The sequence below is a fragment of the Eubalaena glacialis genome, chromosome 4, assembly GCF_028564815.1.
Source record: "Eubalaena glacialis isolate mEubGla1 chromosome 4, mEubGla1.1.hap2.+ XY, whole genome shotgun sequence".
Classification (NCBI taxonomy): Eukaryota; Metazoa; Chordata; class Mammalia; order Artiodactyla; family Balaenidae; genus Eubalaena; species Eubalaena glacialis.
The window spans coordinates 35,968,180-36,195,977 of record NC_083719.1 but is presented as its reverse complement, the minus strand read 5'-3'; the positions used below and the strand labels follow the sequence as shown (position 1 = coordinate 36,195,977).

The window sequence follows — 227,798 nt, the reverse complement described above, 5'->3', positions numbered from 1 at the left end:
AATCTCTGAGAAGTGATGAAACAGTGCCTTATCCAAAGCAGATTTTTCTTATTAAGTTAAACAGTGTTCTGTAAACTGTTATAAAGGGTCAGGCTCTTTACTTTTTGTTGTTAACCAATTGGTTGTGATCTGTTATATTTTATAATTTATTAGCTCTTACAATGTGTTATTGTCTTTTGAGAGCAATTATTGTCAATTTAGTTGGTTTAATAGTAAACATTATATAGTGAGGGTAAATTTGATTAAGGTAGAGATTTTAAAAAAGCATATGATTTTAGAAATCCCTGGAAATAAAGCATATATGTTGTGTAACTCTTTCTGACTAAATCACAAAACTCTCCCTTTTTTTCTTTCTCCATATTAAACAAATGAATATCATAAAAATATAAGGCCTTATTTAAGAACGTCACATTGACATTTTGGGGGTTGTCCTAACTTTATTAGAATGGGAACTCACTTTGACCATGAGTCCTTGCTTAAACAATAACTGCAAATTTTAAGTGTGGGTTTATCTTTGTTTATCTTTGTTCCTACCTCATCAGAAATGTTCCTTGTCCTCTAAGTGGTCTCTGAAAGCTGTAGTTGTAACCTCTAGAGATATAGTAACCAATTTCCCATGCCGCCATTTTGTTCCTTTTCTTAGAGAAAGAGTTTGCTTCGGTACAACTTATGTTGAAAGTTGGATTGTATCTTCTTTGCACGTGTGTGTTTTCTCCATTCTCCAGACGTCCTCCTTTCACTTAGTGTTCTCTCTTGGCTGTTTCACTGATCTGACCTCCCGATCTACTGTTTTCTTGAGCCACGTTCATTATGCTGGCTACTCAGGAGAACTCCCACCACTGAACTATTTTCTACTCATCCCAAGCCTACTTTCTTTTAGTGGTGGGCTAAGAACCCCAGTTGTGTATGGGTTAAAACTCCCATTTATCCTCACCTCCTTTCTTTAACTTAGACCTCTCTTCTCCCAGGCAGCCACCCTCTTTCTCCCAATCAGACACATACTTCTTGGCTCCTTTCTCTTTTGGCTGGTGGAACAATTACTTGGTTTTTCCCATTTTTCCCAACTGAAGGGGAGAGGAATAGGGGCTATTCTGGTACTTGCTCACCACTGTCACAGCTAAACCATTTATCCATCACAATTCTGCCTTCTTCCTTTGATATCTCATTATTCCTTCTAAATCCTCCTCACCCTCACATACTATCCTCTAAGACTCAGTTTCACCTTCTTTGATGATATGAGCAACTGGATCACTTTTTTCCTTTTATTCTAACCCTTGATTTTATCCTCAGTCATCAGATGACTCACCTGAAATCTGGACTTCAGTATCCCCTCTTCTTCTGTACCACTAACTCTCATCACCACATCATATCAGCCATCCACCAGCACAGTAGGCCTCTGTACCTCCTTTTTAGGTGACACTGCTCATCTAGGAGAGCTCCAACTTTGTTTCCTTTTTCTAAACCAGTAGTTCTCAAACTGACATACATCAGAATCACCTATAAGGCTTGTTAAAACAGGGATTGCTTGAGGCCCACCCCAGAATTTTGACTTGGTACGTCCTGAGAATTTGCATTTCCAACAAGTTCCCAATTGATATTGATGCTGCTGTTCAGGAACCATCTCTTAAGAGCCACTGCTCTAGACCCATCCTGTTTAACTTCATTTTTCTCCCCTCGCTTCTCTTCATTGATCCAACTCTTTGCCTTACTGATATGTTTAATTTTTCTTAACCTTCCTTTGCCGGCAGGTCCACCAGCCCGCTGCTGGGTACATTTAATTCTGTCCTGGCTCCATATATGCAGTGCGTAAGTTACTATGTCAACACCCTAATCCCCAGACTTCCTTGTGTACTATCCAATTAGCCAACCCAGAATAATCCATAGCCTGCTTTCCCCAGTTCTCCTTTAGATCACATGTCTTTAAAGTAGTTATGGATCCATGCTGACTTGGCCTACTACAATTCATACTATCTAACTTCGACTGGGTACTTAATAATACTTTGCTCGCTGCCAAACAATTTTTTCCCAAATATTGTACTAGACAAGCCGAGCCTCAGAATATCTGCCCATGTTAGATCCAGCCACAAGCCAGGAAGCTCACAGCATTCCACTGATCTGAGAAACTCTTGTTAATAATCAATCTCCACAGTTACTTTGCACTTTGCATAAATCCAAAGCATTGCCACATGCGTCCCTTGGCATTTCTTTACTTCCCAGGGATCATGATAATAATCAAAGTGTTTCTGAAGCATATTACCCTTTTGACTGACCTTGCAAGGAGTTATTTGGCTTATATACCCAGCAGCACTAATTAACGCTGCTTCAAGGTTTGGGCAGCCTTCCAATTCCATCGGCCCCATGATTGCCTGAACGGGAGGGGAATGTCAGATTAGGGCTCTAACACTCTGATATTCCTCAAATATCTGTGTGAGCTCGCAAAGAAAGCACCCATCTGAATTCACACATCCTTACTCATTCAATATTCATTTGACTTAATTTAAGCACTGTCCAGGTTCTCAGCAATATTGATACCATGCACATAAAGTGGAAGTCAGAGAAAATTTTCCATAAATATCTGGGTGATGTTAAATAAAGTGTAAAAATGTGGTAGAGTGGTTACATAACAGACCGCATACAGGGGTGGCATATCTAAATGACAGTGGTCATACCTCGCTACCCTGAGCTATTTCACGCAATCGCAGGGAGTAATTGGAGCTTTTTAAAGTATTCATAAGAGATCCTATCAGGACCACAATGTATGCGGCAGAGGCCCAAAGCCATGTGTAAATACCATACTTCCCGCTTCCTGGAGCTCCGTGGCTGTTTGCCCAGAGTCAGTAACAATAGTCTCTCAGTGTTAGGCCTGTTCCATGGCCAGCAAAGACTGTGTCGTTTCTCTAGATTCTAAACTGATTGGCACAAGGCTGCCTTTGGTCAATCTGGACTCACGAAGGGTTGCACGAGCCCCAGGCCAATCTTTCTGGAAAGGGCTCTGCCATTTCTAGGGTGTGAGACCCAGAGCAAATCACTCCGCAAGCCCTCTGCTCCCACCGCGACATATCAACCCAAGTGAGAAGGGATTAGATAACCCCCACAAGATCTCTAAAGGGTAAGAATACTACAGAAGAGTGAGAAGAAATTATGGACAAGAGATGGGAAGCCTGCCTATTTGGCCTGCTTATGATGTGTGTAGCCTACATTACTCTTCTCTTGATGCTGTAACAAATTACTGTAACTCAGTGGTTTGAAACAAATGTATTATCTTACTGTTGTGTATGTCAGAAATCCCACACAGGTCTCACTGGGCTAAAATCAAGACATCAGCAGGGATGCCTTCCATCTGGAGGCTCTAGGGGAGGATCAGCTTCCTTGCCTCTTTCAGCTTCTAGTTGCCACCTGCGCTCCTTGGCTCGTGGTGCCCTTATTCCATCTTCAAAGCCGGCAATGGCAGGTCAGCTTCCTTTTCACATTGCATCTCTCTGTTCCTCCATCCATAGTTACGTCTCCCTCTGACCACAGATGGGGAAGATTCTCCGCTCTAAGGGCCCATGTGATTAGATTGGGTCCATCTGAATAATATAGGATAAACTCCTCATCTCAAGGTTCTTAATCACATTTGCAAAGCCTCTTTTGCTATGTAAGGTAACATTCACAGGTTCCGGGGATTAGGATGTAGAGATCTTTGGGGCCATTATTCTGCTTACCCTTTGATTCTAGCCCTGGTGTCTTTGAACAAGTCATTCGTCTTTTTTTAAGCCAATCAGGAATAAGCCAGGTGCTTTCCAAGACTCCCTTCCTGCTCTTTCTATAAGCTTCATCTCCTTGTCCTAGTAATGGGGATCCTCAGTTTCTGGGGAAATGACCTCCAACTTGTCAGAGTTAAGTTTAACCTTGGGATAATAACGTCCTTTTCTCCCCTGCTATTAACACCTTTGGTTGTTATTTCTCTTTATTTTTTCCATGTGGAACTACTGAATCTTCATACATACCCTTTCTCTATTCTCCGTGGGGGGGAGAAAAAAGAAAGATTTAAATTCATAAAATTCTTAGCCCGTAAAACACTCAGCATTCCTTTGGGTGAAAATGAACACAATACCTACCCTCACATAACACCGGTTCAGTCAGCTCTGAAACAAATGTTTAATGTATTCCTGCTGTGTTGCAGGCTTTCAATTAAAAACTAATGTTCTAATGGTGAAAATGACAATCTCTATATTAAGAGAACAGCTAGAAAAAAAAAAAAAAAGAACAGCTAGGCTAGTAGTGGGGACATACAAGAGACAGCACACTTCAGTACAGCGTGTAAGTGCTGCAATAAGAAAGCGCAGGGCCTCTGAGGTCCCACTAGGGAAGAAAGGGGGGTTCCCTGAAACTAAAAGAAAAGCAGGAGAGCTCCAGTGAAGGTGAGAGTGAGGTGATGGGAGGCGGGTGGGAAGATCCCCACAGGCAGAGGGAACAGTGTTTACAAAAGCCTGGAGAGACTCCAGATTATAGGTAATTCAGCATTGCTGGAGCAGGGTGTTTGAAGTGGGAGAGTGGTGAGGGTTGATGGCAGTCAGCTGACCATGACTAGGGCCTGGAAAACCTTGTTTACTTGTTAAGGAGTTGGGAATTTATGCTGAGGGCAATGTGGAAGCATTGAAAGGTTTAAGCCTGAGGTTGGCATGATCAGGTTTGCCTTTTTTCCTGGAGACTCTAATTGGGAGCTCAATCCAAGAGCTCCTGCATTTTAACTGCTGTCACGTAATCATGCGGCCTTCCCATGAAGAACTTTGGAGGTTAGAGGCATAACAGCAATAAGAAGCCTATGTTCTCGGTGTCACTTGCCTCTGAATCTGGCTACTCATAATCTAAGAATAAAGCACTAGAAATACTATGTAAGCAAAATCACCCCTACCTTAAGCAAACCAGGGATGTGGTCCCTCTCCCGCTGATTGCAGCTGTTTGGTTCAGGTCTGGCCCCTTTACATGGAGGCCTGGACTCTCTGCGGTGCCTGGAACGAACGGTGCTCCACAACACCTTTGCGCACATGCTGGAAGGAAGCCATTTCCTTCCCCACTTAGGCGTCAGGGTAGCTCTTACTCTCCCTTCGAGACTCACCACAAGTGTGTCCTGTCAGTAAATCATTTAAATCCTCTCAATTCAGCCTCCAAGGTTGAGCTAGGGCTCCACTTCCGTCAAGTGTTCTGTATCCTTCTGTTTTGTGGTTATCATCACACTATGATGCAGGCTAAATGCTTTTCTTGTCCTACCTTTATTCAGCTACTCCCCCTCACCACCACCACGACAAAGTCCAGAGGAGAAGTCTTGTAACTAGAACAGATCTGGATGTGCACCCTTTGTTACCAATGCAGGATGCTTGGCAAGGGGAATGCTATCTTAGTATAGCAGCCCCAGGGTATTAATTAACAAGAAACCAGTTCAGAGATATGTTAATGAAAGGGTTAGGACTTTCTCATCTCACCAGGGCTTCGCGTGGGAATTAATCTTGGGGTGTTGAACCAACCCTAACCCTGCACAACTTCTCCCCCACACTCACCTTTGCTGGGCAGCAGTAACTGGGCAGAGGAGGAAAGGACAGGGCTGCAAAATCTGCAAGTGTCAAGGCACTGGTGAGGACAGAGACTTGATTATTTCCACAGGGAGGTGCCAGCGCCTGTGCAGAGGACCGTGAAATGGCAGAGCGCTGAGGGGAGAAGGCTGCTGGGAGGGAAACAGGGCACTAAGGTGGGAAATGAGGATGCCCTCTGAAGGCCCAGGGAGAAGTCCCTGAAGGAGGCCCAGGTGATAAGCCTTGCCCCTGAGAAGGAATGGCTCAAACAATGTGTTCACTGTGGAGAAAAATATCAGGAAGTATCAGGAAAATTGATAGATGAGGTACTCGAGGTTCCCAAACTTTCTTGGTTTACAGTTGATGTTCTTAGTGTCTCAGTAATTTTTTTCAACATACCACTAGGCCAAAAGAAATACCAAATAGTGCCTGTTATTTGGTTGGATCCAAATGACTTAATAGTGGTAGCTGTGTGGCGTCCGACAGTTGTCCTTGTATGTCTCTCAATAATGTAGAATATCCCACAGCACCTCTAAGAGTTCGTTGCAGCACCTGGGTGGGCCTCAGCACACAGTTTGGGAACTACATTACCAATGCAATAGCAGCCTTCTTTTTGAGGACTTGGGTTCTAGGAAGCATCAATCCCAGACAAGACAAAGATTCACCGAAGACCTGTAAGGGCGGTTGTTTTGATTTTCCCCACTTCAGAGTAACCTAGGGCTCACCCTGAGGAACAGAATAGGACAGAACCTATCACAGGAATTAACATTGAAATTTTTGATTTTCTTTCACTCTCCCTCCACCAGCAAGGATTCCTTGAGGGCAAAGACACTGTCTGCACCTCTTACTCTTTCCTTAGAGCTGTGCTCAACACAAGGTGGGGACTCAATACAGGCACACCTCCCTTTATTGCACTTTGCAGATGTGTACTGCATTTTTTACAGATTGAAGATCTGTGGCAACCCTGCGTTGAGCACGTCCATTGGTGCCATTTTCCCACCAGCATTTGCTCACTCTATGTGTCTCTATGTCACATTTCGGTAATTCTCGCAATATTTCAAACTTTTTCATCATTATTATATGTTATGGTGGCCTGTGATCAGTGATCTTTGTTGTTACTATGACTCCCTGAATGCTCCGATGATGGTTAGCATTTTTTAGCAGTAAAGTATTTTAAAATTAAGGTATGTACATTGTTTTTTTAGACATAATGCTATTGCACACTTAATAGACTACAGTATAGTTTAAACATAACTTTTATATGCACCGGGAAACCAAAGAATTCGCTTGACACACCTTATTGTTGTATTTGCTCTATTGTGGAGTCTGGAACAGAACCCACAGTGTCTCCAAGGTATGCCTGTACATTTTTGTTGAATGAATGACTGAATGGTTATATCTATTTCACCCTTCCCTATTTTCTTAGAAGATAAGCGCTGACATGTCCTTGACAGTCTTAACTCAGGACTCTTTCCTGAAATGTCAGCCAAAAAAAGGAAAATATAGTTATCCAGGTTCAAAGCCAGCAGCAAAGACCTGGTGGGAGGTTAAAATTTCATTTGTTCTCCACCCTAAGGGAAATGCAAGGGGAAAGGTGACCTAGGAGTACAAACACAGGAAAAAGAAAGATAGACATTACTTTGATGTTTTATTATTTAAGATTGGGGGCCTTTTTTTTGATGCTTTTAAAGAATTGCTGAATTATTGGGGTGGTTTGGGTACAAGCTAGCTCTGAGATAGAGGAATACATTAATCACCCTTTTAGAGGCAGTTCACAGCAATATTTCAGGTTCTCATGCTTTTCCAGAACCTTGCCACTTTCCATCGAGAGGTGAAGTCTATTTCTCCTTCCTTTCAACCTGTGTAGAATTTTGTGACTGCCCCAGCTAATCGAATGCAATAGAAATGAACCTGCATAAGTTTCCAAGACAAGTCACAGAAGGCCATATAACTTCCACCTGGCTCACTCTCTCGCTCATGGGATACTTGCCTTGGAAGCCAGCCACCAGGCTGTGAGGAAGACAAACTAGTCACATGGAGAGGCCCATGCAGAGACCAACCGAGGTCCCCAGCTGACAGCCAGCATGAACTGCCAGACATGGGAGTGAGCCCTCCAGATGATTCAGGCTCCCAGCCTTCAAATTACTCCAGGTGATGCTGAGTGGAGCAGATGTGAGTCATCCACTGCCACAAGTGCAGATTCATGAGAAAAATAAACGGTGATTTTTTTTTTTTCCACCCCACGTGGCATGCAGGAGATCTTAGTTTCCCGACCAGGGATCGAACCCGTGCCCCCTGTAGTGGAAGCATGGAGTCCTGACCACTGGTCCACCAGGGAATTCCCCAATGTTGTGGTTGTTTAAGCCACAGTGTTGGCATATTTGTTACGCAGCCTCAGTCAAAAAAATTTTTTTACCACTGTGTTTGAAAAATGTATACATAGTGTAGTAAGGAACACAGAACTCTGAACATAGAATGCCTGGGTTCCAATGCTAGCTCCAATACTTACTAGCTTTCAACCTTGGGTAAATCACTTAACCTCATGCCTGTTTCCTTATCTATAAAATGAAGGTAATAATAGTTCCTACTTTATAGGATGGCGCTCATCATTAGGTGACTTAATATGTGCAAAGTGTTTGGAACTGTGCCCACTACGAAATAAGCTCTACATAAGGATTGGATATTGCTGTGGTGGTGATGGTGGTTTTATAGTTGGTAATCTTGGTGTGTTTTATAGTTGGTAATCTTGGCAGAATTCTAAAACCCCAGTGACTCCTGCTTCATGGAATCCTGTCACTTGCTTCTAGTCAATAGATGTAATTAAAGTCCCTAAAACTGACTTTAAGTGAATCAAAAAGGGAGATTATCCTGGGTGGACCTCACCTAATCAGGTAAGCTCTTTAAAAAGAGCTCTTTAAAAGAGGATCTAGAGGTCAGACTCTCTTGCTGGCCTGGAAGAAGCCAGCCACCAGGAGTTCAACAACTGTGAGGAAATGAAAGCTAACTACCACAGGAACTTGGAAAGGACCCCCAGCCTCAGGAGAAACTGCAACCCTGGCTGACACTTTGACTGCAGCTTGTGAGACGCTGAGCAGAGGATCCAGGTAAGAAATCATACTTGACTCCTGACCTGTGGAAACTGAGCCAATAAATAAACAGATGTTGTTTTAAGTCACTAAGTTTGTGCTAATGTTATTCAGCAATAAAAACAAATATAATTAGTAAAAATTCAAACCATAAAAAAGTATATACAATGAAAAGTAGATTTTTCTACCACCCTAGACATTCACCCTCCTCAGAGGCAACCACTAGGAAAAACCTGTGCCTCATCATTCCAGAAATTTTCTATGCGTATGAAAACATTTACATGCATCTGTATTTCCTTCATACACACACACACAAGGATATATATATAGTGCATATATATATATAAAATATGGATATATATCTTGAAACATGGGCCAAAGGGCAGTGAGTGAGTGTGTTATCTCAGAAATCTGTATTCTTTAGAAACAATATAGAACATCTTCCAGCTGAAATGGCTTTTAGGGGAGACAGGATAGGTCCTCTTAAGTGCTTAGGTGGTTTCATGATTTACACTCTGTAAATAAATGTGTGATGGGGTTGGGCATTAGTTTGCCAAAGTAGAGAAGAAAGACTATTTTTCCACTGCTTTCCACTTTTTCTTCCTTTCACTTACAGACCAGAGATCTTTTCTTACAACACCTTATCTTTACTGCTACAGTAAAGTCCATCGTGTTGTGTGCCATGATTTATTTTTCTAGCACCCTACTGATAGGTATGCAGGTTGTCTTTAATAGTTTGCTATTAAAAAATGCTACAATGAGATTCTTATGCTTACATCTTTGCATACATGTGTCTGTAGTATAAACTCCAATAGTCAAACTCTTACGTCTTCATTTTAAATTGATAGGTATTGCCAAACTAATGTCCTAAGACTGCACCAAATCACACTCCTTCTAACCACTTGTGATAGATACTTGCTAACACACTTTGACCTTTGCCACTCTCATAGGTGAAAAATGTATCTCACTTTTTATTTGTTTACATAGTTTTGAATGTTGAATAATGTTGAATAATCTTTATAAGCCTTATGTTTGTGAACTACATGTTCATATCCATAGCCAAATTTTCCATTAAGTCACTGGCCTCTTCCTTATTGATATACAAGATCTCTTTATACAATAGCCCTTTGTCTGTTGTCTTACCAATGTCACCTCCCCTCCACATGCAACTTTATGCCATTTGTCTTTTATAGAGTTTTATTTTTCCATGACAGAATTTCACTTTTCTGTACAGTCAAATTTTTCATTCTTTTCCTTATGACTTCTGAGTCTTGTTTTATGCTTAAAAAGTTGTTTCCTGCTCTATTTTTTTAAGTTCATATTTCCTTTGGATACCTTTATGTTTTATTTACATTAAATATGTAATACATCTGGAATTCAAAGCTTCAACTTTTTTTCCCCATGGTTAACCAGCTGTTTCAAACAATTCATTGAATAATCCAGTTTTTCCTGATGTAAAATGCTAACTTTACTATGTAGTAAATTCACACATTATATTTTCTGGATTTATGCACTGGTGTCTTGTGTCTACCGTAACTCTTTTAATGATAGTAGATTTACAATATATTTTAACATCCAGAAAGACTAGTCATCACTCACAGCTCTTCTTTTTCAGATTTTCCTGAGGAGATTCTGCTTTTATTAGCTTGAGGTACTATTCTGCTTTGATTCCCAATTTATTGACTAATCTTAGGCAAGTCACTATATTTCTGTACCTCACCATCATAAAAAACTGATGATACTGGACTGAATCTGGATGATTTATATATATGGAAAGCATGAATGCTAAAAAAGAAAAGTTATAAATTTAAGTCTGGAACAGAAACTACAGTGTTAACCAGGAATAAGAAATCCAGTGATTGGGAAATTCCCTACTGAGGCTCTCAGGTTATACTGTTCCCACTTAGTCCTGCATTCTTTGCTCTGTTTACTTTGGCCTACCTGATACCCAGCCCCATCAAACATTTAGTTAAGAGTATATATCAGAAACTGTGGCAGTGAAAGAGACCTAGCATGGCTCTCCTAAAAGCCATCTCAGCTGAAAGATGTTCTAACTCGTTTCTAAAGAATATAAATTTCTGAAATATCACATACTCACTCTCTCACTCACTCAATCACTCACCCTTGATCCTTGTTTCAAGCCTACAAATTCCCTGGTGATACATATTTTTATAACTAACCGTCCTCCATGCTTTAAGGAAAACTCAATGCATAATTTTTTTGTTTTCTGTGTGGTATAGAAAACATCTCCTTCTGAGAAATGAACATTTGAAATATTATTACCAATTAGACTATAGACATTCAGAAGAGGCCACAAGTACCAACCGTGGACATCTGTGACCACATTGGCAAGATTTTGCCCATATAGTGAAGGCTTGTTCGAATAATCCCATTTCTTGTTCATTCAACACTAAGCCTCTAGTATTTGCTGAGCACTGAGTGAGGCACTGGGGGTATAATGATGAGTAAGATACAGGCCCTGTCCTCACTGAGCCCCACTCTATTGGAGGGCAGAGGCACACACATATATACAACAGTGTGAGATAAGTTGGCAATATACATTAAAAAGTGACTTAAATGGGCATACCCTTTGAGAAGTTCCATTTCTAAGAATTTATTTAAGAAAATTTTGAGATGACTGAACAAAGTGTGTAGAACTGATTATCATAGCATTTCCGTAATAGTAATAAATACCAGAAAAGGAAAAAACCAAACTACCTAAATATCCAGCAACTGAGTAGAATCTAGTAAATAAACTATGGCAAAACCATGTGATTGAATACTATTAAACCCTTGCAAGATAAAAAAAACAATACAGATCCATAGGTTTGGCTATGGAGAGCTATTCCTGATTAATATAAAGTCACAAAACAGAGGGGGGAGGGGCAAAATAGGGGTGTGGGATTAATAGATACAAACTACTATGTATAAAATAGATAAGCAACAACGGTATATTGCATAGCACAGGGAATTATAGCCAATATCTAGTACTAACTTTTAATGGAGAGTAATCTGTAAAAATGCTGAATCACTATACTGTATACCTGAAACTACAATAATATTCTAAATCAACTACACTTCAATTTTTTAAAAAAGTCACAAAACAGGAAGTGTTATATGACTCTATTTTTGTAAGAATAAACTATACTTACAGATAAAAAATCAAAAAGATAAACATCCAAATGTTAAAAGAGTTCACATTTGACTGGCTATTTGGCTATAAATTATTTTTAATTTTCATATAATATACAGTATTCTGATACATATTATTATATTTTATATTCATATAAATATTTTACAAAGAGCATGCGCTTTTTTTTTTTCAGTCAGAACAAAAGTTTATGAAAACATAAGAGGAGGCATTCTTTCACAAATGTGAGTGAAGCACCTTCTGTGTGTCTGGCCTGGGCTCCACTTGGGGCAGGTAAAGCTAACTAGAGGAGTTTGCTGCTCTCAAGGAGCAGCCTGGAAGGCTGTGGGTGAGGAAGCAAAGGAGGGCAGGGAGATGCAGAGTGACACTGGAGCTAGGCCTTAAAGAGGGAGTAGGAATTTTCTAGATGGCATGGGAACGGTTTGGAAGATGGTCCAGACAAGGGCAACAAGATCAGAGAAGACACAGGAAGACCAGGGCTGCTGTGGACAGTTGCACTTGTGCACTGCAGAAGGCTACTTGTTGAGGAAGGAGTGGGGGCAAAAATGTAGGCTGGGCTTCACTTGCCGAGTCTTACGTACGGGTTGCATCTTCCCAGAGGAAGGGGCACCTCCTCATCCCACTTTTTTAATAGAGAAAAGGGGCCTTTTGTTTCTGTCAGCACCTTCTGCTTGTCAAGCTGTGGGTCCTGAGGCTGTGTCCACCCAGCGAGGGACAGTGTTTTCTATTCATACAAGGTACACTGAGGGCCCCGCACAAGCGAGTCTTTAAACCTGACTTGGCAAATAGATCTTCAGAGGCTGGAAGGGCCCTGCCATGTGCTCTCCAGAGCCATTTTAAAGCATGGGATTTGCTTTATATAATTAGAGCCATCATTGTAGGACGCTAGAGAATTGCAGAGTGTTAAAGATAAAAAATGTGGGTAAATATTTCAGCTGACCAGCCTGAATATATATCAAAAGCCTTTCAAGTAACTATGCCCTTTAACTTTGCAGTTCTGCTTTTCAAGATTTATTGTAAAGAATGAGCATAAAGGTTTGCATTATATAAGTGATTCACTGCAGAATTATTTATAATAATGAAAAGAAATCCACAATTTAAAAGTTCAGTATTAAGAGGTGGGTTCAATAAAGTACAATACTTCTGCGTTACGAGATACTAAACCAGGCATCAGTTTAAAAGACTGGGTGAAATGCCCCTGCTACAAGTGTCCTAAGCACTGCTCTTCCCTGTCTTGGCACTTAGCGGACTGTACTGTTACAGCTTGCTGAATTGTCTGTCCTCCCTGCAGTAGGGGCTATGGCCTCTTTGCTCACCGTTGGTTAACACAACATCTGGCATAGATAAGAGTAGATCCCTAATAAAGGTTTATTCAATGAATGAATATGCACAGAAATAAGACTGGAGGAATATGCACCAAAGGTTAAGAAACTTTATTTCTGGATATTTAAACATTTTCCTTCTTTATATTTTTTTACATATTCCAATTTTTTTACAGTGGACCCAATATAATTTTATAATCAGAAGAGAACAACATACTATATTCAAAAATGGTAACTCAGAGCCTACCATAAAGTATTTGAAGCTCACTTTTGAAACAGAAACCCCTGTTTGGCCCTTCATATCACAGAGGTTAAAAGGTGATTATTCTCATCAGCAGAAGATTAATGGAGGAGCCCATTAAATTGTAAATTCTTCTAGGACATTTAAAAGCTGACATGGGGACTTCTCTGGCAGTCCAGTGGTTAGAACTCCACGCTTCCACTGCAGGGGACAGGGGTTCGATCCCTGGTCGGGGAACTAAGATCCCGCATGCCGTGTGACGTGGCCAAAAAATAACAATAAAAAATAAAATAAAAATAAAAGTTGACATGATTTTCAAAATATCAATCTATATACTTATTTCAAGACAAATCTTCAAGGGAAATTAATTTTATTTTGTGAAAGCTACTGTTTAGAAATCTTCTTCATCCCCCTAACCCAAACTGGCCATTTTACCTAGGGCCTGGATGGCATCAAGTATTTTTATGACAGTCAGAGGTTCACACTATACTTCTCTTTAAAGTGAAAACAATTTGGTTTTTCCCGGTAAAGTAAAATATATGTATGTGTGTATGTGTGTGTGTGTGTGTGTGTGTGTGTGTGAGTGTATATATATAAATTTTTTCTTTTAAGTTTGCAGTCTGGTATTCTTTGCCAAGGACAATGGAAAACACAAAACCATACAGTTTTAGACTGTACTCAAACTGTTTCATTCTATTGCTCTCCCCTCCAACTATCTTTCCCCTAGGTCCTAAAGGCATACGATTCCCAGGCTCCTCCTCATTTGGTTTTGTAGAAGCACTGAGCCCAGATAACAATATTTAAATAATCAGAGTTGTTCTGATATCACTCTTGAAGCTCCTTCCCAGTTAATTCTGGTCCACATCTGCCTAGTGAACACCCTGTCACACACAGACATACACACCCCATAATTACAGCTTGTACCATGTTCTCTCCAGGCAAAGTCCCATCCCAATTTTGCCCTCACCCCAGTCAAACTGATCTGCTGGTGGATGTCAGGTTTGCTTTTTAACACCAGGCTGACTTAATGCCTTGCCCCAAGGCTGCCATTCTAAAGGTGGTAATTTCACAAGTGCAAGCTTTAGTGCTTTTGGTTCCACGAACCACACCAACTGCCTTCAGGTTACCACTACCCAAGCCACCATCTCAGCAGTGACCCCCAGGAAGGAGAGGGAAAGTACTAATAACCTGTGACGACTCAAGGAGGGGCCCCTGTGCTCTCCAAGTCCGGATTCTGTCCCTAGGTCTTTTTCCTGGAAGGCCCATGGTGACATTTCCTAGCAGAGGAGACAGGCACACAGTGAAAGGGAAGCTTTCCTGTTAAATAGAGAAACAAATAAGAGTTCTCGAAGAAGTACACAGGGTCTGTTTAATCCCAGGTTCTTCAAAACTGAGCCCAGCCTTCCTGTTGGATTAAAATCACTCCTATTACCCAATAGTCATCCTTCATTTCATCTGAACAGAGGCTTTTTTCTACTGCACAGAAGCCACCCTCAAGAAGGCCTCTTAGGGCAGGAACTTCAGGCACAGTGGCAGGCTGGTGACTGAATGTTTATGCACCTGTGTTGTTTCTGTAAATCAAAATAATTTCTTAACTGTGGCTGTTTCAGAACATAACTTTTGTGCAGCTTCCCTGACTCACCTTCAGAGCACTTGGTCCTCTGCTAGGTCCAGAGGCTGCGCAGTTGTGGTGGGCGCATATAGCTTCATGGCCCTCGACAGTCACCTCTGCAGGCTCTCTGTGCTCTATTTCCGAGACCTTCGGCAAGAGTCTTAAGACCTTTGCTTAGTGGCAGAGTCTGGAACGGCTGCTCTGCACGACTAGGTCTTCCCATTCTTGGCCTAGCCCCGTGCCCACAAAGCTCCCATTTCCTATTTTATTATAACTCCAGTTCTTGACAGTGAAATTAGAGCTTGGTTAAGTACCACAACTTGACAGCTGGGGGACAATTCTGACCTCGAGCTCTTGACCTTATAAAGTAGCGCTGCCCAATGCAAATATAGTGTAAGCTACATAAGTAATTTTCTGAGTAGTCACATTAAAAAAAGTAAAAACGCAGGTGAATAATTTTAATAATATAGCTTATGAAACTCAATATATCCAAATATTATCATTTCAGCATATAATCAATACAAAAATTATTAACGAGATATTTTATATTTCTTTGTACCAAGTCTTTGAAATTCGGCGTGTATTTTACACTTACAGCACATGTGAATTTGGACTAGCACATTTCAAATGCTAAAGGACCACGTACGGACAAGATGCTACTGCATGACAGTGCAGTTAGAGGAAGCATGGCAGGACTTTGGAGGTCATCCACCCTGACTTCTTATTTAAAGTTAAGAACATTTGCTAAGGTTATGTAACCAGTTAGTAGAAAAGGCAGGATTAGAACCCAACTACCCTCAGCCTACCCTATAGTTTTATTCACAAAGCTGATTAGTGACAAAGCTGGACTAGAGCCCACACCTCCTCATGCCTGCTCACACCTGCTCTGGGGCTCTTTTTTACCAGGCACAGCCCCTCTACCTGTCTTATTACCTTTCTCCTAAATAAACTAACAGCTTCACTGGAAACACTTTGGCTGCAGACCAAGACCAGAATGGGGTTGAATTTTCCCATCTTTCCACCAGATAATGTTTTTTATGACTTGCCACCTTTGTCCCTAGAAACTCAGTTTCAATAAGCTACTAAAAAACTGATTCCTTTATGCAATGGTTCTCAATAGAGGTATCCATCAGAATCACCTACGGAGCTTTTTAAAACTTCAAATTACTGGTCCTCTACTCCAAAATTCTGATTTATAACTGTGGAGGAATTCATGTAGGTAGCTATTTTTAATGGTCCCCAAATTCTGATGCACACCTCCAAACTCACAACAATCTCACCAGAGGTCAGATCACCACAGACATCACCTGATCCCTCAGGTGGTTGAATACAGGTCTGGTCTTAAGAAAGAGCCTGGTTTCAAGGAAAGAAACATGAGAAAGAGGTACCCTAGCACCTACCAGGGTGGAGCTTTCTGGCTTGCTTTCCTCCACGCTCTTTCTCTGTACCCAAGGGCACTTTTAGCCTCATTTCCTGATCTTAACAGCCTCACCTGCGGTGCTGTCAGAGCTGCTGGGGCAGGAAGGAATGCAGCGGACAGGACTCGCTCTCGTGGCCTTGGCTGCCTGGGTGGCTCTTCGCCCCTCGGAAGGTGAGCGGCGGGCTGGCTATCTAAGCCTCCAGGGGAAGGAGGGGGGCTGCCTTCCAAGATGGAGCTGGAAGGAGTGAGGTACTCCAGCAATTAGGGGCCGGAATTTCCAATTATCTACATGAGAGTGGCATAGGTTTAAATTCCTCATCTCCAAGAGGCAATTTCAGGAAGGAACATCATTTGAACTTAAATATCAGTAATTTGCCACCAGTGCAACTTTGAGCAGTGCTTTCTTTTCTGATGATAGTATCTTAAGAGAATCCCTGGGTAGAGGCTGGAGGCAGGTCCCTATTATCCAACTGTCTTCCCCCTTACCCTGACCTGCTAAACTGTCTGAATACAAGTGTGCATATTCCTGGAAGAAAGATAGACTTGACCTCTGGTTTATGTTTTGGTAAGTTGCAAGCTTTCTGATCAAAGTCAGCCCTGTGGTTACTGAAAACCAAAACTTCAGTCTGATCTTTGAAAAGGGACACAGGATAAAGGAGATGATTGAACCATACAAATTATATCAAAGAGAACTCCTATTGTGATTTGCTAGCATATATATGGAGATTAGAACTGCGTCTGGACTGGAGGCAGTCTTTTCTACTGTATTTAGGAAACCCTAAATATAGGTATTTAATACTTGACTGATTTGACTCTTTTCCACTGTCTTCTTTTCTGAAACTTGACCCTGAATAGAGTCTCTAAATTCAGAACAGAGGTGAAATGTAAGTTTTGTTTGGTCTGCTTTTTGAAAAATTAAGCCAACATTTTTATTATTTTTTTTTAATTTTAAAAAATTGTATTTATTTTTTTTGGCCGCACCGGGCGGCCTGTGGGATCTTAGTTCCCCAACCAGGGATCGAGCGGGTGCCCCCTGCAGTGGAAGCGCGGAGTCTTCACCCCTGGACCACCAGGGAAGTCCCGAGCCAACGTTTTTAAACTGACAGATTTCAAATACACATACTCATATATACACACATACGAATTCAATTTTAGAGCTTCTCTTGAAAAATCAGATCTGGCAATAATGGTTCCACATTCCCCGGCAAGAACGAGCTAGAGCAGACCAGCCTCTGTCCTACTCTGGAGTTGGCTATCATCCTATTAGCTGCCTGGTTCCTGGAGGCATTTGCTTAGGGACTCCCGATACAGTGCCCCAATCTACTGAGCTTTATTACTGAGCACAGTTCTTCATCTCTATCCACTTATCTTAGCAAAACAAAAAGGTTTTCAGTTTATATGTTTCTGTAAATTTTTCAGAAAATTTCACCATTGAAATTTTAGGACTCACCCCCATTGTTAAACAGAAGTCTACCAGCTAAGGCTTTATTCCTAGTTTTAGCAATGCAATTTTTTTTTTTTCTCACATAAAGCTTTGAAATAAAAGTGTATACAACTCCCCCTTCAGCTTCCGGGCCTGTTTCTAGCTTCCCCCCAGCCGCAGCAGCAGAAGCAGCCCTCCTCCAGGAGAGGAGGGAGGGAGAGGCCGGCGGAGGGGGCAGGGTAATGAGGGAAGCCCTGCCAGACCCAAGGCCAAGGTCTGCATGGGACTGAGCTCTGGCAGAGAGGGCGGGACCACAAAACACAGAGGTGTTTGAAAAGGAACAGTTGGTGATGATAAGAAAGAGCTGAGGAGACCCAACAGTAACTTTCTGGGTTAGTCTTGGGGCTTTTTCCTAAGGCAGTTTGGGTCACAGGAAAATCACATTGTCTGAGAAGCTCCAGCTTTCTGCAATTTAAAAATAAGTGATGTCGGGGTTAAAATACATGAGAGTAGGCCTGAGAACAGTTGTGGAACTGAGGGGCAAGCCCACTGCTTTCCGTGCCAAACGTCCATTCACGTGTCTGTGTGTCTCAGGTGCCCTGTGGGAGGCTGTAATGAATTCAGGCTGGGAGGAAGGTCAGGTAGGGAGGGAGAGAGGGAGGGAGGGAGAGGAGAGGGAGGGAGGGAGAGAGGGAGGGAGGGAGGGAAGGAGGGAAGTGAATACTGAGCAGTGCAGGGAAGGAGGTACACGTGGCCCTGGCAATTGTCTCAGGCTGAGGGAGGGGATAGGGAAGTGGCCCATGCCAGTGTGGGACTTTGGGAAATACATTTTGTTTTTTGAGGCATTAAATGTTCCATTATCTCAATGGTGCCTGAAGTGTCCATCTTGATGTGATGGCTCAGTAACTGGCATCCCCAAAATATTCTGCATAAATCAGGGAGCAGTTGACTTACCCATAATTAGAAGCCCTGGACTCTCCTCAAAGATAGGGCATACTCCACACCTGCTGACGTGGCTGCCGGCTCCCAGAACTCAATTCAGACTCCATAAAAATGTCTATCATCCAGTGGCCAAGAGCCAGATTATTTAAAGCCACAATCTAGGGCTTTGTGGGCCTTGCTGTTTTTATTGTGCGTTAAACACTAAGGGTCCACTTTGTCCAGCAGATACAAGTTGGGGGATTTTGCTTGAGTCCCAAATTGGCTTTCTTCAAATTTCCTGTGACAAGCTACTTTCTCAGTGTAGGATGGCTCCTGATTAGAGATACTTGCTAGGGACTTGCTGCTTGCGTCCTAAAAGAAAACTTTATCTTTTGTTTGTTTTAATCATAGAAGACTCACTAAGGAGGGTTGGAAGAATATACATTTGTGCTTGAAAGTTGTTCTGAACAGTTGGGACTCTGTTTCACCAGGAGTGGTTCCTGAGAAGCCAGACAGGACGTGCCCAGTAAATCTGCCCTTCAGTTTCTCTCCAAGTGTGCCCTTTAGTTAAAACAATAGGTCCTGATTTCCCTGAGTTCAATAACATTATTGGATTTAGCATCTCGATTTGGTTTAAAAAAACCCAATCATCATCTTTATAATGTAGTTCAGGTTTGTTTGTTTTTTTTAATGTCCTTTTCTATATCTAGAGAAACAGAGTGGCTTCTTATAATAGCAATCTTCTCAAATTTCAGTCATATATGGGCCCCTTTAAAGAAAAACATTCTCTTTATTCTCAATGATGACTTTTAAATTATTTTACTACATCACTTGATGTATAAACATATAACTAGGTATAAACCCCATATATATGTGTATATATATGTATCTTCTGCAACTGTAAAACCAAAATAAATTTAAAATTTAAATAAAAACACAACTACAAAGCCAAGAAGATTTAAATATTAATTTAATGTAATAGTTAATGTTTGGCCAAAACGAAAATCGCTATTCCAAACATGAATATAGCACTCGAGGTGCAGGTTTTGAGTTTCACGTGCATAAACTACCCTGTTCAGAGTAAGAAGTGTTTCTTTCCCCACCATCTTTTTCTGTTTGAACCCTGATGGTATAATTTGCCCCTCCCTTACCATGAACCCATTTTGAAATTCCACTCTGTTCTTATTGGCCTGGGACAATTAAGATAGTATCTGACTTGGTAACAACACTAGCATAAACTTAAAGCAAAATTCAAATGTCCTGCAAGTGCTCCTTTAAGATGGTCTTCCAGAAGGTCCGAAACATGTCTATTTAAAGATTATCACTGAGATGAAATATTAAATTTAGGCATTGTCTGGAGAGCTCACGGACCCTGAGAACACATCCCCAGAGGTCTATGAAACCCAGTTTAAGAAATGCTGGCATACTGGGAAGAGTGTGAGCTTTGGACTCCAAAATGCCAGGTCAGAATTCTAACTACATGAACTTGGGGAATTGCTTAACCATGCAGAGCCACACAGCTTTTTAAAAACATTAAATAGGACCATGAAAACGTTCCTGTACCCAATTCCAACATGTGTGTAGGTTTCCCCACACCAACAAACAACACCGAATTCCTCTCAATTCTGACACTATTTACCCAGAGATAGAATGAGATTCCACAGGCAAAGGGGTCAGCCCCACAAGGCTGCCCTCCACTTCGGATGCCAATCACAAGCCCACATTGTTACCTGTGCTTCTGACCAACTGGCTACAAATGGGTGGTTCCAATGATCTCCCTCCTTGGGTTTGATTAATTTGTTAGAAGGCTCATAGAACTTAGGAAAACCTGGTTACTCACGAGATTACTGATTTATTACAAAGGATATCAAAGGATATGAATCAACAGCTGGATGAAGAGATACATAGGGTGAGGTCGCGAACAAAGGAGCTTCTGTCCTTGTGGAGCTTCGGGCCCAGCATGGCGGCACATGGAAGCATTTTGGTTCCCCAACATAGAAGCTCTCCAAACCCCCTCCTTTTTTTTTGCTTTTATGGAGGCTTTATTACATAGGCATGATTGGTTAACTCATTGGCCATTCTGTGATTTTTATTTATTTTTGGCCACGCTGTGCAGCTTGTGGTATCTTAGTTCCCCGACCAGGGATCGAACCCGAGCCCTCAGCAGTGAAAGCGAGGAGTCCTAACCACTGGACCGCCAGGGAATTCCCAGCCATTGGTGACTGATTCAACCCTAACCAGCCCGCATCCTTAGGTGCTCTGCCAAAGTTACCTTCATTAACATGAACCCAGTTGTGGTGGAAAGGGCTTATTATCAATAATGACCAGACACTCATTTCACCTTTATGGTTTGAAGCGTTTTCAGGAACTGAGGACAAGAAAACCAAATATTTTAACAAAAGATGCTCCCATTGCTCTTATTACAAGGCGATTCCAAGCGTTTTGGGAGCTGTGAGCCAGGAACTCACGTATATTTGAAGATCAGATATATCTGAGAAATATATTTTGGTCATGTGAATGACCTATATTTTGGTTGTCTGAATGTCCAAATATAAATATTTCTTACAAATCACAAAATCACAGAACACAATCTACATACTGCTTTATATTTTTTTTCCACTTAATCATAGGTAACAGTATATCTGTACAACACACATAGTCATTTCTTCAAAGTTTGCATCATTCATCTTAACAGACAACAAATAAACTTCTTGGAACATTAAAGTTTCATTCATTCATTATCAATCAAGAGTCCTATCAAGAGACAGAAACCACACAATTTGAACAGCAAAAGTTTAATACAACAAATTATCAACTATAACAAGAGACAGGCTAGGAAGAGGACACTAAAGCATACAGGAATAGCAGACTTTCCCAGGACAAAACAGAGTACTCAAGGAAGAGATCCTGCACCCCTTCCCTGCCCAGCTGAGACCAAGACCTTGTTGGAGAGGGCACAGCCATGCTCACTGAATGGCAAAAAAAAAATCACCAGGTCTGCCCTCCAGTTTGCAGGGGAAAGTTCTTCACAGGGAGGTGTCTCACTGGAGGGAGAGGGGGCCAAGGATGGGGCAGTCTGGCTCCTTAGTTGTGCAGCTGACAATATGTTTATTCTGTGGATGCCTCTGAAATGGATGCCTTGGCAATCAAAAGCTTAATGTCAGGCACTTACATTACAATCAAAAAAGGTGACTTTCAGGCACTTACACTACAAGGGCCCATCTTAATTTCATAGAATAGGCAATTAAGGGTGAATCTGAAGCTGAGGGGCAATACATTGACAATGGATACATTCCACAAACACTCAGACACCTGGATACCTACAATGGAGCTGGCACTGTGCTGTATATTGACCTCCAGATGATGTCTTTTTTGTTTCCATTTATTGTTTACTATTTGTCACTTCTGTTCTAAGCACTTAAATATATAAACTCATACAATCCTCACAACCCTATGAGGTAGGTGTATTACCATCTCCATATTGCAGATAAAGAAACTGACACAGAGTATTAAGTAACTCACCCAACATCAGCTAGTAAGTGGCAGAGCCAGGACTTGAACCTGGTAGTCTGTCTCCACACACCTAATGACTGTGCAGTAATGCCTGTCAGCATGTCTCTATGGCAAAAAATTACCTAACCCCCTTCAAGACTACCCCCTGAGCACTCCAGTGTCCATGATGTAAGAAGTACTGGTGACCAAAGCTGTTCAGATTAACCAAAGAAAAACCCTCATTCACTCTCCATTACACAAACATTATCTCAGGGCTCCAAGAAGTCTCTGGGAGAACTTTATTTGGGCACAGCAGTTTCATGCATCATATCTTCGTGACTCCTTCTTGCCTATATGGTGACAGCAGTGGACACCTTTGTCTGTAGGCATCCACAGTGTGGTATGGCTCCATTAAGGTGTGAAGTTCACTGGAAGGGGAAATGTGTCCCCAACCATATTTGGAACATTTATTTAACTACTATCATTCTTTTTTTAATTAAAAAAATTTTTTTATACTGCAGTGGTAACAGGGACGAAAAGGGGGAGACAAATCTGAGAAATGTCCAGGGAGTAAAATTTACAGGTGTTTGTGACTGGCTGTGGAGTGCAGGAGGATGGAATGACACACGGGTTTCTGGCTTGGGTAACTGTAAACGATGGTTAAATAAGATGAGAAAATGAAAAGGAGTAAGTTTAAAGTGGCAGGAGACAATGTCCTCAGTTGGATACAGAGGAATGACTGTATGAGGGGAATGAGGAATTTAGTGTCTTGAAAATCAGGGATATGGAAAATTTCTAGGAAGGAAAGGGTAAAAATGTCACATGCAGCAAGGAGGTCTTCTAAGATGTTAGGAAATTGTCTGCTGGGGTAGGGGCTCTGAGTTCAGGTACAGTGACTCACTAATTTTTGTATACTTAGTGCCTGGAACAATGACTGACACAAGGTAGGCGCTCAATAAACGCTGCTGAATTGTACTGATGTGGCAATTACCTTCATTAGTAAAATAATACTTAAACGATTCAAACTCAAAAAGATTTGTATGAGATATTGTTGCTCTTCTCCCAGGGAAGGTTTTTCTTGACCTAACGAAGCCTAAGTTTTCATTAAAAAAATTTTTTAAGAAAATGTAGAAAACTTATCAATCCAACCGAAGGGGAAAAAAGCAAAGAAAAAAGATGACTGAAAATACAAAATAAGATGGATAAATAAATTTAACCAAACGTTTAGTGTCACGCTATTAATATCAGAAAAACAGAATTTAAGCAAAAGTCTGTAATAGCACTAGAGGAATCTTAGGAAAGGATAAATACAATCAATCCAGCAAGAAGGTTCACCCAAGGCTGAGAATAGGGTGGGGAAGTGATGTGAACGAGGTGAGTCGTGCAAGCGCAGGGTCGAATTTTGTTTTTATTTAAAATTGCAGTATTTCATTCATCATATACGTCTTTGTAGTAATTCTTATCTTTAAAAATGCTGCATTAAAATGTGACTTGTCTTCGTTACTGAGTGTTTTGGCGCCCCTTTAAATTTGGCACCCGAGGCTAGTGCTTCTACTCCAATCCCGGCTGCATACCGGAAGGGTACCTGTACGCGTTTGAAAATATAGCCCCAAGCGATGTATTGTAAAAGCAGACAGACTGGCAAGAAAAAAAAAAAAAACTGACATAATCTCAACAACAGTGTAAGATTTCTTACCTACGTGCATCAGAAACGGATAGATCAAGCACCCAAAGCACTAACGGAGGTAGGAAAGACGTGCCCAGAGCAACTGACTTTGCCCCACAGCTGCAGGAAGGAGAGCCCGCGGTAGGCCAGGCTGGCCCTGCGCGCCCCGGCCAGGCTCTCCCGCGCCGCCAGAGCGCGTCCTCAGGAGCCGCCGGGCAGAGGCGGGACTGGCGCTTCCGCTCGGGGAGGTCCGGGCGGCGGGCGCAGGTGCCTGCGGTTCCAGGGTCGCGGCGGGGGAGGCTCGCGCTGGCGGACGTCTGTGGGCGCGTGAGCAGCCCGGCCACCACGCCGGTCGCGTGGTGTTACCCTCCCGGAGGCGCACTCCTTATATTTGCCCGCTTTTCCGCTCCCGCGCCCTCCCTGCGCCGCACGCACCAAACACCCGCTGAGCGAAAAGCAGGCCCACCTTGCCTGTGGCGCCCAGCAGGTTGCACAGGCGCAGAGACCGGAAAAGCGGCGGGACGTGGCCCAGACAAGCGACGACAAGCACCACCCGCTGCCCGCGACTGTCGCCCCGCACTCCTCCTCCTCCCCTTCTTTGGGCGGGGGCTTCGGCTCCAGCACCTAGTCTCCCGATCCATGGCCGCCTTGCCTACAGACAGGTGTAGCGCGACAGCCGTAAAGCGCCGCAGCGTCGTGCTGGTGTCTTTTTCCCATCTTCGTTTTAGTTTCCTCTGATTTTCCTTTTCTAGGGTCGCGAGTTGAACCCTTTATTTTATCGTGTTTGTGTTTTAAATAAATGCACTTAGGCTAAATTTAGCTGTATCTTACCTGTTATAATAAATAGCACCTCCGCTGTTTTCCAGAATAAATGTTTCGTGATTTCACTTTTAACCAATGAGTTCAATGCATTTTTTAGTTTCTAAGCAAATGATTTTTGTAAATTTATAAATATATTTTCTTTATTATTTAGACCCAGATTTTTAAACGGTTACTTTGCACAGGAACTGCCTCTTCAAACACTATATACTAAAAAAGAACTCAACTATAGATACGGTAAGATAGTGCTGTGATGTAGGGAAGGAAAAAAAAATTTTTCCTTCTACCCTTCTAGGTTCTGTACTAGGACCCCTGTAACAAAAGACAGATTAACAAGAGAAAAGCATACAAATTTATTTAATGGGTGCCTTTGAGGCAGGAGATAGATGGGCCCCAAGCTAGGCATTTACAACTGGCCTCCCGTTTACATTTCTTGGGGCAGGAAAAAAGTGGGCTTCAGGCGGGACACTTACAACTAGCCTCCTGTTTGCATTTCCTGAGACAGGAGTTAGATGGGCTCCAGGTTAGACATTTTAAATCAGCCTGTTTACTCTCCAAAATGGAAGCTATAACAGGGACAGGGTAAACAGCCAAGCGTTGTCTCTTGTGGATGCCTGAAGATAACAGTCATGGCAAGAACGAAGAGGGGCAAAACCTTGTTTGAGTAAAGGATCAAGGGGTCTCCGCTTCCCCCCTCCTTGGGGCAAGGGAGACACTAAACATGCACAGAAAGTCTCCTTGGGGGTCAAAAGTCAGGGAACAACGCCAGGCCATGATGAGTCTTGCTTCTCCTGCGAATCCTTCGTGTTGAGATCCCTCTTAGCTGAGAAGTGCGTGCGCACCTACGGGGAGGGTTCTGAGACAAATTAGCCTAGGGGAACAAAGCAAGATGATTGGCCAGAAGGGAGACAAGGACCCAGAAAACTGCCCCCTCCTAAAGGATTTAAACTTCCCAAAGGTGCGACTCTCTCGGAGTTTGCCTGTGCGTCTTTCCGCATGTACTCTGCTCTTCCAAAACACTTTTTACTTTTCTCTTTACCTCTGCCTCCTCGCCTGAATTCTTTCTTGACAAGGCAGGCAAGAACTGGGGGTTTAGGCCCTAGCCGCTGGCCTCTGTGGTCTTGCAGTTAGGACTCCCGGTCGGGGAACTAAGATCTTGCTTCCAGCTACTGCTCACTGCTGCTTGCTACAAGCTGCCGCTTACTGCTGCGTGCGTCCGAAATCACCTTCACGAGGAAATGAAGACCCAAAGCAGCAGTCTGAGTTACTGAAATGGAGCAGGACCCTATGGTCCTTCCCCCCACCCCCCATGTCCTCAGCCTGCCTTTTATCTGTGGAAAAAATTGAGCCAAAGAATAAGTTTCATCAGAGAAGTGAGAAAATGCAGAAACAGGAAAACAGTCAAAGGAGACCAAATTATAATAGTTTAGTCATTAAGCAAAGTCAAGGACTTTTAGTTTCTCCTTAAGGGCTATAGATAATATTCGGAGCCATACCCTGTGAGCTGTACATAAGCTGCCACAGTTCCAAGAATTGGCCTCGAAAGAAATGGGAACAAACCAACCCCGGAACTGAAGATTAACTGTACCTAAAACAATCGACATGACGTTCGTCAGACCACCGATAACTGTCAGAGCTGACTGTATTGTTTCTGCACGTAGCCCCCTCCCTCTGTCTATAAAAGCTCTTGCCCCCTGGTTGTCGGGGGGAGACGGCCTTTGGACGGGAGTCTGCCCTCCATACCCTGCCCCCACCCCGGTTGCCGGCATCCAAAATAAAGCAAACTTTCCTTTCCACCAACCTGGCCTCTTTGTTGGCTTTTGAGCGGCGAGCAGCTGGACCTGGGTTCGGTAACATTACGACTTTTAAGTTGGACAAAGAGTGGTAATTGTGAAAACGTGAGAAGACAAAGGAACTTGGGCTAAAGCAGTTAAGCATGGAAAAGTGACTAGGAACATAAGGCTTAGTTTAACAAGGTTCGTTTGTGGTTCGTTTGTGCAGATTTTCCTTGTCTTCAGCTTCCTGTGGGGTGGAGATACCATCTCACTTCACCCAGAAGGTGGGGTGGTACCACCCTCTGCTGCTAAAAATTTCTTTCTTCCCCAGGTGTTGGGAGAGTACCTTTAACTTGGAAGTTTTCTCTCTTGTTTTTAGGAAGGTCAGAGTACCATTTCTGCATCTGTTGGCTTTTTAAGTGGCTTTAACTTAAAATAATCAACATGCCAGAGTGGCATATTTTGGGGTGGCGTGTTCTGAACTCTTTCGGTGACAAAACATTAGAAATTGTAGATGAAATGTACAATTTCTTAGAAGGCTAAGATATCAAAATTGACTGGAGAAGTTACAGAAAATCTAAATAAACATGTAACTATTAAGGATGTTAAGTCAGAATTGAACATCTTTTCTTCAGACAGACAGCAGGCCTAGATGGTTTTAGAGGTTTTACCAAACATTGGAGGGACAGATAATCCTTGTCTTACACAAACTTTTTCAAATAATAGAAAAACAGAGAAAGCTACCCAATGCATTGTTGAGATTAATATAACGTTAACACTCAGAACATTCAAGGATGATATCAGGGGATAAAAGTATGGACTAATCTTTTTTATGAACATAGATGCAAAAATATAAAAATGCAAAAATAAAAATATGTTTTTATATTTATATTTATCATCGAAATCAGAGGAAGTTCCTGGTGGTTCTTTAAAAATGGAAATATTCTGATAGGAAGCTGCTCTAGAAAACCTCTAGGGGGCGATGTTATCTAAAAGACTCTTACCTTTGCCGTAGTCCAAACCACGCTGTTAAGATTCTTCATTGCTTAACTCCTTGTGCACGCTTCAGAGGATTCCATCTTTCTCGGCCTTTTACATTTCCAGCTGCCTCACTAGGGCACCAGTGACATCTGTGAACATATGATAAATGCTGGCCTGCCTCTTGCCTTTCGATAGTTAATCTGTCTTAGGTTAAGTGATCTCCAGGTGAGCCCAGCCTACCTTTATATCTGAGAAATATAATTCAGTTTATTAAGTACATATAGGTCCTGAGTGCTTTTCTGGCTTAAAACTGTGCTTTGAATTGATGTCAGCACTCCGATAACTCAAATTCTTAAGCACATAGGTTTGCCTATGATTCTTAATTCCCACAATGCTTCTGAAAGTCCATTTCATATTTTATAGTTGCCTGGGTTACAACTAATAACAGAAGTATGTGTAGTAGTAACTCTTCATCTTTCTACCCCCAGGGTCCAGCATAGTGATTCACTGTAAAAGAACTCATAGACATAGATATAGATAGTATTTCATTTATAAGAATTTACATAGTAATTCTTATATAGTAAGATGGGTGAATGAATGAATGGTTACATGAATAAACCCAAAACCTTGTTTGGGATATTAAAACAGTTTGACTTGGAGAATAGGAAGCACAGCGTAGCTAAAGAAAGAAACAATTGGTTTAAGGAAATCAATGCATTAATAAATGTGAGGACAACCAGTGTCCTCCCATCGTACTTTTTAAAAAATTGAAATAAGGAACTCCCTGGTGGTCCAGTGGTTAGGACTTGGCGCTTTGCTGCTGTGGGCCTGGGTTCGAAGCTCAGCACGCCCCCCCCCCGAAAAAAAGCATATAATTCGGGGAGTTCCCTGGTGGCCTAGTGGTTAGCATTCCGGGCTTTCACTGCCGTGGACCGGGTTCAATCCCTGGTCAGGGAACTGAGATCCTGCAAGCTGCGAGATGTGGCTAAAAAAACCCAAAAAACCAAAAACAAACAAAAAAAGGGGCACAATTCAGTGATTTTTAGTATATTCACAGAATTGTACAACCACTACTACTATCTAATTTCAGCCTGTTTCATCAACCGAAAAAGAGACCTTGTACCTATTAGCAGTCATTTCCCATTCCCTCCTACTCCTACTCCCACCCCTGGCAGCCACTAATCTGCTTTCTGTCTTGATGGATTTGCCTATTCTGAACATTTCATATAAATGGGATCATACAATATGTGGCTTTTTGAATCTGGCTTCTTTCACTTATAATCTCTCCTTGTCCCAAGAGCAGGGACCTCTATGGCTTAGAGTTGACACCACTGAGGGGTTTTACTCATTTCTTTTAACCTCTAATTCAGGGGCTAACTTCTGTCTGTTATTATGAGACTGCCACCTGCAGCCACTGTTGACTATAATTTCTAATTTTTTTTTAAAAAAGTGTATTACCCACTTGGAAGAATGAGGAGCATAGAATACTGTGTGCATGTGGCATGTAGGAATTTGCAGATACACATTTTAGTAGGAGATTAGGTTTCCTTGCATATTTGTGTTGCCCTTTTCTCCTTATATCTGGGTAACATAAGCTCCTCCTAACCTGACTTCCTGCCCCGGTCACTCCTCACTTTTATCCCCGCTTGCTCATCACTGCAAGACAAATTTTCCTAAAACCCTTCTCCTTTCTCAAATCTTTAATGGACTCCATTTCATAAAAGATAAACCTCCTTAGACTGACATTCAATGGGGTGTGGCCTCAGTCTATGCTTTGAACATACCTCCCATTACTCAGTTTCCCAGCCACTCAGTTCAGACCAAGTGGTCTATTTTTCTCTATTCTCTAAATGTGCCCTGGGCTTTCCTATCTCAGAACTCTTGACCATGCACTTCCTTTGGCCTGGACAAGTTTTCTCCATTTTTCTCCACCCATCCAAGTCCTTAAAGATTCAGTTAAGAACTTCCCTGGTGGGTCAATTTCAAACCTGCTCCAGGGACCCATGTGGTTGCTCCTTTCTGAGCTCACGGGACACTTTGTCAACCTCACCTCTTTAAGCAAGTACGGTTGCAACCCCAGTAACATCATCTGAAGCTGTTTCTCAACTCTTGCCTTGTTTTGTGTCTTTGCTTGTGCTTAGTTTTATCTCCCCCCCCACCCGCCCACAATACAGTGTAAGTTCTGCAAGGTAGAGACGTGTCCTGCCCTGGAGTCTGCATGCACAAAGTCCCCAGTAAGTGTTTGCCTCTTGCTCCAGTGGGTTAACATTCTGTTCCTCTAGAGTCTTCAAGATAAGAGCCAGGCCAGTGTTCGGTAAACTGTAAGAGTTCACATTTCTTTCTTCTCCTCTTTTAGCCATACTTCCCATTGCCTCCAGCTGCTGCACTGAGGTTTCACATCATATTTCCAGAAGGCTTCTGGAAAGAGTGACTACATGTAGCATTCAGAGAGCTGACGGGGATTGTGACTTGGCTGCTGTCATGTGAGTGTTCTTGGGCAGGGAGGTCTAGACCTGCAGAGTGATCATTTCTCGTCTAGTGAACAATAGGTTGGGGAGACTTTGCCTGATACACAGCATACAAATAATTATTTGAACAAGGGAGGGGAGGGTGGCGTGAATGCGCACTCTCTCTGTGCCAGGCTGTCCAGAGGCCCATGCTAACCCTCCGTTCCCTGCACTGCACTGCTGTGCTGAGAGGGAAACGCCTTTAGTCACCAGACAGTGTGCATGACTTTCCTCAGCCAAACAAGGGACATTCTGAGTGAAGACAAAAGCAAAAACAAAAATAAAAACAGAAGGTGACTCTATTCAATTTCATGGCTTTAACTACAATTTTTCCCTGCAAGTAATGGGCTGCTATCATTTTTCCTCTCTGAATTCATCAGAAGTGTATGTAAGATTCAAACAGAAGCGTGGAGGTGTCCATACCTGTCACAAGTGCTACATGCAATCAAGTTCAAATGCCCTTCTTTGCTTTTGAGTCTGGGCTATTGGCTCTTGGTGAACCCTCTCACCCCTCCTACCTCCACCCATGGCTCAGCTATTCAAAACTCTGGACTTATATATGTACTCAACGTCTCCACAGAGACTTTAGAATCGGAAATGCATTGGTACTTAGCAAATCTGGGTTCTGACAATAATGCTGTGAGGAGGGCATAAATCATATCCATGTCACACAGGAGAACGCTGTCACTGAGCAGATGACATAGCTCACCTGGTGACAGATAGCTAGTGAACGGCAGAAATGGGATGAGAACCCAGGTCTCTTCGTTCAGAACACTATATTCCAAGGTCTCTCAAAACAATGGTGGGACTACCCATAAAATGTTCTCCCAAACTCCAAAGCATTTGGCACCTTCAAATCATAACAAGGGCACATTAGGCATCTCCCAGGAGTGCTGGTTTTAATACCACTTGTGGCTCCAGGTGACACAAATAAGCCCTTTGGGCTACAAATAAGCCCAATGCCTGAGTTCCTGAGTCACTGGGGAACCTCTTTATTAATTGAATGAATTCAACAAATATATATTGATTAGCGATTATGTACCAAGTACCCTTCTATGTGCAAAGATACAGCAGTAACAAAACAGACTCTGCCCTCCTGCAGTCCCCAGGAGACTCTATCCAACTGGGTCCTGCAGACCATTCTCTGAGATTTAAGATACATTTTACCCCCTTTCAAAGGAATCCATCCATTACTCATCCTTGAGAAACACTTCTCCAAGAAAAGATTCTCAGAAGTTCAGAGGAAGAGTTTGTAAGCTGTCCATGGAGAGACTTTCTTCAGGTCAGGGGTCTGTGAATTCCCTGAAACTTGTGGGTATGAATGTGTGAACATTTTCTTAGGGAGAAGGTCCATAGAATTTATAAGCTCCTCAAAAGGATCTCATATCCAACAAAGTTTAAATATCACACTTGGGGTTAGATGTACGGAGGAAGACAATTCCTGACCCAAACTTTTAATAAGCACGGGTGTCTGTGGGGGAGAAGGAGAGGACTGGAAATTCTCTCCGTGTCTGCTCAGATCACGCCCCCTCATGGGCGCCCTCAGCTCAGGAGGGTTAGTCGGTGGGAACCAGTGACTCCCATAGCAATCCGGGGAGTACTAACTGACGAGCTCCCTTCTGAGGGGTTGCTTCACGTTCCCAATGGGCTTGAAAAGCTCCCATAGTATATGCCTGGCCAAGATCCCATCAGTTTTTATTTAATCTGAATAAATAGTGCTGGTAATAGTTGGAGAGTGAAAATTCATAGGCAGTTCAGGGATAGGCAATGCTCTGGAAAATTGGAAACACCTGGGTATTTGTGTCAGCCCTACCTAGCTGAAGTAAATCTGCCTGAGGCTGCTCTCAGAAATGCTAGATTCTCAGCTTTCAATTCCTTCCACCTCACTGGCATATGTCACCTCAGACTGAAAAAGGCTTCAGAACTTGTAAGGGCTCCCGTGGGACTCCCAGAAAGCCACAGAGAAAGAACCATAGGAGGTGTCTGTGTGTATATGAGTAAGAGATGGATGCTGGGGACTCTCAGGGGACATTATTCTCAGGATTTTCAGAGAAGTTTCTTTGGGTTAAGCAGGTGTGAGATAGAGATCTAAAAGGTATAAGTACAGGGACTTCCCTGGTGGTCCAGTGGGTAAGACTCCACGCTCCCAATGCAGGGGCCCTGGGTTCGATCCCTGGTCAGGGAACTAGATTCCCCACGCCGGAGCTAAGAAGCCCGCAGGCCGCACTAAAAAGTCCGCATGCTGCAACTAAAGATCCCACATGCCACAACTAAGACCCAGTGAAGCCAAAATAAATAAATAAATAAATAAAATAATAAATAAATACCAAAAAATAAAAGATATAGGTACAGAAATATTGCAAGTCCTCATTTCGATAAGGGAAAATATGATCAAAAACACGAGTCTTCATTTTAAAAAGGACCCAATTTTAATTAAAGGGAAACTCTGAAGCCAATCACTTGGATCTAAAAATACTTCATTCAAGTACAAGTTTTTAAATTGGCCCCTCTGTGCTGATAAGACAGCTGAAAAATATAGAGTAGTTATGACTTGGTCTCAAATAAGATGAAATTGGACTATGTAGTATTTTGTAATCATAAATTACAGGTCATCTCTGTTGTGTTTTCTGATTCGACATAAATAAATAAATGTTCTCTTGTTTTCAAATTGTTTTACCACAGACCATGTTTTTACTTATCCAAAATGTAGTCCCTTAACCTTGACTGTGTATAAAGACGTTAAGGTTTGAGACAAGTGTTTTAGATGTAGAAAATATTGCAAGCGTTGAAAATACAATTCCCAAAAAGCATGTATCAATATTATTAATCACAATTAACTAATATAAATTAACTTACATTGAACTCACTAGATTTATTTCCTTGTCCTTTCTGCCTAGAAATAGGTCCTTTGTTTCACACCCTTTAAACAATGGCTGGAATATTTGAGGTCTGAGACAGCAGTTTGTTTAAAATTTCTCTACAGTGACTTCATTAAAGAGCTTCTAGCTCTTTCTAAACATAAACACAAGGCAAAGTTGTATATCTTGAGCAGAGCACTGCGTTTTTTTGTTTCTGTTTTTGTTTTCATCTTTTGGCCATGCCGTGCAGCCTGTGGGATCTTATTTTCCAGACCAGGGATCGAACCCTTGACCCCTGCAGTGGAAGCACAGAGTCTTAACCACTGGACTGCCAGGGAAGTCCCTGAGTTTTCTTGAATCATATAGACATTATCCGTTGGGAAGAAAATTTAGAGTTATTGAATAAAGATATTTGGGAATCTTTAGTACTTTTTCAAAAGTGGTGTTGAAGGGCTGTTGTGCTTAGAGGAATAGGTAAAGAAATAAAGTTTAGGGATCAATTATAGGTATAATCTATGGCAGGGCCACCCCTTTAAATCCACTGGACTGTCGCTAGCTACTCTCTTATGGGTAAAAAAAAAAATCAAGGGATCAGCCTAATGGTTTCTTAGAGTCAAACCCCTTCACCTAGAAATTCGCAACCAGGTGGGTCAGTGCCATCATTCCTTGCCTGACATTACCTCGTCTCTTTTTATCCTGATGGAGACACATGGGATACAAGTGGAAGTTTAAGCAGTCTTTAAATTTTAGGATTTTAAAACATCAGAGCATCTTGGATTTGGGAGCTGTGTTCTGGCAGCTGATTTTTCCCTTTGTATTACACTAAGAGGTTGAGGCCCCAATGGGTAGGCCTTTGAAAAGGGTCCCACATGGCAGGTGATGCCTGTTTTCCTGTGGCTTTCTTCCTCCCTGGATCCTCTGTCTGTATTCCCCCATCCAGGTCTCTCCTGCAGCCCCAGAGCCAGTGCCCCTCCCTGAGGCTCCTCACTCCCCCAGGAACAGTGGCGTTGAGTTCTAGTTCTCTCCTGTGTAACCAGTGGGCTTATCTGGGTGTCGGTGGAGTGGTTCTTGCTGACACCACAGGGAGAGGAGAGAATTTAGTCCTTTGGAAAGGGTAGGAGCTTTAGCTCTTTCTTGTTTGTTGTTTTTTCCTACACATTAATGCTATAGCCACGTTTTCTCCTATAATAGCTTAAGGCAAACCAACTGGCCATAGTGAGAAGTAGCTTCTCTTTTGAAGACCTCTCAATCTACTACACTTAGAGAATGTGTTGTCCTCCTATTAAGATGCCTCACTTCTTTCAAATTAACAATCCCACATGCTGGCTTTATTATGCTCAAGTGCATTCAAGCCTTTCCCAACTTTTCCTCCCATTTTAGGAGTCCCCACATTAACTGATGATTCCTCTTGGGTCATCTGGAGAGATGGCAGCCTACTCTCTATCACGGTTTTTTCCCCCAAAGAAAAGGGTAGGGGGTTTCAATTTATCCAGATACAGAAATATTGAATATGTAGAGCCAGCAGGATCTGCAACATTTAATAAAAAGCTGGATGGCATCTGATGGGGTATTAAAAGTCACAATATCTTTTGTAACAAGAAATTCTTCTAGTTACCAGAAATTGTGAATGGTGCTCTAGGAGTCTCCCACCCCAATGTCAACATTTCATACAGAAAAATGAAAATGAAAACAAATTCTGAGACATGGTATAGATCTATATTATATTAAAATGTTAATAAATGTCTAGAACATTTTAGTTGATTGTTTTGTTGAAACAAAACCAGATTGTCCTTATTTTGAACAATTTTCACTTCATATCTACAACTAATTACTGGATTCCTGCTCTGAACAAGGCCTTTTCAAGACACTTCCAGACTATTCCTCCTTCGAGGCTCCACAGAAAAAGGAGAGAGTCTGAGACAAGTACTCAGATAAAAGGTGGAGTAAACTAAGTGCCAGAAGAGAGGTAACAAGCGCCACGGAGATTCAAAAGAAAAAAGAGGGCATTTAGCTGAGAGGATCTAGAGAAACCTTAAGGAGGAGGATGTGTTTAAGATGGGCAGTGAGGAAGGAATTGGTTTTGTTGGGTGCTTGGGGTCAGGAAAGAGAATTGTTTTCACATGGTTTCTCTCCTTCCCTCCCCCTCCTCCTTCCCCTCCCCTCCTACTCCCCTCCCCCTCCCCTCCCCCTCCAATTCCTTCTCCTTCTCCTTTTAGTATTTTCTGCAGGTGTCTGAGGAACCACAGGCAGCACCATAGTAAAAATTCATCCTTGTGGTCCTCAGCTTTAGTATTCAGTCTATGTCCAAAGATACACTGTCCCAAAGTGGGAACTGCCTATAAGTTCACTAAGTTTTTACTGACTTGTACTTTCTATCAGTGATTTTTTTTTCTTCCCTTCTTGGCAGCCTTCACATCAAGCGCAGAAGAATCTGTGTCAGCCCGCACAATCACGTTATTAAGCAGTGGATGAAAGAACAAGCAGCCAAGAAAGATGATAAAGGCAACATTTGCCATAAGAAGAAACACCACGGCAGGAGGAACAGTAAAGGGGCACATCAGCGGAGGCATGAAACACATGGCCATAAAACTCCTTATTAGAGAGAGTACAGATGAAGCTACACAGATGAGTCCTGAGTGAACTTGGCCATGGCTGGCTATAACTATATCATGTGAATGTTCCAACAGGGAACAGGGCAAAGCAAAATATATTTTTTTAAAGGAACAATTATACAGATGCAAATGTAGCCAATAATATAATCAACTGAAAAATGAAATGAAGAGAGAATACTTATCTTCACATAATATTTTAAGCGCAGCATACAAATCAAATTTCTCCAACTTTTTTTATTATGATGTTTTCCAAACCTACAGAGAAGTGGAAAGAATGGTACCGTGAACATCTGTATGCCTTTACCTAGATTAATCCTTGGTAATATTCTGCCACATTTGTTTTGTTCTCTATCTTCTCTCCCTTCTCTACTTGTACATGTATATATAAAACATTATATACATAAAGATATAATTTTTTTTGCTGAACCATTAACCATTTGAAAATAAGTTACAAACATCATGACACTTCATTCCTAAACTTTTTTTAGTGTTAAAACTTGGCATCCCTCAAGAATAAAGACATTCTCTATATAATCGCATAATCAGCTTTATACCTAGCAACAATTCCATCATATATATGATATAATATATATGTTCATATTCCACATTCAAATTTCCCCAACTATCTCCAGAGCATAGATTTTTTTCAACCAATTAATCAAGGTTCACATATTGCAATTGTTATATTTCTTTTTTTTTGAATTTTTGAATTTTATTTATTTTTTTATACAGCAAGTTCTTATTAGTTATCCATTTTATACACATTAGTGTATATATGTCAATCTCAATCTCCCAATTCATCACAGCACCACCCCCCAGCCGCTTTCCCCCCTTGATGTCCATACGTTTGTTCTCTACATCTGTGTCTCAATTTCTGCCCTGCAAACCGGTTCATCTGTACCATTTTTCTAGGTTCCACATATATGCGTTAATATATGATATTTGTTTTTCTCTTTCTGACTTACTTCACTCTGTATGACAGTCTCTAGATCCACCCACGTCTCTATATGTTTCTTTAGTATCTTTTCATCTAAGAAAGTCCCTCTGCTTTTTTTCTTTCTTTCTTCCCATGGCATGAACTTTAAAAAAAAAAAGAGTGTAGGCCAGAACCTGTTCTACATTCTGGGTTTGTCTGTTTCCTCAGGATCATGTTCAGATTTAACATTTTTTGGTAAGAATGCTTCCTATGTGAATTAGTATATTTCTTATTGCACCATTTAGAGTTTGTGAACAGTGGAGTTCATTTTCTACATAGTGAAACTTTTAGCTGAATATCACCTTAAAACATGTACTAGTTTGAGTATCTACTGTTGTTTGGACTGACAAATTTGGATGCTGAAAACAATGCCTGCTTTGCTCTGGGGGCCATCTGCCTCCTAGAGTCAGTTCTTGGCGCTTGTAAGCGGTCCAGAGTTGGGTCCTGTGTGGGATGATTTTATGGTTTCCTAAACAAGGTGCCTACATTCTTTCATTCCTAACCCACCTTTCCCACGCCCTGTGGGTTGGTCCCCAAGCCTCTGTTGCTCTTTTGGCCTCCTTGCTCACAGAGGCTTCGGGATGTAGAGTAAGAGGTAGTTTTCATAAACAGCCACCAGATGGCAGGAGCACAGGGTCCACTCAGCCAGGCGTCAGGCGTCTGAGTCGCTGCCGGCCGCTCTCTGGCACTGGTGTTGCCAGCATGACTTGGAGGTGTTCATGAAGCACACGGAGGTGCTGAACCTAATGTAGGTTAAAAATATCACCAAATGACCGTTTGTCTAATACTCCTCATTGACACTAATTTAGCGTGTGATTTATTTATTCTTATCATCAATCCTGAGAGTTTTGTATTGATGTTTCCACTTTATGGATGAGGAAACCAGAAGCTCATGGGGTAAAATGACTTGCCCAAGGGCACACAGTAAGTGGCAGAGACAGCCTTGTACCGAGGTCTCCAGACGCCTCCTGTTCTCCCATCAGCCCCAGCAGTCGAGCCTAGAAGGTGTGGACATGGAAGTGGGGCAGAAGAGGAGGAATTCAGGTAAAGATCTGGGCATCAGGTGCTCCACAAAGGGCCAGGGATGCCTGCTGACAGTTTTGCTTGGGTCTGGAATTAAGACATGTTGCTACTGGCATTGGTGCTAATACTGGCAAAAAAACGTCTGCATAGATTAGGACAGGGCCCAACATGATTTTATTGAGTTTTGCACTCTTAGGCAGTGAAGGAAATTGCACACTATTTATGGCCTTTGTTCTGCAAAATCTCCCTCACCAGCTGCTTCTTTTCAACTTAAAGACAGATTTTGTCAGAAAATGAGGCATGCTTCCACTCAACTCCATCATGCTTTTTAATATGATAATACGATAAAGCAGGTAATCCTGAGGAAAACTATTCCTAAATGTCTTAGTCCGTTCCAGCTGCAATAACAAAATCTAATACCACAGATTGGGTGACTTATAAACAAACCTTTGTTTCTCACAGTTCTGGAGGCTGGGAAGTCCAGGATCACAGTGTTGGCAGATTCGGTGTCTGGTGAGGGCTCTCTTCTGGGTTGGAGACTGCTGACTTCTCTCTGTGTCCTCACAAGGTGGAAAGGACTAGGGAGCTCTCTGGAACCTCTGTCACAGGGCACTAACCCCATTCATGAGGGTTCTATGCTTATGACAAAAGCACCTCCCAAAGACCCCGTCTACTGATACCATCAGCTGTGGGGGTTAAGATATCAACATATGAGTTTTAGGGGGACACGAGCATTCAGACCATAGCGCTAAATATTCCCTTTTGATCTTGTAGTCCTATCATCCAGTGTCATCAAATTGCAGGTTCTAAAAGCTGAAGAAAGTGACATTAAATTAAAAATAATTAATAAAATAAGGTAATAATATGGGAGTAACTTAAAGTCAATCACAAGTTTTAAAATTAATTAATCATAACAGACAACATTAATGAAAAATTAAAATAAAAACATTGGTCTCTAATCCTCTCAACCAACAACTTGAATTATTTTCAATTTTGTCTCCCTTCCAGTCCAGATCCAGAATTCTACACAATTTTTTGTAGCTATAAGGACAGTAAGTTTTATGCGATATTTTAAAATTTTGATTTTACTGCAATGCAAATAAATGAAGCTTTGTATAAGGACCACATGCCTGGGAGAACAGCTTCTTAAAGAAATTCCATTTTACAGGCCGTCACATGCGCTTATTAAAACATTACTGTGTCACCAATACTGCACTATGAATATATCACCCAGGTTAACCCTCTAAGTTTTTTTTTTTAGATTACATTTTTATTAAAATAATGCAAGTGTGTAGTAAAAAATAAAAGAAAAAGAAAAAGTGCAGCAGAATTTAGCATGAAAAACAACATCCTTTCACTCTGTCCTCCCTCTTCCCAGACCTGCTTCTTTGAGGCACCCTCTTAAACTTTTTAAAAGTTTTCGTTCTTCTGGAGGTGTAGGGGAGGAAAAAGGTTTTCTCCACCTTCTTATTGTCTCTGGCTGGGTCTGCAAACTAAACTGACAAAGACAGATTAACAAGAGAAAACATACACATTTATTTAATATACATTTTATGTGACATGGGAGCCTTCAAAGGGAAATGAAGACCCAAAGAAACAGACTTGAGTATTTTTATGCTGAGTTTGATGGTGAGTGGATAGTCATAGAGGAATGTGATAGGTCAAAGAATATGAAGGCAGTGTAGTCAACTGGGAGAAACTTAGCAAGACCTGTTTGTTAGGATTCCTTTCTATGTCCCTTTGTCCTCAGAAATAAGACTGCTCCTCTCCTCCATGTATAGGGAGAACACCTGAGGGTTTTATGACCTGTTTCAGGGAGGAAGGGTGGGGGAAGGTCAGAGTGACCTTCCTGCTTCTGCTGTTTTCTCAAACTCCTTCAACTTAAAATATTCAATATTCAAGGTGCCGTATTTTGGGGTAGTGTGTACAGAAGCCCATCAGTGGTTACCTCCATAATTTCAAGTGAAATGCTTAAAATATTATTTTTTTTTTATCAATTTTAGGCAATCTCTGTTGTCTCCTCATTACTTCCTATTTCCTTTCCCTTCTCCCTCCTCATCTTGATAGTTTTATCACTACTGTTTTTCCTTATCTTTATAACTTATAATATACCCACCTTCCATTCATTAGTCTGTTAATCCTAGAATTTCAATCTCCTCTTTATGTAAGATGTAGATAATACCCCATTCTCCTTTTCTTTTCCTCCTATCCTTCCATCTTGCATCTTGTCATATCAGCTATATTTTTACATTTATGTAACTATAATTCTGTACTATAATAATAACCATCTTTCATGCTTTAAGGCAGGGCCTCTCAACTCTAGCACTACTGACATCTTGGGCTAGGTAATTCTTTACTGTGGGGACTCTCCTATACGTTATAGGTGGATTAGCAGTATCTCTGCCCCCTACCTACTACGTGACATTCAAAAATGTCTCCAGATATTGCCAAATATCTCCTAAGAGAGAGGAGTAAAATTACTCCCAACCCTAGTTGGGAATCACTAGTCTAGAATCTAAGGTAGGTTCTAAAATTGAAAACTATATTGCTGGAAATTTTCTAAAATGATCCCCAAAATTCCCTGCCCTGACACACACCTTCTCCCAAATACTAATCTAGGTATTGCAGCAAAAGTTTTTAAGGTCACAAATCAGTTGACCTTAAGATAGGGAGGGACTTCCCTGGGGTCCAGTGGTTAAGACTCCATGCTCCCAGTGCAGAGAGCCTGGGTTCGATCCCTGGTCAGGGAACTAGATCCCATGTGCTGTAACTAAGACCCGGTGCAGCCAAATAAATATTAAAAACAAAAAAAAGATAGGGAGATTATCTGGGTGGGAATGACTTAATCACAGGAGCCCTGTTAAGTCTGGGTCTAGGGGTCAAAAGGGTAGTCAGAGAGTTTCAAAACATGAGAAGAATTCAACATGCCATACCTGGCTTTGAAAACAGAAGGGCCAAGTCCCAAGGAATGTGGATGGCCTATAGTTGATGAGAGAGGCCCCAGGCTGACAGATAGCAAAGAAACAGGCACCTCAGTCCCACAACTACAAGGAACCTCATTCAGCCAGGAACAAGAATCAGCCTGCAGCAGCTTCTCCTGCGGAGCCTCCAGAGGGAATGTAGTCCAGCCAATATCTTGATTTCAGCCTTCTGAAACCCTAAGCGGAGAACCCAGTCACACCACATCTGGACTTCTGGTGTACAGACATTGAGCTAATAAATGGGTGTGGTTTTAAGTGGTTAAATTCATGGTACTTTGTTATGCAGCAATAGGAAATGAACACAACCAATAAATGGCGCTTTTATTTACCATCCTGACTATGTAAAGTATTGTTCGCTGCCAGGCCAACTAGTGTGTTAGAGTTTAATATCCTTCTCTAACAATGAACTGTGTATAATTCACTATTCAGGCAACTTGAGCCTAATGAAACATGACTACTTTCTACATTATTTGCGTGTTTTAGATATTTTACTTCTTTCTCAGGAGTAGCCAGGTCTCCCTGTGAGCTCTGGATTTTTATATTATCCATGAACAAATAGAAATCTGATGTGTTTCACAATTTATATAACCAATTTGATGCTCTTTTGACAATTGTAGCAATTTTCTTCTTATTAGTTTATTTTGATAAAATCATGCTTTCCCTGTGGTAAATATAAGAGAACTCCAAGTTCATCCCATCCTACCCCCAATGCTGTGATTATGCTCTTCCTTATAATTCACTGACAGATAATTTGATCAATTGGTATATGGTAGTCTCTCCATCTTGTTGCCATTCTACCACTGCAGAAACTACTGAAAAAGTAAACATCTTCTTTCATTCAGGGTTTAGCACATAGTAGGCACTCAAATAAATATTTACTGAGAAAACATTTGTAGGCAACTGACCTTTTGCTTGGCCAATTCTAATGAAAATAAGACACCACAGAAGAGTCCTGCATTCCTGTAATGAACAGCCTCTACTGAAGAGTGAGAGGGATACTAAGGGTTAAATTCTGCAAGGTCCTGGCCTGGGAGAGTACACCAACTAAACCCAGTATGACTGGGCTCCATTGTTTTCAAGCTTTTCTTAATCTCAGAATTTTTATGTTTTTTACCTTTTCCCTACATCTCTGACTCCAGCCTGTTCATAACATGGACTTTATCTTCATTTCTGATTATCTTTCTCCCAGGGCACAATCATCTGTATCAGGGAATTACAGAACTTTCTTTGCAGAGGAGGTAGGGCAGAAGAAACAGCTTCTGGCAGACTGGCTTTGCTAAACCCAGATCACAGTGAGGGCAAATTGTACAATCTGCGAGAAAACCTAGGTTTAGGAAGAAGTGGGGTGATAGGGGTCTTGGGGGTTATAAAGGGTGAAGAAAAGAGGTGACTCCCTATTTGATTCTCAACTTTCAGAGTTACCCTGGACCCACCAAAATGGCTAAAATTAAAAAGAAGGAGAGGGCTTCCTTGGTGGCACAGTGGTTAAGAATCCGCCTGCCAATGCTGGAGACACGGGTTCAAGCCCTGCTCCAGGAAGATCCCACATGCCGTGGAGCAACTAAGCCCGTGCGCCACGACTACTGAGCCTGCGCTCTAGAGCCCGCAAGCCTCAGCTACTGAGCCCGTGTGCCACAACTACTGAGGCCCACATGCCTAGAGCCTGTGCTCTGCAACAAGAGAAGCCACCACAATGAGAAGCCTGCGCACCGCAACCAAGAGTAGCCCCCGCTCGCCACAACTAGGGAAAGCCCGCATGCAGCAACGAAGACCCAGTGCAGCCGGAAAAAAAAAAAAGGCGAAGATACCAAATGTTGGTGAGGATATGGGGTAATTGGGACCCTTATGTGTGCTGGTGGGGATGTAAACTAATAAAAATCACTTTGGAAAACTGTTCAGTAGTATCTACTAAAGCCAGATACCTACCTTATGACCCAGAAATTCCACACTTCAGCAATATCTGGTTAAGTAAATATGTTCACCAAAACACATGCATAAGAATGTTCATAGCACCCCCAAAATTACAACTACCTAAGTGCCCATCAGCAGTAGAATGGATAGATCTTAAATGTTACACTCATTACTGGAGAGGGTATGGAGAAAATGGAACCCTCCTACACTGTTTGTGAGAATGTAAATTGGTGCAGGCACTATGGAAAACAGTATGGACTTTTCTTTAAAAAACTGAAAATAGAGTTACCATATGATCTAGCAATCCCACTCCTGGGCATATATCCAGAAAAAACTCTAACTCGAAAAGATACATGCACCTCAATGTTCATAGCAGCACTATTTACAATAGCCAAGACATGGAAGCAACCTAAATGTCCATCGACAGATGAATGGATAAAGAAGATGTGAATGGAATGGAATACTACTCAGCCATAAAAAAGAATGAAATAATGCCATTTGCAGCAATATGGATGGACCTAGAAATTATCATACTAAGTGAAGTAAGTCAGAAAGAGAAAGACAAATAGCATATGATATCACTTATATGTGGAATCTAAAAAATGATACAAATGAACTTATTTACAACAGAGAAACAGACTCATAGACATAGAAAACAAACTTATGGTGACCAAGGGGAAGTGCTGGGGAGGGATAAATTAGGAGTTTGGGATTAGCAGATATGAACTACTGTATATAAAACAGATAAACAACAAGGTCCTACTGTATAGCACAGGGAACTATATTCAATATCTTGTAATAAACTATAATGGAAAATGATCTGAAAAAGATCTGAGTCACTTTGCTGTGCACCAGAAACTAACACAACATTGTAAATCAACTATACTTCAGTAAAAAAAAAAAAGTTACATTCATAAAATGAAATAGCACCCATCAATGAGAAAAGATAATCTATAACTCATGCATCAACATGGATGTATCTCACAAGTATATTGATCAGACACAAAGGAGCCAGTATTATTTATCTATTGATATGTAACAAATTTAATCCAAAGCTTAGTGCTTAAAGTGGCTTAGCTGGATGATTCTGGCTCAGGGTCTCTCATGAGGTTGCAGTCAAAAAGTTGGCAGGGGCTGCAGGCATCTGACGGCTTGACTGGGGCAGGAGGACCCTCTTCTAAGGTGATCTGCGCACTTGGCTGTTGGCAGGAGTCCTCGGTTCCTTGCTTATCTGAGTGTTGGTAGAATGCTTTGTGATCCTCCTCTTGCTGGCACTCTCTCTTGTGTTCTTGGCTTACTTGCTCTATTATTTTCCTAGAGCTGCCTTAACAAAGTACCACAAACTGGGTGGCTTAAACAATAGAAATTTATTGTTTCACAGCTCTGGAGTCTAGAAATCAAGGTGTAGGAAGGGTTGGTTCCTTCTGAGGGCTGTGAGGAAGAATCTGTTCCATGCCTTTCCCCCAGTGGTTTGCTGGCAATTGGCATTCCTTGACTTGTCTAAACAGGAGACTGATCCCTTCATCTTTGCAGGGTGTTCTTTCTGTGTGCATATATCTATATTCAGATTTCCCCCTTTTATAGAGACATCAGTCCATATTAGATCGGGGCCTACCTTAACGACTTCATGTTAACTGATTACATCTGTGATGATCCTATTTAGAAATAAGGTCACATTCTGACACACAGGGGGTTGGGACTTCAACATATGAATTTGTGGCACACAATTAAACCCTTAACACTTGTCTTAATGAAGCAAGTTGCCATGTGAGAAAGGCCCACTTGGCAAGGAACTGAGGGTGACCTCTAGCCAATAGCCATTGAGTATCAGAGTCCAGTGGCCTGTGAAGAACTGAATACAGCCAACAACCATGTGTGTGAGCTTGGAAGTGGATCCTTCCCCAGTTGAGGCTTGAGATGACTACAGCCCTGACCAACACCTTGATGACAGCTTGTGAGAGGCCCTGGGCTGACATTTTGATTGAGCCTTTTTTTTTGGGAGGGGGGGTGAAGTAGAAAAGAATAGCTTTATTGCTTTGCCAAGCAAAGGGGGCCACAGCGGGCTAATGCCCTCAAAACTGTGTGTCCCAACCTGGAGGGAGTAGTGAGAAGTTTTAGAGTAGTGATTCAAAGAGGGTGTGATCAACTCGTGGACACTCTTCTGATTGGTTGGTGGTGAGGTAAGTGGGAGTCAGCATCATCCACCTTCTAATTCCAACTGGTCTGGGGTCTACGTGCTGGTGGGCAGCGTACCATTAACTTCTCCCAGCTGGTGGGGGTTTCAGTGTACTGTATTTCTGAGCCTCTAGTACTTCTCATTTTAGGGTGGTCCAGGAAACACATCTGTACGGGTGTGGATATGCACATTTGGAGGCTCTGGGTCAAAATTAAATTGCCCTGGTCTCAGGACTTAATGAAGCTCAGGTTCTTGATGTCTCATTGCAGAAAGAATTCAGTGACAGACAAAGTGATGAAGTGGATTTATTTAGAGAGATACACATTCCATAGACAGAATGCAGTCTGTCTCAAAAGGCTAGAGCAGCCCCAGCGCATGGGGTTGTCTCGGAAAGTGAGAGTGGCCAAGGGAGAAACAAACTCCTCAGAGTATGGGTCATCTCAGGAGGCAAGAGGCCCTTGATTGAGCCTTTTGAGAGAGTCTGAAGCAAAGCACCAAGCTAAGCTGTACCTGGATTACTGACGCACAAATATTGTAAGATAATAAAGGTGTGTTGTTTTAAGCCATAAATTTTGAGGCAATTGGTTATGCAGCAATAGATAATGAATATAAAGAGATAGTGTAATCAAAGAAAAGCAAAAATGGCAACAAATTCTACAATTAAAGAACACACACACACACACACTGAGGACTGGGAATCAGATGAGGTAGCTTCTTTTTTCTTATTGTACTTTTTAAAATATTTATTTATTTATTTACTTATTTATTTTGGCTGCGCCAGGTCTCAGTTGCGGCATGTGGACTCAGTTGCGGCAGGCATGTGGGATCTAGTTCTCTTACCAGAGATCAAACCTGGGCCCCCTGCATTGGGAGCATGGAGCCTTAACGACTGGACCAGCAGGGAAGTTCTGAGTTAGCTTCTTTTAAATATATTAATAGAAAATATGGCTGACAGTGAGAGCTATAGATACAAAAGGCAAAGAGAAGCTGAGGAAAAAGGAAGAGCTTAACTTCAAACACAGATATTCGAAGGCTGGCAGTAACCTGAGTGACAGGATATCTGAAGCCAAACGGAGTGAGAATGAGAGGAATGTTTGGGTTTGAAAGACTGATTATTATCATGATATGTCAGAAAAGACACTGAGGAATAAGAGGAATTGTTTCTTATTTAATAATTTGAGAAGATCCCATTTCTGACTATATAAAAGCCAAATACTAGAATCAAATATCTTTCATTGTCATTGACACGGTGCCATACATCTGAATTTTTTTAAAATTAATTAATTTATTTATTTTTGGCTTCATTGAGTCTTTGCTGCTGCGTGCGGGCTTTCTCTCGTTGCGGCGAGTGGGGGCTACTCTTTGTTGTGGTGCGTGGGCTTCTCGTTGCAGTGGCTTCTCTTGTTGCAGAGCACGGGCTCTAAGGCACGCGGGCTTCAGTAGTTGTGGCATGCAGACTTCAGTATATGTGGCTCACAGGCTCTAGAGCGCAGGCTCAGTAGCTGTGGCGCACAGGCTTATTTGCTCCGCGGCATGTGGCATCTTCCCGGACCAGGGCTCGAACCCATGTCCCCTGCATTGGCAGGCGGATTCTTAACCACTGCACCACCAGGGAAGTCCCATACATCTGAATTTCTAAAAATCCTGATAATTATCTGATTTTGTTTTCAGTCAGACTCAGCCTAAAATCCGCTGATCAAAGAAGCCTTATTCATTGCAGTTCCCCAGGAAGTTCAAAGCCCAAACCAGAGGGCAAAATGTTAAAAAACAATACACTTACAAGGAAGTAAATGCTCTAATGGGGAGGAGGATAATAAATAGTAGATGCAATAATAATAGTAATTAGTATAGGAACTAATTTGAGTAGCAGGAGAACCAGTTATCTGAAGAAAACTAGACAAGATCATTTTTTTCAACCACATAATGCCCTGAGAACAGTTCACTGAATTTTGACTTTGTGCCTTTGAATGGTTGTATTTCATTCACAGGAGTGAGTGTGCCCATTTTCTCCCTTCCTCCAACCCCAAATTATAGATATCTTCCACCCAAAATAGAACATTCCACTTAGCTAAGAATTACACTGAATGCTGCCTCAGACAGCCTCCTCTGGTAAACAGGCTGTTTATTAATCATCGTTTGTTTTAGTTAGGACTCTGGTCCAGATTCTGAAACAAAAAGTAGTCCAAACCAGACACAAGTTTATTTCTCTCTCCTCACACAGCACTCCAAGTGTAAACAGTCCAGGGCTGAAATGGTGGCTCCGTGCTGCCTTTTGCCTTGTTTCTCTGCTGTCCTCTTGTCCACATGATCAAACACGGCTCACCACCATGTGTGCTGGGGCCACCCCAGGCTGCAGTAAGAGCGCCTTAGTCTGCTAGGGCTGTCATAACAAAGTACTATAAACGGGATGACGTAAACAACAGGAATTCATTTTCTCAATGTTCTGGAGGCTAGAAGTCTGAAATCAAGGTGTTGGTGGTCTCGGGTCTTTCTGAGGTCTGTGAGGGAAGGAGCAGCTCCTGGCAGTCTCCTTGGCTTGTCCATGGTCGTCTTCTCCCTGTGTCTCTCCCCATCATCTTTTCTCTACCCGTGCCTATTTCTGTGCCCAAATTTCCCCCTTGTATAAGGACACCAGTTATACTGCATTAGGGCCCACCCTAATGACCTCATCTTAACTAATTACATCTACAACAATCCTATTTCTAAACAAGTCACATCCTGGGGTATTGGGGGACTAGGACTTCAATGTAAGAATTTGGGGGCGGGGAGCACAATTCAACCCAGAAGAGGGAGGATGAGTGAGGTGGGAATGAGGGAGGAAATGCTCTTTTCTTTTAAGTGCATGACCCAGAGGTTGTATATAACACTCCCTCGAATCCTTCGGCCAGGAATTAGCCACATGAACACCCAACTGCAAAAGAAAAAGGAAATATAGTTTCTTGCTGGTGGTCACATGCTCAGCTAAAACTATTATTAGAGGAAGAATGGGAGGATGGATATCAGGGCAACAAGTAGCTTTAGACACATTACAGTTTGCAAAAATCTTAGGAAGCAGAGAGCTAACATCTTCCTCCAAAGTGCACTGATAATTACCCTTTGAGTACTACCTACCATACCAGAAATGTTATATTTAGTTCTCACAATAACTCTGAAAAGTTGATATTTTTTCCCCACGTATTTCAAAAAAGGAAACCCAGGCTCAGAGAGATTAAGCAACTTGCCCAAAGCTGAACCTATTAAAAGCTGGAGCCTGGAATCCAGCTGAGGATTTTGTCTGGTGCTGAAGCCTGATGAATTTCACCACACCCACCGCATCCTGAACACTGGCCAGCAGCTCTCAGCATGTCTGCCTTACTGGTAACTGCTCAATTTCAGCTCACTTCAGCCTCGGTTCTGGTTGGTGACTTGAAGATTTCTATGGGAGACATCAGAAATGCCCATTTCTAGACTTCATGGGTTAGCAAAGTGATAGGCAACCAAAATTTCATATACAGACACACAATGGCATAAATATATAAAAGATTATATGCATATAACACCCTACACAATACACATGCAAGCATAGGTGCACACACATGTACCACACACACACACATTTTTGCTTTTGTGGAAAACTACTATTGAGACAGGAAGGGGGCAGGGCACAACCTTTAAAAGAATGACAGCCGTTGAGGACATGACATAAACTGGTTAGAACCAACTAGGTCCAAAATGGCGGGCAACTCAACTTTCACTAGACTTTGAGCCTCAGTATACGCTCATTGTAACACATCAGCACGCTAAATGACACATCCACAGGTGCCATGACAGTTCCAAGTTCAACCATAAAGGTCAAAAAGTGGGCGGTGGCCCAATTCCTGGAAATTCCCACCCCTTCCCCAAAATAGCCGGAATACTCCTCCCACTCATTAGCCTGTGAAATTACCCAGCCCTATAAAAACTGACAACCCCATACCCTGGTGTCTGTCGCCTTCGAGATGGCCCACACTCTGTCTGTGGAGTGTGTATCTCCCTGAATAAACCTTCTTTCACTTTGCTATGGCTTGCTCTTGAATTCTTTCCTGCGCGAAGCCAAGATCCCACACTTGGCCGTCCCAGGGACTCGCCCGAGACCTGGGACGTGAGCATCTTCTCGTGTCCCACTTTCTTTCCTGCAACACTATCCTTTCTTTCTTGCCTCCCCACCTCCACCCCCCAAGGCATCACTTTGCTCTGTGTTGCTCTAGTTAAAAAATAATCAAATATGATCTCTCGTATGTGGAAACTAAAAAAAATCCCAAATTCGTAGAAACGGAGAACAAATTGGTGGTTGCCAGAGGCGGGGTTGGGGCAGTGGGCAAAATGGGTGAAGGTGATCAAAAGGTACAAGCTTCCAATAATAAGGTAAATAAGTCCTGAGGAAGTAATATATAGCACGGTGACTACAGTGAACAATACTTTATCGTATATTTGAAATTTGCTGAGAAAGTATATCCTGAAAGTTCTTGTCACAAGAAAAAAAACTGTAACTGTGTGTGATGATGCATGTTAACTGTGTTGTGGTGATCGTTTTGCAATATATATGTAGGTCAAATCATCATCTTTGTACACCTAAAACTAATATAATGTTTTATGTCGATTATATCTCAGTTAAAAAAAAAACCCACAATGTTTATTAGAAAATGAAGTCTATAAATAAGAATTCTCTGGAGTTAAGCAGAGAAACTTTTATCCCTCTCCTTCTCCCCAAAGACGGAGACAGGTAAAGCAGTGCTGTTATGGTTTCAATGGTCTTAGCCTCTTTCTTTCTAGGCAGACAGAAAGTCACCTTGGGATGGTGATTTGCTAGTCTCAATTTTTCTGTGAAGGGTTTCCTGAGTGGTTTCCTTTTGCTGCATAAATGTAAGGTCAGTGGACGTAGGCAAATGTCACAGTAAGAGCTCCCTCTCCCCTTTATGGTTTAGGAGCAGTTTCTTCTAAAATTCTGGGGAATGAGTGTACGATTTGAACAAGGAGACCAGAGCATCTGGGAAAAGGGACCAACAGTCTAACCTTAACTGCTGAGATGGGAGTTAATGTCATGGTAATTTCCCAAGGTCTGCTGGCAGGCAAGGCACCACTTGCCACTAAGGCAACCGCACCTGAACGGAAGTATTCTTCTCAGCTGATGACTCAGGCTTGACACCAGGGGCTCGGTGTTTGCGCACAAACGTATATTCTTTCTGCCTCGGTGTGTGGTTGACAGTCAAAGCTCTCAGAACCTGGCCACTTGGTATATTGTCTGAGCCTGTGTGTGACCCAGGAGAGCTGCAACTGTGGAACTAAGCATGGAGCATCTCCCTAAGCTGGTCCGTGTGTCTGGTCCAGTTAGGGCATCATCCCCTGGACCATGGTATTGGGAAAGTCTCATGAGGATGGAAGCCATGTCTAGTGTGTTCTCAGCTACATCCTTGGTGTCCAGTGCAGCGACTGGTACATAGCAGATGCTCAGTGAATATCTGAGCATAAAATATCCTAATAAAGGATCCAGGATCCAGAATTCAGTAACAACACCCTATGGTAGCAACCACACCAACTGTAGACTCCAATCTCTCTACCTGGTGTTTGGAAAGCAGGCGTGCCTTGCTTTGGACTGAATTCTTAGACTATTCAGGTAGAGGAGATAGAGTGTCCTTGAGAAGGCAATACTCTAGTTCTTGTGAATAAAGGTAAATTGATTTGCCATCAATTGATTGGAAGAATAAAAGAAATGTGACTCTATTTATACATCCCAAGCCAGTGGAGCAAGTCTTATGGGTTGCATAAGATATTATTTCAGATATCTAAATCTTGTAGAACACAGGTGCCGATTGCAAGGTTCTGATTCCCCGAAATGACAGGCCTGAACAAGGTTTATTTCAACTGGGTGTAACCCTTAATATAAATGAGACAGGAAGGGGGCAGGGCACAACATTTAAAAGAATGACAGCCGTTGAGGACACGACATAAACTGGTTAGAACCAACTAGGTCCAAGATGGTGCACAAGTCAACTTCCACTGGACCTTGAGCCTCAGTATAGCTCATTATAATTCCTCAGCATGCTAAATGACACACCCACAAGTGCCATGACAGTTCCAAGGCTGACCATAAAAGGCCAAAAAGTGGGCGGGGCCCAATTCCTGGAAATCCCCACCCCTTCTCCAAAATAGTTGGAATAATCCTCCCACTCACTAGCCTATGAAATTACCCAGCCCTATAAACACTGACAACCCCATATCATGGGGCCTCTTGTCTCTCTCACCTTCCAAGATGGCCCACACTCTGTCTATGGAATGTGTATCTCCCTGAATAAACCTTCTTTCTCTTTACTATGGCTCGCTCTTGAATTCTTTCCTGTGCGAAGCCAAGAACCCACACTTGGCGGCCGTCGCAGATACGCCTGAGACCTGGGACGTGACCATCCTCTACAGCCCCACTCTCTTTCCTGCAACATGAACACATCAATTTTTTTGTTAGAAATAGCTCCTTGATCCAAAATGGGCTCAAGTTACTTTCCAGCGGTAAAAGGAGAAACTTGACATTTCTAGCTCCCCCAACCAAACCTCATAATCAGGCCAACTTCCCCATATTTCAGACAGAGAAATCAGAGGCAGTGAAGATGGAGCAGATATTTTATATTATTTGGAGCTAATATACTCATAATGATAGCTATGTAAATAATTCAAATAAAATATTAGTTTTAATAATCCTACTTGAGTTTTGTGGTGTTAGCAATTGCTATTTTAAAAACACACACACAAAACTTAGAAACTATATGTGAATTTTTTTTTATAAATCAAAAATTCTCCAAAACTATGTCATTATTCAATTCATTTTTATAAATTGAACTGTACTTTAAGTGAAGTAGAACAGTTTTTTACCTAAAGAAATTTCTCCAAAAATACTTGGATAAAATGAATATAATTTTTTAAAAGCTAATGTTGACATTTGATTTTTTTTGTTTGTGTAGCATTATGTGGTAGAAAAAGCACTGGGTTGTTTTGGTCAGACAGGCCTTGATTGGAATCCTTACATAGAATGTTGGTTTGTTTATTTACAAATGGAGATAATAAAACCAGCCTCTAAAGATTGTTGTGTAGTCAGAGAAGGCGATGTGATAACAAAAGAATAATCTGTCTCTAAGAAGAATTGTATGTTGTGAGAAATTCTAAGCCACCATGGCTGCCTTAGAAGATGGAGGGAGAGGACCACAGTCCATGAATGTGAGCAGCCTCTAGAAGCTGGAAAGGCAAGGAAGGAAATGAATGTTCCCCTAGAGCCTCCAGAAAGAATGCAGCCCTGCAGACACCTTGAATTTTGCCCAGTGAGACTGACTTCAGACTTTGGACCTCCAGAACTTTAAGACAATAAATTTCTGTTGACTTAAGGCATTTAAAAAAATTGGTGTGGGGATTTAATGTAAAGTATAGTGCTGGCTACATAAGAGGTACTTAGGAAGTATTTGTTCGTTTTTGAGGAAGACTGCATTCTGGTTTGTTTAAGTGAGAAAAACCTTTGAAAGTGAAGGTATTCTCTCCAACCTGACTTTCACTTTCTGATTCCTAGTACTTGAGCACCTGTTAGACATTATAACCTGGCCTCAGTCATGCCATGGAGAATTGGGGAAAGATCTGCTTTGTGCTTCAGAAAGAATAACTAAGGGGAAAGCAGTGTCCTCACAAGGCCAGAGTGGTGACATGGGAGCTGTTACTAACAGAACAGATGACGTCTGTGCCCCTAAGAGCAGCAACACATGGGTCATTGGTCATTGGTAGCTGGGTCATTGGTCACATGGGTCATTGGTAGCTGGGTCATTGGTCACATGGGTCATTGGTAGCTGGGTCATTGGTCACATGGGTCATTGGTTGCTGAGGCAGCAACAGGGCAGCAGAAGCAAGGCCGAAGCAAAAGCACACAAATCACCTGTCGCTGAGCACAGGTGGGACAATACCCTTTGGGCCCTGAGGGTCACACGGAAGAAAGGCAAAATCTGACCATTTCGTTGGTGGGATTACAAAATATCCTAATTGGGCATCAAAATAACTTGTCCTGATCTTTTAGTCATATGTGTTATTTGTTTCACAGCATGGAAATAGCTTCTGTTTCATTGATTTGGATTGGATTGGGGAGAAATCTGAGAAAATATCATAGCCTACCCTCCCTTGGCCCTTTCTTTATCTGGAACCTCTGAGACCTGGATGGGAGGGAATTGGAGAACACAAGAGAAAAGGATAAAGTACAGCTGTCTCCTGGTATCCTCGGCAGGGGTGGGATTGGGTCCAGGACTCCCATCATACCAAAATTCATGGATGCTCAAGTCTTTTATATAAAATGGTGCAGTATTTGCAATATGACCTACACACATCCTCCCATATACTTTAAATAATCCCTAGATTAACTTATAATACAATGTAAATACTATGGAAATAGTTGCCAGTGTGTGGCGAATTCAAGTTTTCCTCCTTAAACTTTCTGGAATTTTCTTTTTTTCCGAATGTTTTTGAACCTCAAAATACTGGTTGAATCCTCAGATGAGGAAACTGTGGATACAAAGGGCCAACTATAGTTATAGCTCTTTGAGATAAGGGCAAGATGTGGGGAGCTTCATAGTGTTCTTGTTTTTGTTTTTGTTTTTCCTCTGTTTCTACTTGCCACCAAGACTACTTCCCCAATGCCATAGCTGAAGATCAATACAGTAACTCTTAACCCCTTTCCTGTGTCCATATCAGGAGTGGTGTCAAAGAAGTGGTTCTTTCCTGTGCTGAAACTGGTGTCTACTATGATCATCCATGGTATACTGAATTACTGGCCCCAATTCTTATCCTTCCCTGTGGCCACACCCTTTGCCATGTGACTTTGCAGCTCCTCCAACAAAAGCAGAGTATAGTCCCCTCCCCTTGACCTTGGACTTGACCCCATGATCTACCTTGGCAGGTTAGCAAGTGTGATACAACAGGAGCTTAAAAAGTGCTTTTGGGGTAGGGCTGGCCCTCTTGCATTCTATCATTGAAGAAGAATCCTCCACTTTGGGTAGTTGTTCCCTCCATTCTGGGTCCCAGGATAAAAACACACAGAGGAGAGATATGAGCTGGCCAGACCCAGAGCTTGAACAGAGCTCTTTCTGCTGAACCCAGCCTGAATCAGCTGATCCTTGGCTAACACTCAGACATGTAAGCAAATAAATGATTGCTGTTTTAAATCACTGAGTTTTGGGGTGATTTGTTATCAGTACTAGTTGACTAATGCACCGTATTTCTGTGGAAAGGAGGTAGAGAGAAAGGAATACTCTTTTTGTGGCGATTCATAGGGATCTGTCATGGGGAAATTCTGCTACATCAAGGAATGGAGGAGAAGAAAAGAGGTGATGGGGCCAGAGTGACAATGAGGCTATGAGAAAAACAAGATAAATCTGATGGATAAGAGAAAATAAAATCAGAAGAGTATCATTATAGAACCAAACTTGGATCTGCTAACCTGCAGAACAGCAAAGCCAATTTACTGACACCAAATTGTGGTGAAGGACAGCGTTTATTGCAGGTGCCCTGCAATGAGAAAGGGCAGCTCATTCTCAAAAGACCCAAACTCCCTGATGGCTTTCAGGGAAGAGTTTTTAAAGGTAACGTTTGGGTGGTGTTTCAGGAATCTTCATAACCAACTTTCTGGATCCAACCAGTCTGGTGTCTTTGTTCTTGTGGTTAACATGTAGTCACCATCCTCCAACTGGGTAGGGGCCTTAGTTCCTGCAGAACAACTCAAGGATATGTGTCAGATTGTTATGTGTATCCCTTGAGGAGGAACTAGGACTCTGTTTTATCGCTGCACTATTGTTTCTTGACTGCTTTTCCTTTGTTTCTGCATTCCCTCACTTCCCTAGTTAGTAACTGCCTCTGTCTGCTCTTTGGAACTCAGGGAAGGCCTAGGAGACTAAAGCCTTTTCCCACAAACAAGAAACGTGGGACACAGAGGGGCTTTTGTACCTGGGAGGGCCCCGCAGGGTCTGGCTTGGTTTCAGTATCACCCCTTAAAAAGGGGCTGCACAAAGAAACTTCTTCCAAAATGTATAGTATGGAGGGGAGGAAAAGAGTAGCTTCACTGTGGAGAACCCTGACAAACACTACCTGAGCTAGGTGATCAAGGTCAACATCAACAGTGATAAGTCACCTTGATAGTAAGTAACCTTGATATGATCTGATGAGAATAGCACTTTGACCTCTGATCATCTTCCAGGAAACACATAACCCCAGAATAACCATGAGAAAAAACATCAGACAAACCCCAAATGAGGAACATTCTACCAAATGGTTGACCAACATTTCTCAAAACTGTCAAAAACAGGGAAAGTCTGAGGAGTAGAGGAACTGAATGAAGGTGGTCAAAAGGTACAAACTCCCAGTTTTAAGATAAATAAGTACTGAGGATGTAATGTACAACATGATGACTCTAGTTAACACTGCCGTATTATATATTAGAAAGTTGCTAGGAGGGTAAATCCTAAAAGTTCTCATCACAACGAAAAGAACATTTATCTTTTTTTGGCATCTGTATGAGATGGTGGATGTTAACTAACTTTTTGTGGTGATCATTTCACAATATATGTAAATCAAGTCATTATGCTGTACACCTTAAACTTATACAGTGCTGTATCTCAATTATATCTCAATAAAACTGAAAGAAAAATAACTAAAAGCAGAACAACGGGGCTTCCCTAGTGGTGCAGTGGTTAAGAATCTGCCTGCCAATGCAGGGGACACGGGCTCGAGCCCTGGTCCAGGAAGATCCCACATGCCGCAGAGCAGCTAAGCCCGTGTGCCACAACTACTGAGCCAGGGCTCTAGAGCCCGTGCTCTGCAACAAAAGAAGCCACGGTAATGAGAAGCCATTACACTGCAACGAAGAGTAGCCCCCTCTCGCCGCAACTAGAGAAAGTCCGCACGCAGCAACAAAGACCCAACGCAGCCAAAAATAAATAAAATAAATAAATTTAAAAAAAAGCAAAACAACAGCAACAACAACAAAACTACAGCAGGGAAGTCTGAGAAATTGTCACAGCCCAAGGTGACATAACAACTTAATATAATGTGGTATCCTGGATGGGATCACAAACAAGAAAAGAACATTAGGTAAAGGCTGAGAATCTAAATTAGTTAATGATAATGTGTCAATATTGGTCCATTAGTTGTGACAAATGTATCATATGTAGGAATTAACAATAGAGGAATCTGGTTGTGGTGTATAGGGGAGCTCTTTTGTACGAAATTTGCAGCTTTTCTATAAATGTAAAATTAATCTAAAATAAAAGTGTATTTTAAAAATTAGAAGAGTCGATTTTCTTAACTAAATCCTCAGTTTTCCCAAAAGGCTCTTTAGCTTGGTTTCACTCATTCATATCTCTTCCCTCTCATTCCTCAAGCCCTAGTTCACCCACCTGTCTTTGAGATGGTGCCCTCAATTTCTCTTATTACCCTTCATTCGTTCCCATGTTGCCTGCTGTCATGCTAGTACATCTGACCAGGTTTCCAGCTCCCGGATTGGTGGGTGTGGATAGGATGATGTCCCAGGCTGGATAAGACAGGGCAAGTCAGGACTGCTGACTTACTGTCATATCAACAACTCAAACTTTGTCACCTTAAATAGCACATTTTTCTTCTCAGAGCAAAGGCTGTTTCTTTGAGGAACTGTGAAAACAAGCCAGCATTCTCCTTTTAGGCATTTAAAAAATCTTAGAATTTAAGAACACGGCAGGGACTCTGAAAATCATCTGGCCGAAACCTCTCATTTTAAAGATGAAGAGAATGAGGGCCAGAAAAGATAAGGTTGACAAGGGTAAGCACAAAGCTGGGTTCCCAGATTCAGAGATTGTATGCACAGTTCACTACACAAAACTTTTAGGGAAATAATGACCCAGATCAACTGTATTCATATCAGAAAATAGTTATTAAGGATCTACTTTGGGCAAAGCATTGTGCTTGATGTTAGAGGTAATAGAAACATGAGCTAGAACAGTATTTGTCCTCAAGGAGCTTCCAATCTAGGGATGGATGGGAAATAACAGCAGCATGCGGAATAACTGTAATGTAAGCAAGAGTATATGTGCACCGTAAGAGAGATAAGGTAGTAAGGAGGCCTGACATCCAGTTAAGGATATCAAGAAAGGATTCATGGAGGGGGTATCATTCCTGGTGGACTTTGGATGATGGGTGAGATTTTGATGGGTAGACATGGTGGTGGGGGAGAAATTCTAGGCAGAAGAAGAGCACCAGCCAAGTCAGAAATGTGGGAAAGTACAGACTGCACTGGAGGTAGAGCAAATTACCTGGTTTGGGGAGAAAGTTCCACAGTAGGCCAGTATAATATTACAGAGGGCTTTGAATGATTGTGGCTTGGTGTTTAATTCTGTACGTAATGAGGAGTGCCTGATTGGTGCCGCTGGTAGGGAAGATGGGGCATCTTACCTGGCTTGGCTTGGTGTTTTCACTGCAGAGTGGTAAGAAGGCCAGAGGCACGCTTATCCCCAGTGTGGAAGCAGAGCATAAGACGGACTGGGGGCAAGCATCCCCCTTGAATGAGGCGGGAACAGCCCGGGGAACCAGAGTGCCCTATGAGGATATGGGGCTTAAGTAGGGCAACGCAAGCATAGCCAGGAAAATGTGTGAGCCAGGGGGAATGGGACATGCATCAGAGTGAGGACAGATAAAACTTGTGGCCAGTTTAAGAACCAGGGAGACCAAGAGATGTCCTGAGTAGTGAGCTATGGAATAAGATGAAGGTGGGGCTAGGGGGTTCAGGAAACTACAAATAAGAGGCTCATCAGTCTGGACTGTTCTCTTATGCTGGGCATCAAGGGGGTACATAAGGAAATTACATTGATGTAATAGAAAATTCCAAAGTGAGTGCTAGAATAAGATGCAGCTTTTCAAAGGAAATACTAAAGCACTAGTTTAACAATTATAAAGACATTCGACCATAATAAGGGTGTGATGGCCAGTTTTATGTGTCAGCTTAGCTAGGCCACAGCCCCCAGTTATTCAATCAAACACTAATTAGGTGTTACTGAGCAGGTACTTTGTAGATGCAATTAAAATCCAAAGTCAGTTGACTTTAAGGGAGATTATCTTAATAATCTGGGTGGGCCTAATTCAATTAGCTGAAAGGCTTTAAGAGCACAGCTGAGGCTTCACTGAAGAAAAACAATCCACCTGTAGATGCAACTTCAACTCTTGCCGGGGAGTTCCAGCCTGCCCTCTGGGAAGGCCTGCCCTGTGGATTTGCTTCCACAAACACATAAGTTAATTCCTTGCAATAAATCTCTTAATATACATCTCCTATTAGTTCTGTATCTCTGGTTGAACGCTGACTGATACAAAGCGTATAGATGAGTTGACAGAGGACAGCTTAAGAGACAATACAGTGAGGAGAGTTTCTTTGGAGGGAGGTGTGCTTTGATTTCCTCCTCAAGTTAGGTGGGGCTTCAATGGGACCACTGAGAGTTTGACATGTGTTCCCTGAAGCGTGGGACAGCACAGGCTGGTAACAACTGCTGAGGATGAGAGTTGGTGGGCTCAGTCCTTCAGCCAAGGAGCTACTAAAACCAGGACGGAGACTTCCAAGTGAAGACATGAATTAAACACACATTGACATTAGCTTCCAGTGAAAAGTGACTAAAGTGATCATACACGGATTTACTATAAAGCCATAAATCTATAAAGGTAGTAAGCTTAGAAAAAGAAGCAACAGGAACAAACTTTAGTTGGGAAGGAAGTAAAGCAGTGGTTACAACAAACACAAAAAACAGCAAAAGCTATCAGTATCATCTGAACACATAACCAGCTATTTGAAGAGAAGAAAAATTCTCAGTATTCCTTTACAGGGAACAACAGAGAATGCAAATGCTTAACTCCAAATTCTCAGATGCGTTTGGATAAACACAGATACTTACTACTTTAGTATTGGGTTACCCCGAGTTTTAAAAAGCAGTTAAGAGTGTCAGAAAATACAATTGACTTGATGTCACTACGAAATACAATCAAATCCATTTCTAGGTGTACTGGTTATGGATTTGCTGCTTCTTAGCTCCAAATTCACCATTTTTGCCTGCTCTGTGAAAACAGTTCTGGTACCTTTAAATATTTTTCCTTTGCCGGCTGGCATGGTGTTGAGCTTTGTCGGTAGAGGGGCTGCTACGAAGACACTGTAGGAGGAAAAAGGCTCCTGCAGGACACGCTGCCTGCGGGAGTAGGGGTGGGTGGCACCCAGAGGCCAGCAGCTGTCCCCCTCCCCTATACTTGCTCCCTGATCCTCCGCAGGTTTGTAGCCCAGTGCCTCTGGTGAGCCCCAGCTACTTCCCCAGCGCCCCAGAGGGCAAATTTCCAGCAAATTATAAAGTGACTTCTCTGCCATTCCACGAGCCACAGCTAAGCTCTCGCCGACAAAGTGTGGATGTCAGCCTGGTGGAGCGGGGCTTCCCTTCCCGGCTCTCTCTCAGCCCTGCGGATGGTGGCGGCTCCTCCTCTCTGCTATTCCTGTACGCTTTAGAGTTCCCTTTACTTCTGGACTAGCCGATCCCTCTTAGACCAATCATATCATTCAGTAATAATTCTTCCTATTAAACTTTTCCTGTTTAAACTATTGTGCATTTTCTCTTTCCTGACTGGATCCAGACTGATGTCAGAGGGAAAAATAGCCAAATATTAAACTTTTAAAAGTTTACTCAGGGACTTCCCTGGTTGTCCAGTGGTTAAGACTCTGTGCTTCCAATGCAGGGGGCACGCGTTCGATCCCCAGTTAGGAAACTAGGATCTCCCATGCTGAGTGGTGAGGCCAAAAAAAAAAAAATGTTTACTCTGAAAGTACACATGGAACAATTTGTATAGACCTCTTAGAATCTCAGGGGGCTTAAATAAAAGCAGTCCTCTTCTGGACTCTCCTTCAGAACTGTCAAGTTCTGAAACAACTATGGTTGAGATTTAAGTATTGCCTTTATTACTGATGAAAGCCAAGGTAAGGGACGTGGTCTAGGTGTGTGGTGTCTATGGGTTTCCCAATACTGTGCCCCAGAATCATAGACTCACCCCCCAGGCATAGGCAGTGGTGGATGAGGGCAGGCCTCCTTCAGAAGGGCCAGGCTGATACAGCAAGGTAGACAGCAACTGAGAGCATCCCCTCTCTGCAGGCCAACCAACCACTCCCAACACCTGGTGTGTTCTTCCAAAGCCTCTAATTAGGTAAACTGCTCCTCCTTCCCAGGGGAGGGGGGAGTCAGTGGTATGGAGAGGCCAGTAGGATTATACAGTCATACCCTCCACATGCCTCCCCCTCACCACCCCAACAAGGTCTATGCCATTTTTATGTTATTTTTCTGGGTTTCACAAGGACCAATTTAAGAAAGACACAGGCACGGTTGGATTATAACACATACCAGTTAAAATCCCATGTTCATAATCTCCCAATACCAATATGGAGAATGAAGTAAATTCAGGGTTTTTTTTTTAAATCATAAAATTCAGTATAATAACTTCAGCACGGTGCAAACATAGAAAGTTAGCCATTGTATCAGACACCAATTCTGGCTGATTTAAACAGAAAAGGGATTTACTGAAATGGTATTGGGCATCTTGGGGAATTTCAGAGAAATTCCTTAAAACTAGGATTGGAAGATGGGCAAAAACGAAGGGAGGCCAGCCAGTCAGCACAGCAGCCGGAGTCATGCCAGTCAGGAAGTGATTGGGAACGCACTTTTGGACTTTGCCCTTGGAAAATGGATGGTGCAGCCACTATCAAAATGAATTCTCCACTTCCTTGCTTCTTTGCCACACTAGTTTCAAAGTCCCAGGTGGATGCATCTGACAGATTGCTTTCTCCTTAGCTCTTAGGTGTTCTGGGAAAGTGATTATCTGCTGTTCTCATCTTTAGGAAGACATAAAGAGACATTCATGGGGAATTCCCCAAATATAGGAAAAAGGTCCACATGCTAAGAAGTCAAGAGAAAAGAATGACAAATGGGCATTGTCATTTTTGGCATTAGTGCAAATAACCAAACGTTTGCATGAATTAAAATAGGTCATGCTTAAACCCACAATTTTGTATTCTGTAGTACCTTTATGATCACCAGAGAGATGAAATACAAAGTGTGACTTTAAAAAAAAAATACGCAGTGAATTTTATTTTATTTTATTTATTTATTTATTTATTTATTTAATTTTATTTATTTTTGGCCTGAGGCTTACGGGATCTTAGTTCCCCAACCAGGGACTGAACCCAGGGCCACAGCAGTGAACGCGCCGAGTCCTAACCACTGGACTGCCAGGGAACTCCCACAAAGTGTGACTTTTAAAGAATTAAAGTCCATAAGACAAAAAATTAATACAGCAATAAATGTTTATCTTCATTCCAACTAGGAATCAAGAAAATATGTAAACCAAGAAATATTAATAGTTCTATGTTTATTGTATTATACGTTTTTATCAGTTTTTAAACTGGAAGTATTCAGTATGTGGGGATAGTGCTTTAACATCCTTTTCTCATTTCAGAAAGTGAGCCTCAAGCCAGTATTCAACAATGGCAACCAAACTCTCTTTTTTTTTCCTTCCTGTCTTTTTCTTAAGTATTCAGATTTGGTAATTATGTTGATAACTGTTCTGGGCATATTGTTCCTTAATTATCCCAATTATCCTAATAGTTGCTACAATTTGGGACTCTCATTTTCAGAGTAAGGTTATAAGGGAATATAAACAGTATTTGAAAATAACTTTTGCAGAGTAACATTTCGTTTGCTAGGTTGGAAGCCATGAGAGTTTAGAGCTCCCTGCACTTTTCCCACAGAAAGGAAACACATCCATCCTGGACAGGACATACCTGCATGCATCAAAGATACTTTCAAAAAAGTGTTTTTTTAAACATTTGTTAACTGACATTTCATATTCTTGATTACATATTTTGTCTGTGCTTTTCCAGGCAACCATCTCTGAAACTGGCATTCTAATTATAATACACACCATAAATTTGGTTGATATGAGTTTACTTCTGTGCCTTTTACTAAAAGCTGGCTTCTGAGCCCACAGGGCCAAGTGCCAAATCCTTGAGCATGTTCAGTCCCTCAAAGAAATGAGAACTGGTCTGTGTGGCCTATCTGGAGAAGTGACCCACCTTCCTTCTTTCCAATGTCTACCACCTCTCTCTGTCCTTGGACACAACTGTGATTTTGAGGGGTATGCAGAATAGTGGAAAGAACATGAGTTTTGGCACAGAAGACCTGGATTTGAATCCCAACTTTGTCATTTACTGTGGGCAAACTACTTAAACGGTCTGCAGCTCAATTCTTCATTTGTAAATTGGGAATAATATCTACTTATAGCTTGGTGGGTAGGATAATGTACCTAAGCTGACTATTATAATGCCTAGAAAATAGTAGATGCTCAATAAATGGTAGCTAGTGTTAAAGCATTTTCAAGTGATTAGCAGGTAACTCCTAGAATCACAGTGAGGAAGGAGTATGCCACTGAACTCACTCTTTTTGCCCAGACTGGAACACAGGAAAAACCAAGCACACGGGAGGATTTTTATGCTACTGACTATAACTTCCACATTTCTCCCTATTCTCATGGTCCATTGTTACTTTTAAGATAAATTTCTCTCTTTTGGTTGAAGGTATGGTTCCATGTCCAAGTCTGACTAACTCCTTTTAGTTCTTCAAAACTCAACTCAGTCACACTTGCCTTTTGTCCATTCTTCAAACAGGCAGAGTTTATTTCTATCTCAGAACCTTTGTACCTGCTGTTCTTCTTGCAACACCTGGAGCCTTATATAGCTGGCTTCTTCTCATCATTGATTTCTTGGCTCAACTGTCACAGAAATTAATTTTTTTTCTAACCACCTCATGTATCACCATCTTAATCCCAGCCAATCATATTCTATCTTATTATCTTGGTTTATTTTCTTAATAATATTCAATATGGAAATATTTCGTCTTATTTATGGATTTATTTATATATTTGTTTATATATTTCTCTGGCCCCTCCCCACCTTCGATATGTGATTTATAATTAGAAATATATTTTTGATCTTCATTCTGCTTCTGGTACAAAGTTCCTAAAACCCTTGGAATGTCCTAAGTCATAAAAGTGATAGAGGTATCTCCTTATTCAGTAACAAACCCTGAGTTTCAACCATACCTGAGTTTATGTTAATAAGGTGAATTTTAAAAAGCACCTAAGGATAGGGGCTGGTTGCCAAGGGAACCAACCAGGTGATTAGAAGGTTGGAACTTTCAGTACTCACCCTTAACACCTCTGGTGAGGGGAGAGGGGCTGGATATTGAATTCAATTACTAGTGTCCAGTGATTTAATCAACCACGCCTAAAAAATGAAGTCTCCACAAAGACCCAAAAGGACAGGGTTTGGAGGGCTTCTAGACTGGTGAACAAGAACATGTCCACATGCTGGGAGGGTGGCACACTCCAAACTCCATGGAGACAGATGCTTCTGTATTTGAGACCCTTCTGGACCTCGCCCTATGCATTTCTTCACCTGGCTATTGGTTCGTATCCTTTACTAACCTTGGTAATTAGCTAGTAATCTAGTAAGTAAACTGTTCTCCTGAGTTCTGTGAGCCGCTCTAGCAAATTAACTGAACCCGAGGAGGGGGGGCATGGGAATTTCTGATTTATAGCTGGTGGGTCAGAAGTGCAGGTAACAACCTAAACATGTGATTGGTGTCTGAAGTGGGTTGGATTGGGGAGCAGTCTTGTGGGACTGGGCCCTTAACCTGTAGAATGGAGTTAAATTGTAGGACACCCAGCTGGTGTCGAAGACTTGCTTGATGTGTATAAAACCCAGGTCTGGTTTCAGAAGTGAAGCCGTGTTGTAGCAGAGTATTGAGAGTGGAGGAGACACACAGTGTGTGTTTTCCTTAGACTACTCCACTAGAAAGTAAGCCCTCCAGGAACAAGACTTTGTCCTGTCTTGTTTCCAACTGCTAACCTTATAGGATGGAAATCTTGGGCCAGGAAGGAGGCTTTCAGAGAAAAATGCCAACACCAAGGAAATCATTCTTGAAAGATGGAGACCACAATCATAGTAAAAGACATCAACTGACTTCTTGCATCCAATTATCCTTGAGACAAAACCAACCGCCTGCATTTTTCGTTACGTGATCCAATTGATTAGGTTAGTATGTGTTAGTTTCTGTTCTTTGCAACCACAACAGTGACTAACACACCAACAAATGGAATCTCCAAATTAGATCAACCAGCATCCAATTAGGGTTTAAAAGGAGTGAACTGTCATAAAACCGCAAGCCTGGCTGGCAGAGTCCTGTGATTGCTTGGCCTCCATGCAGCCCTTAGACACCCACGCCCACACATAGGAAGTGGGCTGCTCAAGTGGAACAGCTCCCAGCTGGAGACTCCCCAGCGTGGCAGATACAGCTCCTGCCTATCTTCAGCCCTTTGCTCCATCCTCCTTAAGAACAGAATCCAAATTTTTTTTAGGGGATGCTAAAACTAATTATGATAATTATATTCCCCCATAATGCTTGATTCTTGTCAACAACCCCAAACCTGGATTTAACCTGGGGGAGGGGAATAGAGGAAGAACTACCCTCCCTTCCTCCACAGGGCAGGAAGAAATTACCCTCTCCCCAAAATACTGGACTCCTCCCAGGGCTGATGACTCTTGACCTCCCTCTCTTCCTACCCTCACCATCCCACCTTCTTTTAGGTTGTGAAGGTAGAGCAAGTGGTGGTTGATTTTAGAAAGATTTTTCTTTCACCAATTCAAAAGCCCTTTGTAGGACTACTGAAGCCCACACGCCTGGAGCCTGTGCTCCACAACAAGGGAAGCCACCGCAGTGAGAAGCCTACGCACGGTAATGAAGAGTAGCCCCCGCTCGCCGCAACTAGAGAAAGCCCATGAGCAGCAATGAAGACCCAATGCAGCCAAAAATAAACAAATAAATTTATTAAAAAACAAAAGCCCTTTGTAGGAATGTATCTGGCCCCAGCACTGCTCTTTTCAGAGTGTAAGGTATTTAATACCTCATATCTTGTATCTCGGCTTTGGGCCTCTATGTTCATGCTTGCCTGTGTGCTCCAATCTAGGGTGACTCACTCGTAACCACATTGCATAATTCAGGCTGTTTGTGGGCTGGATGCTGTCTTAATACATTCCTTCCGTACACTACTGTGAGGGAGAGTGAGGGCAGTATGGGCTCTCAGCAGGTGGAGTCTACTGTGCGGTGCCCCCTAAGGAAATGGAAACAAGATCATCTGCTGAGGAATAAGCCTTAAGAACTTGACACATACTGGAGCAGAGATAGAAAAAGTTACTTGAAAGAAACCAAATGTCACTCAGGCAATCAAGACTAGACATTAACCTGACTGATTATACTGACTTGTTTAGAGAATTGAGCCCTGGAAGTGGAGATGGTGAGCCATGCACTCATGAAAAGGGGATTCATAGATACAAATGCAAACAGTGTCCAATTAAGCACGGTCCACAGAAGAAGAGAGCTTAGGAGTAAATTTCAAGTATCCTAGTCTCATTAGCAAAGCCGGTCTTAAAGGGGCCTGGGTGAAGGCAATCGATGGCTTATGGCCTTTGGCATATCTCCACTCCTATTGGGAAGACCATCCTATTGAGAAATGGATACATCATGTTATCTTAACGCAATAGCATGAAAGAGCTGTCTTTCCAATGTCTTCCCAATTCCATGTTTACCAATCAATGTTCTGAGGATGACTTGATTTCCTGTGTAGTTAATCTAGAGGTTGAGTCATGTAGACTTTGAGGGTTGTGGTCCCTTTTGTATTATAAATAGTAGGCTGGCATTCTGATTTTATGCATCATAAACTTGATTAATGTATTGCACCCCTCAGAGATGGACTTGCTACTAGCAAGCTGATAAAAGAGGTCTGCTGAGCCCATGAGCCAAGCACCAAACCTGTTCTACGGTAAGATTCCCCAAGGGTAATAAGTGCTATCCTCTGAGGCTTCTTGGGAGAAGCTACCTACCTTCCCTTATTTGACATCTACCACCTCACCCCAGTCCACCCTATCTTTGAGCACAATTATGTTTCTCTATATAGAATAGTGGAAGGAATATGAGTTTTGACATCAGTAGACCTGAGTTTTAATCCCAGCTTTGCTACTTTGTAATTAACTTGGAACAAGTTACCTAACCTCTCAGTGCCTCAGTTTCCAAATTTGTAAATTGGGGTTTATCCAGTGGGGTCAACTGGAGGGATAATGTGTATAAGACACTTATTAGAATTCCTGAAAATATCGATAGTAGATGCTCAGTAAACTCTCTTTACAAATGTTGACAAGTGAGCCATAGATTGCTCTCCGGATCACATTTTGGGAAGGACATTCCATTGAACCCATTCCTTTCCCCCTCAATAGTACAGAGAAAATCTTGCACCCTGCTCCATTAACATTCCTTTTACCTGAAAAACCTAGCACAAAGGAGATTTCACTGTTACCGTAATCTCAACTTATTTTATCATTCTTGATTAAAGCTGCAGTTCCCACATATACAGTTGATGGATCCCTTTTCCTGAAATGACTCCCCGTCCCCCTCCTCTTCTTCCTGCCCTCTGGTCCACAACCCAGATAACTTCTTAGTCCTTCAAAACTCAGCTTGGACATATGGGCCTTTTGTTTCCTGTTTTGAGGGCTGTTCCTCCCCCTGCATCACTCTGCCCCCAGAGCTTCATAGACTGGATCCTTCTCATCCTTCAAGTGTCACTGTTTCAGAGATATCTTTCCTAACCACCTCGAGTGCTTACCCATCCCACAGTAAGTGTCTGTCTCATTACTCTGCATTATCTTCTTTGTAGTATTATCACTATCTGAAGATACCTCAACTTATTTTCTTACATAATGTTTAGTCTTCACCAACTAAGCTTGACTGGATCAGAAATTGTGTCTGTCTTGTTTACCACACAGAACCCCCTGAGCCTAGAACAGTGCCTGGCACACAGTAGTGCTCAGTAAAGACTCCTGAATGTGATAAATGAATGAATATCACCTGCTCTGGAAAGCCTGCCTTAACCACCGGGATGGACTAGATACTCCTCCTTTGAACTTCCATTGTCTTTTGGGCATGCTTCTTTATGTAGCCCTTCAACTGTATTGTAATCATTAATTGTGCTATTTTTAAAAATACCTTTCACGTCTCCTCGAATGGTAGTAACCCTTTCAGGGGTGAGAAGGGTAAGAGGTAAAACCCTAGAGGGAAGTAGTGTTGGAAATAATGGTGGCTTGTTGGGGTGGGAGTACTAAATCAGTAGGGTTTTCAATCAAGTACTCATTAGGGGTGGTAAAGTGGTTCTGGAGAGAGGAGAATCTTTCCCTGGGAACCACAGACCTACTTTAGAGTGTAGCAGTAGAGTTGTACTAGCATCAGTCTGCAGTCAGGTAGGGACTGGGCCCTGAGCCTCCCTCAAGTTCCTTTTTCTTTTTTTTTTAGATTCTATGTAGAGAATTTATGTATTTATTTATTTATTTATATTTTTATTTTTTGGCTGTGTTGGGTCTTTGTTGCTGTGCGTGGGCTTTTTCTAGTTGTGGCGAGTGGGGGCTACAGTGCACGGGCTTCTCAGTACAGTGGCTTCTCTTGTTGCAAAGCACAGGCTCTAAGCGCACAGGCTTCAGTAGTTGCAGCACACGGGCTCAGTAGTTGTGGCGCACGGGCTTAGTTGCTCCGCAGACGTGGGATCTTCCTGGACCAGGTATCGAACACGTGTCGCCTGCACTGGCAGGCAGATTCTTAACCACTGCACCTCCAGGGAAGTCCTACAGGAGTTCCTTATGTCATGCAGAGGAAGGAAGACAGCTGAAACTCTGGCTGGCAGCATGGAAGGGTTTTGCTGCAAAAGGGGCTGAGTGAGCCTAATAGTGGGCTGCTGTTGGGCTGCTGAGTGCAGGCTACTGGGTAGGACATCAAATGAAAGTGAGCTTTGGGATTCTGCAGCACAAGAGAGCACCAAGGCCAAGGCCAAATCCTAGTCAGCAAAGGGAGGCCAGTACAAGACCCCACAACTAGGGCTGAGGCCCCTCTTCGGATGTAACAACAACCCAGTATGCTCTGCCCATTGCCATCTTGCCAAGAAAAAGGGCTTCGGGAGAAATAGCTCTGATACGGAACTAAACTTTGAACGGACAGAATATTTAAGCAAAATAAAGCTGTTTAAACCTGAAGAGATAGAAATACCTTTAACTGACAAATTTGAAGGTTCCTCCTACTTCACCCTCTCCTACCCTTTATCTAGTGAGATAGTGGCTGGAAAGCCAGCCCTTTGCTATACTTATTTTTCTCTCCTCCACTCTTTAGACTATGAACTCTTTAAGGACAGAGTCTGTCTTTCAACTGTGTCTTCCTACTGTCTAGCTCAAATGGAAGCCACAAATGGGAGCTGCAGATGTAGTTTTACATTTTCTAGCAGCCACACTAAGAACTAAAAAGAAACAGGTGAAGTTAATTTAATAATATATTTTATTTAACCCAATATAACTAAAATATTATTGTTACAACAAGTAATCAATATAAAAATTATTAAGGAGATAGTTCCTTTTTTGTACTGTCTTTAAAATTTGGTGTGTATTTTACACTTACGGTATAGGTCACTTTGGACTAGTCACCCTTCAAGTGCTCAAGAGCCATTTACAGCTAGCACTTGCCTTATTGGACAGCATAGGTCTAGCACAATCCCTGTCACAGAGTAAAAAGAAGACGGTTGTTCAATGGATGAATTTATAATACTAAATGTTGTTGTTCAATGGATGAATTTATAATACTAAATGTTATCATTACATCTTCCTGCTTCTTAAGAAACTTTTGCTCCTTTCCAAGTAGGGCACAACAATAAATTATACTTTCCCTTTGATGTACAGCATCTACAGTGCTTTACTAATACTACTTGGAATTAAATTTAGAAACAATGTAATAAAATATATATATTAACATGTCTTAAAAATGCACATTCAAGTATGACATGCTTATGTCAGATTGTAGCTCAAAAATGCTTGCAGCCCCTACTAAAATAAATATATGTATTTTGTCCTCAATTGCATGGAGAGCTCATATATGTGTAGCCTGGTATAATCTACCATTATATTTCACAGAATCACAGAGGCTTGTTTTTTAAAATTCTGTTCAGATGTTCTATATTTAATTACTAACCCACTTCATTGTCTGTTGCTTGACTTTCCAATAACCATGCTCATTTTGCTTAATTGGAGATTAATTTGATCAAAAAGACAGTCTGCATCTTGTGGGAATTTCCTGTTGTGCAAAATGATCTTCCTCAAGACTATCTAGCTAGTTATTTCCTATTGTGTACTCCTGGAGTTGGAACTATTTGCTATCTTTTTCTAAGGACAAAGCTACATCTTCTTTCTTGTGTTTATCTTTACTGCCTTTCAATGCAATCTAATATGCCAAGAATGTTTAAATCTCCCCTCAAAATTGCTGTTGGTCACAATCAAGCAGTGTCTTTCTCTTTGTCACCTAGTTACTTTATGAAGGTATAAATGACATTGATTCTGGAACAGAATGAGTGCCATCAGCTACATTGTGGAGTATAACCATTATTGAGTAGTCCTCTCTCCCAGGTAACTTATGCTACCGCTTCACAGTGGTTCCATTGCCAATGTTTGGCCACTTCCCAGCTGAGAATGTCTCTAACTAGGTTAGTATCTATAGTGGATAATGAATTTCACATAAAAGTAGTTCTGTGATGCATAGAATCATCAGTGACCCCTTATCAACAGCATTCCTGGGTCATAATGAAACTGAGGGGAAGAGAGATACAAACAACTCTGAATCTCTCATGATCTCCCACCAAAGCTAAGTGCTACAGTTTCTCTATTTGAGAAGATGAGGCAGAGTCTAATTTAAGGCCATAATTATCCTCCTTTGGATTCTCCCAAACAGTGTTTCAGTGATTTCCTCCAGCTAGAATTGCTCCTCTCTATCTTCTGGGGGAACTAGGCAGTGCTTATTCTGTGGATTTGCTATACTGAGAATTATGGGACCCCTTCCTTCTTTCAACAACCTTTTATTAGGCAACTACCGCGTATTAAGCTCAGAAAATACAGTGGGGAATGGGCCACATGGAGCCCCTTCCTTCAGAATATATGGGCTAGCAAAAATCCTAGAATCAGGACCAACTCCCTGCTTAGGCAAGGCCCCTTACCCTCCTCACTGGTGTCTAATCCCAAACCATCCTGTTTTAGGTTTAGTTAGTTTGTATAGCGGTGACAACATTGAGTATCTGCAAATCTGGTATTTAGAATATTTACAAAATTACAAATTCTTGGTGACGTATTCTGCTCCAATTTGTCATGCAGGCACACTTGGATGCTCTGGGAAACTAGAAAAGGTTAAGATTGAATTCAAATCAAGTATTTCAGAAATCTTACAGGTGAAGCCTAGCTCTGGTTGCTAGGCAACCTGACAGACTCTCCAGCAGGGACCAACTTGCCTTCCACACTTGACCATCTCTCCCCAGTGGTGGGACGTGGAGGCCTCATTGGCTCACATCTCCTCTCACTGGGTTCCAATTGACCGGAGAACCTCTCACTCCGCTCCCGTTGGCTCGCGCCGTCTCTCGCTGCTCTGTCATTGGTAGGCCGGCTCTCGGGCCACCACACGTCACTCTCTCACCCCACTTCCTCGGCCCTCCGGCTTTGACCCCGCCCCTTCCCCCGCCCTTCCAGCCACGAGGGAAAACCCCAGCGAGTGCCCGCCTCCAGTTTCCTTCGGATTGGTTGAAACCGGACTGGGAGGCGGGCGCTACAGGCCTACTCTGCAGGCCACGATTGGCTGCTGGGGCCACGGTCCCGCCTCCCACCGACTCCGGGCCGTGCCGGAGTCTGGTGGGTCCGCGGCTATAAAGCTGGTGGCGGAGAGGAGGCGCCGCGGACTGCATCTTCGTTGGTCGTTGCCTTTCCACGGCCACCGCCCGCTCACATTTCGGTGAGTGTCCCGAGTAGAGGAAGAAACCTGGGCTGCTGAGGCCCTGCCAGCAGGGTGAGGGCCCAGCGGATCCGTGTCCTTGACTAGGCCCGAAGGAGCTCCGGGTCCGTCAGGGTCTGGGCTGAGGCGTGGACCTAGCCCGGGAGGATGGGGCACCGTGATCGGGGGCCGTGCAGGGCCTCCCCTGTCAGGGACCTGGGGCCGACCGCGGTGGGTCCTAGGAGGGGCCGGGGCCACTGATGTGGGCAGGCGAGTCGCAGAGGGGAGAAGGAGAGAGGGCATTGAGGGCTAGGCTTCTGATGACATAGGAGCTGGAGGTGGTAGGGGAGTGGCTGTGACCGCCTTGAGGGGATGGGGGTGCCCACATGAGGGGGACGAGAAAGGAGTTGGACTGTCAGGGTGTTCCCGGAGCCTTGGCTTAGGGGTGGACGCCGAAGGATGGGGAAGATCACGCTTAGATAGAGGCTTGTAGGTTGGCAGGGGGGTGTGTCCTCCTGCCACAGAGAGTTGCTGGGAGGAAGGGAGGTGGGCAGCATTACTCTTCGTCCCTAGCTCAGGTGCGAGAAAGCATCACAACTGTGGTTTAACCTGGCTGAGTACTTTGAACTCTTGACTGCCTCGGTCTGTGCTTGCTTCAGATATCACAGATTCCTGCTTCCCACCTTCCCGCCTCCATAATTTTAATGCCCATTAAGATATATATATATAGGTTTCCTCGGTGTTTTGAAATTCCGTATCTCCCTCCTGCTAGTAGCCTCAGGACCAGCCGGACTTGCTATGATGATGTAATGGGCAGGCAAGCACAGGGTCTTCACCCACTATAGGTTTGGGTTGAACCAAGGACATTTCAAAGCTTGGTATATGGAGTCTTTGAAAAACGTGTGTCCTGCTGTGACCAGTGGTAGAGAAAGAATTAGTCTGACCCACCCTGGAGGAGAGATTTGGACAACAGGTAAAGTGAGGCTGGCCCTGCCGGTCATGCTTGCCCTGTGGCCTTGGTTTAGCGCATCACAGGCTTCTTTGCTCACCTCTGCTGCAACTGTTCCCTCCTGCGGATGCTCTTGCCAAACTGCTGCAGTGGATGATGTGTTCTGGCTGCTGCTGAGTAACATTTGCTCTATTTCAGGGATGAGTCATGAAAAACAATGGCAAGGTAAATGAGAAGATTGAGACAAATGGAAGTGCCCGTATAGTTAGCAGATTTTTCCTTCTGAGGTGGAGTTTGGACTTTTATTGCACAGATTTGTTAGAAGGCTAATTGAAAGTCCTTAACCTGTATCTGTGCCAAATGGTTCTTTGCAGCTTGAGACATCTAAGCAGTTTGTGTCCTTTATTTTTAAAATTTCAGTTATTTTTCTGTGGATACGGAGGGCAAGGATAGCATATCTTATGGGAAAGGAGACTTTCTTTTCTGTGTGTCTAAACTTTGTCCTAAGTTTGTAAGTTTGCCCGTAAATCAGTTCCAGTTTAGTTCAGTTCAATTCTAGTTTAGTCAGTAACCCTAGTTCTCAGAAGGTGTTTCCGATGGGGAGAGTTAAATGGTATTATGTTTAGGGCCATAGACCACGTCATCTGTTAGACTAATCCTGGGCCTTGTTTTTCATTTTGTTTTTTTTCTTAAATATTCCTCCAGGGTGCTTTTACATCTTGTTTCTCTTAACTGTGGGATTGATTTTGAGATTTTTTTTGATTGAGATTTTAGATAGCTTTTCTCACAGGAAATGCAAAACCCTGATATTGGTGTAATGTGTGTTTCCTGGGTACCCTAGCATTATTTAAAACAGTAGTAAGTCAGTGGAACTGAATGCGGGGAGATGCATTGGGGTTGTGGATGGAGGAGCTTGATGGGCTATATATCAGAATCTCTATTTAGTTTCATTTGGAAAGGAATATAGAGTCATAATTTTATGCTGGGTTATTAAAAAAAACCAAATATCAGAGAAGGGTGCGATATTTTTGTTTCTCAAGACATACAGATAAAAAAATGTTAGATTAAAAACATGTTACCCAATCTAATGGGAGGGTGGTAGGACTCAATTCTTAATAATTTAGTCACCCTACTGCTTAGCTTGTGGTGATGTCCACTTGCTGTTAACTGAGTGTAGTAAGAGCAGTAGAGGAGAAGCTAATCTTCCAAAGCTCACAGGCTTCATCTTTGCAGGGTTCGTGGTTGGGGGTGTGTGCATTTGGGAATGATTGTAAGACCGACAAATGTTCTCTTCTGATTCCATTTGAACTCCTTACATTTTTCAAGGAATAATTGAAACCTACCATTTGCTTTGAACAGCAGCAGTAGAAAGCCAATTTTCTTAAACTTCTGGACAGTTTGGTGCTGTAGCTCATCTTAAAAGTGACAGTGAAAAGAACTCACTAATGAGGGCTGCTGCTATTGAGTACTTGAATCTAAAAGATTTTTCCTCTAATTATAACTCCAAATTCAGCCCTCAAAAAATAGCAATTCTATGTGCCCTTTACTCTAAGGTCTCAAAGGGATTTCAAAAGAATCAAAATACAGCCCTTCTCCCAATAGGAGTCTAAGTATCCAGTATTCTTAAGAAGACTGCCAGTAACTAGTTTTCCATTGAGAGTAGAATATGAAGGCTTCAGTGTGGGTGTGAATGACATACCTGCTATAGGAGTGCAGGGTCCTGATTAGAAAGCTCTAGGAAACCTTCCTGGAAGAGGGAGCTTAGAACAGGACCTTGAAATATGAGTAGAATCTCTGATAAGCGGACCAGTCCCTCTGGGGGGAGGCAGGGTGTCTGTGATTTTTACTTAGGGAACTAGACCAGAGATGTACAGGCGTGGGCAAGGCTTTCCTAACAGTAGTTTTGCTTGTTTGCTCCTAAGGAGGAAAGGCTCATTCTCAGTTAAAAAGGATTCCTGGATTTCTCTCCTGTAATAGCGAAAAAGATCAGCAGGTAACTGCTTGTGGTTTCTCGTGTACCAAAATGTGTACTGGGTGAACTTCTCCGACCATTTGTTTGAATCAAGGCTAACGAGGGAGCCAGAAAGAGGAATTCAGAGCACTGAATAAACCCCAGGAGAAAGTTGGTTGGCCCTAGGCAGTCTTATCATTCTTCAGTTTTAATCTTTGCCAAACTCGAAACGCCTGTATTTCAGCTCAGGAGTCTCCTCCAAACATGCTTTGTGATAACCTGCCCAGCCGCTTGTGATTCATAAACTGCTTTCTGAGCCACGCTGCTTCCCTCTATCACTTGCTCTGAAAAGACCTTCTGTTAGAAATAAGCTGATGACCTGCTTGAGACTTCGGCACTGCTGTTTTAGTCAGAGAACACTCCTAGCAATTGCAGAAGAGAACGGAAAGCCTAATCCCTTTCTGATTGACTCTTCCCCAAAGTGGCATTTATTGCTCCATTTCCTTTCCTGGACTCCAGGCCTCTCTTTCTCCTGAGAGCTTAAGTAGCATGGCAGTCCTCTGAATCTTCTTTTTTCTTCTTTCTTTGCTTTCTTTTGTGCGCTGGAGTTCTCCTTCTCCCTTCTCCCTCCTGCTCTCTCTGCCTTCCCACCTAACCTCCCTCCCCAATTTAAATAATAAAAATTGAAAGAGGGAATATTGGCAGTTCAGGAGAAATGTCCTTGATGAAAATAGTGTCAAATGCATATGCAAATGTGGTTTCAAGAAGAAATATTATTAAGTTATTTAAATAGTCTCAACACTTAAGAAGGAATCATGTCCCCGCCCCCCTCCACCAGTGAGAACTAGTCCCCATGGAATGCTTAATTTGCAGATTACAAAAGAATAATTTGAGAGAATAAGGAACAAAAAAGTTATTTTCTCAAAATGTATATATCATCCTGGAATCAGAGGTTTTTCGGAATATAGAAGTCTTATCTTTTCCCACAAACCTCAGGATCGATTTATGGGATGGGGGGGTAAACTTAATGAAGGGAAAGGAACCAAGTCTCTAAGCTCTTAAATGATCTAATCGTGTAAAAGAAGTAAAGCTTTACTAAACAGCAGCTGAGGGTAGTCTCCAGTTAATCAGGCAAGGGCGGATGCTATATTCACCAACAGTTAAATGGAGAGCAAAGGTAATTAATTGTTTGCGTTAAACAGGAACTGTTGTCTCAAGTAACAACCCTTCAAAACAGGTGGACTGAGGAAAATGCTCCAAAGCATTTTGTTTCCACGTAATTTTGTTTCCACATAATTTAAATGATGATAAAGCTCAATGCTCCTTGGTCTTGATATCAAATACCTACCTTTTTAACCCAAGCACTGAGGGGAAAATCACTTTCTAAAAGGTTGGGGCAGGTGAAAGAGACCATGTAGAATACTAGGAGCGTAAGATTAAATAAATGAAGATAATTAGGTCTTGCTAGAAAGATACATATTTTGTTTGAAAAATACTACAGAACTAGGATAATAGTAAATGCTTTATATTATTCACATATTTTATCATCTCAACCATCCTTCACAATGAACTGGGAGGGCAGGTATTAGCTCCATTTTACGGATGAGGAAATTGAAGCTCAAAGAGGCACAAATTGTTCAAGTCACAAACTCCCAAGTGCAGAGCAAGCTCTTGAATGTGTAAGCCTCTTTACTCCAGAAGTTTATTAGCCTAGTGCAACTCATTTATATTCCTTTCCCCCAATTCTTGAAAACCCTAATTTAGTAAAGAAGACCACAACTCTCCCAGCATCATATTTGGTTTAAAGCCTGAATCAGTGATATGAACTACTTATGTCAGTTCATTACCAGGACTGAACCTACCACTGTAAGAGCTAATAAGATAAGGAGGAAAAAGTTTTATAAGCTTTAAGTACCATTTTTTCTAAGCAAAGTCAAACTCTGTTCTACATAATGTAATTGGACAAGGAAATGTTTATTTTAACTCACTTTGAATTGGAGTCATTATTTGAATTTGTGTGGTGATTTATGACTTTAAAAGAGGTTCTTATTTGAAATTCCTAGTGCCTGAAGGAGGAAACAGAGTGACAGACCTGGAGACTGCCGTTCTTTATCCCTCACACAGGTATGGCATCCTGTCATGCTGCTAAAGGAAAGTGTTCCTTTCTAATGGAAGGGGGAAATTTAATTTTTATCCTAAGACAGATAACCATTTGTGTGCACCACACATTCTTAAACCCATTATAGGATTATACCTTGTCTTTAAATATTAGTTAATGCCATAATGCTTCAGGAGACTGTCTGATTTTGTGTTTATTAGACTAATGTTTAAAATCTAGAAACTAATTTTAAAAATTAGTGTTCGCTCATAAGAGAAAAAAATCTAGATAATAAAATGTAACCGTATAAACTGCTTAGTCAGAAACAATCACAGGTAAGCATGTGTGCTAATAGTGCTTTCTGAATTACAGCCTCGAAAGATATCCATCAGGGCTGTAGATTGAATGTTTATGTAAGATTGGACAGTGGTTACAAATGTGTTTGAACCAATAATCTAATTATTTGCAGCTATTGCTTTCTTGTATTACCATGAAGCGCCTCTCTTATGAGTCTGCTTTTTTCATGCTTCAGTTTTATGATTTCCTATGGTTGTTAGTAATTTTAGATTAGAAGGCTAGTAGGGTCTCATTTATTCAGCATCCAGCTTCCATCATATGCCAAGCATTGGGCTGGGTACTAGGGACACAAAGACGAACGGGTACATTTCTTGCTTTCTAGAAGCTCCTCTCTAGTGTGAGGAGGCTGACTTTAAATAATAGAGGATAAACTTGGAATAGTTTTAAATAGCATCTTATCAAAGCTCGGATGTGCATTTTAGAAAGGTTAGCGTAGGACAGGGGAGAGATGGAGGCAGAGAGCTCAGTTAGGAGGCTCTGGGGACTGATGCCGAAGTCCCTCCCTGACGAGCCCTGAGGAGCTAGGTAAGGGCTGCCCTTGCATCAGCGTCCTCAGCCGACTTCTCTGCTTTTTTGCCTTTTTTTTTTCTTTATCCTTTTCCTTCTCCAGTTGTCTTTCATTCACAGATTTAAAAGATTCTCAGGGGATCATATTGGTCCCTTTTGTGTCCTCCTATGCAGGAAGCATTCAGAAATTGTTAACAAGACAAGGTTTCTATATTATCTTGCTTTGCCAACTCTGGAAGTAGGGACCTGGAGCTCCTTTTGTCCACCAGTGGGGGTGAGCCTTCACTTTAGGAGAACAGACTTGGGAGTCTTCTGTTGGTACTTGTTGGAAGATAGCTTTGGAAGGTTTACAGAGTTCTGTGGTAAAAGTGTACCTTTGTCCTCCTTTTTAAAGATGAAATTTAAGAAGAATATTTACATCTTTTTATTGGAAATACAGAATCCCCATTATCCTGCTTAGATTTTTTTTTTTAATTGTGAACACAATGCTCTGAAAAATCATGAAGTACCTTTTTTATCAGCAAAAGATTAAGAATACATGCAGGTAATTTTTTAAACTGTCAGATGTTTAAACTGTATTCTATTTAGAAAATTTTTGTGATATTTAGAATAGTGAATTAACCAGAATTTCCCATTCTTTGACTAAAGTTAATGCTATAATGTGAACATACCAGATCTTTAGCTGGCCTTTTTTTCCTCTCTTTTTCTAATTTTTCTGGCCTACTTCAGAGAGCATTTGAGAGCACAACATAAGAGCACACAACAGGATAGTTAAAAGTAAAGATTATAGACCCTAAACTATATCAATCATTTTGTTGTTCAAAATGCCATGAACCAATTACTCCCTGTATTAATTTCCCTCTTTTTTTTCTACTTTTCTCACTCTCCCTCAATTTCAACCAAAAGGTAAATATTTCAAATTAGATGGTGTTTTACCAAGAATGTAATGAAAACACCTTGGCTGTCGAAAATCCTCAGAGAACGAGCAATATTGACTGAGTTAGACAATGTAAAAATTTTTTCCACATCAAGATCAGAGTCATGATTCACTTTCATGAGGCGCTTTGATGGGTATGGGTTATTTTAGTTTAGCTACCTTTTTTTTCCCCCAAATGAAACAAGTCACTTATTTAACTCTAGGAGGCTTAAAAATAGAGTTACACCTTATTTAGTAAGTACCATATAGCAGTGACTGATCAGAGCTAGTTAGATTATGGTGAATACGGAGTAATTCTGGAATTAAAGCCTTCTTTCTGGCTTTTCATAAACTGGTTTATATCTTCAGAAGATTATATATATATTTGTCCATTTTATTTCCAACAGCACTGCAAGCTGTTGGGCCAGGCAGGGAAAATTATACTGTCCTCAGCATGTTTAGAGCGGTTTGAAGAGTTGAAAAGAATCTAAAGGTTAACCTTGTGGGAAAGGCTGGGAAGGTAGTTAATCCTACTGCCTCTGCTTTGGTGACTTAAAGGGTAGCATATAGGAGAGGTTCTCCTTATAAGTATACGGACTGTGTGTTTGTTTCTAACACTAGTTGAGTTTTTTTCTGTGGACTACGCAGAGGACTTTAACTTATTTTACTATAAACTTAGAATCTGCCTCATGACATATTAGATAGTCCCTTTATGTCTTCATTTCAACTTCAGTGTAACAAAGTTTAGATTATCATAAAATTGATGGGGGGCTTCCCTGGTGGCGCAGTGGTTGAGAATCTGCCTGCCAATGCAGGGGACACGGGTTCGAACCCTGGTCTGGGAAGATCCCACATGCCGTGGAGCAACCAGGCCCGTGAGCCACAATTGCTGAGCCTGTGCGTCCGCAACAAGAGAGGCCGCGGTAGTGAGAGGCCCAAGCACTGTGATGAAGAGTGGCCCCCACTTGCCGCAACTAGAGAAAGCCCTCGCACAGAAACAACGAAGACCCAACACAGCCAAAAATAAAATAAATAAATAAATTTAAAAAAAAAATTGATGGGTTTGCATGGAACAGGGGAAAGATAGGACAAAGTGGAGAGGTGCTTCTCTGTTCACTTGTGTGTCTGACGTGAGTGATTCTGTCAAGAAATAAAACAGTGGAAGCTAGAAATCTGAAGTCATCCTCAATACTTCATCCTTTTCCTACTATCTAGTCAGTCACAATTTCTGCCAATTTTATGCTTCCGTATTTTTTTGAAGCTTTTCCTTTACTCTTCATGTAGTAATTGATCTAGTTCATGACCTACATCTCACTGGACTTCTGTATCAGCTTCCTAACTCAGATCCATTCTCCACAGAGCACCGGTGACTGTGTAAAACGGTGACTCTCAAACTTTTCTGACTATGACCCTCAGTAAGGAATCCACAATTGCAACCCAGGATATGTGTGAATAATTGAAACAAAATTTTCATGAAAAATTCTTGTATTTAGAAGGAAGATTTTCTTAAGACCTTTGACTTAGATCTTGTGATTATATTTCCAGGTGCTTATTTTTCAGGTTTTAATATACTCATACCTTGATAACCTATGGGCTAAGGGTAGATCTCATGATTTAAGGACAGCTTCTCTGCTTTAGATATTTTCTCAAGATTTCAATGATTAGCAACGCACTATGGCAATAGTCTGTAATTTCATTATCCCTAATGCTACACCTGAGTTGGCAGAGTGGCAGAGGACAAATGACATAGATACAGGATTTGCCTTTTGTCAGTGGCAGCAGCAGCAAGAGTGTGGGGCTTTGGCTCTAACTCAGCAGCAGAGGTGCTGGGACCAGGAGCTCTGGCATCCTCAGTAGGAATGTGAGCTCATGGGGTCTGAATAGTAACCACCTTCCTCCCCTTTGCTCCTCTAGCCCAGCCAACAAGTTGGTAACCATTTCCCTGTATTAAATCCTCCTCTGTTAGAAATATCTAGAATAATTTCTCTTTTTCTGATTGATACAACCTCTAAAGAAATTGAAGCTCTGATAGGTTATGTGACTTACCCATAGGCCATAGCAACACTCTTGAGAGGCTAGCACATTTTTTTTTTACTGTTGGTAAATAAATCTAGACACTAGTTTACAGTGTGGCAACAGTCCAACTTTTTAAGGCCCTTTTTAAAACAGAAGGGGTTGTTTTAAGAGATGTTATCTAAGATGCCACACAAATAACATGTGGATTATCAGTTTTCAAATTTGAATCTGTTTTGGGTTTTTTTTGCCTGATTTAGAAGCTAAGTGATACCTTGTGATTTTATGATCATTTATTGCCTATACACCAGCTGAAGAAAGTATAGAATATTGACTTTTGACCTGTTATGGGTCCAGGAACTTGTCTTTGCTTTAAATTTTAATCATTTGGGTTCTGGGTGGAGGCTTCTTTGGAAAGCTGGGATTATAATAGTAGCGGCCTTGAGTAGATTGCTATGGTAGACTTGACAGTGTGGCTTTTCTACTTACTGGTATTGTTTAGATCAATAAAAACTGCAATATTGTTTGATCTAACAGTTTTAAAGTCCCATAAAGTCAATAGCTATGAATAATCAATATACCTATGATAAATGAATGAATGACTTTTTTTAAACTTTTTGAGCGGCCAGGAATAGATCAGATACTTGACTTCTGATTTGTGGGCCATATTACTAAATTGTCATTGTATTTTATCTTATAGTTCTTTACAACATAGAAGAATCTTATTTGAGTTTTCTTTACCTCTAATAATCATATTTTAAATCTAAATATATCCAGCTCTGAATAAAGTACAAGCCTTTCTAAAAGATGATGATTTTTTTGTTTTGTTTGGCCTTGCCCTGCGGCATGCAGGATCTTAGTTCCCCGGCCAGGGATTGAACCCGTACCCCCTGCGGTGGAAGCATGGAGTCTTAACCACTGGACCACCAGGGAAGTCCCTAAAAGATGATAATTTTAAATAATAATGGAGTTAATAATAACTCCATTCATACTATAATTACTACTTCCGCATATTAAAATTGACTCCCTAAGTAAACTAAACTTAGAAATTAATATTTTAGATGATAATGAAAGTCTCAATGTTGATTTCTCAAGTTTGAACTTGACAATCTGCAACCTATAATCTACAACAATGTTTTTTCTGTTTTTCTTTCTAAAGTTCTTTCACCATGCCTGGGTCACTTCCTTTGAACGCAGAAGCCTGCTGGCCAAAAGATGTGGGGATTGTTGCCCTTGAGATCTATTTTCCTTCTCAATATGTTGATCAAGCAGAGTTGGAAAAATATGATGGTGTAGATGCTGGAAAGTATACTATTGGCCTGGGCCAGGCCAAGATGGGCTTCTGCACAGACAGAGAAGATATCAACTCTCTTTGCATGACTGTGGTCCAGAATCTTATGGAGAGAAATAGCCTTTCTTATGATTGCATTGGGCGGCTAGAAGTTGGAACAGAGACAATCATCGACAAATCAAAGTCAGTGAAGACGAATTTGATGCAGCTCTTTGAAGAGTCTGGGAATACAGATATAGAAGGAATAGACACAACTAATGCGTGCTATGGAGGCACAGCTGCTGTCTTCAATGCTGTTAACTGGATTGAGTCCAGTTCTTGGGATGGTATGTTACATATTATTCCAAAGAAACTCCTTGAGGATGAAAACACCCAAATGACCTTTAATTAATGCCATATGCAAACTTACCAGTTATGCTTGTTTGAACATGTTCAGAAAGATAGCTATGACTTTCAGCTTATCTGAATTATGAATTGGTTATCTTTATCATGTAGGACAAAATTATCTATCAAAATTTAGTCAGAATATTTTTTTTCTTTACCAAAGATGGGGAAAGGATAATCTGGGAAAATATAACAGATTCAGTTTATATGTATGATATTTAGAGTGTTGATCACATTCTTGTATACTAATACAAAATATTTTTCAGGACGGTATGCCATGGTAGTTGCAGGGGATATTGCTGTATATGCCACAGGAAATGCTAGACCTACAGGTGGAGTTGGAGCCGTTGCTATGCTAATTGGGCCTAATGCTCCTTTAATTTTTGAACGAGGTGAGTGTCTGGGAAAGCTTTTTTTTTATTTGTACAATATGCTGAGAAATTTGAAAATAAAAATAGAAGCTAGTACTTGGTGTTCATTAAATGCAGTCACTACCTGCTAAGTGCTTTATGTGTATTATCATATTTAGTCTTCATAGCAATTGTACGAGGTAAGTGATGTCATCCCCACTTTACAGAGGAGTAAAATGGGTTTAAGTAGGGTTCAAGTAATAACTGGGACATGTAACTTACCCATAGTCATACAATAATTTGTTTTCAGTTCAGTAGAGCAGTTATGATCTCCTGGTTAGGTATATGAAACTTGCATAAAATGTTGTATATCAAAAGAGTCTTAGGCCTGTCCGTGGATATTGTTATATTTCATTTGAATTACATATTGGTTTCACCTTGTGACTTCTATTCTGTGAGTAGTGAGTTGACTAGATTAAAGGGAAGTTCCCAGATGATGCAATATGGTTACTAACATATATCAAAAAGCAGAGATACATGGACCTCTTTCTTTTTTGTTCTAATAGGACTTCGTGGGACACATATGCAACATGCCTATGACTTTTACAAGCCTGATATGCTTTCTGAATACCCTATAGTAGATGGAAAACTATCCATTCAGTGCTACCTCAGTGCGTTAGACCGCTGCTATTCTGTCTACCGCAAGAAGATCTATGCCCAGTGGCAGAAAGGTGGGCTTTATCTGTTTTCCTTGGTTTTGGTATCTGTTGAGGGCAGTATAATGTGCTGACTGTCTTTAGTGAGAAACTACTTCTTGGGCATCCTTCATTAGTGTCTCCTTAAACCATTTCCTTCTCACCCACCAAATAGCATAGTTTTCCCATAGTTTCTGGGAATGTGTAATTTAAGAGAACAGGTAAACTTTCCAAATGGAGTGTATTTCTGTAAAAATACTTAGGATGACTTACCCCCAGTAAGAAAATCAAAAGTAGGGTAAAAGAAAGTAACTTGAATTTTGTACATATTCTGAGAGAGGTATTCTCACAAGGTTTTAGTTTGCAACTGTGATCCCAAGAAAACTCTAATGAAAATAAATTATACCGAAGTGATCCCCCTGCCCACATAGTCTTTTTGCACTTGACCTGTGAATTCATACTTGCTTTTTTAGTGTCATCATCAGTCTCCATCTTTAACCCTGAGAAAGTTCTTGAGGTACTGAGAAGGACAGTATTCAAATTAATGCTATTAAAACACACAATATCATATAAAGTATGCTTTTTCCATAGTCCAACTTTGCTTTATAGGGTTTGTGAGAGAGGGGTAAAAATAATAATCAATAACAGATATTAGGTAACATAGTGGCTCTGGATAAGAAGCATTCTTGAAGTATGTAAAATATCATACTGTTTGCCAGTATTTAACAATACAGTGATTTTCTAACTTTTTATTAGGACCCACAGTAAAAAGTATACTTTACATCGTATGTGCAGTTAAATGGAAACTAAAGTGTCATGAAATTTCCTGCCCATGCTGCGGGTTATACAGTTTGCTATTTTCTACTCTAGTCTGTTTCATTAAAAACAAAACAAACAAACAAACAAACAAAAACCTCTTAATTATTAAGGTTAAAAAAATAATACTGGCCCTGACCCACTAAATTGATTACATAGCCCACTAATGCGTTGTGATAGTTCAGTTTGAAAACCAGTAATATAGTAGTGTATATTGTTGTATTTCTAGATGTCTTTTTGATAAACATTTTAAACTATAGAGATATTTCATTATACAGTGTATTTTTGGTTGCTGCTTAAAAATTTAAAAACATCCCAGCCCTGTTCTAAAATCAAACTTCAAAAGTTAGTGGCTTAAATGAATTTCATAATTTCTTTGGATTTCTCTTTCAGAGGGAAATGATAGAGATTTCACCTTGAATGATTTTGGTTTCATGATCTTCCACTCACCCTATTGTAAACTGGTTCAGAAATCTGTAGCTCGGATGTTGCTGAATGACTTCCTTAATGACCAGAACAGAGATAAAAATAGTATCTATAGTGGCCTGGAAGCCTTTGGGTAAGAGGAATTATGATTTTTTCCCTTCTATGTGAGAGTATTTTTTATATCTGTTAAAGCAATATTCGTACAGACATGAAAATTTTAGTCAAAAGAAGTCATCTTGTCTAACCTATTTATGTAATCAATGAAGAAGCTGAGTCCCAGAGAGGTGGTCGCTTACCTACATGAATTCTTTAGTCATTTCTACTCAGATTTTCTGATTTCCTCCTTTTAGATCTGTTGCCATTGTCACCATGATAATATAGCCCCACAGGTGCCTGTATTTATACAGCAGCCTCTTAACTCTTCTCCCTGCCTCTCCCGAGCCCCTGTGCCCATATCCATCCTGCACATAGCCACTACTGACGTCTGCTTTCATACTCCTTCCACGTTTTCCCCACTTCTAGGGCCTCCTAGTATGCTATACCTGTTAAACTCATTCTGTTTCTCATTTCCTGTGTCTCTTCTCCCTCTGATAAAATTCTATTCAACTTTTTAAGACTTGGCTCCTATAATGTGACTTTTCTAACTAAATGGACATTATTATGGACTTGGAATAGTAGTATATTCTGTTTGGTGATGACAGCTTTAGTGGGTTATTAACCCATTAGAATTATGTTGTTTTAATTTGATCAAAAAAAAAAAAAAAACCTTTCAGAAAAAGGACCATATATGTACAACTGTTATATCTTACCTAGCAATTAGCATACTGCTACTTGGTTTTTAATAAATGGGAAATCAGAATCATACACACTTCTAGTTAGGTCCACTAAGTAATATAATAAAAATACAGTCTTTGAATACTGTAAGATTTTCTTTTTTCTAAATCTTTCAGGGATGTTAAGTTAGAAGATACCTACTTCGATAGAGATGTGGAAAAGGCATTTATGAAGGCTAGTTCAGAACTCTTCAATCAGAAAACAAAGGCATCTTTGCTTGTGTCAAATCAAAATGGAAATATGTACACATCTTCAGTGTATGGCTCCCTCGCTTCTGTTCTTGCACAGTAAGTATAAATTTCCGCTGATTCACTCCCCTCGTTTGGAGATGTTAGATTTCTAAGACCAGATCTGATGTCAGGCATGTCGGTGGCAGGTCACAGAATGGTATTTTATTTCCAGGCTCTCTAGCCTATTGTCTGTTGACTTGAAAGAGATATGGGATGAGGCTACAATTATTCCAGAGTATTTAATTTCATACTTGCTTTCCTGGCTATTGTTCTCATGGCCTTATTATTCTTTTTTTTTTTTAAATAAATTTATTTATTTATTCTTTTTTTTGGCTGCGTTGGGTCTTTGTTGCTGCATGCGGGCTTTCTCTAGTTGCGGCGAGCGGGGGCTACTCTTTGTTGCAGTGCGCAGGCTTCTCATTGCAGTGGCTTCTCTTGTTGCGGAGCATGGGCTCTAGGCGCACGGGCTTTAGTAGTTGTGGCACATGGGCTCAGTAGTTGTGGCTCGCGGGCTCTAGAGCTCAGGCTCAGTAGTTGTGGCGCATGAGCTTAGTTGTTCTGCAGCATGTGGGATCTTCCCAGACCAGGGCTTGAACCCGTGTCCCCTGCATTGGCAGGTGAATTCTTAACCACTGCGCCACCAGGGAAGTCCCGGTTTTATTATTCTTGACCTACAGTTGAACCCCAGTTGGCAAATAACTTATATTAGGACATGATAACTTTCAAAAACCCCATCATTCCCAGAGAGATGAGAATTCTTGTTTTCAGTCTGCTTACTGTAATAGTAAAGCTTTAGGTTAGATCCCTAGGCTTAGGATGAATTTTATTCCAACTCGTGGTTTTCCACCCGTTGTAGTTGGATCAGTTAAACTTTTTAATGGTTTTTTTCCCTCCTACACAGGTACTCACCTCAGCAGCTGGCAGGAAAGAGGATTGGTGTGTTCTCTTACGGTTCTGGTTTAGCCGCCACTCTGTACTCCCTCAAAGTTACACAAGATGCCACACCAGGTAAATGCTGAGTCTTTCAACAAGAATGTCTTGAGAACCTACTGTGGTAAGGTTGACTTAGCAGGCTTCTTAAGTGAGTGCTTGAATCTGTCCCGTAGATCATTATGACATTTTAATCTTCATTACTTCTTTCAACATACTCTCCAAAAATCTGCCTTAACTGGGTAAAGGGCAGGATTATGTCTGAGTCAGAATATCTTTCCTTCCTTCCAAGTCAGAAAAAAATGTATAATCAGCTGAAACTTTTTTTTTTTAATGGCATAGTGTGACTTTTTCTTCTTTGGCAAGTAACTTTATTTTCTCTTTTATCTCATTTTTAAAGCATATATAGCCAGGGGACGTAGGCAGAGAAAGGGAAGCATACCTATTTAAGGCAGGTGGCTTTTGAGTCTTCACACCAATGATTGAGTCTGATCATATGAGTGAATAATACCAGGTCATTTTTTGTTGGTTGGTTTACTGAGTTGTCTAATGTTTATAAGGGTATGGTCTTAGCTGTATTTAAGGACACTTTTGTGCCTTCCCTGAGCAGGGAGGAGCAAAAATATGGAGAAAAACTGATGGAAGACTTGGCATTACTCTAAAACTGTACTGTAGGTTGACTGTAGACAAGTTATTTATAGTTTCAAATCCCACCTATTTCCTAGCTTGTCTACTGGCTGATATGGAACAAATATTTAGTCAGAGGTCAACGGAAGCTGTGCCAAATAAATAACAGCTTATCTTTTAACTAAACAATAGCCAGTAGTTCTGAAAGAAATGCAAAGTTGTTTTTTTCGTTTGGCAACATTTTGTTCAGGCTTTGGGGCATGCTATTTTTAGTCTTCTAATGTTGGAATTATTTGCTATTTTAGGGTCTGCTCTTGATAAAATAATAGCAAGCTTATGTGATCTTAAATCAAGGCTTGACTCAAGAACTTGTGTGGCACCAGATGTCTTTGCTGAAAACATGAAGCTCCGAGAGGACACTCATCACTTGGGTAAAAATATTAAATTGTTAATACATACCCAGAAGCCTATTGGAGGGCTCTAATAACATTAAACATGTTACGTATCAGATTAGGATGTCCAGATATCTAGGCGGTATTCAGTACATGCCTGATGTTGGTGAAAATTATGGGGAAATAGCAACTTTTTTTTTTTTTTTTAGTTTATTTATTTTATTTACTTATTTATAGCTGCATTGGGTCTTCGTTGCTGCGCACGGGTTTTCTCTAGTTGCAGCGAGTGGGGGCTACTCTTCATTGCGGTGTGCGGGCTTCTCATTGCGGTGGCTTCTCTTGTTGCGGAGCATGGGCTCTAGGCACGTGGGCTCAGTAGTTGTGGCTCACGGGCTTAGTTGCTCCGCGGCACGTGGGATCTTCCTGGACCAGGGCTCGAACTCGCGTCCCCTGCATTGGCAGTCCGATTCTTAACCACTGCGCCACCAGGGAAGTCCCGAAATAGCAACTTTTATCTTTAGTCTTATTACCAGATGAGCTGTATGTCATAACTAATTTTTCACATTCTCCGCCTTTCCTTTAGTCAGCTATATTCCCCAGAGTTCAATAGACTCACTCTTTGAAGGAACATGGTACCTAGTTCGAGTAGATGAGAAGCACAGAAGAACTTATGCTCGGCGCCCCTCTCCAAATGATGACACTTTGGATGAAGGCGTAGGGCTTGTGCATTCAAGCACAGCAACTGAGGTAAAGAAAGCTCATTGTGTTTGGTCTTGGGCTTTGACAGGGTAAGAAATTTCCATCCCCAGATCTCAGGGCTTAGGGGATCTAACTGAGATTTAGCAACTTAAAGGAATGTCAATAAAGCAGAGTGATTCAGAGCCAGGGCTCTGGTATTGGATTCTAGCTATGCCATTTTCCAGTTGTATAAAGTGCTTTGCAGTTAAATTATTAGCATTTTTAAGTGCACAGTAAATACGAGGTTTTGTTAACAATACCAGAATTTAAAGGAAAACTGATCTGGAGAGAAGGCTCACTTGTGGTACGTGTCTTGGTGAGAGAGGAAGTAGGGGCAGGGTGTTGAGCTCCTCACATCCCTTCTCTCAGCCCATTGTCTAATCTGTCTCCAGTTGTCAAGAAGGAACAAGAATAGCTATGATTTGAATTCCTATTACATGCTAGCCACTTTTTTCATTTTCTAATTAATTTAATTTAATTTTTAAATTTAATCCTTATAAGAACCCCCTTGACTTAAATGATACTGTGCCCATTTTAGAGATGAGGCTGAAAAAAGTTAAATGACTTAACCAGGATCAGAGCCAGGCTTCAAACTGAGGACTTTAAAAACTTTGAAGTTATTAATCTTATCCACCCATCACAAATTTGCTAAAGGCATAGTCTTGCTCCTTGAGGTTGCAAGTCAAGCCACAAGTGTTTGAGTTGCAAAGGCAAGATGTGACAAGTGAAATACTGGGTATGGTGGATCTCCGTGGCCTTCCTGTCTCTTGCTACACGGATAATTGTATAATAAATTCACCATAAGGTAAAGAATGGATATTTAGCTCCCTCCATGAAAAGTTATATAGAATATATATTGAGCATAAGCCTCTCCAAAGTTGCCCTCTATCAGTTTTCCTATTGGAACTTTAATTAGCAACTTGACTCTTCCTTAAAAAAAACGCTAAGAGGCAACAACTTTTTTCTTTTGATTTTTAGCATATTCCAAGCCCTGCTAAGAAAGTGCCAAGACTCCCTGCAACAGCAGCAGAACCTGAAGCAGCCGTCATCAGTAACGGGGAGCATTAAGATACGTCTGTGAGGTGGAGGACTTCAGGGTGGGGTGGGGGGTATGTATGGGAACGGTTGGGGGAATGGGTTGTCTGGGGACAATTTTAAAGGATTACATGTTGCTTAAATTTTTATGTGACTGACATGGAGCCTGGAAAATTATCGTGTTCTTGGGAAAGTCTCTTTGCTCAGTTTCCTAACATGCTTCCTGTTGTGGTCGAGCCAATGCTTAATGTACTCGAATGATGTTAAGGGCTCTGTAAAACTTCATACCCCTCTGGCCATTTGTATGCATGAAGCTTAGTTTTTAAATGTAGTGTTATGAATCGTGCACTTCTGGCGAAGAAAGCAGCGGTACTAGTCTCCAATTTTAATTTTTTTAAACATGTAAGAATTTTATACTTTGAACAAACAAGATGACTGAAAGTTCCTGTGGTTTTTGAAAAAAGTTTCTGGTTTAGGGAATGTGGTCTTAATGAGATATGCACAAACCCTGTTTGAAAATGGCAAGACAGACATACTCTTTTTCTAGAATTTATGAATCCTAAAGAAGGAGAAGAGTTGGGACAGTTACACTAGTTCTAAAAACCGTTGCTTGAAATCCAGGCCAGCAGTGACGCGTTACTGTAATGACCTCTGTGAACAGAGAGATGCTGGCATTGAGCAGACGTCTGGTATAGAAAACATGGATGTAGCTCTAGGTCTGCTCCTGACTCAGTTCAAGGTGTATTTTGCGGAACAACATTGAGATGTTATTGGAGTTGTGTATGAGGAAGTTGGTGGTTGCAATCCTTCTTTGCACCTTATTTTGAAGAATAAATAAAACATTTTTATGGCTGCCTTTTAAAAATTTAAAACAAAAAGGAAGGATAGGGGCAGGGCATTATTATTAGGTTATTTCTGATGCTTCAGTGTTATAAATTCAACTTAAAGACTGACAACCTAAACTCATGTTGTAAGTATCCTTTTTGGTTTTTGTATCTGTTCAATGAAAATTAAAAGGTACAACCGAATTTTTACATAGTATGACCAGCCAAAAAGTATCCCACTTCTCAAGGTCTGGAAGTAGGATATATAAAGCATTTTCTCAGACTTTCACCTTAAAAAAAAAAGCAAAAACAACAAAAACCATCATATGGAATAAATAAGAAGACTGGTTAGACAGTTTTGTAGATCTTTTTGGTGCTGAACTATGACATGAGCCTTATAGATTGTAAAATAGGATAGTTGGAACTAATGTACAGAACTAAATTTTTTAAACTTTGCCATTGAATTCTGTGATGTTTCAGTTATCTAAAATAACCTTACACAAATATGAAATGTAAGTTTCAGATTGCAAGGTAATATGTAATGTAGTGTTTGTAAAATACTCTTTGTCTAATATTAACTAGCAGTGTTTTGATTTGTACAGTCATAATTTGTTAAAATGACTTCATTTTAACATCCACGGATGTAGATTAATAACGTAAGTTCAGATTTAAAGATTGATGGGAAAATGGTGCATGTAATACTTCTGCAAGTATTGGGAGTTCGGTATGTTTTGAAAAGAGTAATTTAACTTTTGGGGTGTCAGGAAATGGGTTTTCTCAAAGTCCATTGCCGGCAATGGGCAGGTCTACTAATACTGGCACAGAGCATAAACTGTACACCTTATTAACAGTGAGGTGAGTAACTTTGAATAAAGTTTTAGAGAAATATTTCAGATACTTGAGTATTCTTTTTTCCCTCCTGAACTAACAGTTTAGACAAGAAATCAGCTAATATGCTATTTTAAAATACAGTCATTCATTTCATGTCAGTCCATTAATTCACTAACTCATTCAATCATTATTCAAAAAATGTGCAGACCTGATATAAACAAGGTACTCTGCTTCCATCAGAAATAAAGATTTACAAGATATATGGTCTTGCCTTCAAGGAGCTATTTGTCTATAAAATAAATGGGGGAATTTATACTGATGGTTTATCATTCTTATACTTCAAACAAAGAAATTAACTCCCAAATTGGGTGCTAAGCATGTGTAAATTTCACTATAAATATTTATGAAGAGACTTCTTGTGTTTTCCTAAAAACAACGTAAGATTAAGGGTTGGCAATTAAACACTAAAAGCACATTTTACAGCCAATATAGAACTGCCATCCAGAGCCTCCAGCCTGAGGGTCTCAGGTTGCTGGTGCTCCCAGAGGTTTTACAGAGAGAATTTCTGCATTGGCAGTGATATTGGACCAGATAACCTCAATCCCTGTGAACTCTTAGGACTGTATGAATTGGGAATTAAACCAGATTCTCTTCTAGTACTGATCAGCTGTTTTATAATGCTGTCATGTCTAGATTCAGTACTTAGTAATAATCTCTTTTATTTTCTGGGCCAGTCTCCAGTATCTCTGGGTCATTGAGAAGGTGAGGCCAATGCTCTCTAATTCTACACATTCTAGGATCCTGATTCATATGGCTTTAAGGATTCTCTCCTTCCCCTCCTCCTTTTGGGAATTTGTGCACTTTTTTTTCCCCACCTTCTGGGTTTTGTTTATGTCATAAACAGTGATGAGTATGTTTAAGATTAATGCTAGACAACTCAGATGCAACAGCTCCTTTTGATCCTCCTGTGACTTAGTTGAAACACTTTATCTCTTGTCTGCTGTTTGAAATGTCCTGGCACACTAAAGTGGAAGTGAAGAGAGCAAGGAATGTCACAGGATCTTTAAACAATTTACAGCTGTGTAATCTTGACATAAAAGTGAACACTTTCTTTAAAATTTCTAGCAACTTCTCTTCCTATTTTTTTCCTAATTGGTGGTGGAAGGAAATAGTTGACCTGTGATTTTTTTTTTCTTTTTCTCTCCTCAAACTATTACAAGCGTGGTACTGTGGAGATGAAGATTATGAATACCAATCCTCAGGAAGTTTATATATCGGGGTTCTAGCTTATAATTATAAAAAATGCATTTTCATTTTAAATGTTTAGAAGTGAAAAACAAGGAATTCACCTTTTACTTTTTTTGTCTTATTTCATCATTGTGCAGGCATCTACAGTAAAAATAATGAAAGTTTTGATCTAATTTTGCAAAAGCTTCCCTTTGCCTCCAGGTTTTTTTACATGCTATTAAACTAGCACCTCTGACCCATCTTAGCACAACCTAGTTGATCTTTGGGGTCTCAGCTCAAGTTCTGCTTCCTCCCTGAAGGCTGCCTGGACTACCTTAGTAGTAAGCACTTCTCACCCTATGTATCAAATTCCTTATTCAAGCTTGCAAAGTCCTGAGGGATCTGGCCCCTGCCTACTTCAACTCAGTACCACACCCACCAAGGCCTACTATGTTTTCATCCACCCTGCCTTCTCCGTTCCTCAAACATGCCAAGTTTATTCCAGCCTTAGAGCCTTTGATCTATGCATCAGAAACCTTGGGCCCACTTGAGGCCTTCTTTGCCCTGCCTTCTACTCCAGCCACATTTGTGGCAATTGCTTCCATGCAGTCTTTGACCAGGATCTCTGAGAATATGATAGTACCTCCCTCCGGATTCCTGCTACACACCCCTCATTTCGGTCTCTGTGTTGCGGGGTGCCCATAGCAGTCATTCGGAACTCATAATATCATGGCCCAGAAGTGCAGAGAAGTTAAGTTCCCATGGGGCCACCCTTAACAATAGTGAACACTTACTTGCTGGTAGATAAATGCTTCCTCCTTTCATTCCCCTGGGCAGACAGTTCTGAGAAGCATTCCAGAAGGTGCCTCAGAAGATCCTGCTGAATCAACTACCAGTTGCCTACAGCCAATTTGGCAACACATCCTTATATTGGCTTGCCTCTTATTTTTCACTCCTGCATCGTGGGATCATTTCCTAAATAAATGACTTACATGCAAACTCTTGTCTCAGGCTCTGTTCTTTTGGAGAATCCAGGCTAATACGATTGGTACCCAGAACAGCCCTATAAAGCAGACCCTCAGGACAGGTGGTTGGAGCAGGTTTACTGACCAGTCATGGCAAAAACCCCATTGCTGTTTGTAGTAGGCAGAATGATTCCCACCTCTGATCTCCACCTCTGGGACCTGTGAATATGTTGTGTTACATGGCAAAAACAGATGAGATTAAGCTTGAGGACCTTGAGATGGGGAGATTGGATAGGCCCAACCTAATCACAGGAGCCCTTAAAAGAAGAGAGCCTTTCTGGGCTGTGATCAGTGGGAGATGTCACTATACAAGGGTGAGTGAAGAGATGGCCCATTGCTGGCTTTGAAGATGGAGGAAGGGGACCACGAGCCAAGGAATATGGGCCACCTCTAGAAGCAGGTACAGGCAAGGAAATGGGTTCTCCCCTAGTCTCAGAAAGGAACCCAGCCCTGGTGCCACCTTGATTTTGGCCCAATGAGACCCACGATGGACTTCTGTCTCACAGAACTGTCAGATAATAAATTTGTGTTGTTTTAAGGCACTACATTTGTGGTAATTTGTTAAGACATCAATAGAACACTAATGTGCTGTTGGTAAGAGGGTGCGGACAACCCCTGGCTTGCAGGAGCAGCACAGTTACTACCGAGGCTGTCATGTAGAGGTAGAGCGGGGAGACGGAATACTGGACCATGCGGCACCTGAACGGGATGGGGCGATGATAAAGCCTCTGGATTTGGCTAGCTTTTGTTAACTGTTTTGGAAGCCTGAGGGAAAAAAATGACAGGTTTAAGTCAGCCAACTATCAGCTCAAGGCACACTGAAAGCCCAAGGGCCTTCAGGCAAGCTGGTGGGCAGAAGGCTGGTGTAGCCTGTCACAGTGAGAAAATTATGGTTCCAGATCTGAGTTACTTTACAGATCCAGTGCACAGTGAGGGGGAGGCCAGGACTTCTTGAAGGAAGGCCCTGCTGCCACAAGTGTATATGATATGCATACCCAGAAAGTTTAAGGACTTTTGGATAAAAAGTGTAAAGTGAAATGGACACCAGAGAACCCTGAGTACCATTACGGCCCTATGTATAGATGGGGGGGGTGGCCTATGGAAACCAGGCGATGGATGGAGTTCTGGCCGAAGTCTGTCTCACAATGGGGATGTCACCTTGGGGTCCTTTCCCTCGTCTCCAAGTACCTATTTGGGATAAATACATTTAGACCCCTAATGTGTGGAGTAAGAGCCGCTTTGGGAGGAGGAGGCACATGGAAACCTGTGAAAGTGTACCCTCTCCCCAGCCATGTTAATAAATCATAAGCAGTCACATGAGGAAATGCAGCTATCAGTGGGACACAGAGGTAATGGGCTCCATCATAACCTCATTTAACTTACTTATTTACCCATCAGGCTCCTTAAAAGAGCAGATGGCGAACGGAGGATGTTGGTGGACCAGTGTTTGTCTCAGTCAGTTTTAGCTGCCATGCTGGATGTGGATCTTTACACAAAGACTCTGGCATTGATATGCAGCTATTTTGGGGGGAAAATTCATTCTCATTTTCCACCAGAAAGGAGGATTAAAAGCAGTTCGCGGTTTTTTTGGGATAGACAGAGATTCTCATTTACTCTATTGCCCCTAGGCGATGTTAAGTCTCCTGCTCTATGTCACAAGATAGTCTAAAAGGACCTTCCTCATCTTGACATTCTGCAGAACATATGCTGGTCCATGTGACAGCATGCCAGGTGGATGTGGCATCAGGAAGTGGCGAGTCCTCCAGATGCCCTACTAAGACTTATGTGTGCCAGAGTGTGGGTGATAAGCTCCATGAAGATTCAGGGGTCTGGCCACACTGAAGAAGTGTTTAGAGGACCAATGACCTGAGGCACGCCTACATATGTTGCACCTTGTACCCCTTAGCGCTGAGATAGAGGCACAGGGTTTAGTAGGCCTATCTGGGTTTTGGAAGCACATGTATTATACTTGGCATATTCCTCTAACCCATTTGTCGGGACTGCTGGTTTCAAGTGGATGCCACAGAAAAAAAATCTACAGCAGTTTCAGGCTTCAGTGCGAACTGCATTGCTACTCTGACTGTCTACGCGGTGCTTAAGAATATGGTGTGGAGTCTTTGGCAACCGCTGTAGAAGGTTACAGCACAGCCCTGCAGGGTCCTGGGGTGAGGCCATGCTTTCTGCAGCAGAGAACTACTCAGGCTCTTGGTGTGTTTCTAGGCTCTAGGAGGGACTGAGCACCTGATTATGGGTCACTGAGGGACCAGGCAAATGGAGCTGTTTCCTCATGAGCTGGGCATTATCAGATCCACAGAGTCATAAATTCAGATGAACACAGCAGTGATTCATCCTTATGGAATTGACATCTACTCACGATATGGGTTCACCTTTCCTGCCTTCAGTGAATCCTCCAATACAATCATGCTAGGTCCTAGAGAATACCTGGTCCATTATCACGTATATTACATAACATTGCCTCAAGGACCACAGTTTTGGTAAAAGCCGTGTGGGCAACGGGCACATGACCATGGGATGTACCCCTCTTACTATATACCTCAACACCAGAAGCAGCCAGCATAGATGGATGGAGTGGCTCAGCTAAGGCACCGGTTATAGGGCAGCACCCTGCAGGGCTGGGGTGCTATCCCCCAGGATACAGTATACATGATTTAACAATGGCTCATAGATACGTGTCCCCTGCTGTTAAAATACACAGGTCTGGGAACCACTGGGTAGAAGCATGATTGACTTTTCTTACCATCACAATCAGGGACCCACGTGAAGAATTTGTACTTCTCTTTGCTACAGTCTCGGCTTGGCTAGATTAGAGGTTTTCGATCCTGGGGGCAGGGGGATGCTTCTACCGGGAGACCCGGTAGGGGTCCAGTGAATTGAGATCTATGGCTACCACATGGTCACTTTGGGATCCCCATGCCAGGTGACGAGCAGGCAAAGAAAGGAGCTATTATAGTGGTGGGAATTACTGACACTGATTTTCGTAAGGAGCTAAAGAGGAGTTATGTCTGAACCCAAGAGCGTTACTTTAGAGCCTCATAATAATGGTGAAGAGGCAATTGCAGCAACCCTGAGCCAACAAGAGCAAGGCACCTAAGGGTTCAGATCCTTTGATGCTAAAGGTCTGGGTCATACCACCCAATCTAGACCAGCCGAAATGCTGGCCAAAGGTGAGGGAAATTTACAATGGTTGATGGAGGAAGGAAGGTATGAGTCCAGTTACAGCCTCAGGACAAATTGCAGTAATGACTAGACTATCCTGCACAGGAGAGGAAGGACCTGGCCTATTTTTTATTTTGCAGCACCTTAAACAGTGCCTGGCACATGGTAGGCACTGCATAAGTATTTCTCGATTAACTGAGTGAATGTTAGAGTTTGAAAACAAGATGAGGTTACAAACCAAGCCAGAATCTGAGCTAATAGACTTTTTGGGGGGGGGCGGGGCGGCGGAGGGGAAATGCATATCTTAAATTTAAATTTATTTAAAAATTACAAAAACGTCTCCACTCAAGTTGGTGAAAAAATTTAAAAGCAGCAACAATGATCTTGGTTAATTACCAGCAGTCTAATGCAATTTATAAAATTGAACAAAATTTGGATGTGTGTCTTATGCCTCTGTAGACACGGGACCCTTTCTTTAGGTCCCTCTCTTTAGGGTCTGGTAGCATCATTATTGGGACACTTTCCGAAGCCTTTTTCTTTTGGACTCTATGCAAAATGATTCGATAGACGCCTGTGATGGAGCTTCGGGCATCTCTCCCTTGGTTATTCCGAATATGCTCTTCCGTAATGCCCAAGTGTTCTAAAGTGCTTTTAACCTCATTTTCTTCTTCTTTGAGGGTGCTGGTTTCTGACAAATGTTTCGGATCCAGCTGGAAAGGCTCCAAAGGGGTGGGGTACGGCACTCCTTGCATCCACTCATTGTTCATGATGGAGTCGATTCCGTACCTCTCGGCGGGTACCTGCTGGAGGACGCCCCGGATGAGCCGGAGGCAGGGCTCTGACACGTGCGGAGGCTCACTGTACGTGCCCTCCAGGATGCTCTTCTTCAGTTTGGCCACGGTCTCTGCCCGAAATGGCATGGTGCCCGTCACCATGAAGTACAGAAGTACCCCCAAGGCCCAGATATCCACATAAACGCCGACGTAGTGCTCGTCTCGAAAAAGTTCGGGCGCCGCGTAGGGAGGAGACCCACAGAAAGTGTTCAGCATTTCACCTTTTTTACTTACTGTGCTGAATCCAAAGTCACCCACCTTCACACAAGTATTATTGGTATAGAACACATTTTCTGCTTTCAGATCTCTGTGAATAATTTGGTTTTCATGCTGTGGAAAGAAGACAAAGGCGGAAAAAGTCATCGTTTTCAAAGTAAAATACCAACATTAAAGATGCATCAGTTGCTCTGAAACAATGAGGTGATAACGGTGTAACAACAGAAATTCAATGGAGATCAACTTAAGTCATGTCAAACCTCAGATCTGGAGAGCTGCCCTGTCATAACCTTTAGTCCAGTGTAAAGCCCACACCCTCCAAGCAGACCAAAGGTTCTGTTCTGTGGGGTGAGGGTTGGAGTCTGTCCCACACACGTGGACTCAGGAATTAGGGCCAGAAGTAAGACCCAGATCTTGTGAAACACAGTGAAACAGTAATCCTTCGTTTCTGAGACCATGTATAGGTTTTTCTGGCTGAGCAATCTCTTGAGAAAGGCCAACTCCAAGAAGGTGAGGAGCCCTCCCCCAACTCCACACCCCTGCTCCTTTGGGTGGGCTCCTTTATTGCTATAGAATTCAATAGAAGGGAGGATACTATGTTGGGCAAGGTTCTGGCAGCAGATCCAATCCCTACCCTTGAATTCTGGATCCAAGACAACCTTGAAGACCCTTGACCAGTTTAATGCCAAGGGCTCTTGGGAAATGGTTTAATGTCACTTTTCCAGCTGGATCTCCTGTGGCAAGAATCCAGGCTTTGGAGCCTGACATCTTGGTTAATTCTAGATTCAACTATACCAGCTGTGTATGTGAGTGTCGCCTTCCTTCTTTGTAAAATGGGACGCTGAGAACCTCCTCATAAGGCTGTTGTGAGAACTGTATGTGATGCTGTATCTATAGCATTCAGCATGGTCCTGGCACATAGCAAACAAACCCGATAAAATTTGGATCTATGTCTATCGTTCACCCTTCCTCTTTTTGGAGACCAGAGAGCTAGGAGAAAGGTCAGGGTGTAGAGCCTCAGAGGACTCAGGCTGCATCCTCTACTGCTGGATCCTCTTCTGCTCTCCCACCAGATCTCTTTTCCAAGTAGAACGTGCAAGACTCTGCCCATCTGCTCCATTGCTTGGTATGGGTCTGGCTTATTCCCTGGCCCAGGGAAAGTTCACCCCAGCACAGGGCCACTTAGATGACAACCACAGGTCTGAAACAGCCACTACCATCACACTCAGGTTCTCCCTGCTCACTTCTTTTTCCTCCCCCCCTCCCTCCCAGCTGCTATCTTGGGCCCCTTAGGTCACTAGTAACCTGCTAATAATTTGGCCAGGAGCTCACTGATCCCAGTTCTTGTCTCACGACATCCGAACAGAGGAGCAAACTAGAAACAGCCTCTCAACTAATATAGACACCAGACAAGTGTCTCTTCCTGCCAATTGGACTGAGAGCTGGGCAAAGAGGGCAGCCAAAACCTTTGCACTAACAGAGTGGTACAAGTGGTCATCAGGTCTGCAAGTCAGATTCCTCCTGTGTGCCCAGCAGTACAACCAACAATAGGGAGGGCACAGGAGAACCAGTTCATGGAGGAACTGGGGAGTATGCTTACGGAGTCCAGATTTATTTAAAGACATAATCAGACAACTAAAATAAGAATGACACAAGCAAGTGTTAACGTGTTGAGCACAGAGGCAGCAAGAGCTAGTGGGGTTCACCAAAGGCATGAAGATCAGCGCGGGCTGACCGAAGATTGAAGAAAGTTTCACAGAGAGAGACAGAACTGAGCTGGGTCACGAAGTGTGGATGGGATTGGGGATGTGAGATGTGAAAAGAGGGGAGAGGGCATCCTAGACACAGAATTAGGGAGGCAAGGCCAAGAAGCAGTGAGAAGCCAGCTCTCCGAGTAGTGGAAGATGGGGTTGGAGGAATGCGTGTGGCCAAGGAGGGGGTGATGGTCATCTGGCTGCTCAGAGTGACTCCTGCCAACTTCTGCAGAGGCCAGGAGGCTGCCATGTAACTGGAGATCCCTGGGCATTGCTTTGGAGGCAAGGAGCACAATCCCAGCCAGACATCTGACTCTCACAGAAGGGACTGCTGTCTGCCGTTGTAGGACTAAAGCTTTCGGGGATGCTTAGATGATGGTAAACTAAAGCCCCACGCTCCCATTGTGGGTAGAATGGGAGCAAGACGCTCCCTCCTCGCCCCGCTCACCATGTGCTTCACGGCAGACACAATCTGGGAGAAGACGAGCTTGCTTTCTGGTTCTGAGAACTTCCCTTCGGTGCTGATTTTCCCAAAGAGCTCCCCACCCCCTGCATACTCCATCACCAAGTGCAGCTTGGATAGAGTCTCCACGACTTCATAAAGGCGAATGATGTTGGGATGGTGCAGTTTTTCCATGCTGGAGATTTCGCGGGATAGGAGCCTTTGGGTTTTCTGGTCTAACTTGGTCTTGTCCAGGATCTTAATGGCCACCTTTTCTGGAAAAAAAAAAAAAAAAGTCAAAGGATGTGCCTGAGTTCATAGCTATTTAGAACTGGAAGGAACCTAGTCCCTCTACTTCACTAGACACAGAAGTTAAGTGGTTATTTCCAGCTCAGAAAGCTCCTCAGCAGTAATGACAAATGGCAATTTTTGAGTTCAACATCCATGCTGGTCCCTTAGATCAGTGTGACTCTACCATGTACAGGTTTTAATGCCAACTCCTGCCTCCCAAGGAGGTTTCAGTTTGGTGAGCTTTATCCAGTTTTCTGGATAAAGTTAAAGCACCTTTATTTAGCCGACAGAGCCCCTCTTGATCAGGCCCAAGCTACCTCTTCAGCCTCATGGCCCACCACTCCTAACCACCTCCCCATGCACCCTGTAGTCTAACCGTTACAGAACGTTTTGCTGTTCACTGAAAAGGTACAGGACATTCATGCCTGGAATCTTTCCTCTACCTGGATCTACCTGGATTATTTCCTGTCTCTGGCTCATCACTCCTTCCTGTTCTTTACTCAGTTAATGCCGGATGAGTCTTCAAGGCCAGCCTCAGAACCAACCTCTTCCAGGAAGCCTTCTATGACACCTGTCCCAGGAAGATGATGACATCCAGTTTCTGTGTATTCTCTGTACTATAATCTCAGCACATTTACCTATAAATATTGACTCTTCATCTGTTTCTTCCTCCTACCCCCTTCCTTGCGTGGGCTGTTTGATCTGATTTGACTTTGTCTGTGCCTGGCACACCATGTACCAGTACAGGAAACACCAGTGCTCGGTGTGTCTGGATTGTTGGAAAGCCATGGAGAGTCGGGCACTGCAAGGTGCTGCTGGTGGGAGGCCTAGTTGGTAAGATGGTTGTGGACTGTAGTTTGGTATTATGTCTTGAGAGTCTTTAAAATGGTCACACCCTTTGACCCACCCTTTTCACTTTTGGCAATTAATCTTAAAGAAATAATCTGACACATGTACAAGATTGCTTGTGTAAGAAGACTTCTGTAACACTGGGAACAGCTTAAGCGTCCAGCAAGAGAGATGATTAAAGTGTGGTTCATCTATCTCTCTAATGGTACACCATGCAGCTATCAAAATAATCATGTTGATCTTTATTTATGAACATGGAAAGTTGCTCCATATAGAACAAGTGAGGAAAAACACAAATATGCATTTGCATAGGAAAAAATCTGGCAAGATATACACCAAAATGTTTAGAATAGTTATTTTATTAATAGGGGGATAATGGATGGTTTTCTTTTTTTAAAACTTTTATTGGAGTAGTATAGTTGATATACAATGTTGTGTTAGTTTCAGGTGTACAGCAAAGTGAATCAGTTATACATATATATATCCGCTCTTTTTTTTTTTTTAAGGTTCTTTTCCCATGTAGACTATTACAGAGTATTGAGTAGAGTTCCCTGTGCTATACAGCAGGTTATTATTTATCTATTTTATAGTAATGTATATATGTCAGTCCCAATCTCCCAGTTTATCCCCCGCTAATGGATGGTTTTCTTTTAATTTTTCTTTGTTTTACTTATCTGTGCTTTCTAATTTTCCTACAATTAATTATACAATTAACATAGATTGTGTAATAAAAATGGTTAATGTTTGAAAATGAATGAATCTGTACTCCAAAGTAACACTTCATTTATTTTTTGGTTCAAACTGGACCAGACTTTCTATTAGATAAGAAAGAATTTTCCAGGCAAATAAACAAGGAGAACGGGATGGCAGGGCGCCTGTTTGACCTACTTGCAAAACAACTGGTTTGAGGAACTTTGGCACAGTGGTTATGGGCATGAAAATAGAAGCTGCTAGTTTAAAATAGGAGTGTTATCGGTTTATTAAAGTAGGTCCATTAGGACTCCTGGAAGACGAAGAGGCAGGGTTCGCTGGTGCCTGAGGTGGCCGCGCTTGCTCGGGTGGGGAAGGAGGAGGGAAGCTAGACGAAGCAGGACCCTCAGGGCCCCCGCGACCTCCGCAGGCAATCCTCCCAGCAGACGGATGGACCGCCACGGCCGGTCCCCGGGGCATTCTCCCCCCGCTGGTCGCGTCCTTTCTACTGTTGAGGCTTTAGGATTAAGATTCCCCGCCGCTGTTTACCTGAAACAGAAACTCTGGTTTTGTGCAGCCTGGTAGGCGAGCTGTTATTCCAAGGGCTAGAATAATGAATTCCATCCTTCAGCCTGCAGCCTGCCTGCAGGAGAGGCCGCTGCTCCGGCCGGTCGTCCCCAGCGCGGGCCAGGCTTCTGCTTAGGTGCGGGTCCCTCTCTACCGCCCCCTCGGCGGCCGCAGCTGCACGCGCGCTGCTCACCCTGCGACCGCCCAAGAATCCGGTTGGGGTGCGTCCAGGCCGCTGTCTCAAACCTCCCTTTAGGACAATCCTAGTTTTCGATTTTCAGTTTTATATTTGAGAGGTTCTTAGGAAAGGCTGCCCTCCCACGGCCAGGACCAGAGTGAGGCAGGAGAAGGTTTGTGAGAGGAAATGCGTTCTGAAATTCTACACCCTAGGCGTCCGATGGCTCACTCTAGCCCCAGCCTGTTTCCTCCACTTTGTGTTAAATCAGATTATAGTCATGCCGCATAACGTAAATGTAAAATCATAGGAAACGTTTGAAAAAGCCCTGGTGTTCTGAATTGTCACTAAGTGGTAGAAATTGCCGGTTCGTGAAGAACTAGGTCTCTAAGTCCACCCTTTCAACAAATGTTCAGGCAGTACCTACTCTGCACCAGACTGTGAAAAAGACAGACATGTTCCTACAGTCCAGTGAGACAGAGAGACTTTGAAAAAACCCTTATTACAAGCGTGGCACATGTTAGGAAGGGGCGCAGATAGGAGAACAGACCCCCTGAGAAATGACACTTGCCTTGTGAACAGGAGGTGAGGAGGGAGGCCCACTACTTGGCCGTGGGAAGGGGACAGTGTGCCAGGTCTGGGCAAGATGTCACGTTTGTGTTTGAGGATCTAAGAGGAGCCCATTATGCTGGGCATGGAGAATTGGGAGGCTGGGGGGAAGGGGTCGCAAACCAGCCTGCAGTAGCAGGCAGGCGTCACATTACCCAGAGACCTGGAAATTATTTCAAGAAATGTAGTCTTGGGGGTGGGAAGATGAAGAAATACACTCTCAGAGAAAAAAAAACTTTGCCTGACATATCAGTAAACAAAGGATGTTGCAGCCATTAAGCCTTCACATTACAGCCGCTGAAGGTGAGCCCTGAGGGAACTCAGGATGGAAATGGGATGCCAGCCATCAAGCGGTCAGCCCTGCAGCCACCCGACCCCCCTGCATCCTGAGGAGACTCAGAATGAGAAAGCGCAGGATACTGGCCCCAGGGGGCTGAGGTGCATATCAAAGGAGTGATTTCAATGAGCCCAGACTTTTGCATCTTCCCATACACAGAAAAGTGCTGAATTCCTTAACTTGCAATATCTGGTTTTCTTTAATTAACAGTAATCTTTGGAAGTTCTGACTACCTGGTCTTTGTTGCAAAAGCTCCTATATACCCTGGCTCCCCCCTCACCTCTTCAGAGCCATCTGAGAGACTGTGTCCCCAGCTTAAGTCCTCCGTTTTGTCTGCTGAATAAAAGATAATTCTCAACTTTTAGGTTGTGCATTTTTTTTTTCGGTTGACATGGTGATGGAGATTGAGGTACAAACTTCCAGTTATAAAATAAGTCACAGGGATGTAAAGTATAGTTCAGGGAATATAGTCAGTAATATTGTAATAACTCTGTATGGTGACAGATGGCTTACTATGGTGATCATTTTGTAATGTATAAAAAGATTGGATCACTATGTTGTACACCTGAAAGTAATATAGTATTGTAAGTTAATCATACTTCAATTGTTTTTTTTAAAGTAGCCTTTATTTTTAGGGCAGTAGGAAGACACTACAAGGTTTTAAGGGATTGTCATAACCAGATATCCACTTTAGAATGGGTACTCTGGCTGCAGTGTGGGAAAGGGATAGGAGCAGAGCACACCTGAGGGCAGGGTGGTGGTTTTGTAGGTGATGATAGCAACGGCAGGGAGAGGACTCTCTCGGTAGTGATGGAGAGGAGAGAGAGAGAAGTAGAGAAATTCGAGAGGTAAACCTCCCCTTTCTCCAAATTTGGTGAAGAGACTGACACATTTCCTTAAACCAGGACTTGCAAACTCAAATGTCTCTAGAGGCCAGGGTGGAAATAGGGTGGAAAGCTTATTGTAAGGCAATAGGGAGTAGTGGGGACTGTGGAGTCCTGAGGAGTACATGCCCCAGAGCAAAGGGGCAGCTGCTACTCAACTCCAGACAATTGTTACTGTTTGGGATGTAGACTCAGTGTTATCAAATCTAATTTTTTTCAAGTGACATCTGAATTGTAATGCAATCATTCTAATCATTAAGTGTCAGCAACTAATTCAAAATTTCAAACCTAGAGTGGACCAAGCAAAATCTGTCTTTGGGATCAAAGGGACAGGGGGAGGGAGCAGATATTAGAACCTAGAGTGTTGTGTAGAGAAAGCTACCTTGAGGGGAGCTGAGACGTCCTTCCAGACGTACAGCTGGCCTGAATCAACCTCACAGTCAGGCTGGGGGAACAGATCTCAGGCTCTCCCTCTCCTTCCTTTGATCCAATTCAAGGGCTCCCTACAAGCCAAAGCCAACTGGAGCCCATAGGACTAAAGAGACGTGATGTAGTCTGGGACAGAGAGCAAAATGAAGGGTGGAAAATGGATCTGGGGAAGCAGATGGAAGATGTCCGGCACAGTGGGCTAGGAGGGTAAGAGAGCGGGATGCAGTGGAGCAAAAAACAAGGGGATGTACCCTGAGTTAGAGGGTCAGGGAAGATTTTTAACACTTTTCCTGGAGTCTAAGTGTTAACTAGAGGAAAGTAGGGGAGAAGCAATAAGGAGAGATTCTAATACTAGGGTTGTATAGGAGAGAAGATCTTGAGGCAGGAAAGACCCTAATACCTTAGGGTAATGGTCTATACACTTTTTTGATTAGCTTCCTTTACTAATAAAACATTTTTGAGCATTGCTGCCTATGTATATTTATTAATAAATTATATGCATGCACTACTAATATACACATTTTAAATGTATGTAATCATGGAAATTAAAAACATGTAATTACAAATAAATATAGAAAAGAAGTTCTAATATTTTCTTCCCTCATCCCAGTGGGCACCCCCATGGGTATGTGCACCCTACTTTGGAGACCACTGCCTTTGAGGAATTGAAAGAAGAGAGTGGAGCTGGCACATGGGGAATGAAGGAAAAGATAAGCCAAGACGAGGCTGGAGAGTCAGCCAGGGCCAAAGTCCGTGAGTCATATTCTGGACCTCAGATTAAGGGCTTTGAGAAACCACTGGAGAGTTTCTTTTTTTTTTCTTTATTTTATTTTATATTGGGGTATAGTTGATTAACAATGTTGTGTTAGTTTCAGGTGAACAGCAAAGTGATTCAGTTATACATATTCATGTATCCATTTTTTTTCAAATTCTTTTCCCATTTAGGTTGTTACATAATATTGAGCGGAGTTCCCTGTGCTATACAGTAGGTCCTTGTTGCTTATCCATTTTAAATATAGCAGTGTGTATATATCAATCCCAAACTCCCTAACTATCTCTTGCCTGCACCCTTCCCCTCTGGTAACCAAGAGAAACCACTAGAAAGTTTCAAGCAGAGAGCGAGCTACATGACCAGGCTTGCATTTTCTAAAAGACCGCTTCTGGCTGCAGTGCAGAGGATGAGATAAATATGGATGAGGGAGACAGATTACAGCAATTTAATCCAACTAGGAAAGGGTGAGATATTTAGAAGGGAGCATCAATAGCACTTGGGGTTCAGCCAAGGGTTAGGGTTGAGGAAGAGGTAAAGGTTTCTGGGTTGAGGAATGGGGAGGATTGGTGGCGTGCACTGGAGGGGCATCTTTTTTCTTTTTTTTTTTAAATTTATTTATTTATTTAGTTTTGGCTGTGTTTGGTCTTTGTTGCTGTGCACGGGCTTTCTCTAGTTGAGGTGAGCAGGGGGCTACTCTTCGTTGCAGTGTGTGGGCTTTTCATTGCAGTGGCTTCTCTTGTTGCAGAGCACGGGCTGTAGGTGCGATGGCTTCAGTAGTTGTGGCACGCGGGCTCAATAGTTGTGGCTCGCGGGCTCTAGAGCGCAGGCTTAGTAGTTGTGGCGCACGGGCTTAGTTGCTTCGCGGCATATGGGATCTTCCCGGACCAGGGCTCGAACCTGTGTCCCCTGCATTGGCAGGGGTATTCTTAACCACTGCGCCACCAGGGAAGTCCTGGAGGAGCATCTTTATTGTTGTTGTCATGGCTCTGTGTACTCCCTCAACATCTCTGGTCTCTCTCATCGTGTTTACTCAGCTGAACCACACCCTGGTTAAATCCAGCCTCCCACCTACTCTCTGCCTACACCCATGCAGTGACTATGACGGCTTGTCTCACTTTGAATTCATGATCTATAACCTCAGGTGCGTCTTTATTGCTCCTGGCAGACACACTATATTTCCCTGGTCCAATAGCGCCCCTACACTTTTAGATGACGCTTTCATGGCTTCTCTTCTCCCATCAAATCTCTAATACCTTCTCTCTCTCCTCACTCATAGCTGATGACTTTGATTTCTATTTTATCAAGTGAAGAAAGCCATAGAAGAGAATTTCTTCAAGTTCCTTCTGCCACTTCTTCCAGCCTACCTGAATCTGTGCCCATAAACTCTGTCTTCCTTCCTGTTTCTCTGGATAAATGGTCCCTGCTCCTATCTAAGGCCTAGCTAAGACCCCTCTACATGTTGAATAGATTCCATCTACTCTCCTCTACTCAAGAACAGGCATCCAAATTTTCTCCCTTCTCTCCTGCATCATAAGTTTTAACCTTTCTACTGAATCTTTTCCATCTGCATACATTCATGCTATTTACCCATCTTAAAAAAAAAAAGTCTTCCGCACAAAAATGCATACATGTTACCAAAAGACTTGTACTAGAATGTTCATAGTAACATTATTCATAATAGCCCCAAATTGGAAACTATCCTCATGTTCATCAACAGTAGAATGGATAAATAAATTGTGGTATATTTGTACAATGGGCTGCTATATAGCAATAAGAATGAAGCATCTAAACTACATAAAATAATACGGATGGTTTTCCCCCATTTTTTTTTTTTTTTTTTTGGCCGTGCTTTGCGGCTTGCACCAGGGATCGAACGCAGGGCTCCGGCAGTGAGAGAGCCAAGTCCTAACCACTGGACCACCAGGGAAGTCCCCAGCTTTCACAGGTTTAATATTGAGCAAATGAAATAAGACAAAAGAAGACATATTGTACGATGCCATTTATATAAAGTTTTACAGGCAAACACAATCTGTGATGTTAGAAGTCAGGGTAGTGTTTATACTTGGGGATATAGTAAATAGAAGGGGGGGATAGGGGAGCCTCTAAAGTACTGGGAATGTTCTCTTTTTTGAACTTGGTGGTGGTTATATGCGTCTTTTTAGTTTTGAAAATTCATTTAACTGCATATTTGTGATTTTCATACTTTTTGTATTTATGTATGTTAAACATTAAAAAAAGTTTTTGAGAAACTACAAAAAACCTCTCTCGACCCCACTTCCCTCTCTAGCATCAGACTCTTTTTCTCATTCTCTTTGTAGGAAAACTCTCTTAAAGAGTTGGTTCTGGGGACTTCCCTGGTGGTCCAGTGGCTAAGACTCCACGCTCCCAATGCAGGGGGCCTGGGTTCGATCCCTGGTCGGGGAACTAGAGCCCACATGCTGCAACTAAGACCCGGCACAGCCAAATAAATACATAAATAAAAATATTTTTTAAAAAAGAGTTGATTCTATGTCACTGTCTCCAGTCCTCCCCTCATTATGTCTTGAACCTAAGAGATATTGCTACTAAAAAAGCTCCTCTCAGGGTCACCGATGACCTCCAAGTTGCTAAAACCAATGGCCAGTTTTCAGGCTTCATCCTTCCTCCTAGAAACACCTTTGTCACTTGGTTTCTAGGAAAACACACACTCCTGGTTTTTCTCCTATGTCTTGCCACTTCTTCTAAGGCTCCTTTGCTGTGTTCTTTTCCTCTGCCCAGCCTCTAAATGTTTGGACACCTGTAGGCTTAGTCCTTGGACATCTCTACAATTTCCTCAGCAATTCCAGATGCATAAATACACCTGCCTACAAGACCTCTCCACTTGGTTGTCTCAGTATGGCTTCTTACAGAAGCAGATCATGAGGCAGTGATTCAGGTGCAAGTGGTTGATGAAGGAGGTAGTACCCAGAAAACACTGGTAGAAGAATGAGGAAAGGCAGCCAATTAAGGATGTGTTACTAAGCAAGTTACCAGTTAATCCTGCACGGCTGTTAGCATAACTGACATCATCTCGGGCTCATACAATTCCTCCTGTCCTTCCACTGACCCTACCCAGGACTGCACTATGTGGCAAATCACTTCTCTGTCAAGGGCTTTGTAGTTAACAGATATTGTTTAATGATCGGTAGGTCCAGGTGGCCTCTATGCTCTGTTAGTCCCCAAATAATGATGAAGACCTTCGCTGACATTTTCCTGGTACCCACGAGACTAGTTACCCATTCAATCACCTTGACTTAGGAATGTACTTCCTTTTTCAAGGGTACTCCCATACCCTAGGTTAGCTATAAAATTGCCCCAGTGGCCCTTTGGGCGGTTCAGAGTACAGCTGCAAATGCTTCCAGATCTTTGTCGGCCCGATCCTGATCCCACCTTGTAAGGCACCCTACAATAAACTGATCCATTGAGTATATGGAGCTGCCTGCCTCATTTTTCAGTCTCGAGATGACTTCTCAGTTCGATGGGCATCTTTTTTTCCCTCCGTCTTCCAAAGATCCTGCTGCGAGTTATCTTTTGAGTTTTATCATGAGAAGAGTGAGAGAGGGCTTCCCTGGTGGCGCAGTGGTTGAGAATCTGCCTGCCAATGCAGGGGGACACGGGTTCGAGCCCTGGTCTGGGAAGATCCCACATGCCGCGGAGCGACTAGGCCCGTGAGCCACAACTGCTGAGCCTGCGCGTCTGGAGCCTGTGCTCCGCAACAAGAGAGGCCGCGATAGTGAGAGGCCTGCGCACCGCGATGAAGAGTGGCCCCCACTTGCCACAACTAGAGAAAGCCCTCACACAGAAACGAAGACCCAACACAGCCATAAATAAATAAATAAATAAATAAAATTTAAAAAAATAAATAAATAAAGCAAATAATTAAAAAAAAAAAAAAAAAGAGTGAGAGAGCTGGGGTATTTGTACATCAACTACTGCCAGTAACTAGTTGTTGGCTGTTCCTGGCAGACATTAATTCCCCTCTATTTCCCACGCATGCAGGAAGAGCAGCTCCAGCAGCTAGAGAAAGCCCAGAGGCAAAGAGATGGAGAGACTGGCATTTGAAGGTCTGGCCTGCATGCACTGAAATGGAAAGGCCCAAGGAGTGAGGCACCAACAGCCTCTGCTATGCATGTGTAACAGGCACACCCGGCATAACACGTCCAATACTGATCTCCCCCACCCCAAACCTGTTCCTTCTACAGTCTTCCCAGTTTCAGTAAATGGAAACTCTATTCTTGCAGTCATCCAGAACAAAAACCTTGAGTATTTGACTCTCCTCTTTTACACTCCACTTTCAATCTGTCAGCAAATCCTGTTATCTCCACTTCTAAATACAGCCAGAATCCAGCCACTCCTCAGCCTGTCACTGCTCCCTTCCTGGTCCAAGCCACCATTCTCTCTTGCCTGGATTATTCCGATAGGCCCCTAGCTGATCTCTCCTTTTCTGCCTTTGACCCCTCGCAGCCTATTTTCAACAGAGCAGCCAAGGTGATCCTATTAACTGTAAGCCAGGTCTCGCCTCACTTCTCTGCTCCCACAAAGGGCTCGGGTTTCCCTCATAGGAAAAGCCAAAGTCCTGACTATGCCATATTGCATATTAACCCTATGTGATCTGGTCCCTGCCACTCTCTGCTGTCACCCGCCTCAGCCGTCCCTAGAGTTTTACAGGCACTCTCCCACCTTGGCGCTCTTCTTGCTGTCCCCTCTGCCTGACCACGTTCCCCCATGGACTCCATGGCCAGTTTCCTTATTCCCTTCAGCTCAATGATCACCTCCTCAGGGAGGCTGTCCCTGGCCATTTTGTCTAAAACTGCAGCCCCCAATGCTCCCTCCCCTCCCCTCCGCTCTATCTTCCTTCCTGTCACTTATCACTACGTAGCACAATGAATATTTTACTGGCTTACTTTTGTCTGTCTCTCCCTGCTAGAACATAAGCTCCACAGGACAGATTGTTGTCTATTTTGTTCACTTCTGTATCTCCAGTCCCTAGAACAGTGCCTGTTACACGGGAGGTGATCAACAAATATTTGTTGAATAAATGATCTCACTTAACGCTCACAAGAGCCCAGGATAAGTATCCCCATTGCAGTGTAACTCAATTTTGCGCCTTGCTTTTTCATTTATTATCGTGTCCCACGCATCCTCCATGTTACCACAGACTCTCCACAATTGTGATTTTTAATGGCTGTGTGACTTCCTTCCAAGTGCATATGCTTTAATATCCGTGAGCATTCCTGCATCATTGGAGCATATAAATTATTTTGAGTCCTTTGCATTATAAATAGGGAACTTTTTTTGTTATAGTAATACTGAATTTATTTTTAGGATGGATTCACCAAAGCCACTAACTAAGCATTCTTAAAGTAAGAAAACATAATTTTATTTGTTTTTAATTTACTTTTTTATTGAAGTATAGTTGATTTATAATATTGCATTAATTTCTGCTGTATAGCAAAGTCTTTTTTATATTCTTTTCCATTATGGTTTATCCCAGGATATTGAATATAGCCTCCTGTGCTATACAGTAGGACCGTGTTTATCCATTCTATACATAAGAGTTTGCATTTACTAACACCAAACTCCCAGTCCATTCCTCCCCCATACCCCCTCCCCCTTGGCAACTGCAAGTCTGTTCTCTACGTCTGTGAGTCTGTTTCTATTTCATAGATATGTTCATTTGTGACATATTTTAGATTCCACATCTAAGTGATATCATATGGTATTTGTCTTTCTTCTTCTGCCTTACTTCACTTAGTATGATAATCTCTAGTTGCACCCAGAAAACATAATTTTAAATTGCTGTTTTAATGAATGTACTCAAGAGGAGGGACCCCTTTTTCAAAACCACTGGGCCTTCTCGGTTAAGCTTTACTAGAGCCTGTGTGAGTCCCCCAGTCCTGTCCTTCTAGGAGATTATAGCATGAAGAACCCACCAGAGAGTACTGCCATGCATTGCTCCCTCCCATATCTCTTCCCACCACTACTGGATTTTCCAGGGAAGTTATTATACTAACTTAATTCACCAAGTATTTGTTGAATATTTATTAGTTATAATGAATGTGGGGAAAGTCTGAGGATCAATATGATACAATGTCTGACACCAAGGAGCCTACGAACAGGACATACAAGACTTTCACTATACCCCAGATTTGTTAGGCCCCAAATCTTTATTTCTCATGCATACTTTCTCTTGGGTTCCAAGATGGTCATTGGGCTCCTTTACTTGACCTCCATGTACCTCCAAGTCAGTGCTTCCAGATCTGCACTCTCAAATCCACTTCTTCTCCTGTATTCACTATTCACTGCTAAGTCATTAAGGCTGGAAACCTGGGAGTCATCTTTACTTCTTCCCCTCCCTGTCCTCTCCTGCTTTCCCCCATGCAGTTGACCACAGGTTTTCCAATACTCTAAAATAGTTTTCAAATGCATCCCCTTCTCTCCATCCTCACTGTCACTTCCTTAGTTGAGGTGGACATCATCATTCATCTGGACCATTAGACTAATATTTTATTCTGACATGCCTGACTCTTGTCATGCCCCAACTTCAATTCACTTTCCTCACTGAAATTATTAATGATCATTTTATTAATTGCTTGCTTAAAGCTCTTCAATGGCTTCCTGATACATGAATGACAAAATCCAAATATGCAAGAAGATTCTCCATGATCTAGTCCCTGCCTACATCACCCACCATATCTCCCACTACTCTGTGGGTGCATCTCATGCACTAGCCTCATTGAATTACTCTTAAATCTCCAAACACTCCGCACCCTGGCTCATACCTCCAGTCACTTTACATCCTCTCTCTCTGACTGGAATTCCCTTTCCTCTGTGTCCTGCATTATTTCTCCGCAAACCTCAAGACCTAATGCAAGCCTTTCCTGATCAATTGACCCTTTCCTGATTTCAGCCACAGTCGAGCACACCCTTTGTAACCTCACCCTGTGACAGCAGTTATCAATTATTTCCTGTCTGTCTCCATTATCTACTGCGAGTTCCTATCAGGCAGGAGCTGTATCTTATTCATCTCTGTAAGGCACAAGAGAGTTTATTATATTTTTTAAAAGAGAATGAATGAACCGATGCATAAATAAATTGAGAGAGAAGAAGAAAGGCTTCTAGAAACATGAGACTAGAGTAACAGAGAAGAAGACCAGGGATGAAGGGGTCAGAAAGGACAGCAACAGAGAAAGGGACAGGCACCCATGGCCTCTTTTACTTTTGTTTGAGGCAACAGATGGGACATAAAATATTCAGAAGCCGAGTGTGTCATTTCTTTTGAGAAATTTCTAATCAGCCTAAAAGGGGACTCATGATGGCTTTAGCCTGCCCTATCAGCTTGCAAGGCCCAAGAGAATCTGAGCCATTAGCTATAAAAATAAACTCCAGCCAGCAGGGGCCGATACTGGAGCCTTCTCTTTAGGGATCCAGAGCAGCTGGTGTCTTTTTTTAAACTACTGTCTTGGGAGCTGCCCCTGGCACAGAAACCCTCCGCTTCCCTGGGAATCTCCTCCATTATCTTATCCAGGTTGTCCATATTTCCTAGAAAACCTAATGACAATTCTGGGCAAGCTGGCTTTGTATGGGAACCATATTTATACAAATTGTTATTCAGACTATGTCATCTGACATGGCCTGGTAATGGGACAGGGTATTTGTAATTCCCAGCAAGGCTAATCCACTCCCTGATAAATCTCCTTCCATTGTAGAGGTAAAGATTTTAGAGGAATGTCCCCCTGTCTTTCCATCCCAGTCTGCTCCCGGTAGCCTAACGTCCTCCCTCTTTTCATAAGTCACAATCTTCCAGTCTTGCCTCTGTCATCCTCCCCGAGTTCTCACTTCCTAGTACCTACACCGCCTGCCTCTTTCTTCATCCCCACGTCGATCCGCATCTGGGTCTCCCCTCCTTCACACTCTCAGTTCCTTTTGTCCTCACCTTTCTCCTCTTTCCTTGGGCTCACTTCTGATAGAACCCAGAAGAGAGATGAGCACGGTACCAGGACGAGGCCATCACGGGACGAGTCTGCAAGTTGGGAGGCGAAGTCCGGGATTCACTGTCCTGTTGCATCAGTACAATGTGCACAGTGACCTGCTGTTAACATTTTCTGGCTTGTTTAAACGTGCTTGTTGAACTGATTTTTCCTCTGCCTGTGCTTTGGGCCTTCCTCTCCTTTTGTGCACCCATCCCATCCCATAAGCAGAGGCTGACATCGAGCCTTTGACAATAGGGCTACTCTGTGGCGGGTTAGGAGTGAGGAGAGCATGGTAGTGAGGCCACTGAGGCCCCCATCCACACAACAGGAAAACGCCGCATTCTCTGAAACTCAAGGGACTAGAATTAAGTTAATTCTGTAATACGACAGGCAAGAAGCCTTTGGCATTCAAGAAGAAAGTCACTATGTAAACACCAGTTGTGGTCCTTCCTCTTTCTTCTGTCTTCCTCACATAACCGCCTGTCTACGGAATTAGACGCTCTCCTGCTCCTGGCTTGTGGCGGTTTCCCTGCTTAGCTGGTTATTGTTGCGGTGATGATGTGTCCGTCAATTTACTGTGTTCTCCACTCTCCCGTCTCAGAGACGCTTCTCTGGACCTCGGGCCCTGCTGACAGTGCAGTGGGTTGTGTGACCCGAAAGGCTGCAGTTGACTTGACATAGGCAGGCCCTTGACTCAGCGGTGGCCCATCGCCGGCTGGTCAGTGAGCGATTATATTCTCTTTTCAAAATCTGAACTGAAATAGAATGAAACTAGTGGGATGGAGATGGGATAAAGCTGAGAGGTTATGTAGATATGGGACTGGAAACAATCATTCTTGGCCATGTGCCTTTGGATAATTAAGCAGAGAAGGCCACTCTGCAGAAAGAAGTACGAAGTAGAAACGAGAAGCCGCGCAACCCCAGAGAAAGGGGAGATGGAGAGGGTAACCTCCATCCTTGAAACGTGGCTCTACCTCCCTGCTGAGGGGCCACAGAATTCCCCTGCACACAAGTCACCCTGTCAGCGTGAGCTCCTCTGAGTCGGCTTCTGTCCCATGAAACGAATGACGTGTGACTCACACAGGCCTAAAGGACCTGGACTTTTTTGAAAGCAGACTAATACTGGCACTTAATGAATACTTGCTACATGCTCTGTCTAGGTACATGGTAAATATTCAGTATATTATATTTTTAAAAATTCGCTCCTCCTAGCAATCCTAGGCAGCTGATATATTTTCCTCATGTATACATAAGGAAATTGTGGTATAGAATGGTAAAATAACTTGTTCGGGGGTCACACAGCTAGAGGAAAAAAGAATTGGAATTCCACGCAGGTCTGGCTGACTCCAAAGCTGATATCTTTCCACAATATTGCACTACCTTCTGCCACCTTCAAGACAAGGTGCCGCTCTCTCTTACACACTGTCTGAACAGGGAGGGCGGGCAGAAGGTAGGTGCTGCTTCTGAGTCTCGGTTATACACTCTATGACTTGCGCATTGTCCCCTGCTTCCCTGCTGCAGGCATTGGAGGGCAGGATCACTCCTCGGCAGTCCGGCCGCCAGGAAGGAGAATGGCTGGTGAGCAGGCTGGGGTCTGGCGGGGGTCTGGGGCTGAAGAAGGCAGTGGTAGCCCACTTGGTCGGCTTGTCCAGGGCAGTGTGTGAAAGAGCTGCCCCCTCCACCCTGTTCGAGGTAGCCTGCAGCGAAAAGGAAGCTGGGTTCTAACCCTGTCTCTGCCGTGACCTCGGGACAGCCACTTCTGAGCCTCCGACTCCTCATTTGTAAAATTCAGGAGGGCTAGACGAGGTCAGTATTTCCCGAAGTGGAACCTTGAACACTCATGGGGCATGCAGTGATTTCAGTGCCTGAAAACAGCCTTAAATAGCACCGAATCACAGCATAAAAATGTTATTTCTGTATCGGTTCTCCCTTCACTCTCCTAAGTAAGGTAAAGAGAAACTCACAGATGGGTTTTTGGCATGTTTTAAATTACTTTCAGTCACTTCGTAAGTTTCCTTTAAAAATTTTTTTTTTTTTTGGCCATGCTGTGCGGCGTGCGGGATCTTAATTCCCCCACCAGGGATCAAACCCATGCCCCCTGCCGTGGAAGTGTGGAGTCCTAACCACTGGACTGCCAGGGAAGTCCCCCTTTAAAATTTTTTGCAAGTTGCTAAGAGAATAGATTTTAAAAGTTCTCACCACACACATACGAAATTGTAGCTATATGAGGTGGTGAGTGCGTTAGGTAACCTTACTGCGGTAACCATTTCATAATATATACATATATAAAATCAGAACATTATACTCTCTAAACATACACGATATTATATGTCAATTACGTCTCAATAAAGCTGGAAAGATAAATAAACAGAACTTTGAAATTTGTTTGCACTGTATTTATTTTTACCACTACCTTCTATTCATGGATTTTCATGACTTTAATATCAAATTTCCTTCTGAAATAAGTGTAAGTAAAAAATAGACTTGCACAATGATAGCTACCATTTATTGAGTGGCTACTCTGTGCCATGTACTTCATATATATTATTCCTAATTTCCCCAACAATTCTAAGATAAGAATCATTACCTCTATTTTACAGCTGAGGCAACTGAGGACCAAAAGGCTAAGTAATATGCATGCAGTCAGATACCTAGTAAACGAGGATTTGAACAGATTTGTCTGATTCTGAAGCACATGTTCTTTCCACTATCCTATCCTCTCCACTAGAGTCTAATATCTGAACCTACACTTGGGAAGCAGTTCCAACAGGCTCTGCTCAGGCTTTAGCCCCTGTGACCTCTCTGCCACAATGGACACTCTCCCCTTTCTGAATTCCTCTCCTGGTTTGCCTTTATGCAACTTCTCCTCTCCTCTTCCTGATCATGTCTTCCTCTCAATTTCTGGCCCCTCATCTCCTTATGTGTTTTATGTTGTCTTTCACTCTTGCTCTAGATCATTGAAAAGCAACATCTGTCCCAATTAGATGTGAATCCCAGCCCTAGAGCTGCTTTTATGAGTAATGTAATCAATGCTACTGGCTGCATTTTGGCAGCGAGGAACCTGAGGGCTCACAGGAGTGCTGTAATGTCCCCAGGTAGGTAAGGTGAGTAGGCATGAACCCAGACACTCGGGCTCAGAGCAAGATAGAAGGGGACTTGGAGCTCCAGTGACTTGGGTGTGTGTGCACGCATGTGTGTGCGTGTGTGTGTGGGGGTGGTGGTGGTAGAGGAGGTTGTGGTACTTTCTCCACAGGGGCCAAACAGGGATGAGCAGGAAATGGGATTGGGGGTTGGAGAAGAAAAGAAAACAAAACTCTGACACAAGAAACAGCAGCCCTGGAGACGTGGTGGCAGCCTGAGTGCAAGGAGAATAAATGTCAGTATGGGACTCTCAGGGAGAGGCCAGAGCCCATGGGCTTTAGGAAGTCTGTAGATTATACCGAGATGCAGGCATTCTTTCTCTGTCCTGTGACTCCGTTATGAATATCTCCAGGCTTAGTCAGCTAAATTAGAGGTAACTTGGAGAAGTACCCACTTGGGTTGGGCAGCAAAGGGCTGCTGGTCTCTCCACACAGCTCCTCTCTGAGGCCAGAGCGGTGGGCACTGCTGGTCTAGAATCCAGAGTGACCAGCAACCAAGCCAGCGTGGATATTTGGTAGCAAGCAAGGAGCTAACAACGATGAGAACTAGTACAGAGCAGACTGAAGCAGAGAAGTTCTTGAGATCAAGTTCCTTGTCCTCAAACCTAACAGAGGCAGCAGCCTCTGGTAAGGAGGAGAGGCTGGATCCCCCTATCCACTGACCATCCGGGAGGTCCCCTGTGCCATTGGTATTGACAACCAAACACAAACAGAAGTTGCAAATAAGGACCCGGAATACAAGTGGGTCCACACTCCACTCCGCTTCTCCAAGGTGTAATTGGAGAGGACAGATTGCCCTCAATGTTTGAGTCAGTTCACCTGCATGCTATAGTGGGAGAGTTTTTGGAGTCAAAATCATCTAAGATTAAACTGCTAAAGCCACATTTGACGTCTTTGGATCTTAGTTTCCTTATCTATAAAGTGAAATAAAAATACTGAGCTCACACCATGGCTGTGAAAATGAACTGCGGCAACAATGGACGGCGGATGGCATAGGACTTGCACTTAGCAGGGGCTCAGTGATGTCGCCTCACCTGCCTCCTTGGCCCTGGACTCTTAACCCGACCCCCAACCAGGTCCCAACACCCTGGGCATCACCCGTGGAGGTTGGATCCTACCTTTGGTTAGGGAGTGAATCCCGAGCTTGACCTGGGAAAAGTTCCCACTTCCGATTTCCCCTCGGATGCGGTAAAAGCCGATCCGTTTCCCCAGAGTGATCTCCCTCACCACCTTCTGGTCTTGGGACATGTCCTGGGTCAGCTTCTCGAAGGGTGTCAGCTGGCGAGGCTGTCCCTCTCCGTCCTCCTTGGTGCACTCCGTCTGACCACCACTCTCCACGCTCTCTCGCCGGTCCCACCTGGCATAGTGGGTGTTCTTCAGGCCGCCTCCATTCACATACACGGCCGTCATCGTCCTCCGCAGGCCCACGTTTCCATCTCAGCAGAGGCACCAATCGGGGGCAGGCTGGGGAGGAGCCGAAGGGGCCCGGCGGGTGGGAGATGGGAGTTGACTGCCAGAGCCCTGTGTCCTCGAGAGCTGGGCAAAGACTCTTGAATGTGCAAACCCCCTTCTCAGCTTCAGTCGGGGGAGGGCAGAGGCCAAGGCCAGAACCGCCTACCAGCCAAGCGCGAAGCCGCCCTCACTCGAGACCTTCCTTCACGTTGAACTTCCCAGCTCTAACTGGACCATCAGGCACACGTCCAGGTACCAGAGCCGCTTCCCTGATCAGGATCCAAGAACTTTCTGGCTGGCCGTGCTGGTGCTCTGTGGTAGGTGGCTGTGTCCCAAAACAAAGGCTCCAGTTTGCTATTTCCTTTGATGGCCAGAGAATCTTTTCCTCTGGTGTGTAAAAGCCCCGCAGAGGCCCTCAGGTCCCTGCTGCTGGCACGTATCTCTGATCTTCTTCATTTTGCGCTTTTGCTGTCAAGTTGCAGGGAGACCGGAGACCTGATAATCTGGACCCCAGGAAAGAAGAAACTTGCAAATCAGCCTTCTGGTCACACGGGCAGCCACAGGAGGATTAAATCCCTGCAATGCCACTTCAGCCGGCCTTTATTTAGATGAGCCTTCCTCTAAGCCGTGAGCTGTCTCAAAAATTTGGTGGGTGCTACTTCATCCTAAGAACGGAGAATAAGGAAATGTATTAGCCCATGCTAATGTACAGTACGGGATTTATAATGAATGTGAAACTGCTTGGTGAGCACCAGTCTAAAATCACTCTACAAATTTCAGTTATGACTCATATCAGTAGTAAATGCTTGATCACATACGATTTAGTAAGAAGAAAATGTACTCACACACACTGCTCAATCTACATCTCAGAAAAGCCCTCACAGCCTGTAAATATTTCTAGCAAAATAATTTTTCTACTTCTGTTTCTGGCTTGCTTTGAAGCCAGACTTTTAAAATAATAATACAATAGGGAATTCCCTGGCGGTCCAGTGGTTAGGACTCAACACTTCCACTGCCGGGGGCCAGGGTTTGATCCCACGAGCCACGTGGCACGGCCCCCCAAAAAAAAGGAATTGGTAGGTACAGTGGAAATGTCTTTAGTAAAATCTGTCAGCTTTTCTGGTCACATCATTTCTAAAATAAAGTGACCACGATGTCAAATTTTGAAATAAAATGATAATACGATCATCATAATGACAAAGATTTCCTATCAGTTTTCAAAACTTCTTACACTGATTCAAATAACAATGTGTTATATTTCCTTTTACACTGTATGTTCTCATACACCGGCTAATTTTTCTCCTAGGCTTATTTTCTAGGTATTTCTAATCAGTTGTCAGCCTCTAGGCCCAGCAGCTCATTTTGAAGGTTCAGAAACAGGGTAATGTTACTGGAGGGCAAAAGTCTATGGCCTCCTCAGTGATGAGAAATACTGCCCAGCTGGAATATCTTCATGACTTTCTTCCATGCAGCCTCCAGTAAGAAATAATCACTTCCTCCCTGGATCCCCACAGCACTCTGTACAATTTCCAACAGGTCTCCTCTCCCTGAAGGTGGGGACCGGGTTTAATTCATCTCTATATCTCTCCTCCTCTCTCCCTCAGCATGGAGCATGATGTCCTAAATAAAGTGTTTGCTAAATGTGCGTCGAACTTGATTTTTGGACTTGAGCGTTCCAAACCAAAAAACCTGAGCGAAAACATGAGAGGCTGCCTTGGAAATGGGAATTCCCAATTCTGTTTGATGATTTCACATTATTACAGTTAGGTACAGAATTGCTTACACTGTAATTGTGTTTAAGTATGGGGTTGCTGAATAAAGAGAAACAAGGACGGGGAAGAGGAGTGGTGGGAGGCTGCCCATCGCTGTGCCTATTTCTGCATGGGGGAGGGGAAGCTGGATGAAGGGTAAAGGACAGAGGTTTAAAAGGGGCCAGGTATTAGTAACCACACACATCTCTAGGCTAGAGTCTGAGTAGGGTGTTTTAAAAGACATTTTAAGGTAAAAGAGCCTGAATTAGCTTGAGGAAAATCTAAGCCACTGGTTCTTAAACCTCCTGGAGTTGCACACTCCTTTGAGATTCTGATGAAGCCTGTGACCCTATCCCCAGGAAAAAGCATGCACACCTAATCTGCATCCAGTTTGAAGGGGTTCACAGACCCTCTGAGACCCATCCCTGTACTTCAGATTAAGAAGCTCTACAAAGATCTCCTCAGATTCCTGGCAGAAAGAGACCACACAGACAAGAAGTGGTGTAACAATTTTAATTCTGAAAGAAACTTTAGCTTCACCTACGCAACTAGAGTGAGGCCTTTCGACAGGATGCAGTACTCGATCGCCTCGTGTTCCTGCAGGTTCCAGAACTTCTTGGCTCTGTGTCCTTCCTGGGCCTTGCTCAGGACTCCAGGCTTGCCTCTCTCCCAGTGCCTCGCCACGGTGCTGTCATTACCAACCCCAACTAGATGAGCACCTGGAGGGCAGGAACCTGCACGTTATTCTTCGAACTCCCAGGGCTCAGCCCAGTGCCTGGCAGTTGTATGATAAGCATTTGTTGAAGAAGGAATGAATTAACTTACCAACTGATTGATCGTTACATTCAGGTATGATCTATTGAGTAGAGGTAAATATTTTATTTATAGACACATAACACTATCCCAACATTTACTTGAATTATCTCAGAAAGCTTATTTCAGTCCACATTGTCAAGGCCTGGGCTACCTTCTACTGGCCAATAGTATTCCTGGCCCCGCCTTCTTGTGTAGGTGAAAGCTGAGTCTGAATTCCACCATCCAACTGAGAATTGCTACAGTACTGCTTAGAAATCCAAAGTCTTCAAATTATAATGCACTGGTTAGAGAGGGAAACAGGAGCTCTCATTCATTGTTAGAGGGTATAAATTGGTACAATTGCTTGGAGAACAATTGGTTATAGGTATTAAAGTACAAGTGTACGTATCCTTTGCCTCAGCTATTCCACTTGAATTTATCCTGCACGTACATTCACAAAGGTATACATATTTCTAATATAAAGATGGCTAGATAGATATTCACTGCTGCATTGTTTTGTAGGAAAAAACTAGACATTAATTAATTAAATGCCCGTCAGTAAGGACAAGTTAAATAAGTTACAATACATACATATACAAAAATAGTGGACTATTTGTGAAATAATTCATTGTACTTGTGAAAAAGAATGAGTTATGATATCCAAGATACATTGTTAAGAGGTCAGTAGAGTATTTTTCACTATTTACTCTTTTTATATGATTTACCTTTTTTTCATGTGCATGTATTTACCTTTAAAGAGAAAATTTAAAATATGTAATATGTTGCCATCTTACACAATTGGTGTACAGAAAGTTTGCTTTACTTTTGGTTATACAGGGAGATTGCCACACCTGATTGTCTAAGACTAATGGACTGCTTTTAAAATCAAAAGATAATTAAGGACTTCTAGTTAAATACAGAATTTTATGCTTTCATTTATCTCTATTTCCTTCCAAAACCCCACAGTAGGAATAGGAGGGGAAAAAGGCATAAACCCATAAGGACAAACAGAGTACGAGAGGTAATAGCAGATGTAAGATACCAACACATCTGGGGGAGATGGAAAGCAAATTGAGGAGTACTTAATGACTCTGCAAAGACAGTGAAGAAAACTGCAAAACTGGACATGCCAATGAGATATACCTTGCTGAACGCTCAAGAGACTTCAAACTATAAGAGACCAACTACCTCAAAGTTTGGAGGATTGAAGCAGACCAAAAATAGGGATTGTTTGAATGTAGAGCAGTGAGAGCCCCAGCCCCTTTCCTCCTCAGAGCCAGTTTGCTACTCTCTCTGCCCACTCCCAGGCCAGCTCAGGAGCACAAGGCACAGGACAGTCCATTAGCTCAGATCCAGTTATGGGATCACTGTTTCCCTCTTCTCTCTGCACCCTTAAACCCTTGAGTTTCCAGAATAAAGGGAAACATGTATATAATCTGCCAGGCAGGGGATTCCTCTTTTGGTTAAAGAGAAAAGACCTCCTGAAACCCATATTCAGAGGTTCTCCAACCCAAAACCCGCCTGACCACCTACTGTGCAGTCCTCCAGGTGCCAGTTTCACTTGCAGGCAAGGAGCTTCTGATCAGATTTAAGTGCCTTCTGCTTAGAATGAATGTCCAGCCAAGAGGCGCCAGACACCTAAGGAAAGGCTCCACAATGAAAGGAAGAAAGCATATCTACCCCCCTCGGCTGCTCGCCCGTGGGGTGAGGCAGGGATTCCGTGTGGCTGACAGGGTGTTGGTGCTCTGGCCACGTGTCAGGCCTGAGCCTCTGAGGTGGGAGAGTCGAGTTCAGGACATTGGTCCACCAGAGACCTCCCAGCCCCACGTAATATCAAACGGCAAAAGCTCTCCCAGAGATCTCCTTCTCAATGCTAAGACCCAGCTCCACTCAATGACCAGCAAGCTACAGTGCTGGACACCTTATGCCAAACAACTAGCAAGAGAGGAACACAACCCCACCCATTAGCAGAGAGGCTGCCTAAAATCACAATAAATTCACAGACCCCAAAACACACCAATGGACATGGTCCTGCCCACCAGAAAGACAAGATCAGGCCTTATCCACCAGAACACAGGCACCAGTCCCCTCCACCAGGAAGCCTACACAAGCCACTGAACCAACCTTACCCACTGCGAGCAGACACCAAAAACAACAGGAACTACGAACCTGCAGCCTGCAAAAAGGAGAACCCAAACACAGTAAGTTAAGCAAAATGAGAACACAGAGAAATACACAGCAGATGAAGGAGCAAGGTAAAAACCCACCAGACCAAACAAATGAAGAGGAAATAGGCAGTCTACTTGAAAAAGAATTCAGAGTAATGATAGTAAAGATGATCCAAAATCTTGGAAACAGAATGGAGAAAATACAAGAAACGTTTAACAAGGACCTAGAAGAACTAAAGAGCAAACAAACAATGATGAACAACACAATAAATGAAATTTAAAATTCTCTAGAAGGAATCAATAGAAGAATAACCGAAGCAGAAGAATGGATAAGTGACCTGGAAGATAAAGTAGTGGAAATAACTACTGCAGAGCAGAATAAAGACAAAAGAATGAAAAGAATTGAGGACAATCTCAGAGACCTCTGGGACAACATTAAACGCACCAACATTCGAATTATAGGGGTCCCAAAAGAAGAAGAGAAAAAAAAGGGACTGAGAAAATATTTGAAGAGATTATAGTTGAAAACTTCCCTAATATGGGTAAGGAAATAGTCAGTCAAGTCCAGGAAGCACAGAGAGTCCCATACAGCATAAATCCAAGGAGAAACATGCCAAGACACGTATTAATCAAACTATCAAAAATTAAGTACAAAGAAAAAATATTAAAAACAACAAGGGAGAAGCAACAATTAACATACAAGGGAATCCCCATAAGGTTAAGAGCTGATCTTTCAGCAGAAACTCTGCAAGCCAGAAGGGAGTGGCAGGACATATTTAAAGTGATGAAGGAGAAAAACCTGCAACCAAGATTACTCTACCCAGCAAGGATCTCATTCAGATTTGACGGAGAAATTAAAACCTTTACAGACAAGCAACAGCTAAGAGAATTCAGCACCACCAAACCAGCTCTACAACAAATGCTAAAGGAACTTCTCCAGGCAGGAAACACATGAGAAGGAAAAGACTTACAATAACAAACCCAAAACAATTAAGAAAATGGTAATAGGAACATACATATCGATAACTACCTTAAATGTAAATGGATTAAATGCTCCAACTAAAAGACATAGACTGCCTGAATGGATACAAAAACAAGACCCGTATATATGCTGTCTACAAGAGACCCACTTCAGACCTAGGGACACATACAGACTGAAAGTGAGGGGATGGAAAAAGATATTCCATGCAAATGGAAATCAAAAGAAAGCTGGAGTAGCAATTCTCATATCAGACAAAATAGACTTTAAAATAAAGACTATTAAAAGAGACAAAGAAGGACACTACATAATGATCAAGGGATCAATCCAAGAAGAAGATATAACAATGGTAAATATTTATGCACCTAACCTAGGGGCTCCTCAGTACATAAGGCAAATGCTAACAGCCATAAAAGGGGAAATTGACAGTAACACAATCATAGTAGGGGACTTTAACACCCCACTTTCACCAATGGACAGATCATCCAAAATGAAAATAAATAAGGAAACACAAGCTTTAAATGATACATTAAACAAGATGGACTTAATTGATATTTATAGGACATACCATCCAACAACAGCAGATTACACTTTCTTCTGAAGTGCTCAGGGAACATTCTCCAGGATAGATCATACCTTGGGTCACAAATCAAGCCTTGGTAAATTTAAGAAAATTGAAATCACATCAAGTATCTTTTCTGACCACTACGCTATGAGACTAGATATCAATTACAGGAAAAAATCTGTGAAAAATACAAACACATGGAGGCTAAACGACACACTACTTAATAACCAAGAGATCACTGAAGAAATCAAAGAGGAAATCAAAAAATACCTAGAAACAAATGACAATGAAAACACGATGACCCAAAACCTATGGGATGCAACAAAAGTAGTTCTAAGAGGGAAGTTTATAGTAATACAACCCTACCTCAAGAAACAAGAAACAGCTCAAATAAACAACCTAAATTTATACCTAAAGCAATTAGAGAAAGAAGAACAAAAAACCCCCAAAGTTAGTAGAAGGAAAGAAATCATAAAGATCAGATCAGAAATAAATGAAAATGAAATGAAGGAAATGATAGCAAAGATCAATAAAACTAAAAGCTGGTTCTTTGAGAAGATAAACAAAATTGATAAATCATTAGCCAGACTCATCAAGGAAAAAAGGGAGGAGACTCAAATCAATAGAATTAGAAATGATAAAGGAGAAGTAACAACTGACACTGCAGAAATACAAAGGATCATGAGAGATTACTGCAAGCAGCTCTATGCCAATAAAATGGACAAACTGGAAGAAATGGACAAGTTCTTAGAAAAGTACAACCTTCCGAGACTGAACCAGGAAGAAATAGAAAATATAAACAGACCAATAACAAACACTGAAATTGAAACTCTGATTAAAAATCTTCCAAAAAACAAAAGTCCAGGACCAGATGGCTTCACAGGTGAATTCTATCAAACATTTAGAGAAGAGCTAACACCTATCCTTCTCAAAGTCTTCCAAAATATAACAGAGGGAGGAACACTCCCAAACTCATTCTACAAGGCCACCATCACCCTGATACCAAAACCAGACAAAGATGCCACAAAAAAAGAAAACTACAGGCCAATATCACTGATGAACATAGATGCAAAAATCCTCAACAAAATACTAGCAAACAGAATCCAACAGCACATTAAAAGGATCATACACCATGATCAAGCGGGCTTTACCCCAGGAATGCAAGGATTCTTCAATATATGCAAATCAATCAATGTGTTACACCATATTAACAAATTGAAGGAGAAAAACCATATGATCATCTCAATAGATGCAGAAAAAGCTTTTGACAAAATTCAACACCCATTTATGATAAAAACCCTCCAGATAGTAGGCACAGAGGGAACTTACCTCAACATAATAAAGGCCATATATGACAAACCCACAGCCAACATTGTTCTCAATGGTGAAAAACTGAAACCATTTCCACTAAGATCAGGAATAAGACAAGGTTGCCCACTCTCACCACTTTTATTCAACATAGTTTTGGAAGTTTTAGCCACAGCAATCAGAGAAGAAAAAGAAATAAAAGGAATCCAAATTGGAAAAGAAGAAGTAAAGCTGTCACTGTTTGCAGATGACATGATACTATACATAGAGAATCCTAAACGTGCTACCAGAAAACTACTAGAGCTAATCAATGAAACTGGTAAAGTAGCAGGATACAAAATTAATGCATAGGGCTTCCCTGGTGGCGCAGTGGTTGAGAATCTGCCTGCCAATGCAGGGGACACGGGTTCGAGCTCTGGTCTGGGAAGATCCCACATGCTGCGGAGCAGCTGGGCCCATGAGCCACAATTACTGAGCTTGCGCGTCTGGAGCCTGTGCTCCGCAACAAGAGAGGCCGCGATAGTGAGAGGCCCGCGCACCGCGATGAAGAGTGGCCCCCGCTTGCCACAACTAGAGAAAGCCCTCGCACAGAAATGAAGACCCAACACAGCCATAAATAAATAAATAAAATTTTTAAAAAAATTCAAAATTAATGCATAGAACTCTCTAGCATTCCTATACACTAATGATGAAAAATCTTAAAGTGAAATTAAGAAAACACTCCCATTTACCATTGCAACAAAAAGAATAAAATACCTAGGAATAAACGTACCTAAGGAGACAAAAGACCTGTATGCAGAAAACTGTAAGACACTGATGAAAGAAATTAAATATGATACAAACAGATGGAGAGATATATCATGTTCTTGGATTGGAAGAATCAACATTGTGAAAGTCACTATACTACCCAAAGCAATCTACAGATTCAATGCAATCCCTATCAAACTACCAATGGTATTTTTCACAGAACTAGAACAAAAAATTTCACAATTTGTATGGAAACACAAAATACCCCGAATAGCCAAAGCAATCTTGAGAAACAAAAACAGAGCTGGAGGAGTCAGGCTCCCTGACTTCAGACTATACTACAAAGCTACAGTAATCAAGACAGTATGGTACTGGCACAAAAACAGAAATATAGATCAATGGAACAGGATAGAAAACCCAGAGATAAACCCATGCACATATGGTCACCTTATCTTTGATAAAGGAGGCAGGAATATACAATGGAGAAAAGACAGCCTCTTCAATAAGTGGTGCTGGGAAAACTGGACAGCGACATGTAAAAGAATGAAATTAGAACACTCCCTAACACCATACACAAAAATATACTCAAAATGGATTAAAGACCTAAATGTAAGGCCAGATACTATCAAACTCTTAGAGGAAAACATAGGCAGAACATTCCATGACATAAATCACAGCAAGATCCTTTTTGACCCACCTCCTAGAGAAATGGAAATAAAAACAGAAATAAACAAATGGGACCTAATGAAACTTAAAAGCTTTTGCACAGCAAAGGAAACCATAAACAAAACGAAAAGACAACCCTCAGAATGGGAGAAAATATTTGCAAATGAAGTAACTGACAAAGAATTAATGTCCAATATATACAAGCAGCTCATGCAGCTCAATATCAAAAAATGAAACAACCAATCCAAAAATGGGCAGAAGACCTAAATAGACATTTCTCCAAAGAAGATATACAGATTGCCAACAAACACATGAAAGGATGCTCAACATCACTAATCATTAGAGAAATGCAAATCAAAACTACAATGAGGTATCACCACACACCATTCAGAATGGCCATCATCAAAAAATCTACAAACAATAAATGCTGGAGAGGGTGTGGAGAAAAGGGAACCCTCTTGCACTGTTGGTGGAATGTAAATTGATACAGCCACTATGGAGAACAGTATGGAGGTTCCTCGAGAAACTAAAAATAGAACTACCATACGACCCAGCAATCCCACTACTGGGCATATACCCTGAGAAAACCATAATTCAAAAAGAGTCATGTACCACGATGTTCATTGCAGCTCTATTTACAATAGCCAAGACATGGAAGCAACCTAAGTGTCCATCGACAGATGAATGGATAAAGAAGATGTGGCACATATATACAATGGAATATTACTCAGCCATAAAAAGAAACGAAATTGAGTTATTTGAAGTGAGGTGGAGGGACCTAGAGACTGTCATACAGAGTGAAGTAAGTCAGAAAGAGAAAAACAAATACCATATGCTAACACATATATATGGAATCTTAAAAAAAAAAAAAAGGTTCTGAAGAACCTAGGGGCAGGACAGGAATAAAGACGCAGATGTAGAGAATGGACTTGAGGACACGGGTAAGCTGGGATGAAGTGAGAGAGTGGCGTGGACATATATACACTACCAAATGTAAAGTAGATAGCTAGTGGGAAGCAGCCACATAGCACAGGGAGATCAGCTTGGTGCTTTGTGACCACCTAGAGGGAGGGTGGGAGGGAGACGCAGGAGGGAGGAGATATGGGGATATATGTATATGTATAGCTGATTCACTTTGTTATACACCAGAAACTAACACACCATTGTAAAGCAATTATACTCCAATAAAGATGTTAAAAAAAAAAAAGAAAGAAAGAAAGCATACCCAACCAAAACAGTAGTGACCGAAAGGAACTTGAAGGAAACAGAAAGCATTGCAGGAAGCAGAAGACAAAAGACAAAATACTGCATCCATAAAACAAGAACAAAATTCTAAAAGCAAACCAAACCAAAACAAAAACCCTCAGAGAACAAGAAAGAGCTCTATTAGAAATTTAAACTAAGGAATTCAATTGAAGAGTTGTTTAAAAAAATCTAGAAGAGATGAACAATAGAGAAAAAAAGACAAGAAAAGCGGGTAATCATTTCATGAAGTCCAACATCTAATTATTAGAATTCCCAGACTCACACTATTGTGCTCCCAATAAACAAAGACATACGGTTTCTACTGTACTTGAATTGCCAACAAATCTCAGAAATTTCAAAATTAGTAATGAGTGAGGAAAAACTCCAGATTCTCACATATTCCAATAGAATAAAAAAAGTAAAAGAAAAAATCAAACTAGAAAGATAAATCCTGTTTGGCTGTGAATATTCATTTTTATTTTGCAGGATTTTTTTTCCTAAAGACTTTTCTTAGATGTCTGGAAACAGAAATCCTGATTACAGGTTGTGGAATTGCTATAAATAGTTTATATTTGGACTGCTTTCTAGTAGTATCCTAAAATATCAAGCTATATCATGTTGAAAATAAGCAAATAATGGAAATTATGACATACCTAATTGCAGACGAAATCCTCCCTTTTCTTAGATGCAAGCATGGTTTGCTGTCATTTTACTCTCTGCTCTTTTGATTTTGACCAATTTTTATGGACATTAATGAGAGCTTAGAAACCCAACCAGCCAAAAATATAGAGTCGTGTCATTATAGATCAAAGCCTCTGAGGAGGCAGAATGGTCCTTAATTATTAGCTTACTGTGGCTGCATAGCAATGCATTAAATAAGATTAAAGAAAATGGAGCTTACTTGGTAATTTATTTTCTTGACTTGCAACCCACTGTGAAAATAATATCAAAGAAAACCATTTCGTCTTTGTTCTCTTTGTCTGAGTTTAAATTACAAAACTTCTGGGCAAGGCTCTCAGACAACCTCTTCCTTGGCTGGCAAGGCCAGGCACTGGTTTGCTTAGAAAATAGCTGGGTTTTCTCTATGTGTGACAACAGAATGCGAGGACAGCCAAAGCCCACGTAATCCTCCTCAGACATGGTGGGCCCTTGGGGGAGATCATTAGCAAACATGCTTCATTTGAAAATCTATTTTAACACTTAAAAATTATTTGCACCATATTAGCTTTTGGCCCTAGCTTTTTATTCCTCAGCGTATTTGTCAAGATCCCCATGGGAGGGGAGTTGGGGGCGGTGGCAGTTGGGAAACTTTGAAGCAAATGGAAAATGAATGTGAACTGGTTCTGCCCTAGTGATGAACAGCCGCGCGGCTCCTGACACGCCTTCTTGCCCCACTTGATCTCACAAGCTACTTTCCCAGCCAAGAGGCTGGGGTCTCCCCATTCTGCTTACACTCACATCCATGGCCAGTCCACCCAGGCTGATGGGCTTACATCAGCTCTTCCCACACTGAGCTCTACCTCACTTGAGGTTCTCTTGACTGTCAAGGTCACAGACGCAAATGCCCAGGAGGGCCGTGCAGGTGTTCAATGGGGCTTAGTGGGGCCCCCATGCCCAGCAGGACGAGGCAGCCCAGGCTCAGCAACAGCCTGGGTAGCCATGCTAGAAGGCAGGCTTACTTTTTCCAAGCCTTTTAATTCTTTAAAGGCAACTGGAAATCAATAAATTTTTGGTCAACACTCTCAATTTTTAAATGGTGGATTAAATATTTTAAAAACACTGTGTGGCCTAGTGAAACTGAACCTTCAGGCCAGATTTGGCCGTCAGGTTGCTAATCTGCCAATTCTGCTCTAGGTTTTATAGGAACATCATCAGAAAAAAAGGGAATGGCAGTCCATAGGTCTATGGTCAACTACATCTGGGAATGGTGCATATTACACCCTTCTTAGATATTTGTATTAGTACCTCATGATCTTCTGGTGTTTAAAACACACACACAAATAAAATCTGTTGTTTGTTTGTTTGTTTAATTCAGTGTTCTCCAAGTTTATTTGACCATCGAATTCATTCTTTTTTTTCTAATAAATTTCTTTCTTTCTTCATTTTTTGGCTGCGTTGGTTTTTTCATTGCTGGGCACGGGCTTTCTCTAGTTGCGGTGAGCAGGGAGCTACTCTTCTTTGCGGTGCACGGGCTTCTCATTGAGGTGGCTTCTCTTGTTGCAGAGCACGGGCTCTAGGCTTGCAGGCTTCAGTAGTTGTGGCTCGCAGGCTCTATAGTGCAGGCTCAGGAGTTGTGGCGCACAGGCTTAGTCACTCCACGGCATGTGGGATCTTCCCGGACCAGGGCTCGAACCTGTGTCCCCTGCATTGGCAGGCAAATTCTTAACCACTGTGCCACTAGGGAAGTCCCAACATTGAATTCATTCTTACAAATCTTTTTCTGGCATTTTCTTACAACTCTGACTTCAGAGTTAGACAAAGCTATAAAATCCTCAATTAACTGTCAGTTAAATAGCTGTAAGAATTCGGGTCCCAAAAAGAAGATTATGAAAACAATTCAGTATAGAATGAAACAGAAAACAGAGTAGTGGAGTTTAATCCACAAATGTAGCCAGCTGGGTGGGAAGGGCCCACCTCTGTGAGGTCTAGGATGACATAGTAGTTTCTTAGTAATTAAGGTTTTTTTTGTTTGTTTGTTTTTTGTTCTTTTGCCACACCACATGGCTTGCAGGATCTCAGTTCTTCCTGGACCAGGGATTAAACCAGGATCTCAGTTCCCCAACCAGGGATTGAACCCGGACCAGGCCAGGGCAGTGAAAGCCTGTAATCCTAACCACTAGGCTGCCAGGGAACTCCCTTCAATTAAGTATCTTTTAACCTTGGGAAGATTTAGCAGCAAAACCAGAAATGTTTAAGAGACTCAAATCCCATATTATTAATATTTTTGTTTTGATGAACCTGTACGAAACTGGTATTTTATATACTTGTAATGTGAAGAAAATTGGCATAATAAAGTAACAAAATAGTTTTGTGACTCTAATTTAAAATGAAGAATTGAATAATTGACCTTGGTGGTTTCATGTTGAAATTTTACTGTTTAAAAGTAGCATTGGAACATATTTAAGAGAACTTAATGTTTACCCTGTTTGTATGCTTATCATTATATTTATAAGAATTATTAGTATTCTGAAAGTTATTTTTGCTAATCAAATAAAGTACTTTAAAAGGGAATAAAATAAATTAAATTATAAAGGCAGTTTAAAATGCTAAAAAAAGGTTTAATTAGGTGTTTTTTTTTTTTTAATTTATTTATTATTTATGTTTGGTTGTGTTGGGTCTTCGTTTCTGTGCGAGGGCTTTCTCTAGTTGTGGCAAGCGGGGGCCACTCTTCATCGCGATGCGCAGGCCTCTCACTCTCGCGGCCTCTCTTGTTGCGGAGCACAGGCTCCAGACGCGCAGGCTCGGTAGTTGTGGCTCACGGGCCTAGTTGCTCTGCGGCATGTGGGATCTTCCCAGACCAGGGCTCGAACCCGTGTCCCCTGCATTGGCAGGCGGATTCTCAACCACTGTGCCACCAGGGAAGCCCTAATTAGGTTTTTAATAGGCTAAACATTAATCTTTAAAAATGATTGTTAGATAAAATAATATGTCTGGAATTTGTTCCAAAATAATGAGTGGAGAAAATGATGGGAATTTAAATGAAACAAGACTGACCCATGAATTGATCATTTTTGAAGCTGGGTGATGAGCACATGGAGGTTTATAACGTTCTTTGCACCATTTTTGTATCTGTATTAAATTTTTCTATAATGCAATTTTAAAATTTGTTAAAATCTACTAGATCAAAAAATATAATATTTGTAATTTTATAATGCTAGGTATTTTACGACAGTGAAATGGATGAATAAGTGAATGAATGGATGAATGACATGACAACCCTGTGAGGTAAGGTACTGTCACTTCCTTTTCACAGATTAAAACGAAAAACAAAACTAAGGCCAACTGAAATTAAGAAAGTTGCCCTTAATGTCTTGACTGTTAGCTCCAAGAGCGTGGAGATTGTATATTTAAGTTAATCTTACAACATGTGAAACAGGGAATTTCAAACACGTGAGGAAGAGAATGGGGTCAAGTTCCAGAAGCAACATGGCAGAAACTCAGGCCCTTCCCCATAAAGATAGGAATCTCAGTTATAATTCATTTCCAAAACACAGATCTTCCCAGCTCTTCTGAGGGAGCGTGGTTGCCTCCATACAAATAAGGAATGGCATTAAGGTACAGAATGAAACCATGGGTTGAATCACAAGCAGGTGGCCCTGAGCAGAAAAACAAAATGTATTCTACATCTCCTCAGGAATAACTAATTTAGGAAACACAGTACAGGAACACTCATGCCTATTTGCAGCTCGTGGTTTATTTTTAAGGGATTAAAAATATTTGCAAGTCAAAGCAGACACTGCTCTTCTGCTGCCTTATAACTTTCTTCAACTCTAATGTAGTGTGTTCACTAAGAAGCAGGAACAACGTTTGAGTGATGGCCATAGGGGGTGTTAGAAAAAACATTTTTTTCTGTTTGAGCAGAACTCAAGAAAGTCTATCATGGCAGGAGGGCTGGAGTGCTACGGTCATGGAGGAGAACAGCATTTCAGAATAAAAGCTCTTACTTTCACCATCATAAAAAATTCATCATAAAAAATTCAAATTTCAAGTAAAATTTGAAACCTTTACTAAGTTCCTCCCATCCATCATAAGTGATCCCTTTAAGATCTATAAGACAGCACTATAAGAAACACATCTAAGGATTCTTAAATAGTTACCCAGCAGTGGAGGTAAGTGAGGGGTGCTGGTGGCAGGGGACAAGGGGATGAATTCCAAAGCATTTGTAGGAAAAAAAAGGCCTCCTGAAGTCCAAGAGTCACATTGCCCCCTTCTGGACCTTTGTAGTCTTCACACAAGTGAGATGATTAAAAACCCATAAGCCTGCATGGACCTGCTGAAACAGGATAGTCGAATTCCCTTTTCCCCTCACAAACAATTTAGAAAGCCAGATTTGAAGGTTTCTAATAGAGGTATTAGAAGACAACCTAGGAAAGGAGAAAGGGCAAAGGGCATCAAAGGAGTAGGTGTTGACATGGGGGTGGGGCTGAACTCAGGAGAGTTTGACTCACAATTTTATCTCCATTATTCCCTCCATATAACACCTACTACTAGCTATCCTTTCTCAGGTGCCTACTATGTGCCAGGAACCAAATTTTTAAAATCCTTCTGACAACCCTTCCAGCCAGGCCTAGAATATCTGTGTCTCTAGTGGTTCCTGCTTAGAACCACAGTTTTGCCTTTTCCTCTCTAAGTTTTCCCCAACCTGTGAAGATGGCTCCTTTCCCATTTCCTTCTAGAAGCATACTTTAAGTACTCCTGACCACACTGCTACTGTCCTGTGGCACCTGAGATCTGTATCCACAATCTGGTCCTTGACTTCACATTTCTTCCATTTCATTGGTGTGAATCAAGCCTCCTCGCAGCTCTCCTCAGGAGCAGGGTCCACGTGCAGGGGTCACGTCCATTCCCCTAGATTCCCCATCACCTAGGACAGTGCTGCACACACTGGGCTTGACGACTCACATGATGACTTTATCTCCACCTGATTTCTCTGTAGGGGAAATTGCTTGTACTTTGGGTAGTAATCTCTCATATTTACTCTAAAGTAGGAAAACCAAGCTTCTGATTTTCTTCTCCAGACTTGCTCTCACATATTGGTGACTGGCAACACATCCTTCTAGCTGAAGCTGAAAACCTGGACTCCTCTTTTTATCTTATATCTCATGTTCAATCTGTCAGCAGATCTCATTGGCTCTATTTTCAAAATATATCCAGAACACAATCCCTTTATCCCATTATTACCCAAACCACAGTCATCCCAGTGTTACCATTGAGTCCAAGCCACCATCAGTTTTTGATTGGATTGTAGTTACAGTCTCTGCAGCTGGTCTCAGAGCTTCTGTTTTGTCTGGCACCCACCAGCCAGGTAAGATAGAAACTCTGAGACCAGCTCAGACATCGTCTGTTTCAAACAGAGCATCCAGGAAGATCCTTCTAAAAGACGTCAGATCGTGTCACTTCTCTACTCAAAACCCTTGGGTGGCTTCCCTTCTCACTCAGAGTAAAAGCTAAGACCCTTAAAATGGCCTTCAAGGCCCTGCCCAATGTGGTCCCCTTCTTCTTTGATGTCATCTCTTCCAATCTCCACCTCACTCACTCCACCCAGCCACACTGGTCTCCTCACTCTTACTGGAGGGCACCAGGCCTACTCCTCTGCAAATTCCTACTGATCCCTTAAGGATCATTTTAGGTGTTACCTCTTTCAGGAAGCTTGTGTACCTACACACCTAAACCAGGTGGAGTTCTCTTTTGTACTTCCAACATCTGTGGCTAGCACTGTGATTTTCTCCACCTCTTTGTACTATTATGACTTCTATGTTGACTGTCTCTCTCATAAATCAGATTGTAAGCTCCTTCAGGGTAGTGACCATGTTTGACTTATATGGACTATAGTCATAAGAGCTACAGTAATTGAGACAGTGTGTAAGGATAGACCAAAAAATCAAAGGAGAGTTCAGGAATTGACCCATATATACGGTCAACTGATTTTCCACCAAGGCGCCAAGCCAATTCAGTGGGGAAAGGCAAGTCTTTTTTAACAAATGGTGCTGGATCTACTGGATGTCTGTGTAAATAAAAGTTGAACCTTGACCTTTATCCCACACCATGCACAGAAATTAATCTGAGATATGTCATTGACTTAAACATAAAACCTAACACCATAAAGCTTCTAGAAGTATATCTCCAGGACTTTGAAGTAGGGCAAGTTTTTTGGACTGGATACAAAAAGCACAAACAGTAAGAGGGAAAAAAAATTTGATAAGTTTGACTTCATCAGCATTTAAAATTTACGGGTATCAAAAGATACCATTAAGAAAACAAGCAGACAGATCACAGACTAGATTATATATCCAGGACTCTAAACAGTATTTGGCACACAATAAGAGCTCAATTAAATATTTGTTGAGCAAATGTATAAAAGACCTGGCTCTTTTCCACCAGAATACATGGATATTCTAGCGGGTACAGCCAGCTGAGGTGTCAATATCCTACGACTATTGAGTGGGCAGTGCTAGTTAGAGGGGAAATCTATCTTATAGGAGGAAGAAAAGTTATCAAGATTCACTAGTAGAACTGAAACGTGTCGTCAGCAAATTTAGGAGAATGTGTACAGGGCACCAGGACCTGTAGAAAATCAGACAAAATAAGGTGTGAATAACAGTAGAACACTCACATAAGGAAATTAGCTAGAAACAGAGGAAGAATTTCACCAAATGGAGCAGAGGGCATATGCCTCATTCTTAGTTGCCTAGGTAATGCTAATGATTTTATGAGAAACACAGACGCTGTAACTAGCAAATAAAGGTGAAGCTACAAGTGATCTACCGTAGATCTTAAGAGGATTGAGAGTTCTATCACAGGCAAACGGTGAGGTCAGGAAGGGAAAATTTTTAGTTAGGTAAAAAAGGGCAAAATTGATCCTGCACACTTGAGACTGCTTCTGGACATGGCACAGACCCAGGCTGACTGTACATTCTGGTTTGCCTAATACTGTCCATGCGTTTCCCAATGTGATTAATATTACCTCCTTTTTTTATTCTCAAAAGTGTCATTGTTTGGATGATATATAATGTGATCATTTTACTTAAATGTGTTATTTCTTCCTCTTACTTTGGATAGTTAATGAGGATAAATAATTGTGTAGCTGCATATCCACTGTGTTATTTGCTTTACCTGATAGCATCCCTCCCTGGAAGGCACCTCAGGCCAAATAAGAGCGAGTGCTCACTTTCCTGACGACCAGTGTAAGACTGTGTTGACAAATGTATAACCTGATGTTTAGATTGCTTCCCTGCTCCTTGCTGTATGTAACCAGGTGAGTTCGGCAGAAGTCTTCAGTGTAATTATTTTGAATTAACAAAGCTCTAGTCTACTCCTAAAACCACTAATTATATCAATACTTTCTTTTAAAGACATGGAAAACAAGGCATGAAATGATCCGGTTAAATGACTTGTCTGGGATCATTCAGGGTGAAAAATCTAGATAAGACTCCTATTTATGATAAATGTATTTTCAGCTCACCATCACCACCATCATTCATTCATTTAACAAACATTTATTAAACACCTATTATGTGCCAAAAACCCCCTCTCCACATGATGAGTTTACTAAGGCTCCAACGACCTGGACACTCACTGTGCGTGCATGACTTAAAATAGGCGATCTGCTGCTGAGATAAGCACATTGGGTACCAATGTTCGGTGTTTGAAGCGCGTTCTATGCTTCAACTGAGAAAATTGACTGGAAGGGACCCTGCAGTTCTACAGTAAGACAAATCTTAATTGTACAAGTGAACTTTAAGGGTCCAAGCAATGCAAGTGGGTTATGGAACACTTATGGGGAATAGGGGAGTAGGGGGAAGGGGCGGTTCTTGCATTCAGTGATGGAAATAAACATCCAACCATTCTACTGTATCTTTCTAATCTAAAGATTTTTTTTTAAACCTTAAAAACGAATCTTTCATGACGCTGCTCTTTTACATGATACAACCAGCTAGGAACAGTCATTAATTAGTGTTTTGAATGGCTCATACATTTACATTAGAAACATCACCTTTGATGTCTTTGATTCCTGAGTCCATTGATCTGCCATAGCTTTGAAATCTCAGGCAGGAATTCATTCAGATCAACCTAATTTGAAAGAAAAGCAACCGCTTTCCTGCCCTCTGAATTATCCAGCCATGGGGCTCCTCTCTGTTCTGGTAACCTCTGGAGTAAAGCTGGTTTTTCAAAGGTAGAAAACAGCTCTTTACCACAGTAACCACATAACAAAATGAAATAAATATATATAAGAGAGTTGTTGCTTCTCATTCGCTCAAGCTGTAAAATAAATAAATACATATATACATAATTGGCTGCTACTAAGGAGAAGCCTGATAGATATGTAGTATGGAAAATGGGAAGTCTAAAATTTTATTGAAATTTACTGATAATCTCAACTATTCTAGTCTTTGTTTAATAACAATTATTACATCAATAATAATAGCTAGCTCTTACATAATATAATACATACGATGGGGTGGGCACTATGCTAGGTGCTTTATGTGTATTAACCATTTAATCCTTACATGAATTCTCGGTTTTACAGAAAGGGAGGTCAGGCGACTCCACCCATCCAGGATTCAAGCCCAGGCAGGGAGGCTCCAGTCTCAGGGCTCATCTTCACCACCACAGCGGGCTATATAGTTACTTCCAGAATGTTTTTACAATACAGTCATTTTTTATGTCTAGGATTTAATATTTGGCATAAGGAAAGCTGAACACTTTGTTCTATGCAAGCTTTCAATAACTGTTGTGGGTGAATGAATGAGCATATAAATGTAGAAGATCACAGGTTTTCTCTCAGTTGCCTCTGCCCATCACTAATAATTTTCCTCTTCCCCTTCAAACCACCCTACCAGCTTGGTTAATGATAAATTTATTCTGTCTTCCCTCTGCTCAGTCTTAACCAATAGGCTTGCACTTCTCATCCTTCAGTAATTGGACATCCTGCTTAGGACCCACAAAGGGAGCAGGTGGTCCAGGCAGTCCAGTGGGGACGTGGGACACAAGGTGAGACCCCAGGAGAAGCACCAGTTTAGAGCCAGAGGCACTGAGAAGAGACAGAGATTGTATTCATTTGGGGAACACAGGGACTTCTTCTTTTTTTAAAAAAAATATTTTATTTATTTATTTATTTGGCTGCGCCAGGTCTTAGGTGTGGCAGGCGGGATCTTAGTTGCGGAAAACGGGATCTAGTTCCCTGACCAGGGATCGAACCTGGGCCCCCTGCATTCGGAGCACAGAATCTTAACCACTGGACTACCAGGAAGTCCCAACACAGGGACTTCTAAGACTGAAACTCTCTTGCCTCATCCTCCAAGATCTGCACCAGCCATAGGATGCATCATTCATTCATTCAACATTTACTGAGCATCTGCTATATGCCAACACCGTGTTAAGCCTCAGATACATATGGCACTGAATGAGAAAGACACTCTCACTTCTTCTCACTATGATTATTACCTCTCCCCCAATACACACAACTCACGCAACCTTATTCTCTTAATCTTAATCTCTTCGTTACTCATCTCTGCATCTTATTGGGACCCTCTCTCTCTGGGACTTCATTGATTGTATGGAGATCATTATTCATTCATTTATATATTAAATGAGCATCTACTATGTGACAAACACTGTTCTAGGTGCAGGGGATATGACAATGAAGCAAAGTAGAGAGGATTTCTTCACTCAAGGGGTTTGTAACAATCCTCAAGTCTATCTACACTTGCTATCCTTTCTTCTCTCAGCTTCTTTAAAAGACATTAAATCTTATAAATGAATAATTATAACAATATGTTGTTTTATTTTTAACATATAAAGATACAATAGTTATAACAATAATAGTACAACAAAGAGGAGGAGGGAATGGAGCTATAAAGGAGTAAAGTTTCTTGATTTCACTAAAATTGAGTTAGTATAAATTTAAACTAGGTTCTGGGAGTTCCCTGGTGGTCTAGTGTTAGGATTTGTATCGAGAATCTATAAATAAAATAACTCAATTAAAAATAAAAAGATAACACAAAAAATAACTCAAATAAAAAGACAAATAACCCAATTAAAAATGGGCAAAGGATCTAAATAGACATTTCTCCAAAGAAGATATACAGATGGCCAGTAAAAACATATAAAGATGCTCAACGTCATGAGCCATCAGGGAATGCAAAACCACAATGAGATACCACTTCACACCCACTAGGATGGCTAGAATAAAAAAGACAGGTAATAACAAGTGTTAGAGAGGATGTGGAGGAACTGGAAACTTCATACACTGCTGGTGGGAATGTAAAATGGTGCAGCGCCTTGAAAAACAATCTGCCAGTTTTTAAAACAGTTGAATATAGTTATCTCATAAACTAGCAATTCCTCTCCTAGGTGTATACCTTAGAGAAATGAAAACATGTCCACACAAAAACTTATATACAAATGTTAATGGCAGCATAATTCATAATAGCTAAAAAGTAGAAACAACCCAAATATCCATCAACTGATGAATGGATAAATAAAATGTGGTATATCCATACAGTGGATATTATTCATCAATAAAAAGAAATGAAGTACTGACATACGTACAACAAGGACAAACCTTGAAAACATTCTGCTAGGTGAAAGAAGCAGTCATAAAGGACCGTATATTGTATGATCCCATTTACATGAAGTGTTCAGAATAGGCAAATCTATAGCAACAGAAAGTAGATTAGTGGTTGGCTAGGGTTTAGAGGGAGGAGTTGGGAATACTGGCTAAGCAGAGCAACATTTCTTTTTAGGGTAATGAAAATATTCTAAAATTGATTGTGGTGATGTAAATATGCACAGCTCTGTCAATATACTAAAAGTCATTGAATTGTATACTTTAAATGAGTCAATTGTATGGTATTTGAATTACATCTTAATAAAGCTGTTAAAATACATTTGAAACAATTAAGGGAATTAAAATGTTACACTAGAAAATATTCACTTAATGCAAACTACCCAGCCAGCTGCCTTCAAATCTTTTTCCTACTACCTTGACCATATTTTTGGATTAAATACAACCTTCTGATTCCAGACCATTCATGTTCCCTTTCTGCCATTCACATTTCTGCACACATCTTCCATCCCAGCTCACTTTTTGTTTTTTGGCTGTGCCGCATGGCATGTGGGACCTTAGTTCCCAGACCTGGGATTGAACCTGCACCCCCTGCAGTGGAAGAGTGCAGAGTCTTAACTACTGGACCACCAGGGAAGTCCCTCCAGCTTGCATTCTTAACAGCTATCTCCCCTTTCAGGCTTTTATTTAGATCTTGCCTGCTCTTCTTTGCCTACACTGTCCAAAATGGCTAGAAGTCTCTCCAGCTTGCATTCTTAACAGCTATCTCCCCTTTCAGACTTTTATTTAGATCTTGCCTGCTGTTCTTTGCCTACACTGTCCAAAATGGCTAGAACAAAGAATTACAGAATGTTAGAAACGGAGGACACTTCAGTGCTCCTCCCCTCCCACCCCTTCACTTTAGGGCTTAGGAGACAAGGGCCAGAGAGATTACATGACTTGTCCCTAGTTCCCAAAATACTTTGTCTTTGGCCCACCTCTTCCAAAAAGCCTTCATTCATTAAGTGAACACTTCCTTATCTTTCTACCCAATCTCTGACACCATTCTTTATTGTACTACTGAACTGTACCAAATGCATTGATCTCAAGATGTCATTCACATTTAAACACAAATTTTGCATCCCAGAGGGAAAAAAGCAGCGCTTTTATCTCCATGGCTACTATATCTGACGTCTCAGCTGCTGTAGCTTTTTCTTCTTCTGTTGTCATGAACAATTTAAAATTCATAAGAGTATGGACACCAAGGGGGGGAAGCGGGGGGGGGGGTGGTGGTGGGATGAACTGGGAGATTGGGATTGACATGTGTACACTAATATGTATAAAATAGATAACTAATAAGAACCTGCTGTATAAAAAAAATAAAATAAACTTCAATAAAATAAAATAAAATTCATAGGAGGCTGGCCTCAAACCAGCCAGGAGCAAACACAGGGAAAACCCCCCCACCCGGTTTCCATAAAGGACATTCCCTCAACTCACTTCACAGAAAACCATTCCTGAGGTCTTCAGTAAACAGCAATTTAGCCCATAGAAAATACAGCATCTCCACATTTTTAAATGCTCTCGGGAAAGAAAATGGTAATAAAGGGTATTTACATGTCTTTATAGGTCGATACCCGTAGGTATACCAGGAATCAAAGATTAGTTGTTTTTTTTAATCAAATAAATATTCATCTTGATGAGAAATAGAATATCCTCTAGGGAGGCAGGAAATTCATAAATCATGTAGGTATAAGCAGTCATTCTGGATTTTACATGAAGAGAAAATACATTAATACCAGACTGGCCTTCCATGTGAAGGGAGTAACATAGTAAATAATAATGTAAATCCGTTAAAGAACATGAGTCATGAAGTCAAAGATCACGCAGGCCTACCTGGCTTGGAAAAGCAAAATTCACTGCTCTCTAAAAGGAGAGGAAGGGCCCTCCTGTCTGGCTGCGCCTTTGCTGCTCCAGGAACTGCTGAGCACAGGCGTCTGCACAGAGGACCTTGGCGACTGAGGAAGAGAAAGGCAAATGTAATTAGAGATGCTTTCTTCCCCAGAGCGGGAACAATTTGAGGCTGGTTGAAGAAGAAGTGATTACACAGTGTTGGCGAGGCAGTTCAAGGGGCACCCACCAGGGAGCCAGGAGGCTTCTGGAGCCAGTTCTGAGAATTACATACTGTTCCATGGTGCTTGCTAATTGACCCGGTATTTCAGGCTGAAAATATTTCCCCAAGGAGGTGAGTGAAAGTAGATAACAAGGATCTCATCTCATGGGGCAGCCCACGAACAGAGCATGAGCTCTAGAAACCAGGTATTATTCGAATGTATAAAACTGCAAAAAGATCACAGACGGAACACGGAAAGATTCTGAATTATGCATCAAGAAGATTTCTGCTGTGATTCTCAGCCCACACTCCCCCTCCTCCCTGCCCTGTACTACTTTAGTTTGAATTTTATGAATTATTTATCATTGTAAAGATAAGGGGTATGTACGGATCTATGAAATGGGCACATCTCTGAGAGCTTCATGATATCAGTCACTTCATTTAAGTGGCGATCTATGCACACATAAGGAAAGATATCTACAAAGTGCAGGAAAAGTTCTGGATGCGCAGTACCCAACTGTTGCCAAGGAGGAGGGAAATGAAATAGGGGCGGAGGTGGAGAATTCAAGAAGCTCTTTCACATTTCACCCTGTATACTTCAGTGTGCGCTTTTGTTGTTGTTGCTATTTGGACTACTTATGATTATGACAGCGATTTTCTTGGCTTAAGGACTAAAAATATACGTTTACCTCCACCGATTTCTGGGGAACGTGGCCTCTCTCTGGTGACTGTGTATGTAAAAGTAACTCATCTCTGATACAATAAACTGGCCTACCCACCTGGCATGGTCTAGTCCAGCATTCCAAAGCTGAGATTTTCCAGAGTTATGAGTTCGGAAGTAGGATGACTTGGAAAGAAATGAAATCTGGCACTTTGTGTCAAGTGGTTGAAATGGTGACATAATTACCAACTGACTATAGAATACACCCCCAGGCAGAAGGGGGTGCTCCAATATTGGTGATGAAAACAATACATGGCACTATGGTGCCAGTATCTGACACCAGGCCTGGAGTAACACGAAGAGGGAGTTAAAGCCCTCATGGAGAATATTAGCTGGTGTGCACTCTGCATTTGTTTTTGTTTCTCTCAAAGTTAGGGCTTTGGGAATCCCGAAGAAAACAGTATAATGAACTCTAGCCTCAGGATCATGGGGGGAATTCTCTTCCCAATTGAGTTATGGATATTTCAGAATATTCAGAAACAATCCCAGAGATATATTTAGCTGCTGCCTGGGGCCTTTTGTTCCCAGATAGATTTGGGGGCTGACAGTGGGTGATGACATGATGCATGTCATCGGGATAAAGCTGTGTCTCCACAGGCTGCATTTTCTCCTTTTGTCACTGAGCCACAGTTCCAGAGTAAGTAAGGGGACCAGGTTACCTTTGCACAGAGGAGCCACCTACAAGGGGAGGATGAGAGATGGGTGAAAGGAATGGGGGCCCCTGCTGAGCCCTCCGATCTGAGCCAAGGTTGTGTCAGGAGTCTCATGACAGAGCTGTGCTGAAACGGTGGTTATGTCAGAGGCTGGATCTGGTCCTGAGGATTTTAAAGTCTGTGAGGGATTTACTGGGGGCCCTCGGATGAGGGCATTTTAAAATACCCGTTGGAGCCTGAACTAAGTGCAAAGGATGGAGGCACTCTGCAGAGGGAACAGATGCTGGAAGGGTGCCTGCCTGGGAGGGGCCACGGCCAAATGTCAGCAATGACAAGCAGTAGAAATCCAAAGGCAGGGCACGACCCTGCCACCCAAGTCAGAAGTCTCGGCGCCGTCCCTGGCTTCTCTCTTCCCCTCACCCATCACTCAGTCCTGTTGACTCTCCCACTTCAAACCACCCCAGTCTTTTTACCCATCATCCTGACCACCGCCTATACTGGGCAGGCTGGATCCCACAAGACACAGCGATGCACATGCTTTAGGGCACCAGCAGACCAGGGCACCAAAGAGAAGAGGCAATAGAAGTCTTAAAATATTTTGATATTTGATATAATTTTTTCAATGCATCTAAACAATCATCATAAGAAAAATCAGAACTTGGGTTCTATCATTCTTATTTTATGGTTAGCTTTGCTTAAATTTTGAATTGCATGTGGGGGATGATGATGGTGATGGCCTTTAAAGGTCTCAATCCCACCCGGTACCTAGTTGGCTGAAACAGCCTTTTAGCAGGATTTTCTACTTCCTGTCTTGCCCAGTTCAACTTTATTCTCCAGGAAACCACCTGCAGGATCTTTCTAAAATGTAGATATTACTTTCCCACTTAGAATCCTTCATTAAAATGACTGCAGGAGGCCGCTCTCACCTTCTGAGATGGCCCACACTCGATCTGTGGAGTGTGTTTCTCTCTAAATAAATCCACTTCTTACCTATCACTTTGTCTCTCACTGAATTCTTTCTGCGACGAGACATCAAGAACCTGAGCTTCATTAAGTCCTGAGACCAGAAATGGGAGCAGTTTGAGGGCAATTCCAAGCTGCAGCACATGGGCAGCAGGGGAGCCGCCCGAGTCCTCCCGCACCGTCGGGCCCCACGACGAGCACGTTATTGATTCCGTTTCTTAAACCTTCCGAGAAACTATATACCTCAGTACTCCATCACGGTCTGAAGGTCGGACGGAGGACGTCAGCTCCGGGCGGGCGCCCCGGAGCGGCGAGGACAGGGAGCTTCTCCCCCGCTTCCTCCCCCCGCTGCCCCTGCCAGCCCAGCGCCACCGCGGATGGATGGTGGGAGCCCCACGCCTGCGGGCAGCAGGACCGGGAGGGAAGGGTCAGCTGCCGCAGCACAGCGAGGGGAGCTCTCCAACCTCCACGTGGATCCACTGACATCACGTACGGGTTCCACGCCGGTCACGGTCAAGGTCCCGGTCTCGGCGTTTTCCCTGCCCCGCCCTCCCGACTGTCTTCCTAGCGCAGTCCCCCTTCCACGTGGCGTACCTGCTCTCTCTGGATACGAACTTTTCTATGGTGGGACACTGAACACAGATAGATATAAGGAAGGATGTACGGTCAGTTCCTATGGTTTCTGTAGGTCATCCTCATCTTGTAAATTCTCCACAAAGCAGATCACAGCCGTGAGGAGGAGGGGCTGAGCCCTTGGGGCCAGAGGGAGGAGGTGGCCTCCTTTGCCCCCGGAGCCTTATAGGGGGGTAGGTGCTGCTGTGGTCGCCACCCTGGGGGGCTAGCGCTGCCCTGAGGCCTAGACGCCGGCATCTCGGTTTGGCTTCAGCTGGGAGTCACCTCATGCTCTGTGCTGGAATCCACCTTTCATGCCTTTGGTGTCTGTAAACCCTGGATGGGTTACTTATTTTGACAAATTGTTGCTTCGGGTCTTTGTAAGTTAAATTTCTTTTCTCTAAGGATAAAATGAATAAAAAAGAATCTCCCAGCAAAAAAAAAAAAAAAAAAGACTACAGGATAAAATTCAATTTCCATTGCATGGTCTAGAAAGCTCTTCAAGATCTGGCTCTTGATTTTATTTCTAGCTTCATTTCTCATCTCCCCCACTCCCTCTCATTTGCCCCCTCCATATACCCTGATGGGGTTCAGGACATGCTACCCCAAAATATGGCCCCATAGTATTTTAAGCAGGAGAGTCAATCCGACTTTCTTCTCCCCTTGCCCTTCTTCCCTGAAACATGTTATACAACCCTCAGGTGAGATGGGCTCTCCCTATACCTGGAGGAAAGGAGCAGCCTTATCTCTGAAGACAAAGGGTCATAGAGAAGAATCCTAACAAAGAGGCTTTGCTAAGTTTCTACCAGTTGACTACACTCAACTCGTACTCCTTAGCCTATCATATTCCTCCATGACTGTCCACTCTTCATCAAACCCAGTGTAAAACACTCAGGCCTGTTTCTTTGGGTCTTCATTTCCTTATGAAGGCTCCCATGTCACATAAGATGTATATGAAATAAATTTGTATCCTTTTCTCTTGTTAATCTGTTCTTGTCAGTTTAATTTCCAGACCCAGCCAAACTTTCCATCCTTTATAACCCTATATTTGAGACATATCAAAACACCTGAGGTCTCATAAACATCCCAGGCTGCTTCATGCTTCTCTGCCTTTGTACATGACATGCCCTCTACGTGGACTGTTTCCATGACCCATTCACCATCAAACCTCTAAAACTCTATCTGTCCGTGAAGTCTTCCTTGACTCTCTTACACCCACGGGGCTCTCAGAGTATTTCATGCATCCCTCTAGGTATATCTGCCTCTCTGTGGTGTCACTGTTTGTGTGCACATCTCTGTCTACCTGTTTAGACAATGAAGGAACTGAGAGCAGAGATGTTCTATTCCTTTTCTAGCTCTAAACAGTGCCTGGCACGTCATAGGTACTCAATGCATGTTTATGGAGTAGAAGAATTAATCAATGAATTAAAACAGGTTTATTTTGTTGGTAAGCAGAAAAATTATTTTAAATTCTTGTTTTACAAGAGATTAATTTCATTCCTTTTCTTAATTTCAGTCACCTAATGGTTGAAATTCTACGTATTCAAATTAAGACTACATTCCATTCCCTTTCCCTTCCTTTCCTTCTTTTCCCTTCCCTTCCTTTCCCTTCCCTTCTGTTCTCCTTCTGATACTCCTCGCAAGAATTTAGCTCCTCCTCTGGTTTTCCCCCATGAACTCCAACATTTTCCTTCAACATCTTCAAATCCTGTCTGGTGTTTGAGTTACTTGGGTACATATTTGTCCTGCTGACCGGAACGTGGGTTTCTATGGAGCAGGTCCTCAATCTTATTAATTTCAGGATTCTGGGCACCCAGTACCCAGGAGGAGTACATAAATGCTGGCTGACTTGACTTGAATCTTACAGATACTTTGAAAGGTAGTGTGGGGCTTCCCTGGTGGCGCAGTGGTTGAAAATCTGCCTGCTAATGCATAGGACACGGGTTCGAGCCCTGGTCTGGGAAGATCCCACATGCCGCGGAGCAACTAGGCCCGTGAGCCACAACTACTGAGCCTGCACGTCTGGAGCCTGTGCTCCGGGACAAGAGAGGCCGCGATAGTGAGAGGCCCGTGCACCGCGATGAAGAGTGGCCCCCGCTTGCCACAACTAGAGAAAGCCCTCGCACAGAAATGAAGACCCAACATAGCCAAAAATAAATAAATAAATAAGTAAGTAAATTTAAAAAAAAAAAAAAAGGTAGTGTGGATCTTGGAAGATACAGATATTTCTCTCACAGACATCCTTCTCTGGCTGAAAAAACAAAAAACCCACCACAAACAACTGTTGTATCATGAAGAAGAAAAGGCAAAAATCTAAAAAAGATAACCAAACAAAAACCAAAACTCTTTCAAGCGCTGTCTCCTAAAACAAGGGCAGGTTTGTTACAAGTGCCCCTCACCCGAGCACCTCAGGCTGGAAAATTTCTGAAACCTTGTGAGTTTGAGGAGATGCCCTACTGCTTTTGTACAGCATTCTAAGGTTCCCAGTGAAGCACACCTCAAATGTGGGTAGACATTCCTAAGAAGGCTATTTGAGTTGGAAGCATCCAATGTTTACAGACCAACGCTTGCTCCAGCCCACAGACAATAAAAACAACCCGATTATGGTTTCCCTTTGGAAGGCTACTGAGGTTAAAATGATCACAGTACAAGTAAAGAAGGCTCCGTTTCCCTCTGTTTTTATTTTAAGGGTGTGACATGTTAGTAGCCTCCGTAGATTTTGCTGTGTTTTAAAGCATGAGAAATAATCCCTGCTCTATTTTCAAGACCTTCTCTGCACTCCTCAGTTCCTCCAAAATGGTTCTGCAAATATACACACCCATGCACTTGCCTTTGCCCTTCTCCCTACTCCTCGCCTTCTTTGTGTTTACACTTCCCCATGGGAGCCAAAACCAACACTAATTAGTGGTGAATTAAATCCTACCACTAGGACACTAGAGGATCAGTGTTTACCCAGGATTCCAAGGCATCCCTCGTCCCTTGTCCCAAGCTCAAAGACTCACAGTTAAATATGCAGCCCTGAAAGGAATTCTGAGATCTGAATCTATTATGCAATTTATTCCTAAAGTTTTACCATCCCTATCATAAAATATCCTTTCATGCCCAGGTAGCCTGACATACCCAACTTGCCCTGACTGGAGCACACTTGCTCCTTGTCTCACTCAGCCTTCAAGACCCTGCTTAAGTATCACCTTCTTGGTGTTAGACCAGACAGAGTTAGCTGTTCCACCCTAATCACTCCCACTGAAATTCATTTCTTGATATTCTCAGATCTTATCCTGATATTCTGTCTTGCTATCTCATATCTGATAACCTATCAGCTCATATTCTAATTATGTTTGGCCTTTCTAGACTGACCTCAGCTGCTTGTTTACCTTGTATCCTTAATATTCCCCAGCATCTAGTCCTAGGATATGGTAGGTGCCAAAAAAATATTTGTTTTAAAATAATTAAAACAATATACGAAAGATGAAGTAACATAAACCTATAAACCACAAACTAATAGCACCTTTGGAAGGACGACTGCAAGCAGTTGTGCTTTTAGTTGGTGTTAACATAGTCCTACTAGCATTTTATTCAATATGACAGAGAAGGTACACTAAAAGCTACTTTTATAAGCAATTACTATATGCCAGACACTGTGCTTTTATATTATTGATTACTCATTATGACAAACCCTGTAAGACAGATATTAAAATTCCTATTGCACTGATGAAATAACTAAAGTTTATAGAGGCTGAGGAATTGGTCCAAACTCAGAGAGCAAGTGAGTGTCAGGGCAGCATGGGCTCCAGGCCCTCCTGACTCCACTGGCTGCCTCCATGTGGTCTACACTATAGTAGAACATAACGCTCAAAGGAACAGGCTGTTGCCCTGAGGTCCAAGCTTGGGCATGAGTTACAGATAGCAGCAAGGGCAGGCAGGAGAATCAGAAAGGAAGAGTCTTTAAAGTGTTCTGTTTTCTAATAAACCACTGGGCCTGATGAATATCAGTGACAGTAAATATACAAATGGAAGTATCTTTTATTCGCAACTACATAATAGACTTGCCTTCCCCATTGCAAGTACCCGACCTGAATTGATGAAACTCTAGATAACCCTATGCTATTGGATGACAACCTACACAGAGAAAGATCAAAATGGTTCACTATGATTATTATTATTGCTAAACAAGTTCAAATGACTCAATGGAAGTTATAAATAAATAAGAATACACAGCAGGGGCTTCCCTGGTGGCACAGTGGTTGAGAATCTGCCTGCTAATGCAGGGGACACGGGTTCGCGCCCTGGTCTGGGAAGATCCCACATGCCGCAGAGCAACTAGGCCCGTGAGCCACAACTGCTGAGCCTGCGCGTCTGGAGTTTGTGCTCCGCAACAAGAGAGGCCATGACAGTGAGAGGCCCGTGCACCGCGATGAAGAGTGGCCCCCAGTTGCCGCAACTAGAGAAAGCCCTCACACAGAAACGAAGACCCAACACAGCCAAAAATAGATAAATACATAAATAAAAAAAGAAAGAAGCTTTCATTCAAAAAAAAAATTGTGATAAAATACATTAAAAAAAAAGTTTAAAAAAATAATTAAAAAAAAAAAAAGAATACACAGCAATACTTGCTGTATACGTATACACCAGAGAAGAAACAAGCTAGATCACAGCTCAGGCCATCTTGGAATAGAATACCTGTTGAAATTTAGCAGACTGCACAAAAAGGTGAAATTATAAGCCAATTTTGCTCCCTAACATATATATAAAAAATGTAAAATACATAGTAGTAAATGAAATCTGGCAGTATATTTATAAAAGTATGACCAGCTAAAACTTCTCCCAAGAATGTAAGCATGGCTTAACAATAGAAGATGTGTATATTTAATTTAACACATGAATCAATTAAAGGAGAAAAATAAAAGAACAGCTCAGCAGGTGCAGAAAAAGCATTCGATAAAACTGTACACTCGAGCTATTTGTGAGGATTTGGTTCAAGATGGCAGAGTAGAAGGACGTGCACTCACTCCCTCTTGCAAGAGCACCAAAATCACAACTAACTGCCGAACAATCATCGACAGGAAGACACTGGAACTCACAAAAAAAGATAACCCACATCCAAAGACAAAGGAGAAGCCGCAATGAGACGTTAAGAGGGGCGCAATCACAATAAAATCAAATCCTATAACTGCTGGGTAGGTGACTCACAAACTGGAGAACAATTATACCACAAAAGTCCACCCACTGAAGTGAAGGTTCTGAGCCCCACGTCAGGCTTCCCAACCTGGGGGTCCGGCAACAGGAGGAGGAATTCCCAGAGAATCAGACTTTGAAGGCTAGCGAGATTTGATTGCAGGACTTCAACAAGATTGGGAGAAACAGAGACTCCACTCTTGCAGGGCACACACAAAGTAGTGTGCACATCAGGACCCAGGGGGAAGGAGAAGTGACCCCATAGGAGACTAACCCAGACCTACCTGCTAGTGTTGGAGGGTCTCCTGCAGAGGCAGGGGGTGGCTGTGGCTCAACGTGGGGACAAGGACACTGGCAGCAGAAGTTCTGGGAAGTACTCCTTGGCGTGAGCCCTCCCGTTGCCCACCATCAGCCCCACCAAAGAGCCACTAGGCTCCAGTGCTGGGTTGCCTCAGGCCAAAAAACCAACAGGCAGGGAACTCAGCCCCATCCATCAACAGACAAGCAGATTAAAGATTTACTGAGCTCTGCCCGCCAGAGCAACACCCAGCTCTACCCACGACCAGTCCCTCCCATCAGGAAGCTTGCACAAAACTCTTAGATAGCCTCATCCACCAGAGGGCAGACAGCAGAAGCAAGAAGAACTACAATCCTGCAGCCTGTGGAAAGAAAACCACATTCACAGAAAGATAGACAAAATGAAAAGGCAGAGGACTATGTACCAGATGAAGGAACAAGATAAAACACCAGAAAAACAGCTAAATGGAGTGGAGATAGGCAACCTTCAAGAAAAAGAATTTAGAATAATGATGGTGAAGATGATCCAGGACCTCAGAAAAAGAATGGAGGCAAAGATCGAGAAGATGCAAGAAATGTTTAACAAAGACCTGGAAAAATTAAAGAACAAACAGAGATGAACAAGACAATAAGTGAAATGAAAAATACACTAGAAGGAATCAATAGCAGAATAACTGAGGCAGAAGAACGGATAAGTGACCTGGAAGACAGAATGGTGGAATTCACTGCTGTGGAACAGAATAAAGAAAAAAGAACGAAAAGAAATGAAGACAGCCTATGAGAACTCTGGGACAACATTAAATGCACCAACATTCGCTTTATAGGCGTCCCAGAAGGAGAAGAGAGAGAGAAAGGACCCAGAAAAATATTTGAAGACATTATAGTCGAAAACTTCCCTAACATGGAAAAGGAAATAGCCACCCAAGTCCAGGAAGCGCAGAGAGTCTCAGGCAGGATGAACCCAAGGAGAAACACACTGAGACACATAGTAATCAAATTGACAAAAATTAAAGACAAAGAAAAATTATTAAAAGCAACAAGGGAAAAATGACAAATAACATACATGGGAACTCCCATAAGGTTAACAGCTGATTTCTCAGCAGAAACTCTACAAGCCAGAAGGGAGTCGCACAATATATTTAAAGTGATGAAAGGGAAGAACTTACAACCAAGATTACTCTCCCTGGCAAGGATCTCATTCAGATTTGACAGAGAAATCAAAAGCTTTACAGACAAGCAAAAGCTAAGAGAATTCAGGACCACCAAACCAGCTCTACAACAAATGCTAAAGGAACTTCTCAGGCAGGAAACACAAGAGGAGAAAAGGACCTAAAATAACAAACCCAAAACAATTAAGAAAATGGTAATAGGAGCATAATATTGATAATTACCTTAAATGTGAACGGATTTAATGCTACAACCAAAAGATACAAACTTGCTGAATGAAAACAAAAACAAGACCCATATATATGCTGTCTACAAGAGACCCATTTCAGACCTAGGGACACATACAAACTGAAAGTGAGGGGATGGAAAAAGATATTTCATGCAAATGGAAATCAAAAGAAAGCTGGAGTAGCAATTCTCATATCAGACAAAATAGACTTTAAAATAAAGACTATTACAAGAGACAAAGAAGGACACTACATAATGATCAAGGGATCAATCCAAGAAGAAGATATAACAATTATAAATATATATGCACCCAACATAGGAGCACCTCAAAACATAAGGCAAATGCTAACAGCTATAAAAGAGGAAACTGTCAGTAACACAATAATAGTGGGGGAGATTAACACGTCACTTACACCAGTGGACAGATCATCCAGACAGAAAATTAATAAGGAAACACAAGCTTTAAATGACACAATAGACCAGATACATTTAATTGATATTTATAGGACATTCCATCCGAAAACAGCAGATTACACTTTCTTCGCAAGTGCACACAGAACATTCTCCAGGATAGATCACATCTCAGGTCAAAAATCAAGCCTCGGTAAATTTAAGAAAATTGAAATCATATCAAGCATCTTTTCTGACCACAACGCTATGAGATTAGATATAAATTACAGGGAAAACAACGTAAAAAACACAAACACATGGAGGCTAAACAATACGTTACTAAATAACCAAGAGATCACTGAAGAAATCAAAAAATAACTAGAGACAAATGACACGACATGAAAACATGATCCAAAACCTATGGGATGCAGCAAAAGCAGTTCTAAGAGGGAAGTTTACAGCAATACAGTCTTACCTCAAGAAACAAGAAACATCTCAAATAAACAATCTAACCTTGCACCTAAAGGAACTAGAGAAAGAAGAACAAACAAAACCCAAAGTTAACAGAAGGAAAGAAATCATAAAGATCAGAGCAGAAATAAATGAAATAGAAACAAAGAAAACAATAGCAAAGATCAATAAAACTAAAAAATGGTTCTTTGAGAAGATAAACAAAATTGATAAACCTTTAGTCAGACTCATCAAGAAAAAGAGGGAGAGGACTCAAATCAATAAAATTAGAAATGAAAAAGGAGAAGTTACAACAGACACTGCAGAAATACAAAGCATCATAAGCGACTACTACAAGCAACTCTATGCCAATAAAATGGACAACCTGGAAGAAATGGACAAACTCTTAGAAGGGTATAACCTTCCAAGACTGAACCAGGAAGAAATAGAAAATATGAACGACCAATCACAAGTAATAAAATTGAAACTGTGATTAAAAATCTTCCAACAAACAAAAGTCCAGGACCAGATGGCTTCACAGGTGAATTCTATCAAACATTTAGAGAAGAGCTAACACCCATCCTTCTCAAATTCTTCCAAAGAATTGCAGAGGAAGGAACACTCCACACTCCCAAACTCATTCTATGAGGCCACCATCACCCTGATAGCAAAACCAGACAGAGATACTACAAAAAAAGAAAATTACAAACCAATATCACTGATGAATATAGATGCAAAAATCCTCAACAAAATACTAGCAAACAGAATTCAACAACACATTAAAAGGATCATACACCATGATCAAGTGGGATTTACCCCAGGGATGCAAGGATTCTTTAATATACGCAAATCAATCAATGTGATACACCATATTAACAAATTGAAGAATAAAAACCATATGATTATCTCAATAGATGCAGAAAAAGCTTTTGACAAAATTCAACACCCATTTATGACAAAAACTCTCCAGGGAGTGGGCATAGAGGGAAACTACCACAATAAAATAAAGGCCATATATGACAAACCCACAGCAAACATCATTCTCAATGGTGAAAAACTGAAACCATTTCCTCTAAGATCAGGAAAAGACAAGGATGTCCACTCTCGCCACTCTTATTCAACATAGTTTTGGAAGTTTTAGCCACAGCAATCAGAGAAGAAAAAGAAATAAAAGGAATACAAATTGGAAAAGAAGAAGTAAAGCTGTCACTGTTTGCAGATGACATGATACTATACATAGAAAATCCTAAAGATGCCACCAGAAAACTACTAGAGCTAATCAATGAATTTGGTAAAGTTGCAGGATACAAAATTAATGCACAGAAATCTCTTGCATTCCTATACACTAATGATGAAAGATCAGAAAGAGAAATTAAGGAAACAATCCCATTCACCATTGCAACAAAAAGAATAAAATACCTAGGAATAAACCTACCTAAGGAGGTAAAAGACCTGTACTCAGAAAACTATAAGACATTGATGAAAGAAATCAAAGATGACACAAACAGATGGAGAGATCACCATGTTCGTGGATTGGAAGAATCAATATTGTGAAAGTGACTATACTACCCAAAGCAATCTATAGATTCAGTGCAATCCCTATCAAATTACCAATGGCATTTTTTACAGAACTAGAACAAAAAATCTTAAAATCTGTATGGAGACACAAAAGACCCTGAATAGCCAAAGCAGTCTTGAGGGAAATAAACAGAGCTGGAGGAATCAGACTCCCTGATTTCAGACTATACTACAAAGCTACAGTAATCAAGACAATATGGTACTGGCACAAAAACAGAAATACAGATCAGTGGAACAGGATAGAAAGCCCAGAGATAAACCCATGCACCTATGGTCAACTAATCTATGACAAAGGAGGCAAGGATATACAATGGAGAAAAGACAGTCTCTTCAATAAGTGGTGCTAGGAAAACTGGACAGCTACATGTAAAAGAATGAAATTAGAACATTCTCTAACACCATATACAAAAATAAACTCAAAATGGATTGAAGACCTAAATGTAAGACCAGACACTCTAAAACTCTTAGAGGAAAATATAGGGAGAACACTCTTTGACATAAATCACAGCAAGATCTTTTTTGACCCACCTCCTAAAGTAATGGAAATAAAAACAAAAATAAACAAATGGGACCTAATGAAACTTAAAAGCTTTTGCAAAGCAAAGGAAACTATAAACAAGACGAAAAGACAACCCTCAGAATGGGAGAAAATATTTGCAAACGAATCAACGGACAAAGGATTAATCTCCAAAATATATAAACAGCTCATGCAGCTCAATATTAAAAAAACAAACAACCCAATCAAAAATGGGCAGAAGACCTAAATAGACATTTCTCCAAAGAAGACATACAGATGGCCAAGAGGCACATGAAAAGCTGCTCAACATCACTAATTATTAGAGAAATGCAAATCAAAACTACAGTGAGGTATCACCTCACACCAGTTAGAATGGGCATCATCAGAAAATCTACAAACAACAGGTGCTGGAGAGGGTGTGGAGAAAAGGGAACCCTCTTGCACTGTTGGTGGGAATGTAAATTGATACAGCCATTATGAGAACAGTATGGAGGTTCCTTAAAAAACTAAAAATAGAATTACCATATGACCCAGCAATCCCACTACTGGGCATATACCCAGCGAAAACGGTAATTCAAAAAGACACATGCAGGGGCTTCCCTGGTGGCGCAGTGGTTGAGAATCTGCCTGCCAATGCAGGGGACACGGGTTCGAGCCCTGGTCTGGGAAGATCCCACATGCCGCGGAGCAACTAGGCCCGTGAGCCACAACTACTGAGACTGCGCGTCTGGAGCCTGTGCTCCGCAACAAGAGAGGCCGCGATAGTGAGAGGCCCGTGCACCGCGATGAAAAGTGGCCCCCGCTTGCCGCAACTAGAGAAAGCCCTCGCACAGCAACGAAGACCCAAACACAGCCAAAAATAAATATAAAAATAAATAAACTAATTTAAAAAAAAAAGACACGTGCGGACTTCCCTGGTGGTGCAGTGGTTAAAAATCCTCCTGCCAATGCAGGGGACACGGGTTCGAGCCACGGTCTTGGAAGATTCCCACATGCCACGGAGCAACTAAGCCTGTGTGCCACAACTACTGAGCCTACGCTCTAGAGCCCGTAAGCCACAACTATTGAGCCCACGTGCCACAACTACTGAAGCCCTCACGCCTAGAGCCCGTGCTCTGCAACAAGAGAAGCCACCATAATGAGAAGCCCACACACTGCAACGAAGAGTAGCCCCCCGCTCACCGCAGCTAGAGAAAGCCCGTGCACAGCAACGAAGACCTAACACAGCCAAAAAAAAAAAAAAGAAAGACACATGCACCCCAATGTTCATTGCAGCACTATTTACAATAGCCAGGTCATGGAAGCAACCTAAATGCCCATCGACAGAGAAATGGATAAAGAACATGTATTACATATATACAATGGAATATTACTCAGCCATAAAAAGGAACAAAATCGGGTCATTTGTAGAGACGTGGATGGACCTAGAGACTGTCATACAGAGTGAAGTAAGTCAGAAAGAGAAAAACAAATATCGTATATTAACACATATATGTGGAATCTAGATAAATGGTACGGATGAACCGGTTTGCAGGGCAGAAATAGAGACACAGATGTAGAGAACAAATATATGGATACCAAGGGGGAATGTGGGGGGAGGGGTGGTGGTAGTGGGATAAACTGGGAGATTGAGATAGACATATATACACGTATGTATAAAATAGATAACTAATAAGAACTGCTGTATAAAAAATAAATAAAATGAAATTAAAAAAACAAAAACACTGTACACTCATTATTAATAAAAATGTTAGCAAACTAGGTATAGAGGGGAACTTGCTTAACCAAGTTAAGTCTACCTGCCAAAAACCTACAGCAGACATCTTTTTAAATGGTGAAATATTAGAAGCATTCTCTACAAAATCAGGAAGAAGACAAGGTTGCCTGCTAACACTGCTTCTATTCAATATTTATTGGAGCCTCTGGCCAGTGAAAGAAGACAAGAACTAAATACTGAAAAGAAACAAAACTGTTCTGATTTGCTGACAAAGAATTTTAAACATTGAAAATCCTAGAGACTTTACTCACAAATGATTAAAACTAATAAGTAAGTTTAACAATGTTGCTGAAGACAAAATTAGTGCAAATTCAATAACATTTGTATTCACCAATAATAATCTGGCAATAATAAGAAAATATAACAATAATAAAACATATTCCATTCATATGAGTAGCAATAAAAATTCATGAGATACCTAAGAATAAATCCAACAAAGGAGATGAGAGAGACATAAATCATGAAAATTATGAAAGCTTATTGGAGAACACAAAAGAACTAATACATGGAAAAAACATACCATGTTTAATAAGAGGATACTCAATATCATAAAGATGTAAACTCTTCTCCAAATGAATCTACAAACTTAGTGAATTTCAAGTGAAATCTCAATTGTTTTTTGTTTTTCTGTATGAGTATGCTTAAAACGGCATATTTAGTCTTGTATTCCATAACACATGGAACAGGCTTGTTCCAATTTCATGTTTTAGATTGGTACACCTGCTCTCAACTCCAAATTTCAGGACGGCAAACATCTTCATGCCTTCTGAAAGAGGTATGAGCAAAACTGTTAACATGAGTCATTTAGAACAGCCACAGAAGTGTAGGGTTTTAAGCAACTTTCCAAAAAGGCAATGAGTGGTCCTGGGCATAAAACGGGGGAGGTACCTTTTTCAACATTTCCATCAGTTAGCTCAATCAGGAAGTGCTCAGCAGATGATTCTATCTTCTGACAAGTGAAAAGTTGAGGAAATGAAAATCTTACCTGAGGAAGATTTCATAAAAATAAAGGCGTTTTTAAGAATGGGGAAGAGAGGTTAGCAGAGAAGGTAGAGGTGAGAACTTCCAAGGAAGAAAAATTCCAAAATAATTATAAACCACATTAAGGGTGGTCAGAGGTGGGAGCCTGGAATGGGTCAGGAATAGGAACTCTCGGTACCTTTAAGACATTAGTCCAGCATCACCATTTCAATAGGCAACTTAAATGTCAAAATCTATAACATGGTTACTCCTTGAAGTGGCAGTGTGACATTGGAATACTAATATATTCAGCTATTTGATAACATGATTTCCCAAGGGAAAATCTAAACAAAAACTAGTTGGGATGTTTGAACACGCAAATTTTCTAGATTCTAAGTCTTTCGTTTCAAAAATAAAAGTGATAGGAAAATAATGTTGCAAAACCTAAGAGAGGTCCTTTAGAAAGGAGGTCATAGTGAAACCGTGCAACTCAGATTGGAAAATAATGTTGCAAAACCTAAGAGAGGTCCTTTAGAAAGGAGGTCATAGTGAAACCGTGCAACTCAGATTGGGACTTGAACCCATGGTCTTTTTTTTTCCTTTTTTGGGTGCGTTAGGTCTTCGTTGCCGCGCGCGGGCTTTCTCTAGTTGTGGCGAGCAGGGTCTACTCTTCGTTGCGGTGCACAGGCTTCTCACTGCCGTGGCCTCTCTTGTTGCAGAGCACGGGCTCTAGGAGTGCGGGCTTCAGTAGTTGTGGCACACGGCTTAGTTGCTCCATGGCATGCGGGATCTTCCCAAACCAGGGATCGAACCCGTGTCCCCTGCATTGGCAGGCGGATTCTTAACCACTGTGCCACCAGGGAAGTCCCTGAACCTATGGTCTTTTAATTGAGATTACACACCTGGTCTCAGGATTTAATAAAGCTCAGGTTCTTGATGTCGCAGAAAGAATTCAGTGAGAGACAAAGTGATAGGTAAGAAGTGGATTTATTTAGAGAGAAACACGCTCCACAGATGGAGTGTAGGCCATCTCAGAAGGCGAGAGGTGCCGAAATATGGGGTGGCTAGTTTTTATGGGCTGGGTAATTTCATAGGCTAATAAGTGGAAGGATTATTCCAACTATTTCAGGGAAGGGGTGGGGATTTCCAGGAATTGGGCCACCGCCCATTTTTTGGCCTTTTATGGTTAGCCTCAGAACTGTCATGGCACTGGTGGGTGTGTCCTTTAGATGCTAATGTATTACAATGAGTGTATAATGAGGCTCAAGGTCCACTGGAAGTCGAATCTTCCACCATCTTGGACCTAGTTGGTTCTAACCAGTTTTTGTCATGTCTTATGGCTATGTCATTCTTTTAAAGGTTGTGCCCTGTCCCCTTCCCTTCTGTTTCAGTAGGAAACATGGGAGTGGGAGGGGTGGAGCTGACGATCAACCAGCCACAGACTGTGTCAAAACGGTTAGACCTATGAAGTGCTGTTAGACCACCACATGTAATCTTGGCTTGTTATTTATCTTATGGTTGTGGTCTATCTCCCTTATTAATAGCTACTGTTTAATGAGAGCCTACAATAAATATCAAGTGCTCAGTATGTAGGGTGAACACAGAATTTGTCACTCAAACCAAGACACTTTTGAGAGTAGAAGGAGGTGCTATTAATAATCACACTGGGACAACAGATGTAATCCAGAGCCTTCCCTGATGAACTGAGACACATGGTCACACTATCAATCAGTGATGGTGTGGCAGTCACCGTAGGCTGGCTCACTCAACATCTTTATTAACTCTCCCTTCCTTGCCTTCTTCTGCTGTAGGGGCTGGAAAGCCCAGTTTCTCTTCCTCCCTCACAGCTAGGGCTGTGGAATACTCCTCCAATAACAAGATGAAATATCCAGTTCAGCAGACTATTTTTAAGTGCCTGCCTACTTTAAGCCAGTGGGTACGAGGTCCTCCCCAAGAGCCACATAGGTATGATTAAATCATCAGCTAGTGGGGTAAGGTAGACACCTAAACAGATAATTTAAATATAACGTTCAAAGCACTGGGCCAGACATATGTAAAGGTAGGGTGGGCACCCAGAGAACACGTGGGGTATGGTCAATGTTCAGGGAAAACTTCCTGAATAAGATGAAACCTGAAAGAATTTGCCCCTGTGATTAAGCAAGTGCTAAGATAAGGAAATGTAGGTCAGGGAAACAGAAAGTGAAATGTGGGTTGTTGTTTTTTTTTAATGGCCATTGAATGTGAAGCAATGTAAAGGGTGGGAAAATCTGTACCTCATTGTCTGCTACAAGAACTAGTGCTGTTGATTATGTCCAAAGGGTATTTGTCCAAACTAGAAGTTCAGAAAAGTTTAAAAGGCTTTTAAAAAAACCTTCATAATTAAATATGATCAGAGTGTATTTTATTAGCCAAGAATGGGAGTAATAGTCTGTATTTGCATCTTAGTCTCTGTTCTGATGGGCAACTTTCACCAATTAATCTAGCATTGAACAAAAAAGGTTTAAGTCACCAAATTTCAACTATCACTGAACATTCCATCAATGAGACAAACAGCTTTAAACCCAGAGTCTACTTACTTAGCACTGCTATATACTAACCTTTAAAAAAATGTTGCATCCTGTTTCCTATAGCTATTAACCATGTCACCTGTTTTATTGTTTTAAATCTTTTTTACTTTTCTCGGTAGATAGCAGTCACCAAACCACACAGACTAGTTCTCACATGGATGTGATGTGCTATACAGAGAGGGTAACTCTTAAGGAAGCCTGAGTTTAGGCAAGACAGAAGCGTTCCTCCTCACCTTCTACATCACCTTCTATATATCTCCATCCAAAACCCACCACCCAGACCACAAGCCTCTGAAGAACTTCTCTGCTTCCCGAGAAGACAGTAATTCTCTAGCACGTGCAACATGACAGAACACAAAGCCACTAACATAAATTTGTCTCAGTGTTACATGGAGTGCTCTCAAGAGGCATGAATCTTCACTGGGGCTGCTCAAGGCTTAATTCCAGAACTGGAAACACTGCTAAGTCGACTGCTTCTGGCTACATAGGTCCTGTGTGAGTGAAGCAGACTGGTGACTGTCATGCACTGGGGAAGGGCCAAATCATGTTGGATCTCCCAAGAGATCAAAGCAGCCTCAGCTTTCAGGATGTGTCTGCACGCAGAAGCCTTTTCACTGGCTTCCCAGCCTCACTTAATTGCTGAGGTTCCAAGGAAAAAATCAAAATATCAGATCCACATTCCATGTGGTCTCTGCCGTGTGGGTGGAGAGACCCACACCTCCATGATTAATGGTCCCACTGAGTCCCACCCCACCACTTCCATTCTGGTTCTCACCCAGCCCTCCCTCTCCTCCTCCATCATCTTTTCATGTGAGTATCCCCTCATTTTGTTCTAATCCACACTTTTCAGATGCCATCTCCAGATTCTTCAGATGCCAGAATGCTTTCATTGTCTAGAGAAATATAAGACCTGTCTTAACTGTAACTGAGTCTTCTCGAATTCATGACAGGAAGCCCTCTTTACACCTGTTCCAAACCCAAAAGGTCCAGAAGGAAGAGTTGGCTTCCCAGTCAGTTAGTACTTAGGAAGAACCTAATTTGCAAGGCTCTGTGTTAGGGCCAATACAGGAAGCAAATATACCACACAGAAGAATATTGAACAGTCAAGCTTAAACTATAAAGACAAGTGGAAAAAGCAACATTAAAACTGTATGTACAATATGCCTTTTTTTTTTTTTTTTTTTTTGCTTTATTTTTAACTACCAAGAAACAACCCTTGGAAATGTTAACCATGGTCATCTCTCTAGTTGGGATTATAGATGGTAGTAGAGACAGAATTAAAGATAATTATTTCAAAAAAAAAAGATAATTATTTCTTTCATTTTAACATTTGTTTCTGTACTTTTGACAAGAATACTAGCGACATTGATATTTATTGTATACCAGGCACCATTCTAAGAGCTTTACATGAATCAACTCATTTAATTCTCGCAACTATCCTAGAAGGTAGGTACCATTATTATAGGCCCCCAAAACTGAGGTACAAAGAGGTCAAATAATGTGCCCAAGGTCACACTGTAGGTGAGTCACAGAGCCAGGATTCAAACTCAGCAAGCTGTTCCGGAATTAGACTTAACCCCTACTTCTTGCTGCCTCTGGAATACGTACTATTTTAGAATACATACTTTATGTATAAATATAATATGTCTTACAGTAAAGAACTATAATATTTCTTTATACTAAAGAAAAGAAGATTAAGAAATGAAAAGAAAAAGAAATATAAGACAAGGTAGCCAAGCAGAGAGAGGAGACAAGGTGAAAGAATAATGGTTTAGAAAGGAGTCAGGAGAAATGACTCCACACTTAACATCTCAGGATTGGTTTCCTCCACTGTAAAATGTGAAGGTGAACAAGTCCATATTCTAGAGAGATAGTTTACTCTGCAGGTTACCAATAGTTGACATGAAAGGTCATGAAACCTGCACCATCATTTTAGGCTTGGCCTTCACATCATTGATTAGTTTGTAGCAAATTTGCTGTCTTTGTGCTTAGATTAACATCTTCAAACCAATATGTACCGTAACGCAAATGCCCAAAGAGTACCAAAACTATTAGTAGAGCTAAGGATATGATCCTATATGAATGAGAGTAGAGATCAGTTTTTAAAAGACCAAAAGTGGTGAGAAAAGAGAAACTGGTCTGGCAGCATGCATGATTCCAAAGGGCAGCAACCAATTTATTCAAAGCTAAAAATCCTGAGTTGATACAATTAACAATAATCAATACATGACAAGGAAAATAAACCAATAAAATGGAATAATTTCCCAAGTGTGCCTACATTATTAATTCCCTGTAACTGCAGGACATGAGTTTCCTGGCTCTACCAGGTATATGAACATAATCCATAGAAAGTGAATCCATACTTACTGTAATTTCATAAAACAATGAGAGAATCCTACAAGGTTCCAAAGAGAAAAAACAGATTTCACGCCAAGAATCAAGCAACAGAATGGCAATGAACTTTCAGAAACATTGGAAGCTGGAAAACAATAAACCAATCTTTGGAAATTTGCAGGGATGAATTGCAAGTCTAGAATCCTATACCTAGGCAAACCATCAATTAAGTGTGAGAGTGAAACAGACTTTTCCAGACATGCAAGGTCCCCCACATTTACTTCCTGTACCCTTTCTTAAAAAGCTAGCAAAATGGATGCTCCATAAAATGAAAGCATAAACCAAGAAAGAAGAAAACAAGAGAACAGGGGGAACAGGGAATCAGCACAGAAGGAAGGTAAAGAGAAATCTTGGAATGCCAGTGTGTGTCAGGGCCATCAGAAAACTGGTTCAGACTGGAGAACTGAGGGGTCCATTTTGGAGGGCTGGTGTGGGTCCCAGAAGGAAGACGATTGGCCGATGTATTTCATTGTGTGGAAAATACCCAGGAGAGGCATTTTCAAGAGCCACTAGAAGAAATGGCGATAGGTTCTAAAAAGTAAACAAATGAAAAACTATTTTCCTCAAAAAAGTTGTAGAGAAAAAGAAATACAACCATAGTTCACGACTTGGCCCTGCAGTGAGCAATAATCACACAGTCATAGCAATGCAAACACAATGTTGATTTAATTAACATTGCGATGTCACTTGTGAGAAGTACTATAGGGCAGGATTTTCCACGGAGAGGTGTGCAAGTCCTTGTCTCCTGCACTCTTCCTCCTCACCGTCCTAGCACAAGACATTAGCCCCTGAATCTTCCTCCCCATTCCCCTGTATAAAATCCAAATTACTCAAACAATGGCTACTAATCCAAAAGAGCAATTTCTCCCTTTTCTATCCTTGACCAACTATTTCTGAAATTAGCAGAACTTTGGCTGCTCTGGCTAAAGTCCTAGGAAACATTTAGTCCTCCTTCCCTAAGCCTGATGCTCTATGGAGCTCTCCCCTGCCTGGTATTTGCAAATAAAGGGTTATACTAATGGTGCTCTGGCTGATTTTCTTCCACCAACTATGTTGCAAAAATGGAGGAAGGGGAAGTTGGACGGGTGGAGTAAGAGAGCTATATCCTCCCCTATAATAAGAGAAAGTACATAGATTCTGTCTAAAACTGGTAACTCAAGGACCAGCCACATAAGTGAATTATTTGGAAATGGGGAGGTATGTGATCAAACAGCTAAGAGCAGAGTCTCCCAAGGAGGGGGACTGTTGTTTTGTTAGAATCTTTTCACATGCTCTAATTCACAAAATTAGATGAATGCCTTATTTTGATAACAATTTAAGCAATTTTTAAAAGTGAAACTTGCAATTTAAAGTTTAAATATTGCAATTACATAATCAAGTGTGTCTACAAATTATCCCAACTAAATGATTCCAACAAGTGTAAATGTAGAAAGCTTTCTTAGTGGCTTAAGGATTGGGAAGAAGGAGGTCTAGCGAGCAGATGGGAAGGCTGCCCCAGCCCATACTACTGAGGGGAAGCAGTGACCCAGAGAGATTTTTGGTCCACTACTCAGGCCTCCCAGAGATCCTCTAAGTTGGAGGATTTTGCTAAATAGGATAGTGGGGGCTTTCTGGAAAAGCATCAGATTCTCTGTTCTCCATGGAACATGAAGAGTAGAGTTCTTTTTAGCTTCCTGTTCTCCAACTTGTTTTTCTTTTGCTTTTGTTTTTGTTTTTCTGTGCAACTCTCTTTACACTCAATTTTTTCTTTTTACTCCCTTTCCTTTAATCTGTGAGTTTTCTTCTCACTTAAGACTTTTTCCCTACTGTTTTATTTTTCTTATAATCTTAAATTCTTCCTGCCACTCTACCTTGTCTCTCTTCTCACCTAGATTTTCTCTAAGTCCTACCTGATACTCATGTTCATAGACATGCCAGGTGATTTTAGTTTTCATCTCTTAATTTTCCAAGTAGTTAGCTGAGATGACTTGAGTCTTTAGAACACGACTTGCCCATCCATAAAACTGGTTAATATTCTTCAGTATACTGTATGATAATGGTTGAGTTATCTTTGAAGTTCTTGAGAAAAAAGTAATTTAAGAACTGTGATCTGATTAATTCAAATTGTAGACTATTGTCTTCATAAGAAATTTGAATATTTTCTTCTTTTCTTGAAATTTATAACTTCAATTCTAGAGAACTTTTTCTAGAATGACCATAGGAAGTGACAACCATAGACTGAGACTAATTTTATAAACAGTTTGTCCTTTCAACAACTGAAAGAAAATCAGCCAATGAATTAAGGCTCTTTAGTCCCTAGAGAAATACTGTAATGAGATTCAAAGAATGCAGTTGGATTTTACATTATATTTTAATTTTTAAGTTTCTTAAAATGGAACTAGATACTTGGCTGAAAACATTAAGCTAAGACAAATTCTTTTTTTTTTTTTTTAACTGTGAGTCTAGGGGCTTTCAAATTTCCCAGTCATATGCTATCAATATGTAAATTTAATTTATAGGATTCAATGCTCAGGAATTGTGAATGTGTAAAAAATTAAGGTCCTTTAAAGACATCAACACTTACTAATAAAAGTATTTGAATGGGACCATTGCTCCGCCCAAATTAAGCCTTTTTAACTGAAAACTTAAGGCCAAACCTAGAGCATAAAGGGCTCTATGGCCTATCTGTAGTTATTACTGGGAAATTGAGATTTCACACAAAACTGTCTTTATTTTAAATGCAGTTGTTATTAGAAAAAAGCACACACCTCAAACTAAATATCAATCCACATTTTTTTCCTAGCACAGAATGAGGCCTCTCTGAAGGTTTTTACAGGCTTACCACTTAACAGTGGTCAAGCCAAAAATAAACCTATGTGGACTTTACTAGGCAATTCAACAGCACACAAAACACCAGTCCATGGAGAGCTGGACTTAGCTTTTTCCCTATTAGCCTCTTTCTGGGCCTCCCACTCACATTTCCCCATCTCCTAATTAGAAAGCTAATTAGGATTCCAAATTTAATGCTTAATGGGGAGAGAGATCTGGTCACAGGCCAGGATTCCTTTAACATCAAACACTCCTCCGCCTCCGTCCTTAGTGCAGAGAGCTGTGGGAAGAGAGCTGGGCCAGCGGGCCTGATTGGCTGGAGGGCAGTGTTTACTCTCAGTTGTCTGAGAGGGAAGATCTGTTTCACAAATTGCACACTCTGAAAAGGTAAAATTAAGGAACAACGACATGCCTTGGGCTTTTAGTACTTTAAAGAAACAAGTATCTTACAGGCTCGATTATTATTACCATGGTAACATGAGGCGACGTGGGGAGATTTCCTCAAGAACAGTTCCTGGATCCAGCCAGGCAGCCTCTCAACAGTGCCGGGCGACTTCTTCAGTTACCATGGCAACCAAAATTAGAAGTGCTTTTGCAACACTAACAGAAACCATCTTTTGAAGCTCTTCTGTGAATCAAATTGAATACTGATGATGCAAACTTGAGTGATACATATTTTTCAAACATTAAAAAAAAATCATATCGCCATAAACAAATACTCGTTTTAGATTCCCCTTTGCAGTCTTGACTTAACTTGGAATCGATTTTTCGGTCTGGTTTTGTTTGTTTCCCTTTTGGATTCCCGCGGCCTCGAGTGCAAAGGCGATTTGTTTAACTTCCAAACTTGTCTGAAATTGCACGGGTGAGAGCTTAGAATGTGGTTCCTTCGCTCTCGGTTTGAAACGGGGTGAGGAATGGGGTGGGGGAGGGTGGGTCTAACAGAGAGCCCTCTTGTCTAATAAAGTCGGGAGGACGAAAACGGGGAGCGGGTGGGGAGACAGGCCGGGAGGGACGGCGGAGGAGGGAGAGAGAGAAGGGAAGAAAAAAAGTGCAGAGGGCTGAACCTCCGCTACCCTTATTAGGGCTAGGAGCTCCTTTATCTGTTGCCTGGACCTCTCCATCCGCTCCGATCTTGTGTCAGGCACGCAAAGCTGATTGGAGACGGCATTTTAAAGACCCTGTTGCGATCCTCTCCGGGTCGCATCGCCCAATCCTCGAGCTCCTAATATTGCTGAAGGGACCTCAGGGAAGAGGAGACAGGTTCTTCCTTACTTTACAGTCTTTCAAAAGGAGCGTTTTCCTTTCGGGCGCGTCGTGGCGTGGGATGTGGTGGAGGGTTCCTTCCTCTGGGCCACAGCCGTTCACTGTCAGTTCCCTCCACTGCCCACTGCCAGCCGGGGTCACGCAGGTCCCCGGCCCTCAATACAAACTCTCGAGCTCTGGGCTTGCGCCCGGGAGCGCTGGTGGCGCGCAGCTGGTGTGCGCGGGGCGAGGCTCAGGGCGCGCCCCCAGACACGGGTGCCCGCACCAAGCCGGGACTCCGGGACACAGGCACACAAGCCCCCGGGCGCACGACCCCGGGCACGGGCCCCACGCGCCGGCACACCCCGGTCTCCGCCTCCAACGCGCTCTCCTCCCAGGCGCGCTGGGCCTGGGAGGGGGCGCCCCTAAAAAGCACCTAACCTTCTCCTAACCCCAAGTCGCCCATCCCCGCCAGGAGTTGTGTCTCTCTTTCCCCTCGGGTCACGGGGAGGAGAGGCGTCCCTCCTCAGCACCCAGGTCGGCAGCCTGGCGGAGGAAGGGGCTGCCGGGTGGGGTGCTGGCTGCGAGCCCCGCGGGCCTCGCTTACCTTGGTGGCGAGCTCCTCTCGCGGGGTCGGCTGCGCGGCGCCCGGCGCTCCCGGTGGTTGGCGCGCGCGCGGACGGTGCGTGGGTGCCGGGGCGCCGCGGCCGCGCTGTAGGATCCCGGAGCTGTCAGGGGTGGCCGACCTGACGGAAGGCGGCCGCGGCAAACCCCGCCCACCGGCCCGGCCCGGGCTCCTCCAAGGGGACCCAGTCGCCCCGCAGCGTTTCCCGAAGGACCAATCCGGAGCGGGGGGCTGGCCCGGCGGAGGGGGGAAGGGGAGGCCCACGGCGTACCGGGACGCGGGCCTGGACCTCATAGGTCGGTTTCTATGGCAGCCAGGAGGGAGGGGCTGGAGGGAGTGGGGCGCGCGGCGCGGGGACACCCGTCGCAGACACTCGAGGAGGGGGTTTGGCCCTGCCGCAGAGAGGACGCCTCCTAGAGCACGGATGCGAAGTGGCCGCACAGCCGAAAGAGGGTTGACACAGCTCCCATCAACTCACGCTTCGACCTGAGCCGCTCCAGCCTCTGGATAAAAAAGGTTTCCGTGTCCTTGGGAGACAGCGGCCCAGTAATCTTCCTAACAGAACGGGGTTTTCTAGCAAACCACAGTGACGGCTCCTTCAGGTGAGTCTGGCAGGGTTTAGGCTCTGCAGAAATAAGCGCTAATGCCACCCTCAGAGCGGAGTCCTTGCATATATTAGGCCCTGTTCCTTTGGTGCCACTTAGGCAGTGGACCCCTAATTTCCTGTGTACTCCGCAGCTATGACTCTCTGGCTAATGGTAGGTGCCAAATATTTTTCCAGTTTACAAACAAGGAGGGAATGCGATTCACCGAATACTAAAGCATAGAGATGATTTACTGAAGTTCAAGTCCTTCATTCTACAGAGGAGGAAATCGAAGTCGGAGAGGTCAATTAACTTAACAAGGGCCACACAGCTAGTTAATGGCAGAGCCATGATTAGGGGCCCTAAGTCACAGCTCAGTGAACACTTTCCTCCTCCTCTTGTTGCGGCATCCTCAGTTCATGATTACCAGGGTGTATTTACAAAATCGAAAGAGCTGAGGAGAAAAATAACCTAAGTTTAAAACCCTTTTATGGTAGAAATTAGGGTATCCAAAGATTTCTTTTTTCACTACTTGCCAGGAACTGTGACACTTTCACAAAGAGTAACCGATTAAATCCTCACAATAACCTTTTTAGTTAGGTGCTCTTATTACCATCCCTGTTTTGATAGATGAGGAAACTGAGGCCCAGAAACATTATTTGACTTGCTCAAGGTCACACAGCTGTCCAGTGCTGGTGCTGGGATTCAAACCTGGCAGTCTGACTCCAGTCTGCAGCTCTTCCTTACTACCCTCTGCTGCCTCTTTGTATGATGAGTAAAGGGGCCAGAACAGAAAAGGCAAGAAATAAAACCTTGGACAGCTCCACAGACTGACCATTGAGATTGGCAGGAAAACCAAGAGAACCTAGAATTGCTTCCTTGTTTTGTAAGAGTGGTCATCTACCTGTGTAGGATAAAGGTTCTCTGTGAGAAAAGTGTGACTTTAAAGGGAGGACTTCTCCTCAAAAGACAAAAGGACTTTTTTTAAAAGGAGTAATTTTGGGACTTCCCTGGTGGCGCAGTGGTAAAGAATCCGCCTGCCAATGCATGGGACACGGGTTCGAGCCCTGGTCAGGGAAGAGCCCACATGCCACAGAGCAACTAAGCCCGTGTGCCACAACTACTGAGCCTGCGCTCTAGAGCCTGCGAGGCACAACTACTGAAGCCCACGTGCCTAGAGCCTGTGCTCCACAGCAGGAGAAGCCACTGCAATGAGAAGCCCACGCACCACAACAAAGAGTAGTCCCCACTCGCCGCAACTAGAGAAAGCCTGTGCACAGCAACGAAGACCCAACGCAGCCAAAAATAAATAAATAAAAATTAAAAAAAAAAAAGTAATCTTAATACATGCCGTCAGTCTCTTTAAGACAATAAAATACAGGATAAATCATTGCATATTTTAAAAATATAAAATACTCCTTGAATCCTACATGACAATACACAGAACAGGATTTCATAAAGAAACTGCCTAGATACCAAGAGCCTCAAACTCCCAACCTGACATGTACTCTGTCATAGGCCCTCCCACCGTGTACCCGTAGAGCACCAGAGGGCAAAGCCGATGCTCGATTCTAGAGAATTAAGAGGTTACTGAAAACTTTAGGCTATCATAGAAAAGGAAAACTTAAAACTCAGCATCAGAAACCACTTCTCTTAAAGTCCATTGGCCAGACTCCATTCCAGGAGCCCCCTATACCCCAATTTCTCTTGCAGATGTGCTGCTAGGGCCTGCTCCCTTTCAAATCATAAACCCTTCCTTCATGCCTTCCCTTCCCTTGGGAGTCCCGGGATACCCAGCCATACAGGGCTGACCTCATGGTTCAATTCCCTTCACTTGAAAAAAGTGCTGTTTTTCTTCTAGAAAGGGCCATTCAACAATAGGTTGATTACAATGTAACAGTAATATATAGAGGTTAAAATTTCTTGTTTTGAATAGTATGGGGAATTATTTTTAACGTGTTAAGTGAAAGCAAAAGTTACAAAACAGAATGACACAAATTTGTGATATATATAACTAGAAGGAACTACACCAGACATTGGAAATGTTTTTGGTTATGTGGCAGAATCTCAGGTGATTTAAATGATCTTAATACTTTCCAGTGTTGTTTGCATTTTCTACAATGGGTGTATATGTCAGAAAAAAATTTTAATGTCAGAAAAATATTATTTTCCAAAAGAATTGATGAAACTGTAAGACCTATAAAGACAGTATAGACAGTTTCATGTTATTGCGGAGCTCATTAAAATTTAGTTTGCTAAACCCTGCTCCCTGTGTTAGCGGAAAAGAAGTCAAATACATTCTTAGGAACAACTGACTCTAATGCAGGAGGTCCTTGTTCTATACTTTGAGTAACATTGACAGTGGCTAAAAGTTTAGATTTTTGAGTCATAAAGCTACACCTTGACTCCTAGCTCTGTTACTTACTACTTATATGACACTCTGATTTCAAGCACCTTCTAGCCTGTTTCCTCACCTGTAATCTGGGAGTTGTGAGAATTGAGGCAAAGTTTCTGGAAAACAGTAAACTAGGTTTTGTTAATCTGGAGTCCATGGGCTCAGGTGGTAGGCAGGAGGATCCCCCATTGACAATGTATCTGTCTACTCCTTTCATCACAGTCTCTAAGTAGTTGGGGCCCAAACGTCAGAACCTCCTCTAATAAATGCCTAATAAATGGTAGCTATTATTTTTATTTCAGGTTTTGAGGGATCTTTCCACCTTTAGTGCTGTTCTAGGGCATATAGGGACATTCTACTCTAATTTTCTGGTCATTAAGTTACCTGATACATAGCATCCCTATTGAATGTGAACCTGGGCTATTCATGGGGTTTTCCTACCTCCACTCTCCTTCCTCTCTCCTGGTAGGGATATTTGACATATCTTGGGAGCGGACACAGAGCAAAAGTTTTCTAAGACTGCATATTGCTGTAGAGTTGAACCTGTAACTCAAAAGGTTTATCCTGTTCCAGGAAAATTTGTTTTATTTATGCTGTTAAGGTTCTGTGTGCTACCTGAGTCTGAGACTTCATGTCTTACAGACAATTCAGAAACATTCTCAGACAATAGCTCTTTGAATATGATCCCTGTCCCATGTTTATCTTTCTTTCAGGTTTTCCAATTGAACATTATGTGTGTCAGACCCCCTCATTCTATCTCATGCCTTTTTTCATATTTTCCAGATTTTTACCTTCTGTTTACCTTCTTTCACATTCTGGGTAATGTCTTCAGCTCTATCTTCTATTTCACAAATTCTCTCTGTGCTGTAATTAATCAGCTGTTTAATCTGCACACTGACTTTATAAGCCTTGACAATGCAAATATAATGAGCAAATCAAATTGAATCACTGACAATTAGTATTTATTAAAATCCCTTTTCCCTTAATTTTATAGGAACCTTTAAAGGACTAGTAGTAAAGAAACATTTATCTGAGGTTTATCCATGTATTCTGCTTCCCTTCTTATTTCTGTTAAATTCAAGCAAAATTAAACCAAAAGAATTAAAACTAGCATGGCAATTCTGTTTTTAAAAGTTCTCTCTCTCTCTCTCATGCATATGTATATGGACAGATATTCATGTAATGTTAACAATAGTTATTTCTGATTAATGGGTCTTGGAGTAGTTTTTAACTTTCTTATTTTTCTAAAATAGGTGAATCTTCTACTTGAGCAAGTATAATTGAACAACAACAACAAAGTAGAAAAAAAGGTTGTAAATTTCAGCAGCTGAGTGAGGTGCCACTACTCCTTCTGCCAGTCAGCTTAAATTCTATTGATATACTGGGTACTTTAATTCACTTTAGACTTTCCTGCCTCATCATTTAGTCATTAATGTTCAATATTGAGCTTTCTTCCTAAAGGTAAAGTACAACAGAGAAAAGAGAGAGAGAGAGGAGGGGGGGAGGGGGGAGAGAAAAAACCCCAAATTGTGATCTTGAGACATTTTCATATAAAAAGTTTTCATTATAAAAGTAACTTTCATTAAAAAATTTGAGTTGCTGAGATTCCCACTATAGTAGCAACTGTACTCCAAACTTTTCTTGCCTATGTAGCCAAGTATAGCAATAAGTGTGATAGTTTCTTATAATCAGCACTTGGGTGTTATTTACAGTTGGACAGTGGACAGATGAAGGCTCTGGGCCCATTGATCCTGTAGGGAAATTATCTCATGAAAAGTTGTCAGAATCAAGTAGTTACTTCTGTTTGATTTTTGTCTTCAGTTTTTCATAAGCACCATTTCAACTGGACTAGGGTTCTGAACCCCTATTATTCCCTCCATAGTGTTTCATAGCTGTATCTAATTGATAACTATTATTTCAGAGGACACAGTTACTGCTCTAATATGGGTGGTCTACCAAACCCCCAACCAGTTAATGATCTAGCTCTTCTGTTAGGTGAATTCATACATTGACATTTGCTCCTCAGCAGATAATTAGCTATCGTTTTGTCTCTAAAGTATATTTGAGTTACCCAGTGGAAGCAAAATTATTCAATTATTGTGATTTTCCAGTTTCTAATTTCTTATTATTCTCTAACATTTCATGTCTTTGTGGCATTTTCATTTCAGAAACATTATAAAGGCAATTCATTACTGAGAATACGTAGAATGCTCTTTAAACAAAAAAATCCAAGACTGTTGTCTTAGCCCGGTCCATTACATGAATAGTAAACATGAACAACAGGTAACAAGATATTTTGAGTAGCACCTGACTACGCTACAAAAAAATAAGAGACCCTCAGAACAAGTTAATGCCACTGGCTAGTCATTTGTGCTTCCTTTAAGTACTCTGTGTCAGCCATTCTCCAGGTGTGGTTCCAGGACTAAACCCAGTGTATTACCTGGGAAGGTTAGGAATGCAAATTCTTGGGTCCTAACCCAGACCAATTGAATTGTGCGTTTTAACAAAATGCTGATGCACACTGTTGTTGCAGAACCATTGCCTAGATGGTGTGGTCTCAAGGCAAGGAGACTGGCAAGGAGCTACCAAAAGGCAATTTGCTCCGTGTGTTTTGCCACCTTTCCTGATCTCCTGTTCCCCCACCCCAACCCCATCAAGGGCTGATGTAAATTACAAAAGGAAAATGGGTGTTTTACTTATGCTGTGTGCAATCCAATATTGTCAGCCACAAAGAGATCTCATACAGAGGTAACTGTATTTTAGTGATCAAGGGTGTAGTCTGTGGAGTCTAACTCCCTGGTTTCAGATATTGGCTCCACTTTCTACCAGCTATTTCTCATCTCCTCCTCTTAGTTTCCTCTTATTTGTAAAATGATAGCTAACAATGTTAATTACCTCATGAGGTCATTGAGATGATTAAATGTAAAGTGCTTGGCATATAAGTGATTCATAAATGACGCTATTCTGTTACAAGATTTTTCTCTCCTAGGCTGTATTTTGGTACAAATATCAAGGTGGGCATCACTTCAGTTGTATAATTATGTGTCATATTTAGTGTCGTATTAGGTTGTGGGAAAGTTGAGAAAAAAATTATGAATTCACATGCTGCCTTCCTATGTACCATGTCAACAGAATTAATGAAGTAACATTTATAGAACATGGAGTAGTTTTAAGATATTCTGTAAATTCAGCATACATTTATGATAATGACAGCCTCTACATTTATGGTTTTAAAGCAATACACTTCTAGGCCTCCAAATATAATGGATCTCATTAATTGGTGGTGATAGCTTTAATTCCTTCTGCTTCTCACTTGAATCCTTTATGACAAATTCTTTAAGAGCCATGGCACAGCTCAGCACATTACACATGAAAAACATTCAGCTTAGGTTTCTCTCTCCTGATATAACACATTGGTCAGTGTTAATAAATTCAAAGCTATTATGTTACCTCCAACAAAATCAGGCTAAACTTTTAAGAGGTCATTTACTTGTAATTTTACATGACAGTTATAAAAAAACTGTTTCCATGTGAACACTTTAAAGACCATTTGTTTGGTCTTTAATTGTTCATTTGTTCGTTTAGAACAATCAAGCCATGTTGAAGATGTGCATTAAAATCCACTTGATTTACTGGTTGACACTCTATCTACATCTAGGCCTCAGTCAATACTGTTTGCTTATTCTAAGTATAAAGTGGGTAATTAGTCTAGAAGACTCTCATGGACTTTTTTAATCTTGAAACATTACTTCAAAACTGAATGTAGTTGGCGCAGAAGCACTTACCTTTCCATGAAAATATTTCTACTTTCAATAGTAGGATGAGGATGGCAGCCTTTTTAAATGGTAAGACTGTAAGATCCTTCTGTTTTTGTACATATCCAAAAGATTTCTAGATTTTAAATGTATTGATATTAGGGTTCAGTTAGTTTTCCTTTGCATCTCAGATGATACATACGGTATAATAAAAAAATATGTATCCAGTCTTTGTCCCTGGTTCCTGGCACTAAGCTCCTAGAACCCTTGCAATTTCCTGTTAGGTCTTTTGTTATTCCTAACAAGCCCATACCTGAGTTTATGTAATGAGGTGACTCTAGGCTCTGGTCAGCAGAGGAATCAACCATATGAATTAGAGGGCTAGAACTATCAGCCCCACCCCCAAGATCTCCAGGGAAGTAGGAGGGGCTGGAGAGAGTTCAATCATCAATGGCCAATGACTTAATCACGTCTAGGTAATGAAACGTAAGTAAACAATGTTAAAGGAGCATCTGGGTAAACATCCATGTGCTGGGAGGGTGGAGCACCAGGACAGGACAGGGAAGTGCTGCACACTTCTCCCCCCACTTTGCCCTATGCAGGTCCTTCCTCCCATCTGTTCCTGGTTTGTATCCTTTATAATAAAACTACACTCCTAAGTACAGTGCTTTCCTGAATTCTGGGTCATTCTAGCACATTATTGAACCTGGGAGGGGGTGGGAACACCTAATTTGTAGTTGGCCAGGCAGAAGTGTGGGTACCCTGGGGACTCTATTGTCGGCTGGTGTCTGAAGTGGGGGCAATCTTGTGGTACTTCTAACTTCTGGAATCTACGTTCACTCTTGGTACTGTCAGAATTGAAGGAAACCCAGTTGGTGTCAGATAATCAAAGAACTGCTGTTGAACAGTGGAGTAGGGGAGATAGAAGAGGCTCTCCTATCATTCTCCAGTGCTCTTGGGATTCCTATGATGACCAATGTCTGGCACTACTGCCCAGGTGTCACACTGTAGACCTAGCTAAAAATTCCAGTAGGAGTAAAGTGAGAGGAACAAAATATCCAGTTCAGTACTTCAATATACATCATGGGTTTTAATAGCTGTTACATGTAAAATGCTTTATGAACTGCAAAGTCCTAGTCAACCTAAGGTTTACCACCAGCGGGTAGCTTTCTCTCTTCTGCAATCAAATTTACTGGCATTTGGAGCACACTGATACAGCCTTCACACCTTTTGGGAAAAGTAAAATGAACTATACCTGTCCCTCAAACCTGTTCTGAAAGGCCTTGCCAAATCTAAAAACTCAAATGATAATTTTAATGCTTTGCTGTGCCTTTGTCCCTGATCTCTACCTTGTGGTCAGGGCTCTTGAAAGATTATGTTTAAAAATAAACCTTGTTTCATACCTTGGCTTAAGGGCACAGCATGAGCTATTTTCAGCATTCAAAATTCACTAGATACTAACTAGTAATTTATATACTTGAGACCACTGTATCTGTCAGGAATTTAAACATTTCTTTAAACTACAACTAACTCAGGAACGTGGACATCTTAAGGCAAACTGAAAAATTCAATATGATACAATTCTATCATTAGTATTTTCTGACTTCAAAAAAGAAAAAAAAAAATATATATATATATAAATAAAAATATAAGCTTTGTAGCAGATACCCAACTGCCAAAGAGAACAGACTTGGAAATGTTCATACACTTTGATCCTAAAATAAAAACAACCTTCTAATTCCTATTGTCTTTAAATCCATGACTTCTCCAGTTGTGGGAAGCCATCCTCTTCAGTATATTTCATAAATGTGATACCATTTAACATCAGCATTACTAAAAGTCATGTTGATCTTTTAAATTTAACACACTAGTAAGTGGAGAAAGTATTTTTAAAATAGGCTGTACTAAAATTCCATTGGCTATTGTGTTCCACCATATAGAAGAGCAAATATCAACCTCTTCCTCCTTCCTTTCTTTCGAACTGATTTTTGGGGACTGGAGATGTGTACTGAGAATTTTATATCTCAATTCGTGTATCAGTCATGTTAATACAGACGAGAAGACATCTCTGACCACAAACCAACTTCCACACTGGTAAGGTGAAAAAAGAGTCATGAACACATAATTTTAAAGTTTACTTTAAAAATGTAAATATCTCCCAATATTTAACAGGTAAAGAAAATAGCATATTGGTGTATGTGGTTGTTATATTTTATTTTCCAAGTAATACTGATTAAAAATATGTACACACCTACTTTTAAGTCCACAGTTTAGCACTCTTATTTGTATGGCTTTAAAAGTTATAGCACAAGATCTTTACATTAAGGATTGGGGAAAAAGATTCATTCAAAACAAAGCCTGATATATTATATACATGTTTTTCTCTGTACTTTATTTTAAATACATTAATTTTAAAGTGATGCTCATCTTTTTTTCATCTGGTGGTAAAATACTAGTGCAACTTTTCATCAAAATAAAGTTTACCACAGATATAAGTGAATTTTCCCAATTGAAAATGGCCCTTCAGCCGCCATTAAATGAAATTTCTCAATCTAACTGAAGTGAAAAAGAACTGGTAGCTGTCATTGTAAGGAAAATATAGAGTGCTATAGCATGACCTACATTGCTCCTTGCAACACAAACTCTGAAAGAACCAGAGGCGCTTTACAGAAGTTTAGTTGAGTTTGAAAAGGCACATGGGTGTGGTTGGTTTTTAAACATTCTAGAAATTTGCCGCCACCACCACCGTTTCTGTTGCAGAGATGACATCTGTGACTGTCAGGGTAGACAAGAGTGTTGTTCAAGCTAAAGAAAGCCAGAAGCCAAAATTTAACTGCACAGTAACAATGCACTTTTCTTCATGCAGCCTTGTGTTTCCTATATATTCAAATGTTCTAACATGCATTAGAATACATAAACTTGTATTCTAATGATTTTACGTTTGATTTTACAATATGGGGGAAAAAAAACTTGAGGAAGGACATGACTGGGCAAAGAGAGAAGGGAGAACCCTTACCACAATGAAAATAGATACATTCGTACCCAACTATATAATAAGAATATAATCCGTTTCAGTTTTCCAGAAATATACTTCTCAAAGCTTCCCATTCACTTATGGGAAAGATCCCTCCTCTGTGGCATCAAGTGGGGGAAAATCAGTTTGTTTCAATAGAAACAGTTCAACACAACATGAAAGAGCTTAACTTTGGTCCACGTGTCTGTTAGCTTAAGGACAGTCACACTGCCCATCATCAGTTCAAAAACTCAACACATAAATTTAAAAATATATTCATTTGTTATTTCATTCTAAAACTGGCATAGGTGTTCTGTTCTCATTTCCTGACTTTTCAGCTTGGGAATCCACTGTTGATTTGGTCTCTAAACCCTCAGCATCTTCGTGATCTTCTCTGGCCGCCTCAGCAGCATCTGCTTGGGTAGCCTCTCTCTCCTCTTGGTTCATGATTTCAGGGGTCACTTGATCCAAGTCTGCTTCTAGAAGCTCAGTTTGTACTTCCATTGGCATCTGATTTACCCGTTCAACATGCAGCTCCTCTACATGTACTTCTGTACCTTCTTCAGTCTGAATTCGACCCACTTCTAGATAACTTACCTGGACCTGTTCTGGAAGCTCATTCATATGTGAATTGTGCACTTGGCTGTCCTGGAGCAGATCTGGGTGGACCTGTTCCACAGTCACTTGTGCTGAATCCACTTGAACCTGAAGCAATGGTAACACGTGCACCTTCCCAACTTGTTCTATAATAGTCATTGATGTCACAGGTTCAGTTTGCACACGTGTTTCTACTGAAAGAACTTCTTCAGTTACTAGACGCTCTGAAATATTATGAGCATCACTGAGATGCCTCCTTAATTCATTTCCTTGCATAAACCACAAGTCACACAAAGTACAATGGTTGGGTTTATCTCCAGTGTGTATTACCAAATGATCTTTGAACTGGTCCCAGCTGTTAAACACACTATTACAGACCTGAAATAACCAAACATTTGGTGTTAACACTTATATTCAAACTGAAGGAAATATGGATGCATTTATTCTCTATAAGAAAAAAGTTGAAGATTTTTCTGAAAATGTTATAAATATGACATCTGTAACATAGTCTGAGGGAATTTCATAATTCTTTTGTTTATTTGATCTTTTACCTGATTAGCTAACAACTTAAATCCTTTTGGGGAAACATTTTAATATTGTCTATATTAAAGGACTATAAAGTAACACTATTATAATTTCTTCCATGATATCAACATTAAGAACAATTTCACCATGTGGGATAAATACACACTAATCATGGAAGAAGAGCCAATTATAGCTGGTCTGCCTCCTCCACCCCACTCCTGAATTCTAATGATTGTTCTATGGTTAAGAATAACCATAGTTTCAGACTATGTTACTTAGGACATAATTTTATTGACATTGGTATCATCTAGGGTTGGGTAAAAACGACGACTACTACTACTACTATTCCCCCTTATGAAAGCAAGACAATGATGTTCTTTACTCTCATTTCTTTCTAAACTTGTCAGCTCTATACCTTTGCTCTAGGTCTGTCACCCTTCACTTCTAATGATTTCAAACGCAGACTCCTTTGCTAAGGACGGAGTACACCCACACATACCTGACATTCATAAAGCTTCTTTCTTCCCTTTTTTGCCCCCACTCCAGTTTGGCATGCAGTCAGGTGACATTTGAGGGTGCTATTTCTAGCAAATCGTTCATGACAATTTGGACATTCAAAAGGTTTTTCACCTGTTAGAATAGAAAAAAAATCATATTGACAATTAAGAAAAACAGAAAATGCAAAAAGTTTTTTCTTTTTGGTTAATTCTAATAGCACCTTCTTGAAAGAAGGATCAGAATTTATAACTCAAATGTTTCCACCACATCCAAAAGACTATTCTAAGAGGTAGAAATAGTTAAGTTTTTAATGATTCTTATAATTGTATCTGTGCTCTGGCAAAGAAATAAAATTTGGATCTGAATGTTGTTCCATGTTTTTGCATTTCTTAAAAAATTGTATATTTTCCCTTAGATAAAAATCAAGGTCAATTTCCTTTCTGGGGACATGCACCCCTCTCTATTCCACAAGCATTTTTTGAGCAATTATTGTGGTGCCAGGCCATGTGCTAGGTAATGAAGATAAACTGTCCTTGTTTTTAAAAACTTCGTATCATAGGCCAGAGTATTTCAGGAAGGTGAAATACATGAACATAAACAAATGCAATGCACCACAGAAGGCCTGTTACAGAGAAGAGGGCAATGGGAAATGGGACTGCAGCAGTACAGAGGAGGAGAGTGATGAATTATGCCTGGAATGGAATGAGAGAAGGACAGGAAAGAAGTAGGTTATTCTAGGCAGAGGCACAGAGGTGTAAAACAGCATGGCAGGTGAGGAGTAAGGAGGGAGGTGTCATACTGACTCCCAGATCTCTGGCTTAGAATACCAACCAGAATAAAGAACAGAGAAGTCCAAGTAGGTTTGGAGTGGGATGTGCTAGGGAAGATTATAAATTCATTTTTGACTCGGTGAGTCTGAGGTACTCAAAGCAAAGTGGAAAATCTGGTAGACAGTTACATAGACAAATCTGGAGCTAAACAGAGGGTGGACTGACATACAGATACAGAATCCAATAAAACATCCAGTTAAAACAGCAGGTAGATGAAGCAAGCAAAGAAAACAAAAAGAACAGCCAGAAGTAGAAGGAAAGAACACTGAGGAAAATTAAGAAAGAAATTTCAGGAAGATGAGGTAATAAACAGCGCCAAACTGAACAGAAAGATCAGGTAGGGTAACAACAGGGGACTGGAATAACTCAGCAAGAACACTGTGAGTGGTATGGTGGAATCAGAAGCCACACTACAGTGAGATAAGGGAGCATGAGTGAGGCAAGTTAATGGAAACTGTCAGTACAGAAATTCTTTCAAGAAGGCTTGGAAGTAAAGAGGAGACGTGGCTAGAGGGGGAACATGTCAATAAGAGGTTCTCTAAGCCAGAAGAGAGTCATTACTTATTTGCTGAAGGAGAAGGAACCAGTGGAGGAGAGAGTAGTAGGATTGACAGATGAAACATGGTCTTGGAGGAGACATCAAGGTGTGGGATTCAGGATTGGCCTTGAAGAAAAGGGAAATATCTCTCTCTGTAATAAAAGAGAAGGAGACAACGAAGAAACCACATAGTTTACCCCACAGCTAAGTTGGGGGTAGGAGGTCAGATAGACATGTCACCTGCTGGGGTGGGGTGTGGGCAGAGGTCTTGAGTGCTGCACTGAAGGTCTAGAATGCCAATTAGGAAAGGAAAGATATAAATCAGACACCAAAAGGCCTAACTTAAGGTCTGATAAGAATTTTTTCCAGCAGTGCTCAGCAGGGAGCACAAGTAAATGACTGCAATAATTAATTCCAGGATGTAGGGTTCAAAAGCCAAAGGGAGCAGGGCCTCCCTCGGTCCTCCGCCCGCGCCCGCCGGAGCCTGTTCGCGTCGACTGACCAGAGTCCGCGAATTCAACGCTCCGAGCCCGTTCGGACGGCCCCAACTCCCAGCTTTCTTTAGTGTCCTTTGAAGACACTAAGAATAACGTCCCTGCATCAGTTTTTACTAGAGCCAGTCACCTATCATGCCTGGAACAGGGATCGTACCCAGATTGCCCTTAGCCCCAGTAACCACGAAGTCCACATCTATGAGAAGAACGGGAGCCAGTGGGTGAAAGCTCATGAACTCAAGGAGCACAACGGACACATCACAGGTATCGACTGGGCTCCCAAGAGTGACCGCATCGTCACTTGTGGGGCTGACTGCAATGCCTACGTGTGGAGTCAGAAAGATGGTGTCTGGAAGCCGACCCTGGTCATCCTGAGAATTAACCGTGCAGCCACTTTTGTCAAGTGGTCCCCGCTAGAGAACAAATTTGCTGTGGGCAGCGGAGCACGACTCATTTCTGTTTGTTACTTCGAGTCCGAAAATGACTGGTGGGTAAGCAAGCACATTAAAAAACCCATTCGCTCCACGGTCCTCAGCTTGGATTGGCATCCCAACAACGTCTTGCTGGCAGCAGGATCCTGTGATTTCAAATGCAGAGTGTTTTCTGCCTACATTAAAGAAGTGGATGAGAAGCCAGCCAGTACACCCTGGGGCAGCAAGATGCCTTTTGGTCAGCTGATGTCAGAGTTTGGTGGCAGTGGCACTGGCGGCTGGGTGCACGGGGTCAGCTTCTCCGCCAGCGGGAGCCACCTGGCCTGGGTCAGCCACGACAGCACCGTGCCCGTTGCCGATGCCTCAAAAAGTGTGCAGGTCTCAACTCTGAAGACAGAGTTCCTGCCCCTCCTGAGTGCACGCTTCGTCTTGGAGAACAGCGTCGTGGCCGCTGGCCGTGACTGCTGCCCCATGCTCTTTAGCTGCGATGACCGCGGCTGCTTGACCTTCGTCTCCAAGCTAGACATCCCAAAACAGAGCATCCAGCGCAACATGTCGGCCATGGAGCGCTTCCGCAACATGGACAAGCGGGCCACGACCGGGGACCGCAACACGGCCCTGGAGACGCTGCACCAGAACAGCATCACTCAAGTGTCTATATATGAGGTGGACAAGCAAGATTGTCGCAAATTTTGCACTACTGGCATCGATGGAGCCATGACCATTTGGGATTTCAAGACCTTAGAGTCTTCTATCCAGGGCCTTCGGATAATGTGAAGCTGAGCGAGCCTCCCAGATCCAGCGTGAGGACGGACAGGCTGCACCGGGCAGCTGCGCCATTTGCATGATGGGCAGGAGAGCCGGCCGCCAGGAAACACTGAAGACACATATGGCGCAAACCTTGTGTGTTTTGTTTGAGGATAATTGGTGAAAGTGTTGGTTTTTTAAAAGCAGCAGTGATTTGGGTTTTTTTTTTTTGCTATTTCATTCCATTCTTGACCAAAGCTTCTCTTTAAGTAGTTTATTATGGAAAATTGTCACACTAACTTAAAGGAAGGGGTGGGGGAGGTATGTAAATTGTCCGCTAAAAAATTAAATAAAAATACTGAATGTGAAAAAAAAAAAAAAAAAGCCAAAGGGAATATGCTTAGAGTACAAGAAAAAGTGACTCAAGATATATACAATGAGGACAAGGTAACATCAGCAACGGGGCAATAAACTAGGTGGAAAGGGGTATGGAAAGACAGGAAGGCTAAATGAGGTAGACTCCCACAGTCAAAGTAAGGAAAGCAGTGAGAATTCAAGAGATAGGATGATGCTTGTAGAGAACAGGACTAAGATTTCAGAGGTGGAGCCTCAGTGATGATCAGGTCCTAGACATGACCCTCATACTCACGTGGAACAGACACAGTCAAGTAACTCTGAGCTGTGTTTTATCCCTGACAAAACAATTATAGCTTATTTTTTATATAATTTTCATGAGATGAAAAAATTAATTTGAGAGAGAAGACCTAATCACCTAGAATTATTGTTGGTATAGAAACTCCTTTACAACTCCCCAAATGTTGGGCGATACTGCTAACTAGAATAGTTTTGTTTTAATAGTGTATAATTTTTCACTATAAATGAAGCCTACAGATAAAAACTGTCATAACCTCTTTAAAGGGCAATTTGATAATATTTGCCAAGATTTAAAATGCACATATTCTGTGACTTGGCAATTCTGCTGTCAAAAATTAAGTTACTTGAACATGTACACAAAGATTATGTACAGGTGTGTTTATTGCAGCACAGTGTGTAAAAGACTAGCAACAACCTAAAAGTGTATCAACAGGAGTGGTTAAGTAAATTATGGCATACCCATACACTGAAATACCATGCAGCCACAGTGAAAAAAATTAAGTAGATTCATGAATGTTTCACACATTAAAAAGAGTTCAAGATAAATTAAATGGCGTAACGTTCTATTGCATGCTCCTGTTTGTTTCAAAAGTTCTGTGTGTGTCTGTTTATGGTTACTTGAAAATGCAAAGAATATATCTGGAAGGATAAATAAGAAAACGATGTCAGTAACTGCTTCTGGGGAGATCTATTTAAGTAGGAAAGAGATTCACTTTTCAGTGCACATCATTTGAGCTTCTGCTATTTAAAAAATTAGTTTAATAAGCCCAATAAAATCTAGGAATTGTAAGAGATTAATTATACTTTAGATGTGTAGAAAGTACAGTCTTCCAAGTGCTTTTATCATTTTCTCTTATTTGCCACAACCCTGTAAAGTAGGAGTCATTATTCTTATTTACACAGACAAGGAAAGAGCCCCAAAGATAAAGTTCATCAAGCTGACAAAATGTCAGAACTGGAGCCTGGGAATTCCCTGGCAGTCCAGTGGTTAGGACTCGGCAATTTCACTGCCAGGGCCAGGGTTCAATTCCTGGTCAGGGAACTAAGATCCCGCGAGCTGCGCAGTGTGGCCAAAAAAAAACCCAAAAAAAACTGGAGCCTGAATCTAATTATGGTTTCCGGACCCAGATTTTTTCCTACAATTCCACACTACCTCTCTGGGCAACTAGGGAACAATTATTTGAAAACATGGTTACAGGTCATCTTTGGATTCTTTCACATGTGGTGTCCCTCCCACAGGCATATCTGTCAATATATCTGCTCTCTCCCCCCACCCACAAATCTTACCCTTCTATATTTTTCTTTCTAAATTAATAAACTTCCAATCATGTAGCCACCCAAATCAGAAAGCTGGGAGTCACCTTCTCTTTTACCCCTACATCTCACCAATCACCAAACCCTGTTGATTCTGCCTACTTAATGTTATATCTCCAACCCTTTTTCACTATTACTGCCTTTATTCAATCCCCCATCCTTGTTTAGATTACTCCAACAGCCTTCGAATTAGACCCAGTAGGCTTCACCCACTCCAATCTATCCTGCCAGTTCTCTCTCTCTAAAGCATAAATTTAATCAGAAAACTCTCTGGCTTAAATTTCTTTAAAGTGACCCAGAGTCTTTCAAGATAAAAATCCAAACTCATTTAGAGCACTTAAATGAAAATAACTACATGATCTTAGCCTCACCTCCCATCACTTTCTCTCTCTTGTCCTTGAACCACTGGGAGATCGTCCTGATGCCTAAGTGCACGCCACATGGTCAGCCCTCCAAACTCTTTAGCTGCATCTCCTGGCATTCGGACCCAATCCTCCAGTCATAACAACCTGCTAGCAAGTACTCCAAATGAGTGACTTAACTCTCCTCTATGTCTGTGTACACTTAATTTCTTTTGTCTGGAATGCTCATCTCCTGGCTAACTCCTTTTCCTTTGGGAGTCATAGGGTAAACCCTCTAGGAAGCCATCCTTGTCTCTTTCATCATAAACAGCACAAGCAGGCATTCCCATAAGACTCTGTGCTTACCCCTATCAGCACTTCGCTGACTGTGCCTGTTTGTCTCCCCTAACGTAAGTTTGAACTCCTTGAAGGCAGGGACTCTAAAATTTATCTCCATGACCTAGCAGGCTGGCATTATCATCACTATTTTCCATATGGAAACAAGGTAATTCAGGACAAGTAACAGCCAAAATTTTGCAAATCAAGCGTGGATTACTGTGCATGCTTTAAGAACATACAAGAAACCAAAGCACTAAACTAATGAAAGTATGCAAAATATGAAATTGAGGGGGGTGTATTATGTATATGTTGAGAGTAGGAAACAGGACCATTTATCTTTACACTTAGTTTGTTATAAGTGAAAAATGATCCACCCTTTATTAACACAAACACAATTAAAAACTGTTTACTTATGTTCCTCTTGAATTTACTAAATCACTGATCACATATGCTACTGTCTTGTCACTAATTACTAGTACAATAATTGATCGAGGTTAAAAAAGACAATAAAAGTTGTTTGCTTTACATACTAAACTGTTCCTTCAAAGGGCATCTGGTTCTGTAATTTGTAACAACTATTTAACTAAGGTACTTAAGTTATCTCACATCATTTTGAAAGGAAACACAGACATAAAACATAATGTGGGGCTTCCCTGGTGGCGCAGTGGTTAAGAATCCGCCTGCCAATGCAGGGGACACGGGTTCAAGCCCTGGTCCAGGAAGATGCCACATGCCGCGGAGCAACTAAACCCGTGCGCCACAACTACTGAGCCTGCACTCTAGAGCCTGTAAGCCACAACTACTGAGCCCACGTGCCACAACCACCGAAGCCCGTGCGCCTAGAGCCCCTGCTCCGCAACAAGAGAAACCACCGCAATGAGAAGCCCACGCACCGCAACGAAGAGTAGCCCCTGCTCGCTGCAACTAGAGAAAGCCCGTGTGCAGCAACGAAGGCCCAACGCAGCCAAAAATAGATAAAATAAATAAATTAAAAAAAAAAAACATAATGTGATTTAGCTCTATACTTTTCTGTTCAATCCAAAATACAATGTGCAGGACTTGGAAAGCATATTTAAAAACTTCCAAAATGGTCTGTGTTGTCCTATTTTCAAACAGGTAAGTCACTAGGTAATGTTTTGGGTAAAAGAGACAACTGTTTCTACTTTCACACTGATAGGAAATAATATAAAAGTGATTATCTGTTGGGGTACTGGAAACTCCTATCAAAGTGTGCTAGTTACCAAGTAACATTTATTTACTAAGTTGTGCTGCGCATACACCAATGCTTTTGCAAAACTAATCCACAGTTACCACAAACATGTTCATCAGAAGACCATTAACATAGGTGCTTATTTGTTTTTTAAGGACCAAAAACTATACCTTTACGCAGTTTCCAAATATACAACAGGTCTTTACATATAATGTTTGTAAAACCAGAAAGCATTTCCCCCAAAGATTTCATGAATGCCTATTAGTTACCCCAAATTAGTTACCTTAAAGCCTTCTAAATTCATAGTGAGCCTTTAAGTAAATTAGGAGATTCCCTTGCTGCTCACTTATTTATCCAGTTCCTGAGTATTACTACCAAGGGTCTGAATAGTGAGGGATACCACACTATTTGAATCTATCTGTTTTCTCAGTTTCAAGTAGTATGTAGCACGCAACTCTGGACAGCAAGGGATATACGAAAAAATTTCATCCAAAGTTCTCCAAACTCTAGCATCAAAGAGAAAGATTCTGAATAGTGTGGGATAACTATATTGTATTCACTGTATTAATAGTCTCAACAGCCTTAACCATCTCACATAGTAAGAACTTGGGAACAAGTGTCCAGAAGTCTGACACTTAGCACTCTGCAGCAACTGCTTTCCCCACACCTTTGTCACAGTGGGTTTAGGGACTCCCCAAGATTCCAAGTCATTCGTGGTGGTAACTCCTGTGTATGGCACAGAAGACCTAGCAGAGAAAGCTTGGGGTGTGGGACCAAGGACAGGGAATCTGACAGGGAGAAAAATAGGCTCAGGGATGGATGCAGAACTATAAGGGCCAGAGGTTCTAAGATAGACTCCCTGGACATCTCCCTCACGTCTGGGATGGCTCTTAGGAGAGTACAGAGACCTTACCCTTTTCATCTCCCTGGCTGTGCACCAGTCCTGACATGTTTGCCCTTGGAGAGATGAAGGAGATGGACAAATACTGCCTTCCTATCTGCCAGGTCAAAACAGATAACCAAATGTATGCAAAGGTATAAACATATTTGGGATTGTTTGCAAATGTACCCATCTATGTAATGTGTTAACATAAGGCAGGGAAAGCAAAAACAGTAACAGTGAAGTTTCACTGTAATTAAAATCTCATAATCTATAACCCTTAATAAAGAATCACAAACCATTTTATGTATTTTTTTAAAAAATATAAAAATTGGCAAGATGTAAGAATGAAAATTACTTTCAAAGTTAGTACTGATTTTGCTTTAAAAGCATAAATATTTCAACTAATATTATAAAAACACTGTGTGTTCAGCCGGCACATTAGGGAACACAGGAAGTGGTTCCTGTGGTGCTAATTAAAAAAAAAAAAAAAAGGATTTAGACACTTAGCTTCAAGTGAATGTGGAAAATCTATACTTTTACCATAAAGTATTTGCTAATTACCTGTATGCTTTCGAAGATGCTCTTTAAAATGTCCAAAGTGGTCAAACTGTTTCTCACAGTACTGACATATGTGAATTTTTTTCCCAGTTCTTTGCTTCTTACTGACTCCACCTTCTTCAAGGTGGTAACAATTGAGGTGCTGTTTCCATGCGCTCTCCCGAAGATACCTTTTATTGCATATTTCACACTTGAAACTCTCAGTGGAGTGTGATTTCATGTGTTCCTTAAAATGGTAAAACAATTTAAATGAACGGTTACATTTCTCACAATGGAACAAGTCCTTCACATGTGACAGCTGAAGTTCCACAATTTCAATACCTTCTACCTGTTTGCTTGTGGGGTCAGAGGCACAGCCATCTTCATCTTTAATCTGCCCTTTTCTATCACCTTGACGGTACTTGCTGGTGATATCTGCCAATAATGCCAGAGCGGAATCATCAGAGGAACCTGTGCTCTGAATATATTTTATGGACTGCCTGGCAGTAGCCACATCCTCTAATGTTTCAATGCCTTCATCTTCCACTTCGATTGTGCCTTCAGCAATCTCCACCTCGATTTCAACAGGTTCAGATTCTGCAGATGGCAATGACTCAGTGATAACATTTGAAGTTTCTGCAATCTTTCTTTTTTTTGCTTCACTTTTTCCTGTGGTAGTTTCCTCTAGTGGAGCTGAGTTTTCTTTGTTCCTGAAATACACAATGTATGGATTAAAAAAATCTATAAGATCAATCAAAATCCTACCAGGCTTTTTGGAAGAATTGGTAAGCTGATAATAAAATTTGTATGGAAAGGCAGAAAACAAGACTGTAAGACTTATACTACCTGATTTCAAGACTTACTATAAAGCTACAAAATTAAGACAATGTGATATTGGTGAAAGGATACACATGGAGATTAATGGAAGAGAATAAAGTCCAGAAATACATCTACACATATATAGTCAACTGACTTGTGAAAAAAGGTTCCAAAGTAATTTAATGGAGAAAATATAAAATAGTGGTGTTGGAACAACTGGTATCTATATGGGAAAAATAAACCTTGACCCTTTCTCTCATATTATACACAAAAGAACTAAAAATGGATCATAGACTTAAATGTAAGAACTAAAACTATTACACTTCTAGAAGAAAACAGGATAAAAATCTTTGCAACATTGAAAGATTTCTTAAATAGCACACAGAAAGCAGAGACTTTCAGCAAACATTGATAAAATGGATTTCATCAAAATTAAAAACTTGGTCCTTTGAAATACACAGTTAACAGAAAGGCAAGCCATAGACCAGGAGAAAATATTTGCAAACATGTATCTGTCAAAGGTCTTTATATAGAGAGAATACAAAAAGATTTCGTACAATTCAATAAACTCAACGGCTTAAGACCACTGTTGGGAGACAATTCCCCATGAGTCCCTTGTGTTTCTGCATATCTTGTGAATTGACAGCTTTGGTTCTGGACTAGTTTTCAAGGATGTTTGCTGAAGCGCCAACAGCTTGGGAAGATAGAGTGGCTCCCTCTGGAGAAGAAGACACCTTTACTTACTGTCCAATATAATAATGTCCCCCACTGTGGGATAAAGGTCAGGCAGGTTTGTTTGCAGCCCATTCTAAAAGATTTTGGTTTCCTAAGCTGGAGATCCTTCAGCTGTGATGAAAAACGACCACATGCAGAGCATTCACCTGGGCCACTCTATGTTACCCCTGTGGGACTTGAGGAAGGGAAAAGTGGCACAAATAGAAAACTCATGCTGCCTGCTGTGCAGAGAAAAATAAAGTCCTTCTTTCTGACCTACGAGTCCCGTTATCTTCTATCAGCATCCATGAAACCATGGCAGGATAATTTCTTGGCTTGCAAGTAGGATAAAAACTCAGATCCCTCACAGATCTTGCCAAAGTTTGGCAACCAAGAACAGGATGCTGAAAAAGACAAGGCTTTCTGGAACAAGAAGGATGAGACCTCACAGAGCAAATGGAATCTGAGGAAGTCTACTAGAGCTGGCAGTAAACCTGTTTACCAAATTGTATGGTCAACTGGGCAATAAATGGGCCTCTACTTATTTGCCTATTGCTCTGAGTTCAACTGTGTGCCCCCTAAAAGATATGATGAAGTCCTGACCCCTGATACCTGTGAATGTGACCTTAACTTAATTGCATCTGCGAAGACAATTCTAAATAAGATGAGGTCATTAGAGCAGGCCTTACTCGAACTAAGTGTTTATAAGAAGAGGGACATGTGGACCCAAAGAAGAGAAGGCCATGTGAAAACACTGAAGGAAGATGGCAATGTGATGATACAGGTAGAGATTGGAGGTATGCTGCCACAAGCCAAGGAACACCTGGGGCTACCAGAAACTAGAAAGGGCAAGGAAGGATTCTCCCCTAGAGGCTTTTGAGGGAACATGGCCCTACCAACACTTTGACTTAGGACTTCTAGCCTCTAAAACTGTGAGAGAATACATTCGTGCTGTTTTAAGACATGCAATTCATGGTACTTTGTTATGGTAGCCCCAGGAAACGAAAACACCCATTAATGAGGAAAAACTGAAAAGGTGGTTACAGGATGAGTACTGGGCAGTAAGTTTAAGGACAGCTGCTGGAATGGTGTCCCAGTTGCTGCAAACTTGCTAGGGGTGGGGGAGGCAGGGGAGGACTTCCCTGCCAATTGGGTGGTCAGCCTGAAGTCTGCCCACAGTAACAATTAACACTAAGGTTCAAAGGGAGTAGGAGGGTGGAGACAGAAGGTTCTGCCCCTTTATAGACAACTTACTGTCACATGTACCTAAACCAAGTGTGCCAGGAGGGAAATTCACAACTGCTACGAGCAGAAACCAGTTGAATCATTAGAACTTTGGCTGGTCCACATGGGAGATGAGGGGGCAACATAATGCTTGTAGAGCAAGGAAGAATTGCAACACCTGGGCCATCTCAGGGCTCAGCTCCTCCTGCAGTTTGTCATGTCCACCTCAGATCTATTTGGAGATGACTGTAAAAGGTTTGAGTTTTTTTGCAGTGGGTCCTGGCTGCCATAAGGGTGCTTTGGATGCTCCTGAAGAGACTTCTCTGAAGCAAATTCCTACGTTGAGGCATTGACTAGTAAGAGTCTTCCTGCCCAACTGGGTTTATAATGCTGATGAAGATGAGTCACTGGGGAATGAAAAAAGGATCCAAAGCAATATAAAATTCTTTGGTCAGGCCTGCTGAAAAGCCCCCTTTTATGTTAGACCAGGAAAAAGTGTAAGAGACGTTATCATGACAGTGGGGCAGCAAAGGTCCAAGATTAAGCTACACTCTTTAAAAAAAAGCCACCACTGCAGAAGTCAAGTCTGAGTCAGCTAAAAGGCATAAACCACGTGGCCCCAACTAGAAATCAATGTGGATGGGGCTACTGAATCAAGGAGTCCCCCAAACTGACACTGATAGTGTCAGTAGTGATGACTCTGCTGCCTGATAGAGGGCTTTGAGTGGGCTGAAAACACTGGAGGTTTGTTTGGCTGAGCCACACGCAGCTCCAGTGCTGCTTGAAACCAAAATGTGCCTTGCTCACTGGCAGAGAATCACTTTCTCCCTCCACACCACTGCCCCCCCCTTCTACCTTCCCTTTGCCTCTAACATGACCTCACCAGCTTGGAGAAAGATAATTAGGATTGGAGCCAAGGTCTCCTTGTTCCCAAGGGTAAACAGTGAAGACACCATATATGCATCCAAGTATGCTGAGGAAAACTCAAGAATGGGAGAGACTCAAACTTCCAAGGCTCTGTTTTATCCAGCAGGTGTCCAACTCACCATCCCACCTGGTTCCACAGAGACGAGGTGCTTACATTCAACTGATGGGGCTTGGGCAAGGTTCACAGCAGGAAAGGGAGGCTGTCCTGACCCTGTGGGTGGGTCTGATTCTACATACTGTTGTTGCTTTGACATCTGAATGCACAGCAGGGATTGATATGGCATGTGCATTTACCACTTCTCATCCCATAAGTACCAGAGATGGAACATCCCAATTGAGAAGAGCCACACGTAGAGAAGAGCTACTGGAACAAACTCCCCTAACGTTAGCCACCAGTAGCTGGGTCAGGATTTAGCACAAGTGTCTTATCTTTTGATATCTAAAATTTGTACTATACTGTTGATATCCTACTGACTGGCAAGCCAGAAGTCTCAGTCTCAAAGGCCCTGACCGTAGTGTTATGACACCTCTACCAGCAGAGGTTGCTGATAAATCCCAACAAAATTCAGAGGACTGCTCACCAGGTAAAGTTTCTTGGGACTAGACAGGCAGATTCACAACACTCAATCCCCTGCAGCAGTAAAAGAAAAACTGTTTTTTCACCTCCTCCCTCTTCCCACCAAAAATGAAGTCCAGCATCTTATTGGACTTTTTAGGTACCAGAGACAATATGTGCCTCACCTGCACATTCTACTTTCTTTGTTATATCAGTCAATCTGCAACACAGCGTCTTTTAAGTGGGGCTCCAACCAACAGGCTGCATTGGAAGTTTCCATCAAGCTGTGGCACAATCTCTACCTTAGGGCCCCAAAACCCTAACGACCTCTTTGAGCTGTAAGTCTCTGAGACTGACGCTTTTTGCAGATTAGAGCTTCCGGCAAAGGAAGGTCGTCTGCACCCCAAGGTATTCCCTGGATTTTGGACTTGCCAATTCCCTGACATGGCTACAAGGTACACTCCCTTTGACAAGAAAGGATTAGCTTGCTACTGGACTCTTGTTAAGTGATGCCTGATCCATGGAAACTTTGAGGCTCTCTAGCCTGATACTGCCGTTTGGGAGTGTGTTAACTAAGACTTCATGACTAGCAAGGTAAGATGTGCCCAACAAGTCTCGCTGGTCAGAAATAGTGACAGTCAAGAAAGCAGTTGGTCTCTCGGCTTTACATGAGAAAGTGGTAGCTCCCCCACGCTGCTGCCCAGAGAAAGCCACTAGATCGATGGGGTCTTTGATTCACTAATGTTTTGGCTAAGCTGAAGGCTGGTATTCACTGGGCTGCTGCAGATGCTCAGCCTTAGCACCAACTTAGCGAAACCAAAAGTGGACATGGCTGCTCTGCTCAGAAGGCAGAACTCAAGGCTGTCTTCGTCGCTCTGGACGACACTCTCCACTATGAGCCTTGTTGTATTCTTACTGACTCTTGGGCTGTTGCAAATGGCCAAGCTGTCTGGGAGACCTGGAAGTCTTGGCAGATTAGACACCCATCTTTCCACAACTGTGGAAACGAAGAGCAGCTATTGATTCAACTCTCTGGATAACTGATTAGACGCTCATGGTAAAAGCCTGTTCTCTGATACCAACTGGAATCAAGTTGCTTATCAACCTACACTGCCCAGACTTCCATCACTGCCACCTAGGCCCAACATTATTCTGAACATGGTGACACATCCACCATCAGAGACTGAGCAGAAAGTCAAAGACCCTATGCTTCTGATGGAGAAGTTGCTACCACATGTCAGACTTGTGACACCTGCCAAAGGTGGCCTGTTTGTCTCACGGTGAATGAGGCCAAATCATACAGGGCACTGTGTCCAACTGTTCCTGGCAGACTGACTACACTAGACCCTTCACCCCATCTCAGGGCTATCCCTGATGCCTCACAACTACTGACACTTTTTCAGGTTACACTGTTGCTGTTCCAGTCTGAGCAGTTGGTTCTGGCCACACCATATGGCTCTTGAAACTAAGCTGTGTGATATGTTTAGCTTTCTGGACCATCTGCAGTCTGATAATGATGCACCAAAAGCTATTCAATTGGCTGTTAGTCAAGGTATTGTTAAAACTTCCAAGCTCCCTGCCATCCACAGATATTGCTATTGTAGAGAATTGCAGTAGTTTCCTCAATTACTGACTCAAAAAGATTTCAGACTCTACTTCCCTCACTTCCTCCTTGTCCAAAAGTCCTATTAAGGCAGTTTGGTCATCAAACTCAGCTCTCCCCAGAAAAGGATCATCTGTTTTTAGCTGCCTCCTGAGTAATGATCAAGCCTAATGGGGTGGGAAGTTACATAAACCTAAATGGAAGTTCAGGATCTGTCCCGACCATTCTCAGACACGATCTTTTTCCTTCTGCCTAATGGCAACCCTGGGACAGCCTGGTTGGTACCACTTCCAGGTGACAGCCTGGTCAAAAGTGGGCCTAGCAGATTCAAACCTAGTTCAAGTTCAGCCATCTGGATTCTCTTATTGAATGGACATCATCTTAGATCCTAAGAATAATGACCACTTGGTTGAAAATACTGCTTGCCAAGTACAATCAGATTGGCCCTTGTGAGCCAAAGTGGGAGACATAACAGGTCTCTTAAGTTTTATAAAATATTCTTGTCCCTGACCATTCCAGATGAAAGGTCTGGGTAAGGGGAGGAGATGACTGGAAAAGGGATTAAGTTACAGCTACTAGAATGGGATACACTGATTTTGTGGAGGTGGAGGGAGAACCACCACCCTGGAACCTGGAGAGAGAACCTCTTAGACTCCAGGAGGTATGGGGGAAGAAGGGACATTAAAAATCTTTGTTCTTCAGAACTGCTCTTAGAGCCTTCCTCAGGTAGGAAGAGGCTCTCATGCAGCTCTCCCCAACTGTTGCAACTTGCTGGATCTGTCATCCCACGCCAGAGGGCTCTGACAACTGGATCACCATCTCCCTTAACTTTACCGAGAAGTATTTTGCAAACAGCAGGGGATGGCCAAGCGTCCTGCATGCCCCACGCAAAACACGAGATGTTTGCCCACTACCATTCCCAAAGCTGAGGCTCAGTTCGTGAGGTGGCTGACTGCCATTCAGCTGGCATCCAGGTGCTCAGGATAAACAGAACAGACTGAACTGGCTGCCCTCAGACATTCAGTCCAAAAACAAGGCCGAGACCCAATCATTCTGAGCTCGGAAAGAGGGAGACCACGTTGGTGACAATGTCAACCTGTGCCCCTGACTGATGAAGGTCCCCCTTTGGGGGCACAAACAACTATACTTCCTGTGTGGAAGCCAGGTACTAACTTCCTTCCCTCCCAAAAATATGCCTTGCAACTCTGAGGTGGGAAGAAGGGACCATCCAGTGTTTAGGGAAACACCACTGGTAGATCACTTTCTCAGATGACCATGGAGGTCTCTCCAAAATGAGGCTACCCTTGGGACTTCCCCGGCAGTCCAGTGGTTAAGACTCCACACTCCCAATGCAGGGGGCACGGGTTCAATCACTGGTCGGGGAGCTAAGATCCCACATGCCGCCTGGGCAGCCAAAAGAAGAAAAGTGAGGCTACCCTTGGTTACTTGGGGGAGCGTCCTGGAGGAATAACTGACTTATTTATGCAAGCCCTACGGGCAGTTTTCCCTACAATGGGAGTCATCCAAGTAAAAAGGTGGTACATTTGTGCCTGACTCAAGACAATGTGATCAATGACACCACTTGGGCTCTGGAAGGTATTCAAGTCAGCCTCAAATCACTGGTCAGGGTTATTACGGAGGCTAGACTTGCCCTAGACTTCCTCCCTGTGGGCCAATGCTCAGACTGTGCAATTGCTAAAACATCTTGCTATACTTAGATTAATGCTTAGGGCTAAGTGGAAAAGTCAATACACAAACTAAAGGAGAAAGCCACCTGGCTTTCTAGGGATTTGTTCAGTTGGTTGAGTGTAGGACCTTAGCGGGGGTAGGTGCACGGTTAAGCTTAGCACTGCAGGGTGGCCACATCCTGCTACTTGGAGTGCTGTTGATAGTTGTCTTAATTAAATCCAGTGTAAGAAAAAGTGAATGGATTAGGTCTCAGTCCCCTATCTGTCAGATTAATCAGAGTGGTCACGGAGTAGTGTGCTCATGGGAAAATTCACCAGAAGCTGAAACAGTGTAGAAGAAAACTCTCCATGGATCCCTCATGTTTCTGCATATCTTATACACAAACACACTGGCAGTCTTTTGTTCTATCTTTTCAAGGTTGTCTGTACAGCAAATTGCCTTAGAAAATAGAGCCTGTCTTCCACCAGAGTGGAGGGCAGGTTCGTTTATTATCCAGAATAATAAAGATAACAGCCCCTCTGGGGCAAAAGCTGGGCAGGTTTGCTTACAGCTCATTATAAAAGATTTGGGTTTCCTAAAGCCCAGAGTTCCTCAACTGTGATGTAAATCACTGTGAGCACGGTACACACCGAGGCCACTGCATCATTCCCCATTGGACTCAGGGCGGGGCGGGGGGGCAGCATGAGCTTCATGTTGATACGAACATGAAACTCGTGCTGCTCCATATGCTGAGAGAAATAAAGTCCTTTCTGACTCATGAGTTTCATGTTTTCTGCCAGCATCCATAAAAATGTGGCAGGCCAACTTATTAGCTTGCAAATAGGATAAAGTCTTCCACCTGTCACAGTTCTTGACAATATCCCAATTTTAAAAATGGGCAAAAGATACTTCACCAAAAAAGATAAACAGATGGCAACAAAGCACATGAAAAAATGCTCAACATCATTAGTCATTAGGGAAATGCAAATTAAAACCACTATATACCTACCAACTTGGCTAAAATGAAAAAGTATGATCATACCAAGTATTAGCAAGGCTGTGGAGCAGTTGCAACTCTCATACACTGCAAGTTGGAATGTATCACTTTGGAAAACAGTTTGGCAGTTTCTTAAAAAAAAATTAAATACATCTACCATACAACCCAGCTATTCCAATACTAGGTATTTACTGAGAGAAATAAAACCATATGTCCAAAGACCTACACACAAACATTCGTAGCCACTTTATTTGTAATAGTCAAAAACTGGAAACAACCTAAATGTCCATAACAGATGGTACATCCATACAATGGAATAACAATCGGCAATAAAAAGGAACCCACAACAACATGGACAAACCTCTAAAACATGATGCTAAGTGAAGAAAGTCAAAGACGAAAGACTACACGCCTTAGGAATCCATTTATATGACATTCTAAATAAGATAAAGCCACAGTGATAAAAATCAGATCACTGGTTGCCTGGGGCTGGGGATCAGGGTCGACTGCAGGGTCATAAGAAAACTTAGGGTGATAGGAATGTTTTTATGTCTTGAATGTGGTGGTGGTTACACCACTGTGTACAATTTACAAAATTCAAACTCTACATTAAAATGGGTGAATTGTATTATATGTAAATTACATCTTAAAAGGCTGGGGAGGAAAAAATCTGTAAGGCAAATGCTTCTTCCTAACAAATAACAGGAACCTTCTCCTACAGTTTTAAATAAACAATGATGCAATTTCAGCAAAATAAGGTCCTAGTATTTTTTTTCAGTGCCATTCAAAAGGTGTACACTATATTGCAAAAATACTTGCATATTGCAAATGTGAGAAGAGCCTTATTCACCTTCCGTACCTGCAAAAGTTATACAATAGTCTACTCAATAGAGAGTTGCCTTCACCGGTTGATTTAAACACAACTACATTATGTAATTTTTATTCCTAAATTGTATAACATTATACACAGCCAATTATAAACAGCCAATATGTAATACTGTTATCTTTCTGAAGAATTCTTCAGAGTATACTGCATGCCTAACTGGTTCATGAAACAATTCAACATGCTACTATATTTATATTGTAAAGCACTGACGGTTATAATTATTATAAGGATCCCAGTCTTATAATAATAAACCTTCTAAAAGGTTCTAAATAGGCCTAGTAAAACAGCTGTACCCAGCTGTTCTTACCCAATGACTAGACACATGAACTCAATTAAATGCCTACCAAATCCAACCTGGGCCGTTGTCACAGAATATATTCCAATGTTCTGTTACTCAGGACTTTCCCTGTAGTAAGATGCTACTCGCTACCATGAGCAGCAAAGGGACCACACAGAACATGTTTTCAAAAAGTTCTCATACAGGATTTAACCACAAATATGATGTTGCCTCATGCATATATATTCCCCTAGTCTACCTCCATATTGAGAAGGTATGACCTAATCAGGTATATATCCTCAACACACCTCTATTTTGTTATCCGTGTCTTAGCTCTCTCTGCAGGAGAATACTGGCTTGGTTTTAATGGGCATGCACCCATCCATCCATTCATAAATGTTTACTGCACACCTACTACATGCCAGGCACTAGTCATCAGAGAAAATATACACACCACGCTCTTGCCAGAAAAGTCTAATCTTGAACTGTCACCAAACTAATTAAAAGCTCATTAGGAGAAACAGTATTTTTGGATGACTACAGTTCAATTGTTTCTTAGTTATTCTAAGTTATATCTTTTGACTGAACCACATCAGTGAGTCAGACTAGATCATTCTGTCCCATGTGAAACTGATTTTACCAAATTGCACATTAGTGTTATACCAATGACCTATATTGAGGGTCACAAGAAACAAAGCCAGGAGATAATAACAACCCCCGTGCCAGACTCCATGCTAACCACTTTACATTCATTCATTCATTCATTTAACCCTCACAAATAATCCTATGTAGAAAGCACCATTTTTATCCCCATTTGACAGATACGGAAACTGAGCAGCTGATAGCAGACAGAGGCAGTCTGACTCCAGAGCTCTTGTTCTTAGACACTACCATGCCACTATTCATTATGTAAGATGTTGAGGTCTTTATTCATTATATCACTTAATGTTTTCCTAATAACTTCCTATGAGAAATTGTGCGTTTTAATACCAAGAATGGCTCCTAAGCAATTGATTTGTTCTCATCTTATTATAAATAATGTAACTGAGGTGTTTTTTCCCCCTTTTTCTTTGCGCTAGGTACTTCAGAACTCAGAGCTAGACTCAGCCCATCTAGCAACTGTACAGACGTGAACAGCATGCATTTTGGCCATCACATTTCTAACTTCACTGATTATCACTTCCACCTGGCCTATTTCTTATATCTTCACCGATTTCCTCACTTATTTTTAAACAGTACCATATTAATCTTTGTAAGCCAAACTGTTTTTAGAGTAAGTCTTGGTACAATTAACAACTTGAATCCACAGAATAGTTTATAGGAACCCAGAGAACTCTTAAAAAGATGCCTAGTCCTCCTTATTTTATTAGAAACAAAAGATGCTACTTGAGTTAATATTAGCACAGTTTTTACATAAGGACAAGAAATCAAGCGTGAGGGAAAGAACAATCATAACCAGTAGAACTTTATAGATCCTTAAATACATATTCTTAATTTCAAAACATCAGTTCTTTACGGCATGATACATACAATACATTCTTGACTAACAGGGTGAACATGACTGAATATAACTACCTCTGCCTCACTAAGGAAATCAGTTCCTTATGGCATGACATAATAAATTCTTGACTAACAGTCAGGGTGAACATGACTGAATATAACTATTTGTTCCTCATTAAGGAAATAAGTAATTACCTGACTTCCAGGGCTTTGATAGCTTCTAGCATTTGTAGAAACTCTGCTGCTTTCCATACATCGTTGGCTTCTTCTTCTCCTTGTATCATTAATTTTGCTGTATATGTGAACTCAATCAAATGACGAAAGGCCATTTTACTAACACCTGTAAAAAAAAAAAAAAAAAGACATGCATTAACATGTATTCACATTGATTCAAATTTTATAACATTTAGTAAAGAAAAAACAGAAGCCCAGTGTTTGGAAAATGATTAGTTTTTGGAAGATAATTTCCTGGCAGAATTCTCATTTACAGTATAATAATTTTGTAGCCAAGCTCAGCACTAACTAGCAAACTACTTTAAGATGTTTCCCAAAGACTTCCTAAGGCTCTTACAGAACAGTAAAATCTATCACTCAAATACACGAATGGGCTATTACATCAGACATGCTATGTTTCCTGCCAGGGAGCTCTGTGTCAACTCAGCTCCAAAATCATCAATAGCTTTCAAAAGCTTAGCAAATAAAGTTCAGTACCATTCTGCCTTTATTTCAAGGTCCTTCACATTATTTTTCTACTTACCACTATTTTTCCTTCCAAATTTTAAACTATATCAAACCCACACTATATACTGATCCTCAAACAAACCCTTCACTTTCTAAGAATTTCCTTGCCTTCCTTAACACCCTCCATCCTGAATGCTTAATCACCTTACCTTACCTTACAAATCCTACTACCCTTGAAGGACCAATTTTAATGCCACACCTTTAATGAACCTCTTTAATAGTTCCCTCAGGCTGAACTCTGTACCTGGTCTTATAGTTAAAATTCATGGACAACTCTACACTGTAAGCTGCTTTACGGAAATTTGCCTCTACACCCATCTCACAGTATCTAACACAAGGCTTCCTAAAATGCAGGCACACAAAGTAGGTATAAATGGATAAAGGCTAAAGTCACTTTCAGAATTAAGCTTCCACAATTCCAAGCTTGCTTTGCAAGTTTCTGTTTAAATTTTGGCCCAAAATGATACTCTATACTTCTTTGTGCTCTTCAATGCTATATAATATTGTTTCAGCCTGCTAATGCAAGGCTATGAAAAGCTATTGACAGGAACAAAGAGAAAACTTGTTTTTATAGATTTTTTTAATGCTAAGAAATGCCCAAGACCAAGCTGCACACAATATGCACAATTACAAATACAAAACAGGAATTTCCTGGCAGTCCAGTGGTTAGGACTCCACGCTTTCACTGCCAAGGGCGCTGGTTCAATCCCTGGTTGGGGAACTAAGATCCCACAAGCCGCTCCGGGTGGCCAAAAAAGAAAAAAAAAATAGGAAAAGAAAAAGTATTTTTATGTTCTTCCCATGCACTTTATACACCTGAATGTGGCCTTCAGGACAACAGTAAGAATACTGGTGGAATATCCACCATCTTCTATTTGTGTTAGGAAAAAACATCGTTCAGGAAGCCAACTTTCAAGTTTCAGTTCAGTCTCTCCATGACCTGTGCAATCTGGGGCAAGTCAGAACCTCTGAGCCTCAGAAAACTCATCTTCAAAATGCCTGATAACAATCTGAATATTGAGAAGCACCATAAAATATAATGTAATATGACCAAGTTACATGCTACCAAATAAGCAAACTAAAAATAACTGGATTCATTAATGGCTAATTTATTGGGTCCCCTAATCTTTTTTCTCCTGGTTGTCTTTTAACCATGTTCTTTATTATATGAGAGTAGCCTGAGGAACAGACAACTAGATTTTGCTGGGTTTTTTTTAAGGTGTTTTGACCAAACATTTAAAAGTGCAACACAAATCTTTCCTAAAAACAATGTGTAAATTTTTCCTGAAGCAGAATGAGATTTTGATTTTTAATCAAACACACATATGTATGCCTACTATACATATCAGGCAGGACTCTAAACACTTTACAGATTATCAACTGACTTAATCCTCCTGACAACCCTACGAAGTACTATTATAATCCCCATTTTACGGATGAGGAAATTGAGGCACAGAGAAGTTAAGTTACTTGCGAAAGTCACATAGTTATTAAGTGATAATACTAGAATCAAACCCAGATGGCCTGACTCCAAAGTCCATGATAAAGATTTTTAAATAGGATGATGGTAGGAAACATTCCTGCTTGAAAGAGTTTGAATACCCACGTCTCATTCACTACAGGACTGCAATCTTTTACTCATATTTCCAAAGACCCCCAAATCTCTTAAAACCAGAAGTTTTCCCATAAATTTGGCAGCAAAATTTGATCTGAACTGACATGAGGCTATTTATAATCTTTATCCCACTTAAACATTAATAAGCTATGCTGCTTATTAATAATACACTGCATTATTATTTGGTTATAGGATATTGCCCCAGACCCCAATGGGAGTATTATGTAATACACACAGTGGATTACCTTAGAAAATTCTAAAAATTAGTAATTTCAAGAAGCAACTGGCCTCCAAGAATTTGTGGACTTAGCTCCCAATCTTGGTTAATCAGAATCACCTGTAGACTTAAGCCTGGGTCCCTGATCGCCAGAATCAAAACTGGGATAGGGAACTGTTTTTTATAAGCACCCTAAGTGCTTCTTTTTTTAAATAAATTTATTTATTTATTTGTTTTATTTTTGGCTGCGCTGGGTCTTCATTGCTGCGCACAGGCTTTCTCTAATTGCGGCGGGCGGGGGCTACTCTCCGTGGCAGTGCACGGGCTTCTCACTGCGGTGGCTTCTCTTGTTGCAGAGCACAGGCTCTAGGCGCGCGGGCTCAGTAGTTGTGGCTCGTGGGCTCTAGAGCGCAGGCTCCGTAGTTGTAGCGCACAGGCTTAGTTGCTCCGCAGCATCGGGGATCTTCCCAGATCAGGGATCGATCCCTCGTCCCCTGCATTGGCAGGCGGATTCTTAACCGCTGAGCCACCAGGGAAGCCCACCCTAAGTGCTTCTTATGTGGCCAGTCCAACACTGGTCCTAGGAATAAGCCACTGACCTAATTAGCTAACAGGAACCAAACTTATAACACCTGCCGAGGTAAGTGAAGCGTTGATAGATGATGTACAGCTGCAAAAATATTTTATACTCTATCAGGACTAGTTTGGTAACTTTCAAATTTCAGCCCCTTTTCTCAATTCCTTACTCCTTTCATAATATACAATTTTTCTAAGAAGTATCTAAGAAAAATGTCAATATAAACACCTTAACCTGAGTCATTTTTCCCCTTAGGAAGAGGCAAAAGGGGGGGTGGGCATTCTGGAATTTCTCTAGTCTTACAGAATTCCTCAACTGGTGGAAAACTCCTACTCAAATAGGATGTATGAATATGTGCTTGGATGTTTTGTCCTTGATATTAGGGGTTAAGATTTTGGACGCAATGGTAGAGTTGCTGTTTGAGAGAAACTAGGTGCTTATGGAACTACGGTTTCAGGATAAGTAAAGAATGGATTTGGAAAATTGGAGGCTCGGGTTAGGAGAAGGCTGTTGTGTTCTGAACAAGGGAGTGAATGTCTGCTGAAGATTTTATATGGTGTGAATCCAAGTCACAAAGCTGAGCTGGGATGCAGCTGGTTTCGAGGACAACAATTTTGACTTAAGTCAAAGGTGAACCTGCAGTCCTAATCAAAGGTAACTTACTTCACCAGGGACCCAGAAAACAGGGAGAGAGCTGGCTCAGCTTGCATCTAATGACAGTTTATACTCATACAGCATATTACAATTTAAATTCTCTTTACATACATTTGCTTTTACAAAACCCTATAAGGCAGTGGTTCTCAACACTGGCTGCATACTGGACTTGTCCTAGGGCAGTGCTGTCCTAACTTTGCTGTACAAAGGAATCATCTGAGGATTCTGTTCTGATTCAGTAGGTCTAGGGTGGAGCCTGAGAGTCTACAGTTCTAACAAGCTCACAGGTGATGCCCATGCATTACTGATCCTCAGACCACACCTTGAATAACAAGGACCTAGAGAACTTTTAAATACAGATGCTTGGATCTCACCCCTCAAAGACCGATTTAACTGATCTGGAGAAAAAGCCTGGGTATTAGTACTTGCAAAAGCTCCCCTGGTGTTTCTAATGAGCGGCTAAAGACGAGAACCGTCCCTATTTTACAGATAGGAGTTCTAGTTCTAGCTAGGATGAAGAACGCATACTCCACCCTATCTTGTCCATTGATTACAACTAAAAATCCTGAAAAGAATACATAAAGCAAATATACAAGGACTCTGAAGAAAAAACAGAAGCAAAAAGACTGGGGAGAGAAATCAAAACTCAAAGAACAGCAGTAAGTTTCCTGGTTTTATATTTTTCCTCTCACATAACCCAGCTTGAGGACAGCCCAACTCCCATAACTGGGTAGCAGGTGCAGACAGAAAAAGCTCCGAGAGAAACTCTTTCCGGCTAGAGAACCAGCAAAGGGGATGGAGAGTGTGTGGGGGTGGGAAAAATAGCTGGTTTTTATTCCTCTCTCAGCCCTCCCTCAAGACAAGCCCCAGTTCTGGCGCTGCACATCTATGGCTAGTTGCCACCAAGCAGGCACCTCAACTCTAAGAGAAAGTTCTCTCTGGCTGAGAACTAGGAAAGAGATTATCATCTGAAGAGCATGGAGAGAATTCTTGTTATTTTCTTCTCTCACCATGTTATTATCCAGGAAATGGATTCCACTGCAGAAAATGTACGACAGCACAGGGAAGCTAAACTCCTAGTTTTCCAGCCAGAGGACCAGGAAAGGGAGCTCAGGGGAGCTGAAGTACAAAGAAAATCAGGAGGGGAAGCTGGAGAAAGGTCCTTTAAATCTGTGTATGCAGTCTTGAGCTCACCACCCAGCTGCACGTGTGCAAAAATGACGTGAGGCAGCACAGCAAAGGCTTTGAGAATTACACTGTGGTGTGGACTACCACCCAGGTCGGCACACCTGGGACCTGAACAGAACAACAAAGGTTTTGAAAACGAAATTGGAATTGGATCCACAGTCCACACAAGGCAGTCTGAACCTAATCAGGTTGATTGTCTGCTAAAACAAAACAAAATCAAAACAACAACAAAAACCAAAAGCATTCTCCAGAGGATTCTAACAGCACGCAGAGTGTCAAAACATAATATTCAAAATGCCCATGACAGGGACTTCCCTGGTGGTCCAGTGGTAAAGAATCCGCCTTCCAATGCAGGGGATGCGGGTCCGATCCCTGGTTGGGGAACTAAGATCCCACATGCTGCGGGGCAACTAAGCCCACGTGCCGCAAGCTACAGAGCGCACGCGCCACAACTAGAGAGAAGCCCAAACACGCAACAAAGAGACCTTGCACCGTAACGAAAGATCACACATGCCTCAATGACCTGACACAGACCAAAAAAAAAAAGAGAGAGAAAAAAATAATGCCCATGACATAATCCAAAATTACTTGACATATTCTGCAGATTAAAAGAGAAAAAAGGAAGCTAAGACGCCCAATGTTACACAGCTGACAAACAGTAAAGCTGGGACTACAAGTCAGGTTTTCTAAGTGCATGCCCAGGGCTTTCTCTACAGCCAGGTGACCTAGCCAGATAGTACAGCAATTCCAAAGTTAAGGGCTTAAGAAGACATTGAGCCAAATTGATTCTTTAAACCTGAATCTGGCAAATAACAAAAACAGAAAGAATGTTTTTACATTTTTTTTTCTTACTTTCTATAGTTTGAATACTGAAAGTTGTGTGTCCTGTACTATAATGGACACATCAGAAGTATAAGAGATAATCCCAAGGTGATTAGTCTTCAGAAGAAAAGACCCTACTTCTCCAGGTAGGTCAGTACTCCACACTCCACCAGCAATGCATACTCTAGCCTGGGCCACTTATTTTTCGACTTAAGATTCTGCCCAGAAGTTGACTCATCTTTGAAATCCTTCTTCTCTCTAAAGTAAACTAAACCACTCATCCTCCCTCCTTAGTGACACCATTCTGCAACAAAATTCTCTGCAACATTTTTTGCACTCCTTAACTGTTGCTTATCCATGGTTAAATTTGCAAATTCTCTGTCTTATTAATTTGCTGTCTTATTAATCAATTTCTCATTTCCTGGGTCTGGCACGGTATATTATAATAGGTATTAAATCTGATAAATAGCCCCAATCTATTAAGCTTTGACAATGCACCAAACACTACGCCAGGCACTCTGCAGATGCTATTTCAATTAATCATTAGTACAGGCCTATTAACCCACTTTTCAGATGAAGAGGCAAATATGCAATTGAGCTAAAGTAACCTGCCTGGGGTCTCAGTACCTCAGGTGAATAAATGGACAAAACTTTGCCTTGTAACAGAAACAAATACCATCTAGGCTGATGGATTCTCACTTTGGTAAGCTTTGAGGATTTCCATCATGCCTGTGCTCTGTCCATCACAGATAATCAAAGATAATCTATCTATGGATACCAGCCAGAATGCTAGATAAGCTGGAACTATCAAAATAAGAGAATACTCTTAACTCTACGTTTTCTTTACTCCCCTAGACACCAAATTTTTCCAAGGGAATACTGTTTCTAGGCAACCCATTCATAACAGAGAATATATACACACTGAGAGAGATACAAAACCCAAACTCAAGAACCCTGTATTTATGTAGGTAAGCTGATTTATTTCCTACAGTTTTGGATTGAGGGGTAGAGGGCTAGGTATTGTAGTAGCAGAATTAATAGCACAAACTGAATCCCTTGCTAGCTGGGCAACCTCAGTCAAGTAACCTTTTAGAGCCTGCTCCCTGATATGTAAATTGGACATAAAACCACTTACTTCAAAGCACTGCTGTGAACCTCAGAAAATGCACACAAACTACATAGCGTAATACCTGGCACTTGGTGGGCTATTATTACAAAAAGTAAAACAAGTATAAAAATTTCTATTTTAAGACAGTATCTAGTAGATGACCCCCTTCCATCCTAGACTTTCTATAGCCACTAGAACTTCTTCTGAATGCTACTTCAGTTAATCTTTCCTAGCCTTTTCCATATTATGACAGCCCACTTCACACTGTGCATGTCATGCTGCTAATACAGAGGCCTGGAGCATCTGGACCATTCTGAAACATAAGCCCACTAAATAAGATGGAAATTCACTTTTAATACATGTTTTCAAAAGACAGTGATCACTGGTACTAGCAATGAAAAAGACTCCTTTAAGAGACCAACCGTTTAACGTAAGAGTTTTTCCTGGAAGATCACTTTAGGAAGCACGTTACTAAAAGTAAGAATTCTCAGGTGTCAAAAGAACAATTTATCCAGTCACCGAATAGAAACCATTGATGCCTGTTTCCCATGGTATCTTGCTAAATTAACTGCCTAAAACTTCTTCATCAAATTATAATGCTTGCTAGATACTGTATTTAAAACAAGCATTTACCTTCTATCTCCACCAAAGGTTCCTGAGTAAACTCCTGAAAGAATTTGTAAAAGAACTTGCTGCAAGCAGCCAAAACAGCCTTGTGGGCCTTAAAATGGTGTCCTAGAGAAAAAACAAAATAAAATCATCATATTCACAAAAATCAAATATAAAACTATAAAACAAGTTAAGAAATTAAAGTAAAATAGGTCTTTCTTAATATAATTATAAAACTATATTCTGGGCAGCTATCTTGACAAATTTAAATCTCAATTAGACATGAAGTAGGATCTTTATCTCAAGGGCCTTATTAAGTCAGCTTTATAAAGGCCACCTTACAACATTTCAGGAGGTACCACTTAAGTCAAAGGCATATCCTATTCAGTTGAAACTGCTAAATATAAACACAACCCAAAAGGTTATACGTCATTTGAAAAGAGAAAAAAAAGCCACAGAATAAGCACCAAGCTGGATGTGTTTGCTATGCAAAACATTTTAGTATGCCTAATATTTGGACACTCAACCTACAGCAGACCTGCTGTAGGCTATAATAAAGAATAGCTTGCCTCAAGAAGTCTATTTTCACGAAAGAGAAAAGATACCCAAGCTGGGTTTGCATCCATTATAATAACAACTCCTAAGACTGGTAAAGACCACATTTTATTTTGGGGGTTACCAAAGGGGGTACCAGTGCTGCAAAGGCATCTCTCACATTTTCCCTCCAAGACCATTTGGGAAACTAGAATGAACACTTCCCAAATGACTCCTGTGAAAGACTGCTCAAAGCAGCTTAGCAGCAGAAATCTACTAACCAAACATTTACAGACATCCTCCCTATCCCCGCCACCTTGCACTCAAGTGTACAATGCGAACACTTCAAAAGGCTGCAAGAAGTTAAAATGCCATGATTATGTTGAAAGCGTGACTATCCTTCTGCAGCATGGTCTACGTGAAGGGACACTGGTAAGTGTCCTCGGGTTCCAGAGCACACCGTCCGCAGACTTTCGATAGGGAGTCCATAGAAGGTGGATAAAAAAGGCGGATGGGGGAAGGGGAGAGAAGATCTGAAGCCACAAATTCGCTCCTCGGCCCACCACGCTACCCACCGTCGACAATCAGGGTGATGTCAGTAAACCGGTCCTGCTCTCGCTGTTCATTCAATCGGTCCAGGATCATTTTATGATGTTCAGGGAACTCCTGAAGGCATTCCATCGTCTCTTCGGCCTCCATGGCCGTCGGGTTGTTCTACAAAAGAGGAGCATGATAATGTACACCCATGAGCTCGGGCTGAGGAACAAAACCCCTAAAGCATAAAACAACAAAAAACAAAACCCCAGCAACGTGAAAAGAAGGGGGGAGGGTGAGGCAAGAGGAGAGGAAGGCGAGGGAAGAAAGAAAGGCGAGCCGGGCGGCCGCCGCGCGTTGGGGGCCGGAGCCGCGGCCGCGGGACTCCGAGCCTGACCTAATTGGAGTCGGGAGACGCGAGCTGGAGCGGGGTGGGCACAGCGCCGGAGGCTCCGGGCTCCGGGGCGCGCAATTCCGGCAGGGGAGGAGACCCGACAGCCGCCGCGGCCCTCTAACGGCCCGCCAAGCCCTTCGGCCCGGCCCTGGCTCCCGCCGCCCCGGGACCCGGTCCGGCCCGCGGCCCACTACGACTCCCCGGTCGCCTCTCCCTCCCCCGCCCTCCCTCTTCTCCCCCGCCCAGACCGGGCCGGCACTCACTCAAGGAAGGAGGAGCGGCCCGGGCCTGCGCGTCACTTACGTCGACGTGCCGCGTCACCGCGTCGGGCTCCGGCTGACGCGGACGCCGACTGAGCGCAGACGAGGGAGTGGGCGGGCCACGCCCCCACCCGCCCTCCTCTAGGGGCGGGGCGGAGCTAACCGAGGGGATTTGGCGCTCGAGAAGGCCAGGCCGCCCGCGCTGGGAGGAGGAAGTCAGGCTGTGGTGGGGTTGGGCAGGTTGAGGGCCTGGCTTTGTCAGGGTGGGGCTCCACCTTCCACCCACCCGCGCCAGACTCCAGGTGTGAGCACTTCCGACCCGGACCTTAGAATAAACTCGCAGCCAGTTTCAGGTGTACCTTTATACCGCTGCCCCCACCCCGCCCCCTTTCCTCCCAAGGCCTAGGTCGGGCCGCCTTACCTAGCTCACGATCCTCCCTCTCTCCTTTCCGTCCCGAAAGCCTTACCTTCTCTACTCTCCCCTCTCGGGGCGTAACTCGCCCCACACTTTTCCCTAACCCTGAACAGCGCCTCGCCCGCCATTTCCTTGCCAGTGCCCGGGCGCTCCCTCTGCTTGGGTCCGGCCGGCGCACGTGCGCTCGCTCCGAGACCCGGACGGCCGCGGCGCGGGCGGCGGCGGCCACGGGCGCGAGCACGTTCTGGCCGCCTAGGATCTTCCTCCTGGGTGCCCGCCCTCTCCGTGCTCGGCGGGCAGCACGTGTTTGCTAGGCTCAGGACCTGTAGCTGCTCGATTATTTACGCATGGTGCCGTTACTGCAGCTATCCATTCCCCAACCCCCGCGCTTAAAGTGGCCAGTGACCCATAATCAGCCTCACGTGACTGGGTCATTCATTCATTCCTCTGAAATTGGCTTTTTGAGAATGAGATAGTCAAGACTTACTTATTCTTTTCTCTCAAAAGAAAGATTAGGATTAGGGATTAGGGAAGGATTTAAATAGCTGTCTGCAAGAGTAAATGTAATCATTATTTCAACCGACATTTGTTGAGAGCCAACGTTGTGCTAGGCGCTGTTTAAGGGACTGGGAATTCCGATGGTGAACACGGCATATGTGGTTTCTGCCTTCCCAATCTTAGTATGATGGAGTAAATAGACATTCTGATCAGTGAATTGACTGGGTGCTGCTGACTGCTGAGTGTTATGAGATGTGAAGAACAAGATAATCTGGAGGTCAAGGAAAACTAGTGACCTATAAGAAGCAATATGAAGTCTGAGTGTTCTTAGCCAAGAATATGCAGAGGCACCAAGATTATAGCATTCCGGGAACTGAAGGAATGTTGCTGGGCAGACCCACAGGGGCCTTGCAAACAGTGTTAAAGATGTTAGATTTTCTTATAATCACAAAGGGAAGTCTTGGAGGTTGAACAGGATAGTGACATCGTAAATTTTACTTTTTAAAGAGAATTCTACGGAGAATAGATTAAGTGGGACAAAATAGAAGTAGAGACCAGTTGGGAGGCTGTTAGTAATCTAGATGAAACCATGGTGGCGAATAGGATTAGAAAATTGATAGAGGGAATTGCCTGGTGGTCCAGTAGTTAGGACTCTGCACTTCCGTTGCAGGGGTTCAGTCCCTGGTCGGGGGAACTAAGATCCTGCAAGCCGTGTGGTGCAGCCAAAAAAAAAAAAAAAAAAAAAAAAGGCAACTATATATGGATCCGTATAGAACATGGAGGAGAGAGCTAACCTTAGAGATTTGGAAAAATTTAGCATAAAGTGGATATTGAAGCCATGGAAATAGATGAGATCTGCAGGGATAGGGAGAATCTGCAGGGATGAGAGACTAGCAGCTTGTAGGTTAAATTGGACTGCTGGTGGTTTAATATTATCATTATCATTATTATTCACAGCGTGTTTTTAAGACGAAGAAATTGCACCTAGAAATAGGCATTTTGGAAATTCCAGTCTATACGGCTACTTTCCTATAAAATAACAATTGGATTAAGCCAAGTAGAGATTGCCGTCTCTAAATGGGATTTGAACTATCTAGTTCACCATAGCCCCCATCACTTTTTAGTGTCTTAGTCCCAGTGCATATCATTCATTTGTACTTTCCTTTTTCTTAAAGCATTTGAATTTGGACTCTCTTGGCCTTACAGGGTCAGAATGGAAGAAGGTGTAGGACTTTATCCCTGAGAAGTATCAACGTTTATGGGTTTAGTAGGAAAAAAAGAACCTGAAAGGACAGTATGGCAGCTGGAGAAAGGAGGAAAACCAGAGGAGTATGACTTCAAGGAGGTCAATGTTTCAAAAGACAGGGTATGATCAGCAGTGCCAAATGCTGCAAAGTGCTCAAGTTAAATAAAGATTAGGAATGTTCCATGGGGGGTAGGGGAGTCTAGGAATAAATAAGTAGGTTAAGGAATAATTAGGAAAATAAGTTGAGTTGACAATGACAGAACTCTCATAAAAAATAAGGGAGGAAAGAAAGGAGTACCTGTAGAGGGTGATAGGTCAAGCCAGTTTTAGTTTTAGTGTTTTGGTATGGGAGAGACTTAAACAACTTAAATGCTGATAGAGAAGAATCCAGCAGTGGAAGACGATAAAAATACAGGAGGAAAAGGGGCTAATTGTGCAAGAGAGGAAAAGACTGAAGAAGATGAAGTTGAGAGGATAGGTGAATGAATCAGCTTTAGATAAGAAGAACATCTGTTAGCACTGGAAGGATTAATAGATTTGGTGCTCTTAGGAGTGTAGATTTGCTTCCAGGAGGTTGAGAAAATTCCCGTCTAACTGAAAACCTCTATTTTCTCTATGAAATAGGTGGCCAGGTCATCTGCTAAAAGCCAAGATTAGGAGAAGAAAGGCGTGTGTGTGTGTGTGTGTGTGTGTGTGTGTTGGGGAGGAAAAGTTTGAGATTGGGAGATGTATTAGTTGTTTAAGGCTGTGTAACAAATTGCCCCAAAATGTAGTGGCTTAAAACAATATTGTTATTTCACAATTTCTGTGGGTCTGAGGATATCACTCAGCTGGATTTTCAGGGTCTCTCACAAGTTTCTAATCAAGATGTTTGCTGGGGCTGCTCTCATCTCAACGCTTGGCTAGGGCAGGATCTGCTTCCAAGTTCTCTTAAGTGGTTGTTGATAGAGGTCAGTTTCCCCTGGGCTATTAGACTGAGGACTTCAATTTTCTTTATACCACCTCCCTCCATCTGGGGCTCACAATAGGGACTGACAGCTAGATTCCATCAGAGCAAGAGAGAACAAGCAAGACAGAAGCCAAAGTCTTTTTTTTTTTTAATAGATTAAAAAATTTTATTTATTTATTTATTTATTTATTTTTGGCTGCATTAGGTCTTCATTGCTGCAGGCGGGCTTCCTCTAGTAGCGCGAGCAGGGGGCTACTCTTCGTGGTGGTGCGCGGGCTTCTCATTGCAGTGGCTTTTCTTGTTGCAGAGCATGGGCAGTAGGCGCATGGGCTTCAGTGGTTGTGGCACGTGGGCTCAGTAGTTGCAGCTTGCAGGCTCTAGAGTGCAGGCTCAGTAGTTGTGGTGCACAGGCTTAGTTGCTCCGCGGTATGTGGGATCTTCCCGGACCAAGGCTCGAACCCACGTCCCCTGCACTGGCAGGTGGATTCTTAACCACCGCGCCACCAGGGAAACCTGAAGCCAAAGTCTTTTTGTAACCTAATCTCAGAAGTGACATTCCATCACTTTTCTGTATCCTATTTGTTAGAAGCAAGTCACCAGGTGCAGCCCACAGTCAAAGGAAACTAATCATACAGTGGTGGAACTACAGGCACACCTCGGAGATATTGCAGATTCAGTTCTAGACTACCGGAATTAAGTGAATGTCACAATAAAGTGAGTCACGTGAATTTTTTGCTTTCCCAGTGCAAACAAAAGTTATGTTTACACTATACTGTAGTCTACTAAGTGTGCAATAGCATTATGTCTAAGAAAACAATGTACATACCTTCATTAAAAAATAACTTTAGGGCTTCCCTGGTGGCGCAGTGGTTGAGAATCTGCCTGCTAATGCAGGGGACACGGGTTCGAGCCCTGGTCTGGGAAGATTGCACATGCCACGGAGCAACTAGGCCTGTGAGCCACAACTACTGAGCCTGCGCGTCTGGAGCCTGTGCTCCGCAGCAAGAGAGGCCACGATAGTGAGAGGGCCGCGCACCGTGATGAAGAGTGGCCCCCGCTTGCCGCAACTAGAGAAAGCCCTAGCACAGAAACGAAGACCCAACATAGTAATCAATCAACCAATCAATAAATCTTAAAAAAAAAAAAAAACTTTATTGTTTTAAAAATACTGACCATCATCTGACAACACAGGGTTGCCACAAACCTTCAATTTATTTAAAAAACACAATATCCGCGAAGTGCAATAAGACAAAGTGCAGGGCTTCCCTGGTGGCACAGTGGTTAAGAATCTGCCTGCCAGTGCAGGGGACATGGGTTCAAGCCCTGGTCTGGGAAGATCCCACATGCCGCGGAGCAACTAAGCCCGTGCGTCACAACTACTGAGCCTGCGCTCTAGAGCCCGTGAGCCACAACTACTGAGCCCGCATGCCACAGCTACTGAAGCCCGCACGCCTAGAGCCTGTGCTCTGCAACAAGAGAAGCCACCACTGTGAGAAGCCCGCGCACTGCAACAAAGACCCAACGCAGCCAAAAATAAATAAATAAAAATAAATAAATTTTTAAAAAGTGCAGTATGCTTGTCCTAGGAGGCAAGATCTTTGGGAGCAATCTTAGAAGCTGCCTACCGCAGAATGGAAAGAGTTCAAATGGATCTTGGACATAATAATATCACAGTAGCATCAACAGGATCTGGTAGAAGTTGGTGACCTCGAATTTCTGTGATAGCAGTCTGTCAGACATCGTGATTTCCTCCAGAAGCATTTAATAATCAGGTACCTAGAAGGATAATAAGGATGAGGACATAAGAATGAAGTTAGTGTTAAAACACAGTTCTCTGTGGTGCAGATTTTGTGTCAGTTAATAATAACCAGGTTTATAGATGTTCTCTGGAGTTAAAATGGATTCTTCAGACTTAAGGAGAGTTGACAAACTAAGGGTAGTTCTGGCTACCATATTCCTGTATATGTTTTAAGGCAACATTGGGAAGGAGATAGCCTTGTGGTTAAGAGTTTGGTTTGAAAGATAGCCTGGGCTGAAGTATTAGTTCAACTTAATAGTGGGGTGACTTTGGGCAAATTGTTTAACTTCACTTACCTTCCATTTCCTCATCTTTAAAATAGTGTTGTTAGGGGAAGCAAATGAGATAATACATGGGAAGCACCTTCATTAGTACCTGGTACGTAGTAAGCTTTCATTACATGGTCTTCATTGTAATGCCCCAGTATAAGGTTTATATTCTGTTTGCTACCTGCTAAAATTTTTAAAAAGCTATTTATGGGTCAAAAAACGAAATCTTTGGGAATTCCCTGGTGGTCCAGTGGTTAGGACTTGGTGCTTTCACTGCTGGGGCCTGGGTTCAATCCCTGATCAGGGAACTAAGATCCCACAAGCTGCGTGGCATGGCAAAAAAAAAAAAAAAGGAAAGAAAAAGAAAAAAAGAAATCTTCTTGTGGTTGCCCAAAGGAACTAAAAATCCAGGATGTCCCCAGTGAGCCCACAGATACAGCAAGCTGATAAAGGGATCATAACAAGTCCAGATTTTTCAGAGCAGCACATAATATTTTACATATGCCACAAATAAGAAACTGACCAAATTATTAGGGTTATTTCCTCCTTTTCTTCCTTCAGGCAACATGCTGGAACCAGGATGTCAGTATGTGCTTGAGGACAGTTACTTAGTTGCTTCCCAACTTGTAGATGGTGACCTTTATTCTTATACTAGTCAAACTTTAACATTGGGTTGGAAACTCCAAATTAGGAGAGTACTCAATCATTCCTGTGGAGCTGAGGAAGGCAGGACAGCAGCCGGATAGCAAAAATCACAGAAGACAGCAAGTTAAGCAGGGGATGACACACCAGACCTAGAAGTTTCTTTTCAGCATTGTTGCCCCAAGTGGCTGCTAAATCTTGAGTGTTCAAGTTCACCTCTGGTCCCATCTTGGCATAACAACAATATGAACTGTAATAACACCCAGGTGTGGAAGTGGTTACTATTCTCCTGGAAGTTGGAGAAACTCACGAATGCTGATATTGTCAAAGGGTCCTTTAGGATCCATGCACTCTGCTTTTATTGTTAAATTTTTATTGCAAACATGAAACTCACTGAACTCTCCTTGGTCTCTCTGGATATTCCTGTTTTCCTTAACTTCTCAATGTTCATGTGTCCCCCCCATTAATTTTATTGTAATTCTAATATATTTGGGATTAAATCTATTTTGTTAACATTTGTTTTCTGTCTGTCTTACTGTTCTGTGTTATTTCTCATTTCTTGCCTTATTTTGGATTTTTTTTTTTTTTTTTTGGCTTCTAAGATGACTTCTAAATAGGACTGGAACTAGGGTAAGGTGAGGGAGGCACTTGCCTGAGTTGCCAAATTTAAGAGGGGGTCAAAACTCAGAAATCAAGATAAATAATATTCTTATACGATGTTTTTAGAAACAAAATGAATGCAAGACCTCTACTGCCAGGAAGATAGAGTAGATGTACTTTTCACTATTTCACTCACTAAGCGCAACTAAAAACCTGACACTTTATGTAAAAAACAAACCTAAGAAGACTCTGAAAGATAGAAGAAAGAAGACTGACTAGGGACCTCAGAACCTGAGGAACAACACAGTGTAACTTCCTTGAGTTTTCTTTTGGCTTATGTATCCCAGATTTGTAGGCAAAGAAGCCAGCAAGTCAGAGGTGCCAATGAACACACGAAAAAAAAAAAAAAAACCCTACAATAGCCTGCTCTCTCTAGTCAAAGAACCAAGAAAGGGGCAGCCTCACAAGACATAAAACTTTTAGGCAGAAACTGCTCTACTGAGGCCAAACACCACAGAGAAGAATGTGGTCCCACCCCTATCCATGGCAGCAAAGCTGAGTGAGGAGCCTAAACGTTTGCCCTCTCCAGGTTGTAATGAGGCATCCCAATTCCTCTCCTCTCCTGGGGTGGTGTCAGAGAAGGCCAAGTAGGAACCCAGATTTTAATGCAGACCCAGCAGTAACAAGGTTCCCCTCTCTCTCCCCCTGGGGTGATGTTACAGGAGGCCTAGTGGAGCATCAGGACTCTCACCATTATTCAGCAGTAAGCGGCCAATTCCACTGCAGTGTCAGTGAAGACCATGTGCGAAGCCAGAACATCCGCTCCTGCCCAGTGATGACAAGGATCAACCTCTTCCTTGGGTGTCAATGGAGGCCAAGTGGGGAACCTGGAGTTCTACCTCCATCGGGCAGTAATAAGATGCTTCTTTCCTCTGCAGGAGCAGTGTCATAAAAAAACCAGTCAAAACAGAGGGTTTAAATAAAATCCAGAGTCTCATAACATGTGAAATATCCAAGTTTCAATTTAAAAAGACATTCATCCTAAGGGGAAAAAAAAATCACTTATCCTACCAAGCAAGAACCAAAAGATCTCAAACTATTTTCAATCAATAGATGCCAACAAAAAGATGACAGAGACGTGAGAATGAGTAGACAATTATTATCCATGATAAAAATGCTTCAAGGAGCAATTATGAACATGCTTGAAACAAATGAAAAAGAATACAAAGCCTCAGCAAAGTGATAGAAGATATAAAGAAGAACTGAATGGAAATTTGAGAACTAAAAATTCAATAACTGAAATAAAAAGCTCTGTGGATGGGTCCAGCAGAAGAATGAAGGGTACAGAGGGAAGAATCAGAGAACTGGAAGATGGAAGAATCAAAAAATAACTCAATTTGAAGAACAGAGAGAAAAATAGACTTAAAAAAAAAGAGAGAGAGAGAAAGAGAACAGAGCCTCAGGAATCTATGAGACTATAACAAAAGATTTAACATTCATGTCATCAGAGACCCAAAAGGAAAGGAGAAAGAGTGAGGCTGAAAAAGCACTTGAAGTAATAATGGCTGAAAACTTCCCAAATTTGATAAGAGATTAAACCTATGGATTCAAGATGATGAGCAAACTCCAAACAGGATAAGTCAACAAGAAATCAAAATCAAGATACATCATAATTAAACTTATGAAGCCTAAAGACAAATTCTTGAAAGTAGCCAGAAAAAAAAAAAAATTAAAACTTACCTATAGGGGAAATACAATTCAAATGACTGTAGGTTTCTCATCAGAAGCCAGAATGTCAGAGGGATGTGACATAATATTTTTCATATTCCTTCTGTTCCATTTGCTATCTGCTTTTGAGATTCCAAATACCTGTGTATTAGACTTTCTACTTGCATTCTCTATGTCTTTTCCATCTTTTGCCTTTTCTCCCTGCTTTCACATGGACATTTTCTTCTGATCTTGCAGCTCACCGATTCTCTCCTCAGGTGTGCCTAATCTGTTAATTTATTGAGTTCTTAATTTGACTGCTATATATTTTAGTTATTTTTACCTTTTTGTTATCATTTCAAATTCTCTAAGTTTCTCAATCTTGTCTTTAATTTTCTTGTGCACACTAACAGTGGTTATTTTACAGTCTATGTCTCATTATCTGGAGACTCTGTGTTTCTTTGTTGCGTCTCTATTTTTTTATCATGTTGTTTTGTCTCCTTATTTCTTAATTTTTTTTATTGAATGCTGGACATTATGTGTGAAAATTTTTATAAATAATTTGAGGCCTAGGATGACTTTATCTTCCTCCATAAAGGATTTTTTAAAAAATCTATTTATTTATTTGGCTGTCAGGTCTTAGTTACAGCACAAGGGATCTTTTGTTGCGATGCATGGGCTCTTGGGCGGCACGCGGGCTCTCTAGTTGTGGCATGTGAGCTCCAGAGTGTGTGGACTCAGTAGTTGTGCTGCACAGGCTGTCTAGTTGTGATTCATGGGATCCAGAGCGTGCCTCCACAGAGGATTCATTTTTGCTTTTGGCAGGCAGCTAAGGACATTGGTAACTGGGATAACCTTATCCAATGTCAGAAATAGAGGTGATTCAAAGATTAACTTCTTGCCCTTTGAGGAACAATCTACTTCTTGTTCTCCTTTAATCCTAGGGTATAGGTTCTTAACCCACATCAAAGCCTCTTCTTTGTTAATATTGTTTGGATTTGTTCTCATTGTCTGTTTCTGGAATGTTATAATATTCCATAATTGTCTATGCTGGTAATCAATATTGTGTACTTACTTGGGCCAGACAGAGTTAAAGGGGAAGTAGTGCCCATGTCCTGGCTAGCCTGATGGTGATAGTGATAAGTAAGAGTTTTTCAGGTCTAAGGAAAACCACTGAGATAGAGTGAGGGCACATGGGTTTAGTGTGAGGATCCCTCTCTCACCACCAGGAGGTACTCCCTTTTGTGTAAGCTTTAGAGCCCAGAACATTATTTTTATTGACGAAGGTAGCACTTTCTTATATGTTCACTGCTTTCTTCTGAATCTTTTAAACTCCTGTTTTGTTTTGTTTTTTCCTCTGAGGATCAGGCAAACAGAGTCCTGCAGTTGATGTCAGTCAAAAAAGAAAAATAACATTATAGTGGGTATAAAGAAAGACATTGAGGATTGTTCTGTATGAACAGTCTGTTTATAACCTGTAGTGGGGAGGAGACCTGGGATGGTCTTAGTGCAGACTCTTAATTTGGATAGACTTCCAACCAAATAATTTGTCTTCCCCTGAAATAGAGATAGCTCATAATCTCACTTCATAAGATGACATTAACTAGATGAAAAGAGGCAAAGTAACTTGTTCAATACATTTTGAACCTTTATTGAAATGAAATGATAGGAAGAGCAGAATGGGACATGGAATTAATTGAAAATTGAAGAACAAATGGAGTGAAAAAATTTAGCGTTTTCCCCCTCACCACTAAGTACTTCAATTTAGTATCTGTTTCTGGCCAAACCGTTGTTGTTGTTGTTGATACTGGTTTGTCTTGAAAGATTCTCGCATAGGGCTTAAGAAAGCTTCAGTTTCACACAAAACTGAAATGGCCTGTTAATGTGTGTCTCTCTCCCCTTAGATTGCAAGTTTCTTGAGGATTGAGACTATGTCTTGTTTGTGGTCTCTCAGGGGTCTCCCTCATTTTTGGAAGTTCCTCACATATTAAAACACTGAGAAATCCTGAAACAATTTTCCAAAAATTGTAGCCTGTTTAAAAATTCTGATTTAACAAATTTCTGCTTTTTCACAAGTTAAAGTATAATATAATATAGTTATGCTTTTCCAAAAAAAATTACAGGATTTTTAAAAAGAAGATACTTAATAGTGCCAAACAGGGACAAAAAGTTAAAGTTGTAGAATTACCACCTTTCATTCCTGTCACTGTAGCTCTGTTTCTGAGGCCTTTCAAGTGTATGACATCTTAATTCAAATGGGCCTCCTGCCTCCTCTGGCTCCAACTCTTGCATTGGCCCTGGTCTTATTCATCTTTGTACCAGGAGCCTAGCACAGTGGCTGGTTCATGGCAGACATTCAACAAATGTTTGTTGAAATTTGTTTTTATTTATTCTTAATTTATTTTATTTTATTTTTTCTGGGTATTATAATGGTTTTTATTTAAATTTTTACTGGAGTATACTTGATTTACAATGTTGTGTTAGTTTCAGGTGTATAGCAAAGTGAATCAGTTATACATAAACATATATCCACTCTTCTTTAGATTATTTTCCCATATAGGCCATTACAGAGTATTGAGTAGAGTTCTCTGTGCTATACAGTAGGTCCTTATTAGTTATCTATTTTATATATAGTAGTGTGTGTATGTCAATCCCAATCTCCCAGTTTGTCCCTCCCCCCCACCCCCTGGTAGCCATAAGTTTGTTTTCTACGTCTGTAACTCTATTTCTGTTTTGTAGATAAGTTCATTTGTACCCTTTTTTTAGATTCCACATATAAGCAATATCATATGATATTTGTCTTTCTCTGTCTGACTTACTTCACTCAGTATGACAATCTTTAGGCCCATCCATGTTGCTGCAAATGGCATTATTTCATTCTTTTTTATGGCTGAGTAATTTGACTGGAAACACAAAAAACCACAAATAACCAAAGCAATCTTGAGAAAGAAAAACGGAGCTGGAGGCATCAGGCTCCCTGACTTCAGACTATACTACAAAGCTATAGTAATCAAAATAATAGGGTACTGGCACAAAAACAGAAATATAGATCAATGGAACAGGATAAAAAGTCCAGACATAAACCCACACACCTATGGTCATATAATCTATGACAAAAGAGACAAGAATATACAATGGAGAAAATGCAGTCTTTTTAATAAGTGGTACTGGGAAAACTGGGCAGCTACATGTAAACAAATGAAATTAGAATACTCCCTAACACCATACACAAAAATAAACTCAAAATGGATTAAAGACCTAAATGTAAGACTGGATACTGTAAAACTCTTAGAGGAAAACATAGGCAGAACAGTCTTTGACATAAATCACATCAAGATCTTTTTTGATCCACCTCCTAAAGAAAATAAAAACAAAAATAAACAAATGGGACCTAATTAAACTTAAAAGCTTTTGCACAGCAAAGGAAACCATAAAAAGAAAAGACAACCCTCAGAATGGGAGAAAATATTTGCAAATGAAGCAACCAACAAGGGATTAATCCCCAAAATATACAAACAGTTCATGCAGCTCAATATCAAAAAAAAAACAGCCCAATCAAAAAATGGGCAGAAGACCTTGGGACCTCCCTGGTGGCGCACTTGTTAAGAATCCGCCTGCCACTGCAGGGGACATGGGTTCAATCCCTGGTCTGGGAAGATCCCACATGCCAAGGAACAACTAAGCCTGTATGCCACAACTATTGAGCTTGCACTCTAGAGCTCGCGAGCCACAACTACTGAGCCCTCGTGCCACAACCACTGAAGCCTGCGTGCCTAGAGCCTGTGCTCCGCAACAAGAGAAGCCACCACAATGAGAAGCACGCACACCGCAATGAAGAGTAGCCCCCACTCACCACAACTAGAGAAAGCCTGTGTGCAGCAATGAAGACCCAATGCAGCCAAAAGTAAATAAATAAAATAAATAAATTGATAAAAAAAAATATGGGCAGAAGATCTAAATAAACATTTCTCCAAAGAAGACATAGAGATTGCCAACAAACACATGAAAAGATGCTCAACATCACTCACCTCACACTGGTCAGAATGGCCATCATCAAAAAATCTACAAACAATAAATGCTGGAGAGGGTGTGGAGAAAAAGGAACCCTCCTACACTGTTGGTGGGAATGTAAACTGGCATAGCCCCTATGGAGAACAGTATGGAGGTTCCTTAAAAAACAAAAATAGAGCTACCATATGATCCAGCAATTCCACTTCTGGGCATATATCTGGAGAAAACCATAATTCGAAAAGATACATGCACCCCAATGTTCATTGCAGCACTATTTACAATAGCCGGGACATGGAAGCAACCTAAATGTCCATCAACATAGGAATGGATAAAGAAGATGTTGTACATACATACAGTGGACTATCACTCAGGCATAAAAAAGAATGAAATTTTTTTTTTTTTTTTAGTTTTGGCAGCATTGGGTCTTCCTTGCTGCGTGCATGCTTTCTCTAGTTGCGGCAAGCGGGAGCTACTCTTCGTTGCGGTGCACGGGCTTCTCATTGCGTTGGCTTCTCTTGTCGTGGAGCACGGGCTCTAGGCACACGGGCTTCCGTAGTTGTGGTTTGCAGGCTCTAGAGCGCAGGCTCAGTAGTTGTGGTGCATGTTGCTCCGCGGCATGTGGGAACTTCCCGCACCAGGGCTTGAACCCTTGTCCCCTGCATTGGCAGGCGGATTCTTAACAACTGTGCCACCAGGGAAGCCCTGAAATTCATTTTTAAACTAAACTCTTTCTTAAGAATGACTCATTTGACTTCTGAAAGTTAGGATACTATAATATGAGTTTTATATTCCATTGCTAGGACTCCCAAATTTCTGTTTTACACATAATTTCGAGACTTTGCAGTGATGTTACTAGAACTTCCAGTGTATAATTTTCCCGCATGATTTCCTAGCATGATTACAAATTCTTATATGGAGAAATCTAACCTAAACTCAAGGAATGTGTGTGTGTAGAGGGAGAAGGAAGTAAACAGAAAATCTATACCTCAACTTCTGACCCCATAAGCCAATTTGATTAGGGATAAACCTGGGGGATAACTCAATCAGGGAACTCTAGAGCCATGTTAAGTGAATGCCAGAGTAGATGAAAACTCTAGACTTTCCTAGAAACATCCCAACCATCCCAGGCTCCCCCAGACTGGGAAGGCCAAGGCTAAGTCTCTGGGACAGTGCAAGTTCCCTGAAACTCAGCTTCTATCTTCTTGTTATTCTGTACACTCTAACTAGGTGATCTCACCCTTGGCCTTGCTTAATGTACAATACAGACCCATATCTCCAGCTCAGACATTAAAGTTCAGCTCCAGGCTTGTGGCTCTGTTGGGATGCTGCCCCTGGGGTACCTCAAAACAACATCTTCTGCATATCAAATTTACTCCTTTTAATGAATTTTATTCTTGTTTATTGATACCTACATCTGTCCATTAGAAGAACAGGTCATAAATCTGAGAAGTATCCCTTTTCTTTTTCTCTCCCACTTTTCTATCTCTCTCACACACACATACATCTAATCAATGTATTACCAAGTTCTGTTGATTTTAAGCCCCTAATAACCCTCAGACTGTTGACTAACAAAATTTCTGGAAACCCATTTGGCAACTTTTATGAAGGAGGCTTGACAGTTTCATATCCTTTTACAAATTGTATAGTGTTAGTAAATCAAGGGTACAATAAAATCCCAAATTTAAAACTATATAGATGTGTGAGTATAGGCATAGCAAAAAGTGAACTAAAAAATGCATCAAAATGTTAAAACTCACTATCTTCTTTTTAAATAAAAATAGATGAATTTTTTAAAATGTCCTTTCAGTTTTCATTTTTCCACACTCTCATCCCATTCCCAGACTGAAACATTTAAATTTAAAATTTTTTAAATTTTAATTATTTTGCTGATTATGTCCATATCACTAAATAATGTGTTTATCCAGAAACTTATCAACTCATCTTCTGTGGAGGATAATTGTGCTAGATAATTCCATTTTCTAGTCTCCTAACTATCTGGAATTTTTTTTTTTAACATCTTTATTGGAGTATAATTGCTTTACAATGGTGTGTTAGTTTCTGCTTTACAACAAAGTGAATCAGCTATACATATACATATATCCCCATATCTCTTCCCTCTTGCATCTCCCTCCCTCCCACCCTCCCTATCCCACCCCTCTAGGTGGTCACAAAGCACCAAGCTGATCTCCCTGTGCTATGCGGCTGCTTCCCACTAGCTATCTATTTTACATTTGGTAGTGTGTATATGTCCATGCCACTCTCTCACTTTGTCCCAGCTTACCCTTCCCCCTCCCTGTGTCCTCAAGTCCATTCTCTAAAAACTCACTATCTTTTGTTGGTGGAGTAACAGTCTGTTTTTCTTTTCTTCCTTACAAAGTTCAGTATTTTCTAAATGTTTTACACCAAGCATGTGCTATTATTAAATGTAAGCTCCATGAAGACAGATACATTTTTTTTGTTCCCTTATGTATCTGAAGTGCCCAGAACAGTGTCTTACATATAGTAGATGCTTAATAAATAATTTTCATTTTAAATTCATTTTAAATGAATCTTTATAATGTAAAAAATAAAATGAAAAGGGATAAATGTATTAGAATTCCATTTCTTGCTCTTCCTGGATTGTGTCTTATTTTAATATAATCTTCATCCCTTCCTTTAGACCACCTTTGGCTAAAAGGGTCAGCAGTGGCCATACCTGCACAGGTCATCCCTGGCTCTTGATTTTTCTTCTGCTCACCTTTACAAAGATTTGCCTTCTATTCTTTCCTTTCACCTCTCCCAGCAGATATTTTTAGGAAGACTGATACAAAAGGAGTTTTCAGAAAAGTGGCGTCAGCATCATGGTGGAATACGATGTCCCTTGTTTTTGTCTTCCCCGTCAACAACATTAATTTGCCATCTATTTATGGACAGAGGTGCCTTTGTGGGAGCTGTGGGATCTAGTACCATATGCCAAGGGACCCAGGGGAAGTCTTGCCCACCTGTGCACCAGGTAATATGCATTTAGACCTTGATCCTGCCTATGGACACTACGGTGGTCTGTGATCCATCTCCAGCTTCCCTTGGTTGTGGCCCAGGAGCCCCTGGAAAGCACTGTTTTAGAAAATCACCAATGGATGACAAGACCCTTTTGTGGAAGTCCAGGTTTCCAGAGAAGTTCTAGCACATCACTGGAGGGAAAAATACACACACACACACACACACACACACACACACACACACACACGAGTTTAGATGCATCAAAGGGTGTAAGAAAACAGCTTGACTTTACTTGCATCACCCCTCCCCCAAAGCAGCACAGTAGGGCCAAGAGAGGTTTTCTTGGTCTATGATCTTCCTTATATTAAAATAAGATACACTGCTTCCCCAGCTCTGCAAGATGCCGACAAAGAGGCCCTCTCCCACTGTGGTAGCAGGAGTGAGCTTTGGTAGATGGCTAGTGAGCATGTGCATAAAGCCTGCCCAACTCTGCAAGCCAGAGTGTGCCCAAACTTGAGATTGAGCGCCACCTTTGGGAAAACAAAAGAGAGGCAGTCAGCCCTAGGCCAGGTTCATTGCAGAATCCAGAGAAGGCATACAAGCTTAAGAATTCTGCCACAAGACAGAGCAAGAAGAGTGGAGGAGGTATACCTATAGCCGGTCTGAGATAGCCTCAGATTCTCTAGGAGGACTGACAGAAGACATTTCTCTCCCAAAGGCAGTTAGTAAAGCCTGAAGGAGGTGACTGCTATTTCAAATGAGAAGACAATGATGCAAAACTTCAAGGAACATGAAAAATCAAGGAGTAACATGAAAACATGAAAGCATACAACACACTGGGAAAGGTAACTATATAGTCAAATACTCTAACACTGTAATATGGTGGTGTGTTAACCACTTTAGTATAAATGTTAAAGGATAAGAGTGTTAAAAATAACTATAGCTACAATAATTTGTATGAATACACAGTATAGAAAGAGGTAAATTGTGACATCAAAAAGATGTAGTAAAAGGGTAGTTTTTGTATGCAATCAGTTATGTGATTATCAGCATAAAATACTGTTCTATCTATAGATGTTTTATGTAAGCCGTCTGGTAATCACAAAGCAAAAAACCTACAGTAGATTCTCAAAAGATAAAGAGAAGTGAATCAATGCATACCACTACAGAAAATCACCAATTCACAAAGGAAGGCAGCAAGAGAGGAAGAAAGGGACAAGGGAACTATAAAACAGCCATAAAACAATTAATAAGATTGCATTAGCAAGTTCTTACCTATTAATAATTCTCTATTTGGAAAAAGATTAAATTCTCCAATCAAAAGGCATAGAGTGGCTGGATGGATTAAAAAAACAAGAACAAACTATATGCTGCCTACAAGAGACTCACTTCAGATTAAATAACACACATAAGCTGAAAGTGAAGGATGGAAAAAGACATTTGATACAAGTGGAAACCAAAAGAGAGCAAGGCTAGCTGTACTTATATCAGACAAAATAGACGTTAAGCCATAAACGATAACGAGAGACAAAGAGGGTTGTTATGTAATCATAAAGAAGTCAATTAACGAAGAAGATATAACAATCAACATATACCCACCTAAACATGTTATTCAAATACTAACAGATCTGAAAGGAGAAATGGACAACAATTCAGTAATAGTAGAAGTCTTCAATACTTCACTTTCAACAATGGAGAGATCCTCCAGAGAGAAAATCAGCAAAGAAACGTTAGACTTGAACTATACTTTATACTGAATGAAGCTAATGGACATATACAGAACACTCCATCCAACACATCCTTCTATCTGGGACATTCTCCTGGACAGACCACATCATAGGTCACAGCACAAGTGTTAACAAATTTAAGAAGACTGACATCATACCAAGTATCTCCTGACCACAATGGTATAAAACTAGATATCAATAACAGGATGACAAATGGACAATTAAAAATATGTGGAAACTAAGCAACACACTCCTGAACAAACAATGTGTCAAAGAAGAAATATAAAGAGAAATAAAAAATATCTTGAAACAAACCAAAATGGAAACACAATATACCAAAATATATGGGATACAGCAAAAGCAGTTCTAAGAGGCAAGTTTATAGTGATAAATGCCTATATTAAGAAAAAAGAAATCTCAAATGAGCAATCTAACTTTAAAGCTTAAGGAACTAGAAAAAAAAGAACAAACCCATAGAAATAAAGGAAACAAACCCATGAACTGTAGCATCAAAAACAATAAAATATTTAGGAATAAATTTAACTAAGGCTGTGAAAGATCTGTACACTGAAAATTATAAGATACTGATGAAAGAAATTGAAAAAGACAAATAAATGCAAAATAGCCCATGTTCATTCATCAGAAGAATTAATATAGTTAAAATGTCCACAGTATCTAAAGCCTTCTATAAATTCAGTGCAACCCCTATCAAAATTCATTGACGTTTTTCACAGAAATAGAAAAATAATCCTAAAATTTGTATGGAATCATAAAAGACCCAAATATCAAAGCAATCCTGAGAAAGAAGAACAAAGCTGGAGGCATCACACCTCCTGATTTCAAACTATACTACAAAAGACATAGCAATCAGAACAGCATGGTACTGGCATAAAAGTAGACCAGTCGAACAGAACTGAGAGCGCAGAAATAAACTCAAGCATGTATAGTCAACGAATATTTGACAAGGGAGCCAAAAATACTCAATGGGGAAAGGATAGTCTCTTCAATAAATGATGTCGGGAAAAGTAGATAACCACTTTAAGAAAAGTGAAATTGGATCCTTATCTTACACCACTCTCAAAAATTAACTTGACATGGATTGAAGACTTAAACATAAAACCTGAAACCTTAAAATTTCTAGAGGAAACATAGGGGAAATCTCCTTAACTTTGGTCTTGCCAGTGATTTTTTGGATACGACACAAAAGCGCAAGCAACAAAAGCAAAAATTAATAAGTGGGGTTATATTAAATAAAACGCTTCCGTATAGCAAAGGAAACAATTAACAATATGGAAAGGTAACCTATAGAATGTGAGAAAATATTTGTAAATCATACAGCTTATAAATGGCTAATATCCAAATACATAAAGAATTCATAACACAATAGCAAAAAAAAAAATCTAATTAAGTTTTTAAGAAATGGTCAGAGGAACTGAATAGACATTCTTTACTAAAGAAGACATACAAATGGCCAACAGGTACAAAAAAATATACCAACATCACTAATCGTGGGGGAAATGTAAACCAAAACCAAAATGTGATAAAACTTCACGCTTGTTAGAATGGCTATCACCAAAAAGACAAGAAGTAATAAGTGTTGGTGACGATGTGGATGTACACTGTTGATGGGAATGTAAACTGGTGCAGCCATTATGGAAAATAGTATGGAGGTTCCTCAAAAAATTAAAAATGGAATGATCATATGATCCATCCATCCCATTTCTGGGTATATAACCAAAGAAAATGAAATCAAGATCTTGATGAGATATCTGCATTCCCATGTTCACTGCAGTATTATTCACAATAGCCAAGACATGGAAACAACCTAAGTGTCAGTCAACAGATGAATGGCTAAAGAAGATGTGGTATATATACTAAATGGAGTACTACTCAGCCATGAGAAAGAAAGAAATCCTGCCATTTGCAACAACATGGATGGACCTTGAGGGCATTATGCTAACTGAAATAAGTCAGACAGAGAAAGACAAATACCATACAGTCTCACTTACAGGTGGGGTCTAAAAAAGCTGAACTCGGGGCTTCCCTGGTGGCACAGTAGTTAAGAATCTGCCTGCCAATGCAGGGGACACAGGTTCGAGCCCTGGTCCGGGAAGATCCCACATGCCGCGGAGCAACTAAGCCCGTGTGCCACAACTACTGAAGCCCGTGTGCCTGGAGCCTGTGCTCCGCAACAAGAGAAACCACCGCAGTGAGAAGCCCTCGGCAACTAGAGAAAGCCCGTGCACAGCCCCACAGAAGACCCAACGCAGCCAAAAATTAAATAAATAAATAAAACAAATCTATTTTAAAAAAAAAATAAAAAAAAATTAAATTAAATTAAAAAGCTGAACTTGTAGAAACAGAGAGTAGAATGATAGTTGCCAGGGCTGGGGTGCGGGGGAAATGGAGAGATCTCAAAGGGCACAAACTCCAGTTAGAAGATGAATAAGTTCTGGGGGATCTAATGTACAGCATGGAGACTATGGTCAACAATACTGCATTGTATACTTTAAAGTTGGGAAGAGAGTAGATAAATACTCTCATCAGAAAAAGAAATGATAATTATGTGAGGTGATGAAGGTGTTAACTAATGCTACAGTAGTCATTCTTTCACAATATATGTGTATTAAATCAACACATTGTACACCTTAAACTTACACAGTATGATATGTCAATTATATCTCAAAAAAACTGGGGGAAGAAAAAACAAAAACAAAAGCAAAATGTTTTTTGAAGAAAGCAGCACCGCCCCCTGGTGGCTGAATTTAAAACGGTAACGTTGATCCATCCTCTCAGACCAAGTGTGCAGATTTAGGCCACTGCAGGTTCCAGGTTTGCCCCTGAACCACAGTGTCACTGTAGAGCCTGGCGTGCTGCTGCCCCCTATGGTGAGTGGGCGGCAAAGGCCCCACGGCTTTTCTTCCAGCCTGAGGGGGCCCCAAACTTCCAGCCTGGAGGTTAACAAAGGCTGAAACTGGCTGGACTATTGAAACCACCCACAGTTCATCTCCTCCCCTCAAACCTCCCCAAATAATTGAGTCAGTCAGCAGGAATCGTCAGGCCCAGCACTGGGAGGGCGGGCTGAGATGGAGTCCCTCAACTGAGGTGCAGGACAGGAGCCCTTACCTAGTCAGCGCTATTCCCCTGCTTGCAGGGATGCAAAACGAACACGACAAAGAAAGTGGACAGAGTGGATCTTCTGGCAGGGACCCAGATCTAAACTGTCTGGGCTTTTTTGTTTGTTAGTTTTTGTTGTTTTGTTTTGCTTAGCTTTTGCAAAAGAATTTTGGTGACCGTTGGTTTTGGAGGGGGCGACTTTAGCAGACAAATCTTTACGTCTCCATCGCAGTTCGGTTTCCCTCTCAATTCTACAGGATTTGTGACCCAAAGTTTCCTTCCCTCTCACTTTTCTTCTTTCTTCCAACTTATTTTTCTCCCTAGATTCCCCTGCTGTGATAGCTCTGAGCCTCCGCACCATTGTCATTTTTTCCAAGCCTAAAACCAAGACCGTTGTGGCCTTTGAGGGGTGTGGCATAAATGCAGATGTGTTTAAAATGAGCCCCAGTTCTCCCTTATTCTCCTCATCATTTGTCTCTGCCTCTCACAGATACACTCGAGTCCATTGTCACAGAAGAGAGAGTCAGTGAAACAAATGCCTTATAAGGGATAGACCGACGGACCAATGGAACACAACATTGAGACTTAAAACAACTCTGCACAATATGGAAGCCTCAGTATCTCATAGAATATAAACACCACCATCTGTGAGACATGCCCTGACTCTCCATATGTTAAAATAAAATTTTAAAAAGTCTTACAGTCCCTCTGCATGTAACCAATGTCCAATCTTCTCTGGCACTCCCACTCCCTCCCAAACCCCTGGACCTAAAGCCTATTGTTCCCCCAGAATGGGTGCTCTTCTCTCCCAGTGGGCAGGGAGCCTTTGCAATGGCCCCCCATTATCCCCACCTCCTAGTCTTCGTGTCCCTCTTATAACCTCCTTCTCTCCAGTGTGGCCTGGACCTGGTGATTTCCTTCCAAATGTAGAAAGGTGATTCCCTGGACTTTCTAGATTCTTTGTGTTCCTGTTGAGCAGGATGTCAGAGTTCCTCTTTCCAAGAGCTGAGGCTGAGGGGTTGGTGGTCATCTCCAGATGACCAGAGTGGTCATCTTTATGTGAAGTGCCTGCAAAAGCCCCTGTGCAGGAAGGAGGGTGTTGGTGTATGTGTGAGTTGTGGAGGGAGTGGGAAGGGGGAAGGGTTGACTTAAGACTTTGGGGGAAAATTCCATGATCTGAAGCCTCTAAAATTTTCTGGGAGCCAAACACTACTTTTTGATTTTCTTCCCCTTGCACTATCTCCTATTCCCCTTTCTGCCTCCTTCCATTTTTAGGAGCCCCACTGCCCTCCCTGCCCCTTGCCCCCTGCTTTTTTTTTTTTTTTTTTAACATCTTTATTGGAGTATAATTGCTTTACAATGGTGTGTTAGTTTCTGCTTTATAACAAAGTGAATCAGTTTTACATATACATATATCCCCACATCTCTTCCCTCCTGCGTCTCCCTCCCTCCCACCCTCCCTATCCCACCCCTCTAGGTGGTCACAAAGCACCAAGCTGATCTCCCTGTGCTATGCGGCTGCTTCCCACTAGCTATCTATTTTACATTTGGTAGTGTATATATGTCCATGCCACTCTCTCACTTTGTCCCAGCTTACCCTTCCCCCTCCCCATATGCTCAAGTCCATTCTCTGGTAGGTCTGCATCTTTATTCCCGTCTTGCCCCTAGGTTCTTCATGACCATTTTTTTTTTTTTTTTTTTTTTAGATTCCATATATATGTGTTAGCATTTTTTTCTCTAGAGGTGTAGTTAGCCTTTTCAAAGCAACAGCTGAACCCAATCTGCTGTTTTTCCTAACACATATAGCTTCATGTTGTCCCCCTGGAAACACCACATCACCTCACCCTCTCATCAAAGATCTGGGTCCCAGCCGCACAGCCCTGGTGAGCTCAGAGAAATAGCGCCAGCCCAGTGCTGCCCCTGCCTCCCCAGTCTGGGTTCAGCTCAGCAACACCTATTCTTCACACTTCAAAGTTTAATAATCCAGTCTCTTGCTTCTGTTTCCCCAGCTGCCCTTGCAGTTGCTATCTCTGTGATATCTTAGATTTCTCTTTTTACTCTTTCAGTTACATAATTGATAGCTTTCTACCTAGTTTCCAATTCTATATTTTAATTTCTGCTCAAATAACTGGTGTGGTTTCTGTCACCTGCCTGGATTCTGAATATTATAGGAATAGACAGATGTGTTTATTTGATGTTCCTTTTAAAGAAAATACACAGAAGAAATTGTATACATAAAGATATGACATAGTGTTTGTAGTGGGTTGAATGGTCGCCTCCCAAAAGATACGTCCTTATCCTAATCCCCAGAACCTACGAAATTAACCTTATTTGGGAAAAGTCTTTGCAAATATAATTAAATTAAGGATCTTGAGATGAGGAGATTGTCCCGGACTATCCAGGTGGGTCTCAAACCCAATGACTAGTGCCCTTTTAGGAGTGAGGCAGTGAGAGGTTTTGACACAGAGGTGGAAGCGATGGACCATGGTGGCA

The 227,798-nt window shown here is 41.8% G+C and overlaps 5 protein-coding genes and 1 non-coding gene across 10 annotated transcripts; 3 read left to right on the top strand and 3 right to left on the bottom strand.

The window, feature by feature from the left end:
* The first annotated feature begins 16,417 nt into the window (after positions 1–16,417).
* CCL28 (C-C motif chemokine ligand 28) lies at positions 16,418–35,793 on the top strand. The gene is made up of 3 exons (XM_061187758.1): positions 16,418–16,555; positions 29,818–29,944; positions 35,234–35,793. The coding sequence occupies exons 1-3, from the start codon at positions 16,492–16,494 to the stop codon at positions 35,424–35,426; spliced, it is 384 nt and encodes a 127-aa protein (XP_061043741.1). The 5' UTR covers positions 16,418–16,491; the 3' UTR covers positions 35,427–35,793.
* A 34,580-nt stretch (positions 35,794–70,373) lies between these two features.
* On the top strand, positions 70,374–89,713 carry HMGCS1 (3-hydroxy-3-methylglutaryl-CoA synthase 1). Of its 3 annotated transcripts, none has more exons than XM_061187755.1 (11): positions 70,374–70,478; positions 75,421–75,481; positions 80,408–80,865; positions 81,190–81,315; positions 81,840–82,004; positions 83,178–83,343; positions 84,161–84,331; positions 85,176–85,282; positions 86,137–86,262; positions 86,807–86,970; positions 87,940–89,713. In XM_061187755.1, the coding sequence occupies exons 3-11, from the start codon at positions 80,418–80,420 to the stop codon at positions 88,027–88,029; spliced, it is 1,563 nt and encodes a 520-aa protein (XP_061043738.1). In that variant the 5' UTR covers positions 70,374–70,478; positions 75,421–75,481; positions 80,408–80,417; the 3' UTR covers positions 88,030–89,713. The 3 variants fall into 3 exon arrangements, with proteins under 3 accessions (XP_061043738.1, XP_061043739.1, XP_061043740.1); XM_061187757.1 differs by lacking the exon at positions 70,374–70,478 and adding an exon at positions 73,354–73,399; XM_061187756.1 differs by lacking the exon at positions 75,421–75,481.
* A 5,671-nt stretch (positions 89,714–95,384) lies between these two features.
* NIM1K (NIM1 serine/threonine protein kinase) lies at positions 95,385–165,321 on the bottom strand. 3 transcript variants are annotated; one of them, XM_061187751.1, is made up of 5 exons: positions 165,221–165,313; positions 139,898–140,019; positions 116,178–117,176; positions 98,332–98,600; positions 95,385–96,243 (listed from the first exon to the last, which is right to left on the bottom strand). In XM_061187751.1, exons 3-5 carry the CDS (start codon positions 116,467–116,469, stop codon positions 95,494–95,496), a joined length of 1,311 nt encoding a protein of 436 aa, XP_061043734.1. In that variant the 5' UTR covers positions 116,470–117,176; positions 139,898–140,019; positions 165,221–165,313; the 3' UTR covers positions 95,385–95,493. The 3 variants fall into 3 exon arrangements, with proteins under 3 accessions (XP_061043734.1, XP_061043736.1, XP_061043737.1); XM_061187753.1 differs by lacking the exon at positions 139,898–140,019 and having other exon boundaries at positions 165,221–165,321; XM_061187754.1 differs by lacking the exons at positions 139,898–140,019; positions 165,221–165,313 and adding an exon at positions 118,807–118,910.
* On the bottom strand, positions 136,633–136,705 carry TRNAR-CCG (transfer RNA arginine (anticodon CCG)). Its single transcript has one exon. It is a non-coding gene; the product is annotated as a tRNA-Arg (tRNA).
* An 8,900-nt stretch (positions 165,322–174,221) lies between the features above and the next one.
* On the bottom strand, positions 174,222–205,276 carry ZNF131 (zinc finger protein 131). Its single transcript, XM_061189234.1, has 8 exons — positions 205,091–205,276; positions 204,735–204,873; positions 203,650–203,751; positions 196,290–196,434; positions 185,273–185,633; positions 184,948–185,170; positions 176,607–176,737; positions 174,222–175,960 (listed from the first exon to the last, which is right to left on the bottom strand). The coding sequence occupies exons 2-8, from the start codon at positions 204,856–204,858 to the stop codon at positions 175,274–175,276; spliced, it is 1,773 nt and encodes a 590-aa protein (XP_061045217.1). The 5' UTR covers positions 204,859–204,873; positions 205,091–205,276; the 3' UTR covers positions 174,222–175,273.
* LOC133090793 (actin-related protein 2/3 complex subunit 1A-like) lies at positions 178,603–179,789 on the top strand. Its single transcript, XM_061189233.1, is given in 2 exon segments — positions 178,603–178,623; positions 178,626–179,789. Coding segments are annotated over 2 exon segments (1,071 nt in total). The 3' UTR covers positions 179,676–179,789.
* Positions 205,277–227,798: the final 22,522 nt, after the last annotated feature.

What these genes read in the sequence shown, in the direction of transcription:
- CCL28 (XM_061187758.1), top strand. Translation starts at nt 16,492, where the DNA reads ATGCAGCGGACAGGACTCGCTCTCGTGGCCTTGGCTGCCTGGGTGGCT. An exon ending in GGCTCTTCGCCCCTCGGAAG is followed by an intron (nt 16,556 to 29,817) that starts GTGAGCGGCGGG and finishes CTCCTCTTTTAG; the next exon opens with CCATACTTCCCATTGCCTCC. An exon ending in TGTGACTTGGCTGCTGTCAT is followed by an intron (nt 29,945 to 35,233) that starts GTGAGTGTTCTT and finishes CCTTCTTGGCAG; the next exon opens with CCTTCACATCAAGCGCAGAA.
- HMGCS1 (XM_061187756.1), top strand. Translation starts at nt 80,418, where the DNA reads ATGCCTGGGTCACTTCCTTTGAACGCAGAAGCCTGCTGGCCAAAAGAT. An exon ending in TGAGTCCAGTTCTTGGGATG is followed by an intron (nt 80,866 to 81,189) that starts GTATGTTACATA and finishes AATATTTTTCAG; the next exon opens with GACGGTATGCCATGGTAGTT. An exon ending in ATTCAAGCACAGCAACTGAG is followed by an intron (nt 86,971 to 87,939) that starts GTAAAGAAAGCT and finishes TTTGATTTTTAG; the next exon opens with CATATTCCAAGCCCTGCTAA.
- NIM1K (XM_061187753.1), bottom strand. Translation starts at nt 116,469, where the DNA reads ATGACGGCCGTGTATGTGAATGGAGGCGGCCTGAAGAACACCCACTAT. An exon ending in GATTCACTCCCTAACCAAAG is followed by an intron (nt 98,601 to 116,177) that starts GTAGGATCCAAC and finishes TTTTTTTTCCAG; the next exon opens with AAAAGGTGGCCATTAAGATC. An exon ending in TGTCTGCCGTGAAGCACATG is followed by an intron (nt 96,244 to 98,331) that starts GTGAGCGGGGCG and finishes TTCTTTCCACAG; the next exon opens with CATGAAAACCAAATTATTCA.
- ZNF131 (XM_061189234.1), bottom strand. Translation starts at nt 204,858, where the DNA reads ATGGAGGCCGAAGAGACGATGGAATGCCTTCAGGAGTTCCCTGAACAT. An exon ending in ACCTTTGGTGGAGATAGAAG is followed by an intron (nt 196,435 to 203,649) that starts GTAAATGCTTGT and finishes TTTTTTTTACAG; the next exon opens with GTGTTAGTAAAATGGCCTTT. An exon ending in CTGACCCCACAAGCAAACAG is followed by an intron (nt 185,171 to 185,272) that starts GTAGAAGGTATT and finishes TACCATTTTAAG; the next exon opens with GAACACATGAAATCACACTC.